Source organism: Paroedura picta, chromosome 3 (genome assembly GCF_049243985.1).
Source record: "Paroedura picta isolate Pp20150507F chromosome 3, Ppicta_v3.0, whole genome shotgun sequence".
Taxonomy (NCBI): domain Eukaryota; kingdom Metazoa; phylum Chordata; class Lepidosauria; order Squamata; family Gekkonidae; genus Paroedura; species Paroedura picta.
This window is the reverse complement of record NC_135371.1, coordinates 39,067,278-39,355,635: the sequence shown is the minus strand read 5'-3', so window position 1 is coordinate 39,355,635 and position 288,358 is coordinate 39,067,278. Positions and strand designations below refer to the sequence as shown.

The 288,358-nt window shown below is 44.3% G+C and overlaps 3 protein-coding genes and 2 long non-coding RNA genes across 8 annotated transcripts; 3 read left to right on the top strand and 2 right to left on the bottom strand.

The window, feature by feature from the left end:
- The first annotated feature begins 74,572 nt into the window (after positions 1 to 74,572).
- On the top strand, positions 74,573 to 106,578 carry TXNRD3 (thioredoxin reductase 3). The gene is made up of 16 exons (XM_077325373.1): positions 74,573 to 74,839; positions 87,464 to 87,524; positions 89,328 to 89,437; positions 92,585 to 92,704; positions 94,746 to 94,818; positions 95,959 to 96,078; positions 96,466 to 96,608; positions 98,654 to 98,769; positions 98,860 to 99,085; positions 99,528 to 99,620; positions 99,932 to 100,008; positions 101,013 to 101,169; positions 102,016 to 102,123; positions 104,005 to 104,100; positions 104,731 to 104,865; positions 105,462 to 106,578. Exons 1-16 carry the CDS (start codon positions 74,717 to 74,719, stop codon positions 105,522 to 105,524), a joined length of 1,821 nt encoding a protein of 606 aa, XP_077181488.1. The 5' UTR covers positions 74,573 to 74,716; the 3' UTR covers positions 105,525 to 106,578.
- Positions 106,579 to 110,416: 3,838 nt separating this feature from the next.
- Positions 110,417 to 112,699, bottom strand: LOC143831868 (uncharacterized). The gene is made up of 3 exons (XR_013229000.1): positions 112,307 to 112,699; positions 110,782 to 111,062; positions 110,417 to 110,430 (listed from the first exon to the last, which is right to left on the bottom strand). It is a non-coding gene; the product is annotated as an uncharacterized LOC143831868 (long non-coding RNA).
- A 26-nt stretch (positions 112,700 to 112,725) lies between these two features.
- LOC143831866 (uncharacterized) lies at positions 112,726 to 211,440 on the top strand. Its single transcript, XM_077325372.1, has 34 exons — positions 112,726 to 112,855; positions 118,299 to 118,377; positions 123,888 to 123,959; positions 125,302 to 125,387; positions 125,542 to 125,628; positions 129,740 to 129,849; positions 132,122 to 132,244; positions 133,454 to 133,530; positions 135,168 to 135,385; positions 138,138 to 138,303; positions 141,963 to 142,169; positions 142,496 to 142,657; positions 150,969 to 151,049; positions 154,273 to 154,435; positions 160,422 to 160,496; positions 163,801 to 163,953; positions 165,829 to 165,934; positions 169,835 to 169,940; positions 172,152 to 172,357; positions 175,779 to 175,870; positions 176,368 to 176,442; positions 177,441 to 177,573; positions 182,455 to 182,603; positions 183,906 to 184,086; positions 186,837 to 186,904; positions 188,733 to 188,813; positions 189,682 to 189,748; positions 196,244 to 196,275; positions 197,356 to 197,378; positions 199,761 to 199,835; positions 201,091 to 201,221; positions 207,311 to 207,449; positions 210,067 to 210,207; positions 211,081 to 211,440. The coding sequence occupies exons 2-34, from the start codon at positions 118,304 to 118,306 to the stop codon at positions 211,226 to 211,228; spliced, it is 3,807 nt and encodes a 1,268-aa protein (XP_077181487.1). The 5' UTR covers positions 112,726 to 112,855; positions 118,299 to 118,303; the 3' UTR covers positions 211,229 to 211,440.
- A 14,298-nt stretch (positions 211,441 to 225,738) lies between these two features.
- On the top strand, positions 225,739 to 284,649 carry CHST13 (carbohydrate sulfotransferase 13). 4 transcript variants are annotated; one of them, XM_077325369.1, is made up of 4 exons: positions 225,739 to 226,140; positions 270,973 to 271,120; positions 272,453 to 272,535; positions 281,718 to 284,648. In XM_077325369.1, the coding sequence occupies exons 2-4, from the start codon at positions 271,000 to 271,002 to the stop codon at positions 282,561 to 282,563; spliced, it is 1,050 nt and encodes a 349-aa protein (XP_077181484.1). In that variant the 5' UTR covers positions 225,739 to 226,140; positions 270,973 to 270,999; the 3' UTR covers positions 282,564 to 284,648. The 4 variants fall into 4 exon arrangements, with proteins under 4 accessions (XP_077181484.1, XP_077181486.1, XP_077181483.1 ...); XM_077325368.1 differs by lacking the exon at positions 225,739 to 226,140 and adding an exon at positions 253,958 to 254,005; XM_077325370.1 differs by lacking the exon at positions 225,739 to 226,140 and adding an exon at positions 270,229 to 270,292 and having other exon boundaries at positions 281,718 to 284,649.
- Positions 253,909 to 269,865, bottom strand: LOC143831864 (uncharacterized). The gene is made up of 5 exons (XR_013228999.1): positions 269,677 to 269,865; positions 261,428 to 261,720; positions 258,862 to 258,926; positions 255,685 to 255,804; positions 253,909 to 253,974 (listed from the first exon to the last, which is right to left on the bottom strand). It is a non-coding gene; the product is annotated as an uncharacterized LOC143831864 (long non-coding RNA).
- Positions 284,650 to 288,358: the final 3,709 nt, after the last annotated feature.

Sequence of the window (288,358 nt, the reverse complement as noted above, 5' to 3'; positions counted from 1 at the left end):
GGGTCAGACATGACTCGGTGCTTGCACAGGGGATACCTTTACCTTTACCTTTAGGCTTTTAAAAAAAGTTTCTAGGGCTGCTGGACTAGGGCAGAAACTTTGAAAATGTCCAATGTGGTCTCAGAAATCCAGAAAGTCAAAGACCAGATTTCTTGTTATTGAACTGTGAGTACTCTGTGCATTGCACTGAGGCTTGACATACACTTGATTTCTGCAGGAATGAGCCAAACCTTGCAGCTGGACACCTTTAATACACCTGTATGGGATGTTTAAATTCATTGTTCCAGTTTTATATTTACATGCAAATGACAGCATTTTCAGAGGAAGGTCTACATTTTCTGATGTGGAACTCTGTGTCTATGAGGACATTCATGATTAACTTTCCTCTGCTTCCACAAAAGTGACTCTAGGGACACCATGCTTCATGACTGGGATAGGGGAAGAGTTGCTGCAGATAAACTAACAGAGTCTGAGTCAAGATTTACATGCATGGCCCCTAAGAATTCAATCCAGCTGAACTCCACTGATTCTCTCTTCCGGCAGAGCCCCCTTCACATCATTCCTCAGGCTCACCAATGACAGGCTGTCATTTCCCCAGAAAGCATTGTCCTAGGGTCAACTTTTTTCAAGGGGGGGGGGAATTTATCAGATCACATAAATTCAGTCCTTACCAAATGTGGAGGGCAAGTAGAAGAGAGTCAGCCATAGATCCCTGGCAACTATACTAACTCCAGCATGTCAGGAAGGCATTCTAGAAAACTTCACAAACCAAAGCAGCTAATTTGGGCCCCTAAAAGTTTGTGATGATTCATGGCATGAACTGAACCAAGTTTGTGATGGTTCATGCCACAAACTGAACCAAACTGCATTTTCCTGGTTCATCCCTCGTTAACAAACCTGAGAGAAAATTTAGTGAAGAACTAACTGGGCATGCATGTGTCCATGTGTGTTAGACAGTGTATGTGTGTGTGCGTGCGTGTGTGTGTGTGTGTGTGTGAGAGAGAGAGAGAGAGAGAGAGAGAGAGAGAATTGCATATCATAGAATCATAGAGTTGGAAGGGGTCATACAGGCCATCTAGTCCAACCCCCTGCTCAACACAGGATCAGCCCTAAGCATCCTAAAGCATCCAAGAAAAGTGTGTATCCAACCTTTGCTTGAAGACTGCCAGTGAGGGGGAGCTCACCACCTCCTTAGGCAGCCTATTCCACTGCTGAACTACTCTGACTGTGAAAAATTTTTCCCTGATATCTAGCCTATATCGTTGTACTTGCCTGATATCTAGCCTATATCGTTGTACTTGATATAATACAAACTGCAGTGTTATCATTTCTTGATGTTGGCTAAGGTTCCAAACCTCTATTCAAAGAAGTGCTAAGATGCTGCGATTGTTTCACGGTATATATAAAAATGAACATTATGGCCTGACTTGACTGTATAATCACCAGTAATATTTATTATTTATGCTATTAGATACTTTTCTGTCTTGCAGATGGGAAACTGAAGCTGTGAGATTCCATCTGATGAGTCAATGACAAGATCCCAGGGCTCCCAAGGTCCAAGCTCATCGCTGTCCTCTGGCTACCTATGAATATGGATCTGAGTCCCTTCAATGCCCTCTTGAACTATAACCCCAATGAAAGAAGCGTCTTTCCCCCAACATCCCCTTACAAGAACGCTATTTGGCTCATCTTGCTTGTATTAACCAGAGCCCCTTAATAATTTAGTTTGTTCAATACTGACAAGTAAACATGGTGTCTATCTCATACAGATGCTGTGGCCTATTTATTATGAATGAGCATCCAAGAGCTGCAGTGCTCAATTTGTTACCATTCCTGGTTACTGATGATTACAGTGCTTGAGTTTTGTTTTGAGCCATGTTAACTGACTCTTACGACGAACAAAAATACATCTCTGGTTCCACGAGGCTCTGACGAGGTATGTATGGCGAATGGCTTTGAACGCAGGCAGATATACATGTACATACATATATCATATGCAAGTGCATTCAGATGCAGGGATTACTATATAAATAACATTTACAAACGAACAAAAACCCCTGCTGCACGCTTCAGTGGCTTCATGAATTTATAGCGTATCACGATGGAGCACTCTGAAAAAAAACTACGCTATAAAGAGGGTTACCTACTTCCTTCATTTATCAAGTTGCAAGAGTAATTTACAGACCAGGCGGGGGGAAAGAAAATCTACACAGTGTGTGCGCGCATCTCTGAGGTTCACACTAGAGATCTTTTGAGAAAAACACACACACGATTTGAATTCCAAATTGAAAGCCCTAGACACTGGGACAAAAACTAACATTATTATAGCGGTGACAGTGGCACTTTCAAACCAGAGACTGGATCCAAATCAGAGCAAGTGGAATCGGGAAGAGTGCCCCACACATACACGCCAGCTGAGCGATAAGGAAATTGTGGGATGTGTTAACAGGATATTAAAGAATGTCACATTCATGTATTCAGGTACTAAGGGTTATCCTTGCCAGTGAACAAGGTTATATATCAGCCTTTCTTGACTTTTTTTAACACTGAGAAACCCCTGAAACATTTTTCAGGCTTTGAGAAACCTCTGAAGTGGCAGGACCATGCAGAATATTGTGGAGAAATATAGCTGTGTAGATGCCCACCTGGAAACCCTCCCCTTTCTACCCCCCTCCAGCCCATGAATGACCATTTCGAGAGTATGGGGGCAGATCAACATAACCATATTTAGTCCTGCATTGAGCAGGGGGTTGGACTAGATGGACAGTATGGCACCTTTGAATTCTATGATTCTGTATCTAAATAAATGTTTTTAAAATTAAAAAATATTTTTAAACAATTAAATTAACTACCATCCATTCAGGAAAGCCTTCCTGAACTGTCAAGAAACCTCAGGGTTTCTTCCAGAGATCTGAACCTGTGGCAAGTGGCACTAGGAGGTTCTGCTCTGTGAGCCCTTTTTACAGAAAAAGTAGAAGAGGATATTCAGAGCAGAAAGTCTATCACTGAGCAGCAGAAGGCATGGACTGTGTTCCCACCTTCACTACTAACCTGTTGCCTTATTTAAGGAGTTTTGTCTTAGACTTACTATCTCTAAAGGTGCCTAATTGGCATCTGCTTGCCAAAGGTGACTGACCATTACTGCATGGAGGATGCAAAGCCATGCTGCCACCTGTTTTTTGGTCCAGGGGTGAATCTGCATTTACTTTGTTTATTCCGTTGTGGATCCTGCTGTATCCAGATTGATTTGAACTTGGGTATTCCTCTCCCCCCCCTCCATTGAAACAGAAAAGTGTTCTGCACATGGTTAGGGAAGCTCGGAAGGGGAGGGGGGGAGCCAAGCACAGCAGGAGTCTCTTTCTTTCTTTTCTTGAACGAGGGCGGAGTAGGGGGTGGGAGGATTGGAGACAGCAGAGAAGGGAGAAAAAAACCAAGAGGTAAATCTCTACTGAGAGAAGTTTAGTCTTCTGGAGCTTCCACTGAGAAAAGTTAGAACTTCCCCTTTAAGCCTGGAAACCAGGAACTGACGCCCTGGCCAATCAGGGCTTCTTTACCATGGAGTTCAGCAGCAAATTCGAAACAGGCAGAGCTCCGCATGCTTTCTCATGCTTTCTCAATCCGATTACTCAAATATTGAGGGTTATATCCACTCTAGGATATTGCAGGATAAAGGTAGAGTCACTTCGGATCAATAATGCTTGTTGCAGAGGGGAAATTTAAATCAGACAAAATCAAAATGGAAATCTCATTCAGTGGAGATGGCAGGGACTGAATCGACCTGGGATTGGAATAAAAGCTCCGTGCAGATTCAGCCCAGGGCTGATTGCCCTGATTCTTCCCATTACTGCACATGAGCTTTTGGCTTGCTTCAGCCCCCTGACTTGCCTCAAATTTGTGCTGCCACATGAGACAGCTAATGGACAGGAAGCCAGAACTTTTTTATTTTTCGCTCTCACCCCTCCATTTTGGCTTGTCAATCAATGTAATATTGTGGAAATTCCTGATCACCTCCCAGCAGCATATTTCCACATCTGATGGGCACCCTTCACAGTCCGAAGGGGAGGGTTGCATTGACATAATTGCATTATAATGTTAAACCAAAATACTGATAACACTAGCATTTTTAAAAAGCTGTGCCATCTTGTCACACAATCTCTCCCCCTCCCCAGACCTGTGGCTGACAAATCTGTGGCTGAACTAGACTATAATATAAATGTTCTTCTAAACGAAATGGTTGAGTAGGCACACAGAATGCCCCCATTCTCTGTAAACAAAAGTTTAACTTAGAGTCCTCAGGACAAAAGAGAAAGAATGAAAGGTGCCAGCCAAAATGGCGGTGGGAGGGGTGCAGGCTGATATTTCATTCTATTGCAATTGTGTTGTAATGCAATCAACCATGTTGTTTTTTAATGGCTAGCAGGAAAGATTGCAAGGATCGATGCTGGAACTGATCATTGGGGGGGGGGCAAGGACAGAGAAAGAATGGCTGGGGATGGCCTGAATTTTCTACAGACACATGGCCCAGGCCTGACATATGTCCTGTTGAAGCCTGGGACAAAAAAAAGGAATGTGGATAAATCTGCAATCCAACTGAGGGCCTGAGTTGTGCCAGGACTGGGACCACCCCAGACCAGCCCTGCTTCCATCTGTAAGTGGGAACTAGCCCCAATCCCCAAAAGAAGATGAATCCAGCCAAATTCTTCATGCGTAAATGATCTGAGTGACTAAAAGCTGCTGTCAGCTGGAAAACATATGGTTTGAGATTATTCTTTGCTGCTTGCCATTTCTCCTCCCATCCATTTTGGATGGAAATAAGTCTTCTTAAGGACGACAAAGCAGGCACCATGGCAAAAGAAAACAACATGGAGATTAGATAGGAAGGAAGCAAATCAGTGTTGTTTTGCTTACACCAGTAATTCCCCTATGTAACATAACCCTTTTAGCTCTTTAACCTTGGATGTGCAAGACAGAAGTAAAGAAAAAGCTTTTGGCACATCAGTATGGTTGCCAGAATGCAAAGCTCTAGAAAATGAAGTCACTTAAATGAACCAGATCTTTCAATTATACTGAATTAGAAAGCACTTTGAGATCCAGTAAGACAGTCCAATGGTTGACTATGTACAGAAATGTCAGTTAGGATGGGTAGAACTTGGTGGAAAAAAATCTGTTCAGGTTGGATGATGACCATTAGACATAGAACGACTCGCCATCCTCCTCACTGCCTCTCCCATCTCTTACACTCTGGGAAAATGAAAAATGTTGAGTTTCAGAAAGTCCACAGTATTTATGAACAGGCACAAGTCGGGTCAGAACTTCATTAGTAAACTTCCAACTACATGTTGTTCACTTATTCCCCACCTTTCTTATTGAGATTTCAGGCAGGTTTCAGGATATAAAGCAAGGTAATCAGGCTGCATATAAAATCCAGTGAGCAATGGAAGAAGATTAGGATTACAGAGTGATAAATTATCTAAGGAAGGGGATGCTATAAGCAATGATGAAAGTGGATTACAAAGCATAAGGCAACACAATAAAGATGGTGATGTTGACAGCCATCATTGCAATGGAATCCAGTCTTGTCCTGTCCCATCATCAACATGTCTTCCCGGGCTGTTCTAGGCTGATTCTGCACTTACTTTGTTTTATCCGTTGTGGATCCTGCTGAATCCAGATTGATTTGAACTTGGGTCTTCCTCCCCCCTCCCTCCCCATTGAAACAGAAAAGTGTTCTGGACATGGTTAGGGAAGCTCAGAAGGGGAGGGGGAGCCAAACGCAGCAGGAGCCTCTTTCTTTTCTTGAATGTGGGGAGGGGGGGATTGGAGACAGCAGAGGAGGGAGTTTCTCACTCTCTCAGCCTAACCTTCCTAGGGTTGTAGTACGGGTAAAGAGGGAAGCACTATGTATGTCTCCCAGAGGAGGAGGAGGAAGAAGTTGGTTCTTATGTGCTGCTTTTACTATCCAAAGGAGTCTCAAAGCGGCTTACAGTCGCCTTCCCTTTCCTCTCCCCACAACAGACACCCTGTGAGGTGAGGTGTGTGGGCTGAGAGAGCCCTGATATTTCTGCTTGAACAGCTTTATCAGTGCTTTGGCAAGCCCAAGGTCACCCAGCTGGGTGTGTGTGGGAGAGTGCAGAATCGAACCCGGCTCACCAGATTAGAAGTCCACACTCCAGTCCTAACCACTACATCAAGCTGGCTCTCTAAGGTAGTCGACTCCTTTAACCCTTGTACTACAGATATAGGAATGGGCCAAGAGAGAACACCGTAACTTTCCATGAATTTCCCAATGCAAAGTTGGCAACCCTAGTCTGCAGTTGGTCTGGCTGGTGTTTTTTTTTTTTTGGGGGGGGGGTATGATAAAGTCCCTGCGAATCTCAGAAAAATACTTTGATAAATGGCAGATCTTTCTATGAGAGTCTGAAGTCTGCCCATATTTACAATAGATTTTGAGAAGTGCATAATGCACGCCCCATGCTGGCGCTGCAAAATGGATTTCTATTCCCAGTGGAGAAAATGAATTGTGTAGTTTTCATCCTCGCCCTCGTGTCCCAGTGAAAGCTGTTCAGATTCTCTTTTTGTTTCAGCCAATGCCCCATGGAACACTCGAGCAAGGTTTAGGCTCCCGGGTCATTGCTAAGCAGTTTACCTTTCATCTGTTTTAGCACCGGCAGACACAGCTTCAAAACGCATGTACAAGGTGCTGCTTTACAGCATCTCTTATTCACGGGCACCTGGGAGACTCCAGTTCATTGAAAGTAATAAAACCAGACCATAAAAAAAAATCCTTTTGAACAGGCTTTGAGTTTTGCTGAGCTGCTTGGCTACAGCCATTCATCTTCCTGGAAATTGTGGTGTTTGATTCAGCGCTGCAGAATGAAAGCACCAGCTGCCTCTCTGGCCTTGTTAACCCACTGAGGGTCAACGCTTTGAATCGCTTTTTTTAAAATGACATTTATAATTGATTCAAGGAGGAGCATGCCTCGTTTTCAGACTGTAGGCATATGGCACAGTGGCCAAACAAATGAATCTCCTCTTCCTGCTGAATTTACACCACCATGAAATGTAACATGTTAGGCAAAATAAGATAATTCTTTAAGGAATCCCTTACTTGTTAGAGTCACGGTTAGGTAACGCAAGGTGTCTGTATTTCTGTGCTCACATAAGCTCAGACAAATTTATTTATTTATAGATTTATACCCTGCTTTCCTCCCCAGCATTGCTTACGACACTATTCTCCCCTTCTCTGTTTAATCCTTCCAACTAAAGCTCTGTGAGGTAGATTAGGTTGAGAGACAGTGACTCGGTCAGTTTACATGGGAGAATGGGAATTCAAACTTGCATCTCCCAATCCTAGTCTGACACTCTAACCACTCTATTGTATCAGTTCCTGGTGTTGCCACAGTTGCCCTGTGGTGGCTCTTCTCCCAAGACATTGGTGTAGGGGCTTCCATACCTCTAAACTGATCCACACTAAACATGGACTAAATTGTGAGCTACATTTCTGAAGAAGCCACTACCCAGGAGGAGGAGGAGGAGGAGGAGGAGGAGGAGGAGGAGGGGGAGGAGGAGGAGGAGGAGGAGGAGGAGGAGGAGGAGGAGGAGGAGGAGGAGGAGGAGGAGGAGGAGGAGGAGGAGGAGGAGGAGGAGAAGGAGAAGGAGAAGGAGAAGGAGAAGGAGAAGGAGAAGGAGAAGGAGAAGGAGAAGGAGAAGACGAAGACGAAGACGAAGACGAAGACGAAGACGAAGACGAAGACGAAGACGAAGACGAAGACGAAGACGAAGACGAAGAAGAAGAAGAAGAAGAAGAAGAAGAAGAAGAAGAAGAAGAAGAAGAAGCAGCAGCCTGGATCTGGCAACCTTACATCAGTATCATCTTCTTTCTCCAAAGCTGTAACCTAACGGAACGAGCAGCTATTTCCGTGAGTTCCCTCTCCTGCCTGGACCCCTTCCCCTTCCATCATAACTCACACCAATTAGCCTTTGTGAAATGGCTCTGGTTCACCGCAATCTATGGGGCAATGGCAGCGCTCTCGAATATACTCCAAAAATGGCCTTGAAGAAGGACAATATAATTATTATGGGAGCAGAGCAGAGCATTCTGTTTTGTGCACCGGGTGGATTATTATAAGGAAGGATCCTTTCTTCCAAGCAGTTGAAGTGTTTACATTATTAACTTTGCTTGATATGGACATAAGGACGGTGATCTAACGATTGCACTTTAATTAGTCAGAATTAACTCCTGCCCCGTTTTTGTATTCATGGTCACTAACTCTGATTAGACACTCCATTCCCCATATCCACATGCATTGAGAGGAAGGTTGCAAGTTTTCATTTTCTTCCCCAGGCCCTTATTTTTATCTGTAAGAGCAAGCTGGCATCTAGAAATTATGCAGGTGAATCCTTTCTCAGTACGGAAGTAAAATGACAGGGAAAGCATCACCCCCTTCTTTTCTACATGCCAATTCATTCATTCAGGATATTTCTGTGCTATCTCTTCAGAACCCTGCTACAGGTGGCTTACACTTTAAACAACCTAACAACTTGTGTGTGCACCAGTTAATTTTGTTCAAATGTCAGAGCCTCTTTGGTAGCCCCCAACAACGCAGTGGTGTTACTTCCAGGCATACGAGAAGTGACATCAACATTTCAGGATATAGCGGCCGCGGCATCGGCGCGGCCGCCGTTGACGAGGCGGGGGCGCCCGGCGATGACGCGGCTCCCCGGCAATGTCATAGAGCCGCGCCATCGCGCGGCTCGCAAAGGGCGGGGCGCTCGGCCTATAAATAGGCCGAGCGTGCTGGGGAGGCCCTCTTTGCGTCGGCCGCCGTCGGAACAGCTTGCTGTTCCGGCCGCGGAAGGGAGCGGGCCCCAGCACGCGCAGCAGCGGCACGAGCTCGTTGGGGCGGCCCGCCATGCTACTCGCGGCCACAGGAGGAGGGAGGACCGACGCAAGGATGCCTCGCCGGCAAGTGCCGGCGGCTCGCGGGGAAGCGGCAGCCGGGCCGGCCGGTGCCAGTGGGAGCGGGGGTGCCGGGGGAGGCCCATCGGGGGACAGGCCCACCACCCGCTCCAGGGCTTCGGCGGGCTGGCGGGGTGGTCAATCCACAGCCCCTGCCGCGTCGGGGGACAGCCAGGCCGGCGCCAGCCCACGTGGGAGTGGGGGGGAGCGGCGGCAGGCCCTTCGGCGGCACGGGAGGGGGCTGGGGGCCGAGGCAAGGCCTCGGGGGACAGGGGACACTCGCCTCGCGGCACCAGGGGGCGTCGTGGGGGGAGCAGCCCAGCCAGGCCCCAGTCCTCCTCGGAGCATGATAGCGGGGGCAGGAGGGACAAGGGGCCATGCGGGCCATCCCCACCTTCGCCGGTAGCCACGAGGAGCCGGGGGCGGGGCTGGCGAAACGGGCCAGCGTGCTCCGGGCTAACAGGGCATGGGCTTCGGAGATCCCGGGGGCCCGTCATCAGGAGCCGCGCCGCACTTCCTGTGCCTCGGGAGGTGGGCGGCGCCGTTCGTCCCCGGGCCGCTCGCCCAGGGGGGAGCGTGGTTCTGCCCGCGGTGCCAGGTCCACCCCGTCGTCCGCCTCCGGAGACGGGCGCGGGAGGTCGCGATCCTCCCCACGCGGCGGGCGGGGGGACAGGCGGGCGTCCGGATCCAGTGGGTCCCCCGGGCCACATGGCAGCAGGCGGCACCGGGGGGACCCGAGGGACCGTTCCATTAGGGGCCGGGCTCGGCCCCGGACCCCTTCGCCGCTGCGTAGGCCGAGCTGGCTCCGCCGGCGGCATGGGTCCCGCTCCGGCACGCCCGAGTCCAGGGCGTCGGGTGGAGAAGGGAGGCGCATTCTCCACGGGCGGCGGCAGAGGTCGCCGTCGGAAGGGAGACGGATCTCTCCCCCAAGGAGGTCCAGATCCCGTTCTACTGAGCTTGCCGCGCCCGGAAAGTCAGCAGAATACTGGGAAGGCTATGCAAAAGCTCTGGCCTCTTTCACGCCGGGTCGGTCCGTCCGACGGAGCCGTTCCCACTCTCACAGTTCGTCTTCCAGGAGTCGCGGCAGGAGCCCCGGGGGCGACAGGAGAGGGGCGGTCTCCACAAGCGGGGGTAAGAGGCGCAGGAGATCTCACCGGAGAGCGCATAAGAGACGGCGTTCCTCGCGACACAGCCCACGGTCAGGTGAGTCTTCTTCTAGGGACGAAGGCGACAGCGCAGTGCATGATGGGTGGTATTGGATAGAGGCCTCTTTCGTGCCGGGCATTCCCCATTGGATGAAGAGCCGGCGGCGTACCACGAAACGCTTATTGGACGAGGCCGGGGTCAGCGAAAGCCGGCGCGAGCCACCGGGATGGTTCAAGGATGGGGAGGCTCCGCCAGGGGTCCATCTTCCGGCGAAGCTGCGGGAGAAGGCCCTGGATGGATATTTTGTAGACTTGTTCGATCTTGTACGGGGGAGGAACAAGGGTCCTGACACCGGTGACCGCAAGGACAAAGAAAAACGTGAGCCTCTGCCTTGTGAGCGGAACATGCTCAATTGGCTGAAGGGGTTTACGGAATTTCACGGCCTTATATGTGGGTCTTACCCTGAGAGGGGATGGCACTTGTGCCGTTATTTATACACGGTTTTGGAGGCGTGGGAGAGGGGAGGCGAGGAAGCGGCCATGGAGTACGATAGGGAGTTTCGTGAGCTCGCTTCTCACAATGCGTCCACGCGTTGGGATTTAAAGCTCCATGATGCGTGGATAGTGCAGGTGGGTTCCCCCACACGCCTGCGACGGGAAAAACCTCGCTCCGGTTATGTAGTCCAGCCAAGAAGATCAGTGGCCTGGTATGCTGGGACTTTAACAGAGGGGGCTGCAAACGGAAGAAGTGTCGTTTTGAACATCGATGCGAGTCTTGCGGTGGGAGTCATTCCATGGCCTCCTGTTCCCAGCCGCAGTCTTCTGGGCAGCCCTTTTGCGGCACCCGATCCTCCGGGAAGAAGGACGGGGGATCGGGAACTGCGGCGCCTTCCGCAACACAGAAGTCAACCTGAGGCGGCTGCCCATCTGGGGTCCCTAGCCCCCACGCCTGTCAAGTTAGGCGTTCTGGTGGACTGGCTACAGGGTTACCCTGATAAGGCAGCCGCTGTTTACCTGGCGAAGGGTTTTCTCGAAGGTTTCCGTATTCCGTACACGGGCCCGAGGGTGCCATCCTCGAGTGGTAATCTCCGTTCTGCCCTGGACCTGCCGGAGGTGGTGGCGGCGAAAATTGGTAAAGAGAGGGCGGCCGGGCGTATAGCTGGCCCGTTTAGCGAGCCGCCGCTCCCTAATCTGCGGATATCTCCCCTCGGGGTCGTGCCCAAGAAGGCGCCCGGGGAATATCGGCTCATACACCACCTCTCCTATCCACGAGGCGGGTCTGTGAACGAGCACATCCCCCAGGAACTTTGTGCTGTGAAATATACGTCGTTCGACACGGCGGTTTCGATGGTCCGCAGCAGCGGTCGTGGTGCCCTGCTCGCGAAATGCGACATACAGTCGGCGTTTCGGCTTCTTCCCATCCACCCTGACGACCACTGCCTACTGGGTTTTCGTTTCCGGGACGAGTGGTACGTAGACAAAGCCATGCCGATGGGGTGCTCCATTGCTTGCGCGGCTTTTGAAGCGTTCAGCTCTTTTCTCGAGTGGGCGGTACGGGTCAGGGGTCAATTTGGTGAACTCACCCATTATTTGGACGACTTCCTCATGGCGGGTGAGGGGGGCTCGGCCGACTGTGAGTTTCGGCTGCGCAAGTTCCAGGAATTGATGGGAGAGCTGGGCGTCCCGTTGGCGGCCGAGAAGACCGAAGGCCCCGCTACCAAGATCACGTTCCTGGGCATTGAGCTCGACACAGTGGCGGGGACAAGTTAGTCACCCTGCGGGGGTTGATTGATCAGATGTTGGGGAAGCAAAAAGCCACCTTGCGGCAGGTGCAGGTCCTGCTGGGGCATCTTAATTTTGCCTGTCGGGTGGTATCCCCCGGCAGGGCTTTTTGCTTCCGTTTGGCCAGCGCCACACGGGGCTTGTCCCGCCCTTTTCACCATGTATGGGTAACCGGTTCCGTCAAGGCGGACCTCAGAGTATGGGCCAGGTTCTTGGAATCATTTAACGGGGTGGCGCTTTGGCAGTCGCCATTCACACCCCGGGACACGTTACAAGTCTATTCCGACGCCGCGGGGGCCAGCGGTTTCGGAGTGTACTTTAATGGTAGGTGGTGTGCGGAACGCTGGCCCGCCGATTGGTCTCCTGGGGTACTTCGGGATCTGACTTTCCTTGAATTTTTCCCTATTCTTGTGGCCATGCTCTTGTGGGGGGCCGAGTTCGCAGACAAGAGGGTGGAGTTCCAGTGCGACAATCAGGCCGTGGTCTGTATTGTCAACCGGCAATCCTCCAGTTCGGCGAGGGTTATGCGCCTCGTACGGCGCTTTGTCCTGGCCTGTCTGTCGCACAACTGCACTTTTCGTGCCCGTCACATCCCGGGGGTCACTAATGAGCTTGCCGACGCTCTCTCCCGGTTTCAGGTCGAGAGGTTTCGTCGGCTCGCTCTAGACGCGGCCATGGATCCCGAGGCTTGCCCGGCGGAGGTCTGGCATCTTGGAGTAGACTAATTCTTGACGGGGTCCTGTCCTCATTGGCCGCGTCTACACGTCGGGCGTATCGGCAAGCGGCAGTCGGCTTCCTTGACTTCGCTGAGAAGGCTGGGAGGCGGTCTGCGTGGCCGATGGATGAGGAGATGGCCCTTCGTTACCTGGCCCACCTTCGGGAGAGGGGTCTGTCACACCGCACGCTGCGGTCTACGCTGGCAGCTTTGTCCTTCTGCAGCAAGGCCGCCGGGTCGTGGGACCCTGGAAGGTCGTTCCTGGCGCGGCAGGCAGTTAAGGGCTGGGGGAGGCAAGCCCCCCCGAAACCAGACCAGCGCCGCCCTATAACGCGGGCGGTTCTGCATAAGTTGTTGGAGTTGATCCCTGGTGCCTGCAGTTCCGAGTATGAAACGGCCATGTTCAGGGCGGCCTTCTGCATGGCATTTCATGGGGCCTTCCGGGTCAGCGAGATAGTGGCACAGTCCCGGACTCCTGACTCGTTTGCCGGGATGCTAGTGTCGGACGTTCGCATGGATGAATCAGGAGTCGAGTGTTTTCTCCGCTGTTCAAAGGTTGATCAGCGAGGAAAGGGGAAGCACGTGCTCCTCCCGCCAGTGCGGGGGTCTCCTGATTGCCCGTTGAAAAGCATGGCCCGTTTCTTGAAGGTCAGGCCGCCCCTCCCTGGCCCGCTGTTCATACACCAGAATGGGACTTGCCTATCCCGGTTCCACTTCGTTGCCATTTTACGGATGTGCCTCAAGGCTGGCGGCTACCAAGCCATGATGTATGGCACGCACTCGTTCCGCATTGGAGCCGCAACGCAGGCGTACCTGGTGGGGAAAGACACCAGGGACATACAGCTGCTGGGGAGGTGGCGCTCCCGGGCGTATGAGGTGTACATACGCCCGGGGCAGGTGGACTAATCTGTGATTCTTTCAGGTGTTTCACCGGCAGCCTCTGTCGTCGTGGTGGGACACAGCATCCCGTATTGGGCCGGGCGTTACGCAGCTTCATCTCGCTGGGGGCCGGATCTGGGGCTGGAAGACACCTGTCGCATCGCATGGCGGGCCAGACGTGGGCTCAAGTGGAGTTCCCTGCTGCCAGTCGTGGCCTCGGTGGTCCGGCGGGATGGAGTTCCAGATGTGCTGGTCGTTCATCTTGGGGAAAATGACCTGCCCGAGATGACGGGACGGCAACTCAGCACGCATATCGCGGCGGATTTGATGGTGTTACGACAGCGCCTTCCGAAGTCGATGTTGCTGTGGTCCGAAATGCTGGACAGACGGAACTGGCGGAAGGCGGTTCGTCCTGACCGGGTGAATTGGGCCAAACAGAAGGCCAACAAAGTGGCTAGGAAGACTGTGCAGGCCTTGGGGGGGCAGGGTCATTCCCCACCCGGAGATTTCTTTTCGTTTCCCGGACCTTTATCGTGCCGACGGGGTTCACTTGTCCGAGCGGGGCTGTGAGCTCTGGTTGGCTGCAGTTCGGGAGGGTCTGGAAAGCGTTTTCCATTAGGGTTGGCGGGAACAGGTGTAGCATCACCTGTTCGGTGGCGGTTATGCTAGGTAGGGAGCCTGTTGGCAGGGAGGCCCACCTGCGTGTGGGGCTCCCTGAGGTGGGGGTCTCAGTAAGGAGACCGGCAGGAACCCGGGCGCGGCCTACCCGGCTGGGTGGCCAGGGGCCCGGGGGGGCCAAGCGGCGAGGGGGCACCAATGGAGGCGGACGCCCTTTGGTGCTTAGCCACCGCTTCCCGGGATCTGCAGCGAAGGCGTCCCATCCTCCCGGCTGGGAGTGAGCTGTGGAGCCGGAGCGCTGCAGTACTGTCATGCAGCCGGACGGCTGCCGGGGATCAGGCTCTCCTACCAGCATAAGGCCAACCCTTCGTTGTGGGTTGTTTGTGTTAATAAACGGCTGCGGCCAATTTGTTTGCCAAAAAATGGAGTCGTGTCATTGCTGGATTAGTCGCCTCCTGCAAGTCAAATAGCGGCCGCGGCATCGGCGCGGCCGCCGTTGACGAGGCGGGGGCGCCCGGCGATGACGCGGCTCCCCGGCAACGTCATAGAGCCGCGCCGTCGCGCGGCTCACAAAGGGCGGGGCGCTCGGCCTATAAATAGGCCGAGCGTGCTGGGGAGGCCCTCTTTGCGTCGGCCGCCGTCGGAACAGACACCCACCCACCCTCCCTGTTATTCGGTTCATGTCGCAGCGGCGGTTATGCTAGGTAGGGAGCCTGTTGGCAGGGAGGCCCACCTGCGTGTGGGGCTCCCTGAGCTGGGGGTCTCAGTAAGGAGACCGGCAGGAACCCGGGCGTGGCCTACCCGGCTGGGTGGCCAGGGGCCCAGGGGGGCCAAGCGGCGAGGGGGCACCAATGGAGGCGGACGCCCTTTGGTGCTTGGCCACCGCTTCCCGGGATCTGCGGCGAAGGCGTCCCATCCTCCCGGCTGGGAGTGAGGTGTGGAGCCGGAGCGCTGCAGTACTGTCATGCAGCCGGACGGCTGCCGGGGATCAGGCTCTCCTACCAGCATAAGGCCAACCCTTCGTTGTGGGTTGTTTGTGTTAATAAACGGCTGCGGCCAATTTGTTTGCCAAAAAATGGAGTCGTGTCATTGCTGGATTAGTCGCCTCCTGCAAGTCAAATTGTTGATGCCCACCATTTTGGTGCTATTCCACTCTCCCCCCCCCCCCCCAAAAAAACACCCGTTTTTATTATTGCTGTTGTATTTGTGTTTATTGTGTAACTTGGGCTGAAAGACAAATCTGATACAATGCCAAAAAAAAAAAAAGATGACAGAATCTCCTAACCAAATTCCACATGGAACGGTTTACAAGCACAGTTATATTATGCAGGGGTACATTTCATTACACCCCAGCAGGAAAAGTGGGGAGAAGAGGCCCCAAATGCACCACTTTATGCCTGAGAAATTGGGAGGCATGCACTTAGGAAGGGTAGGAAGTGGAGCAACTTGGACACCAAGCCCTCTTTATCTTACTTCATGTTTACATAACATGGAAGTTGCCAGCGGGAATCCCACCCCCATGTTGCAATGATTTTGGAACACACACAATTGTTTGAAAAGCAAACTGGCTTTTCGTTGTTGTTGGGGTATTTTGTCCTCATCAACGCTGCTGCTAAATTGTACCTCTTTATACTAACATCCCAGCAATGGTGGAAGATAACAATAGGAAGAAATGGCTGAATCGTCTGCTTATTTGAGAGAGAATCAATGCACAGTATCACACAGCCATTTCAAACATTGTCCTGCTCTTACTACAAACGGACTGAGCAGTGGGCAGACAAGCAAGCGTGAGAGCTGGCACTGATCAGCCATACCTACTAAAACGTGACAGTTACAAAGACATTGGAGAAGGAAAACAGAGATGGGTCTTTGAAAGCCACCGAAAGCTAATCTGCTGTAGAATGCACAGACTCTCCATGGCTGGTACACTTTTAAATAGGGCCTTTTGCATATGTCTGTGTTTGAAAACAAGGCAGGGTAGGCTCACCCTGTGTGTTAATGGCATTGGAAATAGGGACAATAACATATGCTAAGTCAAATCTGGCAAATTCGCTGGCAGCAGAATGAATTATTAAACTGTTGTCTGGTCCAATAAAGGAATCACGTTTGACTGATTAAATGCAAACTCCACTCGACATCAGTGACCACTTTTTATTTGCGAGGGATCATCCCATGTTTAGTAAGGCACCAAGGCTGACAGCAGAGGAACAGTAAAGAGATGAGAGGTATGTGTCGCTATTATGAAGTAGACTACATAAGGGATGGGCATGAAACTATAAAACTCAGTTCAATTTTGGGTTTGAGGCAGCCCCGCAAACTGAACCCTGAACTGAGCCAAAAGTCCCCCACTCAAACCAAGCTGATCTGACAAGATCAGTTCTCCCCAAGCCATACCTGTCATTTAACCCATCCATTTTGCTTACCCCTGCTTCAAAGGGTGTGTGTGTGAGAAACTGATGAGTTTAATGGGTTAAATTAGTTAAATCAGCCATTTAAATCTGATGTGCATAGTCAGCTACTGTTAGGTTTAAATGGCTGGCAAGGCAGGTCCACCTGTCAGCTGTTAAGTTTAAATGGTTGTCAGAGATTTCCCCAGTCTCACATGTTTTTAATCCCATTCTTCTTCCCAGAGTTCAGGGCGGTAGGCAGGGGTTCTCCTACCTCCTCTGTGTTTCCTTTGCACCAAACTGGTGAGGTAGGATAGACTGAGAGTGATATCACTGACTACCAGGCCTTCCCTTGGAAAGTGTGCCTCCTGCCACTCTGAAACAATAGTCCCATTAGCAAGAATATTGGGAATGTTCTGGGCTGCAGAGAATAAAGCACAATACATGTCAAGTGACTGCTTGAACGTGACGACCTGGAGACTGATTTGTTTGCATCCGTGGTTCTCAGTTTGGCTCCAGCATTTTTCATCTTATAAGGAAAAGCACTGGGGTGGGGGGTTGGTGGTTACCATTTTACCACAAGCTGGAGAGTGCATGTTCTAGGGATTTCAACCTGGTCCCATGCTGCATGAATCCAGTGCTACTCTCTTTCAGCAGCTTTCATTAGCGGTTACCGGTTATGGAAAATAGAAGCAGGCTGCTCTTCCTGTCCCTGGTGTAGATGACTGATTACCTCTCTGACGGTGTGGGGATATCAACATTACAAACATATTGATTTTAGAACCAAGGGCTCTCGGTAAAGAATCCTGAGAATGGCAAAGAGGGGATAATGATGAACCTTCTCTCCTAGAGATTCCCCATCCCTCCTCATGGCATTACATTTCCCACCATCCTCTGGGGAAAGAGAATGACCGTTAAAAGCTGTTTAAATCTTTAATGCAGATGTAACCATCTCCATGTTCAGTTAGAGGGAACAGTTTGGCTTATCAGGCTGAGAATGAACAAGTCAATGGGCAAGACTTTTAAAATGATGATTTATTCATTTCTGACATTGCTATGCACTCCCTACTTCTCTGAGCAGCAAAAGGTTCCAGGGGCTCGTGCCTACGTGGGCCGTCTCTCTTCAGAAGAGAGGGCACTGCGGGAACTGACAGAGTTTTCATACTATTTGGTTTACTTACAAGAGTATCAGGAGAATGCAGAGGGAAGCAAAGCAGCACTAGCACAAAGCAGCAGATCCACTATCCTGCACTGCATCTCCAGAGAGTGGCAGGGAACTCCTGCATACAGCTCCAAGGTGTTTGGGGCCAGCTCCCAGCATTGTTTCCCTCCCTTCCAGCAACGAGAACCAAAACTACTGCTTGCTCACATAAAGACACAGACAGGCCCATCTCTTCCATCTCTGTTCAGGTGGGGATGACTTTTTCCAGGCTCTAATGAGGGTTTTTGAGTCATCGGAGGATCATCTTATGGTATTGGGGGGTCATTCTTTTGCTATGGCCTCTGGGCTCCTCCCTGACAGGCCACTTCCAACCAAGCTGATAGGATAGATCAGTCCACAGTAACCAGACTCTAAAATGTGGGGTGCATCCAGACTAAGTGTCGCCCTCCTGCTTCTGTGCATGTTGGGTAATCCACTTTCAGTGCACTTTAGAAGTAGATTTTCCTTCCTGTTTTGCACAGGTACATCCAGCTGCAAAGGCACATTGAAAATGCATTATCCAATGTGTGTGGAATAAAGGCTGGGAGATAGAGGTGTAATTTCCACCAATTCCCCATTTATGCCGCTGACCTTTGATTCGCCCCTCCTGTTGTTCCTGAGAGTCCCCTGTACTCCAGGAGCAGCATTCTGGGGAGACCTGAAGGTTACAAAACCAAGGAAGGCAGGGAGGTAGGGAAAGTTCTTTAGCTGGTGGTGGCATTTTCTGTTAAGCAGGGGAACATTTTTTAAAACTACCATTAAAAAATGCTTGCTGCAAGGCAGTTGTTTTTATTGCTTTGACCATCCAAAATGGATACCTGACAGCTGGGTCTATCAATGGAATTGTCCAATAGCCAGGGTTTTTGTGTGTTGTTGTTGCCAGCTTGGTGTGGTTAGGAGTGCGGACTTCTAAATCGGGTGAGCCGGGTTTGAATCTGCGCTCCCCCACATGCAATCAGCTGGGTGACCTTGGGCTTGCCACGGCACTGATAAAACTGTTCTGACTGAGCAGGAATATCAGGGCTGTCTCAGCCTCACCTACCTCACAGGGTGTCTGTTGTGAGGAGAGGAATGAGAAGGAGATTGTAAGCCGCTTTGAGACTCCTTCGGGTAGAGAAAAGCGGCATATAAGAACCATCTCTTCTTCTTCTTCTTCTGCTACAGTGACCATCAGAAATGTAGAGCTGCCTGGCCTTACAGAAACAATGGCTCTGGGCATGCACAAATATCTATGGGATGCGATAGCAGTCCCTTTATCTGGCTGGATGCCGATGAAGTCTGTAAAGCAGGGGACAGATGACAGTTGATCAGACAAACTGATAGAAAGAACCTTGTTCTTGCTTCTTTGCCTTCTTGAATAATGGCTACATATGCCAGAAACCTTTTCTGCAGGTGTGTCTTTGAGGTCATCTGCATGTCACCATCTATGGGCCATGGTAGATGCCCATCTAGGCACATTATCTCTTTTACCATAAAATCAGCACTAGGGACCAATATAGGTTTTCAGGAGCAGGGACAAGGGCATTTAAGGAGATGAGTTTGCTGTAAAAACAGCTCATAAGCTACCAATGCATTCGCTGGGAAGGCAGCAAGTCTTTATAAGCTCTACATCAAAAACAGTACAAAACAACTCTAAACCTCCAGGCTACGGTGGGATTATACAGTCATGAAATACTTTATCCGGCCTTAAAAGATGTCTTTGACTTTCTGCCTAGGGCAGTTGTTTTTTTTTCCAAAAAGGCATGGGCTCCCAAATGCACAGCAGCAAAAGCTGAGCTTGCAAATTATCTATGTGAAGACGATATGCGGACGTCCAAATTTTTATTCCAGCCCAGAGAGCGGAGGCAGTGACAGGCAATCAAATCCCTTTCCCACACTTCACTGTTCTAAGGAACTGACTGATTATTGGTCCTTATTGATAAGGTACATCTACTAAGTAGTGGAGGGAGGAATGTGCAAGAGATATTCAACTTGTATTTAATGATGACAAATTCAAGACTAACCAATCACTATCACTAGATAGACAAATAGGCTTCCTATTTTACTATTTGTAAGCCACTGCCCTGAAGGTCAAGAGTATAAACTCAAATTGGGACAGTTCTGTCAGATATAGCAGCTAAAGGGTTGGGCTAGGATCCGGGAGAATAACATTGCAATCTTAAGTAAAGGTGTGCTCTTCTAAGACCATAAGACCTACTCAGTCATGGAAGCTTGCTGGTGACCTTGGACCAATCATTTCCTCTAAATCTAATTTACCTCACAGAGTTGTTTTGAGTGGAATATAGAAGAAAGGTGTCCTGTGCTCCTTGGAGGAGATGCAAGATAAAGATAAACAAATAATGAGAAATATTAATGACAATATTCACAAATAATCTTGGTTTGTTTAATAATGGGTATTTTGCTAGATTACTTACAGTTGCAAAAAGAAAACTATTCCCAAACTTTGAGAGACAGTGCGGTGCAGGGATGCCAGCATCTAGGTGGGAGCTGGGGATCCCTTGAAATTATAGCACATCCCCAAGCTAGAGAGATCAGGTTCCCTGGAGCAAATGATGGCATTGTACCCCATTGAGGTCCCTGCCTTCCCCAGGCTCCATCCCCAAATTTCCAGGAGTTTCTGGATCTGGGTGTGGCAACCTTTCCCCCTCATACCCTACCAATGGACAATGTGGACCTGGCAACCCTAGTATGGTGGAATGGTCAGATTATCAGACTACGACTTGAGAGGCCCATGTTCCCATTCTGCCACAGAGGTCTGTTTAGTGACTTTGGGCCAGCCACACATTCTGAGCCTAGCCTACCATGTGAGGCTAAAATGGAGGGGAGAAGACTGAAGTAAGCTGTTCTGGGTCCACAACAAGGAGGAGGACAAGGTAAAAATGAAACAAAATGTTGTGCCCCACTGTACTCTGATTAGAAGGTGCAACCCAGGGTAGGGTCATGGAGATGAAGGTATCAGGCTGCACAGGTGGGAGCCTGTTTGATTCTCAGTAGATGATGGCCATGAGGGCAGAGAACAAACCTCTACTGCAAAAATAGAGCAGTATATAAATGTAATAAAATAAATAAATAAAATGATTGCATGCCTTTATCTGCATACGAGTGAGTGAGTGAGTGAGTGCGTGAGTACATGAGTGAGTGAGTGCATGAGTGCTTGAGTGACTTGGGAATGCCATTGCAGAGGGGTAAAACCTGCCCTCCAGTCCTGATCCTGGCTGGGCTGGCAATCACTGACTAGGATTCTGCAAATGAGCACAGTGTACAAGGCCAATATGCCCACCCAACAATGTACAAAAATACAGAGGTCTTAGAAGGGCAGGAGATGTGCCTCCAACAAGGTACAATGTACAACCCACCTGCCCTCAACCCCTGTGGTGTCAGACATTTTGCTATTAACCAATAGAAGACATTGAATGTTTGTTGGCTTTGTGGCATCTTATTGGAGGTATGTCACTGTCAGTCCCTAGTAAAATTGTTTCTGACTAGTCAAGCATGCTCTAAATTGGTTGTCCCAGCAGACAGTGTCGCCAAACCATATTGGGAATGAAAGAATAGGACAGTCGGTTACTGTCCAATTTCAGCTAGCCAAAATGTCAGTCACCTTCTTTGCCATCCAGATCCAGACAGAGACTTCTAAATGCAGAAATTCATCCAAATTACCGTGTACTCATCTGTTCTCAATAAGCTATCTCTCTGCTCCAGAGAGGTAAGAGATCCAAGTTGCCAGTATTTTATGACACAACTGTTACTCCCACGTTTTTATACATGAGAATCTTTTACTTTTGCTGGGAGCTTAGAAGAGCCCCAGGTGCCTTAATAGCAGCCCGTGCAAGTTGGTTGGAAAAATAGCATTTCTCTTGGCAACAAAGCAGAGATCCTGCTTTAACATTTTCTTCTTCATTATGTGTAGGGATATCAGCCTTCAGGTGGGACCTGGAGATCCCCTGGGATTACAATTCATCTGCAGACTACAGAGATCAGTTCCTTTGGAGAAAATGGATGCTTTGGAGGGTGGACTCTATGGCATTGTACTTGATCGAGATCTCTGTCTTCATTAGGCTCCACCCCCAAATCTCTAGGGGTTTTCCAACCTGGAATTGTCAATCCTACCCCCTTATCCTCTGCCAGTGGCCAGGGGGGACCTGGGGACCTTGTGTGAGTAAAATGCTGTCAAGTCACAGCTGATTTATGGCAACCCTGCAGAGTTTTCAAGGCAAGAGGTGAACAGAGGAGGTTTGCCATTGCCTTCCTCTGCATGTGGCCCTGCAGTTCCATGGTGGTCTCCCATCCAAATACTAACCAGGGTCAGCCCTGCTAACTTTCTGAGAACTAGCCTGGGCCATCCAGATCAGGGTTCCCTCTTCCTTACAAGCAGACAACTTCAAAACATTAAAACATTGGAACAATTAAAAACAACATCTAAAACTATAAAATGATTCCATTAAAATATACACAAAGAAGACTAGAACCAGGGAGAGGGGCCAGTAACCATTATTGAGACTTTACCCTTTGACAGAAAATACTGATTCAGAGAGACAGACAAATCACCCTGGTGAAGGAATTCCAGACCTCTGGGGCCACAATCAAGAAATCCCATTCTTAGGTTGTCACTCATCTAGCCCAGATAGTGGCAGCAACCAAAGCAAAGCCTCCAAACATGCCCTAAGTGAAAGGGTACATGATGCACAGTACAAAAGGTAGCCTAGACAATCACTGCACTTATCTTCGGCCTGATCAGTGACACAAAAAGCTGTAATGTAAAATGTTGCAACATGCACATTTTAAACAAGATTAGGCAATAATATTAGGCTTGTGCCAATATACACAAGGTTTGGAATTCTTAACAGCCTTTTTGCTTTGTATACAAAAGGTCCCCTGGTCAATTCTAGCCATCTGGAATTACTAGACCACTAATATATCTTCCTGCCTGAGACCCTGGAGGGCACCAGCCAACTGGAGAAAACAATGATGAACTAGCCCAACAGGACTGCAAAAATATCTACTAATTTTGTGGAATCTCAAAGCAGTCTACAAGTGTATAATTTTGACAAATTGTGTGGGGAGGGGTAGGTGGGATTACCATTCCAGCATCTTGGATAAACTCTGGATCCATGCTCACTCAGAGCCAAAGGCTTATTTTTCAGCCGCCTCAAGCAGGTCTTTGGAGAGGTGGCATACAAATTCTGTAAATGAGCCACAATATCTTTAGGTCCTGAACTTCAGAAAACATCAAAAGGCTCACACCTCTGTCCATGTCCACATTTTAAATACCTCTAAGAAAAGTAGGGAATAGATATTCAACCTGGATCTTACTCAACTAGCAGAGGTATTCCCAGGACTCCATCTCCTGCTTTTAGATGCTGTGTTTTTACTGTGTGCCAAATGGTAATTTCATTACAACAGGGAGGAAATGTGCTCACAGGGGAAGGAAGTCTTCAGTTGAGCCAATCAGGACACAGAGGAGATTACATAAGTATGCTAACTACACATCTCCTCAAATGCCCCCTTTGGATATTCTTCATACCCCTTTTGAATCATGCACACTATAGAGCTTGCATTTTCCAGCAAATTGAAAGACTGGAGATTACTGCTGTACATGCAATTCAAAAATTAAAAAAGCAGAGTTCTGATACAGAACACTAAGAATGGATGCAGAGGGTGGGTCTTTGGTGCTCTCTCCTAATTTTTGTTCTTGTCATCTGAAGAAATATTGACAAGTCTAACTCTAGAAGAGGATTAGTGTTCGAAATAGATGCTAGACGAATAGACGAATAGACGAATCTTCTTATACCTTCTTCAATCAGGGTAACATTTCTTTGTTAGAGGTAGAAAGCAGGCCTTGTCCTGGAGGGCGGGAGGGAGGGGGATGCACTCTCACCAACCCCCATTACTGACATTTCAAAGAGAATGCAAAACATTCTCAAATTAGGAGAGAGAGGGAGAAGTTCATATGACATTAATTATGCCTCAGATTCCTATAGGGCATGCTCTTTCCATTCTTCTGTCTGTTGGTAGAAATCAAAATGTTAAGACACGAGATTACCTAGGGTTACCAGCATAGCCCCGTCAGTTCATCAAACAATAAATCTAAATGAATAGATCATATTTTCACATACTCCTTCTAATTTAATTAAAAATTAATTTTTGGTCTGTGGAACTGAGGAAGTTTTTTAAAAAAAATCAGAATAACAAAGCTGTAGCAAAGCTAGAAGTGAGATATTTCACTATTCATACTAAAGTATGCCTCTTCAGTGCAGAATCATCATACTTTTGACTATGGATTTCTTATAATTAAATTAATAATGCTGTATTAACATAAGCAACAGCAGTAGAGCTGTCAGTCATTACGAAAGACATGTGTGTTTGAATATCAAGCTCAGAAGGAAGAAAAGTCATTAATTGCTTTTCTGTAACTGGCTTATGCCTTTTCTACTGGCTCCTTTTAAAATGACATTTTCTCTGCTATTAGTTTACTGTGAGCATCTTCAGCAATACTCCCCCTTCCCTCTGCTGCAGCCAGCTCCCTCAAGAACAAAATTAAATTTAAGCTGCTAAAGTCAGACCTTTCTGAGGTAAAAAGAATCTTTAGAATGGATTTTTTAAAGGTCGTTTTGAACTTTATCCAAGTACACAAGAACAGAATGGAGGCCCAGGCCATTCCACTAAATAATGCCATCCAACTAGCTCTGTCACCATTACTAGAACAAATGAATCACTTACTTGAAATTGTCTTTCCCTTCCCTTCCCCCAATACCTTTTTCGAAGAGCTACTCAGACTAAATAGAGAAACAAGTATCTTTGCCGAGCATCCAATTTTGATTAGAAAGAAGAGCTAGACTGAATATGTAGTCAATTGTTGTCTCAAAAGGCCATTCAGTTTGTGACTTCCAAGCCCAGCACAACCTATCACCCACGTAGAGGACCCCACAAACTTCCAGGCTTCTGATGCCTGGTTCAGATTGCAACACACACCTGCCTGGAGCTATCAATCCATTTACAGTGCAATCCTAAACAAAGATACATCTTTATAGGTCTGCTGCCTTCAATGGACTGAGAAGGAAGTCCTTCTTCTTAAGCTTGCACAGTCAGTGAGTCATCAGCTCAGCAGGTCTGGCTTTGCACTTTCCCTGGAATTGCAGATGGATAAAATTAGAAGGAACAAAATCTAGTTCAGTCTCCTGCTGAGTTGGAGAATCACTGCCAGCCTTGAGCCTTTGCCTACTATAGCCATCAGGAACACAGGACCATAAGAAGATGGCAAGGGAATCTTAGAAATGGGAGATTAAAAAGCTCTGGGTGACTCAGACAAGCCATACAATTTTGATTCTGGGGAAAGAGGAACTGAGCGGCGGGGGGGGGGGGGGGCGGCTTGAGCACCTTTTTAGACTCAAATAGGTCATTGTCAGGACTCCAACCAAAATCTGAGGCTAGAATTTAAGGGATGTTAAGGGGGCTTACAATTCCCAAACTTTAAAACATACAAATACAATATTTGCCAGTCACCCTCCAATGCCTGCTATTTAAACTCACCTCTAAAGCTGCCCACCTCTCATCTCAATTTGGCACATCAGGACACATGGGGAGAGACAGTCCTTTAGATACATAGGTCTCAGGCCATGAAGAGCTTTAAAGGTCAGTAGCAGCAGCTTGAATTAAATAAAAGAAATAAATATTAATACATATTAAATATTAAATTGAATTGGGAAGCAAACTAGCAGGCCATGGCGAAGAAGAAGAAGAAGAAGAAGAAGAAGAAGAAGAAGAAGAAGAAGAAGAAGAAGAAGAAGAAGAAGAAGAAGAAGAGGAACAGGAACAGGAACAGGAACAGGAACTAGTTGATTCTTAAATGCCAGAAGGAGCCCAAAGTCACCCAGCTAGCTGCATGTGGGGGAGTGGGGAATCAAAACTGCTCATCAGATTAGAACTCAGCACTCTTAACCACTACAGCCAAGATGATATGTTCCCTTCAACTGGGCTCTGACAATAAATGAGCTGCCAACCAAATGAAGTTTCTGCATTATCTTTCTGCTTTTACCTACCTACATAATAAATGACTTATTTCATAAAGCTGTTGTGAGAACAATGTACTGGAAGAAAACCACTTTTATAATAATTAATAATTCATTCCCATCTACTGAGAGTTGATGTGATTGCAGCAACCTTTTTCAAACTTTTGACCTTGGAGGAACCTCTGAATTATTTTTCAGGTTTCAAGGAACCCCGGAAGTGGTGTCATGCCCCTTCAGAGAAGTGGGCATGGAAGTTAGATGTGGGAGCCAGTCAATCAATCGATCCATCATTTGCCATTTCCATTGTGGAGAAAGAGACTAAGCCTGTAGACTACCAGGGGAAGTGAGCTCCAGTGACGTTGAGTGACGTCAGTGGCCATCCAAACTTCGTAACCTCTGGGGAACCGTAATCCTTGATTGGGTATCTCTGGTTTACAGTGTTGGACTAAGACTGGGGAAACCAAGACTCATATTGCTATCATATTATGAAGCAGAGTGATAGTGGGTCCAGTCAGTTCATCCTAACTCTTTGCATACAGTTGTTGTGAGGGTAAAATAAGTAAAGAAAGATTTATGTACACTATCCTGAACTCCTTGGAGGAAGGACGGGATTAAAAAATTGATAGGCAGATGTTACTTGAAAATTAAACCCTGTTTATTTCAGGGACATTAATTTATTGAGTGAGTATGTTAAGGAATGTAGTCTAAGAATGCTAATGATAAAAAAATAATTGGGTGAAACAGTTTACTGGGGAGCTCAGTTGAAATGTAGAAGTCTCCTTTGCTGAGTTGAGCTCTAGTATGATGCTGAGAGGTAGAGAAATCTGGAGACTTTCTATTGATTGTCTCCTTTTTGCAGGGTACTTCTGTGGAAGAATGTTACCTCTGTTTCTAATGATGTAATTAACCACTGGGATTGCCCCTGCAGTGTTCACACTTCCCCAGTAGTAATTACACTCCAGCTGAAATGTAGCTAATGATGGAATCCTGAGTACCAATTATACTTGCTTCTAAATGGAAACACCACACCTTGCAGTGTAGAAGGAAGCAGGATCACCATCTTTTGTCTGTTTCTGCTCTGAGTGTTTCCCTCCACAGTTGCTCCCTTGCATGCAATAGAACAAAATGGATAGGATCCAAACAAAAGATTATGGGTGAGGCATTAATCCTTTCATAGAGGTCAAAAGCATAAAGCAACACAAGCAGAGATGGCTGTGATACCTTGTGCTATAAAAAAGGCATTGAGATGCAAGATGGAACAGAAGCTAGTGCCAGCTTGGTGTAGTGGGTCAGAGTAACGGCTTCTAATCCGACAAACTGAGTTTGATTCTGCACTCCTCCACATGCAGCCAGCTGGGTGACCTTGGGCTGCCACAGCACTGATAAAAACTGTTCTGATAGAGCAGTAATATCAGGGCTCTCTCAGCCTCACCTCCCTCACAGGGTGTCTGTTGTGGGAAAAGGAAAGCAAAGGCAATTGTAAGCCGCTGTGAGACTTCTTCAGGTAGAGGAAAGCAGCATATAAGAACCAACTCTTCTTCTTCTTCTTCTTGTGGTTCAATAATACAATTATTCATGTTAAAAATATATGGAAGAGCATAGTAATGTCTGAAATAGGAATTTAAGCATTTGCACCCCACAATCTATAGAAACATTTACTTGGGAGTAAATCTAATCAAATTTAGTAGGATTCAATTCTGAGTAAACTTACATAGAAATGAGTTACAAGTGTGCTTCAGTACTTTTTTGCATTGAAATCTGAAAATCACCAATTTCCCATCCTCGGGGAAAGAGCATTTCAGATCATATGCTTTGCTCATGGTAGGATTGGTAAGTGGAAAAAGGAAACCAGACAGACAACATTACCCAACTAAAAGAAGCAGTGCAAGATCAGAAATTGTGGTGACAGTTGTGCCGTAGGATTGCCAAGAGTTGGACTCGACTGAATGGCTATCATCATCATCGTCATCATCATCATCATCATCATCAAAAATGCTATGATTCCCAGGCTCAAGTTTATTAATCTTGCAGACATATGTGGCCTGTGGTGGGCCTCTAATATAACCCCTCCCAACTCCTTCTCTCTCTCCTTAAGAAACCAATTGCTCACCCACTTCTCCTTTATCTTGCTGTCATCCATTTATTTACTTTTGCGGTTTCTGTGGACATTTAGCGACCATGAGCTCAGGAACAGAGAGACATCTTCCACATGATGGATTAGGCTGTAATCACCGCTTGTTTGCGTGAAGATCTAAATCTGACTTTTGCACTGAATCAGGCCTAGTCCAGTGCGGTCTCAGGCCTGGACTAACTCAGACCTTCAGTTGCCTCACAGCAATGGAACACAGAGAAATCCATGTCACCTTTTTTGCTGCATGTGTGTGTGTCAGGACTGGGCTGTACATAAGGGGGAAAACTTGGGCCGTCTGCATTCGGGCACTGCTCTCACTACCTCTCACTACCTCCACCACCACCCAAACATCACTTCTGTCATCTACCATTGCAACCTTAAAAAAAAAAAAAAGCCTGATTGATTGTGTTAAAACATGATTCCAAAGTAATGTAATATCAACCCACCCCTACCTGCTGCCATGTTTGTTCGGCACCTTTCCTTTTTTCTCTTTTTTCTTGATATTAGTGAGATTGGGGACAGTCTGCATGTTTGGGGGGGGGTGAATAGCATGATAAAAGCGCCCACTTTTTTAATTCCCTTGTTTGTGTTGTAACAGTTTTGCATAACAATGCAATCATGGTAATTTTTAAATATATATATATATATTGAACCTTGAGGAACTTGGGGAGTTTTCACCACGTGACAATGACTGACGAGTAAAACAAATGATGGGAAGTTTTGACTTCCTGCTCCTTGGCTATCTCATTAGTACATAAATTCTGGGGGCAACCGGGGGGAGCATGGGGCAAGAGCTCCCCATGCGATTGTTGGAAAAAATTGGGAGAGCCAGCCTGCAGCAAAAAAATCAGAATTCAGCTCAGCAGAACATCTGGCTGAGTCCTCTGCGACTGAGATCCTAAACTCATGTCCAGGATTTGCCAGTTCCCAGCTTGCAGCCAATCAGTGAACAGACTTAAGACCCAATCATGTGCCCCCATTAATGACCGATTGCGTGTTTTGGCAGAAGTCGTGAATGCATTTATAAGTTTCCCAATTCTGGTTATTTGTGTTCAGTATCTTCTGGTTCCAATAAAGTCATTTGGTTGTTGGTGCTGATTTAATAGCTTTACTACACTAGGGCTGCCGTAAAACTAGCCAGAGCCCCTGAATGGTAGGGGCAGGGAAAAGAATACCCTTGACTTGGCCTCAACTCAAGTTGTGAGCTTCCCCATGATATTCAAGTAGAGTGATTATACAGGAAATCTCTCAGCAATTCCCCCTAGTGCAATGATGTGCTGGCGTCATGTTGGTATCATACCTACTGGCATATCTGTCCCAGTTTCTATCACTATGTTGCCAGCTAATCCTATAATAGAGACTTTTTTTTTAGTTTTCATGGCACATGAGATTGCATACCTGGCATTGGATAAGACTGCCTGAGATGCAGGTGAGAATGTTTCAAGGCTTTAGTGGGCCCAGAGAAAATATTCTGGAACCCTGAACTAAATCACAGCTTTGCTATACCAACAGCAAGGCTTATTTCTGTGACGAAGGGGAGAATGAAGAGGAAAAAGGAGAAAAGGAACACATGAGGATGATGCCTGTCAACAGCTCTTCTTATTTTTCAGGTGTTTCGGAACTTTCTAGAATTGGCAGAAGAATGTGTGAGGCCTCTGGTGACACAGCCCACTTTCCTTCATCTTGTTTTAGCTTCTCAGTAGAGGAGTGAGCATAAGGTTTGCCCACACGTAGATTGTGCAGGCATATTTTTGACTCCACTGGGGGGAGGGGATCAAAAATGTTATGAACCCAGTGATGAAAGTAGGCTTCAGGGACTCTCGTGTTTTGTGACTATTGTACTTAAGTTCTCTGATGAATATGGATGAGATGTTTTGCTGATACACTGTACTTGTCCCTTCCTGCCACTTTCACCACTATGAGACCTTTCCCTGCTCTAACTCACAGCATTATGGAATTCTATTGAGCATGAACATTTGTATCCTACACTTCCTAAAGTACCTGATTTCCTTCTGTGAGAGATAGGAGGGTAATTATAGAGTTAAAACAGGTAAGGGTTAAAAGAGGGACAAGTAAGGCCTTAGCTGTCAGCCAATAAATTTTCACCTCTGGTGAGGGAGACTCCACCTCCCATGAAAGACATAGACCTTTAGTTGGACCTGCCTCCTCTTTTTGCTAGCATTTAAAAGTCAGGGAGAAGAGTAGGCTTTCTATTTTCATAGGGGTGGTGGGCTTCCACCCCTGAGCTTCAGGCCCCACTGACTTTCTTTGCTCCAGCAGAAGCAAAGAGTTGGGTTGAGGAATGATGCAAAGTTGTGACATCACTTCCCGTTTGTACCCAGCAATGATGTCACAACACTTTAGGCATCACTCAGTTCTATGTTTAAAAAAATCCATGGAGATGAGCAGATTCCAAGAGTACCACAATATCCATTGTAGATTCAAATAGAAGCGAGCTTGTGTGTGTAGACAGAGTCTAAATATGCAGTAATGCAAAGGATGAGCCACTTAAGAATAAAATCGGTTTGTTAAAGACTAGAACAAACTTTATAGGAAAGAGCAGAGAGATACAGATGCCTGTCTGTCTAATCTAGCTGGGAGAGAAGAAGAACAGAAAAGAGTTTCCTGAAAAACTGGGAAAACCTTAAGAAGCCAATAAAGAGGCAGGAATTTGATGCAGGAAGTGGTTCCTAACCTTGCAATGCCATCTAGTTGTCCCCTTTAGGATATTCCAGTCATCCCGCAGGATATTCCAGTCATCTCTCTGTATTTGTGCACAGTAGATCTTGCAAATTCCAACAGTGTGCCATCGCTCACTGCCACAAAAGGCTCCTGCTGGTCGCTTGCTCAGTGCTAGAGGAGGAGAATGGTGAACCTGATATGTTTATTGGTTTGCATGGCCATGTGGGAATACTTGGATGCCCCAAATCCTTATTTGATACATTTACACCACACAGGCTCAGTCCATTTAAGGCCATGATTGCTGGCACCACTGTGCATTAGCTAAAATTCACAAGTCATGCCATAATGGTGAAGTTGTGTACATCATTTAACCTGAGAGGTATGATTGCTGTGTCCATTTTGAGAAATTCCTGGTATCTGGGGGTAGTGAGCATCTGGGAAAGGTGGAGTTTGGGGAGGGAGCCCTGTAGGGATGTGATGTCATATACTCCACCCTTCAAATCTGTTGGAATATATAAGATCTGCAGCATACATAACTGAGCAGAATATAAAGGTTGTAGGGGGCATCGAAGGAGATGTATATTTAGCATAGATATTTCTGTTGATTTTCTGTTGATCTCCTTTAGTGTCTTCATCGGTTCAACAGGAGACTTCCTGCTTGTCTGAACATACTTCCTCCCTGCTTGCCTCCAGAACAGTTGAAGAAAGGAATGATTGCAGACAACAGCTACCTAGATAGTTAGGTCTCTTCTCTCCTCTTTCTGTACATAGTTGTTTCTCTTCTGAATAAAAACTATTTTATTCGTTAAGCACTCTGGTGCTGCACACTCTGCATATTCAAATTCTGCCAACAAAATCTACCATAATTTTCCAGGGAAAAATTTCCAGGGAAAATTATCTGGGATAGTCTAGCAAATAGCTGTAATTCCAGAAGAACTTCAGGCCTCTCCTTGAGGTCAGTAACCCTGCTGGGCGGTTGTTGCTCCAGTATCCTTATCCTGAGAGATAAACAATGTCTGTTCACACTGAGAAGGACCCTTAAGCTACAGCCATGAGTCTGCTCAGAAAAGATGTTACAGATGCTAAGAATTCATGTGGAATCTCTCAATGACTTTCCTTGCCCAGTTTCCCTTTTGCTCTCATATTGTGACTAAACTTGTCATCCATTTTTCTCAGCTAGGTGTTTCCTGTTGTACCACAATGCTAAGGCACTAAGGGCAGATGCTTTATCAAATGCTTCAAGATATTTCCAGTTCAAAAATCTTACATCTTGCCAGTGATAAAATGGGATGGGTAGCCAGACTATGTTATTGCCATCTGTAGTCCACAGTTTCCCCTTTAATGAGGCTGCTGTTGAGAACCGTACATAATGGGAAAAGATACTGATGCTAGCACTTTCCTATTACTATAAAAATTAAAGCAGTCAAATCATTACAGCATAAAAGACTGCTTTTTAAAAAAAATGCTGAAGCCTTCACGTTTGTCGGAAGTACTTTTAATTTTCTGTTATTTAGTTCTTCAGGCACAAGAATGGGCCCAGTTCCCATCCAGGCAATATAATTCTGTAAATCTTACATTGAAACCTGACAACACACTGCCCTCTACTGTATCTTTCCCTTCCAGAAAATTGGAAGGAAGGGAGGGAGGGAGGGAGAGAGAGAGAGAGAGAGAGAAGGAATCTGCCTGCAATCTGTCCTTGATTTTAAATATATGAAGACTATGGGTTTCTCACACTTATTATTGCCTCAATAGCATCCAAAACTTCCATGGAAAAGTCTAGAGATAACAGAACCCATTTCTCCATGAAAGACAACAGAAGAGCAAACAGCAAGGAAATCTATCCCGTAGCTTTCATGTTTTTCAGATATTAAGGGGTACTTTGCTTCATTAAACCTTTCCACATCCTACAGGAAAAGCATATATGCAGCCAGATATTGGGAGGGGTGGTGGTAGTTAATCCTGTGGTAGTGTGAACAAGCCCTTTTCCTGTTTAAAACAAGGTTGCCTGTTCAGCTGGTCAACTGGCTGCAGGAAAATGTTCAAAACTCTTCCAGCTATGCATGTGCTTCTCATTTACCTGAACTCTGGCTTCTGGCCCAAAGTCAATTGTGGGGAAATTGTGTTGCTCATTACAATTCTCATACCTAGTCAGCACCTAGAGTATTCACCCATGCATCTGCTAGTAGTAACTACAATACCTGTAGAAAGAACCTCATTTCACCTGGTTCCTTGCCTGGGGAAGCTGTACACAGGTGATAAATGCTTACAGATCTTCCAGGATAAGGTGACCATTAGTGCCACTTTTCGCGGGACTCTCTCACCTTTGGCAAAATAGTCCCGTGTCCCAACATGTACTGAGAAAGTCCCACACCCAGCTGCACAGCCTGGCCACCTGGCCTTCACCAAGCTCAAGGGCCGTCCCCATGCCACATACTGCGCCTGCCTGGACTCCGCCTTCTTCACAGGCGGAACCTGCGAGGGAAGGGAAGGTGCACGGCAGCACGTGCAACTTCAGCCCGGAGGCAAGCAAGCAAATGAGCTGAGCCGGGGAAGCAAGTGGACGGGGCAAGCAAGCTGAGCGGGAGAAGTGGGCAGGGCAAGCAAGCAAATGAGGTGAACCGGGGAAGCGAGCGGGCGGGGCACGCAAGCAAACGAGGTGAGCTGTGGAAGTCAGCAGGCGGGGCAAGCAAGCAAACCAGGTGAACCAAGGAAGCGAGCAGGTGGGGCAAGCAAGCAAATGAGGTGAGTTAACTACCCCTGAGTTAACTACCCCTCTCACCTGGCATTAACCAGAAGTGGATCTTATACCAAAAGGGATCTTACAATAGTGCTGTCAAGCAGCCAAGCCCAGGGGCAAGGAATGTGCAAGGCTCCTCAGCTGAATAACTGTAGTAACTACAAGGCACAAACTCACTGGAACTAACTACAAGGCACAAACAAAAAGATAGTTCCAGGTAGGGCTAAGCAAAATTGCCAGTGAGCATAGCGACAATGTTAAACGGCCCACAGGAGAAACATCTAACCAGATTTTTTAAATAATGAAACAGAATTGCAGTCAGAAATTGATTAGTAGCAAACGCAGATATTTTAAAACTGGCATGGGATATCTGCAATGGGATATCTGCAATGGCATGGGATATCTGCAATCTATGCAGAAAGCAGTCCCATGGATATGTACTCTATCAAGTGAACCTTCCCAACTGCCTTCGAAAGCTGCTCCAAGAAGAGTGTAGTGTAACCAGAATGTGATCAGAGCATGGATAACTGTTGTGGCTTCCTAAGGAAGGGCTGCAATTGGTGTGCCTACTGAAAGTTATTAGAAAGGAGACCTGCCCTTCAAATCCAGCAGCAGCCTTGAGCTGTGAACTTTTTCATTTAGGTGGAGGGCAATCGTGGCTAGAATATAATGACTTTGACTACTTTATCAATCACCATCATCTCGGTCTACATTGACTAATTAAGCTTCAGCCCCCTTCTTTTCATTTAGCCCTTACCTCATTTAGCTCATGGGAATTGTAGTCCATGGACATCTGGAGGGCCACAGTTTGACTACCCCTGCTCTTGGGCATGTGTGTTGTTTAATGTTGCAAAGTTGTACAATCAAGAAAGCACGGAATCATGAGCAGTAAATTCTCTTCAGGTCATTGTATATCAACTGAAAAAAGAATGTAAGGTTGTTGAAGTTTAGTCACAGGCATTTTGTAGTAGAAAATGAAACCGTAGCCTAATCTAAACAGTTCTATTCCCCGTTAAAGGTGGCCAGCTGCTTGTATATGGAAGAATGGGAGCACTCTTGGCTTGGCTCTTCTACAGGAGAGACAGGCAGAAACATCTTGCCTCCTGCAAGACCATGAGGAGAAATATAATAAAGGCACAAAAAGAGGAGGAGTCAGAAAGAAGCTTCCAGCACAGACGATGAAAGACATCACACATATATACATTCTGGTTCTAGAAGAAAAATAAGTATAGCATCCCTCAGTGTCCAGGTATGCTCAGTTACCTTCATGCCATACTTTTCAACATCTATATGAAACTGCTGAGCAAGGTCATCTAGTGATTTGGGCTTGGTTGTTACCAATATGAGGATGGCATAATTCTATATGGCCAATCCCAGAAAGGCTGTAGAACCCCAAAACTGGTGTCTGGAGGCAGCTACGGAGTGAATACTAAACCAAAGCTTAATCCTGATAAGACAGCGATGCCACTGGTGAGCAGAACCCAGGTCACCTGTTCTGGATTGGGTTGAACTTCCCTTGAGTGCACAAATCTGTAGCCTGAGGTCAAACTCAAGGTTACCCAGCTGGCTGCATGTGGAGGAGCAGGAAATCAAACCTAGCCTTATTAGAACCACTGCACCAAGCTTTACATATTTAAACTCTGCCAACCAACAAATAATCAAAATGATCATTTAAAAAGCGGCTCCTAGTTTGTGACTGGTGAGCAAATTGTGATTTTGAGATGTGGATATTCAAACTATAGTCATTTGGACTCTTCTAATCAGCTTTTCCATATCAGGCTGCAGTAAACTGAAATGCATCCATGAAATTGTGACTAGACAGAACTCTGATAATATTCTGATGTTGCTCTATTAATCTAGTGTAGTCTAAGTCATGTATGATATGAATGATTTTATCTGTAATATAACTCATAAAAGTGTCACAGCCACAGACTGTTCTGAGCTTGTACCGTTAGAAGAGGGGAAAAGCCCTGCACTGCTCAGAGCAGGCTCAGCTGTATGGCTGTGCACAGATGCAACAGTGATGGAGAAATGATTCCGCTTTAGCACCGTCATCACTACACAGAGCAAGCACATATATACGTGCATGTGCATTAATTGCTGTTCCACCAACTCAAACTGTCTGCTGGCTCATTTTGTTGCCTTTAGCTCCTCAGTAAACCAGGGAGGTAAAATGTGTTGCTTGAGTTAGTAGAAGGCATCTAGGAATGATCATGGCAAGTGCCTGGATCATAGCCGAGTCCCAAAGATTGACCTGCCTTCAGATTGTCTTTGAAGAGAAGAGAAGCAGCATATAAATTCGCTACATGAATAATCAACTGGACATTGAAAGAGCACCAGCCACGCCAGCTGAGAACTTTCCAAGGGCCATCAGGAATCCGTCTGGATCCCTCATCCTCCAAAAGTGGCACATCTTAATTGTTTCCCCAACTCCGAATTGGTCTGATATTTCCATTAGTTTAAACCTCACTTGATTGTGCTTGGTCTATAACAGGGGTAGTCAAACTGCGGCCCTCCAGATGTCCATGGACTACAATTCCCAGGAGCCCCTGCCGGCGAATGCTGGCAGGGGCTCCTAGGAATTGTAGTCCATGGACATCTGGAGGGCCGCAGTTTGACTACCCCTGGTCTATAACTAGGAGAGTTGGGGTGGTCCCCACAAACTACTAAACCATTTAATTAGAGTTGTCAACCTCAAGGCACTTTTACAGCTGATCTGCTTAATTAGGTCTGGATTACATCCTTACAATATGCCCATGGCAACAATAATGAAATCATGATTTTTACTTTGTCAGAATTAAAAACTTTGAATAAAAAGTGACTCATTATTTTAGTTGGGGAGGTTATTATATTAAGAACTGATGGATAGACAACATTGTTGCTGAGCCACTGCATTATATAGAAACTAGGGGCAAAGCCCGTTGTATCCAAGAATACAACGGGCGCTAGAGCTTGGCAGTGGAAAGAGGAAGGGGAGGAGTTGTCCAGTCTGTAAGGGCATGGTGTTGAATGTGTGTGTTGTGTGGGAGGTTGTGGTGGCATGGTGGCAAATGAGGGCATGGGTGTGGAGATATGGTTGTCAAGAATCTGTGGTTTGGAATGTTCGTTGAGTATGGGAGAAGACTGACCTTTGGGAATTGTGCCATAGTGGTTACAGATGAGCTTTCCAGAGCCATGTCTTCATATATGTGAAGGGAAAATCAGACTGAAGACTCTTCTTAGGGGAAGATTACATGGCAACCAATTGCCCCCCCAGTTCTGCGTCATTTCCCTTCTTGTATGAATTAGGCCACATTCACCGAAATGCCCCTCTGCCCTAATACACATATGGTAGTCACAGTACACAGGTGTCCACCCCGTTCTTTCTATCTCCAATGTTTCACTGTTGATAAAATGTTATGTGCCCACATGCTTCTTTCATGGTTGCTCCTTAGAAGAAGAACGGATTTTTGTACCCTGTTGTTTACTACCCAAAGGAGTCCCAAAGCAGTTTACAAACACCTTTTCCATTTGTCTCCCCACAATAGTCAACCTGTGAGGTATGTGGGGCTGTGAGAGGTCTGAGAGAACTGGGAATGGGCCGCAGTGACCCAGCAGGCCTAAGGTGTCTCAAAGCATTTTCCAATCGTCTTCCCTTTCTCTCCCTCTCACGATTTACAGTTTCGGGCTGTAAGTATTTATTTAGATCTTCCTGCACTTTCCAGACTCACAGGACTGATGCTGGTCTGCCTGTCTGCGCCCCAGAATACAAACAGTTGCTGATAAGGGCTGGCCATAGCCCATAGCCCAGGAGTGACACTCCTGCACCACTCCCTCCCAACTGCAGGCAAAAATGGCTCCTTTGAAGGCTGGACTCTGAGGCATTGTATGATTTTGAAGTCCCACCTCCAAATCTCCAGGAATATTTCCAATCCAGGGGTAGCTAACCTCCAGGTGTGGCCTGGAGAGCTCCTGGAATTACAGCTCACCTGCAGAGTATAAAGATCAGCTCCCCAGGCAGAAAGGGCTACTTTGGACAGGGTTGTGGTAGAGAAGAAACATTTAGGGCCTCCCACACAGGTTATTGTTGAATTGAAAGACTTAAGGCCTACTGCACAGGATTGTTGTGCAGATGAAACAGGAGACAAAAAAACCAAGTTTCATCTGCAGAATAACGCTGTGCAGTGGCCTCAAATCTGCGGAGAGTTGCAAAGAAGAAAGACACATGGCTTGGCTGTGTCTAACCTCCGGGCAGAGCAGTATTTTAAGTGAGAAGGGGCTTTTCTGTGGCCTCCCTGTCAGGCAACTGTTTGGCAGAAGGGGAAATTCCCCCCCCCCTTCAAAAGGAAGGCCCTCAGTCTCCCCTGCGTTGCTCTTGGAAAGGCCTCCTTCCCTCAGTCAGGGCCTGTCAGAGGCTCCTTCGCAGCAGGCTTGAAGGGGGGGGGAGCACACTCTGCAGCCTCCTGGCAGCTCTGTCAGGGTTCTGAGGCAATTTACAGTTGGACATGGCAGTTAGGACAGCCTTGGGGCAAAAAAGGCTGGCACAGCCTGTCCAAGCCTCTGTTCTCATCCCCCTTGGCAGCCCTGCTGACCTCCTCTCCCTGCGGTGGTCAGGAGCAGACTGGCAGCCATTTCTCCAGATTGCCCCTGGCTGGATGGAATTTTGGTCTGTCCTGGTAAGGGGCCAATCGGAAGGCGCTTTGCACCTTCCAATTGGCCCTTCCGCTTGTCAGTCCAGGGCCATGGGACCAATTGTTGCCCTTCCCCATCATGGACTGAGCCCACCCCAACACCCCTTACTGTTTTATTAAGAGGGAAAAGATGCTACTGAAGAGAAACAGGCATGTAAATAGAATTTAAGAAATCAGCTGCTAATACAAGGGACCAAGTCCTATGAAGATAGGTTGAGGGACTTGGGAATGTTCAGCCTGGATAAAAGGAGGTTGAGAGGGGACATGATAGCCCTCTTTAAGTATTTGAAAGGTTGTCACCTGGAGGAGGGCAGGATGCTGTTTCCGTTGGATGCAGAGGAAAGAACGCGCAGTAATGGGTTTAAACTACAAGTACAACGATATAGGCTAGATATCAGGGGGAAAAATTCACAGTCAGAGTAGTTCAGCATTGGAATAAGCTGCCTAAGGAGGTGGTGAACTCCCCCTCACTGGCAGTCTTTAAGCAGAGGTTGGATACTCACTTTTCTTGGATGCTTTAGGATGCTTTGGGCTGATCCCGCATTGAGCAGGGGGTTGGACTAGATGGTCTGTATGGCTCCTTCCAACTCTATGATTCTGTGATACATGTGTGTCAAAGAACATGCAGAAACAAATTACTTTGAATTATTATCTGGCACATGCAACCCCCCCCCCCCAATACAATGCTGCAGGATAAAATAAATTGCCTACACAGAGCAAAACAGCAGGAAATATTTGAATCTCCCTTACCCTAAAATTATAACCTTTGCGATAGCTGGTCTGACTGTCAAATCAAAGGATATGCCTTTACCAAGGAAATATTCTAAAAAACATAAGAGAAAATTAGGATTAAACAAAAGCTAGAATCCCATGACTGATCCCAGTTGATTGGTTAATAAGAAAAAAATGCTTTACATTTATAGAGCACCACAAATAAATTAAGTCTGTCATATGATTATCTCAGGAATATTTACAACTCTGTAAAGAAAGTTCACATTATCATCCCAATGAAGCAAATGGGGGGAGGGGGCAGAGCTTTTATCTAATGTCCTGTAATCATAACAGTGGTGAAAATTATAACAGAGATTGCCATGTTAATTTTAGGCTTATCCATGATGCTGCATTAACAACAAACCTAAATCTTATAAGCCTGTTGACTTCAACAGAATTCAAAGGGCTTAGCTTTGTTTAGGATCACACTCTTGTCACTCTTTAGAAAGTTACTTATATAGAGAAAGATGAGTTATTACTAAACTAAAGGATGCATATCAACCGAGGACAGAAGAACTGGAGTATGAGCGAAAAAGGGTAACATCACTGCAAACTCACTTAAGACCACAAAGTGTAATTATTTGGGATGAGTCTGCCTATGTCCTCCATAAAGTCATCAAGCCAGAAGTAAGAAATATACAGTCCTTCTTCTCCAAAACCAGCAGATTCATGGAAGCCACAGAGGAAGTCCGGCTCAGCTCCATATTCCAAACCTCCATTTGGATTTTGCCTTCTCTTCCATTTCATGAGAATTTCATGAAGTCACAGATATGTGCCCCAGACCTCTGTCAACCATGCCAATATGTCACTGCTACTTGGGACTGACATTCATGTTAGGGTTGCCAGCTCCAGGAAGTGAAAAACCTAGAGACTTTGGAGGTACGGCCTGCACAGGGCAGGGTTTGGGGAAGGGAGGGACTTCAGTGAGGTATAATTTCATGCAGTCCACCTTCTAAAGCAGCCATTTTCTCCTGGGGAGCTGGAGATGATCTGTAATGCCGAAGTTGGGGTGTCCCCAGGTTTCACATGGAGACTGGCATCCCTAAGTCACACTGACAAGTTCTCTGTTCTCATCTTCTCCATACAGGCATGCTTTGATAATTTATCTGGACTATAGCCTAGGATGGTGTTTAATCCTTGCCTCCTCCCTCTAAGGCCAAGGAAGGGTGTTTCCCCTAAAGCAATAGTCTAGAATTTGACAGAATCCTGTTATAATACAATTGATCTGAATTAATTGGAACTACAATCTTAACAGGGAAAGGGATATAGGGATATACCATGGTGGTAAAGTACATGTTATGAATGTACAAGATTATGGTTTATGTCTCCAGAGCAACAGAAGGAGGGAGGGATGACAGACAGACAGACAGACATCTCTGAGACCAGCTCCTAGTTGGATTTCAAGCCACTTGGGACAATTTGATCCTTGGCGTAAGGCAGCTTCAAAACAGCTAGGACTTTTCTTACTTTCCAGTGAAGGTATTTCTTCCTCAGCAGAGCAAACAAAGCTTCTGTTCAGGACCAATGTTCTAGAATCCATCCCAGATGTGAAGGGCAACATTGCAGTGCAAATCACACACTGTTCCAACCCATAATAATTTATTACTTGGTGCCAAAACATTTGAACTTGCTAAAAAGACTTTTGACATAATGTGTCATCAACGTTTGTCAGTAAATCTGCGATGAAGGCAATTTCCATGTCACCCAAATGACTGGATACCAATGAGGCTTGTGACAGGCTCCTCTGCAGCATGGCTGTTTCACTTCATCATTAGTCTTGCGAGGGGTAGACCCAAGGTCTAGGAAGAATATCTAGAGCCATCTCCTGGCATATGGCTGATTCATATCATAATCTAAGGTCATAAATCCTTTATATTTCTCTGCTGGATTCCTTTGCCACCTCGCATGCTTTTCTGTATTTATTTTTTTTTAATCTGTACTGTCCTTCCGGAACCTCAAGTCACAACTATTAAAAAAATTAAGTATAAAATAACCTTATATAATATTAGCAAAATACTATTAAAAGTGATATCTCAGACTCATTTCTGCATATAGCTATCACACAGTGCAAACCAAAGAATACTATTCTCAAAGCCAACCCCATTGAATGGCAACTGGAGAGAGACTCACTCCAGATGGGGGTGAGGCTTGCCAGCAACTTAATGTTGCTGGTGATGTGCTGACATTGTTTCTGGTTGTGCTGGACAATCAGTGCTTTGGGAATATGCAAGATCTGTAGTGTGCGTGATTCAAAGGCATATGGAGAATATCCTACAGGGGACATCAGAGGATATGTGTATTTAGCATAGTTAGATTAGGAACTTCCTGGTGTTTTTCAAATAATCTCTTCCAGTGTCCTGATTAGCTCTTTTGGAGACTTCCAGCTCCTTTGAGTATACTTCCTCCCTGCTTCCCTCCAGAGCAGATTGAATGGATGCAGAAGAACAGGGCTGATTTGTTTTATCCATTGTGGATGCTGCTGATTTCAGATTTATTTGAACTCAGGTCTTCTTTATTTCCCCCCCCCCAATTGAAACAATATCTAAAAGTGTTCTGCACTTGATTGGGAAAGCTCAGAGCGGGGAGGGGTGCCAGGTTCAGCAAGAATCTCTTTCTTTTCTTGAATGAGGCGGATGGGAGAGGATTGGAGACAGCAAAGGAGAGGGAAATAACAAGAGGTAAATCTCTACTGAGAGAAGTTAGGGCTTCTGAAGCACAGTCACTTTAAGACAAGCCTTGCTACTGGGAACCAAGAAGTCTTTGAACTGACACCCTGGCCAATCAGTGAAGACTCCTTTGCTACCAAGCATGGAGAAGGCAGTTAATTCGAAAATAGCAAAAATCTGCACATTCACTCATGGAGGTTTTTGAAATATCAAGGCTTCTATCCATTCCAGGATATCACGGGGGAAAGGTAGGGTCACCATGAATCAATCATGCATATTGCAGAGGGAAAATTTAAAGCGCCCAAAATCAAAATGGAAATTGAATTCTGTGTAGACTGCAGGGGTCAAAAGCCCTGTGCAGACTACATCCAACTCTGCAGTTAGTTAGGACTCGATCTCTCTTCCGTCCTTACAAAGTTGCCTCTAAATAAAACTTTTTATTATTTTAAGGAGCCTAGTGCTGTATTTTTCTTGGTTTATTTAAACTTGGCCAATTGTATGTCCATCCCCCGCCCCTTCCCTGCTCATTTTCCTTCTGCTGCTGTGCAGCTGGGCCACAGGGGCCAGCGATTCCCCCCACACAGCAGGAACTTGGCTACCTTGTACAGACTTTTCCTGAGTAGGATTCTGAGTAAGTCTTCCAATTTAACCATAAAAGCTCTGACATAGTGAGCTTTGACTCTTGCAAGATCATACTCCTATAATCTTGTTGGTCTCCCAGGTTTTACTGGACTTGATTCTAGACTATCCTTTTACTCAGTTTCTGGTTTTAGATGGCCTCAGTAGAAAGCATCTGGGCCCCCTTTCCCCTGCCATCTGCTGCACCACCCATTCCCACTCACTCACATTCCTGGATATCCTTCTCCAATGCTTGCTGTCTGGCAAAACCTCCTGTCGCCCACACTTCCAGCTACATGCTGTCTTTCACTGTATTATGTCCTGTACTGGTTAACTAAAAGCTCAGTACAACTGAAGGTCAAGGGATCATCAAAACTCAAATGTTAAAAGTGTGGCAAAGCCTCAGGGGGCTGACTGTTCCCAAGTCATCAGCTGTGCTCCTTGCAGCTGAATCTGCTCTGCTTGGGACTACTGAACACGAAACTGCTTGATCTTTTTGTCAACTGCAACCAGGGGAATCTCTGTGTCTTGAGTTTCCTCTTTCTCCCTTTCGCAGCACTCCAAGGCCTCCTCAGCAGTGCTCCGCACTTTCAGTGCAGGGGCCCTTTTCTCCTTTTGTAGACACTTTTGGCAGTCTCCATTTTTGTGGCAAAAGTAACCCACGACCCTCAGAGTAGAGACTACCCCAGGCAATAAAAAAGATGTTTTGGAAAATAAATTATAAAGTTGTGAGTGACACTACAATGCAGAAGGCCCAAGTCCATTCAGAAAGCAAAAAGAGGAACCACCCATCAAGGAGACTTTATTGAGTTGAAGAAGCGTTGCTTCTGTGAATACACCAATTACTTTAAGGTTCTCCTTTCTCTCTGCATTCCTACCATTTGAGGGGGGCTGCTTTATCTTTGTGCTCCTGTACCTCACATCCAGAGATGAATATGTGGCATAGAACAGCATCTGCCCAGAAGAACATATAACATTGTCTGGTAGACTTCCATCGAAATACTAACCAGGGCTGATCCTGCTTAGCTTCCTAGATTTGATGAGATTGGGCTAGCCTGAGCTATCTATTCTAATTGTTCTAATCAAAGTAAAATCATGCTTTTGTATTATGTACAAGTTGAGCCAATTTTAGAGTTGCCAACCTCAAGGTGGTGACTGCCATTCTCTTGGGATTACAACTGGTCTCCGGGTAAGGAAAAAAATGGCCTGGAGAAAATAGCCATTTTGGAAGATGGACTGCATGCTATAATATCCCATTGAAGCTCATCTCCTACTCAAATCCTCAGACTCAAACTTCCAAAATCTCCAGGTATTTCCCAACCTGATTCTGGCAAGCCGAGTCATTCTACTAATGGAGCAAAGACAGTGTTGCTATTAGTAATCTAATAATGCCCTTTTCTGTTCAAGTGGGTAGCCGTGTTGGTCTGAAGCAGCACAACAAAACAAAATCAGAGTACCACTGGACTCTGATTTTGTTTTGTTGCTCTCTTCTTTTGTGAAGGATAAGCAGATAGGGTGATACATGTCCACAATTTGTTTCTGTTGGAAAGACCCCAAAAGGAAAAAAATCCTGAGAAAAAAATAAGATCCAGCTTATTACCCTTCATAAGAGGAGGTTATAGCTTATTCGGCTGGCTGTATTGCATTGGGTGACAGAAAGGAGTGAACATTCTATTTCAGATCTAATCAAGCCATACAAAATGGAAGAAAGGTCAGAAAGAAGCTTGTACTTCCCCTAGAAACATTTTTATCTCCCTCCTCAGGAATCTCACCTCAGATGTTTATCTTCAGGTTAACAGACAATTGTGGGTATCCTGGCACGCAACAGTAGTCAAATGAATGGTCCGTTCTCAGGTTTTGGGTTCATTGTTTATAATATGAATTGAGGGATGGCAAAAAAGCACTCTTGGGATGTTATGTGAGCCAGGCAAAGCGAAAGATAATGATGATAAAGAGAAAAGGACTATCTGGTAGGAACTCCAGCTTTTCTTGGTACATAATTTTAATCTTTTTTGTTCACACAAATTGCACACAGCTCTCGTCGTATTCTGAGAACAAATTTAAAGTGATAAAATACCCTAGACAGAAGGCATTTTTGAGCAGCCTGTGTTTGGATAATCACAGTGCATCCATTTCGCCACCACGGATGTGATGATCTGCACGTCTTTAATGCTTCTTTTGTTTCCTTGTAGAAATTCAGTAATGTTTGAAGCAGTACTAATTATGCAGCTGTCGTCTTCTTTCCATCGCTTTTCCTTTGTTGACATTCCCCCTTTTTAGATTTGAAGATTATGGCCACAGTTCTAAGGAAGAGGCATGCTTCTTAAACTCACTGGTTTCAGTGATCTGACACAGCCTATTCTTCAATGGATTGTAATCCAAGAACTCATCCAAGTCATCACGAGTTTTTAATGTGAGTGCATCCATCAACTCAAATAAGCAATGTGCCTTTCACAGAATAAAACCTCCCTTTTTATTTTATCTTATTTCAAAAGCCTCCTTTTTTCAGCACTGATTTCTCTGCATTGCGATTACTTCACCCTCAACAGAAACACAACCTGATAACAAAGAAAATGCTCTGTCAGTCACAATCCTCCAGGTGGCAGGTTTTGCTAGGCTTTTGCATTCCCTGAGTTCCAAAAGACACAGAAAGCTTTTAGGCAAGAGTTTTAAAGTAATACGCACATCCAGAGGTATGCATTCAGTTATATAATTGGTGAAAAACTAATTTGCCTTAAAAGAAATGTTTTTTAAGGACACAGCTATTTTTGTGAAAATCTGAGGTATGCTGCTGCCTTGATAACTGTGAGGTTCCAGTCCATATTCCTAATAAGCAGACTGTGTTGAAGAAAATTTCTTTATTTAGGAAAAAGCAAAGCAGGACATCTCTAATTTCTTGCTAAGACTAAGGCACCTTTAAACTAGTTCATCTATGTCTACACATTCCCTGTTGCTCCCCCTGATCCTGGCTTTGGGCGCAAAAATTCCAGTTGACATCCCCTTCCATCACTTCTCATGGCTAAACAGAAGTAAGTGCCAGACAGAGCTGCTCAGCCTGGGCTCCGAGGCCATGAGGATAACCTGTATCCAGCCACCTGGCAGATTTACACCCTGCCCATCCCAACGGAATGGCACAGGCAGTGCCCCCACCTACTGAACCCTCTGTGAACTTATCCATCCCCACCTACTAGCAGCCTAAGCAAATACTAAAACACAGTTACAATAGTCATGACAAAAGCTTGTGAATGCAGGGTTTTGATATCTGGTCCCCCCAAGACATCTGAACCGCCTTCCCCACTATTTTCAGGGATCAGGCTTATCAGGATAAAGACTATAGAACTCCTGGATAAGCTTGGGTGCACACACATACTCTGCACCAACCCTCTCCCTCTCCCTTTTAGCCTCCCTGAAGAGACACAAGGTATAAAGTGGGCTTATTTAGGGAACAAATCCTCCCAATCCACAAAGTACTGCAATTTGCCCCAGTGCCTTCGAGGGTCCAATCTCTTATCCACCTTATCATGTGTATGTTTGTCAGTCACCACAGGAACAGGGTTCCCAGGAGCAGGATGCACATTTTTGTAGGTTTTTGAAGAAGATTTGGTTCTTATATGCCATTTTTCTCTACCCAAAGGAGTCTCAAAGCAGCTTATAGTTGCCTTCCCTTTCCTCTCCCCACAACAGACACCCTGGGAGGTGGGTGAGGCTGAGAGAGCCCTGATATCACTGCTTGGTCAGAACAGCTTTATCAGGGCTGTGGAGAGCCCAAGGTTGCTGGTTGCATGTAGGGGAGTGCAGAATCAAACCCAGCTCGCCAGATAAGAAGTCCCCGCTCCTAACCACTACACCCATCGAAACTTGGGAACAAACTGTATGCTGCAGTCTGATATTATCTTAATGGGCAAGGACTGTAACCTAAATATATGCTGTACATCCACAGAGGCCAGAACACTGGGTAGAGAGACACAAGGTATAAAGTGGGCTTATTTAGGGAACAAATCCATAATCTGTTTTGCCCTGACTAGGAGGCAGATGAGTTAAAAATGACAGTTCACATGGAGGGAAGTATCTCCAGAGGTTGCAGGAGACCACGGGGCTTGCCCCCTAGACTTTTCAAGGTTATGCAAGTAGTACATCCTTGAACATCAATATCTTTCCTTATTGCAGGTTACCAAAATAGCAATCGAGCAAGATGTTAAGTTTTACAAAGTCAAACTGCCCAGCAGTTTTACTGTCATGACATAGCTAGAGAACCTGCTTCCTGTCTGGAACATACAACCAATTGCCTTTTTAAAAAAACAACCTGCCCCTCCACAAATTCCTCCTTAAATTCTGTGAACCCAGGATTGCCCATCCTCCCAATCTGTCTGAACTCAACCAGAAGCTGCCCCTTCTGGGCCTTTCTCCATTGGTGGGGGGGATTAGTTTTTATTTGCTCCTTGTGACAACGACAAGTCCCATTTGTTGGCATGAGAAAAAAGTGTCCATGACTGGCTCCTGTTGACTCTCAAGTTGGGGAAGTTAGGATAACACATCAGCCAGGAAGTTCTATTTTTCAGGCAGAGGTTTCAAAGTAAAGGAGAACCCAGAAATTAATTCAGCCCAATATACTTGTTTTGCATAGTGAGGTTAACTACCCCAGGCCTGTGGGAGTGAGGGCTGTGCAGTTGGTGGCCCCACTCCCATTTGGACACCTAGTCATGACTTCCAGCTGTTCCAAGCCCAAGCAATGCCCCCAGACCCTGACAACAGGTAAGTACATAAATAAAGGTGGCCCCCATCCCCATTCTGTAGGAGAACCATGGACATTTCCACATCACTTGAGTCCACTTGGATAGTGAACTGCTCTGCAGGTTGGCATGTCAGAGGATGGGTTTGGTGTTGAATGTCTATTTAAGTTCAGCAAAAGCCCTTTGACACTCATCACTCCATTGCAATTTAGAACTGGGTTTCTAGGCCACCTGCCCCTTTCCATTCATTTTCAGAAGGTCTATAAGGGGCATAGCAATCTGGGCAAAATTTGTGGGGAAATCCCTATAGAAATCTGCAAATCCTAAGAAACTCTGCAATTGTTGTCAGGTGGTTGGTGGGAACCACCCTCCCCCCCCCAGCACATCCCAAACCTTGGTGGAGTCCATTTCCAGCACCCAGCTGGAGATCCAGGGGCTCATAGGAATTTTAGTCCCTGAAGATCTGGAGGACCACAGGTTGACTATCCCTGCCTTAGAAGGTGCAGGCTCTCCTTATGTAACTCACATTTGGGGAGTTTGGCATATAACTGATTGCCCCTCAGCCATTTCAAAACTGTCCTTACGAACGTCATATAATTCTTGTGAGATTATATAAGCACATCATCTAAATAACCTGCACTCTCTCAAATAACAGATCATGCAGCACTTTTCTGATCAAGTTCGTAAATACTCTGCGGGCTCCATTCAACTGAAAGGCATCACCAAATATTCAAATTGTCCCAGAGGGGTATTGGCAGCAGTCTTCCACCCATTGAATCATAGAACCATAGAGTTGGAAGGTACCTCTGGTATCATCTAGTCCAACCCCCTGCACAATGTAGGAACTCACAACTACCTGCCCACCAACAGTGACAACAATTTCATGCCCAAGTTATCCTTCCACCAAAAATCTCCAGAATCGAGTCTGGCCTGGAAGAAATTCATCTGCCATTCCACAGTGGCAATTACCAGTTCCCTAGGTATGCAAGGAAGGGCCACATCCATTCTTGTCCATCCACTCACAATCTGTCTAACTCATCACCTCCTGAAGAAGCCTGTTCCACTGAGGAACCACTCTAACTGTCAGGGACTTCTACCAGATGTTTAGCCAAAAATTATTTTGAACTAATTTTGACCCATTGGTTCTGATTCGACCCTCTGAAGCAACAGAAAACAACTCTGCTCCATTTTCTATATGATAACCCTTCAAGTATTTGAAGATGGTTATAATATCAACTCTTAGTCATCTTCTCTCCAAGCTAAACAGATCAAGCTCCCTCAACCTTTCTTCATACAATTTGGTCTCCAAATCCCTCACCATCTTCATAGTCCTCCTCTGGACACGCTCCCATTTTTCTACATCTTTCTTAGTTGTGGTGCCCAAAACTGAACACAGGACTTCAAGTGAAGTCTTTTAGCCACCAAGTCACGCTGCTGGCTCATGTTCAAGGTATTGTCTACTAAGACCCCAAGATCCTTTCCACGTGTACTACTATAGTGATGCATTTGATTTTTCCATTTTCGAATGTCATTTTATTCATTTTAGCCCAATTTTTGAGCCTGTCAAGATCATTCTGTGGTCTTTTGATGTGTTTGCTACCCCTCCCAGTTTAGTGTTATCTGCAAATGTGATAAGTATTTCCTCTATTCCATCATCCAAATCATTTATAAATATATTGAACAACACAGGGCCCAGGACAGATCCCTGAGGCACTCTACTCATCACTCCCCTTAAAGAAGATGATGAACCATTTGCAAGCACCCTTTGGGTGAGATCTGTCAACCAGTTCTTGATCCACCTAATAGTAATAGGATCCATACCACATTTTACCAACTTGTCAATGAGAATGGCATGCGGAACCTATCAAAAGCCTTACTGAAATCAAGGTAAACAATGTCCACAGCATTCCCATGATCAAGCAAGGTAGGAACTTTCTCAAAAAGAGAGATAAGGTTAGTCTGACATGATTTGTTATTGAGAAAGCCATGCTGACTCTTAGTAATTATAGCCATCCACTCTAGCTACTCAAGGACTAACTGATGATTTTTTCTAAAATTTTGGCAGCTATAGATATCAGGCTGATGGGTTGGTAGTTACCTGGATCCTCCTTTTTCCCCTTCTTTTTTTTATAATTTTGTTATTTATTATTATATAGAGCATTTACAGAAAAATTGAGAAGAAAAAGCGACCAGCTGATATGGTTTGCCATCTCTTTTAACATATATATTCAGTTCCCATCACATATTATTCCTAATCTAGAAGTTTTTACCATTTTTCTTAGCCAAGTGATTGTTAATACATATGAGAGTATGATCTGTTATAAGAATCCATTCTGTTATTATCTTAAATGATATTAGGTCAGTCCCCTTCATAAATTGGCCCTGACCCAAGAGTTACTACTGCCGTCTTGTTAATGCCTATGAAGTATGGTTTGTCATCCTCTTTTAGCATACATATTGACATACATATTCAATTCCCATCGCATATTAATCCTGATCTAGGAGTTATTACCATCTTTCTTAGCAAAGTAGTTGTTGATACATATGAGAGTATACTCTATTATAAGGATATATTCTATTACTAGTAATTAAGCCCGCTGTATGCCGAATACAGCGGGCGCTAGAAACTGACCTTGTCGGGCGGCGGCTCTCTGCCTAAGTAGTGGTCCCCAACCTTTCTGAGGCTGGGGACCGGCACGGGCCGCGCCCGGGCCGCGCCCGCGAGCCGCGCCCGGGCCGCGCCCGCGAGCCGCGCCCGGGCCGCGCCCGCGAGCCGCGCCCGCGAGCCGCGCCCGGGCCGCGCCCGCGAGCCGCGCCCCCGAGCCGCGCCCGAGCCGCGCCCGCGAGCCGCGCCCGCACATCGGGCCGCTTGCTGGCAGGGCCGCTGGTGGACTGTTTCTTCCTGGAACCGGGAGCGGCTGCGAGGACGGCGGAGACCATTGTAAGTTGGGGGCGAGGGGGTGGTGCGCGGGGGCTGCGGCCTGCGTGGGTTCCCTCGGGCGTCAGGCCAGGAGCAACTGCGAGCCGCGCTGCGCGCGGCTCGCAGTTGCTGGGGCTGGGAATCAGAGGGAGCAATCGGCAGGCGCTTCGCGCCTGCCGATTGTTCCCTCCGATTGTCTGTCATGAGGAAGGGTCCAATCCGGACCCTTCCTCATCCCGGACACATCCCGCCCCAGAACGCCTTACTCTTTTATTTAGTCCGTGGCGCCCGTGGCGCCACGGGCGGTGTTCAGATTGTCTTAGATGATATAAAGTCAGTTCCCTTCATATATTGGTCCTGTCCTAAAAGTTACTGCTGCTGTCTTTCGCACAGGACGCCAGGAGAATACTCTATTGTTCAACTCATCCTTCAGGTGGTCGCAGAAAATGAAATTGTGTTTTTTTCCATAGTAGAGTGTTTCTGATTGTCCTTCTGTCAGGGCCAGAGAAATCTCTTACTTGATTCTTGCTGCCAGTCGCCTTTGAGTTGGCTCTGAATACTTTATCAATCTGGATCTCTTCCTCTGGTCGCACAGGAATATCTCCTGATAGCTTCCTGGTTGCTGTCGCTTTTGAATAGACTCTTTTTATTTTGCTGATCCAAATCATTTCCTGCTCTGAATAGACTTCCAGGTTTTCGGTGCTTTCCTTCCTTGAATCTGTTTTCCCAGGTTCTTCAAAGGTACTTTGGGTTTTTACATCTCTGGCTCTCTCCCTCTCCTGTTGATTAACTTCCAAACATTGAGTTTTCGTTTGATTTATTATTGGCAAAGCTGTATCAGCTGCTCTCTCCGGGCCGTCGGCTCCGTCCAAAAGCTCCCCCTTAATCCCACGGATTTCCTTTTCCAGCTTATTGACTGCTTTCAGTATCTTTGAGTTCCCGTCGCATAACAAATGGAAAAGCTGTGCCTTAGTTAATTTCTCCATAGTTCCAGGCAGTCACAAATTAGAAACAGAAAGTCTCGTACGGTCTCGCTGGAGCACGGGCGATCCCAAATTATCAGTTTGTCGATCTCCGTATCAAGTCAGTTATCCCCACTGAACTTTTTTCAACAAAACTTCAAAGTTCTTTCTTTGTTTGGTTAGTGGGTATAATTAGCTGGGAGTCTCTCACTCGGCGAAAGAGGGAATTCACTTGTAAATTGGTTGAGGAGGGGGGGGGGAAGAGCTTGTGGAAAAAGAAAGGGAAGAGCCAGAAAGCTTTCAATTCTTACTGTTGCAGACTCCAGCTTCTGTCAGCGCTTCTGTCAATCTGGTAAAAGATGGTCTGGGAAGAATGTAGGGTCAGCTGGTCGTTTCAAGCTTGTAAAGTTGTTTGCGACAAGGACGCCATCGTGACCTTGAGCACACGCCGCTATTAATCCGGGGAGTTCGGTCCCCCTACCTCCCCACGGATCTGTAGGACCCTCAGGATGCCGTTCCCGGTTCCTGGGGCGACCGGCGAGCAGATTTGCGTATCTGCTCAGGTCAGCCAGGTGCAGAAGCTCCTGACCCTCGGCATGGCTTAAGAGCTGAACAGAAGTCCAGCTTTTTTATGGCGCCATCTTCAGTCGACTCCTCAAGGTGTGAGCTTTCTTGTCCTTTTTCCCCTTCTTGAAGATGGGGACAACATTTGCTTGCCTCCAATCTTCTAGCATTCCATCTGTTCTCTAAGAATTGTCAAAAATAATAGACAGAGGCTCAGAAATTACATCTGCAAGTGCTTTTAGTATCCTTGGATACAATTCATCTGTCCCAAAGAATTTGGTTTCATTTATAGAAACTAGGTGTTTAAAGACTACCCCCTATAGTAATTCTAGGCCACAACTCCCATCCCTCATCACATGAAATGATTTTGCAACATTGAGCACAATTCCTCTCATAAGAGAAGACTGAGAAGTAGGAATTGAGCAATTCAGCGCTCTCTTGATCACCTGTTACAATGTCATTTTCTTGTCCCAACAATGGTCCTACCATGTCCCTATTCTTTTTCTTACTTTGAATGTAATTAAATAGCCCCCTTTTTAAAGCATTTTAAGCATTTCTTGCTAGCCTAAGCTCATATTAAGTTTTCCCTACAAGTGTTGGTTATTTGTTTACATTCCTCCTTAGTTATAAGGTCCTCCTTCCATTTCCTAAATGAGACTTTTTTATTAATCAGTTCTTTTGAAAACTGTTTATGGAACCATCCTGGCTTCTTTAGGTTCCTCCCAGTTTTCCTTCTCAAGGGAATTATCTGTGATTGTATCTTCAGTATTTCACTTTTGAGAAACTCCCAACCATCTTGAACTTTCAGCTCCTTAAGTTTTTCTGACCACGGATTTTACCAAACATAAGTTTGTTAAAATTTGCTCTCCTGAAGTTCAGCCTGTATGTATGACTATGTACAGCTTTTCTCTTTCCCAAGATCATAAAGTCCAGAATCACATGGTCACTACCAAGCGCACCCACAACTTTAACTTGTTAACCAATTCTTCTTTATTGGTGAGAATCAAGTCTAAAATAACAGAGCCCCTGGTTGCCCCTTCCACTTTTAGGGAAATGAAGTTGTCAGCAAGAAAGTCAAGAATTTATTGGACTTTTCATTTTTAGCAGACCTTGTTTTATGTGAGCTCTATAATATGCCTCCCTCAGATCCAACTTGGTGAAGCAAGTCCTTAATCATGGGAAGAGATAAAATTGTATCTGAAGAAGTGTGCATGCACATGAAAGCTCGTGCCTTAAATAAAACTATGTTGGTCTTAAATGTGCTACTGAACTCAACATTTGTTCTGCTGCTTCAGACCAACATGGCTACCTGTTTGAATCTATCTTCAGGGGAAGAGGGTAAACAATAGAAAGAGAAATGGCATTTAAACCTCTATAATCTGTACGCAAATGCAAGTTATCATCCTTCTTCTTTTCAAACAACACCAGGACTGGAAAAGGCTGCTCTAATAAAACCCCATTTTAAGTTCTCAATGAACTTGGAGAACTCTACCATCTCCTTCAGGCCCATAGCATAAAGCTAACCTTTTGGTGAAGGCTCCCGAGATCTGAGTTTAATATCACCGTTTGTTTGGCAATGGGGAGTGGGTAGCTTATTGCATTCCCATTTATCAAAGACATCACTCAAGTCCTGGTACTCTTTGGAAAGTGCACTTAAGCTCTTCGGCTGCTATGCCCACCCAGGCAATTCCCTCTGGCACTGGCACCTTGGCCTTGCTAGCCAGAGGTAGCTCAGCTCCTGAGTTCTTGCAGTAGGTACTACATCCACGGGCTCAGAAACCAAAGAGTTGAGCCCTCCAGTCTACACCGGGGTTATGTCACTCTAGCCAGCTTAAACCCAATATCAAGGAGCATACCGCTCCAGGAATTACCACTAGCTGCATTTGTTCCCAATGACCCTCAATATCCATATCTATGGGATCCATTACCTGGGTTGCTGCCCCTACCCCCAAAGTATTCCCATCTTGTTGTACAAAAGTGGGGGACCGGACAGGTTCCTTTAGCTTCAGTTTTAGACTCTGCTTCTGTGGGACTGAGGTTCTAGCTGATATTCCTAACAAGCAGATGGTGTTGTAGAAAATCTCTTTATTTAGGAAAAAGTAAAACAGGACATATCCAATTCCTTGCTAAGACTAAGGCACCTCTAAACTATATCTTTTATATCTACACTCCCCCACCCCCTTACTCCCCTGATCCCAAGTTTGGCCACAGAAACTCCAGCTGACATTCCCTCCCATCTCTTCTCACAGTGAAATGAAAATAAGCTCCCAATACCACTGCTCGGCCTGTGTTCCAAAGCCAAGGAGATAACATATAATCAAGCAACCAGCTGATTTACACCCTGCCCCTCCCTTTGGAATGGCAGAGGCAGCAGACACCATTCCCACATTCCCATCTCCGGAACTCTCTGTGAATTCACCCCCCCCCCCACACACACACACACACTATCAGCCTAAGCAAATGCTAATTCACACGATGGAATTGCAATCATCTTGGCAAAAGCTTGCGAATACAAGGTTTTGACATCAATAGGGTTGCTGATTGGGCAGGAGAAGGAGAAAAAACCCTTCTCTTTAACAGAAGCTTAATGTTTGGAAGTGTTCAGGTAAAACTTTTCATGGCATGGAGGTACATAACATCAAGTGGAATTTGTTACAGCTTCGAGGGACCAGTTTTTGCAGGCCTGTTGGGCAATAGAAGCCACAATGATTTGTTTATTCTCCAGGTGTTTATCTGTCATATTTTATCTGCCTCATGTCCTGAAGAGCTCATAGTGACGCACATAGTTATCCACTGTTCCATTTTATCCTCACAACAGGATCAGCTGAAAGAAAATGACTTGCCCAAAGGTACCCTCCAAGCTTCACACTACAGTGAGGATTCTCTCTGGGTGACCTTGAACCACACTCTTCCTACTACACAAGCCTAAACCAAGGGCAAAAAGGTGCAACAAAGCTGTTCTAAAAGCCCTGGATGGATACAGATCATAATCTTGTTGTCTACTGCCCTGCCGGCTTTTTCTTTCTTCCTGGAAACAAGAAATCTTACCTATTTTGTAATCTCTGCCTTTTACAGACAAAGTTATTACTCCACATCTTATCCAGTATTCAGATGAGTTGTGAACTGGTGGCAGGCAGAAAATTCAGGGGGGGGGGAAATCCATAATAAGGTCTTTCAGATCCTGATCTTCTTATCTAATCACTATTCAGTGTTGGTAAAAATGATACTGAATGATGAGAGCCCTCAGATGTCTGCTTCCACAAAAGATGGTCTTGTTTCCCCATTTATCTCTATTTTACCTGTTTTTATGTTCTGTGTTTTACTACTGTTCTGTTCTATGACTATTTAAAGAACTGAACTTCTCTAATCACTGAAGACTATACATTCCCTTCCCAGAGAAACTAACCTTGCACCAGATACCTGAGGAAAACAGGGTGGCAATTAATGGCAAGATAATGGGTGAATCGGGCATGGGTGATGTTATGTTCCCATGGCTGTCTTAAATAGTCTTGTGAATATTTTGTATTCATATTTACATCCTTATATTAATAATTTCTAACCCACTGTTTTCACCACAGGTGCTCAAGCCAACTTCCCAGACAATTATAAGATGATGCAAAAAGTAATCAAATTACTTTTTAAAAACTCAACAAAAAGTATGAGGAAACAAGATTCAGGCGTGTAGCCATGTTGGTCTGAAGCAACAGAACAAAGTCAGAGTCTCTCGGTACCTTTAAGACCGACAATGGTTCTTTCTGAATATCCGAAGAAGGGTGCATGCACGAAAGCTTACATCCAGAATTAAACTTAGAAGAAGAAGAAGAAGAAGAAGAAGAAGAAGAAGAGTTGGTTCTTATATGCCGCTTTTCCCTACCCGAAGGAGGCTCAAAGCAGCTCACAGTCGCCTTCCCTTTCCTCTCCCCACAACAGACACCCTGTGAGGTGGGTGAGGTTGAGAGAGCCCTGATATTACTGCTCAGTCAGAACAGCTTTATCAGTGCCGTGGCGAGCCCAAGGTCACCCAGCTGGCTGCATGTGAGGGGAGCGCAGAATCGAACCTGGCATGCCAGATAGAAGTCCACACTCCTAACCACTACACCAAACTGGCTCTCTTTGTCAGCGCCATGGCCAGCGCCATGGGGGGGGGGGCGTGGCGTCGGCTCTCTCAACATCACCTACCTCATAGATCTCTTTTTGGACTTCTTGTATAATGGTCTGTCTTTATGTTCAGGTAGATCTGTGATAGGCTGGCCATGGTAACTGGATCCCAATGGTTCTGTGTTCACAATAAAGATTTAAACACAGAGCATGGACACTAAGTGAAGGGCTGCTTCATCACATGCCCCTACCCTGTTTCCCCATTCATACCCCACTATCAGAAAACGCAAGTGGAATGTGTTTTGTATTGGGTTGCTGCCCATGGGGTTTCTTGCAGCCCCTCCCAGGGGCACCTTTCCGGCAGCAGTTGTTTCTGTGCTCCACTTCTTAGAATCAGAAAGACACTAGGAGGCTGATGACTTCTTCAATCGTTTCTTTATTGTCTCCTCCACCTCATTCCAAGTGTGTATTCACCAACCGCCCCACACCCTTCCTCTTCCTTCCTTTTATCTCCCCCGTGTGACCCCTCCCCTCTTTAATAAGCTCCACACCACCTTCCTTCCTGTTTCTGTCCTCTCAGGAGCTCTGTTCCTTTACCAGCCGCTCAGGTAAGTAAACATCTCCGTTTCTCATACAGGCACCTTGGAATACGCTCTCTTGGTCTGGCCCTTCCTTGGGGGGTGGGTCCTAGGGTTCTGCCATCGAGCTTCCCAGGCCTCCCTCCCCTCTTATGGGCTGCCTGAGACCTTACTTCTAGTGTTTGCAGCACACGCAACACTGACTCCGGGTAAGTATCTTCATTCTCTCCCTCAGCCTTCATTACCTGCCCCCGCCTTATTCTGGATGCTTCCCTCTCCTCTTTCCTAAGTCCGGGTGGGCCTTTATTTTGTTTATTGATGTTTACCGCGCCCTCCGCCTTTCTCTCCCCATTCTTTTTCCCTGCATTTATTTTCGTTGCGTCTTTTCCTGCTAGCCACGCCTAACCCAACTGTTCAGCATTCGCTGCTCCTGCAGCTGTCAGAAGAGCGTCTCGGGCTTCTGTGGGACCGGCTCCTTGCTTCTCGCCCGGATACTGCCCGATCCGAATATTACTGTGTACACTGAAGAGAGTGTTTCTTTTTTAAACTGAGCACATGTTGCTTAGTGGTTCCATAGTAATGCAGACTTTTCAATTTAAAAAAAAATTGTGATCTGGAAATGGAGAGAAGACAGGTGCGAGGATGGGCAGAATGCTACTGAGACTGTAATGTGTTTCTGCTCTCAGACGGGCCTGCCGCTGTTTGCAACCCAATTTGTAGTATGACAAGAAAGGGGAAGCAGGATTTTGTGATTTCCCTCATCACGGCAACTCCTGCAAAACTGCGGGTTGCAACTGACATCGTGAGGAAGCAGCACTAAGACACGCAAACAATGAGAGGCTGTGCAGGGTCAAATTCCTCATGCAGAATTGGTCTGGGCATAGAAGGGTGTAACTCTTCTTATGATGCCTCTGTTAACTGTAATATTCTTTTGATACCTCCTGCTCAATAGAATCTCACCGCTTACCTGGATTTCTGATCAGGTGCAGTGTAGTACGGGACGATCTATCCCTCTATTTTATGCTCCCTGCTAAGAGAACCATAGGCTCCCAGGTAAAGATTTTACCACCACTAACCTTGCCCAGGGGTGGCCATTTCTCAAAATGAAAAATTACCAGAGGCTATGATACAATCACTATGGAAAACATCTAGAGAATTTTTTAAAAATAATAACACAGCTGAATGGCAGGTTTGTTTGCTTTTCTGAAATACAAGAAGTTTCAAAAGTATATTGTAAATGTACAGGGTTCAGTCCTGTCAATAGGGATGCCAACTCTGGTTTGGGAAATACCTAGAGGTTTAAATGGTGGAGGATGAAGTGGGTGAGATTTGGAGGGGGGGGACCTCATCAGGTATAAGGCCATAAAGTCCATTCTCCAAAGCACACATTTCCTCCCGGAGATCAATCATAATAGCAGGAGGCTGGCAACCCTACACATGAAACAGATCCACACATATATGGGGACTATTTTCACTAATTCTTCCCTCCTGTGCCAACGTTCCAACTCCCCTCCATGCTGTTCATGGGGTGCAACAATATTTATTTATTTATTTATTTGATTTTTATACCACCTTCCCATATGGCTCAGGGTGGTTTACATATAATGTTGCAGGAAGTACATAAAATATCCTAAGCATATGACAATCCCCCACAAGCACATTTCAGGAGACACTTGGGGGTGGGGGGTGGGGGAGGTGAGAATGCCATGCTCTGCAGAAGGAAATGCTACTTCCATTGTTAAATTTTGACAAGAACAAAGACATATTTTCATAGTGTCTGTTGAAAGGAATCACTCCAAGGCTGAGCTACATTTGGTCCTGCCAAGAACAGCCATCCTGTCATCTATTCCGGATGAGGTGAGAAGGACTAGGCTAATTAACAACAGCTATTTTCATGGTTAGAATCAGGTACAGTTCCCACTGATGCTTTTTAATAGATGGTTTGTTATTTTGGCCCTTAGAATATGCAGTTTCAGCCCAACAGGCTCTTGAAGCAACCTATCTGAAATGAACCTCCATATCTACTGGACAGAGATACAATTACTTTTATTCAGCCAGAGGGATTTTTACCAAACCAGGGCTACTAGTAAAGCTCATCTTCAATATTCTACTTTATGCCCTGCTATTGAGTTTAGTTACTTGAAAGCTCTACTGAATATCATGAGGCTTGCTCCTAAGCAATGTTTATAGGATTGCAGTATAATTTTAGCACATGAGAAGAGCGCTTCTGGATCGAGGGTATGATTCAAATCAAAAGTATATTTTCACAGTCAGTTACAGGTTTTTTTCTGCTTTCTCTCACACAATCTTGTTGTATACTATTATTCTCAGTTTGCTGTCAAAGTGTGTGCGACTCAATAATTAATATAATTAATAAATAAGTATACATTGCAGACTGTAGGATCTAAGTGGTTCACGTTCCAAATGTGGAGTTGAAATGTGGCTCAAGCTCCTGCTTTCTCCACACACAGAGTGTATATGAAAATGTAATTCATCTGGCTTGGATCAATCTTATTAAGTTTTGATACAATTTGCTCCCTACCCAGGACATTTTTTGAGCCAAGAGAAAAAGGAGGGTATAAATATTTTAATTAATAAAATTCATTTATTTGTGCAGGGGAGATCACTGTAGGAAGCCAAGAGAAAGCTAAACAGGGGAATGGGGTAGGAAGGGGTGTGCAGCTAGTTAGCCTCCTCTGGTCACAAACACACACACTGTGACAGAGTTGTAACCCGACTTCATTGAACTGTAAATCATGAAGAAGTCTGATAAACTGCAGTGCCAACTTGCTTCATCTACTGTGGCATCTGTGCCTTTGTGAGCAGCTCCCAGGGGTTGGGCAGGCTGAGCTGTCCTTAGCACAGCACACATGAGTGAGTCAGACTTGCTGGTCAGAAAGCTGTCCAAGGAAGGAGGCTGCAGGCTGAAACACATGCCTGAGTAGAATGGCAGGACTGCACTGGTCATGCTCCTCGTTCTCCTTGTTGAATCACCATCTGCACAGATCGGAAACAGAAGCATGCACAGCGATGGCAAACAGCACAGACGCTGCACTGGCCAGATTCTGGGGGTTCACCCCTATGGGGAGTCCATTTGCCAGGGAACCCACCACTAGCACATGCAGTAGCCCTCCAATCAACACACTGATCCTGTGAGGAAGTGCTCTACAAGTGGGCCATTGCATGCCATGGACATAGTGCCTGATGGGTCTTACTCAAGGCCCCCTCCCCCACAAACTAACCACAAGCCTCAGGTGTGGGTGTGACAGGGTCCAGCCAGCTGCATCTCCATCTGACTCTGAGGAAGAGGCAGATCTGCAAGTCTTGCCAGGATCAGCCCCTGAGCTCCAGCTACTGCCCACACTGTGTCAGAAGTACCAGGGCTGCCTTTGAAACCGGCCCAGAGCTTGAACAGCAACTAGGCAGAAGAATCGAGAATCTTCAGCCTTTGGACACCAGCCCTGCTGCAGAAACCCTGGCAGCAGCCAGCTCTGCACCTTTGTCTCCTGAACCTAAACAGCAACAGCATCCACTTTGCTTTGTTAGGAAAGCTGGAGGAACACAAGGGCAATTGTTCAAGGGAGATCTGGCCTCCCAGAGTCCGCTGTGGATGATTAGCTGCATGTCAGTCTTAAAAGCAGTGAGTGCAAGAGCTCCTTTGTCCTGGCAATGTTGTTCCTGCTGGAAATGTACTGCCAGAGCCTGTTCTTGACTTCTTGGGCCTGCTTCCCTGTCTGACATTCAGCTTGTGATTTGACTACAGACCTTTTTCTTGCTCTTATCGGACTTGGCACGTGAGTGACTGAATTCTGGCTATTGACCTTGATTTCTGTTTTGTGACTGCATCTTTGCCTGCTCTCTTGAGCTATCTGGCTGGCTGCCTGCGCATCTCTCCCTGCTGTGCCTGGAGACTTGACATGGATAGGCTGATGACACTTCTGGATTCCTGCCCTTGCTTACCTGTCAGTGCTTGGTTTCCCTATCAGGTTGGGCCTCCACAAATGGGGAAACCCCTCATGTGATCTGAAATGCAACATACCAGCTACACAATACAGACTTTGCTCTCCTCCTGCGATGCTAAATGCACTCTCAGTGCTTCTGCAATCATTAAAGGGTAATGTTGCCTGCTCTTAAGTGTGCACAGCAGAGACTTCAGAGCCCCATGTATGTGCCCTACCTTCTGAACCATAGGACATCCTGGCTTGGGTTTATGGGTGCAGGGGTTTAGTGCTTATGGCAGCCTGGGCTTTTGTGTGAGGCTGCCCATATGTGTGTGTGTGTGTTATGGCAAGAAGGGGAACTTGGCTCCCCCCTGTTTTATGGGTATATATGATTTTTGATGGCATAACCTTTTGCAAGTTGGGACAGATATTCCCAGGTAGAAGGAGCTGACAAACTCCTGCCATCCTCCTTCTAGGTCTGCAGCTTTTCCACCAGCACAGTGTCTTGAGCTAATGTTGCTCTGGGGCATTAGGAAGCTGGTTCCCAGATGGGCCAGAGTGCTGTCAGGGCCTTCCACCAGCACATCTCTGTGATATGCCAACACAGTGTGAAGTTGGTTCCCTGTGTAGTGTCTCTCCTCCTACCCCTGCTGCAAAAGTCAGTTTTCATAGTCATTGTTGCAATGATTGTATTAGTTTCCATTTACAAAACCCTGTCTGTCTCCCAGGCAACTGGGTCCCAAAGCAGGTATGAGCTTAAAAACCAAATCAATCTCAGAAAGGTTCAAGCATCAAATAGGCAGCAGAAACTATACAAATTGCATCCACAAGAGAGCCCTTCCATAAGAAGACTAGAGAAGCCAGCAAGAGGCAAGGCCTGCCTTACAACCTTCCAAAACTGAAAAAAAATATGGGGGGGGGCTTCCAAATTTCTGCTGGAAGGCTATTTCAAAGGGCTGGAGTGGCTACGGAAAAAGCAAAGTTGACAAAATAGGTGTGATATGAACACTGCAGCCTGTCCTACACAACAGTCAGGCTGCCACATTTTGTACAGTTACAGTTTGTTGTCAGTGGTCTTTCATCAGGGCTCGGTGCTCGGTCCGGTACTTTTTAACATATTTATTAATGATCTAGATGAGGGGGTGGAGGGACTACTTATCACCTGGAGTACTGTGTGCAGTTCTGGAGGCCTCACTTCAAGAAGGACGTAGATAAAATAGAAAGGGTACAGAGGAGAGCGACGAAGATGATCTGGGGCCAAGGGACCAAGCCCTATGAAGATAGGTTGAGGGACTTGGGAATGTTCAGCCTGGAGAAAAGGAGGTTGAGAGGGGATATGATAGCCCTCTTTAAGTATTTGAAAGGTTGTCATTTGGAGGAGGGCAGGATGCTGTTTCTGTTGGCTGCAGAGGAGAGGACACGCAGTAATGGGTTTAAACTACAAGTACAACAATATAGGCTAGATATCAGGAAAAGAATTTTCACAGTCAGAGTAGTTCAGCAGTGGAATAGGCTGCCTAAGGAGGTGGTGAGCTCCCCCTCACTGGCAGTCTTCAAGCAAAGGTTGGATACACACTTTTCTTGGGATACTTTAGGATGCTTTGGGCTGATCCTGTGTTGAGCTGGTCAGCAGGGGGTTGGACTAGATGGCCTGTATGGCCCCTTCCAACTCTATGATTCTATGAGTTTCCAGATCATATTCGAGGACCATACCGAGTATGTTAATAACAGTCAACCCTTGAGGTTACTGTTGCAAAGATCAGCAGATCCATCAGTCTAAAAATAAGGAGAAAGTTCATCAGCCAAACATAGTGAGAAACACTTTTGGCCACTGTAGAACCAGATATTCCAGTAATACAGTTGGGTCCAACAAGCTTCTCCGTGTGAAAGAAAATTGTATTCTATTTAACATGGGCTTAGCAGCTCCATTTGTAGGATTCCTTTTCAGTGTATTATTTTATAGCCATCAGACTGCAGCACCCTGGCATCAGCCCAGGGCAGATATTATTTAAATAGTAATGACGCCTCCTTTTAAAATGGGCCGGGTGCTCCAGTACCCCGCGCAGCTCTCCTGGCATTTAGCAGGCCAGTGAGGGTGGGGGGGGGTAGTGGAACGGGGCCACTTGGTTTCCAGCTGTCCACCCTGTTGTTCAGGGGGAATGGCGGGGCCAGCATGGAGCTGGTGCTCAGCTTCCCGCCACCCTTGCTGTGCCACTGTCCCTGAGGCCAAGAGGGCAGGGAGATTGGGGTGGCCTTCTGTGGCCTCCCAGGGACCAGGAGGCCAGAGAGAGCACAGCTGGTCAGCCATCTTTGCTCTCCTCATGGCTAGGAGTGGTGGAAGTGCAAGGCAGTTGGGCCCTGAGTGTCAAATATATACTGAGTGTAATGTATATACTGATGACAACCTACGTTAAAACTCTGGATGAACTAAAGAGAGAATAGCATCAGAGAGCAGGGAACCACGCAGAAATACCCACAGCGGGTCCCAAAATTTTTCTTCACCTGACCAATCAAAAAGGACTTAAAGTACCTCGGGAGTCGTGAATGCAAGTAATTCAACAGGACTCCGTTCTGAGATGCTGCCTATCCTGAGAACTATCTTTCCTGGCCTGGTCTTCAGCTCCCGACATCATGGCGGAGAAGGAACAAGAAACCCCGGACCCTGACAAATTGGTGGCCCGTACGGGGATCCCCGGGGGTTTACCACGCCTTGGACCGGTAATTCCGCGCATTCCGCCTCGTTCTTCGTTGGGAGTCAGTTCCTTGTTACGCCCAGCTAGCTTTCAAGTTCCCCCCTCCCATGCAGCCAGAGCTACAAGTCTTATAGAAACCCAAGAGGGGGAGGAGACAAGGAGCAGAGAGCTGGAGGGGCAGACAGGGAAGAAAAAGCAGGGAACTGCAGGAGCTCCTACAGCCATGGATTTTGAAACATTTGGGAAGTGGATGGCAGAACACCAAGCTCAGGTAATGGAAAGGATGGCACGGCAGCAGCAGGAGGCCCAAGAAGCCTTAATGCAGCTGTTTCATCAGGCGGGCTCCGCATTAGTTCCGTCAGCTGGCAGTGCTGGTAATACTAATCCAATAGCATTGCCAAAGCCTCCCACCTTTGCATTAACCAAGATGTCAGCTGAAGATGATATCGAAGCTTTCCTGGAAGCCTTTGAAAGAACCGTGGAAGCGGCCAAGTGGCCTAAAGAGCAATGGCCTTTTATATTGGGACCCTATTTAGTTGGAGAAGCCCAGGCTCCATTGAAAGCATTAGGTAGAGAGGAAGCAGCATCCTATGAGTCTCTAAAGGCTGCTATATTGGACAGATACCAAATCACCCCAGAAACACAAAGGCAGAAGTTCCGAGCTCTGGTTTATCAGCCTACTGAACGGCCCAGGACATTAGTGACCAAGTTAAAGGATCTGGCCTCCCGGTGGCTGTTGCTGGGGTCTCCCGGGGAGCAGAGGATAGTAGATGAAGTAGTCTTGGAACAGTTTTGACAATTCTTCCTCCCCATATAAGACACTGGGTCTCTTGTTGGAAGTCCAGAACACTTAAAGAGGCCACAGAGTATTTAGAAAATGTTGTGGCCGCGGATCAGCGAAACAACCCTAAAGACGGGGGCAAGGCAGGAGGGACAGGGAAAGAGGTACCAACGAACAAGGGCACAGAGGTGTCAGGTCGAGGAAAATACAAGGTCGGGTTGCCCTCACGACCTGGAGGTTCAGTGAGTGGTGGTCGTTACACTCCAGGGGAAGGTCGAGCCCGTCCTCCGGGAGCGGAAGGAGGTCGTGGGAGAGACCTTATTCCACCTGTTCCCCCTGTGAATGTTGGGAGCAATAGAGGGCCATGTTACACATGTGGCCAGTGGGGCCATTTCCGTAAGGAATGTCCCCTTATGGAGTGTGATTTAGGTTGGGGTGAGTCTCTGAATGTTACAACAGTGAACAAGCCCTTTAAGCCCCCTGCTTTATTGGTAGAAGTTTGGTTAAATGAAGGTCCTAGGCAAGCTTTATTAGATAGTGGCAGCTCGGTTTCAATGATTAAGGGCAGAGTTGGTGCCTCCAGGGATTCCTGTCCATCGTTGGCCCCGAGTAGCTTGTTTCCATGGTCATTTGGAGACATGTCCTATTCGATGGATGACGGTGAACTATTTAGAGTTCTTTAGAGTTAGCACAGGTGCAGACCATACCATATGACCTTTTGTTGGGTCGGGATGCTCCAGCATTTCAACAGTTGATGCAGAAGGTCTTACGGCACACTCAAGCCTACCCGGTAGTGGAAGCTGATCCTGGAGAAGGAACCTCAAAGGAAAATGCAGACTTACCTGAGAAGACAACGCCAGTGGAGGATGACAGCGACGGGGAAGAAGTAAAGGATGAAGAAGATGATGAAGGAGAGAGTGAGAGAGGGCTCGACTCAGGGAAGGCTGACGTACAACAGACATGGTCCCAAGACCCGGACTTCGTAGAGGCCCAAGGAACTGATCCAGCATTAGAGGATCTATGGCAAGCTGTGTCTGTATGGGAAGGACAGGTAAGGGATCCTCGAAGAGCCTAGAGGTATCCCCGGGTAGTTGTAGAGAAAGGGGTGTGGTATAGACTACAAAAAGATAGAGGCAAAGAAAGGCGACAGTTGCTAGTCCCAGTGGCCTATCAGAGAGAAGACTTGGGGAGCGCCCATGAGCATGAGTGGGCGGGGCATCAAGGGTCTAGAGGGACGTTACTCAGGGTTTTACAATGCTTCTTTTGGACAGCGGTAGCAGAGGATGTCCGCAGATACTGTCGTACGTGCGAGGTATGTCAGAGAACAGCCAAAGGGGGAGTACCTAAGGCTCCGTTATATCCACTTCTCGTCATTAAAGTCCCGTTCGAACGGATTGCCATGGATTTTGTAGGTCCCCTGCCACGGACACCCCAGGGTAATCGATACCTGCTAGTCATGGTAGATTATGCCACCAGATACCCGGAAGCAGTGGCTTTGCGAAGTATGCGGAGTGCCGGGGTAGCTCAGGCTCTGATGCGACTGTTTGCACAAGTGGGCCTACCAAAAGAACTGTTGACTGATCGAGGGTCACCGTTCACGGCCCAATTGATGAAGCGGGTATGTCAGACTTTGGGAATCCGACAGATTTTTACAGCCGTTCACCACCCCCAGATGGATTGGTTGGTGGAACGGATGAATGGAACGATTAAAGGAATGCTCTGCCGGTTAGCATATAGTCGTGCTGGTAATTGGGATCTGTACTTAGACCCTTTACTGTTTGCTATTAGGGAAACTCCTCAGGCTTCATTAGGATTTTCACCATTTGAGCTTTTGTATGGACGTAAGCCTCGGGGTATATTGGAACTGGTGGGTGATCAATGGGCTCCTGATCCTGGACCCCCCGGTCAACGTCCAAAGGAGTAGGTACAGCAATTACAGCAATGGCTGCAGGAAATAAGAACACACGCGACCGAAAATCTACACCGGGCTCAAGAGAAGCAGAAAAAGAGATACGATGAAGGCACTAAAGTAAGAACATTTGAAGTAGGGGAGGATGTGTTAGTTCATCGTGAAAGCTTGGGGACCCACGTGGGAGATCAGTGGAGAGGTCCGTATCGTGTCACTAAAGTGTTGGGCCCCGTGACATTTGAGGTGCAGTGTGGCGAACACAGACGGGCTCGTAGACCACTGCATGTGAATAGCTTAAAACCATGGTATACCAGGGAAGATGGGCAAGTCAATTTAGCATGCCAACCCGGGCAGTTAACAGATGGCACCAGCACCTGGGCTGGTGGGGAGAGCACAAATCCTAATATAGATTCGTCTTTGAATGAGCAACAAGTGCAAGAAGCTAGAGAGGTAGTGCAAAACTGGAAAGAAGTGTTCAGCTCATTACCCGGGAGAACACATCTAGCAGTCCATCGAATTCGGACACCGGAAGGGGTAACAGTTCGGGCTCCATGGAGGCCTATACCTCGCAAGAGTTGGCCAGTAGTGCAGTCTGAGGTAGAAGATACGCTCAAAATGGGGATAATTGAGCCCTCGCAAAGCGCTTGGCGAAGTCCTATAGTATTAGTGCCCAAACCGGATGGTAGCACTCGTTTCTGTGTGGATTTCAGAGAAGTTAATCAGGTGGCCCAGTTTGATGCCTATCCTATGCCACGGGCTGACATGCTAATTGAACAACTGGGGGAGGCCAGGTATCTGTCAGCGCTAGATCTCACGAAAGGCTATTGGCAGGTACCCATGGCTCCAGAGGACCAAGAAAAGACGGCATTTGCCACTCCGCAGGGCCTATTTCAATTTCGGGTAATGCCTTTTGGCCTCCATGGAGCAGCAGCAACATTTCAGAGATTAGTAGATCGAGCCTTGGCCAACTGTGAAGGGTTCGCCTCAGCCTATATTGATGATATTTTAATATGCAGCCCAGATTGGCCGACTCATTTAGAACATCTATCCCGAGTCTTCGAAGCATTGAAACAAGCTGGGCTACATGCGAATCCAAAGAAAAGCCATATTGGCTTTCAAGAGTTACAGTATCTAGGATACATTGTGGGTACGGGCCTATTGAAGCCAGTTCCAGAGAAAGTCACAAGGATTCAACAACTACCCCGTCCCACGACGAAGCAACATCTGAAACGCTTTCTAGGGATGATAGGCTACTATGGGAAATTTATTCCTAATTTCTCTACAAAGGCCAGTTCCCTGACAGATAGCCTACGTAAAGGACAGCCTAATACCATAGAGTGGACAACGGAAAAGCGACAAGCATTTGAGGACCTACGGAAACAATTAGCTCAGGCCACTCCTCTGCACAATCCTGACTTCAAGAAACCTTTCATAGTACAAACAGATGCCTCCGGTTCGGGAATTGGGGCTGTCTTGGCTCAGGAGAGGCAAGGACAAGAGGAACCTATATTGTTTCTTAGTAGAAAATTATCCCCCGCTGAACGAAAATATTCAGCCATTGAACGTGAAGCCTTGGCCATCAAGTGGGCTGTAGGGGCTTTGCAATATTACCTGTCTGGGAATTCCTTTCGTCTGGTGACTGACCATGAGCCATTACTCTGGCTAGCCCGAGTGAAAGATCAGAATCCCCGGTTATTGAGATGGTATTTGTCCTTGTTACCTTTTGATTTCAAAATATGTCATCGGTCGGGGAAAAGTAATGTCAATGCAGACTATCTCTCTAGAGTGTTTGAGGACGACAACCCGCCCAACTTACCTGATGTGGGGTGGGTGATGTCGGGAATGGCCCGACTTGCAGACAAAGACCCTCTCACCACAGGCAGAGTAGCAGTCTCTCGGGAACAGGGAGCAGCGGCCACAGACCCATACGCAGGAGAGACGAAGGAGGAAAGTGAAAAGAAAGGAAATGAAGAACGCTGACAGACTGGTCGCGCCTGGCTCAAAGTGAGGGCAGAACAGATAATGCAGAACAGGTGTGCCCGGAAGAACTGGTGGGAGGTTCTTGAGGGCTCAGGAGGTGGGGACGAGGAGAGGAAGGATATTTAAATGGGGCAGTTGGTGTCTGTGAAGAGGCGGGGTTCAGCATAGTGAGGAAACTATCCTGAACCCGGGAATCGTGAATGCAAGTAATTCAACAGGACTCCGTTCTGAGACGCTGCCTATCCTGAGAACTATCTTTCCTGGCCTGGTCTTCAGCTCCCGACATCGTGGCAGAGAAGGAACAAGAAACCCCGGACCCTGACAGAACTACACCACCAACCCATAAATATATTTAATCCCAAATGCTCTGAAAGTAGCAAGCAAGTGATTGACCGTATCTAAAATGTTGAATAGGGAGACAGTTTTAAAATCTAACTGTAAAAGGAGATTTGCCCCCAAAGCTGTCTGTCTCAAAAGCAGCCCTAAAGCTAGAGAAAGTATGATTTGATCAAGTACAATGAAGGCACTTTTCAAAAGCTGGCTATCTATTGGAAGATGATGATAATTTATTGGATTTCTTACCCACCACCCTCAGAATTGACTTGCGGTGGATTACAAGAAGAATAAAACTCCCAAACATAAAAATATAAAAACCATAAGAGACAAATCCCAACATACTCTGGTGATGAGAAAAATAAAATTCCCTCCTCGACCTCCCATGTCCCCCATCTTTGGGCCTAAATCCCCATGGGTGCTGATAGTTTTTTGGTTGTGGAGGGGCCCTTGAAATCTCCTACACTCTGATCTCAACCCAAGCCCTGGCAAAAGAACTCTGTTTTACAGGCCGTGCAAAACCGTAAAAGCACCTGCAGGGCTCTTAGCCCTTCTGGGAGCTCATTCCACCAGGTTGGGGCCAGGACCGAAAAGGCTTGGCCCTTGTTGAGGCCAGGCAAACCCCTCAGGGGGCAGGAATCACTAACAGGTTAGTACCTACAGAATGCAAGATCCTGCGGGGAGCATAAGATGATAGGCCGTCCCTCACATATATGGGATCCAGACCACATAGGGCCTTAAAAGTCAAAAACAGAACTTTGAACTTGATCCGGTCTGCAGCTGGCAACCAATGCAGTTGCTTCAGCACTGGCTGGATTCGGGCTCTCCAGGATGTTCCAGTTAGGACTTTGGCTGCTGTATTTTGCACCCACTGCTATTTCCAGGTCAAGGACAAGGGTTGGCTTGTGTAGAGTGAGTTACAGAAGTAAATCCTGGAGGTGACAATTGTATGGGTTGCTGTGGCCAGGTATTCTGGGAACAAATAGGGTGCTAGTAGCCTCACCTGGTGAAGATGGAAAAATACCAGGCATGTTATTCTCATGATCTGCACCTCCATAGTAAGTGAGGTGTCCAAGATCATGGCCAGATTCCTAGCACAGGGCGCTATGTTGAGTTGTACCCCAGGCAGGTTGGGTAAACACACTTCCTGATCTATCCCCTTCCTTCCTAACCACAGGACCTCTGTCTTAGAGTGGTTGCATTTCAGACAACTTTACTCTAACCAAAGCCAGCTATGGCTTCCAAACAACTGGCAAATATATCTGGGGGGGGGGGGGGAGTCCTGGCAGCAGTCTATGAGGAGATAGAGCTTGGTATCATCTGCATTCTGATGACAACTCAGCCAAAACTCTGGACCAGTTAGGCCAGAGGGCACATGAAGATGTTAAAGAGCATGGCGGAGAGGACCGCCCCCTGTGGAACTCCACAGTTCCAGAGTGTGAAAACTCACCCCCCCCCCACAGTGACCCTCTTTGTACAGTTCTGTTGGAAGGAGACTAGCCATTTATGTTGGAAGGAGACTAGCCATCCCACAAATCCTGGTCCCGGCAGACTTTATCCACAAAAGAGCTCGCTAATGCCTGACAGCCAAGATCCAATTGACTAAAATTTTGGCACCTTCCTTCAAGGACAGTAAGAGATCAAATTACCCTAAACAATTGGGCAGGTCGAGAGCTCACAAACACAATTTCAGTGGTTTAAAACTCTCATTTTGCCTCCTTCATATCCATTTCATACTCCCTTGTAAGCATGCAATAAGATGTTCTTGCTGCTTTGCCTCGAGTCTCCCTCCACACTCACTCAAGTCATCTCACTTCCTCTTTCTCTCCCGAAGCTCTCTGGTATACCATGGAGCCTGTCTGAGATGAAGGCGGAGAGGACATCTAGGGGTGATCTCGACAACGGCAGCAGCCAAGCGGGACTGCTAGTTCTCTACTAGCGCCGCCAACAAGTTGCCAGGAGGCATCAGGTCCCACAGATCATTCAGGAATCCAGATGGAAGCATAAGTCTCCGCAGGCAGTCTAATGTATGCCTGTCACCCAAACAGGGTGGGGGTGGCGTCCGCATCAGGGCTTTTAGATGTGCATCTGTTTTACAGATAGGTAGCCGTGTTAGTATGCAGCAGCAAAACGAAATAAGGCTCCAGTAGTTCCATAAAGATTAATGAAATATACGATTTTGTGAGTCAGAACAAATTGATGAATTAAGCTCTGACCCTTGAAAGGTTAAGCAAAAATGAAGTTTAATAGGTGTGATGTATTCTGAAAGAACCCTGTCAATTGTGCACTAATGGGATGTCAATTCAGCGGAAGTATTCAATTCTTGTTATAATGTTGTTGTTCTTTTATATTACAGCTCTTTAGCTGACCACAGATAAAAGACTTTGTTGAATATGCCTTTGATAACCGAAGTGGACAAGTTGCTAGGCTCAGTGAGGGTGACAACATGCCCCTTAGATCCCTGCCCATCTTGGTTACTAAAACTGGGTAACTGGCAGATAGGAGGCCCCTTGAGGGAGATTGTGAACCTCTCCCTAACATCAGGAGAGTTTCCCGGGGGGCATGAAGGGGCGGCGGTTCACCCCTACTGAAGAAACCATCACTGGATCCGTAGTACCCTGCCAGCTACTGCCCAGTTTCTCATTTTGCGTTTCTGACTAAGGTAGTAGAGTGGGCCACGGCAGACCAGCTCCTAGAGTTCTTGGAAGAGACTTCGGCCCAAGATCCATACCTAGATCAGACCCCCTTGGGCTCCCATATGGAGTTCCACAGTGGGCGGTCCTCTCCCCCACATTGTTTAACATATATATGCGCCTTCTAGCCCAGCTGGTCTGAAGTTACGGGCTGGGTTGTCATCAATATGCAGATGACGCCCAGCTCTGTCTACTGATGGCCAGCTGGACTCCCGCCCAAATATTGTTTGGAAGCAGTAGCTGGGTGACTCAGGCAGAGCCATCTGATACTGAACCCCTCCAAGATGGAGGTCCTGTGGCTGAGTAGACAAGGGCAGGATCAGGAAGCAAGTCTCCCATGCCTGGATGAGATGCAATTAACACCTGCACTGATCGCTAGGAATTTGGGTCTGACCTTTGATCCCTCCCTTTTCATGAAGGCTCAGGTCACTAAGGTAGCCCAGGTGGCATTTTTTCATCTGCACCAAGTGCAACTACTAGCACTCTACCTGTCCTCTGAACACTTGGCCACGATCACTTCCAGGTTAGACAGTTGTCCACGATCACTTCCAGGTTGCAATGGTCACTTCCAGGATAGACTTCTGAACTTGCTCTATGTGGGCCTAACCTTGGCTTTGACTCAGAAATTACAGCTGGCACAAAATGTGGCGCAAAGGGTCCTCACTCAGCCCATATTCAGCTGGTTCTTCGTCAACATCAAGTTCAAAGTATGGTATTAACCTTTAAGGCTATATGCAGCTTGGGCCCCACTTATCTGCGGAACCGCCTATCTCCTTATGCCCCCTGCAGGATGCTACACACTGAGGTATGAATTTGCTGGCTGTCCTGGGCCCCTGGGATATTCACCTTGCCTCAACCAAGGCCAACCTGGTGGAATGAGCTCCCTGAAGAGCTATGGCCCCTGTTGGATTTGTGAGCTTTCTTCGGGACCTGTAAGATGGAGCTCTTCTGCCAGACGTATGGTTGAGGCCATGGTAGGGTCCCGGAGTTTCCATCGGTGGATCTATGGTAAATCTGGATCCTTGCTCCCAATGAGAAATAGCTCTTGGCCCTCTATAGGTGGACAGAGGGAGAACTCTGTATTGCCATCTTTTTAATAATGTTAATTTAATGTTTAATGTTAATTTTTAATGGATTTTAATGGAGTCATACTGGCTTTTATTGTTTTATTGTGAACACCGCAAGTCTGAATGGAATGTGGTGGTATACAAATACAAAAATAAATAATCTGTTCAAAGTTTGTTCAGAAGGATATTTTGGTAAAGGAGAAGATGGTGGCCTGTACAATACTGACTTGAATATCATCTGATGCAGTCTTTCCTGCACTGTTAATGCTTATGCTTTGTTTCAGCTCCATTATCTTGTTTCTGCTTGTTTCCAGCTTTTTCAACCCAAATACTATTGCATTGTTTACTGGATATCCTATTCCTGTTGATTTTAAATTGTCTGTAATCTACCTTGAATCTCAGTGAGAAAGAAGGACTCTAAATGATGTAAATAATTACATGGGTGATTGCTTTATATGTGTTCTCAGTATTGTGGATTTTTTAAGTTGAATTTTTGTTTAAGTTGTCAGAATACTCAGGGCTGATTATAGTAGTTAGGCCTCAGGTACTGGCTTTCCAAGGAAATCAACTCATTCCTCTTCAGATACAAACTGTATTATTTAATATTTAATACCAACTTGACATGAACAGTAGAAAAATGCAGAACTGAATACAGGAGAATGGTCTTTGTTTTTATTTCGCATTCATTACAAGTTACTCTTCTGAGGCCTTTTCTACCAGCATTCTGCTTGGGAAATGGGCTCTCCTGTCTTCAGGAATAGCTCCTTACAGGGATTTTGCCTTTAGACTGGCTGGTGTCAGGCTGCTGGGACCTAGCTCTCTCCACAGCTATTCAGCCCTCCCTGGTCTACAGCTCTCAGGCATCTTCCACCTTCTCAGGGACTTCTCCACTACAACTACCCAGATTTTCAGCTCTTTCCCTGTTTTCTAAAGTTTTTCAGAGATCTTGCTTTCCCTCCTCTTGCTGACCAAGCTAAGTCTACCTATACATTGAAGGGGGGAGAGGGGACTGAAAAAGAATGACCCCTATCAAAGTTTGCTAAAGGAGCCAATAGGACTGCTACGTTCTCTCTGTTGTTCACATTGGTTTCTTTAGGTAAGGGACAAATATGACAGCTATTTTCCTCCTCCTTCTTTAATTGGTTAGGGTTACAAACCCTGAATTTACATGATTGTTCAGCTTTCTAAAACAATACAGACCATAAATTCATTCTAATACATATATTTTTCTATTTACAATTATGTATACAACTGTATACATGATTATAGTGGTTAGGAGTTTGGTGAAGTGGTAAGGAATGCGGACTTCTAATCTGGTGAGCCGGGTTTGATTCCGTGCTCTCCCACATGCAGCCAGCTGGGTGTCCCTGGGCTTGCTACAGCACTGATAAAGCTGTTCTGACTGAGCAGTAATATTAGGGCTCTCTTGGCCTCACCTGCCTTACTAGGTGTCTGTTGAGAGGAAAGAGAAGGCAATTGTAAGCCGCTTTGAGGCTCCTTCTGGCATAGAAAAAGAGCCATATCTTCTTAAATTTCTTCACAAGATCCTCATTTTGTATATTTGTTTGAAATCAGGTGGTGATTTGAGCTTCGTCTTACATTATAGAAAATGTTATGAATTTTCTTCAACTTTTTTGCATTGAAGCTTAGAAGGATAAGTCCTGCTCTGCCCATATCACACACCCAATAGCACTTGGCACCCGCATCTACACTCATGCCAGTGCACACTATTCCTCTGACCTATCGAAAGAGACATTAGCATAATTCAGAGCAACGCTGTTGGAGCGCCAGAGGAAATGGCAATTTTGGAGGGCACGTACGACTAGGGTATTACATCCTTGCGGAACTCTCTCCAGCACTGCTCCCACATTTGCTATAGACCAAAATGGACTGCTTGTACCCCAGAGAATATATGGAGACATCAAACAGTAGAAAATGGAAATATCCAGAAACCCGTAAGGGAACTTTTCATCCCTTTCATTCAATAATGTATTGAATGTAAAAGGTTGTAGTATTGAATAAGTGTTTCAAATGAAGGCTTCCCCAAGAAGCTTCTGAAGATTTTACAAGCAGATTTAAGGCTTGGCCACGGTAGTTGCTAGCTCACTGACTAAAGTAATTGTCCTTTCTTACAGGTTTATTCATCTACATTATTCATATTTATCCTACTTTGCTAATCCATCAACATGTGGGAATGGTCCACACCCACTCTGAGTGGATCATTTACTTTGTTTTATATCTCTGTGTATTCTGCAATAGAATGGAGGACACCTGTTCCTTGGAATACTGGCCTGCCGGCATCTCTTCGTAACAATGCTCCTTCCCCCACCTTTCCATTTAGAGGTTTGTGGGCATGTATCACTGCCAACTGAGAACTTCACAAGACTTTTTTGTTATTGTTTTGGCAGCAAGGCAGCTACTCTTCTGGAGCATTGCTTTCACATATTCATTTTATTAGTGCTGTGAATTGCTTTGAGCACTCTAGTCAAAAGCCTGCGTGCAAAGACAGCATAATGAGGAATGGCTTAAAATAACTAAGGCCGTTCTTGGGCAAGTCCACAAATTATAGAAGGTATACTTAAAATAAAAAATACTGTTTCTAAATTGTCAATTTATTTTTACTGTATTAATATTTCTATACCGCCAGTCCCAACAAACTGGCTGGTGGCAGTTCACATCATACAAAAACATCCCATATAATTTATGCATTACTTAACATTGTGGGTATGGCGAGCCTGGTGCAAGCCCTTTCCAGACGTGCCTTGTGCTGTTGGTTGGTGAACTTGGTAAAGGGAGACAGAGTGAACAAAGGGGGGAAATTATTTGCCTTGGACAAGGCAAAGGTAGCCTCCCCCCCCCCAGACGCTTGTTTTGCCTTGATTAAAAACAAAGTTGTTGAAATCATTATTATAATATGTGTCGGAAGTTATAATCAATTTTTATTTACTGCAATAATTATAGCATTGTATTCAAGAATTTTGATTTTTTAAAATAATATATACCTAAAATTATGCTTAATTATGAGAGCGGGGTGATTTCCAGAATAATCTGCACTTCGAAAAACTTGTTATTCTCTTAAAGTGCGGCAGGCCGCGAAGCTGGTTGATCAGCTAGAAAGCATCCCCGTTTGACGATGGGTCGTCACCTGTCCCTTTAACACTCCCCCCCCCCTCCCGGACTTCAGCGCCTTCTGCCTTTCATTCGCTCCGTCTTACGGGGCCCACCCCCAACAGCCTGATCCCATTGGTCCGTCTCGCGCGGAGGGCACGTGAGTAACCCTTCGCCGTTACGCCAGTCCGATTTCCTCCTCCTCCCCGCCCCTGCCCGATCCGAGTAGGTGGAGGGCGGCGCTCAGGAGAGCGGCTTGGTTATCCCGTCTCTTGCGCATGCGCCAGTCTACCGACTTGGCTGAAGCCCGGTGGCCGCTTGCGCCGGACCCGCTGTAGTCTCCTGCGGCTGCCTTCGCTCCGGCTGCTGCATTTGGACGAGGGCCGGCCATGCCTCCCCCCGGCCAGGTCCGGATCCCGGACAGGGACTCGCTGAAGCTCCAAGTGCAGGCGATGATCGGCTCTCACCGGGTCATGATCTTCAGCAAGAGCTTCTGCCCCTACTGCAACAAAGTGAGCGGCAACGTGCCCGGGTGCGGGCCGAGGGGGGGGGGTGCGGGACGGACCCGGCAGCCTCCTCCTCTTCCCCCCCCCCCGCGGTTCCCTTGGCAACGGCCCCTGGAGAAGGCGAAGGGAGTGGGCGCGAAGGAGGCCTCGATGGCTCGCCCCGCCATCTCTCCGCGCGGAGGAGGGAAGGGGGGATGTGGGGCCGCCTTCGTTCGTTCTGCCTTCCTTTCGGGGCCTTCACCTGTCTTCCTCGGGGTCGGAGGCTTGCCCTTTCCGAAGCGCGGGAGGAAGGTTCCCCAGGGGCTTTTGCAGGGCTAGCCTTTGCTGAGGCTCTTGGGGTGATCAGGACCCCACGTTGGTTTGTGCCCCTGTGGGTACTCGTGGTTGGGCATGCATCTAAGTACCCAGCTGCTCCGTTCAGCTCCCGCCTTCTATTGTGTGTGTGTGTGTGGGGGGGGGGGGATCAAGGATCATTCTTTAAGTATGTAAGGCGTATGTAAAGTATGTAAAGCTAAACATGGTAGGTGTTGGATTGGTGGGGGATCTCCATCCGGGTGCGAACTAGAGGGAGACCTGTTTGTTTTCCACAAGGTTTTTTTTTCTTGAGATGCTTTCGGATCATGGACCGGTATGTAAACATGTTGCTAAGAGAAGTAATCAGAGGGACCTGAGTAAACTTGTGTTATACTCAAGTGTTGTGATTTGACTGATTTGAGAAGCACGATTTATGGACTTCTGTTAGGATTCAGAATAGGGAAGCTGAAGGAGTAGGTGGCAATGACAAGGAAAACAAAACAATCAGAGTCCAGTAGCACCTTTAAGACCAACAAAGATTTATTCAAGGCGTGAGCGTTCGAGTGCAAGCACTCTTAGTTGACTAAGAACTGACCATCATAACAGTAGGAATATATAAGCAAAAGTCAATCTTGTTACATTAGAAAACAAAAGTGTACGGGGTTTCACATTTTGAAGAATAAGAGTTCTTAAGTCTTGTTTCACACTAAAAAAAATCTGGTGCTTCTGTGAACTAAGCTCTGAGAGACTTAAGTGATAGTCACTTGGCATGAGTCCGGTTAGTTGAGTAAGATATTTAAGACCAGTGTTTAATGGACATTGCGCACTGGGCATCTGCACTGGGTGCAGTAGCTTGCAGTGTACCTGACAATGTCCATCCTAGGCACTGTGACCTATGCAGTGGGCACCTCCAGATTAGAGTAACTCATTCTAGGCAGGGCTATCCTTGAGGCTGCTCTGGAAACTCCAACTGGTACAGAATGTGACTGCTCAGCTCCTGACTAGAGCCCCCTGGAGAGCACGTTTTATACCAGTGCTCTTGCAGCAGCACTGGCTCCAGATTGGAGACTGGATCAAATTCAAGGTTTTGGCCCTGATGTTCAGGGCCCTAAACCCGTATCTTTGGGACCACCTCCTCCCCTAAAGAACATCAGGCAGCTCAAATCTGCTTAGGGTCTCCGGCTGCAGGGAAATGAAACTAGCCTGGGCCAGGGTCTTTTTGGTTGGGTGGAATGCTCTGGCTGAACAGATCAGGGCTCTTAGGGATTTCACACAATTCTGATGGGCCTGCAAAGCTGTGCTGCTCCACCAGACGTACAGTTGAGACCAGGTAATGACATCATGCGATGCTGGCCTTCTCACTTGAAACATTCACTAATAGGGACCCCTTCAAACTGACAAACTCCCATAGGGAAGACAGTAGGAGGTGGCTTTTAATGAAGAATTGTTGCTTCATTGTTTTACTGTTTCATCATTTATAATGTGTGGTTTTTAAATGTTGTCAGCTGCCCCGAGCTAACAGGGATGGGGAGCGGCATGCAAATAAAATGTTTATTTATTCAAGGGCTGTGTATTTAGCCCTTGAAGTGACTTTCAAAATGTTCACAATGGGGAGGAGAACATGAAGTAACTAAGTGGAAGAGAATGAAATAGTGGGAATTAAGTAAAGGGTATATTCTCTCTTTAACTTGGTTTTCTTAATGTATCTTTCTAACACCCATAGGTTGTGGGATAGATTTCTTTGATAGTAGGATCGTGAAGGTGTGGGGAATGCCTTGAGTTCCAAAAATACTCTGAAGCACTTATATTCCTGTGGTTGCAGCTAATATACATGTGCTTAATTAAGTCAAATAAAAGTATATGACTGATGTTCCTTTACTACACTGTGTTTAAGACTTTTTCTTAATTTACTTTTCTTTCACTTCACCCTTGTGTTCATCCACTCACTGCCTTGTCTTCCCTCAGGTTTATACTGTCTAACTTTTGTCCACAGTCCGTATGCAGTCACTAGCTCAGGTGACTCTGTTTTGAAATCCACCTGCAACTTCTGCACTTGCCTGTGATTCAGCTTCACTTATGTATCTTATACTCTTGAGTTTCTTAGGTGACCTGAATATTAATCTAATGAACAGTTGAACAAAAGAAATTCAACTGTATTTGATATTTGTGTTACAATACCATATTCTGATTTGCTTGTTCTTTGGGGACTAGTGAGTTTTCTTAACTTGCAAGGACTGTTGTAGAGTTCATCTTGAAAAGCCTTTGCACTAAAATTCTTTTGCACCCCAATGCAACTGCATTTTTGTCTTCTATTCTGAATATTAATAAATGAGGATACACCTAATATTGACATTACAGTGATGTGATGCGTGTGCAAGTGTGAGAATCTTTTTGCTAGATGTGAAGACATAAAAGAAAAGCTGAAAAATGGGGGAAAGTTCTCTTTTTTTACTACTTCCTCCCCCTGGTACTTCTTTGAATTTTTCGTTCCTCCATCAGAAAAACTGAAAAATGTTGAACCCTTTCTTTAAATAAGTGATTAAAAAAAAAACAAGAACAGGGTTTTATAATTTTCTAGCTGTCCATTACTGCCTAAAATTGCTTTCTGTTAACTATCATATTCTAGGACTACAGTTCCTATACCATGCTGATAGGTGTATTTCTTAAATGCTCATATCTGCTCCGGATTCCACCACCTGGACAGCATGGAATGAACTGATCTCTTGAAATCCATGGAGATAAAAAATGAAATTTTAAGATGTGAAAGTTGTTTGAAGTAAGGATTGTTTGGAATACATGTGCTAACCATTCAGTTGCGGATTTTCCATAGATGACCAAGGTGCTATATACTTGGGTACTGCTGGCTGTATGGTGGGTGAGGAGTTTCCTTAAGTCTGGATAATAATTATTGCAGTGTAGATGGCTTCTAAATTTAAAGTCTTCCTCTCATTTGTCCATGTTAAAATATACTTTGATTCTTTGGGGTGCCACCTGCTGCTCCTCCAATGTGGAGTAAACATTTAAATTTTATAAATATATCAAGTGCACTGTTATACATTATCTTTAACTAAATCATCCATAAAATGTGCTTTAAGTCCTTAAAGCTTAATTTGCTAAGAAGGTAAATATTGCATATCCAATTTTCTGACAGACCTAGAGGCTTCTTACATAATTTCAGAATGGACAAAAACACTCAGCTCTCTTTGCCACCTTTTATCATTTTAACTTTCCTCTAGTGTCGTTGTCAGTATGTCCATCATTATCAGTCCTGGAAAAGGCCTTCACATTTCTTTAATTGCTATTCAGTATAAACCAGTCTATCATTCTGGGTCTTGTTCTTTCTTTAGTCTTACTTCCAACTTAGTTTCCTTATCACCAGTATCACCAGGGTAAATGATGCCTTGCTTGGCCCTGTCAACAGAATATATTTAATCTGATTTGATGTATTTGTCTTAATTAGAGAGAATGCTTTTTGCACCCTGCATTGTATCATGGGGGGGGGGAGTAATCAGAATTCCTGTCATTTTTACATTCATCGATTATAAGACTGCAGATCCTGCATTTATTTTCACAGCCTTATGATGTCCTATTAAGATTTGGAGAATTTGTCTTAGAAGCAGGGGCTGAAGCTCTTGGGTAATCAACTTAGTGAGGAAGAGATGTTGGGGATATAATTATAGTGTACAGGTTGGCTCCCTGTTAAAATTGAAAATGGCAAACTGTTTTAGCTAAGTAGTTCACAAAAATGAGTGTTGTAAATTGGTGGTTGTGCGCTCAGGATGAGAAAGCAGAGGAAGGTATTAACTGCTAAAACTATAATATTCTTGAATAATCACCCGGAAGTGTGGGGGAGAACCTCGCTAGCTTCAAACTTATCTAATTTGTGGGTTCTTGAATACTGTGTGTTTGGTTTCATTATCTGAATTATGTCTTTTGAATCAGGGAGTGTTTGTGTTCCTCCCTTTTATATTTCTGGTGGTTTCTTCTTCCTTCTGAGCATGAAGAATGTAACAGCTAGGGAAGGAAGACACTTAGCATTTATTGGGGCCTTAATGAAACTTTGGCTCCTGAACAATCCTTGACATTGTTGGAAAGAACTCTTTCCATCAGCCACTTGGCAAAGGACTCTGCTCGCTTGTTGGTCTTGTAGCATTGGTCTTGCTTAGCTGTCTTGAATTTTGTACTGTCATTAACTCTTCTGGCAGAGCTGTGTATACCGATAGGAGACAGCTACAGTTTGAATTGGTTGAGAATGATGTATGGCTGGCTGCCATGTTTCCATTGTCGTATTTACTTGATACTCTTGACTCTTTGAAACTTAAAACTATTCGTAAGTGGTAGGCATCATTAGGCATCCTAGGTCTACACTGTACTTTTGAAGTAGATCACTGATGAAGCAAGTAGCCAAATAGTGAAGCAAAAAGGTCACCATGTAGGTGGCAGCTTACCTTTATTTCATTGTGTATTCTGTTAGCAAAGGCAAAAGTTACCGCTGCTTTCTATCTAGCTTTGCAACTTAGTGTGTGTGAGGGTAGAGGAGAGGCATGGCCAAATTTCTCCTGTGGGCTTACCTTTATACTATTTCTATGCTGCCTTTTTATGCTGTGTGCTACAAACATCTAACAAAGTAAAACATAAGTTCTAGCATCAAAAGGACTGGAAATCCACCATGAGTATGAAATCAACCTAAAATATATAGCACCCCATAATGGGTCTCGTATAATGCCTTTCAGTCTAAAAGTGGCTTATAAAAACCAAAAAAATCAACTCCTTAATCAGGATTTTTTAAATAGGTTAGCCTGGCACTTAATATATAGCTAAGTAAACCCTGGACAATGCACAGGGGGCATGCCACCATTGAGAAAATATTGGAGGGAAAAAAAACATGTAACATCAATGAAAAAAACTTTGCCATGTCTTCATGCTATATTCCTTTTCTGTATTGTTGGATATATACCAATCAGTTGTTTTCAGAACCAATATGCAGGTATAAATAGTGGTTCTGGAAATAATTGATTTGTATATATCCAACAATGAAGGGATGTAGCAAGAAGATGTGGCGAAGTTTTTTTCATTGATGTTACATAGGGTTTTTTCCTCCAATATATAGTTACCATGTACTCCTTTTTTGTTTTTGTACTACTATTGAGAAAATCTCATATTTGAAGATAGCCTCCTCACCTCTGAAAGCACAGAGCATGGCTGTATAAGCTAGCTAAGCCCAGCAAAGCTCTTTTGCTAGTACATCCCTTCTGTCCAAAACCACAATGCCGACAAATGGAACACATGCTCGTCCTACATTTATATAGATCTGGGTCTCGCTAATCAAACACTCTGTCCTTGAGCAGCTGGAACTGAGAGCTGTGATTTCTAAGACTCACCATGGATTTCATAAGAACAAGGGATGTCAGACCAACCTTATCTCTTTTTTTTGAGAAAGTGACTACCTTGCTGGATCAGGGGAATGCCTTGGACATAGTTTATCTGGATTTCAGTAAAGCTTTTAATAAGGAAATTTGGTTTGAGCTGTGTGGCTTTATCGAGCTATTTTATGGACCAAGTTCTGTCACTTTGCTGGGACCTTCCTGCCACAATTGATACAGCTTGTGAACTGGAAGCTCCATGGCCGTTGCGAGGTTAGTGTTTGATGGCTTTAGAAGGTTCTCGTTAGCAGAAGTGGACACATTGCCTAGGGTCAATGACCCTAAGATGTCTGTTGCTCAGACTGGGCAACCAGCGGATAGGAGGGCCCTTGAGGGAGATTGTGAACCTCTCCCTAACATTGGGAAAATTCCCTGAGGAGCTTAAGGAGGCAGTGGTATATCCTCTACTGTAAAAAGCCATTGCTGGAACTGTGGGATCCCGCCAGCTACTGCCCGGTCTTGCATCCTGAATTTCTGGGTAAGGTGGTGAAGCGGGCTGCGTCAGACCAACTCCTAGCATTCTTGGAGGAAATTTCGGCCCTTGATCCGTATCATTCTGGCTTTCATCCTGGCCATGGAGTGGAGACTGCTGGTCACCTTGACAGATTGATATCCAGCGTCAGCTGGATCGAGGCAGTTTGGCCATTCACGTGCTTTTAGACATGCTGGCCCCATTTGACGTGGTCGACCATGAGCTGTTGGCCCACTGCCTCACTGTGACTGGGATTATGGGGACTGTGCTACAATGGCTCATTTCCTTTCTCTGGAACTATGCACAGAGGGTTGCTGTAGGGGAGAGTTGTCAGTGCTCCTGGGCTCCCATGTGGAGTGCCATAGGGGGCAATACTCTCTCCCACACTTTTTAACATTGCACCCTCTCTCTAGCCCACCGGGTCCGGGGCTATGGGCTGGGTAGCCACCAATATGCAGATGACACCCAGCTCTACCGCCTAATGGACGGATGGCCATATCCCCCCCCCCCAGATACAGTTGTTTGGAAGCAGCGGCTGGCTGGCTCAGGAAGAGCCATCTGAAACTCAACCCCTCTATGACGGAGGTCCTGTGGCTGGGTAGAAGGGGACAGGATCAGCCCTGGCCCTAATCTGGTAGAATGAGCTCCCGGAAGAGCTAAGGGCCCTGTCAGAGTTTTCAGGTTTCTGCAGGGCCTGCAAGACGGAGCTCTTCTGCTAGGTGTATGGTTGAGTCCAGGTTGGGGGTCTCAGTGTTACCATCAGAGGATTTCTTAATGTGTGTTAGACCTTGATTTCCAGTTAGAGAGAACTTATTTGACCCATGTGCTGAACTGGGGGGGGGGGCTGGTATCTTTATTGATCACCATCTTGTTAATGTTTTAAGGTGTATTTTAGGGGATTTATTGTGTTTGTATTGTCTTATTATCAACCGCCACAAGACAATTGAGAGTGGGGGTATATAAATTTAAGAATAAATAAATAAGCGCAGTAGTTAAGAGCAATGGCTTCTAGTCTGGAGAGCTGGGTTTGATTCTCTGCTTCTCCACATGCAGCCAGCTAGGTGACCTTGGAATAGTCACAGTCCTGGTGGTGCTGTTCTCACAGAGTAGCCCTGTCAAATCTCTCTCAGGCCCACGTACCTGACAGAGTGCCTGTTGTTGGGAGAAGAAGGGAAGGCAATTGTAAGCTCCTTTGAGACTCCATTTGGTAGTGAAAAGTGGGGTATAAAAACAACTCTTCTCCTTAAGAAAACAATATCCCTGTTAAAGCAATCCTATGAATTAATGACCTCCAGAATGTCCTATTGCTAACAACCTTGCTCAAGTCTTGCAAATTGAAGGCTTTGGCTTCTTTGACTGGGTTAATCCATCTCATGTTGAGTCTTCCTCTTTTCCTGCTGCCATCAACTTTATCTAGCATTGTTTTTTCTAATGATCATTTTCTCATAATATGGCCCAAGTACAAAGCCCTCAGTTTAGAACATTTTCAATTAGGAGAGTTCAGGCTTTGATATTGAATCTCCTTTTTTGCCTTTTTGGCCCATTCACTTGCTCATCTTCTGACATTAAATATATGAACAGTGCCCTTCAGTTCTCTACGTAGGGCAAAGAGGTCAAACTCTATGTCAGCCTTTCAACGTTTTTACCATTGGGAAACTCCTGAAACATTCTTCAAGCTTTGAGAAACCCTAGAAGTGGTGTGATCGTGAAGAATATGGTTGGGAAGCATAGTTATGTTTATACACACAAGGGCCCTCTCTCCTTCTCATCCCCTCCAGGCCCATCATTGGCCATGGGGGGGCAGGTTGACATGATCATATATTGTCATATCACCCAATAAATGTTTATAAAATTAAAAATATACTGAATTAACTCCCAGCCATTCGGGAAACTCAGGGCCATCAAGAAACCTCGGGGTTTCATAAAACCTTGGTTGTCAAAGGCCACACATCTGACCTCAAGTATTAACATGACTGATAAACCCTCAGTCTTCCGAGACATTCAAAGGGTGACCTCAAAGTAGTTGTTTTATTTCAAAGGAACTTCAGGAACAGATTATAAAGGAAAACTAATGATGTTCAAATTGCTAAAATGATAGAATCCCCAAACTGAGGGTATTGTACTTAGGTCACATAATGAGAAGAAAGGGGTCATTAAAAAAGACAATGCTAGGGAAAGCTGGTGACAGCAGAAAATTAGGAAGGCCCTACATGAGATGGATTAACTTGAAAGAAACCACAGCCTTAAGTTTGCAAGACGTGAGCAAGGCAAAAGGACATTTTGGAGGTCATTAATTCAGAGAATCACTGTAAGTCAGAATTACCATCATGGCACTTCACACAATCTTAAACATATTAAGAATATAAGATAAGGTTTGTTTTATCAGGCTATTGGGTTACTGAATCCATCATTCTGTTTCTTATAGCATACCGGTACCTGGAAAGCCCATGAGCAGGACCAGAGGCCAAAGATGCGTCCTTGTAGCATGTCGCCCCCCCCCCCAATTCAGAAGCATACTATCCATGAACATGGAGCTTCACTTTGATCTGCTATCCAGAGCAGCATAAGTGATGTCCCACTAACATAGAGACTTTTCAGTTCCCCCTCAAGGGACATTGCCCTATGAGACACGAGCTGCCACCAGAAGAAAATATTATCTCCCATATGTGCTTGAAAGCATTCTGCTCATGCAAAGAAGCATTTGGATCCCAGCACGTATGTTCCATTCCCACAGTATGTATAGAACGCATCCATTCTTTATCAGCTTCTGATAAATGAATATATGCAAGGCCATTAAGCTTTCTTGCGATAGGTCTCGCAGTGACTACTGAAATTAATGTTTGGTAATCTAGGAGGTGCGAGTTCTTTTGATCAGTTCAGCATACTCACTGGTAGGAATGACTGAAAATTTGTATAATCCTGAACAATCTGGATCCTTGAGCAATTTGGGTGACATAACCACAAGGGCACGTGGCATTTAGCAACAGTTCTGGAACCTCTTTAGGTATCAGGTAGAATATATATGTGTATGCTCATCATGATTTGTCAAGCAAGTGTATTTGTTACAAAATCCTAATTGGTTTGTGAAGCAGGTATGTGAGTGAGTTAGCTCCACTGCAGCTCTTAAGGTAGGCGAACTGGTTTAGAGTAGCAAAAGCAGATTGTCAGCAGTTGCTTTAAGAAAGTACATGGGCACCCCAAACTGTTAAATAGTACTTGAAGTAGCCCGGTTAAAACTTTCAGAGAAATATTGCATCAGGATTTTGTACTAGGCCTCTTCATTAAAATATAGGATTTTCATAATTTTATTAATTAATAGTAGTAATAATTTGCTTCATGTTCTTATCATACAAGTATTGCTTCATACTAGGGCCTTGGTTTGTGGGTCAAATTGGATTATAGATAATGGGGGAAATTGTTCCCATTGCCTTGGTTAGTAGCTGTCTGGTTGTAGTTAAGTGGTGAAAGCTACAAGAGAGTAAGGCTGTTTCCGGAGTGGATGCCACACATCCAGAGTTAATTTGGTATGTGCATAAATTTGCTTCACCGTCAGACTTGCATGGGACGTTGTCTTTATAATTCATTGTCATCTCAGTGAAGGCTTTTAAATAAATTAAGGATTGTTTCTATCCCAGTAACCAGGTGGCTAAGAATTTCAATTACTGGGAAATAATCAAACCACAATTTAAGGTTCCTGCATTTCAATACTATGGCAAATTGAAGTTAATCTTCAACAGTCGCAGGTAGGAAGAATGGAGTACATAAAGCCCAGCGGTAAACCAGGTTTATAGCTTTTAAACAAACTCAATAGATCTTAAACGGTTATTGCTGTACCCTCACAGCAATATGTACGATTGTCCCATGGTGCTGTCAGGTCCATGTTATTGGGAGAATAATCATTAGAGTACCTAGTTCATTGCATGTGGCATCACAGAGCACCATCATGTTTCTGGGGTTTTTAATTGTACTTTGGCATATATCATCCTTATCCATGGTTCCGCTATATATTTGTGAAATATCCTGGGGGGTGGAACGTGGCCGGTTGTTCATGTTGGAATAGGGCCAATCAGGGTGCAGCCAGCTTTGCTGATTGGTCCTGCCCCTGCAGCTTCCGCCTTCTGTCCCTGGACTCTAGGCTCTTTGCTCTCAGAGGCATCTCAGTGCTTGGAGCCAGCAGGAGGTAAGGGGAGAGGGCCCTGGGCAAAGGGTCATGGTAGAGGGCCTCCTAATGAGGGGCTCTTGGCCTGCTAAGCAGGGCCTCCTAACGAGGGCTTCTTGGCCTGCTAGGCTGCGCCTGCTCACCAGCGCCTCCCGGCCTGCTGACTACCTGCTAAAGAGCTCTGTCCCACTGGCCAGCTCCCACCCACCCCACTTGATCTGGCTGCAAGCTGTGGCCGAAAGCCACTTTAAGCTGCCTGGCTAGGGGCCAGGGGAGGCGACCCTTTCAAGGCCCATTCTTAGCTTTGAAACTAGTTTGTAAATAACTTTGTTATATATAAACCTTGAATGACATACAGATGTCAATTTCTGCAAGCCTCAAAATATACTCATGACTCAGAGCACATGGAATTCAAGCCTGCTTTTCTATTTATAAACTAACAGAGTGGAAGTTAATGATATGAGACAAACATAAATATTGTATTTATTTTTAATTAATTTGATTTATATACCATCCCTTACTGTGATATGTTGGAATGGTGTACATAAAATCAGTGGGGAGCAAAAAGGTACATTGCAACATTTGGAACGGTGAAGGGCACAACAGTTATAACAGTATTAATGCTGTGCAGATACAACAGTTTTCGAACAATTTTTTTTAGGGACCCTATTGGATCTCAGCAGATGCGTGGTAAGGGACCAGCTTATAGGCACCTCCCCATTGCTGTTGCCTGAAAACCCAGCAGAAGAGCTCTGTTTTGCAGGCCCTATGGAATAGTTAGGGTTCCAGTAGGTTCTTGATTTCATTAGGGAACTTGTTTCACCAGGTTGGAGTGACAGATGACAAAGCTCTGGCTCTGGTCGATGCTAAGCAGGCTCTTTGGGGTCAGGGATCACCAAAACATTCTAAAATGACTATCTCCATCAATATTGAACAAGAGCAGACTTAAAAATAAAGTCTAAATCAGGGAGTCACTTTTAAAAGGATGCAGTTGCTCTTATTTTGCTTGCAGCAAGAGCAAAGCATGCCACTCTATAAAAAGCAGAAGGCTCTGTGTCTAATAGCAGGTAGATTAATTTGTCTAAATTGCAAAGAGAGGATGCGGAGGTTAGAATTGTAGATCCCAGGAATTTATCCTTGGGATCTGAAAAAAAGGGGCAAGCCAAAATGTCATGGAGAAGGTCCTCTGAATTTCCAGAAATACAGAGACACTGTGCCATAGGTTGTTTTAAGACATTGGCCGCTATTTTTTTATATCTCTGCAAGAAAGTTACTAGGCTCTCTCATATACCAGTTCTATGTCTGTCTACAGTAGCACACAATATCTTTGCACATCTGCAAACAGATAACAAAAAGTGGGGAAAAGTGTGCTGCTGTCGATGCAGAAGCCACTGACAATCATGCAGCCATGTGCATCATACCAAATAGAATGCTTTCAATAATAGGTTCTTTTAGTTCAAGGAATTTTGAAAGAAATGGAGCATACTGTTCTTGTACTTCAGTTGGGAGAAGATGTTGTCTGGATTTTAGGAGTCATGGCAAAAACCTGTACAGTGAGATCATAAGATTCCAAAAAGCCATTGAGAATTGTTGGACAGTGTTTCCTAGTGTCTTCTAAAAGTGGCCCCAATTAGTTGTGATGACGTGTGGGATGGGGGAGCAATGGGGGATGGGGGAGCAATGTACTCAGGTTGCTTGCCCATTCATGTGTAAAGCAATGAGCATCTGTTTTAAAGACAGAGACACTTCTGAGAGGATCTAAATCCTGCCTGTTCCCTCCCTCATCTTACCCTCCTCCATGTTCTGGACCACCTAGCTTTTTCTTAACATTAGAAGCTGGTCAAGCTGGAAGAAAAAGAATGTTCAGCTAATGGAGGACACCTTGTTGAGGAGAGACAGTAGCTTTCGTAGGATGATTTTTCAAACGAGAAAATGAAATCTTTGCTTTATCCATGAACAGGAGGACATGCATTAGACTGTTAAATATAGTTTGACCCATGAATAGTGACTGAGAGGTGGTGATAGCACCAATATTACTGAATATAAATTTAGCGGTGTGTGACAAATACAGCCTTTGTGCACACCTTCTAATTACCTGTTTAGGCACTTTAACGTAATTAGCTGCAGAAACCACAGGAAACAAAAGGGTGACTTTTTAAATAGGCGAACCCATATTGAAAAGCAATTATTTTTCTTTTCCAGTTAGAGTAATTCCAGTGGTGATGACATTTAATTTTTATGCCTTTCAACTTCTTCTTTTCTATTTTTCTTCTTTGTTCTAGGTAAAAGAACTTTTCCATTCTTTGGGAGTAGAATATAGTGCTTTGGAGCTTGACAAGATAGGTAAGTTTACACTGGACAAATAAAGCAACCTATATAGACGTTGGTTTTCCTCTTGTCTTCTTTTCTTGTCCATTAGCTACCTATTCAGGTCTGTACAAATCAGTGAGCATCTTCTGGTAAAATATTTCCTGAAATCTCTTTAGTTGCTAAACTTCGAGATCTTAAGCCTAATTTGTCCGTCTTGAAATTTGAAGGAATTCAGCTGGCCTTCTATATAAAGCTATTTCTATCTTGAGTGTGTGTAGGTTGCTTTTCTGCGAACACTTATTCTCTTGTATTGTTTGCTAACTTGTTAATGATTGCCCTGGCTCATAAAAAGCCTTCATGAGGAATGGTTGAGTCATTGGGCTGAACACAGATCCAGCACAGGCATTGTAATGAGTGCTGAGTGCTAAGCCAGGTCAGCTGAATCAACCCAGGTGATCAGTGGGGTGACAGATGTCGCAGCCAGAGCATTCTCACAACTGGACGTTCTCTTGAGATTTCACTAACTTACTAGGGAAATACTGCTTGCATACAACAAGTAGTTTTTAAATTGATGATGGTGCTGATCTAAGCTGGGAAATGGTACCAAAGTCAGACTACTAAAAGGAAATGATAGTAATAGCCTGGCTTTGGATATGCTCAGTTTAACACAACACTTTTACCGGCTCCATGGGCTGTAGTGTGCATTACATTTAAGATGGTTTTTCTGTTCGCTATTTTGACCTCTTTATGAATCTAATAGTAATTTTTTTAAGGTCCTTTATCTTTTATTGAGATGGAAAGAATGTGTTCATTCTGGTTATAGGTTCCAAGGCCAAACTTCAGCAAGAGAGAAGGGATGGGGTCAAGGCTGTGGCTGATTGTGAGGAGGGTCTTGGAAGAGATGTGGTATCAGCCAAGATTGGAGAAGTGAAGGCAGGAGTATATTGGTACAAGAGGTCTTTAATGGAAAGAAATAAGGAGTTTATGAGGGACAGGAGGCCCAGGAAGGATCAGAAAAACAGGAGAAAATGGCTTTGCCGTAATTATGCGTGAAGCCCAGGGCTATGTATGCAGCGTTGTCAAGGAGAACAAGAAAGCAGAGTTGAAACCAGACTTTGCATGCGTTCTGCAGAGTGGATGCTGACTTTGTCAATTACTATGGTGAGTGTGCAAAGATAGGACAATGCGAAGCCTAAGCTAGCCTGATCTCATCATATCACAGGTGCTAAGCATGAAGTCCTGTGGCAGCATTAATGTTTGAGAGCTCACTGAAGTTTCATGATTTCGTGCATCTTAGGAAGTGGGTGCGAACTTGTGAAAATGTCTTCTAGTCCTCTTCTCTTAGCAGCCCTGATTACTGGTAGCCTCATTATGTATTGCTTTAAGGTGACCTGAGAGGAAGGGGATATTACAGCACTCAGTTCCTTGTCTTTTTCTTCTTCTGTCATCTAGTTGTTTTTCCCAGTGCCTGTCAACAGACTTTATAAGGGTCTGTGGCTCCTTCTGTGCTCGACTCCCATTGGGTTCTGTCTCACCATTGCCCCAGCAGTGGGGATAGGGCCAGCCTGGGTGGGTCTCTGAGCAGATTGTTCCTGCTGTTCCCCATTTCCTGACAGGTGCAAACATACCCCTTCCCATTGTCTGTTTGACAAGTACACAGGTATGTCCCACTTCCATGCCCCATGTGCCTTCTAGTGCAGTTTGTGGGGTGTACTGATCATAATGGGGTTTGTGTGTGTGCCAGTACCTGTCAACACCGGTTTCTTTTCCTGTTACCCAGTGATGGAGGACCCATGATTCCTGGTTAATATGTATACCTGTTCTGTTTTTCTATAGATGATGGCCCCAGTATTCAAGATGTCTTACTAGGATTAACAGGCCAGAGAACGGTCCCCAATGTGTTTGTCAATGGAACTCACGTAGGTGGATGTGATCAAACTTTCCAGGTAATATTGTACTTTTTCCTCCTTGACATGAAAATTAACTGCAGTAAGATCATGATGGTGTTTGTAACCTCCAGTCAGCTGAATTTTTTTGCAACCTTTAACTATATATACATTAATAATATGGTAGTGAATTGTCTTTAACTTATTTATTTAATTACATTTGTATATTGCCTTCCCCTGAGGCTCAGGGCGGTTCACGTGGAACATAAATGATACTTTGAACTTTGTTTCTGCATCAAATAGAATAGATACAATACAACAATGGTAACAATAACAACAGATAACAGTTTAACTAGGACAATGATCAAACAGGTCCATGGTTCAGTTTAGGTACATGGATTTCTGAGAAGGAGGTTCAGGGGCCCAGTGGGTGTTGCTGATTCCAGTTGGCCTCAGCCAAATGTCTTGTGGAAGAGCTCTCTTTTGCTTGTCTTACGTACATGCAACTAAAACACAAAATTCAACCTCCCTTTTTTCTTCACTTGGATTCTTTTAGGATAAAATTTCTGTCCTATCTTGATAGTTTAATTTTTCCAGCATTGCCCTTCATAGTTTATTTTAAAGAAATGTAACTAGATTCAAAGCTAATTCTGTTTCTTTCCAAATGCTCATTGTATGCATAGAATTGTGATAACCTTTCTAAGCACTTGTTAACTATTAAAGTTCAAGCAAGCAAGACTGACTCTTGTGCTTGCTGGAGTTTAGATCAGTAAAATGGGGCTATATAAGTGTCTAGACTTGTCCGGGGCATGGCTTAGGGAGACTTAAAGGTATACTTTTTTATTGCAGGCTTACCACAGCGGCTTATTGCAGAGGCTTGTAGGAGGTGGCAAAAGTGAAGAGATGGAAGCCTATGATCATGACCTAATTGTTGTTGGCAGGAGATATGGGAAAAGGTCCTGCTCCTCTCTGTAAAACACCAATCCCCTTTAATCCTGTTTGGTGTGTGAGCAGAGCATCTAATAGCCAGTCAAGATCCCTGGAGGAGTTACATGGGGGGGAAGGAGCGAGAAGGGAAAAAAACAGTAACACTGTCAGCTCAGCAAACATTGAGTCCAGTAGCACCTTTAAGACCAACAAAGATTTAATCAAGGCATGATCTTTCGAGTGCATGCAGTCTTTGTCAGACAACATGCAGCAAGGATCATAAGGGTACAGATATAAGGCAAAAGTAAATTAGTGGCAAGTTAGTAAATGTCATAATATCCAAATTATGCATATGCAACAGACAAAATGCAACAAAGATCATAAGGGTACAGATACAATGTCAAGGTTAGTAATTACTAGTAAATACTTTCCCAGTTGTAAAAAGAAATAATTAAAAGTGACTAGTTGCTTGCTCCATTTGTTTTCATTCATTATTTCTTTTAACAACTGTGAAAGTGTCTGCCATTAATTACTAACATGGACAGTTTTAATTCTCCAATGTTTTTGTGAACTATACCTGAACTCAAAAGGACTGATAGGTGTTTTAAGCAAAGAATTACCATACTGCATAATTTGGATATTATGACACAATTTACTAATTTGCCACTAATTTACTTTTGCCTTATATCTGTACCCTTATGATCCTTGTTCCATTTTATTTGAGGAAGAATGCACGAACTTGAAATATTATGCCTTGAATAAACCTTTGTTGGATTTATCTTAAAGGAGCTAATGCAGTGGTCCGCAACCTTTTTCAGGTTGTGGACTGGTGGGGGGGGAGGGTGATTCGGGCGCATGCATGTTTGTGCCATGTGTAGCAGGTCCGCACATGCGCGTTTGCACCATGCACGGCCGCAAACGCACATGTGCGGACCCGCTGCACATGAGTGAAAGTGCTGCACATGCACGTTTGCAGCCGAGTGTGACGCAAATGTGCATGCACGGACCTGCCGTGCATGCGTGAAATTTTACGCCGTGCATGCGTAAAATTGCCACGTTTTGGCGGCCGATTTGCTTGCGGCCTGGGAAGTTTCTCACTGTGGGGGGGCAGAGAGAGGGAGCCGAGGCCTTCGGGCCATGGCCCAGTGGTTGGGGACCACTGAGCTAATGGACTCAATTTTTGTTTTGCTACTTCAGACCAACATGGCTACCCACCTGAAAATGTCAGCTCAGGTTAGAGAGGGTCTGAATCAGCTAAAGAGACTAGAGGGAACCTGTCTCAGATTGCCTTTTGTTGTAAGCAAGCTAAACCAGTGATGGGTGGAGACAGGTTCTCATCCAAGCAACAGGAGACACAAACCCTGTCTCAGAAGTCTTTTGTGTCTTTTGTGATAAAGGAGGCTAGCCTGAGGAAGAGACTATAACTGTCTCAAAGCCCCACTTTCTGAGGGGAATTAATAAAAGGTCATTTTTGAGAGAAGTTCACATTTACTCTGGGAGAATCCTGAGATCAATATGGGAGACTAGTATTCATCTAAAAGACGCTAACTAGACTGCTATGTTCCTAATTATCAGCTAATTTTAAATGAATGGGTCTAGTAAGGACATATTGCATCTTTAAATAGTTTCCATCATCTTTTCTGAGCTACCTTTCCCCTTTATCCCTGGGAGTAAATAAAAGTCCTTTCTCTACATCTCTTATGGGTACACTCTGAAGCCACTTGGATTATGTCTGTCAGGTGGAGGCTTGGGTAGAAGCCACATTGTTGGAGATTTTATATCATGCTTCCTCTGATTCAACATCATTTTAAATCTTTACCTTTACACCCTGTAATGGCACTTTTATGAGCCTCTTTTGGCGCAGGGTGATAAGGTAGCCGACATGCTGTCTGAAGCTGTGACCATTAGGCTGGGAGTTTGATCCCAGCAGCCGGCTCAAGGTTGACTCAGCCTTCCATTCCGAGGTCGGTAAAATGAGTACCCAGCTTGCTGGGAGGTAAAATGGTAATGACTGGGGAAGGGAATGGCAAACCACCCAGTATTGAGTCTGCCAAGAAAACGCTAGAGGGCGTCATCCCAATGGTCAGACATGTCTCGGAGCTTGCACAGGGGATACCTTTACCTTTAATGGCACTTTTAAAGTTCAGGCAAACAACAGGAAGGACATGGGCTGACTGTTGGGTTTATGGCACCCTAGATGGGTAATTGGGGCTCTATAAGTGTTTTGGCTTTGTCATGGACAAAACTTAGACAGACTAAAAATGTGCTTTCTTATTACAGGCTTACCATAGTGGCTTATTGCAGAGGCTTTTAGGGGATAGCAAAAATGAAGAGATGGAAGCCTATGATTATGACTTGATTGTCATTGGTGGGGGATCTGGTGGACTTTCATGTTCCAAGGTATGAATTCTGTATGGTTCTCTATTCCGTATGGAGTGCCTGTATGCTTTTAACTTTTTTTTAAACGGTTGTAGCATCTCCCATTTGCTGTATGGCTGGGTGGATTGATATAAATCAAGGAACACTAAATCCATTTTTTTAAATTCTCGAGTGAAAGACTAATCGTAACCATTTAAACAAAAGCGTTCATTTATTATGTTATTAAACAAAGGGGTATACTTCTAATTGTAAATGTGGTAACAAAGCTGAATAGAGCCTCATGCAAACCAAAGGCGCACAAGAAGATGCTTAAATATTTAACATTTATATTACTAAAAATTAGCAATGTTAGCACCCTAAAATAGCTTAACTGACCACAGCTGTCACATTTATTAAGGAGTGCTGTTTGAATTTAAATAGAAGGTTCTTTATCCCACTGTTCCTTTTGGTTTTTGTATGCCTTCTCTCTCTTTTGTAAATGCTCTGATTATGACCTAATTGTCTTATCCCAAGAAAAAGTAAATAAATGGTCATCCAGATAGATCAGTAGAGGATATCTGGACTGGTTAGCCAGTCCCAGCCCCCCCCCCCCTAGTATTTTAATAGACTCTTCCATATGGTAATTGGTAACTCTTTAGCAAGATTGCATGTTACAGTGGCACCACAATGAATGCAGCTATCCTCCTTAAGCAGGAAAACTGAGAAAGTTTGCTGGGGAAGGAGGAGGAGAAGTCCGCTGTACCCAGGAATACAATGGGTGCTAGGATGCACACCTGCACTGTGGCTTTTCTGGGGCTGGCTACATGGCAAAAGCTCCTGCCCACTCTTGGACACATGAGGCCCCACCTTCAAACCTGAAGCAACATTCCTGACTAGGGTTGTATGCGGCGGCGTCTGAATCGGCCATGCCAAGCTGACACAGCCAGCACTGCGGGGGGTGCCGGTGCGTAAATTAGTGCACACACGCAGGCAAGATTTATAAATAAATAGATAGATTTTGACTTGACCTGTTTTTGCTTCATCAAGTTTCATGAGCTTTCTAAGGCCCTGGAACTAATCTGACACTCTCCCACTTTCAGGTGCCATGTATACCTCATACTTTTGGTTTCTGTAACATAGTACACCTTTGATTGCATTTCCTAAAGAAGTTCACAAAAGAAACAAGAGTGGTGTATTTGGGGGCATGTGGAAAGAGGATTGGAGTAAACTATGAAATACTTGTTGATGCTAGAGCAGCAGTTATTAGCCGCCATAATGCTGTGACCCCAGTGGCGGGGGCAGTGGGCGCATGCGGAGTTCTCAATATTCTCGAGGTGGCGTGGAGGTGGAAGCAAGGCGTCTTTGTAGGGCCCTCAGGAGGCAGGTGGGTGCTAGCAGAAGCCCCCGCACAAGGATTCGGGCGGCAGTGGCGGCTCATCCTTCTTGGGCACTCTCAACATCAACAGCCAGAGCCTGCTGGTGTGCTTCGATAATGGCCTTCTCAGCCTTGGCAGCCCCATGCTGCCCTAGCCCCCCAGCACTGCCACAGAGCTCTCTGTGCCTCCCACCGCAGGGGGCGGCCAGTCTTGGGACACTGCCTACTCATTCCCGGAGCCCCGCTGCACAGAGACCTTCTCCCACAAGCAGCTGTTGCAGTTGTACCACCTGTTGTCCTCCCACCACCGCCGCCCACATCTGCCCTCCGCAGTTGCCCACCATGGCGGCCACCAACCTGGCAACCCCACAGAAGGGGCCAGGCAAGCCCAATTGGGGCTGCAACCCCAAGGTTGAGAACCACTGTGCTAGAGTAGAGGAACATTCAATCATATATGGATTTATTGCAGTCTAACCATGAAGTCAGTGGGCCTCAACTAGAATAAGTCTACATTATTAGATTCCATGTTAAACAATGAGCTAAACTGTGTTCCAGAAATAGATACATGATGCTGCACTTCAGCCAATGTCTACTTTATGCATTGGTGCCTTTCCGTGTGTTTTAGCATGACATTTTATGAAGTTGTGCCTTTTATAGGCAAAAGTATTTGCACCTACTGAATTCTAATGCTCAGCTGTTTATTTACAGGAAGCTGCAGTGTTAGGAAGGAAGGTCTTGGTGCTGGATTATGTTGTACCAACACCCATGGGTACTACATGGGGTATGTCTTTCATGCTTAAACAGCTTTTAGAATTGGCATTGATAATATTCTTGGATTTTATTAGTAATTGACCATATCTCACTATGTGGATTGCCATGGCGGGGGGGGTGGTGGTGGCAGAAACATTGGTCAACATGGCTAGCTTCCTACACAGTTGCTTTTGTGCAGAACAACATTTTCATTTGGCAATTGAAACACTTGGTGGATTCAAAATACTGATGCCCATGAATGCAGAAAAAATGCATTTTGTAGTACATGTTGGTAGCCAGATTCCTTTACCCTTAAATGTAGCTTGTGTCTATGTGTTTAGAATATTCTTATATTTAAATGGTTAAGTTGGCTTTACAATAAATGTGTCACACCATTAAAGTAGTAGCTTTGGTTCATTATGAATGTTATGATGAAACATGGGATCAGATTGTAGTGACTTAGGCAGAGTCAGATTCATAGGGCACTGAAGAACATAATAAAATTTCAGTCAGTTGACCATTGTCTTTTGTTCTTCCGATAATGTGTTAATAGTCGGTGAGACTGCCCTTCGGCTGATCAATAACAGATATGTGAAAGTTTGTAGGAAAATGTTGATGGTTTTATCTTGTTCCAAATACATTGACGCTGGAACCCTGCTCATGGCCCCACCATAACCCATTCCCAAAATTTCATAACTCTATAGGTTATAGGTGACAAATCTAACGTTGCCATAGTTGTACTAGATTTTGGAGATATGTGAAATTCACTTCAACTGGAACTGAAAAATGCTTTTACAGCTATTGGACTTAAACTGTGGATGCAAAATGATTGTATGTATCCAGTCTGACAGCTAAGTGATAGATTACATTAGGGATCCCTGATCAGCAATCTCATAATGCATAGCTTGGTCCTCAGATCTCGTGTGGGGCTGTTTTTGTGACCTGTTTTTTCCACCAGAGTATTAATGGAGTTAATGACGGGGACATCCTGTTTTACGGCACAGCTGTCTGCATAAAGTGGCATGATGGCATGGGCTAGGGGAAACTACCTATACTGACACAGTGGTAGTGCTGCATAATAATTTTATACCTGAAATGCAAAAGTATTAGTATGATGGGCAGAATACTGTTTTGATAGGGAAACACTTTTTAATGAAACTTCACCTTTCAGGACTTGGTGGCACATGTGTAAATGTGGGCTGCATTCCTAAGAAGCTGATGCATCAGGCTGCCCTTTTAGGCCAGGCTCTTCAAGATTCGAGGAAATTTGGTTGGCAGTATGAAGAGCAAGGTACGTAAGGTGACAGTCATGGGGAAGAGGCAAAGCCCTGCAATTCGTGCACAGTTGACAAAGCTATTAATTGTCTGTATTCTGTTTACATTCCCTTGTCCCCCAGTATGATTTTCAGCCTTGGCTACTTAACCCAAGTGCATGTTGTGAATGATGTGCAATTTCTTTAATGAACAGCAGGAATCTGAGTCTCTTTTAAAATGAAGTTGTGCAAGCAAGTTTCTTTCTTGCAAGTTCTGTATAGATCTTTATCTGCACACATTGTACTAGCAGGCGTATGAAATGATGCTAAATTGTAATTGAATTTGCTTTGTAGTACTGTTTGGTCAGTTGAATATGGTCAACACCTTCTTTAATTTTGTACATGCAAATGTTATCTGTTGCTAGTAAAACACAATTGGGGGACCATGGTAGAAGCAATTCAGAACTACATAGGATCCTTGAACTGGGGATATCGGGTGGCCTTGCGTGAGAAATCGGTGACGTACCTCAATGCATTTGGAGAGTTCATTGGGCCACATAAGATTAAGGTAACTTGAGCATGGACATGGCTTTTGATCTATCAGAGTGTTATTTTCTAGTTGAAACTTTGTGCAATTTATGAAGTTTGTTGTTTGAAAAACCCAGGTGGTTCTTGTATTGCAAAAAACCATTACTGTTGAAATTGCAAAATATATTGAGTAGTATCTTAACAGATTTTCCATGCATCAAGTTTTCCCTCTTTCGCTACAGCTTCTTCCTGCATGGCTTCTATCCATATATTTCTTGATCCCCAGCATACTAAAAAAAAATCATGTTCTCATGATATACTGGGTGCTATATCTAATTGTCCAGTATGTTCCCCTGAAGTGCAGATGAAAAAAAAGTAAAGCACTGCAAAGGGGATAAAGGGCTATATTTCTGCGACACAATGGGAGAATCCAAACTTGCAGAGAAATAAACAAGTTGGTGAGGGTAACTTTACCAAAGGAGTAAAAGTGATATCTACAAGTACATGTAGATATTCAGCAACAGAAGATGGTAAGCTCAGGGGAAGGGAGGAACTACAGAGATTGCAAACACAGGGAAAGCTGCTGGCTACAGCAGGAGAAATACTGGGTAGAAGGGATTCAAAGAGGTAAAAAATTCAAGTGACTTTATATCCAATCCTTTCCCCAAGCTTTATGCTGATTTCTCTTTGCAAAACTTGATTTTTGAAATTGAGAATGTTTAGTAGTAGCAAGGAGAGGAGTAATACATGACTGAGAGGCCTGAAGAGAAGGGTAGGTCATTGTACAAGGCAGAATTTGTACCTTAGGAAAATTTAATGACTCAGAAATATTTGCCTGTACACTTTCAACTATGTTGTTGCAACTAACTGTATTTGAAGCTTGCTTTTGAAAATGGAGTTTGCCCTTCTCAGCAGATGAACTTGCTGCTGAGGCTTATGGACAGAATGCACAGGAAGCTAGCAGCTCTGCTGTAAAATGCTAAATATCCTTAGTTATATTATTACTTTTCAGCTTTTTGTCATGAAGGCACTTGTGATACACATGCCAAAAGTTTTGAAGCTGTGTTTCTACTGATGTTGCTGATATTATATGATCCCTCCTTTATAGCTAAATGTGCTAGAATTATAGAGATGAACAGTATCTGCTTGATTTTTTTAAGGGGCTTGGTAGCATCTCCCTTTCTTAGCATTCCTGGCCAAACTTAGAATTCACAGCAGTTGTATCAAGCAGCTTGTGAAGTTCTAAGAAATGTCAAAAACCTTTAAAAATTTAGATCTCTAAAAATATCCACCTATATCTTAGGCTGGTCTTAGGTCCAGTGGGCTGATTCATCGAAGGACATCACCCATGAAGCCATGTCCAAACATTATACCTGGGGGAGAGCTTACAAAAGGTCAGCTTCGATAGTAAAGCTGGCAGCAGTGTTTCTCAGTCTGCCCTCCCTGTTCATAAAAAGAGCCCTACTAGATCGGAGCAGTGGTCCATCTAGTCCACCATCTTGTTTCCAAGAGTGGTCAACTAGTTATTCTAGAAGTCCAACCAACAGGGCATAGACGCCTGCTCATTTGATGCTGCCTCATGGTACTGGTATTTAAATGAGCTGATTGGCCATTAAGGCTGCCAGGGAAAACTCCAGTGGGACTATGGCCTGGGAGTGGATCTGTGTGAAGTTGACTGTCCCTAGAAGGGCAGCTGGGATGTATTGAGATTACTGAGGATACAACAAACTTTTTTGCCTAGTCTTGTCCATTTCCATCCTTTCTTACAGTTCCATGATCCCCAGCATAGCCCCAGTAGTAGAGTGTCATTTAAACATTGTGGTGAAATTATTTGTATTCCCTTTTATGAAGATATATATATATATAGTGGGAGTTTCAATTTCTAACGCTATAGAACTGGTCTTGCATTGGCCTGCTGTCGCAGTGCTTCATGTTACAATGCAGTTCAACTGGTGAAGTATATTGCTGGCAATCACTTGCAGAAAATTTGTTTAGAAGAATGCTAGCACTAAGTCAACAACAGCAACACTTTATTTAAAGTCCTTCAGACCAGAACAAGTATTAAGTCATGTTTCTTTGTGACAGGCAACCAACAGGAAAAGACAAGAAACTTTCCATACAGCTCAGGCAATTGTCATAGCTACAGGGGAGAGACCTCGATATCTAGGTATTCCTGGAGATAAAGAATACTGTATTACAAGGTGGGCTGAAACTCAATTTACGAATCTCTTTAAAAAAAACAACAATAAAGTTAATATTTAACCATTTGCCTGAACACTTGTGTCTTTTAGCGATGACCTTTTCTCTTTGCCCTACTGCCCTGGAAAGACTTTAGTTGTGGGAGCTTCTTATGTAGCTTTGGAATGTGCAGGATTTCTTGCTGGCCTTGGCATGGACGTCACAGTTATGGTGCGCTCTATCCTCCTACGTGGCTTTGACCAAGAAATGGCAGAGAGAGTGGGCGCATATATGGAAACTCATGGTGTAAAATTCATCAGAAAGTTTGTTCCTGTGGAGGCAAGTATCTTCACTTTTCAAATCAAACTACAGGGAAAAGAGGGCTCTTAGACTGTTCTCTGTATGACCAGAGTTGCCAAGAGACCTGGAGGAAAATGACATGACCCTTTAGAAGAAGAAGAGGAGGAGTTTTTATACCCCACTTTTCTCTACCAGAAGGAGTCTCAAAGCCAGCTTACAATCGCCTTCCCTTCCTCTTTAATAGAGGACTTTAATTGAGACTAAACATGTGAAAATGAAGATCTTCATAGCATGGAGGTAAATAGCATCCCATTAAGGTTCTGTTAAAGGACAAGACACTTTTCCAGGCCAGGGATAACACTGGAGTAATATGGCAGATTAGTTGACATTGTTTGCTAAGGGTTGAACAAGCGAATAATTGTTTTGAAACAATACTACTCTATGGGTTGGGGGTTTTAAAGCTTAGAGTTGTTCTTTGTAGATCATAAAGTTAGAAGAAGGCATGCCTGGAAGACTCAAAGTCATTGCAAAATCCACTGATGGATCGCAGACGTTTGAAGGAGAATACAATACTGTAAGCAATTTTACATTTTGTTTGTGTGTAGATAATTGTTTTGAATATGACATGGATTCTAGCCATTGTCTACCAAGATTGTATATACTTACTACCCAGACTGACAAACTATCAAAATAGAGTTTGTAACGGATTGAAAAAGTATTTAACGGATTGTTCCCCTTGAACTGTACTACTGCCCTACAATAGCATTAAAAGGTTGGGAGTTGTGGGGTGAGGTTTGCTTAGAGGATGGGGTGAGGATGTCTTAGATTCTTCTTTTGGGAATCTGGTTTCTCTGCAGTACAGACATTGGTTCCTTTTTTGTGCAGGTTTTGATAGCGATCGGTCGCGATGCTTGTACCAAAAACATTGGCTTGGAGAAAATTGGTGTGACTGTTAATGAAAAGTATGTATTTATCCCATCCTTTTCTAAAGAATTTTAAGTTATGTGATCCTCATTTCCATGGCTTTGCCATCATAACTCAAAAGCAGGTTAGGCTGACTCAAAAGTAGTGTTCGCAATCACATGGCAGAGTAGGGATCTGAACTCACGTCCCTAGGCCTAGTTCACCCGCTAACTGCTATTCCATACTTGCTCAGGCCTTTTGAGGAGCATGCAATACCTACTGATGCATGTCTTCCTTTTTTTAAGGCTTGAAGAGAAATCTCTTCTTCCCCTGCCTGTTTTTCCTTCCTGCTTGACAGATTTAAACTGATGAATAACCTGAACTAATGAATTAATTAAGCGATTCAGGGCAAAAGAAGAAGGGGACAACAGAGAATTAGGTGGCTGGATGGAGTCACTGAAGCAGTAGGTGCAAACTTAAATGGACTCCGGGGAATGGTAGAGGACAGGAAGGCCTGGAGGATCATTGTCCATGGGGTCGCGATGGGTCGAACACGACTTCGCACCTAACTACAACAACAGTGAATTAATATAGAAGTGAAGATGGCTATCTTAGGCTTCGTTATCAAAAATATGTTTTGTGCTAATATTCTATATCCATGTTTATAGTACATTATTTTTACCACCTGTTAAGATATTATCCATTCTAATTTTGGTGTGGTGTTTACTTGGTTTAAATTAGGTCCATCTGTTTCATAATTAGCAATCAATATTTCATGTACACAGATGTTTGAAATATTTACCCAGAGTAAAATTTGAAATTTGAGTTTCCATCAGTCATTAGTAAGCAGTCTCAGTCTTTATACTCAATAACAAATGCTTCTTGAATCTGTGTCTATATGTCAAACTATGGATCTGGTTTGTTGAATTCTAAAAACATAAGGTGACAAAAGAACTGCTACCCTCTGCCTAGTATGAAAGGATTCTGTAGCTAAAAATACTTGTTCAGTCAAATATTGGAGAAACAATATTGGAATGCCAACTTGTTTTCTTTCCATAACAAGGAATGGGAAAATACCTGTAAATGATGAAGAACAAACCAATGTGCCTTATGTTTATGCTGTTGGAGATATTTTGGAAGGAAAGCTTGAACTTACACCAGTTGCCATACAGGCAGGCAAATTGTTGGCCAGGAGGCTTTTTGGAGGGAATTCTACAAAGGTAAACATCTAATTCCTAATGCTAGTTTGTAGGTTCTGTGCAAAGAGCTGGGTGTCTTATTAGGATAGGTTAAGGGAGATGAAATGAGCCTCTTGTGGCGCAGAGTGGTAAGGCAGCCGTCTGAAAGCTTTGCCCATAAGGCTGGGAGTTCGATCCCAGCAGCCGGCTCAAGGTTGACTCAGCCTTCCATCCTTCCGAGGTCGGTAAAATGAGTACCCAGCTTGCTGGGGGGTAAACGGTAATGACTGGGGAAGGCACTGGCAAACCACCCCGTATTGAGTCTGCCATGAAAACGCTAGAGGGCGTCACCCCAAGGGTCAGACATGACTCGGTGCTTGCACAGGGGATACCTTTACCTTTAAGGGAGATGAACTTGGACCACATCTAGTAGTGATGCTGTTACTGACAGTCCAATCTTCAGCTGAATTATTGCATCAGTGCAGGTGGTTGTAGAATTGGGTTTAAGAATGGAAGTGAAAAGCTTAGTAGGTGTCTTGGCTATACTTCTGCTCTTTGTCCTGCTCTCTATTGTGCAACCTTCTTTTCAATTATATTGTTGAATTTTACTGTCCCTGAGAAGGGTTGCAAGTGGCATGCTGGAATTTTGGTAGGCGGAGCTGGAAATAATAGAGTTGGGAAGAAGGCAGTCAGTAGCTGCATCACATCCTAGTAGCCCAAGGCCAGAGGTTGGCCTTGGGGCTCAAACTGAGCCATACCCCCTCTTAAGAATGCTGCTTTTGTTGTTTCCATATGAAACTGGTAATTAAGCCACTATGTAGGCTGGAATAATTGGTTTTCCCATTGCTTTTGATGTATTACATAGTTGTGTTTGTTTTTTCTTTTTAGTGTGACTATATTAATGTGCCAACTACAGTGTTTACACCTCTGGAATATGGCTGCTGTGGACTATCAGAAGAGAGAGCTATTGAACAACTTGGACAGGAGAATATAGAGGCAAGTCTTAGTACTTTTATTCTAAATGCAGTCTCATTGTATGTATCTTTTGAAGGCTGGAGCAACTATCAGTTCCTTGGAGTATAAAAATATGATGGTACACTTTGTAGTATTTAATTTGGATGAGGTTCTTTGTATGGACATCTTATCCATGGTTCCTCTTAATATTTGTGAAACTGCCCTGGGGGTGGAGTGAGTCTGGGGTGTCCGAGTTGGAATAGGGGCTGATTGGCCTGGCCCCTCCGGCTCCCACCCTCTGTCGCCACCTGCTCGCTGCCACATCACCCTGCACACACACAAGCACACACACAGCTGCCAGCCAGGGCCCATGCCACCAACTGTCTGCTGCTCCACCCGCCAGCCTGCTGCTGGGGGGCATGCCTGCCACCTACGCCACACACGGAGACCTGCCTGCCCAGCTGCCACTTTCCACGCGGCCATACCACCCTCAAACGCCTGCCCCTGCCGCCCACTCACAAGCCAGGGTCGTCTCTGCCTGCCAGCCTGCCGCCCACCTTACTGCACCCATGGTAGAGATGTCCCGTGCCCAGAAACTGCTGAGGAATCAGAGCTGTGGGCAGTGACCCTGCTGCCCCAACAGCCACGCCCGCACACTGCTGCCCTGGTGACCTGAGTACACCGAGAACAACGAACAGGAGCCTGCCCCGTACCTGCAGACTCTGCAGCCATGCTGCCTGCCAGCATGCCCTCGGCTACCCCAGCCCACGTCCTGGACACCGCCAATGGTACCACACCGCCCAACAGACCCCTGCTGCCCCAGCCGCCACGGTGCCCGACACCACCCCAGCCACCTTCACGCCTCGGAGCCCTCTGACGCACCAACAGCCCTCTCACTGTCTTTTGCGCCCTGCCTCCCGCCTGCCTGCTGCTAGCACCCGCTGTATTGAGAGTACAGCAGGCTGGAAAACTAGTAATTGAAATTGTGATGGCACTTTCTTCTTCCAGATAATTTAGAAAATTAAATTCCACACGCACTCCAAATTTTCTGCAGGGAATAGCCTGTTCAGCAGAACATCTAGTTCCTTGATGCATCGTGGCCCTAAAGATTAATATGTTGGTCTCTTTAGGTAAACTATTCTACCATTTCAACCTTTTTTGAAGCGTAATATTTCTTTCCTGATTGAAATTTGAGAATAGATGCAACTTATGTTTTCATTTCATTATTTTAATTCCATTTTACACAGGGAGCATTCTGCTGCATAGCAAAATCACAAGTGAAAATAATTTTTAAAAAATCTTAAGTGCATGGGTTGAGAAAACTGACGTTGATTTTATGGTTACCTGATACTTTTGATGGCTAAAGGGTTTTCAGAATAAAATTTCCTTTAGGGAGAGATGTAAGAAAATACTGAATTGGCTAAGTAACCATCTGGGAGGCAAGAAATCTCATAAATAGGGTGCCACCATCTAGTGGGACCTAGACTTCGATCCCCTGCTGTTCCTTAGTTCAGTGGTGTTAGAGCAGAGAGTAGGAAGGAACTCAAAGGCATTCTGCAGATAAGTGATTTCCTCCATCTACACTCCAGTCTTTTGACTAGGGAGGGGTATTGCCCTTACACTGCTGACAGAATCTTCTGACAAGACTGTGAGCTGGTGCATTTACTGCTTATGGTTCCCTGACAGAATGAAGCAGAACACACACGTCAAAGATCTGGCTAGTTTTTAAGATGGGGGTGGGAAGCTTCCTGGTTCTGTTGGAGTAACAATGCTTCAATCCTGTTCTCACTGTCACTTGGCTTTTTACTGTCCACAGAATGGCATCCTGTTTTAGAAATGAATGGTTACTGCATTGCCATGCTTCAGTGATCAGCACATAGAGGAAAATGGACACTTTAAAAATCCTAACTTTTTCTTCCCCAGGTGTATCACACGCTTTTCTGGCCACTCGAGTGGACAATTCCTGGTAGAGACAACAACACTTGTTACGCAAAAGTAATCTGCAATAAGCTTGATTGTGTATGTATTCAGTTCTTGTGTATTTCAAGTTTGCAAAGAATAAAGAGACGCTAGGAAGCATAACAGTTACTGTGTCTGAACTCAGGGTAATCCTTTAATTTTCACTGTGCAAATGTTCTGTCATGTACTGATAGACAGGAGTGGACAACTTGTGGCTTTCCAGATGTTACGTTGAACATGCCTGCAGAAGCTACGAATATGAGTGCATAAAGCGCAAACTGCCATATTATATTCATTAGGAAGCCGCTGTCTGAAGCAAATCTCTGTGATACTACTATTGTATAGTAGTTGCTTTAGAAGTGTATAGGCAGTGTATGCTTCTTTCCCAGGCAGGAAACAGACCCATGATACCTCTGTTTATAAATATAATCCAGTTTACTTAACCCTCTTCTTGAGTAACCAAAGATGTTTAATTTAAGAGTTCCATGAATCCAACAACCCTGGGTTTTCTTACCATTTTTAATGAGTTCTGGTGTTCTGCAAATAGATATAGTAGTAGGATTACGTAAAACTAAACCGATACCAGCATCTGTATGTATCAGTAATTATCGCCTTCCAACAGCTGCCCATAATGGAAGGTAAAATACTAACTGGGCTATTCTCTCCTCCCATCCTTTCCTTTCAACAAAGAACCGTGTGATAGGATTTCATGTTCTTGGACCTAATGCTGGGGAAGTTACTCAGGGCTTTGGAGCTGCAATAAAATGTGGCATCACCAAGGAGTTGCTTGATGAAACAATTGGGATACATCCAACCTGTGCAGAGGTAAAGCAGTAGTTAATGGTTTTGATGTGAGCAGTTGGTAATGTACATTGGCGGTTGTTTTTTCTGTTCTTTATTAAGGATCCGCCCCTCTTTAAACAAACAACTGTTCTTGGTTCCATACAGCAGCAGCTCCCCCCCTTCTGATTCCTTACTAGATCAGTTTTTTTGCCATTTATTTATTAGACTTTTAGATCTTCCCCCTCTGATAGCTGTCTTGGGGCAGCTTGGGTCATACATTAAAATATTAAAACCATTTACAGTTGAAATAAATTCCTAATGAAGGAATGCCCTGCCACTACTTCTGAAGAACCTGGAGTCGTAGTGGTTCAGATTTCATTAATTTCCCCCAGGTTCAGGTCGAGGGGGGTAAGGGTACGTAAACAAGGCCCCTGGGGCGCATATTGCCTAGGAGGCAAAGGCAAGACTGAAGACTGCCATTGGGATTCAGCGGGCTTCTGCAATCTTATTTACTATCTTACCATGTTCATATAAACCAGAGATTAATACCAACTTTAAGTTCAGTTAGATTGGGAGGGAATAGTGTTGAATAAAGGGGAGTCTTGAAAAGCATTAAAACATGTTTCATTCTCTCACAGGTGTTCACAACAATGGATATAACAAAAGCTTCGGGGCAAGATATCAATCAGGCTGGTTGCTGAGGTTAAATCCTGCTGTTTAAATTGTTTCTTGTTGGCTCCACTTCCCCTTATATATTGAAGGTTTTCAGAAGCATTTATGTACCCACCAGTTAGGTCAACTGAGAATGCTATCAGATCATGGTACGCTGCTACTATGGGTGGTGCATTTCTGAAACTTCTTTGAAGGGTAATGTTGTCTTCAGAAAACACTAAACAGCAGGTGAACTAATGCCTGACTTGCTTAGAATGGCACTTAAGTGCCTTTTTGATGTTTCGGCTCTGAACCTCTTCGGAAGGCGGGCTGCAACTGATGACTTCTCTGCAATGTTGGGGAAAGCCTATTCGTCCAAACAAGCTGAATCCCCAGAGCGACCTCTGAATCGCACAAATCAAATCAAGTGTTTTTTTTAGAGCTTTCTGTGAATGCATTGGGCACAGCTGAAGGAGTAGTTTTCTTGCTGGCAATTACTCTTATGAGCTCTGTTGGATCACTGGTGCATTTGTTGTCTAAAATTGATGTTTCTTACATTTTTTAATCTCCTGGTTTAACGTCATTCATTGAAAAAATATGTTTGGACACTTATTGTGTTCCTTTGAAAGAGATGTTAAGGCTTATGGGGCATATAATGGAGATGTTTAATCCCCGTTTGTTGGGGGAGGGCAAATTATCACTGCTATAAACTTTGTGGAACCGTTTGTGCTTCGGCAGAGGAAAATAACAAGAATTCCCTGAGAAACTAAATTCTTACAGTCCCTCCCTACATTTGACTACTGGGGGGGGGGGGAAATCCTGGTAATCTTGATCTTATCCCTTAACGCAACAACCAAGTGATTTCAGCTGTAAGATGGAAAGCATTTGGTCTGTAAGAGTACTAGTATGCAAGTAATTCATTTACGTTTTCAGAGAACACTGGGTTGACAAAAGCAAATCTGTGTACATAAATAGTGTGGATTCATGTGTTTCCCTTGGCATCCCTTATTTTTAGAAAGTATGCTTGTGCTCATTTTGTTTTTAAAATGTGAGTCTGAAATGCTTTCTGTCAAACTGTATCCTACATAAACAATTTTTAAACTATTTATGGTGTATCATGGAATTTATAAAGTCCAATAAAATGAGCAAAGTCAGATGGTATGCAATGCCAAATGTGTGGAACTTACATTCTGGCAGAAGACTACACAACAGGAACTTTTAAGTCTAGACCAGCCTGAGGGAAGATGTTAATGAGCACGCTCTTCCCATGATGGTGGTTTTCCAGAAGAGTGGCTGTTCCTGGCATTTGGTCCCTACACTTTGAGCCTCTTGGGGGACTCACGCAAGTAGCTCCTAACCCGTGCATTGCGGGGGGAAATCAGAGAAGACTAACTGTTTTTCCAAGCTCCAGCTTGGTGGAATGAGCTGCCAGAACTCCCAGAACTTGAAGGGTCTGCAAAACTGTGCTGTTCCCATCTGAATGCCTGCCCCACCTAGGTTCCCGCCTAGGCCATACTGCATCTAAGTCTGGTCAAAAACTGGAATTCATCTGTCAGAGCAAGGCTTCAGTCTACAAGTTGTAATAGATCTATTTTTAGGATTTTAATATTTATTGTATGGGGATTTGATCTGCACGATGGTTGCAAGCTGTCTTGAGACCTGGAGGGGGCAGACTAGAAGCCCAATAAATAAATAAATTACCACACGGAACACAGAAACCTTTCGACATTCTTCAGAAGCGGTCAAGAGATCCTGGTTTCTATCTGTATACAAAAGTAACAATTGGGGATTTCAATTAGTACTTTAATAATATCCATGTGAGGAAAAAGTAAGAAAGAATGTATCTACTCTGTCCACCGCAGTAAATGAACTTCAGGAAGTTAATGATCCGTTTACCTGTTCTTCCCAGTAAACAACAACATAGTACATGCCTTAAGCTGTGATGGCTTCTCCAGGAGCATAAGGAGATAGGCAATCCCGCAAATATGAAGGGCTCAGACTGCAGATGGCCTTGAAGGTTAACACCAAAACCTTGAACCTGATCTGTGCCACAACTGGTCAGCAACTGCCTCAGCACAGGCTGGCTGTGGGCCCTCCAAGGTGTTCCCGTGAGGACCCTAGCAGCTGCATTTTATACTTTGTAAAGTATACAGTTGTAAAAACAGCTGTAATTTTCAGATCGCATAGAGCGAGTTACAGAAGTCTAACCTGGAGGTGACCATTGCATGGATGACTATGACCAAGTAATTGAAAAAGGGTCACAAGTAGCGTCACTTGGTGCAGCTGGAAGAACATGGACCTCCATTTATTCGCATGTGCCCCGCTCCATCACCTGTATTGCTTGGTCTTTGATGTCAGCTATGTTAATGGACTCCGGGGAATGGTAGAGGACAAGAAGGCCTGGAGGATCATTGTCCATGGGGTCGCGATGGGTCGGACACGACTTCGCACATAACAACAATAACAATGTTAATAGAAAACAATGTTCAGTAAATCTGAGAGACCTATATTTTTTTAAGATTCCCACATCTTGTGGGGGAGCTGGGAGGGAAAGAGAGGGCTTAGTTTTAAAGCATGGTGCTATGACGTTGTGTAACTGATTATGTGCAGAATGCATTTTCACCAATATTGTTAAAGGGGCGTGGTGATAGAGGCTTGAGAACTAGAGCTGTGACTGAAGGTTATCTGCTCCAGCAGGTATACCCTAGAAATGGTTACTATAGCAAAAATTTCACTATGTTGCAGAAGGCCAGAAACAGATGGTTGCAGCCTTTCTCCGCTTTCATTGAGAGACTCCTGAATCATTCTTGAGGCTACAAAAACCCCTAGAAATTGTGTGATCGGGCAGAATATGGTTAGGAAGCATAGCTGTATAACATCCCCACTCGGGGTCCCTCCCCCTCTAGGCCCATCATTGGGCCATTGAGGGGATCAACGTGACCATATATTGTCATACTTCCTGATAAATGTTTAACAAATTATGAAAATAATTATGAAAAGCCACTTTAAGGTGGCTTTGGGCTGCAGCTCGCAGCCGGATCAAGTGGGGTGGGTGGGGGTGGGCCAGCTTGTTAGCAGGGCCAGGACAGAGCTCCTTAGTAGGCAGTCAGCAGACCAGGAGGCCCTCCTTAGCAGGCCCTCCACCACGCCCCTTTGCTCAGGGCCCTCTCCCCTTACCTGCTGCTGGCTCCAGACACTGAGACATGTCTGAGAGCAAAGAGGCTAGAGTCCAGAGATGGAGGGTGGGAGCTGCAGGGTAGGGCCAATCAGGGTGCAGCCAGCAAAGCTGGCTGCACCCTGATTGGCTGTATTCCAACGTGGACAGCTGGACATGTTCCACCCCCAGGCTGTTTCACAAATATATAGAGGAACCATGGATAAGGATATGAAAAATTAGCTGACTCCCACCCATTCAGAAAACCCTTTTTAGGGCTGACAAGAAACCCTAGGAGAAAGCATGTTCTAGATTAACCTCACTTATTATAGAAAAATCAAATGTTTCTAGTCTTATTCAGAAGCTCCCAAACAGGTACAAAATATCTTCCTGTGCACACCTACCCTATTAAGGGATACATTTCTGGGGTGATTAATTTACAAGAAGGTATAACTGTAAGTCACTCACTTTATAATTAAAGTGATAGGCAAGTCATCTCTTCTACTCCCACCTTTTCCAACATAGTTTTGAGTCCTGTCCCAGAGTCTTTTGCCTTGCAGTCCTTAAGAGACAAACAGGGCTAATTTTTCTTCAATTGATTAGTTTCATTGGGTAGAAGGCTCACATTCCAATCTTCAATAACTTCCCCTTTGGTTACTGACTATATATCACTCTATAAATCAGGGGTGGCCTAACTGTTCTCTAGATGTCCATGAATGACAATTACCATGAGCCCCTGCAAGTACCATGTTGGCAGGGGCTCATGAAAATTGTAGTGAATAGGCATCTGGACAGCCACAGTTTGGCCCACTTTGCTATGGATAATAGTTTCACGGATTGGAAATATTTTACTTTGTAAATGTTCTATCACTCAGTGCTGGTGGTAGCTTAGTATTTCATAGACTCCATACAGAAGGGGAAATAGTAAGAAGTTGCGACCACAGCAACTGCACTGGAAGCCAGAGCAACACAATACAGACTTGCCAATAAGAGTGGCACACTATACCGGAAAACAGCCAACCAGCATGCTTCACTTCAGATCCATCTCTATTAAGGAACGTTCCAAAGCCTACTACATGCCAGGATCTGCACACAGGAGTGTTCAGATGTTCTCTTTTAAGCATGTGCTCTTTTGGCAGGTGACACATGGAAGGAAGCATGGCATGTTACCCAGATACCTCTGCAATTGGGAAAGGAAGGCCCCTAGGGAAAGCCACAACAGATTAAAGAGAGTTGAGAAACTAAAACTGGATGTGATCAGATCACTATGGCCAGATTACACTTTGTGAAGAACAGCTGGGGGCCAGCTGATAGAAAGTGCTACATGCTACAGAGGAAAGTTGAGCCTTCAGCTATAGATCAGTATCTAGCAGCACCCACTACTCCTTCAGCAAAAATACAAGGGGTCCAGGCCCAGCTGAATCTATAATCCCTGAGTGGCTTCTCCGCTGACCAATAGTACCTCAGTTTTTCTGGACTGAGTTTCAGTTTTTCCTATGGTCTCAGCTTGTATTGGAGGGCTGCTGGGAAACAGCTAGAAGTTAATAATGATCACTAGTAGCAACAAACAAGTGAACTCAGGCACTCTCTGCATGTGTTTGAATTATATGATATGGGTTTGAATTATATGATATGAACCCAGCTTGGTGCTTTCCCCTTTTTATAACATCTGTCAATTTTCCTTTGAAATTCCCACACGTCAGGATTCATGTGCTCAGGGAGATTTTCATTGAGCCAATAATTCACCCATCTACTGTAGGAAATTGCCTTGGAACTCTGGAATTTCTTTTTGGGGTCTCATCCTGCAAGTCCAAAAAGAATAGCACATTTAGCCAGCAGTAGCAACCTCTGGACTAGCAGCCACCTAGAAATGTTGTGCTCTCTCCCCGTTTCTCCCAAAAGTGTGTGGCTTGTGCTCTGGCGTGATTATTGAACCTTTCTTCCAATGTATCTCTTAAGTCGGCAGGAAACCCTCCTGCACTGTGCATACTTACGCCTGCAGTTCTCTGAGTAGAAGATACTGATAACCACTGATAGTGAACTGCTGAGGGAGGAAGGGTTGTTAAGCCAATAGACTATGTGCATGTTGTTCATGGGGTGGGGTTGTGGCATTTGCAGATGTCAACACTTGGCAGTGGATCCCTCTCACTCACCTATCTGGGTCACATTGTCCTTGCATCCCCAGTTGGAGGATCCAGGTTGGGGTTTTCAGCAGTGTAGTGTTGTGCCACCATCAGGTTCAGCGGGCTTAAGATGCCAGCTGTGGCTTCCTTTCTTACTCCTCTGCTTGCAGAAGTGTGGCATCTGCCAAGAGTCACACCACCATATCTCCACATTACACCAGCATGGGCTTCGTTTCCAGAATGGATTCTAACCCTCCACTGATTCTCTTTGTGACTTCAATGTACCACACAGCTATGGACACACCAGGTTTCTGAGAAATAGAAAAAGAAGACACTTGCTAGCAAATGGTGAAATAAAAACTCCACAGAAATTACATGACACTTTACAAACTGAGTAAGGCAGAACTAGGCAATATTCTCCAGAACCATATTGATCTCTGGCTTTGCCTCCCTCCCTCTATAATCTCTCTTCCCACCTTCCATAATTCATGCAAGCCCTGAGCTCTTAGATGCTTAGTTTTAAAAGGAATTCAGGGCCACGCATTTCCTCACAGTTTTGTCATTCTTCCAACTGTGTGCAGAGGTTTCTCAGTGACCTACCTTGGCTATATGAAATATTACTGGCACTGATGAGGCTGTGGTTTTATGACTGAAGTGCAAACCAGTTGTGGCTAGATAATGTCACCTCTTGACTATGAATGGAACATCAGCCAACCTAGAATGTCTGTGATTTGGAAACAGGCCCTCAAGAATCAAGACTGCCTTGGGAGCAATCAGTCTCCTTTGTTTAAATGATTTCTAGTGGTCTTTGGAAAATCAGTTCTTCAGGAAATTAGTGCACCCCAATTGTCAACCATTTTAGCATTTGGGAGCCTCTTCCCAAACAGTTATGCTTCATCATGATATTTCAGGGTAATAAATCCCAGTGTTAATGTTGGGCAGGAGCAATGTGGCAGGAAGAGGGCAAGGAGTGGTTCCTGTTGGTGACAGAGGATAAGACCCGCAGTAATGGGTTTAAACAGGGTAAACAGAGAGCCAGTTTGGTGTAGTGGTTAGGAGTGCGGACTTCTAATCTGGCATGCCTGGTTCGATTCTGCGCTCCCCCACATGCAGCCAGCTGGGTGACCTTGGGCTCGCCACAGCACTGATAAAACTGTTCTGACCGGGCAGTGATATCAGGGCTCTCTCAGCCTCACCCACCCCACAGGGTGTCTGTTGTGGGGAGAGGAATGGGAAGGCGACTGTAAGCCGCTTTGAGCCTCGTTCGGGTAGGGAAAAGCAGCATATAAGAACCAACTCTTCTTCTTCTTCTAAATATTGGGGGGGGGGATTTGTAGTCGGAGTAATTCAACAGTGGAATGGGCTGCCTAAGGAGGTGTTAGGCTCCCTCTCACTGACAGTCTTTAAGCAGCAGCTGGACAGATACTTATCCTGGATGCTCTCTAGGCTGATCCTGTATTGAGCTAGATGGCCTGTATAGCGCCCCTTCTAACTATATGATGCTCGGAGCATTTCCCCTTCCGGTTCCCTGATTATATAAACTCGCTTTAGGGACCTGTGCAAAAGAAGGCCCGGGCTCTGCTGCGTGGCAAATCTTTACGAGAGGCTGGGCGAAAAGTACCATCCTATGCAGCGTTTGAGTCCCGTGGCACCCTGAAGCCCAACACGGTTTAATCCGGGGGAACCGTCTTCCCGTGCAAGGACACTTCATGAAGTTGCTCTTCCAGGTGCCACTCGGCTCCCACTTTGTCCTGCCGCCTCAGTTCCCAGCCGACTCCTTCCTAGGCCGAGCAGACGTGTCTGGACCGCAGCGCTGCTTGGAGGCTTTTCCTGGCTGCCTTGTTGATGGCGGCGAGGCGTTGCTGGCGTTTCTGGAGCGTGGGCCGCTTACTCGCCTAGCCGGAGACGCCCGCTCTGCCCTGCCGACCGCCACAGGAAGGGAAGGAAGGGAAGGCCTGCCCGCCCACTCCTCCCACGCTGCAGAGAGAGGCCGGACGGGAGGAGCGGAGGGGGGTGGCGGGGGTTCCAGAACCTCGCCGGCTGGGCTGTTGCCTGGCGACCAAGCCGCGGCCGCTCCCTTCCTCCCCTTGCAGTCGAGGCCGCGGTGAGACATTTTCTTCGGGGAGAGCTGAAGGGAAACAAACAGCCGGCTTCCCCCGTCTCCGCCTGGATCAGGAAACTCCGTTCCCGCTGGCGGTAGCAGCCCCCCCCCCCGGCCGCTTTAAACCTGCCCTCTAGTCTCCCCCAAAGAATTGTGTGGAGCCCCATTAGGCAGGGGTGCCTGTTATGTCCGTGGGTCCACGAACACAACAGTGCTAGTCCCCAGGTGAGACCTGGGGATCCCCTAGATTCGGGGTAGTCAAACTGCGGCCCTCCAGATGTCCATGGACTACAATTCCCAGGAGCCCCTGCCAGCGAATGCTGGAAGGGGCTCCTGGGAATTGTAGTCCATGGACATCTGGAGGGCCGCAGTTTGACTACCCCGCCCTAGAATTACACCTTCTCTCCAGTCCCTAGTTGGGACCTGGGAATTCCTCAGTTTTATAGCTCATCACTAAGCGATAGAGATTATTTCCCTGGAGATCTGCATTATACTCCACTGAGGCCTCCCCAAATTGTAGCCATTCCCAGCGCCACCTCCAAATTCTCAAGGTATTTCCCAACCTAGAGCTGGCAGCCCTATCTCCAGACTACAAAAATCATTTCCCTTGGAGAAAATGGGTGCTTTGGAGGGTGGACTCTAGGGTATTGTACCTGGCTGAGGTCCGTGTCCTCCCCAAACTCCATTCCCAAATCGCCTGGTGTCTTCCAACCTGGCTCTGGGAACCCTACCTCCATCCCTGGCAACTCTATTGCTCTTACTGTAAACTAATTCCTTTAAGGGAGGTGAGCAAAAGTTCCAGAGCTAGGAGCCCACTGCATACACTACTGATAAATCCCCACTAGCAAAGTTTTGCCTTGATTGGATAACCCAGGCTAGCTTGATCTGTTCAGATCTCAGAAATTAAGCCAGATTGACACTGTTTAGTATTGGGATGGGAGACCACTAAGAAATATCGGGGTCATGAGTCTTGACTCGGGCTGGGGGGAATGGCAAACCACCTCTGAATGTTTCCTGCTTTTGTCAGCCTTTGGTCAGCGGTGACTTGAGGGCAAAATAGCAAAAATCCAAACATAGCTGCAGCAAACATTCTCTCCTGCCCTGGCAACCCTGGAGCATCATTGTCCTCAGTGGGCCAGGCCTGTTGATTGTTGATCCCTTCTGCCATCAGTTATCAGGACGTGCATAGGCTTCTAGGTCACATGCAGGATCTGTCTAGTCAAGCATCCCCCTGTGAGCAAGGAACCAACTCAAATGCTTCTGGGAAACATGCAACCAGAAAGGCAATAGAATGGCCTCCCAGCAACTGGTATTCAGAGTTTACATAGTCTCTGACTCAGCAACTTCAATTTATGTCATGGCCATTGACACATCTGTCTTTTATAAATTTGTTTCAAGGTTTGTGTGCAGGCCAGTGGCTACCACTTCATCTTGTGGCACTTAGTAATGTAAGTTAATTATGTGTTGCAGTGAGTGTGTAGTCCCAATCAATTTCAGGAGATGATCTTGAGTTCTAATCTGTAAGATAAACGTTTCTATGCCTGATTTCTCTACACTGCTCAAAACTTTAGTCCCCTTTTATCATTTCTTCCTGTATCTGTCTCCCCTTACCCAATCTAAGATACTCTAAGTAGAGAATCCTCAGCAAAGGTGCACCTTTCTATTTGAATGGACTTAGAAGGATATAACTCTTGTAGCTTGGACCTGGATGGACCAGACTAGCCTGATCTTGTCAGATCTCGGAAACTAAGCAGGTTAGGCCCTGGTTAGAATGTGAGTGGGAGGAACACCAAGGAAGTCCAGGTTGCTGTATAGAGAAAAGCAATGTTGAATCACCTGTGAATGGCACTTGACTAGAAAATCCTACAGAGTTGCCATAAATTGACTGCAATGTGACAGCACTTTACACACACACACAAATGACTGCTAGGGTTAATCTTTCTTCACTGGGGTCCAATCCCTTGATCAGTTTGGTCATCTGTTTTGTACTTTTTCAAGTTCTGCATACTTTACAAGACTGATTAACCATAACAATATTCCAAATGTGGCTGCATTAAGGTTATTTCCATTTGTTTCCCAAAATTCTATCCATACATGTATCTCACAACTAAGGCTATTATAAAATTATCCTCTATTTAGTTCTTTCCTTCCTCCCAGTGTGATTAAGAGCGATGGCTTCTACTCTAGTGAGCCAGGTTTGATTCCCTGCCCCTCCACGTGCAGCCAGTCACAGAGATGTTCTCAGAGAGCATATAAAATCTGGAAGTTTATTATTTTTTAATATGGATTGCTGGGGAGGAGGGTGTTAGTTGCCACATCACACTTGACTTTTCCTAATATGTATTGGTACAGTGATTCCTAGTAGAGACACATGAGTTCAGATATTCCCACATAGCGCTGTTTTGATGTTAGGCGCCATCAGAAAAAGTTATGTGAAATCCAAAGTGAATTTGAAAAAAAATATACAATGTATGAAGTGACCCTCGGTACTAAAGGAAAGCTCTTTGCAAATGTTAACAGAGTTGTTTTTATGATTACTTCCAAGGGCTGCGCCTTGATAGGGCGATGGGGGAAGACTAGTTCTCGGTTAGGCTGTGCTCTTCAAAGTTAAAACCAAACCTTTGTTCAATGCCCTTGTATAGATGCCGTACTCCATGCTTCCCATATTTAGAACCTTCCTAAGTGGAATGCAGTCAGCTCCACGTATTAACAATCAGGACAGAGTGTTGTGCACTCTGTTACCTCTGTTGAGGTAATTCAGGAGCAGAACTTGCACAACAAAATAATTTAAAATAAAAATATTCTTTAACTCAACCTTTTCATCATACAGGACAATACAACAAATACCAATATAGCTAACATGTAAATATAGCAGCGAACAGGAAATTGCCATGAGATAGTTCAGTTCGACAACTGGTTCTTGCTTTCTAAACTTTGTGGTAAATTATGTTCCACTTCTCCTCAAGTCCACCACAGTGCCAGATTATTCTTATTCATTTTTCTTCTGAAGGGCTTTATCAATACAGTACCCAGAATGCAAATTGTAGCTCAGAAGATACAGCCCTGTGATGATAATATAATTACAACGAAGATTAGTTACGCTAAATTTAATTCCCCCCTTTACTAATTGACATTTCATGTACAATGTTTTCCAGTTACCCTTTGTATCTGAGGAAGTGTGCATGCACACAAAAGCTCATACCTTTAAAAAAAACTTGGTTGATCTTAGAAGTGCTACTGGACTCAAAATTTGTTCTGCTGCCTCAGACCAAAATGGCTACCCATTTGAATCTATCTTCCAGTTACCCTATACAAGATGATAAGTGCTGAGAAAATCCAATCAAGCTTTCCAGCAACCAGCCTTTGCCGCTGCTGCTATGCTTCCTAGACTGACTCCACCCTACCTGGCTAAACCAACTAGTTTCAAGGGGTGTGTAATGTGTGCAAACAGATACCATTTAGGTATTTTGTTTATAGAGCTGGTGTGCATAAAGCTGATTCTATACATGTATGCCCCATCTCCTGCTTTCATCAAGATCGCTTATATCTGTAGAGCCCTGTCTACATTCACAGTAGTTCGGATCACTTAGGTTTGTGAGAGGCTGATGTGTAGATAGGCCTGGATGGAGACACAGTTGCTGTTGGGTTGCCAGTCTCCAGGTGGGCTTTGAGACTTTGGAATGGCTGCGTTGGAGCCATTTGAATGGACTATTGCATTATAACCTGCTGAAGTCCCTCCTTTCCCTGTCTTCCTGAGGGTTCATCACCAAATCTCCAGGAATGTCCCAACCTTGAGATGGCATTCCTAGTTGTAGTGGACACCCTCTTTGTTCCTACAGTTCTTTACAACATGATATTTCATGTGAGGATTTCCCAGTTCTTTTCCCCCTGGATCTTTGTGCTGTCTAAAATTCATTACCATCTCTATAATCTCACCCTGTTGTTCTTAGATATTAATTATAATTTGATTACTTTACTGCCATAAAGATGAAGAGGATTGGGCAAGTCTTCCCATAGAAACTACCAGAACTACTCCCTTAATTATTTTAATAACACCTTTGCAGCTTTCCAAGTCACCACCGGAGGAAGAAAGCTGGGCCCTGGGCCCAGTGCCTTTATGACTAGTTGCAAGGCACTTTGGTCAGATTAAACGTAACTGCTTTTAAAAACTTCTGCTTGTCTTCCTTAATTAGGTAATACATCCAAAACCAGTCAGTGTAACTAATAAATATTAAACTTTTTAAGTCACATTTGTATCATGCCTTTCTTCCCAGGAACTCAGCAAACAGGAGATATCAGCTATCTGTGAGGTAGGTCAGTCTGAGTCATAACTTCATAAAATCACCAGACCATAGAAAAGCAGAGATTTACACCCATATCTTCCCCGTCAAACTTATGCCATGTGAATAGTGGTTCTTTATTTAAAGCGAAGACCAGCATTGCAGTCTATATTTCCACCAAGATGTAGGTTTGCACTCCATGATTTAGAAGGTGCCAGTACTAAATACTACAGTGATTAGGGTTGTTGGAAGTTGGAGATCTCCCAATATTCCTACTTCCCTTCAGGCAACAAAGATCAATTCACCTGGAGAAAAAGATTGCTTTGGAAGCTGGGCCCTATGGCACTATACTTCAATGAAGTCCCTCCTCTCCACAAGTCCCATCCTCCTCAGGCCCTACCCCCCCCCCCAAAAAAAAAAATCTCCAGATATTTCCCAACCCTGAGTTGGGAACATAAACAATGATATATATATGATATATCATATATATATATGCATATATATATGCATATATATACACTTTGTGTTTATCTCTATTGAGCCTCTCCAAAAACAAGAATTACAGTAATTGTTATGACTCCCCAAAGCACCCATTCCTAGGAAGTGTTAAGGTTAATGTCTGTGTTTTTGTGAAATGGGGGATAAAATGTACCTACCTCAAGATGCATGGTTCCTGGTTGTTCATTTTGAAGCTCGCATTGGAAATGAACTGATGCATACAAAACATGCACACAAAAATCCAAGCAATGTGCCAAATGTTATGAAAATTAGTTTGATTTAATTTTCATAGAATCATAGAATCACAGAGTTGGAAGGGGCCATACAGGCCATCTAGTCCAACCCCCTGCTCAACGCAGGATCAGCCCTAACCATCCGAAAGCATCCAAGAAAAGTGTGTATCCAGCCTTTGCTTGAAGACTGCCAGTGAGGGGGAGTTTACCACCTCCTTAGGCAGCCTGTTCCACTGCTGAACTATGACTGTGAAAATTTTTTTTCCTGATATCTAGCCTATATCGTTGTACTTGAAGTTTAAACCCATTACTGCGTGTCCTCCTCTGCAGCCAATTTTATGTAAATATTTTATAGGTTTACAGTTCTGTGCCTTCTCCTGCATCAGGCATAGATCTACTAAAGATCAGATTTATTCTGTATTTACTTGTCAACAGTGGTGATGGAAGAAGGCCAGACAATTGCCAGTGCTATTAAAAATCCTAAGAAAGAAGAGACAAGAAGGAAGAAGAAAAGGTGAATTTGGTGACTTAATTACTTAGATTATGTTTGTTGACTTTTCTTAAACCCCTATCCATTAATCCTAAATGTATCATAGCTGATTATTTATTCTTAAGTACCCTAAGTATATTCTCAGAGGCCCTTTTGCCTTGCTATTTCATATGTCCAAAGGCGGAACATTAAAAACACCCCTATCAAATCATCGTTTGTAGATTGTAGCTGTGTCTAGACTTCTGTATAGCTGAGAACCCTGTGCTGAAATTATTGTGTACTATTCTGTACAGTACTTTAGATTAGATTCTCTACTCCTGGGGATGTTAAACCCAATATGCCTATGTCTCTTTTAAATGAACAAAACTTGAGTAAAGAGATAATATCACCAATGTAAAGAGGGTTTAATTGTCTCTGGATTGTTTCCATAATTGTTGGAGTTATGATGCTGATTCTGTACCTGTTTATGTGTGCTGTTTCGGCTTCTTATCTTCCCCAGTGTGATTATTATCAGCTTGATTGACTCATCACATGTTGTTTATTTATGCTGAGAAAGATATAGCATTGATTTTGTGAAACCCTAATTTGCCCCTCAATTGATAATAACACATGCACCACCATGTAAGACTATGTTAGAAGCAGAGTTTTGTTGTTCAATTTTAAAAGCTTTATACCCATGTGTACTCTGATCAAGCATGTCATTTGATCTAGCATGTTATAGCTCCACATGGAACACTACTCTCAGAGCTGTATTTTCAGCATCAAAGCTGCTGGTGAAAGGTGTTTACACACACACATACACAATGTGACTGACTATCATGAGGTGGGGTAAGCAGATGTGGTTGTCCTTCCTGCCCCTTCTTATCAGTAGGGCTTTGGCTTTTATAGCAAACTTTAAAAAGCAGAAGGGCTGTTTCAGGAGTTTCTTGAGCATATAGTATGTACCTACTCATACAACTCCAAATACTGACAAGAGGGATCTTCCTTGTAATACAAATACCTGGGTTTTGTTGTTTTACTCTTCTACAAATCATTGTTTTGCCAGTGAAGCTCCTTTCAAACCTTTTGTAGCCTTGTCTGTTAGCATTTATGATGCCTCAACCCTTTAAAAAATGTCCATGGCGAGGTCTTTATTTTACTCCCAGTATTCTACATGCATTGTTGTCATTGCAAAAGTCATATTGAATGCTTATGTATCACGCTATTAAGATGATTAGTTTGCATATGTGAATCAAAATGTCATGAGACCGTGTGAAAGATCAGAGCAATTTCCTCTCTGAATTTGATAAATCAAATAGCAGTATAAGAATCTGTCATGGCATTCTGAATGTTTCCAGCTGTAGTTAATAGGGATGGGCATGAACCAGGTCATGAACTAAAGCTCATGACAAATTTTGGACAGTTCATGGTTTGTGAAGTCTAGTGTATGGCAGATTGTTGTTGTTATGTGCGAAGTCGTGTCCGACCCATCGCGACCCCATGGACAATGATCCTCCAGGCCTTCCTGTCCTCTACCATTCCCCGGAGTCCATTTAAGTTTGCACCTACTGCTTCAGTGACTCCATCCATCCACCTCATTCTCTGTCGTCCCCTTCTTCTTTTGCCCTCGATCTCTCCCAGCATTAGGCTCTTCTCCAGGGAGTCCTTCCTTCTCATGAGGTGGCCAAAATATTTGAGTTTCATCTTCAGGATCTGGCCTTCTAAAGAGCAGTCAGGGCTGATCTCCTCTAGGACTGACTGGTTTGTTCGCCTTGCAGTCCAAGGGACTCGCAAGAGTCTTCTCCAGCACCAGAGTTCAAAAGCCTCAATTCTTTGACGCTCGGCCTTCCTTATGGTCCAACTTTCGCAGCCATACATTGCAACTGGGAAGACCATAGCCTTGACTAAACGCACTTTTGTTGGCAGGGTGATGTCTCTGCTTTTTAGGATGCTGTCTAGATTTGCCATAGCTTTCCTCCCCAGGAGCAAGCGTCTTTTAATTTCTTTGCTGCAGTCCCCATCTGCAGTGATCTTGGAGCCCAGGAAAATAAAATCTGTCACTATCTCCATTTCTTCCCCTTCTATTTGCCAGGAATTGAGAGGGCCGGATGCCATGATCTTTGTTTTCTTGATGTTGAGTTTCAAGCCAACTTTGGCACTCTCCTCCTTCACCCGCATCAACAGGCTCTTTAGTTCCTCTTCACTTTCTGCCATTAGAGTGGTATCATCTGCATATCTGAGGTTGTTGATATTTCTCCCTGCAATCTTGATCCCAATTTGTGACTCCTCTAATCCCGCATTTCTCATGATGTGCTCTGCATACAAGTTAAATAGGCAAGGCGACAGTATACAGCCTTGCCGAACTCCTTTCTCAATTTTGAACCAGTCAGTGATTCCATGTTCAGTTCTCACTGTTGCTTCTTGACCTGCATATAAATTTCTCAAGAGACAAATAAGATGCTCTGGTATTCCCATCTCTTTAAGAACTTGCCACAATTTGTTGTGCTCCACACAATCAAAGGCTTTAGCATAGTCAATGAAGCAGAAGTAGACGTTCTTCTGGTACTCCCTAGCTTTCTCCATGATCCAGCGTATGTTGGCAATTTGATCTCTAGTTCCTCTGCCTCTTCGAAATCCTGCCTGTACTTCTGGAAGTTCTCGGTCCACATATTGCTGGAGCCTAGCTTGTAGGATTTTGAGCATAACTTTGCTAGCATGAAAAATTAGTGCGATGGTGCGGTAGTTTGAACATTCTTTGGCATTGCCCTTCTTTGGGATTGGAATGTAAACTGACCTTTTCCAATCCTGTGGCCATTGTTGAGTTTTCCAAATTTGCTGGCATATTGAGTGTAGCACTTTTACTGCATCGTCCTTTAAGATTTTGAATAGTTCAACTGGAATGCTGTCACTACCACTAGCTTTATTGTTGCTCAGACTTCCTAAGGCCCATTTGACTTCACATTCCAGGATGTCTGGCTCCAGGTCAGTAACTACCCCATTGTGGTCATCAGGGATGTTAAGCTCGCTCTTGTATAGTTCTTGTGTATAATTTTGCCACCTTTGTTTGATCTCTTCTGCTTCTGTGAGGTCCCTACCATTTTGGTCCCTTATCATACCCATCTTTGCATGAAACGTTCTCTTCATATCTCCAATTTTCTTGAAAAGATCTCTGGTCCTCCCCATTCTATTGTTTTCTTCTATTTGTTTGCACTGTTCATTTAAGAAGGCATTCTTATCTCTTCTAGCTTTTCTCTGGAATTCTGCATTCAATTGGGTGTATCTTTCTCTTTCTCCCTTGCCTTTCACTTCCCTTCTCTCCTTAGCTATTTGTAAAGCTTCTTCAGACAGCCATTTTGATTTCTTGCATTTCTTTTTCTTTGGGATGGTTTTAGTTGCTACCTCTTGTACAATGTTGCGAACCTCCGTCCATAGTTCTTCAGGCACTCTGTCTATCAGATCTAATTCCTTAAATCTATTTGTCACCTCCACTGTGTATTCGTCAGGGATATGATTTAGTTCATACCTGAGTGGCCTAGTGCTTTTCCCTACTTTCTTCAATTTAAGCCTAAATTTTGCAACAAGAAGCTCATGATCTGAACCACAATCAGCTCCTGGTCTTGTTTTTATTGACTGGATAGAACTTTTCCATCTTTGGCTGCAGAGCACATAGTCAATCTGATTTCTGTGTTGACCGTCTGGTGATGTCCATGTGTAGAGTCGTCTCTTGGGTTGCTGGAAAAGAGTGTTTGCTATGACCATTGTATTCTCTTGACAAAATTCTACCAGCCTGTGCCCTGCTTCATTTTGTACTCCAAGGCCAAACTTGCCTGTTATCCCGGTTATCTTTTGGCTTCCTACTTTAGCATTCCAATCCCCCATGATGATAAGCACATCATTTTTGGGCGTTGCTTCTAGAAGGTGTTGTAGGGCTTCATAGAACTGATCAACTTCATCCTCTTCAGCAGCAGTGGTTGGGGCGTAGACCTGGATCACTGTGATGTTGAATGGTTTGCCTTGGATTCGAACTGAGATCATTCTGTCATTTTGGGGATTGTATCCCAAGACTGCTTTTCCTACTCTCTTATTGATTATGAATGCTACTCCATTTCTTCTGCGAGATTCTTGTCCACAGTAGTATACCTGATGGTCATCTGAATTAAATTCACCCATTCCTGTCCATTTTAGTTCACTGATTCCTAAAATGTCGATGTTCAGTCTTCTCATTTCTTGTTTAACCACGTCCAGCTTGCCTTGATTCATGGATCTGACGTTCCAGGTTCCTATGGAATAAAAATCTTTACAGCATCGGACTGTCTTTTCGCCACCAGTTACTTCCACAACTGAGCGTCCTTTCGGCTTTGGCCCAGCCGCTTCATTCATTCTGGCGCTACTCGTACTAGCCGTCTGCTCATCCCCAGTAGCATATTGGACACCTTCCGACCTGAGGGGCTCATCTTCCAGCGTCATATCGTTATGCCTATTGGAACTGTCCATAGAGTTTTCATGGCAAAGATACTGGAGTGGTTTGCCATTGCCTTCTCCAGTGGATCACCTTTTGTCAGAGCTCTCAGCTATGACCTGTCCGTCTTGGGTGGCCCTGCACGGCATAGCTCATAGCTTCACTGAACTACGCAAGCCCCCTTGCCACAACAAGGCAGCGATCCTTGAAGGGGGGTATGGCAGATAAACTGGCACAAACTTTCCATGAACTTTCAAGCTGTTTGTGGAGATGCCTGCCAGTTCATGAGTGGAGACATTTTCAGACAGACTGGAATCAAAAGGTTTACATAAGTTCAAAGCAACAATTTGAAGGGCATGTAGAGGAGTATCCAAGAAGGTCATCTGTGACTGCGACGTCTTTAGCTTGCACAGGATCCAATCTATACATTCATGAACCTGTGCCAGTCAAAATGCCCATTGAGGTCATTTTGACTGTCCAAGGTTCAGGAGTATATAGAACAGATATATAGAACAGATCCTGTGCAAGGTAGAGACACTAAACTTGAAGCAGACCTTCCCCAGAAGACCCTCTACATGCCTCCAACTTTGATGTCTCTATATACTTCTGAATAATAACATGTCAAAATGACCACCATGGGTATTTTGACAGGCACAGGTTCAGTAGGTTCAGGAGTGTATAGAACAGATCCTGTGTAAGCTAGAGACTCCAGACTCACAGGGGATCTCCAGATGATTCTCCTCTACGTGCCCTCCAAGTTCAGTGATGCTTGGATTTATGCCTTCCCCAAAGAAGGTGCCCCCAAAGAAGTGCTTTCTGGGACAATGACTGCTACTCATTTCCCCAGAAAGCATGCCATGTGTGTGTGTGTGTTTCAAAGGTTGTGATGGTTTATGGTTCATGAATGGAACACTCCACCAAAGCAAACCATGTTTTTCTTATTTGTGCCCATCCCTAATTGTAAATGTTGTTATATTCTGTTGATAGATAGATGCCCTTGCATTGTAATTTTGAAGGTTTTTCTCTTGAAGAGACAGCAAATGATTGATACTACCTCCTGCTTCTCTCGTGTTAATTTTACTTCCTTATTCTAAAGATTAACTTTCGTTGATGAAATTCATGACTCGGGATCTGATGAGCAGGCAAGAGTACAAGAAATAGCAGAACTGTGAGTACATCTCTGTGTTATCTATTTCTCCATTTCCCCACAGCACTGTGGTACATTCTCACACATCCCAAGTTCTCCCCGCTTTTCTGTGATCTTCCCCAAGCCTGCTATGTAGCAAGGTTTTTGAGAAATATCACAGCAGTACCTGAATAGTTGTCATGTAGTTGGGAAAGTTTGGATCCCCACTCCCTACAACAAGGCTCGTGTCCTCATGGTGGTTGCCGACGTCCCCCACCCTCCATGACAGAGGGGATTTTTGGAGAAATTTTTGTTCCTGTCAAAAGCATAGAAATATGTCAGAATTTTGTATTGCTGTGTCAGTTACAGAGGGGGAGCTCCTCAACACCCCCCCCCCACACACACACACACATACTGGTGATGTGGAGGTGGGGGAGTAAAGTACCCATTGTGGGGACTGGGACAGGGAAAGTTCAAGGGAAGCTGCCATCCGTGTTGCACTGGCAACTGCAGCAACAAGGCTTCTGAAGGAAAGCTTACTCACGTGGAACTTCCCTCAAGTTCAAGAGCTGTGAATTAAATGTGCAGGGAGGAGATTGATCTAGTTAGGCATTAGGTATTTTGCTGCGTAGCTTTCCACACAAGGATTTCTTAATAGGAGATTTATTTATTTACTAGGAGAAAGGCCCATTTATAAAAATGGGTTTAAAAACGGGGATAGGGCGAGTTTGTCCTACCTTGTAGCTTGGCTGGAAGCTGCTGGGGGCAGGCGGGTAAGCGGCGCGGCTTGGAGGGGGGGTGGGGCGGGCATTGGGGAAGGGAAGCACGCATGCTCGGGAGTCCGGGCATGCGTGCTGGAGCGGTGGGGCGGGGTGGTGGTGGGCGTCGGCATGAGCAACCAGGCATGCGCGTGAGTCCGCGCATGCCTGGTTCATTTGGCAGACGTGCGGGGCCGTGCACAGGGCGCGCAGGCCAGCTGCGTTTGTGCAAGGCAAAAGGGAAGAGAGGGACAGGGAGCAGGAGGGCCGGCGGAAGGTGAGTGCAGTGTCTGGGAGCGGGGCTCAGCCGGGGGAAGCGTGAGTTGGTGTGTCGGTGGGAAGTGCAGGGACAGGGGTGGACAGGGCTTTGCGCGCCTCCCCATTAGCAGCGTGGTCCAAGAGTGGCACTCCTAGGGGCGAATCAGGAGCCACTTCGCGGCTCCTGATTCGCCCCCTCGAGTTTTTATCACGGACAGAGCCCGCCCTAACTCCTCCCCAACAGCCCTTAGGGCTTTATTTAATCCGCTCCGCAGGAGCAGGTAAAGATTGACCGGTATTTTCCCCAACTATCTTATTCTGAATGCAGCTTACACATCTCTAACGTGTAATTATTTTTCTTGTTGCAGCTTTGCCACAAAAGGCACCAACTTTCTTACTTTTGGTTTAAACTTGGTGAAGAGGTTCTACCAGCAAGCTTTAGATATAGCAGGAGGTGAGAAGAGGCATAATGTGTCCCAAGGGGGGAAATGGAATACCTTTCTTCTTACAGACTAAGCCTAAATTTGTTTTCTATCTCAGCATGTTTTCTAGTTATTTATATGTAAGGGTTCCATCCCTAAGATGTCCCTCTTTACAATTCCATTTAGTCACTTTCAACAGCCGGAAAGGAAAACTGGTCCTAGCTGATGGAAGAGGATTGTCCACCTTGGATTTGTTTTCTTCAAATTCTGCTGGTGAGGATGAATCTGTGAACTGTCTTAAGGTTTATTGCAAACAGTGTGCAGTGCCCTTAGTTGTATTAACCAGAAGAATAAAAAAAGAATAGCAAACTTGAAGTGCTGCCTCTCCCTGTCTTTCAATAAGCTTTGTTATTCCCAGGAAGATCTATTGTCAGTGTCCTCTTTTTATTCTGCAATGTCCTGGGGTAGGGATATTTTTCTATGGTTGCTCCATGGTTGTGAAACACCCAGATGAGGCTAGAAGTGGTGGGAGGGTAAACAGGCATGGTTTTTCATTGAGTTTGTAACATAATTATTTTGGAGGAATTTGGGGAAAGTCTGTTCAAAGGTGGTTAGTTTCCCAGTTATGCCTAAGGAGGTTGGGTGTACATTTAGATATTTATATATATATTCTTGTTTTTATAGTTTACTGTACATTTGCATACAATTTGATTGTATTTTATATTGATTATATTGTTGTTTGCCACAGATGATTTTATCCCCCTTCCTAGGCGAGCTAGTTCGTCTCAGGGAGTGTATTCTTATTGAAGCCAGGAAGGCTTTCCTGGACTCAAGAGGTCTTGGGATGATTTGGATAAGTTAATCATGAGTCTGACTGTGGTTGTCCCGTCGTGGTAGGGCATGCACCGTCAGTGATGATCTCACTGCAGAGGAGGTGATGCAGTCACCTGTTGCTTGCTGTGCTGGGAAGCAGGCCACCCAAGTGTTGGAACAGGTATCTTGGTGCCTCCACCACCAGAGATGTACTTGCACCCGCTCAAGGTACCCCCTCAGGTCCTGTCTCACTGCTATGTCTGGTGGCCAATTTGGGCTCCATTCCCCAGCTCTCAGCTAGCCCCTTCCATTAGAAACCAAGGGATGGCAGTAGCCATTGACATACGGTGATGTTGTGGAGCATCAGACAAACAGTAAAGAACTTGGTTATTGCCAACAGTAAAGAACTTGGTTATTGCTGTATGGCTCAGCAACTGCCTGTATACTGGAAACAACAGAACGCCATTTTCAATTGATTGAATGTCTACTCAGTCACCATGGAATTGCCCGATAAGTTTAACTTTAAATGCAAAGGATGTAAACTGTCAAAATGCCAAAGAGTGGTACTGTCAGTATCCTTACGCTTAGTACAGTTTTCCAGTTTCCACTCAGAATTTATGGTTACTTCTGTTTCCAGAAAAGTTATTGATTTTACATTTTTTTAAACGTAAACTTAATCGTTTCATGCGGATCATTCAGCCATATTTCCATTTGCAAAAGCCTATTAGGGTCTTGAATAAATAATTTTTAAAAATCATCTAGGAATTGAGTGTAGAAAATTACATTTCTTTAATAAGGATTCACCTGTGGATTACATAGCCAACCTTTCTCAATAATTCTCATGAAAATATTGGCCAACGAGAGCACAATTGGGCTGCCCATGGCAACTCCATAGACTTGAAGAAATAATTGTTGTTCATAGAAGAAGAAGAAGAAGAGTTGGTTCTTATATGCCATTTTTCTCTACCCAAAGGAGGCTCAAAGCAACTTACAGTCACCTTCCCTTTCCTCTCCCCACAACTGACACCCTGTGAGGTGGGTGAGGATGAGAGTGCCCTGATATCACTGCTCGGTCAGAACAGCTTTATCAGAACCATGGTGAACCCAAGGTCACCCAGCATGTGTGTGTGTGTGTGTGGGGAGTCAGAATTGAACTCGGCTCACCAGGTTAGAAGTCCGCACTCCTAACCACTACACCAAGCTGGCTATTAAAAAATATATTTCAAAAATTATGTCCAGCAAACTTTAAAGAAACTTGGTAGAAGGATGTTGGTTCTAACTCATATTTAAGGCATCCTCTATTGCTAATCTGGCTTCTTCCAGTGGGATATTAGTATAGGGAGCTTGTACATCCATAGTCATACTGTCCGTTTTTTCAATGCATTTCTGCAAGTAGAAATCCAATAGTTTGGCCAAAGGTTCCAGCAAAGACTTTTGTTGGGCTACAATGGGATGAATTTTATGAATGTTGGGTAATAACTATATATGTGGTATGCGAGGAAATTTGTTAATTAAATATTGGGCTTCGGCTTTTGAGATGTAATCTCTAGCTAATGACTCATGCACAACCACTGTAATAATTTTCATTACCTCGTCAATACTGTTAAAACTAATAGGTTTATAATGTTTCTCATTGTTCAATTGCCGCCTCATCTCATTATCATAGTCACAACGGTTCAGAACTGCTACTCCCCTCCCCCCTTATCTGCTGGGTTAATTACAATACTTGGATAACTACGCAGTTCTTGCAGCGCAGCCAATTCTTCTTTGGACGTGTTCAACAGTGCCCATCCTGATTTCTTCTCCATTAAATTGAGATCTCTTAAAACCATCCTCTCAAAAGTAATAATTTCCCGGACCTCAATGCACAGTTGAAATTAGATTTAACATGGAATGTATTTCCCTCAGACCTAACTACTGATTGGGAAAAAACTCTTCATTTGTAAATTCCTAATCAACTTAAATAAATCAATTCTACATTGAAACTCATTGTATTGATATGTCAAAACAAAAGTTAAATCCAAACCTAAAACCTTAATTTCATTATTAGACAGGACTCTTAGACAAATGAAACACTACCTCTTCTTGACGTTCCTGCTGCCTCCCCGAAAATCCAGTTGATACCAGTCTGGTCTCCTTATTTGTCTGGAGGGTCTAAGGCTGGATCTTAGTGGCTGGGGTTCTTCTTTTTGATTTTTGGTTATTTTGAAAACACATCTGTAAACCGCTCCACGGGAGTGGTAAGAATAAAAGGGTAAGGCCTATGTGAGAGGAGAAAGGGGCGGGGCGAGTCCAGGATAAAAACTCGAAGGGGCCAATCGGGAGCCGTGAAGCAGCTCCTGATTGGCCCCTCCGAATGTCAGTCTGGGGCCAATTGGGAGCTGCACAGTGCGCAGCTCCCAGTTGGCCCCTTGGCCCATCCCAGATGCACTGTCCCTGCTCGGGGGGGAGGGAGGAGGCCGGGTGGGGGAGGCTTTAGCACAACCAAAGGAGCAGGCCCGCCACATCGGAGATGTGGCAGGCCTGCTCCTTTGGCCGCCCCGAAGCCAGGGACTCGGGCTGGGAGGGAAAGGCTTCAGGGCGGGAGGAGCCTGCGGAGAAGCCTACGGAGGAGGCTGTGGAGAAGGGACAAGGGCTGGAATCCCAGCTATCTCCCTGACTCGCCAGTCCTGCTTTGGGAGAGACAGCCTGAAGAGTCGGCCTGAGCATCCCTTGCCAAGGACAAGGTAAGATCCTGGGGAGAGCGTGGGGGCATTCATCTGGGGCATTGATTGGTTTCTTGCCACTGATGCAGAGCACATATGATGGGGGGCCAGTGATGAGAAAGTCAGACAAGGATTGGGGGGGAGGAGAGGGGATGCTAGCACCCATTGTATTACCGATACAATGGGCTTTACATCTAGTTTATGAATAAAAGACATTATAAGCTGTTAAGCATTGAATATTTCTTTATCCTGCAGTGACAGGTACTTGGACTGACCCCCTCAACGTGTGACCTATGATTGGCTCTCCCTGCCCTGTCTGCCATGTCACTCATGTCTAAAAACAATACTGGTTAGGAACGCCACAACACTGGCCAGGGGGGAAAGAATGCTGCGTAACTTTCCCCTTAGGGAGACTAGTGGCACTGCAGTTGCACTGTGGCCAGCCTCCACAGGGCAGGCACAGCACAGGATTGCTCTGCCTGAGATGCATCTTTCCAAGCTCTAAACACTGATTGAATTTTTCTTCTCTCTCTCTTCTGCCTGACAGAAGTTTTGACTCAGTGAACTGAGCAGATCACATGGGATATTTAGCCATCTTCCCCTTCGTGCTGCATATCCCTTAACAATTGCCCCGAGGGTTGTAGAGAGCAGAAACTGAAAGGCAGGAGAGAAGCTGGGGAAAGATTCTTGATTCCTTGTAACAGCCTGTGAATTTACATAATTTCAGTAACATATCGTGTAATATTGTATTAGGTATGGTAGATATTTCCCTTTGCCTGAGTATTTTAGCAGCAGATTATGAATATTCAGTTAATCATTTTATGAAAGGGTTTATATTTTAACCTTATTTGCGTTTGGCTTTTTAGCTCAAAGAGAGATGATTTTCCCAAGGTATCAGTTCAACCTGGTGAGAATAGTCACATTCTCTGAGAAATACAACGTTTACTTTATTCTGGCTAGAGATTATGCTATTAAGGTAAAATTATGAACTCTGTTGTTGCTGTCTTTTCTTAAAATGAGGAATAAAACAATTTGCAAATTCTCTCCCAAAAAAATGGTTCAAAGATCTCCCATTTTCTAGTGGCTGAAAGAAGATATGAGACTAAAACTACTGGGATTAACCTCATATTTTACACTGAAGCATGTAGTAAACCCTGGCACCATCTTTTTGAGCAGTGCAGGGAGAATGAAATTCAAAGCAGAGAAACTGTCAGGAAGTGGGTGTCCCCCACTACTTTCTCTCCCCCTCATACTAAACATTGGGTCAGGAATAAATTAAATGGTTCCTCCTCTGTTGGCTTCTTTGCTCTAAATTTGCCTTTTGTAAAGTTGCCACTTTCCACTTTCAAAGCCAAGGATGCATGCACTTGTGTGCAACCTGTGTAATTTAGCAGTTGTCCCTATCTACCAGGGCAGTCCTGTTTGGGAGAGTGATTTATTGTCTCTGTTAATCCCTATTTTGCTCTTTGGAGATATGCCTAAATGTCATCCATATGAATTTATAGCGCTTCCTTTCTTGGGATTTGAGCTCTTTATTCCAGGTGTTTAGAAATTACATCTGAAACATGTGGGTGGAGGGAGAAATGCATGTTGTTTCTTGTTTGTGAACATGTAAATGCACAAAAATGAACCTATAGGTCCTTATGTACTGCAGAACCTATAATTCACACAGAGCAGCTGGTGAGTTTCATTTTGAAATGTTGTGGCTTCTCCCCCCCCCCTTTCTAACTGCTTTTGTAAATAAAATACCAAACACTGCTTGCTCACTTCTGTATCAGGGCAGGACAAGATGTTGCAGAGAAAGTGAGTGTTGGGGGATCAAACACTGATCCTTGTGTAAAAGTGATCCTTGAATGAAAGTGATAGTTTGACAAATACACAGGGAAAGCCCTAGTCTCAACAGCTGACTTGTACTCTCCTAATTAAAAAGAAAGGTTTAAAAAAATAGAAATCAGTTAGCTCATATCTCAGTTCTGGATCCCTCAGAGTTGTTTCACAGTTTGTCTTCAAATGCATGAAATTCATGTATACAAATACTGTATCATTATGAAACATTAACCTTTATCTCTAGAAGGCCTCATATCATACATGACTTTGGTCACAATTGCTCAGTATTAATTTATAGTACCACTAATATATATCATAGAGCCATAAAACTAAATATAATTTTATTAAGGCAATGGCATTAAAACAAATCTTTTTGTCGTGGTGTTAAATCAACTTGAAAGAATACAGATTGTTTAACTGAATAGTTTAAATTTAGTTTTTTAAGGGACAGCTAAACTCTTACGAGCCTCTTGTGGCGCAGAGTGGTAAGGCAGCAGACATGCAGTCTGAAAGCTCTGCCCATGAGGCTGGGAGTTCAATGAGGTTGACTCAGCCTTCCATCCTTCCGAGGTCGGTAAAATGAGTACCCAGCTTGCTGGGGGGTAAACGGTAATGACTGGGGAAGGCACTGGCAAACCACCCCGTATTGAGTCTGCCATGAAAACGCTGGAGGGCATCACCCCAAGGGTCAGACATGACTCGGTGCTTGCACAGGGGATACCTTTACCTTTACCTTTTAAACTCTTTTAGGCTGCCAGTTCCTTATCTTTTGAGCCTGCTTTCTTGCTTTCAGAGATTTTAGTCCAGCAATGGATCTCCATGCTAAGAATGAAGTGTTTGACTTCTTGGTTATTTATCTCACATAAGATTTTAGCCTCACTTAAGATTTTAGTTTCACATAAGATTTAGAGAGGCCTCTCGTCCACATAAGATTTTTGATATATTATGTTGTACACTCTTTGAAAGGCCTCAGTGCAAGAAGGAGGGCAAGTAACACAAAGAGTTGCCAAACTTCAAGTTGCCCCAAGATATTTCCTGGAATTACAACAGACCTTCAGTTGATATAGATCACCTCTCCTGGAGAAAACAGCTGCTTTGACAGGTGGACTCGATGGCATTATACTCTGCTGTGGCACCTCTCCTCCAAACTCTGGCCACCCCAAATCTGGAATTTCCCAGCATGGAGTTATCATGCCTACTTGCATGAATGCCAGGCATACACAAACTGCAGAATCAGGATAGGACAATCCTGGCCGTAGTGGACAAGAAACAGCTTGATTATTGTTATATCTCTTAGACTAGATGAACCAAGTTATCAAGTTTCAGTGTAATTAAGCTATTAAGTGAAAGGGCACTGGGAGTTTGTTGTTGTTATACTATGTAATACATTATATTAGCATAAAAGTTTCTGTTTCTTTCAGGTATACAATAAGAACTATAATGAGATTTGCTCTGTAGTAAATCCAGATTCACGACGGTTAACATTTATAACATTCAACCCAGTGACAGATGAGGTCATCTGTGGAGGAACCAAAGGAGTACAGGCAAGGGATACATGATTTGTTGCAGAAATTATGCAATGTATTTGAAGCTTTGCCATAAGAACATGGAAAAATGAAATCTGTTCTTCTGAACTGTGGCATCACATAGGTTGAATTACGAAAGGAAAGGAATACTATTTTCATTATGCTTTTTTTTGGTGTAAACACTTTGAAAACTGTTATCTCAGTATTCTTATAGGTTTGCCTTCCATGGATGTTGATGAGGCACCCAAAAACTTTCTGCTGTATTTTGGTCTCTGGCCAGTCAGGGAACACGAACGGCATGAGCCAGATACTACAGCAATGATGCACATTTTACAAGAAATGAAAGTCTTGTTCTAGAATCATAGAATCATAGAGTTGGAAGGCACCTCCAGGATCATCTAGTTTAATTCCCTGCACAATGCAGGAACTCACAACTACTTGCCTACCCACAGTGACCCCAATTTAATGCCCAAGTGATCCCCCCGCCCCACCAAAAATCTTCAGAATCCAGCCTGGCATGGAGGAAATTCACCTATCATCCCATAGCGGCAATTAGCAATTCCCTGCGTATGCAAGAGACAAACACTGGCACATCCCTTCCTGCCCACCCACTCATAATCTGCCTAAGTTCATAAAATCAGCATTTCTGTCAGGTGACTATCTAGCCTCTGCTTAAAAACTTCCAAAGAAAGAGAACCGCCACCTCCCAAGGAAGCCTGTTCTGTCCCTTTGCTGTAGGCTCAGATATAAGGGTGGGCCTGACATCCACACAGCACAAAATGGAAATGCAGTTCTTTAGTAGGATTGCTGATGTTCATACCTATTGGGATATAGACAGGGGCAAGAAGCACAGATACAGAAATATGAGTAACACTCACATCTTGTCTTTCAGTTTGATTTGAGAAATTCATCAATCTATACCTTATCTGCCTGCTGGATGAAACTAATCGTGGTCACAGCACCGGGGGCGGGGGGGGGGGGCAGTGATCCTGGTGTGGAGCTGACCATGATTGGTGGTATATTGTGTTCATACACAGGGATTTCTTTGTCTAAACTAATGTTAAGGTTTATAATGGGAAAAGTATAAAGGAAGCAAATCATCTCTTTATGGTGGCCTTTATCCTAAAAAGGATAGAAGCATGAATGCCCAGCAAAAACATTGAGCTTTTCAGCTTAAACTATTCAAGCTTGTTAATAATTTGCTTTTTTCTTTTTTTTGTCTTTTAGCTTTGGAAGTTTAAAGAGAAGAGATTTCCAGATTATTCTAATGCCATACCCATGATCAATTACAGCCTTTTTTTCAGGTACATGAATTATTTATGTGAATTTTGTACTGAACATGTATGCATTCTGTATCTACCTGTTTAGATGGCTGTGATTGCAGCCACATGGTGAGTGTTGTCTGTTTTCCTTTCATTACTGCTCTAAATATCATAGAATCATAGAGTTGGAAGGTGCTATACAGGCCATCTTGTCCAACCCCCTGCTCAGTTCAGAATCAGCCTAAAGTATCTATGATAAGTGATCTGTCCAGCTTCTGCTTGAAGACTGCTGGTGAGGGGGCACTCACCACCTCCTTAGACAGCCACTGATGAACTGCTTTGATTATTAAATCCCCCCTCCCAAAATCAAGTTTAAACACATTACTGCGGCTTCTATCCTCTACTGCCAACAGAAATCATTCTGTGTCCTTCTCCAAGTAACAACTTTAAGGAGAACAATGTCCCTTCTCAACCTCCTCTTCTCTAGGTTCAACATTCCCAAGTCCCTCAGCATTTCCTCATAGGACTTGGTCCCTGGTGCCGGATCATCCACATTGCTTTCCTCCACACTCTCTCAATTTTGTCTGCCATTGTCAAACATTTGTACCAATGAAATTTGCCTTCCCCAACCTCTCCTCAAAGGGGCGGGGGGATTGAGCAGATTTCCCTACCCATATGTGGATGGGAAGTAGGCAGCCCACAGCATTACCTGTCCAGCCAGTCCTTTGGGAGAAGGAGAAGGGAGGAGGCAGCCCCCCTGTGATTTTCCCTGTCCAGCCTGGCCTTTGGGAGATGGGTGGGTTGGGGAAAAGGCAGCCCACCTCCCATGGCATTTCCTGAACAACATGGCCTTTGAGAGATGTGGGTGATGGTTGGGAAGGAGGCAGCCAACCCATGAACTTCCCTGCCCACCCTGGCCTTTGGAAGATGTGCAGATGGATGGGAAGATGGAAGACAGTGGTGAGTTGTGTAGGCACTGTTGAATGGGGGGGCAGGGTTAGGAGGGACACTGGCCCTCCAAAATAGCTGTTTTATCTAAGAGAACAAATGCCTTCTTTCCCTCCTCCCTCCCCTCCCCTCCCCTCTCTTTCTCTTTCTTTCATCCTGTCTCTTTTTCATCCTTTCTCCCTTTTATTTATTTTATCCTTTCATCCTCCCTCCCTCCTTTTTCCTTTTCTCCTTCCTTCCCATCTTTCTCCGTTTTCCCTTTCTTCCTCCTTCCATCCATCCCCTCTCCCTTTCTCTTTCTCCTTTTCTTTTTTTTCTTTCATCCTTCCTTTCTCCTTTTTTCTCTTCCTTTCTCCTTCTTCTCTCCCTTTTCCCTTCTCTCCTCTTTCTTTCTTTCTTTCTTTCTTTCTTTCTTTCTTTCTCTCTCTTTCTCTTTCTCTCTCTCTCTCTCTCTCTCTCTCTCTCCCCCCTTCCTCCCTCCCTCCCTTGCTTTCTCTTTCTCCCTCTCTCTCAATGGATGTCCGTCCTGACGCTCCCTCAGAAACATTTGCCCGTTGTTTGGAAGTTGTGACAGTATAGCTCAGGCAAAGCCAGCTGAAATTCAACCCCTCCAAGACAGAGGCAATATACATGCAAACATTGCTTGCTTATCTTTGTCTAAGATTAATTCATTAGATTCCAAGAGCTTTCACAAAATCAGTGGTAAAGTTTTAGTAATTTTTTTAATGCAGTGCAGAATATCCGTACATGGGGAAAAAATGGTGCACAAATATGGAATTTGATGTCAACATGCAAAGATTCTACTGCTTTTCTGACTGCCACATCTTCTGCTATGACATCAGTGGGAATTGGCTGTTTGAGATACCACATGCACACCAGAGTGCAGTTGTCTGTTGCATCTACTCATCATGCGCTAACATTTTGCTTACTGCCTCCAGAGGCACCGAAAGTAAGTCAACCTGCAGAGAAGCAAATAAGCTAATTGTCATGCCTACTTGCTCATTTTCCTTTTTTATTTTTGCTTTTGAACAGACAAAACAGGCAACAACTTCCCCCTCCCCCTTAAATTGCTGGAATTCTTATTTTCAGTTTTAGTATTAGATCCATAAGGGAAATAAAAATGATACCTGTAATACTGTCATCTCAGGAGTGGGAGGACACCAAAAAATTGGGCAGCCATTAGTCAGTGGCACCTAAAAAAACCATGCCTGCCAACTAGCACTTGAGTCGCTGCAAAGGTCACAGCTGCTTTTCATAATGTTAATAATAAGCCATCACCTCCTCTTATTTACTTTGCTCATCTTTTGTTCCTTTCTGAGAGATTCAACTTTCCCCACATTACCTGAGCTGGGATTAGTGCTCTATTGTTGGACAACAGTGAAGGTGTGTGTGGGGAGGAGGGGTCTCTTCGCTTGCTGGTGCATTCAGCCCCCCATCTCTCCCTCCAATCTTGTCTTGTCCAAAGTCAACTTTGTTGGCTCCTAACTTTTGCAAAACTTCTTGCACACTTGTGCAGATCTTTAGAGTTACACAAAACCTCCTCCAGATAGATGTTGAAAGAAGTAAATAAAGAGGCGTCTTTTGGGGAGAGGCCATGGAGCAAAGCTCGCTCTAGTATTTGTTTCTGTTGTGAGAGGATGATGGGGAAAACCTTGCCAAAATAATTAAATGAAAACAGTGCCTTGCTGAGCTGAGACAGACTGAAATGCTGGATCTCCCTTCAGAAATGCAAACAATGGTAGTTATTTAGGGATGCCAGTCCCCAGGGAGGACCTGGAGATATCCTGGTTTTACAGCTCATCTCCAGGGAACAGAGATCAGTCCCCTTGGAGAAAATGGCTATTTTGGAGGGTGGACTCCACAGCATTACACTCCATTGAGGTCCTTCCTCACCCCAAATTCCACCCACTTCCAGCTCCACCCCCAAGTATTTCTTAACCCAGAGCTGGCAACTCTATAGTTATTCAAATCTGATCCTATGCAGCTATAACAATTCCAGTTCTTTAAATATAGTTATTGTGAGGATCTTCGGTTACTCTTGACAGATAGTCAAAGATTTCTTTATTTAAGTAGGAAAGTACTCATCAAGGCATTGTCAAAACTGGGGCCAAGGATACAGGTCTTCACATATATCCCAAACCCTGTCCCCCCCTCTTGTGGGAGCCCTGGAAAAATGGGGGGGGGGGGACATCAAACAGTCTTAATACTCCAATGATGAATTTGACTCCAAGGGAGGGGGAGCAAAAGGGCTGCTTAGCAGTGAGAAAGAGGGGAGGGGTGGGGGGGAAACGGAAATGCAGGAAGGAACATCAAGTTCAAAAACCACAGCAAAGGAGACAAGCTGCCCCCATCTCCTACACAACCTAGTTACATAAACATCCTAAATAATGGCAGAAACCATAGGATTCTGCCAGTTATAGGAATTGAGTTGTGGGACCCAGACCTCTTCTGCACTGGGTATTTGCCCTGAATCGCTACATGTTTGATGGCAGGGCAAATTCCTGGTTCCACGTCATGTTGTGGTTGGGCGAGGGCCATCCCAGGCCTGGCTTGATTGAGGCCCTCATTTGTGTTCCCTTTTTTGCCCTGGGCATCAGCAGGGCCTATATCAGGCCTGGGCTGTTGGAAAGGGGAGAGTCGGGCTGTCCTGACCTGGCTCTTCCCCATCTATGGCTGCAACTACCTAGAAAATGGGTGAAGCCTAGGAAAAAAAAACGTATAGTTGATGGTCTCCCTGTCTACAACTCATCCAGATGGAGGCCACCTGAATGAATGGTGTAGTCCTTCCCCTCCTTTTTTTTAACTTGGGGCACGAGGTGGCTGGAACCAACTGCTCTATTAGTATTCGATTATTATTTTAATTTGTTTTTTTAATTTAATACTTAATTTTTAAAATATCGATGTACTTTAATTTTAAATTCCCTGTGTTTTTTTTAATTCTTTGTAGCCCGTTCTGAGCCTCTAGGAAACGGAAGGGTAATAAATATAAATATAAATAAATAAATATAACGCTCAAATACTTATCGAACTGTATTTGTTCCAGCATGTGACCATCCATAAGTTGCCTTGGAATTAAGCCAAAATGTCTTCTGACAGTTCTGACATAACAAGGAAAGGAAATGTACAGTTAGAATGGTCTGTTCTTGTCTGTCATGGCTTCAGTTTTGATTTAGTTATTTTAAGTAGCAGGAAGCTGATTAATGGTAATTTTAAAAGGACTATGGGTATGCTACTTTACACGTTTTTCACGGGTCATGATGTATTTTCACTAACTTGTTAACAAGAACATTTAGTACTGAAGGGGCCGTAGATTTATCATATGATCGTATTCATAAGGGGTTTAAAAACACACAAAAATAATAAAACAGACTGCTTCCTTTATATGTGACCCTTCTGAGCTAGCACACAGTTTGGTATTGTGCTTAGTTAAAATAAATAAACATAGGTTTACAAATCATGGCTTGTACTTTATGAGATCCAAAAATAGGGGTCATGAAATAGGATTTTTGTGCTTCTCCCCTCATACTGTAGTCCACTGAGCCCCCTAAAATGTTGCCCCAAGTGGGTTGGTGTGAGCAGCATAAGGTCTGCAGGGGAGCAGGGGAAATCAGCAAGTGGTTTTCTGTCTTCAGAAACAGGATAGAAACTAATATATATAACTGGATATGGCTTTATTAATTTTTTTTTGTTTTTATACCCAGTAAAAGCATGGAATGATCAAGCCTGCTTGGTGCATGTGTTTCAAGGTCATACTAAAGCAGTTACAAAGCTTCTTCTTCACCCAAGCAATACATCTTTATTTATCTCTGGATCTCTAGATGGATCAATCAAACTCTGGTCATTAGATTCAATGCAGCTTTTTTACAGGTAGCTTGAAATAATGCTGTTTGAAAATGTGTACATTTTATTTCCCATAGCTATAAGAATGCTAAAGTACTGTCCTTGATTATAGGGTGGGCTTTTTAAAAATCAACTTCTTCATATATCCCTGGGTAAATTTTAATGTGAGACTTCTGAGGTTTTGGAGAGGCCATTATTGAAAAGGCCAGCTTTGGCAAAGTAGCATCTTGCCAATTACAGACCTTCTTCAAGCCTTCCATTTTTAGACAAGCTGATTAAGTGAAAGGTGGCAGAGCAATTTTGGAGTTCTCTTCATAATTCTTCTGCCACTGAACCTTTCTTTGTCTAGTTTCAGGCCTAGTTTTGGTAGGTGGAGAAAACTTAAAGAGGAAAACAAGGCTTCTATTTACAAGAACTTCTTACCGGTGTAGACGGATAGGGCCAGCAACTAGTCTCTTTTAATTTTTTCTTTCCACAACTGTGAAAGTGTCTGCCATTAATTACTAACATGGACAGTTTTATTACTCCAATGTTTTTGTGAACTACAACTGAACTCAAAAAGAGTGATTTGCTGTTTTAGCAAAGAATTATCATATGGCTCATTTTGTATATTATGACACAGTTTACAGTGATGATAGTTGTTCATTTAGTCTGAGGAAGAGTGCATGCACTTGAAAGCTCACGCATTGAATAAATCTTTGTTGGTCTTAAAGGAGCTATTGGACTCTCTTTTTGTTGTTCTTACCATAAAGGTTTTGTGATTCTTAGAGCCAACCAAAAATGACAAAGGGTCGCTCTAGGGATTAAAGGAAATTTTATGGTAAGGGCCTCCAGTTTTATCATAGTTTCTGGAGATTCCTAGAACTACCCTTTGTCACTTCTGGGTAACTCCAGGAATAATCAAGAACTCCATATGAAGAACTCCCTGTAAGTAAACAAGGCTGTATTTTTTCCCCTGGGGTGCTGTCCCTCCCGCATCCTTTACTAGTCCATAAAACACAATGGTTTGTTGGAGTTACTGAGGCTGGGCCAACACAAATATTAGTCATGTGCAATACACAGAAAAACACAACAGAGAAACAAAAAGTTCACATAATAAAATGGTGGAACAAGAGTTAGAGAAAATATCAGTAAGCTTACAATAAGAATTAGATCAAAGTCAACCCAACAAGGCAGTTTCAGGATTTGGCTGTGTTTTAGTGCCCATGAGATGACATTTTGCTGTTTCTGTAGTCCTCTTGTCGTACACGGGGTGCACATTCATATAATCTGAGCTGGAAAATAGTATTTAGGGAGTATGGTATTAATTCAGCTGGATACTGATTTTGATTTTTTCTAGCTACTGAACTGACTGAACCTGAAAACCCCTGAAAATATTCAGGATATTTTGGGGCCACTGGCATTGGGACTACTGACCAGTGACTGAGATCCCTTTGGGTTGGAGTGAAGTCAGAGCTCAAACTTCACTATGACTTATTCTGAGGCATTTAAAGAGATCTCAGTCCCTTTAAGTGCTTTGGACTTTCAAACATGCTTGAAAGCTTGAAGCATGGACCCACAGTTGCCTAGGAGCCAGCCAATCCCTTCACAGTGTTGGCCGAGTCAAGTGTGGAATTCCAGAGGTAGTTCTCAGCTGCCCCTTGTGAGACCCAGCATGTCCCAATATAATGGGGCCACTGCTAGTCCATGATCAAACTTCCCTTTAATCCATCTAACACAGGGGTAGTCAACCTGTCGTCCTCCAGATGTTCATGAACTACAATTCCCATGAGCCCCTGCCAGCGTTTGTTGGCAGGGGCTCATGGGAATTGTAGTCCATGGACATCTGGAGGACCACAGGTTGACTACCCCTGATCTAACCCACTCTCCCTTTGCTTTTGGTTGTCTTGGATTGCGTCTTGGTCTCTCATTCATTACAGTTTTGGCATTGGGATGGATCCATTTGTTAGGGGGAAGGTTGCGCCACCACAGGCAGGCTGGGGAAGTTGGTGAACGGAGAAAGGCAGGCAGGCCACCTGATGCAGGATCTGTCCCCACGCTGTGGCAGTGCTCCTGCTACTGTGTTCAGTAATTCTATGGCCAATTCTTTCCAAACCTGGTTTGCCTGTCATCTTCAAACTTCACTCCAAGCTTTTTAGAAAAACAGTTGGTTTTTATATCCCACTTTTCACTGCCTGAAGGAGTCTCAAAGTGGCTTACAATCACCTTTCCTTCCTCTCCCACAATAGACACCCTGTGAGATAGGTGGGGCTGAGAGAGCTGTGACGGAATTGCTATGTGAAAACAGCTCTGAGAGGACTGTGACGAGCCCAAGGTCACTCAACTGGCTGCATGTGGAGGAGTGGAGCATCAAACCCAGCTCCCCAGAATAGAGGCCACCGCTTTTAACAACTGCACCAAGCTTCAGAACTATGTGGCTGGGGATGAACTGACACATTCACAGAGCCAAAATAATTGGCACTCTTGTTTATTTACCAAATTGAAACATCAAACCAGTATTGGGATTTGGGGATCTTGGGAAATACTAAGTCCTTCCTTCCTTCCTTCCTTCCTTCCTTCCTTCCTTCCTTCCTTCCTAGTCAGTCCCTGAAAAGAGATTTAATGGCTGGGTAGGCTGGAAAGCAACAAACAATCGAGGAGGAAACAAACTCAACCAGAAAAATACTGAAAATGCTACAAGGGTCAGCTTACAGCAAATAAAATAATATCAGTATAAATGTTCAGTATATGGTATTCACAATAGTCAAATTTAACATGTAGGGCTTAAATATCAGACTGCATTAAGAGTCAGCACAAGCTTTTCATAATACAAAGTCGATGAACATGTCAAATAATCAATGCAATGCATTTCAGCCTCAAGGTTCTTCCTCAGTGGTCAGTAATACAGAAAATAATAAACATCAATCCTTACCAAGTGTTGATGTAAGATTATAAAGCAGGCTGGGGTTAAATTCATATGGTAACTGCACTCACATAAATTTTCACTGATTTATCAAGTTACAATAATTATCAGTAATGGCTGAGAACAGTTACAGAAACTGTGCCTGAGGGCTTTTATAATTTAGAAATTATTATATATTTCCTCCATTTAGAGTTCTGTAAGTAAAATATGCCAAACTGACTAATGCAGCCAGTACCAAACTATGTTTATTGACAATAGAGTTTTTGCAACAACATTTGAATATAATTCTGAAAGAGTGTGACTATGTTGCACTTCAAATACTTTGGCCACCTCATGAGAAGGAAGGACTCCCTGGAGAAGAGCCTAATGCTGGGAGCGATCGAGGGCAAAAGAAGAAGGGGACAACAGAGAATGAGGTGGCTGGATGGAGTCACTGAAGCAGTCGGTGCAAGCTTAAATGGACTCCAGGGAATGGTAGAGGACAGGAAGGCCTGGAGGATCATTGTCCATGGGGTCGCGATGGGTCGGACACGACTTTGCACCTAACAGCAACAACAACAATGCTGCAATATTCATTCCGTACACGTTGGATAATGCATTTTCAATGTGCTTCTGCAGCTGAATTTTTCTGTGCTTCTAAATGTACTTCTGTGCTTCTAAAGTGCATTGAAAGTATACTATCCAATATATACAGAATGAAGGCTGGTTTCTTCTGTAGTTAAAATGCACAGCTGATTACTTCTTTTATTCACTTTTGGCCTGAATTCCTCTCTTTTATATCCAGCTTATCAATATTCCAAGAAGGAATACTTTGGATTGGCACCGTCCACGATAACTGGCTCTATTGCTCTAGTGCCCGAACCATTCATTTATATGATCTGAACTCATTCACCAGTTTTTGGGCTCATATCAACGGTCGGATAAATAACCTCCAAATCTCTAGAGCTGGCGGGAAGTCCAGCAGGGTAATTGCTATGGGTATCGACAACAGGTATGTGGTATTATTAATAAAAATAGTAAACATCCCCTACCCCCATTAGTACTGTGAAACAAAACTTAAAGCACCTTATCTCTATAATATGAACAAGCTTTCTGTGGGAAACATAATGCTTTGGGACACACAATGCCTATGACCTTCCCTAGCTAAATATCTCAGTATTATAATATCTGAATGACAATATTCTTCAACAAAATAGAAGGCAAACTCCTAAACAGTGATTGTTAAATACATAGATGGGATCTTAGCATGATAATAAAGTTGACCAATACTGGATATTATTGACCAATAGTAGGTATTATTTCTGTTTCTTTTCAAAGTTTAAGAATATTCTCTCTTCATGGTGGAACAAAATTGTGCACTATCCTGCCACCCCCTTTTCCCTCTGGACTGCAGCCAGTTTTAAGCTTCACCTACAACAGAAATAGTGGAACTGTTTACCTACTTCTGACTCCCTGGGATATATGGGTCTATACAGCAAGGTAATAAATGATGGCATTTTCATAGTAATAATAAAAATAACATAAATCTATATTTTAAAAGAAAAAATGTATGGGGGATTTGGATTAGAGAGCCCACAGTCATGCAGATATAAAAAGTAGATAGCAAATATGACTTCTGCATGTAGCTTCCCTAATGCATGTAGCTACCCTAATGCATGGTTGGTCAAGCATAATCCACAGAGGATAGCAAGGGTTTCCTTTATTTGACTGGAGTACATGATTGGCAGAATTTTATAGAAGATTCAGTCAAATGGGGGAGGTGGTAGAGAAAGGCAATGCATTTAAGATATACATTTAGATCTGAAATGCAACAGGTTCATTGGATATTATCTTCAACTGGCATAATAAAAATATTTTTACAAATTTGCACAAAACAGTCTTCTTTTGTATAGTAGGAGACTGGCTGTGCCTTAGCATGAACTACAAATGACTCAGAATGTGAAAAAAGCACTGATAAATATCTATCCATGCAGTGAGACATCATGTTGACATTAAAGAGCCAATTAAACTCTTCCTCTGTTGGCCGTTGATGTTGTTTGAAGCTTAATGGCAATTTATGCTTCAGTATTTGCACCTAAGAATTATATTTTAGAGAAACAGAGACAAAAATGTGAGATATTAAAATGACTGTCATTTTAATGCAGTGACTTCTGCCAGGGTTGCAGAGTTTAGAGGACGCTGCCTAAGAATCCTGGGTGTAGCCTTTCAGAAATACCCAGCCCAAGGAATTAATTCTGCCTTGAGCAGAATACAGAGATCTGAATGCATGCTCAATCTTGCCATCAATATTTATATCACAGTAGAAATTTGGAAGACTAATCTCATGGCAAACATAATGGGCAAAAGCCAATGCTGAAGAAAATGTAACAGTAAATATAGGTGCATTTGAACAAGGTTACTGGGTGTAGTAGCCAATCAAATAAGGATGGTTACATCCTTATTTCAATGAGTTGTTGCTAAGTACTGGCTTGATGCAACCTGATTGAACTCTATTAGCTTTAATCACTGTGGCTACCACATCTGGACCGTTGGTCAGTCTAGAACCATGCAATCTACCCTGCAACTCACTTGAAATTTTTATGAGATGAGAATCACCATTCAGTTCAGTGTTTGGGGAAGCGCTGCATGCACATCCTTTCTGCAGAGGTCAAAGAGAGTATCTTTTTATTTTAATTAATATGGAAACCCTTTGAGTGGAGGATGTCTGTGTGTTGAGAGCTCAGCACGCGTTGAGACCTCTCAAGGGGCTGTTGGACTGGATCAACTGTCTTATCCTTATTATATATGTCGTGCATTTTTTGCTGTCCAAAGAAATCAATTAGTTGTCAAGCGACGAGTTTTGTTTCTTATCTCAGTAAGACAAACTGTTTACCTTGTTCCATTATCCTCTCTGAAGGGAAACTTATTGTGATAATCACTACAGACAAATAATATTATACAAAAGATAAAACAAACAAGAAGGGAAATATAGGCATGCCATATGTTTACAAGCGTTCCTTAATGCAGATGTACATAGCTACAGAGATGAATGCTCATTTTGTTCTATGAATTTTGTTGTGATAATGTCAGAGAACCTCTTCCTTGGCTACTACTCCTTATGGCCTTTTGAATGAGGTTTCAAAACTCACTTATCTGGGGAGGCTTGAGGATGCTGACTAGACTGTATTATCATTGTATGTAATCCTGAAACCAGGTCAAGAGCGTGGATCAAAAAACTCACATACCGGGCCCAGAGAGACAGGGGGGAGGGATTTCTCTACAACCCGGGGTGGGGGGTAGAAAATATAGGCTGTTTCCACACAGCAAGGATTCTCTGTTTTGCTTTCATCATCGTTCTAAATGCAAAGACCTGTTAGTTGACATTAGGGGGCTTTTCGCACCGGGATCTTTGTAGCAAATTGGTTGCTGAATGAAAAATCGCCATTTAAAATAGTGGAATTCGTCGTTATGCATACCTGCCTTTGTAGTGGAATCCAGTTGCGTTTTGTAGCGTTTCCCACAGGCTTCCGGTCTCGGCAAAAATCGCTAGAAAGGAAGCGCTCTTGCCAAGCTCGTCCCGCCCCTGGCCGTCAAGCAGCCAATGGGCAGCCGTTAGCATGCTCCCAAACAGCCCCTTTCCCTTTTAGAAAGTTTAAAAAAAAACAAAAACAGACCCATTGCAATGAATCTGTGTTGATTCGTTGCAACGGAGAGACCCATCCAGCTGCCTGGTGTGTTTGAGCTGTCATTTATTCGTTGCCACGCTCCCTCCGAGTGAAACCCCCCCCCTCTCACGGGCCCGATTTTCGGCTGAATGAATGTGTAAAAAATAAAGGGAAAATACATCAGCAAACGGGCTTCTCATGTTTGTGCTTAGTGACTGAAGGGGAGGGACTGAAGCCGGGGAAGCCTCTAAACAGAGGCTCGCTGGTGCGTTTATCCCCGCTCGCTCGGAGAAAAAAAAATGGCGATCGCTTCACCGGAAGATCAGAGGAGAGAACCAGGGGGAGGGACTTTGTAGAAACCGCAACAATGTTAATGCACAGGTCTTTTTCGCTAGTGTTGCAGATTGGTTGCAGGAGTGTATCGCTTTCCGGAGGGTGAATCCACTTTTGGGGATTTCCCTGAAAGCGCTACAAGGAAGCGCTTTTTGCAGATCGTTTTCAGGTGTGTGGCAGATTGTCAACAACGTTGTGCATAACGGCAAATCAGTAGCGTTTTCAATTGGCAACCATTGTGCGATTTTGAAGGCGTGCGAAAAGCCCCTAGGACTTCCACAAGGGAGATTTTCTGCATACATACAATTCTGCATACTTTCCTCCTTTTTTTTAAACTTTGATCCTGTAGCACCAATTTAATGGTTCTTGGGACTTTGGTTATCAGTGACACCAACACAATTTACCACATTTTTGTTTTTCTTAATGCAGCTAATATAGAACAATATTGAGCATGTATGAGCCTCTTGTGGCGCAGAGTGGTAAGGCAGCCGTCTGACAGCTTTGCCCATAAGGCTGGGAGTTCAATCCCAGCAGCCGGCTCAAGGTTGACTCAGCCTTCCATCCTTCCGAGGTCGGTAAAATGAGTACCCAGCTTGCTGGGGGGTAAACGGTAATGACTGGGGAAGGCACTGGCAAACCACCCCGTATTGAGTCTGCCAAGAAAACGCTAGAGGGCGTCACCCCAAGGGTCAGACATGACTCGGTGCTTGCACAGGGGATACCTTTACCTTTACCTTTATTGAGCATGTAAATGCTATGACTCAATGTGATGTGCCATCTCACACTGATTTCCTTTACTTGTCTCACCTAGCTATATAAGATAGGGTCAGTATCAGTATTATTTATTTGTATATAGCAATTGGCCATTATTACAAAATATGTAAGACAAGTTTAGAAGAAATAAAATAGAATAAAACCATAGAAGACATAAAATCTAAAACCATCTGTAAACCGCTCCTGCGGAGCAATAGTAATAAAATGCTAAGGGCAATGTGGGAAGAGAAAGGGCGGGCCCTGTCCGCGATAAAAACCCGGAGGGCCCAATCAGGAACCGCGATGCGGCTCCTGATTGGGCCCTCCGAGTGTCAATCCAGGGCCAAGCGGCCAACGGCTCCCCATGGGCTGCTTGGCCCGGCCTCACCTAGGCCAGCTGGGGAGTCACTGCTCAGAAGAAGCCTTCCCCAATGGTAAGTCCACCGGCCGGCTTTCCCTTGCCCTCGGGAAAGGAGCAGGGATGCCGTGTTGATGACTCCGTGTCCCTGCTTCTTTCTCGCCCCGGGTCGCTTTACGCTGCGGGTGGGGGAGCCGCGGTAGGCGGGGGCCTGCTCCCATGCCCAGGAACAGTCTGCGACGCAGTGAGGCTGTCCCCAGGACCGGGAGAAGGCCGCCGCCCACCCGCCCAACAGTCTGCGATGCGGTGAGGCTTTTCCTGTGGCCAGGAGAAGGCCACAGGTCGTGGGCGGGTGGGAGGGTGGGTGGGGGCCTTCTCCCAGACTCGGGACGCGGCGAGGAGGTCATGGGTGGGTAGGCGGGTGGGTGGCGGCCTCCTCCCAGCTCCGGGGACAGCCTCGCCGCATCACAGACGCGGCCAGGCTATTCCTGGGCCTGCCTTACGGCTCTGCCCACTGGCGCCTGCTGTATTTTTCTTATAGCTTGATTAAATTCTAATACGACTATTAGGCAACATGTAAGAGTGCAAAATATGGTGTTAAGGGCCTGCCTTAAGAATGGAATCATTGGCCCTTAATTTTCTTGCAGCCAAAGCGAATAATGAGGTTTTATATGTAACATCGTCAACATCTTTCCCACATATAATGTCTTTGGTAAGGGCTTAGAGGAGGAGATGGTCTCATGACTTAAGTGCCACTCAGCAGTTAACACCCACTCAGGGCAGCTGTCCACCCCCTGAGTGCGTCCTCCTCCAACCAGCTTGCCTGTCCAGTGGCCAGCCAGTTGCCTTCCATCCCCCACCCCTGACTACCCCCTCCTCCTTCCACTTTCCTCTGAGGCTTGGAGGCTAGAGATTCCTGCTGCGTGAGACCTGCCCCTGCCGGTGAGTTCCATAGCAGCTGCCTGCAGCCTTTCCAGGTCTTGGAGGGAGGGGGAAGCCATCCACAGAGTCCCCCCCCCCAATCTAGTGCCCATTGTATTCCTGAATGCAATGGGCTTGGCTCATAGTAGTCAGATGAAAGGTAAATTATCTTTTCAGCGACAGAATGGAGGTTAGAAACACATAAGATCTCATCAAGGAATTTGACGCTGAGTTGAGCATTTCTTTTACTTGGGGCATGGCAAAATCAGTGCACAGGATAGTTTGAAATCACTAAGCAGTCAATTCCCACCTCACTCCAACCATTTCTAGCAGCTTCTGTCCCCCTTCCTTTCCAGCGGATCTGAGTAAAAATGATCTGCACCTTTCCCCCTTGTGACTATACAAAGAAAAGGGCTGAACACATTTTAAAAAAATGAAGATTGGTAATTCCAAGAAACTGATATTTCAGTACTTGAACTGTCTTCAAAATAGCACAACAGCACTTCCCATTTTCTTTTAAAAGTCTGCACAGCAGGAAAACATTGACTGCAAGGGTCTGACTGCAAAAAAAAAAATGACACGGATATGAGTGGAATCATTGCAGGTAAAAATGCACACCATTCCTCACAGATGGCACAATAGTTTTCTTGGATAGCAGGAGAGTATAATTGCCACTTGACATTGATTGAAATCTCAAAAAGAAAGTGATTCAGGTTGGAAGCCAAGACTGAGAAACATATCCATGTGGAAGCAGCCAAAGACCTCAGAACACTTTCCTGGGAGTGATCCCGCTGAGTAGCCTGAGTAGGTTTTTGAACAGACCAATTTAAGATTGCTCTCTGGATTTATTACATTTACAAAATGCTACTATAGCCTTTTCCTCAGCACTCAGCACCCTTCCTGGCCTTTTGTTGTGACCTGTCTACTCTTGCCAAAAAAGGCATTTCCTCAAACAATATGCTCAGTGAATTGCAACATTTCAATTTAGATGTTAGATTTAGTGCTTTATAGATGTTATCCGCCCCTAATCCTAAATGATTCATTTGGATTAATTCTTGAGAGATTTTATCTCTGATGATTGGGCAAGGTCAGCAGCTGACCTACTGAACTTTTGAAGTCCTTATGAGATCAGATTGTAGTTTTTATCATTTAGCACTCCAAAGTTTTCATATATTTGGGGCTTCTCGATGGAAGTCACTGTTTTCTTATTTATTAAAATATTTTGGACCCAAAGTTTCTCCCAGAGGCATTTACAGCTTCACAGAATCACATTCTTTCTCAGCCTAGCATCACACAAAGGATCATGCTTCTTTTCCATAGTCCAGCAGCTATTTGTGACCCAGGGGAAGTTGATTTCCTTTGACACAGAACTAGGGTTGCCAGCTCTAGGTTGGGAAATACCTGGAGATTTTTGGGGGGAGGAGAGAGAGACTTCAGTGGGGTCTTCAGTGTGTTCATAGCAGCCATGTTCTCCAGGGGAAATGATCTCTGTCTCCTGGAGATGGGCTGTAATCTCAGGAGATCTTCAGCCACCACCTGGAGGTAGGCAACTACCTGGAACTCATGTGTGGCAATAGCCATGCCATTTTGTGGGCTATAGTGAGTATAGCAAAGGGGGTATAAAAAGGCTCCTTTCTTCTTTTTCCATTATTGGAGTTCCTCAACTGTCAGCATCATCTACTGACAGATTGTTGGGTCCATTACAAAGTCGTCGTGAGGATAAAATGGAAGAGGAGGGAACCCTGTATACTTCTCAGTGTGATAGGTATTAAGAGGTTGTATGTCTGGTTGGACTAACTTGCTGTGATCAGTTTCCTGGTTGCAAACTCTTTTAGGCCTTTAAAGGCCCATGGAGTTGAACTGGAAGCTGGAGGTTTAAGTTTGTTAATCCTCATCTAGCTCATAACTGTCTTTTGATACTTGTTTAATGAACTCATTGCCTGTCTGCATCCTAAAAAAACAAGGGTAGAATTAGGTAGCAACAGTATTCTGGTGACACTTGAATCCAAATCTTCTGAATCTTACCTCACCCTGAATTAAGTAATATGGTTGATGGCAAGGTAAAGCCAATATACATCATCCACAGAAACATATACCCCCTGTCCATTTTCTTGTGCAGGTCTTCAGCTTTTTCAGTACCAAATTCAAGTCCAAAACCAGTTTGATAATGATAGCAATAAGAGTAAGCAATAGCCTTGTCTAAACGGTGCCTGCATTTGCTGTCCTGGGGAGTACATTGGGGATAAGCACATTTTGCTGGGCAGAGGGCAGTCATATGGTTGGGACAGAGTGAAGCTTGGCCTCACAGTGGCCTGGAAGCCAGCCAGTCCCTTCACAGGGTTGGCCAGGTCAGGGGTGGGATTCCAGAGGTAGTCCTCAGCTGCCCCTTGTGAGACCCAGCATGCCCCAATATAACGGGGCCACTGCCAGTCCATGACCAAACTTCCCTTTAATCCATCTAACCCACTCTCCATTTGCTTTTGGTTAGATTCAGGAAGAGTGCTTGCACTCGAAAGCTCATGCCTTGAATAAATCTTTGTTGGTCTTAAAGGTGCTACTGGACTCTGATTTTATTTTGCTTTTGGTTGTTTTGGATTGCATGCCGGTCTTTTGTTCATTACAGTTTTGGCTTTGGGACAAATCGTTTTGTGGGGCGGGGGCTGTGCCTCAGCAGGCAAGCTGGAGGAGTTGGTGAACATCAAGTGGCAGGCTGGTCACCTGCTGCAGGATCTGAACCCAGACTGCAGTGATGCTCCTGCTGTTGTGTCCAATAATTCTGTGGCCAGTTCTCAAACCTGGTTGTGTGTTATCTTCTTCTTTGCTCTCTGCCCTGACTTCCCCCTGGGCCCACAATTAGTAGCTCTGAAAACAGCCAGCAAAACCAACATATCAACATTCTTGGTTCAGAAATCTCCACAGGATCTTTGAGTTATAGCACTGCTTCACACAAGTTTTAATACAAATATGGAAAACCTACAGGTGCACTTCTCCCTATCTTGATGGAGCAGGAGCAAAATACAATTTAAATTCACTTCAGAAAGTGCTTGCTCCAGCCCTTCCTCATCCCATTAAAGAAAACAATGATAATTCATACATCGGATGATATCAGGTCTGACTCATGGAAGTTTATCTGTTCTACATAATATATTTCTGGTAACAGCTTGGAAGAGGAGCGTGTCTCATGTCTTAAGTGCCACTCAGCACGTAACACCCACTCAGGGCAGCTGTCCTGCCCCTGAGTGTGTCCTCCTCCAGCTGGCTTCCCTGTTTGTCCAGTGGCCAGTCAATCACTTTCGTCCCCCTCCCCTGACCACCCCCTCCTCCTTCCATTTCCCTCTGAGGCTTGGAGGCTGCAGATCCCTGCTGCATGAGAGCTGCCCCTGGTGGTGAGTCCCTTAACAGCTGCCTGCAGCCTTTCCATGTCCTGGGGGGAGGGGGAGGCCGTCCCTATTCTTCCACCCCACCCTTCCAATCTTGTTCCTGAATGCAATGAGCTTGGCCCCTAGTACTGGAATAAATCTTGGGCCTTAAAGGTGCTACTTGACCCCTTTGAAGTGGAAAAAGAACTCAACCAATCAGTTTTTAAAATGTATCTGTTTTTATGATTGATCTTGGGGCTTTGGCTGTAACACCAGTTTGGCTTTCTTCAAACATTGCAGATTTTACAATTTTAGAACAGTGCAGTACATTCAGCAGATTCTTTCATAGAGAAGAGCTAACATGGTTATGTATGAAGATTCTGATCTGGCTCTTTCACATCTAAAATATATTCTGATTCCAGGACAGACCCTGCATGTAGAGCAGCTGTGTGGACGACTGAAGAACTACAGCAACATTTGCACAGAAAACACCCTTTAGCTTCGTGAGTTCACTTGTCCTGCTTTGTAGGTTTTGCTGTTGCCCAGGGGACTGTTCAGCATTCTGGTCCAGTCTGTACTGAGAGAATCCTTAAATCTGTTCCGTTCACATATTTGCTTATCTTGTTAACAGGTTACAGTAATTTCAGATCACTGCATTTTGAATGTAACAGATCGGGTCCCTTGTCAGCAAAGAGTGATGTTTTAGAGAGGGTAGGAAAACCAGAGACCACTTGTATTTAAGAAAATTTTGCATGAAGAGTATTTCTAATATGATATCCAGCTCCTCTGTGCTGGTAGGACTGCAGAGCCTGGAGGTCAGGATGGAGCATTCACTTCATTGCTGGGTTAGATCCTAAGCATACCTCTAGGAATTAGACAGAGTCACAATCTGTCCAAAGAGAAAAGAGATTCACAGTTTGATGAAACTTGATGACAAAATGGCAAAGGTAATTGGAATCTGGATTTTAAATGTCAAAGCTTTATGCAAGTGATGCCATTGATTTTTCTCCAGTAGTTCTAAGGTGGGGCAGTCATGACACGTGGGAAGTGCATGCTGTTGGCTGTTGGCAGATGAAATGCAAAAGTGCTTTTGAGTTTTCAGACTTGCAAGTGCGCATTGCTCATTATTCTCATGGCCCAGCCTTTGAAAAAGATAGGTCATACTTAATTATGTTAATTTATTCTCACATTACCTAGAAGTATGAACTGATTACTTCCATTCCATGACATGGTATCTGAGACAGTGTGCATGCACACGAAAGCCTTGACTTACACTCTGTTGGTCTTAAAGGTACCCCTGAATTCTAAATTTGTTCTGCTGCAGTAATCAAGCATAAAGAGAACTGATAAAAGATTGCCTAAGCACGGTACCTGCTAGCAACAAATGTCAGTCTCCAGAGGTAGGGAGCCTATGCCCAGAACTCAGTAGCACATGGTATCTGGACATCAGCAAGACCAAGAAAAACACGGACTGTTTAGAGCTCCGAGCAATCCAGCTGGCACACCATTCCTTTCAGATCCTGGTTCTGGGCAAATGCATGTTGATTTTCATAGGCAACAAGGGATATTTCCAATGCCAGAGCAGAGCCAAATCTCAGACTCAGATCTTGAACTCCATACAAGGAGGTAATGGAGACATGGCACCACAATATTTTCAGTGCATATGGGCAGGCAGAACATGACAAAAGTGACTTCTGCCATCATATAATCTCACAAATCTTTCACCAAATAGGATTTATAACTCTACTGGAATATTTTTATGACATTGTGCAGAGAGAAGAGAGTAGACCCCAAGGGTATTTGGATGTGGTTGGGAGTTCCTTCAGGAGAGACTCGATAAAAGGCTCAGCATCAACACCTTAAGAAGTAAAGTGGTGGAACTTTGTGGTATCTTAGGTGACAAGGATAGACGGGTAGCCCAACATAGCATGTTAGTGTGTTCCTAAGGAGGTGTCACTCAACAACATATTCTGATTTTATGAACTTAGGCAGATTGTGAGAGGATGGGCAGGAAGGCATGTGCTAGTGTTTGTCTCTTGTGGCCTTTCCTTGCATACCCAAGGAATTGCTAATTGCTGTTGTTGGATGGTAGGTGAATTTCTTCCAGGCCAGGCTGGATTCTGGAGATTTTTGGTGGTGGGAAGGATCATTTGGGCATGAAATTGGGGTCACAGTAGGTAGGCAGATAGTTGTGAATTCCTGCATTGTGCAGGGGGTCATACTTGATGACTCTGGAGGTACCTTCCAACTCTTAAGATTCTGTGATTCTGTGAATACACTTACTCTTCCTAGATTCAACCATGTGGACTCTACTCTCAGTCTAATGGCTGGAAACCACATTCTTAGTAGAGATTAATCTGCCCATCAGATTTTAGAACTTGTCTGTTCAGGACAAACTTGTGTTTCAACAGACTCTGCATTTATATCAAAAATCAATATGTTGTTCCACAGGTCAGAAGAACTGGTGTTGCCCTCCTTCTGCCCCTAAACTTTCCACCAAAAAGAAGAAGCTATGGCACAAGTTATATATTTTATATTCCCAGGACTTCAAGAAATCAGAGGCACGACATCAGCCATGGGTGCTAGGCTGTGTCAGTCAGGAACAGTATTTATAAGGCTTATCAAGTAAAGAGGGAAGTGCCTCTGGAGAGTGTCATGGTGCAGTCTATAAAGAGAGACAGTGTTGCAGTCTACAGGTCTGTCCATGTCTTCAAGCTTTAAGGTGCTGCCCACCTGGAAGGCCATGAAGTCATCTGTCAAACATTGAATGAGAAACATGCACTCTTGCCAGTGCTGCTTTGGAAAGGAGAGTATTCCATAAGCCTGTGACAGATCAGCAGTGTATTCCTAAGTAGAGTCAACACCCTTCTTAGCATCTGAGGGTTTTTGAATTAAGTGTAGAGGGAACCAGATGGTTGTTTTTTGTGCGTGGCTCATTCGGTTCAAGTTCTGCTTTTCTCCATACATAATAAGGGGTGTTCTAGTTTCACATCTAATTGGAGATTAGGAGTGGTGGTTTTGAAGGTTCAATCTGAGTGGTTCATGGGAAACCCTTCCCCTTGGTGCTTCATCAGCAAAAGGCCTTGCCTGTTATAAAAGGAAGTACTTCTCATATGTCAAGACCTATACTCCAGAATCCCTGGTAATGGAAATTCATAAGTGACAATTATTGTGTTTTGTTAGCTTTGGGAAAATAATCAAGTAAAATAAGTAATGAAAACAATAGTTTGAATAAGTTGATATCTCAGAGCAGTTTGTGAACTTATCCAAAGCACACAGTTCCCCCATCCCATGGAAAGACAGATAAAATAATTTTGGCCCAGATATTGTTAAAAAACATAAGAACACAAGAATTAATCATATACCTTGGATAGCCCTGACCTGCTTACATACTTTTCTGGAAGATTCCAAGGAGCTTACAATTTACTGTGGAGGGGGGGGGGGGGACATTGTTGGACAGTTTTATTAGTAGCCATTTATGCCCCCTCTTATGTATATATCCACAAACGGCATGTTGCTACAATTTGTATAGAATATTTTTAATATATAATGTTTTAAAATATATATATATAATATTGACTGTTAAATACTTTTCTCTATGTTGAATTTTACTTTTTAAAGAATTGCTCAGAATCTCAGTATAAAATTGTAAATTCCTGGGCACATATGTAACTGGCTTGCATCCAGCACATGAACCCGCTTACTTGGAGCAATTTGCTTTCCTAGATGTGTTCAGAAGAACGAATATTTTCAACATACTCGGAAAAGAAATTTTAGGACTTCAGTGAGATGTGAATGCCTTTGCAGCTTATCCTCACCTTTGTGCAACACAACTGATGAAGGACTGGTGTTTGCGGATAATCAGGAATTTCTGGTTCTTGGTATGCAGGTAAAATTTTATATAGATATGAATCTAATTAAATTAATCACCTAAATATTTGCTTGATATTATCAGTTATTTGACAGTCATATAGCATACCCAAGCATGTTTTGTGGTTGTTAATAGAAATCCTGACTTCTGCTAATATTAATTGATGAAGCACTAAAACCACTACCTTCCTCTGGGTCCCCAAGCCTCTCTCCCATGTAAATTATCACCTAATCTGTCCAACCCTAGGGCCATCAGTATGCTACAGTTGAATTACTGTTCACTACTGTTCTACTATATTATTTTACTATTGCTATTTACTGTTTTCTATTACTGTTATCTATACCCACTGATTTTTCTGTACTCTTTCCATTCTGCTAAGTTTTATGCAAACTGTCCTGAGCTTCAGGGGAGGGTGGTATATAAATGTTAGATAGATCGATCGATAGATCAATTGATAGATAGATTGATTGATTAAACTTCTGCTAGTAAATCTCAGGTGTTCAGAGGATGCATGGTAGAAAATTAAAAAAAAGAAAGATGATGGGATGACAGAGAGTTTACTCTCCTTTCAGTTGTCTCTTCCTTCAACCATTTAACTCAACATCAATGCAATGTATAAATACGTGGGGGAGTGCAAGAGGGGAGGAGGAATACTTCTCTGGCTTAGATTTACTGTGCAAGTGAATAAGGTGCTTTCTGGGAAACTCTTCTTGTGTTTCAAGCTAATAAAACATGAACTTTATCAAATCCCAAAATGAGTGGGTGGAGGCTCATGAGTCTTTTAAGTCTAGATTCTAAAGTTTATCTAATTACACTGCCTGCAAAGCACATGTTCTACCACTAAGCTGTAGCCCTCTACACCACCTAACTTCCCATGACAGATACTGCCAGTCATACTGGACAATACCTGGTTAGATATTGGCTGTGGAACCAGTTAAGATGTGGTAGGATTAGGGCTTCCAACTCCAATTTGGGAAATCCTTTGAGATTTTGGGTTGGAACTTGAGGCGGATTGGTTTGAGAAGGAGAGGGACCTCTAAACCTACACCCCCCCCCCATTGGAACTGATCTCTGTAATCTGGAGATTAGCCACAATTCCAGATCTCAAGGTTGGCAAGTGTAGGAAGGATTGATAGAGCACTGCTTCTACTATGGGGGGGGGGGGCGTGTAACCCCTCATTTTTGTCTGTTTTGTCTCTTTTTATATTTTAGATTGCTTTATAAACTGGGGTGCTTTCAGGTTTACAGAAAGATCTGTCTTATTTATCTGTGGTTCTAGTCTCTAGACTTAAATATCCACAGATTTGGCCATGCTAAGAATTAGATATATAGATGATAATGATTAATTCATTTTAATGAGCTGCGACTAATGACATCATGTTGGTATGACATTGTAGGGTTCACCCAAAACTCTGAAGTTTAACCATAGAGTTTTGGGTGAATCCTATACCCTCTCTGTATCAGTGGTGCCATGCTGGACTGCCACTGATTCTTCATGATGGGGCAATTTGCCCTGTTGCTTCCTGGGTCTAGACTGGGAAAGATTTTTCCTGCTGGACCCGGTCTGCAACAGATGAGTGCCTCCACACGAGGCAGCAGGGGTGAAAAGGTTCCGCCGCATCGGGGTGGGGGAAGCAGCAGGGGCCATTTTCTTCTGTTTAGGAACTTGGTAGCAATACTACATTCCTAAACAAAAAAAAATGCCCTAGGCAGCTGCAGAGCCACCCAGGGCATTTTGTGTCCCTTCCGGGACATTGTAGCCAGCCCAGGTCAGGGGAGGACCTGGGACTATAGGGCCTGACTCTTCCCTCCAACACAGGCCTGCCCTGCCGTAGGCCCCATTGGCACCTCGGGATGATTAGCCCTACAACCAGATGAATGCCAGCCTGGGCCTAATCCCCCATGCGGAAATGGTCCTCGAGCTTTGTGCCATCGCTTCCAGTTCACATAGGAAATGATGTCTTGGCAGTAGCACAACACCAAATCCCCCCCATCCCCTTCTTGTGAAGTGGCTATAGGAAATTCAGAATCAGTATCACACAAAGCTGGACAATACCACAGTGGGCCATCCAGTCCAGCCCCCCAACTTCTAGAGGACTTAAAAATTGCATACTCCTGAGAGGTGCTCATCCAACCTCTTCCTAAAAACTTCCAATAAAAGAGATTTCACCACCCTCTGAAGCAGCATATTCCATCTTTGAACAGCCCTCATCATCAGAACATGCATTCTAATATTTAAGTAGAACCTAATTTCCTGTAATTTGAACCCTTTCCTGCAATTTGCTCCTAGTCCTTGTCTCTAAAGCTGCAGTAAAAATTGTCCCCCCTCTTCAACATGTCTACTTTTTATGTAGTTAAACACAGATACCCTACCACCCCTTGCCCTCCTCTTCTCTAGGCTACATATACTCAGTTCTCTCAATCTTCCCTCGTAAGGCATGGATTCCAACCCCTCAGCCATTCCAGTCACCCTTCTCTGAACATATTCCAACTTGTTTGTTAATATCCTTATTGAACTGTGGCACCCATAACTGGACATAGTATTCCAAATGAGGTGTAACCAATGTGAAATAGAATGGTATTATAACTCTCCTTACTGTGCTCCTAGCAATGCAGCCTAATATTGCATTAGCCTTCTTAGCTGCCACACTGTTGGCTCATGTTCAACTTATTGCCATCAGAACTCCTAAGTCACTTTCACAGGTATTATAATGGGAGGGGGGGACTTGTCACCTTGAGACCATGACATGAGGAAAGGGAATAATAAAGTAACTTTATTTATTTATTTATTAATATACCGCGCTCCCTTTCGGCTCAGGGCGGTTTACATTATAACTCTCGTGCAGAACTGTATAATGAACATTCAGTTTAAAACTTATTTAACAGTGAAACTTGTATCAAACAGTCTAATATAACAACAGTACTTAATAACAACAAACAATAAACAGTGTAATATTACAACAGTAATATTAATAACTTAATAACAAACAACAGTTTGGTTTGTCTGCACTGTGGTCCGGTTTTCTATTAGTGTAGATTATGGGGTTTCTGGTTGGTGGTTATTGGCTTGTTCATTTGTCTTGACCAAATGCCTGGTGGAAGAGCTCCTTTTTGCAAGATTGTTTTAGTCTGGCAGGGCCCAGATGTCCTCTGAGAGCTTGTTCCACCAGGTGGGGGCCAAGACTGAGAAAGCCCTGGCTCTAGTCATTGACAGACAAGCTTCTCTGGGGTAAGGAATAGCCAGTTTATTTCTGTTGGAGGAGTGTAAAGCTCCTTGGGGTTCATAAATGGAGAGGCAGATTCTCTGATACTCAGGGCCCAGACTGCAGATGGCCTTGAAGATAATTACCAGAACCTTAAGCCTGATCCAGTAGTCAATTGGTAGCTGTTCTCCCCACTGGGGACCAAAAGTGGCCTACGTAATTCTCCTTTCCTCTGGTTTATCCTCACAATAGCCCTGTAAGTAAGCTTTGCCCCTTGTGCTGTTTTCCTAATCTGAAATTACCAGAACCTTAAGCCTGATCCAGTAGTCAATTGGTAGCTGTTCTCCCCACTGGGGACCAAAAGTGGCCTACGTAATTCTCCTTTCCTCTGGTTTATCCTCACAATAGCCCTGTAAGTAAGCTTTGCCCCTTGTGCTGTTTTCCTAATCTGAAATATTGTTAGTTTGGAGACTTAATCTTGATTATAAGGAAATCTGAAGATGTGTAGGGGAGCTTCAGTTGTTACCATTATTTTGAGTGAGCTCTAAAAACCTGCCAGTCAGAGGATGAAACCTGTGGCTAAATGATGATGCAATCTACAGTCCACAACTCTGCCTGGGGGAGGATCTTGGCATAGGGCTCACTGGAATGCATCTCCCTCCCATTCTTTCTTACTGCACCTGCTTGGGCATGCAATCCACCCACAACAACCTGGAAAAGAGGCCAGTATCCACCTCCGTAGAGCTATCCACCCATTCCTCTGCTACCCAGAATCCAGTCTGCAAGTATGTCAAGTTTCCTGGAGATTCATCTACCTTTAAAACTACACTAAAAAGAATGAAAGCTCAAATATATTAAGTATGCATTTCCAAATGTATAAGAATATAAACGTATGCCCTTTGGCAGCTATCTGTTTGCATATGATTCACATTAATTATTGATTTATTTAGGAGATGTGTATGCCTTCTTCTTAGAGTCCTGCTTGAAGGAGCATCAACTTACTGTTAAAATAATAAATCATCAATCAATAAAAAGAAGCCATTAAAATAGGCCAGGGACATAAATAGCACAAAACTGTTAATAAAACAGTTTTATTTTTTGGCCACTGAATCAGACCATTAAAAAGTCTGGAGACATAAAGCCCCTCATTGTGTTAAAAGATATGCTTTGGCCAGGCTCCTAAACAATAGTAACTTAGGCATCGTGAGCCTCAAGGGAGAGATTCAAAGGTGTGGTACCACCACAGAAAATGCCCTGTCCATAGGCCCCACATGCCTCGCTTCTGAAGGTAAGGGCACAGAGGGCAGGGATTGGGAGTCCAATCTTAACTGGCAGTCTGAATAGTATGGGAGGTGATAGTCCATCAGGTATGCTGCCTTATGTATAAAACTCAGCTCTTTGGATGTGCAAGTGGGTAACCAGTGATCCCTCTAGTCAACCCCTGACAATATTGCTGCCACATTTCGAAACAATTAAAATTCTTGAACCATTTTTCAAAGGTAGTACCAGACATGGCACATTACAATAAACTAATTTGGATTTGAACCTTAACATCTTCGGGCCAGTGTATTTGAAGAAGTCCGTCTTCATACATTAAGACCATGTGCTTTGAAAAAAATTAATTAAGTTGTGGGGAGAGTTAGGTATGCCATGTATGGGTATATATACTATGGATCTTAAAGGAAGGCAAAATACACAAGTGGGCTGCTGTTCTGGAGGAACATTTCTTTCTGCCTAACATGCTTCCTTAACATCCTGTTCCAAGGGGGGCCCTATTTCAATGACCCCTCCTCTGTCCCTATAGTTCCTAGTCTGGCTGGCAGCTGCCATTGGCTGACAAGGAATTCAGAAGCCCAATGCAGCTATAAGACAGCTCCTCTGCCTTGACCTGCTCTCCTCTGATCTTCCAATTTTCTGCTTCAGGACCCTGCGCTTTATTATCAGAAACTTGGAAGGGAGCATGCGTATTAGGTTCAGCCTGAACATGTACTCTGCCCCCCAGTCCACCACTCCTTCTCACCCCATTTCCTTCCCTCACACACACCTGGTTCCTTCTTTTCCTGCCCTGTTCCTCCTTTTCCCCCCTCTCTCTTTGGAGCTTTGTTTTTCCATTCCCTCTTCTGGCTGTCTTTTCTCATGCCTCACCTCTCTTTCTCTTTTGTGGGAAGGCAGGCAGTTCAGGGGCACCCTGAACTAAGTCATGGCCTGACCAGATATGGCCACTGGTATTAAGGGGCAGAGCCTAGGGATCGTTATAAAAGGCATCATAGGAGATTGGGCAGTTGTGAAAAATGGGCCCCTCATATATCTTTTGAAGAAGAGTTATAGATAATCCAGTTATTGGTGTTGGATATTCCTGTATTAGAATGTTGTAGTTGGAACTGGAAGATGGAGGGCAGTCCCCCTCAACCATGAAATTTACCATGAGTCAGTTGCTCTCTTGCTCACTCTCTCTCTCCCTCTCAGCTTAACCTACTTCACAAATATGTGAGGAAAAAAATCAGGGAACCCCATATTCCGCCTTTAGCCCTTGGAGAAAGGGTGAGATAAGCATCCCATCTTAAATTTTGCAGAGGAGAAGGCTTAGTTCTTCACCTCATTCCTGCCACCACTTCTGGATACCGTGCTTAACCTTTTTATCTGTATGGCTATACCCTTCAACCTGATGAGGTGCATTTGAGGGGATCACTCTGATGTCTTTTCCAGGACCATTTTAGCTTCCCAGTCTACCCAGATACCTGTGTCTGTTTTCATATGATCAGCTACTTCATTGCATTGAATATGATATTCCCTTTTTAAAGGACGGGCGAATTCTTTTCCTGCACACATCAATAAAGAATTTAGTGTACTACGAGATGATAGCCTACAAAGATCCAGTAAGTGCATGTGAATTAATGTTTTATCCTTCTTTCATCAGCATGCAAATATGTATATTTTCATTTGAATATATTATTTATTACAAAACAATACTTCTCTTAGCAAACAGTTGTGCCATATCAATTCATATAATTGTGCTTCTTGATGGCTTGGTAATTGAAATGACAGATCACAGGACAGCCGTCAAAAGCAGATCCGACAGAACAAATCCAATAGAAAACTAGAAGAATTGTGATAAGTCTGTGATATGAAAATTACCACCTCAGCTAGTCATTAGAACTGATTCCTGAAGACTGCCACAAAATTTATCATGCATATATCTGCCAGTTCTATATTGTCTCCAACTAATAGTCTTCCGTGTAGCATAAATAAGGTTTGAAGCATGAAGCCTTTCTTAATAGCTACCACCCGGGGGCTTGTGGCATGGAACTCACCCATGTACTCCATTCCCTTCTGTGAGTAACCCAGTACAGCTGACTACAACTGTACATTGACAAAATGCATGGGGAGGGAGAGCAAGCATGAGTGTGCTGGTGAAATATCCTGCTTCCATGCAATCAGTTGGTCATCTGCAGGGTTGACTATGTGGAGAAAGTAGTTGCATGAATACCGCCCCTCCTCCTCATGCCATGATCATTACAGAGCTGGGAGTAGCTGTGGCATACACATGGCACTTCCTCCATGTGTTTTCACCTGGCAGCTAACTAGATGATCATGCAGAGGGGGAGAACACTGGTGCTTGGCCTCCTCCCCACACATTCAGTCAATGTATTGGAGTGGGAGTCTTCTATCAAGAACCTTTAAAAAAAACCTGAAAAGAAGATAAGGGAAATGAACTTAAGCCTATACAGGGTGGAGCACAATTTTTAAAAATTATAGTACTAGTATTTATTAATCAAGTTTAAAACCCAAGGCTTTTAGCATAGCCTCAGTAAATCAATACATGCAAATATACTAAAGCCTCCACTGACCAGACACGTTTCGACATTATCACCTTTGTCAATGGTCAGGCATCAAATAAAACCAGCATTTGTAAGTCCTATTATGCACGACCGCTGAAACGGCGGCATGGAGAATGCGGAGAAGCAAAGCAAACCACTTACGCACAGGACGGAATGCCGGAGCCACTTCTGGTTGCACCCTGGTCCCAGGAAGCTCCACTTCCTTCCGCATCTCGCTAACGCGGCTTTTTTGGCAGCATAGATTGACTCTGCGCCCGGTTGCCGCCTGCAGCGTGCATAATTGGTGATTTTAGCCGCCGCCATTCCACCCTGCAGACCTTCCACTCCATGCATAATAGGCCATAAATATACAATAAATACAACACTTGTTATAGCCACTTGACTCCTTTAAATAAAAATATATATTCAGGACACTATGGTTTCTCTTCAGATCTCATATTCAGGACACTGTGGACCAGAAGGCCAGATAAGACAATTTGAGGCTTCTAATACTTCAAAAACAGGCCATGGTCAAGGCAAATACTTTCAGTGCCCAGTAAGTGTCTTGTAATCAGGAGTATGCTGCATGTAAAGAGTATGCTTCTGCACTCCAGACTTTGGGCCATGTGCCTCGAATTTTAATTAGAGAAAAACACATGCAGAAGTGGCTTAACTACTGGGACACAGGGGCGGGGTGCACACCTTTAGATCATATATATCCCACACTACCAAAATGTCTATGAAAAATGAAACAATCTAGTTTTGAGGAATAGGATGAAACTGGCACTCTGTCACCAACAGTCCCAGTTACTATTGGGAAGTTCACAAATGAAGAAAAGCATTCCACTGTGGTACTCAGACATTTACTGCCTTTACCACCAAATAAGCAAGTAGTTAACCGTAGATTGTGCAGGAGATTGCCTGGAAGCTCTTGAGTCACCTCTAGAATCTTGATGTGTAAATGACAATAATCTCAGGCTGATTCAAATGTGTAACCAAACTCCTTCCTGCATTCATCATGTGGTGAGAATCATTGATGGTTCCAACACCTAGTCCCGCCTGAAACTTATCTAAAATTTCTTCACAACCACAACCACAAAGCTTATTCCACATCCCAATTTCATATTTGAATGATGATAGTATTAAAAGTGGATTCGAGGTGGCTTATAACCTTAAACGACCTGCATACTTTGATTGTATTTCAGATGTCACAAACAAACAGTGGTTTGTGGATAACCAGAATGAGAGCAATTCCACACCAGCAACGTCACTCCGGGCTGTTGCTGGTGTGTTGCTATGGAGTTGTATGCTCTACAATATACTGTGTCCCCATGGGGGACACATTTTGGTGCCAGATCTGTTCCACTGCCAAAATGTGTCCCTCCGGGAAACACAATGAGGACAGAAAGATTCTGTCGTGGGGGGGGGGGGGGTCATTTGCAGGAAGGTGAGATAGTGTTCTGTACAATCCCACCATCCTGGGGGGGGGGGTAAAGCTCTGATCCACCCAGTGGTGCTAAGCTGTCCAGGACATTTTTTGTCTCCTGCTGGCCTCTGTAGGATGGGGAGGAGCTGGGCCTGGAAGGCCCGGTTCTTTCCGTCCAGACGGGCCTACCATGGGACAGGCCCTGTTGACCTCCACAGTGACAATAGGAAATGCAGAATAGATCAGCCTAAATCCATGTTCCCTTAGCGCGGGGCTTCTGGAGCCTGATCTACACCAGGCCTGTGAGGCAGTGTCCTGGCAGCAATACCATGTGGACACGGAAATTAGCCCCAGGTCCATACTGTTGTCACCTCAGCCTTTTCAACCTGTGTGGGATTGGCCTGAATGTGGTGCATTCTTGGGCTCATATATTCCCTCTCTTCTTCCCTCATGAATGCAGGTTTGATTTACAAGTTTCTGGTTTGAGAGAATCAACAGCTTGTTAAGATTTCTCAGGTGCTTTAACAAACTGTGGTTTATTTAGTTAATTAGAAAATCGTGTATCTTACCTTTTATCTACAAACTGGAATTATAAATCTCATTTCCATTCTGTTTCAGAATCTCAGTTTGCAGGTGAAAAACAAATCACAGTTTGTTAAGGTCTCCTAATAGAACATCACAACAACATGTAGTTTCTTTCCCATAAAGAAATCTTCTGTCTCAGTTCTATAAACAGCAGGAGGAGAAAGCCTGGTCGATTCTCTTTTGTGTTCAAATGGGTTTGGAATATCTGGATGCAGAGTCACCTTTAGCACCATATTTCCAAAATGTATATGGAAATATGCTTTAGTTTGATTGTTGATTATCATTATTTTTTTTTAGTTTTATGAGGTATATGCTTTTCCGGGAATTAAAGACAAACATAAATTGGTTTAGGTGATTCATTTAAGACATGATGTGGCCCATCAACAACTGGTAATCATGTGCCAGAGACCAACATGCAAACTGATACATTTCAGAAGTTTACCTGCTCTGGATCTGGTCTACCACATCGAGGCCTCAAATGACACCACCGTTTTTACAAGGATTGTGAGTAACAGGAAGAATTGAGTAATACTGGGAAATTCAGTTGTGTTACACATTGTTGTAAATACTGTAATTATTATGACCTGTTGCAAGATTTCTTCATGCGCTTATTCTGTGGTATCTAGTATCAGATTCAGTTTGTGATGGGATATCTAGCCACAATACTCTGGAATAATCCTCTGAAGTAATTGTGGGAAGTGACTTTATTATCTCAGAGTTCTTCCCACATTGCACAAGTATTCCTGAGAGGCAGAAATAGTTAATGCAAGCTAACTGCCAAGGTATTATGGAACAGATACTACTGTCTCTCTTCTAGATTTCAGTATGCATGCAAATTTCTTGGAAAGCAAACACCTGCAGGCGCTTGCCAAATTATCTTTTTTAGATTCAGAAGTGACTCGTAAGGCCATTCTTGGGACTTAGAGAACACACTATAGAATCATAAAGTTGGATGGGGCCATAAAGGCCATCTCGTCCAACCCCCTGCTCCGTGCAAGATCAGCCTAAAGCAGGGGTAGTCAAACTGCGGCCCTCCAGATGTCCATGGACTACAATTCCCAGGAGCCCTTGCCAGCATTCGCTCCTGGGAATTGTAGTCCATGGACATCTCGAGGGCCGCAATTTGACTACCCCTGGCCTAAAGCATCCAAGATAAGCAGCTGTGCATCCGCTGCTTAAAGACAAACAGTGGGGGGAAGAGGGTCACTACCTCCTTAGGTAGTTGATTCCTCTGCTTATGGTAACTATTCTGTCAATTCCCCTCACCCCTGATATCTAGCTGATACTGTTCTACACATGGTTTAAAGTTTCCATTACTGCAGGTCCAACCCTCTGCTGCCAACAGGAACCGCTCTCTGCCCTCCTCTAAGTGAAAACCTTTCAGATATTTAAATAGGATCCAGAGGCTTAATTTTCAACTTCATTTTGTCCCAGTCCTTCCTTTAAAGCTCAAACTAGATATTATGACTTTTAACAAGTCAAGTCTGGCTTTGCTAAAACTGACTCACGTTCCCTGCAATCCCATAAGAGCAGCAGGGAACTGCCTTTTAAACAGCCACAAGGGTTTGATTCTGCCTGAGTCCGCTGTGCAAGGAAAGAAGGGGCTCCTGCCTCCCCTCTCCCATACTGTTTTCCTAACCAAAATGTCCCCAGGCCATTATTTGCCTCATTTTAGAACTGCACATGCACTGAATACTATACATATTCCTGGACCCTACCCGTTAAAAGTAGTAATATTAGGTTTGAACCTAAGGAAATCAGCATACATGGCTTCTATTTTATCCACACAACAGTGCAATAAACACTATTCCTTCTTCTCATTTTTCACTTGTAAGTTCCTGTTTGGAGTGGGGTGTGTGTGTCTGTTCCATATATGTTTCACTCCCTCTAGTGGTTGTTTCAATATTTCATCGTTGTATATCCAGCATATCTTCCTGGAGGCTTAAAGGCCTGTGAGCAAGAAGAACTGAGTAATAGTATGATATTTGAACCCAGGTCTCCCCAGTTGAAATCTGATGTCCTATAGCACTACACTAAGTAACAAATTTTCTTTTTTATGTAGAAACAATTGCATTTTGCCAGTCGTATTCACTTGAGATTGTAAAATCTCTCTAAATCGCCTCAAGACCTTTTAGGAGAGGGGCAGCCTAGAAGTCTAGAATGAATGGTTTTTATAGAAAATCCATCAAGCATTTCATATAGTCATTGCAGGAAAATTTAAATTTGGAGAAGGCTATGAATGAAGAAAGTCTAAAAGCTTGGTAAGAAAGACTATCCTCTGCAAATTCATTTAGACCCATGTTCTTGATGTAGAGATCTGGGGGGAAAAACCCACAAAAGAGCTGAGTATGCCAAACTAAAACAATATTTATGTTTCAGGAACGTACACTGCTTGCTGGCCTGAAGTCCGGAGCTCTAGAATTTTTTGATATCCTAACTGATGATGACCAAAGAGAGCGTTCAGAAAAAGGTGTCATTAATACTAGTAAGACTGTTTGATGGTTTTTGTGTTTGTGTGTGTGTGTTTTAAAATAATGGTTCAATGTACTTTATATCATGGAAGAGGCCAATAGTAGAATTATTACAGGAAAAAGCTTTGAACATTCATTACAAGGGTTATGACACTTACTAGGTAAATCGCAAAAATAAGGATTTAAAGCTACATCTAAGAGTGTACTCAAGCCCAATTTCAACCATATAAAGCCCCACTGCAAGAGTTAATCCCGTGTTTAGATCTATCAATAAGAATCAATGGAAGTTTCATCAAGTTTTTTTTGTTTTGTTTTTGGTTTGTTCAAAAGACAATAAAAAACAGATGGGCTGGCATGATCTCTCATATGTTCTACTGATTTCAGAGAGAATGATCCTCAACTAAGGGGGCAAAGGATGAGACCTGTATTTTGTCACATGGACCGTTTATGCACTGGAGGTTTCATGCTGGGCTGCAGGATGGAGTTTTAGTCGTGGCAGGTTGCCCCACCTCTTCCTGCATCCACATGGGGGAGCATTGGGCCTGGTGTAGCTTATCCACCCCCAATTTGTGCTCCTGCACAAGAACTCGGGCAGTGAAGTTCCCAGTGCGTAAACGGTCATGCAGAAACATTTCAACTGAAGTCTGTCTTGGGCAGTCTATTTTGTTTTCCTACACTGAGTGAAGCACAGAAGCTTGAGCTGTGCCGAGGGTGGTCGTGTGCCTTCCATTGTCTGGACTCCTGGCAAAAAGGGATCGTGGCTGTAAGGAGTGAGCTGACCCCACATCTGTGGGATGACTCCCATAGATGTTAACTCTAGGTTTCCTGCCACTCATACTATTGGGTGCCAGAAGGTCTGGCATCATCTCCTGACAGAAAATCTGGCAATTCTACGCTTAAAAAAAATCATTGTATTGCTTTGTTGTATTAGCTCCTTTAAGAATGTAGTTGAGAAAGTAGGGTAGTCATTTTTAAAAATGATAATATGAGAAGCAGTACATGAAATAAACATACAACAATACAGCTTATATTTTTGTTGAAGTAAGATTGTGTTTGCAGACTTGATAAGACATATTGAGAAGGCTGGCAGTTAGCATTTTCTTCACCTGTGACCTAATCTGAAACCGCCCAGAGCTGTCATGAATGGGCTATATAAAAATCCAAATAAATAAAAAATAAATAAAATAAATATCAGATGTGAGATACCTCAGTGTTTGCTGCTGAACATATAAAGATCAAATTAAACAAGCTGCTGCGTCACATCTTGGACTTTTGGTCAAGCTGAACTCACATGCCTAGGAGGTGTGGCTTGCATGTGATTGATACAAGTCTTCCTCCTTATCAGCTGACAACAAAGAAGTCATCCTTGCATGCTAAGGCTTCGGACAGCATTTTTCTGTTCAGGTAGATGGCTACTCTGATAAATGCAAGGTACAGTTCTTTCTTTCCAATCAGGATCCAGATGCTATTGATAAAGTGGCTAAATTCTTACAAATGGCAATTAAGCTGAGTGAATTTAAGAACCAATTGACTGTATTCTGGTCTTATTTTTTTTAAGCCAATAAAGGTTGTTGTTGTTGCTTGCTGTTCAGGTAGAAAACTGCAAAGCTAATTTTGGTGGAAAGCAACTTGTTAGTTCCCATCATGTTTTCTGTGTTTTCCACATGTAATAAAAATTCTTTAAAACATCTCAACATAATGTGCAAAAGGATCCATTTCTGCTAGCAAGCACATGATGCAACTGATGCATGTCTTAAGTATTCTATTGCTTCAGCATCTAGTGTTTCACAATTCAAAACCTCATGCTTTTAGTGGAGATATGAAGACCCATTTTAAAAAGCCAGGGGGGGAAATAAACTAGATTTTTTTTTCTCTCCTGAGGATATTTGGGAGATTACGATTTTTAAAAAGTCATGGGAAGTATTCTCCTTCTTTAGAATGAGTTAAATACTTTTTCAACTGATGTCTTCCTCACTCAAAAATGACAATATTTAATGTAAACCAGATGATAATTCTGGTGTTATTGTTTAAATGTGAATACACTTGTCTGTAATTAATTTGCTGTAATCTTCTGTATGATAATAATACACTACTGAAAAGTTATTTAACTTACTAACTAAATATGCTTGTAGTTTCTGAGACTGGTTTGTATAGTTTCTTACTTTAAAATATATATATATATATATTCTATTTTCATCTTGTATTCTCGCCCACCTTTTAAAGAACAAAGTTAGATGTGCATTAAGGTTTGTAAGTGTAAATTTCCATTCTCGCTCAGAGAAAGTAAAACTTTAATATTTTAAAAATTTTGTCAATATACTAACTAGTACAGTTTTGTATAAAAAATTATGAATGGAGTTGTAAATGGTGCATTTTATGTTGTCAGAGCAGTCACTTGAATGTATCAAAAATAATCCTTAAAGGTATTTTTCAAATATATATTCAGACTGTAAATATCTGAACGCATATTTATTTATTTATTTCTGGTTTTTTGGGTGTTGTTGCAATGGCATTAAGTAGTCCCCCAAGGCACTTCTATAGTTAGGCCCATCATTCTACAAGAATAATGGGAATGTCACTGGCTGCATGCCAGTCTAATCCAAGGCTCTGTCAAATCAGATAAAGCTCTTCCTTCAAAGACCTCTTCTTTTCTAGCCTTTCCCTTGGCATTCTGTGAATCACCTCCTTTGTACTGTTATATAGGTACAGTCATGCTTAATGGGTATATTAATAATTTAATAAAAGAATAAAACATGTCTCTCTTGACTGTTGCTACTACCTCCTCACCGCACAAGGAAATGGGCTGAGCCCGGAGTTCTGTCAGGAGGTTGCCTAACTACCACATGATCCTCAGCAGCAACGTCACAGAGACTCCCCCTTGCCTAATCTCATTTAATTCCACCCACGTATATCTTAGTCAATAAGACACTTTGAAGCTTTTGTTTCTTATTGACATCCCACAGCACATTTCACACATGATTTGCACATTCATTCTGTCGGTTACTCTTTTCCCTCTTCAAGAGAACGATTCCGTAATTGCCATACGTTAGCCCAGTCTGAACTGGGAACTGACATGCGAGCAACATCTGGTTTCAACTAGGATTGCTAACAAAGAGCTGTTGCTGTTCCATTCATGAGTTTGTGTTCTTTCCAAGATCTGTAGTAAATAACTGTGTGGTTTTTATTTATTAAACTTGTTCTCCTTATTTTATAAATAAACAAAGGATAGAAGAGCTTATAAAGAAACTGCATATCTAAACACTCCCTTTCATATTAGTAATCTGTTGTGCCTGAATGAATGCACGGATTCCTTAGACTGGCTCAGACATTTCTGCACCTCCATTCCAATGGCTTTGGATCATCTTCATTTTTTGTTTCAAGATATCCATAATTTATCGTGTTGTACAGGGCCACTTTATTATTATTTTTTAATGTAAACATATTTAAAACGTAGGCAAGGGTCATGATGGGCAAATAAAATCATTTTCTCAGTTGAAAAGTAGATACCTATTCAGGGCCAAACAAAACATGAAGCAATAACTCTTTCAGGGCAAGTATATCCATCTTCGCCGATAAGAGACCCTCAATAAGCAGCCCACCGTTCAGCAGAATTCTGAGTATCCCTATTTTGGACTGCTGTCACAGAAAGGAAAACGTACTTGGAAGCAGCCTGTAGAAATAATTGCAGAGATTAATTGCAGAGAATAATTGCAGCCTTAAACTGTTTTAAATCAAACACTATGCTGTGTAGTAGATTGCCAGTGCAGAAACTAGCGATTCAGTCACAAACAAACGATTAAGGGAAAATTGCATATTCTGTCACATTGTGCTGTTATGAACTCCAGACAATCAAGGGTATATTCAAGGCCAGAAATTAGATACTTAGAACTCATAAAGTCTTTGCTGTCTTTCAGGGAAGAATTATCGAAAAAATGATGCTTATTGCTCAGAAAACTTCCACAAAGGTCCTGTGGTGGCAGTTGATTCCTGCAATAATCTTTTAACATTTTTAAGCTGTGGGTAGGTGAAATTTTCATTTTTTAAAAAATAGTAGCAACACACTGGAAGGAGGTAAAGTAACATATAATGAAAGGACAGCAGTAAAACTCAGCAATAGGTCACATCTGTTGCTTTGTCAGTGGGATCGTATGTCAGTTCTGAACACAGTATATAATGAATATAAAGTATCAAACACAGCTCTGTAGTCAACCAGTGGATCTCTCCTTGGTGTAGAGTGCCATCATAAAGCAGTACAAATTTATTCTACTTTTTTTTTCCTGAAGTACAATGGACTTTTTCAGGGTTCCCCTTTGATATTTGCAGAAGTGACCTTTGAGAAAGACGTAGGTGGGTGTTATACATTTTGTGAATGACATTAATAGATCATATAGTGACATTATTGAGGATGCACTGGATAACCTCAGTGAACTGCAGTAAGCAAAATGGAATGATGCATATTAACAGGAAGTATAAGGTTAGGCATTTGGTAAACATCTCTGTTATTGGCTGGAACTCAGGAACTGCAAATGAGGTGAGGTGAGGAAATAAGTTTTGGAATATCCATTGGCAATAAGATGACTGTAAGCTAAAAATCACTGTACTGGATGGCCCAGGCTAGTATTTGGAGGGGAAACCACCAATCAATACCAGAGTCATGATGTGGCAAATCACCTCGAAATATCTCTTGCCTTGAAAACTCTATGGGGCAGCCATAAGTCAGCTGTGACTTGAGAGCACACAATGACAACAATATAAACTAAAAAGAGAATGTAGGGGCAAAGAACTTAAATGTAATTCTTGAGAAGGGATAGTCTTGGTGATTCTAAAGGCCTGGATAAAAGTTAATGATAGGGCCCAAAAATCACAGCGTGCAAACATCCCCTACAGCTGATTGCCACTGGCTGCTATTGGGACCAAAACAGATGTGATGTCTGTCATAAGTTTGGTTGTAGTTCTGTTCTGGTAGTGTATGTGGAGCTCACATTGGAGTAAATAGGGCTTCTCATGGCCGTTTTGGCTTAGGGAAATGGGAGGGAAGACTGAAGGCCCTCCTTCACTGCCTAAATCTCTGGAGTCACAACATCAGGGGTTTCAGGGAAGCTCAGCTGTAGAGCTGTTGGAGGGGACCCCACTGCTCTACAGTGGATTCCCACCCTGGCTGAGTCAAGCTGCTGCCTGTGGTACCAGGAGCCTTCAGTCAGACAAGGCAGCAACCAGTGGGGGGACCTCTTCTGACTGTTCTAGCTTCAGCTGCCCTGATGAATCCACCACAACTTGAAGTGATGGCAGCTTCAGTGCTGTGATTAGGACAGCTGGCTACATGGCTGTTGAGGGTGATTTTGGTGCCGACTCCCTCTTCTGCCAGCTTCAGGGCAGCTGCCTCGGAGGTCCTAATGTATACCCATTCTTGGGTGTACATTAGAAATATTCCAATGGAGATATTGGGAGGTGGGAGAATCTCTGTGGCATTAGAGCAATGTTGGCTATATAAGTGAAGGATGTCTCTCACTTGTAGCCTGTTTTGTTCAAGAAGCATTTGCCCATCTAATATATTCCAGGACAATATAAAAAGTGGACACTGAATCTGCATATTTGCTTTCTTGGGAGGTCTCTTAATCTAATCATCCAGCTTGAACATTTAGAGAAGGGCTAGTGCTATAGACACATGCCAGTAGTTTAATTTGGGATTTAGAATTAATTCAGTTCACAAAACGAAAGTATTATTCTTCTGAACATAAAATGAAAATGTTAAAATTGGACAAGACTCAGTATGTCTATTTGCTGTGTTTAATTGGGGGGGGGGGGTACTGTGGCTTAGTGATGCAGGATCTACTTGCATGCAGAAGGTCCCAGGTTCAATCCTCAGCATCTCCAGGTATTAAAAGGACCAGGTATTAGGTGATGTAAAATGCCTTTACCTGAGAGCTGGAAGACCTACTGCTAGTCAGAATAGACAATATTGACCTTGAGAGACCAATGGTGTGACTCAGTATAATGCTGTGTTATGTTCACATCCCATATTTAGCATATCATTTGATAAATACATATCAACCCATAAACCTTTCAACTTTTAGTTGTATTCCTAACCTCAGGTTAAAGGCCATCTCTTAGCTCAGGACCACAGAAAACAAATACACAGTTTCCTTCCTATTTAGGCTTTTAGTGTCACATGGATGTCAAAGTGAGAGATATGTTAAATCCTGCATCAAGATTCTTTCGTTTATTTTCTAGCTCAGATTCCATGATAAAACTATGGGATAGTCAGAAGAACATGTTGGCCGAAATAACTCTTGACAGCACTTTAAGCACAGCTTGTTTCCTGAATAGTTCTGGGAATATTTTACTGGCTTTCAAAAATGATATTTATATCTTGCCTCTCAGTAAGGCACTGGGTTTATCGGAAGCAGATATTGATTCCTCTAGCCTCACAGCAACAGGTAACTTATGTAATGAAACATCAGCTGAATCTCATTGCCTCTTTTGGTGCTATTTGATACTTATCTTGTAAATCTATGGAACTTAGTGTGCACAGGGCTACTGTCAGGTTTCTTTCTAGTTTGTCTCATGTATGATTCGCATATAATAGGATTCTTGCTGGATCTGTGTGCATAAGGGGTTAATATTACAGGAATCACACAAGCTTGTTTCAGTTTGTAAAAAGAGCTCCTCATACATCATAAAATTACTAAGGATGCTCAAACCCCTCTTGATTCAGCTCACATTCTGTTCATTTGTTGGAAACAGGGAACTGATTTGGGGAAGGGCTGTTTGGCTGCTCAGGAAGAGGTTAGGACTGTTTGTCAGATTACTTTTTGTGTATTCATACAGCACTTAACAAAGCAATTGGCAGCATGTCATGCATACTCATCGTCACACAACCTGATAGGAGTCCCTCTTTCCTGCTCCTCCCTCCCACAGAGACTGTCCTCACAGCTAAGCAGCCAGTTCTCCAGGCTGACTCCTAGAGATTTGGGGATGGAGCCCAGGGTGGACAGGGACCTTGGTGGGGTGCAGTGCCATGGCATCCACACATGAAAGCAGCCATTTTCTCCAGGGGAACTGATCTCTGTAGTCTGGAGATGAGCTGTAATTCCAAAAAAATTGCAGGCTCCACCATAATAAACAAATCCATTGGTCAGCCAGCATTAATGCCTGTATTATTATCGAGATTATTTTGGACATGTATGTTTTTGCACAACCTTAGGGGAGTTGTACTACAACACCCCCATACAAAAGAGGCTTGTGAGTTAAAAGGAGACCTCAGCAACTCAGCAGCTACAAAGTTGTTCAGCAGATGTTCAAGATGGACTGACAAATGTACCAAATGCTTGGCTCACATGTAATTGCAGGTGTCTTAGCATGTTTCCCTACCTACCCTATTGCAAAATTCATTGCATTCCTAAGTAATAGTGGGGGGATGTGGTGTCAAACCTTCCCGTGCATTCCACAGAACCTCAGACATTCTCACCTGATGGATAGTCTTAAGCAAGCAGGCTGACCAAACCCAGTTCAAGGCAACCTTGAGGAATGAGGATCAGGAAAGTTAAGAAGAATATTGCTCAGAGTGCCATTTGGAAATTAGCTAGCTTTGAGACAGACTTTAGGAAGAGCAGCCATGCAAGGAAGCCCCTGTCAGGAGGAGAGGGAAAGACTCTCAGAACAATTGTGAGATGAGAAAACATTTCGCATAGTCCAGTATTAGACACAAATAGATAAGGTGCAGTCAGAATAGCAGCCAATGCTGGAGTGGCTAGTAGTGACAAGTATGGAAGGCTGAAGATGAAGGGGCATCTTATTCATTTCAAACAGCTATACACCCTGTCTGGGACCCAAGATGGGTGACAGAAATGAAACCATTCCAAACAACCAATAATGAAGAAGAATAGAACATTCAAACGACAATTAAAACAGACCAATGCAAATGCAATATACAATGCCCAGTTAGCAGAATCCTGTCCAAGAATTCCCAACAGAACAGGAGTTCTTAGAACTCTACCAATATCAAGGCCCATTTAAAAGGTTCAGTTTTATGTTCCCTGTGGGTTTCCAGCAGAACTGAAGCCTTTCTGAATTCCTCTTGAGAGAATATTGTAAAGGCCAAGGCTGCCGCTTAAAAGGCCTGTAAATGGACAGGTAGGACAGCTTTAAAAAAAGTGCTTACTGAAGTTAGTTTATAGGCTCATATTTAGACAGTCCAATTATATGGACCCCAGGCTTCGAAGAACTTTAAGCACTAATACCGTCAATTGGATTCAGAAACAACTGTTCTACCTAACGTTAACAACTAGAGGCTTCTCAGTCATTTACAAGGTCAGTCCTACGTAGAACACATTGAATAGTCAAGCCTTAAAAGGCATGAAATGTATTCTGTCCATTACTTGATAATCCTGAAGTCTGACCACACCTCTTGAAGAGCTTTGGAAAGGTAGTTGCATGTTTTAGGGGCAATTTTAAAGTCTTGACTTGCTAAAGCCAGACGAGCCAGTTTGGTGTAGTGGTTAGGAGTGCGGACTTCTAATCTGGCATGCCAGGTTCGATTCTGCGCTCCCCCACATGCAACCAGCTGGGTGACCTTGGGCTCACCACGGCACTGATAAAACTGTTCTGACCGGGCAGTGATATCAGCGCTCTCTCAGCCTCACCCACCCCACAGGGTGTCTGTGTGGGGAGAGGAATGGGAAGGCGGCTGTAAGCCACTTTGAGCCTCCTTCGGGTAGGGAAAAGCGGCATATAAGAAACAACTCTTCTTCTTCTTCTTCTTCTAAATAACATTTCACTCTACTTACTACATTTATGGAAGTCAGTCATGTGCATGATTGTGAATGACCACCAAAGCTAAGTATAAAGGGAGATCAGAGTCATTGAAGAGTCATTCCTTCCCAGGACTGCACAGAAAACCTGGAGGAAAATGCAGCTGTCAAAGGTGGATGAGTAGAAGATTAAGGGATATGGGACTAGGAATAATATGGAGAAAAATAAAACCACCCACTTACCATACAACAATCTATATTAACCCATCAAGTTAGATTATGATATATCTACAACTAATCATCCAATTGTCAACCGTCATTCAATCCAAGTATTTTGGGCTTGCAAAGACATGGTTATAAATCCCAACATTTTTTTGTTTGCCCATTTTAATAACATTAAATTTCTCCTGTGCTTGGTGCTTTCACTTTCTTGTGCATCTCTTAGCATCTGGATTTTGGCCTCATACCTATTCTTTGTAACCCAGGGTTTGCAAATCCAGAGTTAGTCTCTGGACTAACTTCTTCCTCCTTTCTTTCTTTTTCATCGTTAACCATGGTTTAGTACTATATCTGCATTGCTCCCCCATGCTAATCAGGATCATCGTCATCATAGGCAGAATTTAAAATCCAGAGTCCAAGGTGGGCTTTTGCAAACCTTGATTAACCTTGGCAGCATAGATAGTCATGGTAACTCAACAAGAGAAACAATTCACACAAAGGAAAGGAGGGCAATGCTTTCTTGAGGCTAGCTCCCAAAATGCAGATGAAAGTTTTCAGGGTACCGGCATTCCATCCATGATGGCTCACAGGATTGATGTGTGTGTTTAGCTTAAGGAGTCCCTGAGAACTGAAAGCAGCAGGGAAGAGCTGGGTAGTGTTTTGTTGTTTGCTTGACGGAATCACTCCCCACCCCCCACCCCCCATCAGTAACTAAAATGTATGTGAAATGCAAATTGGACTTCTATGCTTTTCAGAAATATTAATGGCAACAATAAACATTGTAAATAAAATATCAATCGCTGTTTATCATGCTAGTTTCATTTTTAGATAGTTTTGTAATGTAAATGCTTGTAATAAAAGTGCGGCTGTTCTCTGATCTCCTCTCTAGAATCCTTTATTTTCGAAAGCCAACCTTCAGATGAGCAAGAGGCAGGCAGCAAAATTGATGTTTCCAAATCATTTGAAATGAACTCATATCTGGTATGTTTGAACTGTCTTGGCTCATTATATTTTTAAATATATGAAGGAAGCAAAGCTGTATTAGGCACTATTAGAGACATAAATCATAAAACTAAATGATGTCTAGTATCAGAAGCAAAGTCTGCCACCCTCTGTTACGTATGTGCAATGATTCATGATTCCAAAGGGAAAATGTCATTTTAGGATCGTTTCTAGAAGCCAGAGTTGAGATGCTTTAAAGCTTAGAATGTGACGTTTATCAAAAGTAGACTTTATGGGTTATATAGGTAACTTGTTTGCCATATTTAATTTAAACGTAGTCAAGATTCATACATTTTCAAAAACGTCTTTAACTACAGAGGACTTAATTAGCAGTTTCTGCACTGAAGCGTATTTCACAGACTTGGAGTCCTTTTTTTTCCTAGCATAATCCTCCTAGAGTTATGAATGAAAAAACGCTAAATTTCTGTGACATTCCTATTTGTTAGAAAATGTTAACATTAATACTGTTTCTCTAGGTACCTTACAGGGGATTTACATTCAGTGAAGACTTCACATCAGAACTGCTGTTTTTGCCAAAGAAAAAAGGAAAGGTTAGACTTTATAGATGTGTGTGTAAAGTGTTGTCAAATTGCAGCTGATTCATGGTGATCTCATAGGGCTTTCAAGGCAAGAGACAAACAGAGGTGGCTTACCATTGCTTGCCTCTGCCCAGCAACCATGGACTTCCTTTGTGGTATCCTGTCCAAGTACTGAACAGGGCTACCCCTGCTTAGCTTCCAAGATGTTACAAGACTGGGCCAGCCTGAGCCATCCAGGTCAGAGTAATTCTATAGATAGGACCCAATATGTAAGGACGGGTGTGTTCCATGAGCATGACTAAGGTGGTGTGGTGGACTGAATATTCAATTTAACAAATCAGACCTAAGTAAATCCCTGTTTAGCCATGTTAAACTGGGTGTCCATAGACAATTGATCTATCTCCATGTGGGGGATAAAATGGGATAATCCATATCTTCCGCCCTAAACTTCTTAAAGAAAGTGCAAATACAATATGTTAATAATATATATTGGGATTGTATGGTTTAATATATTTAATTGTGGCATTCATTGACTAAAGCTTTAGCTTAATGGATGCAAGTCAATTTTAACTGGTAACTCTGATAATTAAACATAGACTGACTTACTAAGGTTAGTTTCGTTCTGATACTATGGTAGAAAATGGAAAAGAAAGAAAAAACATCCTCTGTCTTCTAATATAGATTGTTAACGTGAACATATAAAGTTGCTTTACACTGATCCACACATTAGTTGGTGTGCCTCTGGCTCCTGAGACAGGCTTCTCAACACCCACTAACTTCTTCATGAAGAAGTGTGTGCTCTACAACTGATTTACAACCTCTCCCAATTAAATGAACCAAAGTTATCCCACAATTCCTACAGAAGGTTATGAAAAAGATACTATCAGAGATTTGTAGTTATAGGCAACCTTATTTGTCATGTAATTGGAAATTATTTGATCCATTTAAAAGCAGATTAATCAATAAATGACTTGACATGCATTTATTCTTTTTTTCTCCTTACCTATTAGCCGAACTCAAGATTACCAGTGGCTCCCTCAGAGATCTACTGTTCTCCTTGTGATTCTGAAACATCTCTGAAGCTATTTGATTTCCTCCTCCGACCTAGAACCCACAACTTAGAAGAACAAGATAAAGCTGAAAGCAAGTCTTAAACCAATGTTTTAGTGAAGCAGAACAGCTAACGACTTACAAATATATTTTATTAAAGGGACTGTAGTCACAGGCAGTTAAAATGACTTTTTTATCTTCAATCAAGTAAAATCTGACTGATACGTTCATATTATTACAGATGAACAATAAACACGTAAATAGAAAAGAGAAATATATCTAAATGCAACCTTTCCCAAGGATTCCATTTGTCTATGACCGAAAAATGAAATCCAAGATAGGTTTCTGTAGATATTGTAGCAGACTTAATTTTTAGTGGTTTCCAGTATGCAGAAAGTAATGAGGCTGCAATTTTAATCACCATGGAGGGGGCAAATCCTGCTATTTCCCCAAGGGAGCAAGGGACTTTTGGTGCCCCAAGCACCCTTCTCCCTTGCTGGGTCTGATTCAGATGGGCTTCTGAAGTATTGTCTCTGCAGCCTGTCTTGGACCTACCATGCAGCAGCAGTTCAGGTACAGGGGCATACACCTTTTCCCATGCTGCTCCTGTCAATATGGATACATCAACCAACCATTTGAAGTGCTTCGCTGGTGTACGCACATACAAAAAAGAGAAAGTAAACTTGCAACCAACACACAAAGCAAACTAAACCAAAAAAGATAGAGGAACAAAGATACCAGTAAAAAACTCAAAACCAATATAATGTAATGAAATAAAGCATTCTTTAATAAACAGACAAAATATTTATAAACTCTGGAATATTTCTGTGATAAACCACAAAAATACCCAGAGCATAGTTAGATGTATTGCCTTCATCCAAGGTCCCTTAACAAAATTTTATCAATATAGTCTTAGAATCATAGAGTTGGAAGGGACCTCCAAGGTCATCTAGTCCAAACCCCTGCACAATGCAGTAACTCACAACTACCTTCCCACCCACAGTGACCCCAATTTCATGCCTAAGTGATCCCCACACAAACCAAAAATCTCCAGAATTCAGCCTGGCCTGTAGGAAGTTCACCTACCATCCCAGAGGGGTGATCAGCAATTCCCTGGGTATGCAAGGAAGGGCCACAAGAGACAAACACTGGCACATCCTTTCCTACCCACTCACTCACAATCTGCCAAAGTTAATAAAATCAGCATTTCTGTCAGATGAGTATCTAGCCTCTGTTTAAAAACCCACCACCTCCCGAGGAAGCCTGTCAGGAACCTTTTCCGGATGTCTAGCCGAAAATTCTTTTGAATTAATTTCAACCCATTGGTTCTGATCTAACCCTCTGGGGCAACAGAAAAGAACTCTGCTCCATCTTCTGTACAACAGCCCTTCAAGTCTTTGAAGATGGTTTTCTTCCTTTATAAAAGATATGCAAAAGTTATATATTGCATACAGTTAAAAGTATCAAAAGTGCAGGTCCATTCATTGTCAATGCTTATTGAATATTGTTCTGCCAGTCATTTTTATAGGCTTATTTCCAGACCATAGCATTATCATTCCACTAAACACCAGTGGGTGAAATACCTTGACAAAACTAGTTGACAATTTCCATTTTTTAGGAACTCATTTTATTGGTAAAGAGCCATGTATAGTTCACAAGGACCTCATATGTTCCTCATCGCAAGCCTCTAAAGAAGATTGTGCATTGCTGAAGTAATGGCTTATATGAGCCAAATCAAATAGAGCACATGTTTGGCTTGAACAAACCCTGCATTTCCCCAGACATCACTGTTACTATGAGTAAAGGGCAATTTCAGCTACTTTAAAAATATCTCATTGTACATGCCTTTGTGTTCTTACATTCTATTTTTTATTTTTTTTAAGTTGTTATTGTACTTCCAAATAGAAAAGAATCAACAAAATATAATAATGGTGGCAAACCTATAGATAAGCATCTATAAAAGTTTCCAAATATCTAAAAATATTTCCATGCGTAACTATTGTGTATATGCCATACATTCAAATCTTGATAAGATTGTAAGATTGTTAGCCAATGTGGTGTAGTGGTTAAGAGTCACGGCTTCTAATCTGGCAAGCCAGGTGTAATTCTCTGCTCCTCTGCATGCAGCCAGCTGGGTGACCTTGGGCCCCTCATAGTACTGATAAAGCTGTTCTGACCATGCAGTGATATCAGGAGTCTCTCAGCCATATGCCACACGGGTGCCTGTTGTGTGGAGAGGAAGGGAAGGCAATTGTAAGCCACTTTGAGGGTCCTTCAGGCAGTGAAATGCAGGGTATAAAAACCAACTCTTCTTCTTCAATTCATTGGATTATAAGAAGTGAACTCTTATCTCTCCAGTGTTGTAATATAAGCAGCAACAAGGGCACAGAGAGTCCAATGCTGATGACCATCAGTTAACCTCCAGGAGACAAATAATTCAAAAGTACATAAGCATTCTCAAAGATCAATGAATATTCTAAAACAAAATTAATATGAGTAATTACTTCCTCCAAAGACCAACTAACTGGACAGATCCGTAGCATATTCTGATGTTTTCCAAGTCAATACTGCATGTGTTTTATTTCTGTGTTTTAATATGGAGCTTTATCTTGGTGTGATCTAAAATGTAGAGTATGAAAGAGGGATGCTGGATGGGTGAGTGAAGTGTGTTATGATTCGATGGTTGCTCTACCCTAGGAGTCGGGTTGTCTGTTTTTTGCTTGGGACAGGCTTTCCATAAGAGTTAGTGCCAAGCAGTATGTGTGTGGAGGAAACATCTGGAGTGAGGTGCTGTACACCCTGGGTGACAAGATGGGAAGTTAATCTGTGTGGAGGTTATGAGACTACTGGTAATTGAGGAAACTGAAATATGCAGAAGTGATTTGGGGCCATGTTTAGGTAACAACAAACATTGCAGTTGTAAATACTGCCATTCAGCAGAAGTTGACAAGTAGTGATGGTCACGAACTAGCCCCCCCTCCCGCTTCAAAGTGGGAAGGAGCAAAATTGATCAGTGAAATGGCTGCCAGTCATTTAAACCTCACAGTTTGCTTGATCTTCCGGTCAGCTGTTAGATTTAAATGTATGTGAGTCATTTCACCAATCCATTTTGTTCCCCCTCCCCCCCCATTTGGAAGCAGGGGGGAAGCAAAAGAGATTGGCCCAAACTGGCTAGTTCATTGGGGGATTTTTTAATTCAGTTCAGTTCTGGGGCTTGGTTCAGAAACACCATGAACTGAAATTTTCTGGTTCATGCCCATCCCTACTCACTGAGAAAGAACAAAAATACATTGTCATAAAGTATTAATTGGCTCAAAGTAAAAAATCTCCCTATTTGTCCAAGTCTTCCATTAAAAAAAAAAGATTTCTTCGCAATTTTAAATCTGGATTGACACATGTTATTTTAGTATATGAAAATTGGTTAAATTGATACTGCCATGATCTTATGCACCATAATAATCTAACTGCAGGCACTAGGAGGAAGAGGATCTACATTAGCTTGAATAGACCCTAATTCCATTTAAAGGGAGGTACCAGAAACGAATCCTCCAAAATAGCTGAAAATGGGTAGCCCAACTCATCAGAGCAATTCCAATAAGTAGTACATTAACAAATGTGCCCGATGCTATAAACTAAAATCAGGAAAACCAAATCCCCCTTTATTAAATGGCAATTGCAATGGCAAATCCAAGGTGGTATTTATTTTATGAATATATCGATAGAGTATAAGGAAAGGAAAGATCCATTTTTCTTATGTTACACCATGGCAGCTCTTGTGTGGGGAAAAAATGTTTTAACTGGGCAGGAATGAGATGAGAACGTATCCTGCCCCTTGGCATTCTCTGGGTGGCCCAGTTCCTGTTGAACACTCCTGCAGTGCCATCCATTGTGTTCTTAAGGGCCCTTGTGGTATAGAAACCCTCCAGTCATGCATACACACACACACACATATTTGCTATCAAGTTGCAGCTAATTTTTGGTGGCCTTGTAGGGTTTTCAAGGCAAGAGACATCAGAGATGGTTTACCATTGCCTGCCTCTATGTCATAACTCAGGTATTCCTTGTTGGTCTCCCATCCAATTATTGGACAGGGCCAATCCTGCTTAGCTTCTGAGATCTGATTATATTGGGCTAGCCTGGGCTATCCAGGTCAGGGCTCACCTGTAATTAGGATAGGCATGTCACTAGGTCAATATCAGCTGAACTTGTAGCTAAGATAAATTTATCTGAACAGTGGAGTGTAAATTGTCTTTTAGAGTAAAACATGTATAGAAATGTGCTGACAAAAATCGTTCAGCTTTTCTCACAGCATAGGCAGATTAGCCATTAAGTCAACCAGGAAAAGTTGATATGCATACATCTGTTTCCTCTTTTTTAGTAATTAAAAAAAGAGTAATGTGGCACACAATAGACTTCCTGTCAGGAAATATGAAAGATATGCTTACTGGCAGCATATTTCTTCTCCAAATCTATACATATATATTTGCTAAAAATGGCAGCAATCATAGGGGGCTTATTAGAAGTGAAGAATTTGCATGCAGAAGAGGCATTAAATGAAACTGTTTGTGCAATACTGACTTTTTTCAAGAAGCGTAAGATTAGCCTTTCCTTTCTTTAGAAAATGTAGGTGTCACGTTTCTGGAGACCAGCCCCTGATGGCTCACAAAGTAAAAACAAATACAGCAAAAGCACCAAAATCACCACCATAGCATTATTGTTGTGAAATCTTGTTATTAATTTCTGCCTACAGCGAAGCCTTGTTGTGTCACAGACACATTTTTCTCAGGGAAATGGCGTTGCCACAAGGCTTTTTAAACCAGAAGATGGCTCTGCCATTAATGGAACAAAGTCCTTGGGCATATTGAGGCTAGCCTTTCTCTAGCCACAAATACCTTTTCACCAATGATATTTTATTAAAGTCATAGGCAGCGGAAGTGAAGGATCTGACTGGTGGCCACTGTTCTCTTCCTTCAGTATCCAAAAGAATGATTATAACAAAGGACATGAAATATGTGCCTGGGCCAAAACCAGCAAGGCCTGCACATCTGGAAATGCCCATCTTTGGAGTTTCTCCATGTTCATCTCTAATTCAGCAGCAACCAGAAACAAAGTCTAAGGAACAGGTCTGTACAGCACCTTGTATGGTTAGCATTAATATACTACTAGGATCATCCTCTCTGGCAGATTGAAGGAGTAGCCACAAATACATGTCTATGCTAATTCATGCTTTTAAAACATTGTGATTAGAACTGACCATTACAGGATTATTGATTTGCTGTTTAAACAGCTGTTTATAGTGATTTGGAAAGAACATGTGGCAATCTTTCATCTTCTGTGGACTTTGGGTTAGGAGTGCGGACTTCTAATCTGGCATGCCGGGTTCGATTCTGCACTCCCCCACATGCAGCCAGGTGGGTGACCTTGGGCTCCTCACAGCACTGATAAAACTGTTCTGTGATAGAAGTGATATCAGGGCTCTCTCAGCCTCACCCATCCCACAGGGTGTCTGTTGTGGGGAGGGGAAAGAGAAGGTGAATGTAAGCCACCTTGAGATTCCTTCTGGTAGAGAAAAGCAGCATATAAGAACCAACTCTTCTTCCTCTTCCTCTTCTTCTTCCTCTTCCTCCTCCTCCTCCTCCTCCTCCTTTAAGGGCCCATGCATCAAGGGACAGTGCAACCTTTCACTCATGGCTGCAATGATTGGGAGAACAATTCTCACAAACCTCAGGACATGCACCATCCTTATTAATATGCAGTAACATTATACGTCTGGAGCATATGAGTTCAGATTAGAAGATGAAAGTAGAAACGTTGGGAATATTATTATAACTCCTATGACCAAGCTTTTCCTGCCAAAGAGCCATTACTACTGCCAAAAAGTTATGGAGAGAAATATTTGTGTCTTTTCAATTCACTTGCAGTATCTTGATCAAAGGGACACCTTTAAGTATTGTATATATTTGTGTGAGTGCTAAGGGGCAAAAATCAAAAGTGGATAGGGATGAAAAAGTCATGAGCCAACTCCTAATATCACATCAGTATGTGTTATGACATCCCAACATTACATTGGTATGACTTCAAAGGAATTCAGTCATGTTGAAAACCTGAATCTAGCCTCAGAACCAACCATTAGATATGCTGTTTCTCTTCTGTGCTGATTTCCTTGGGAGTGAAGACTCCTCTTTCTTCACCAATTCCTGCACTAGACAAGGGAACTGGCCCATGACCCCTGGATTAGCAGCTGGAGATTTCAAGACTGGCTGTATATGTTCGTTCTGGGTTTAACAAGTATGTAGCTGCTAGTTAGGAGTCAGACTGCTCAAAATCGAGAATCAAGACAATGTTGTTTCTTTAAAATCGGGCAGCATGGAATGGGGGGGGAGGGAATCCTCCAAAATTAACATTGATTTTGTTGTATTCCTTAGCTAGTCAAGGTAGCTGGAATAGAGAGTGAATTATCCATTATGGAGTCATTACAGGAGGATACAAGCGAACAGCAACAAGTTAATGAAGAAAAAGTTTCTGAAGTCTTGGAAATCAGTTCAGAGGCTGAGAATGAGGTCTCTTTGGACAAAAAGGAGACTTCAGAGCTACTGCTACATACAGGTATTTCAAGTTGTCTCTTTCTGCTATTTGCTTTCACTATGTATGAAATATCCTGTATACCAGCAGAGTGTACTTTGTATAATAATATTGGTACATGGAATTGCTATTTTGCAGGCAACACATAATTGGGTTTTTGGTGGTTTGCATTCTGGTGAAGTGAAGCTACAAAATATGTGCACTGCTCTTTTCAGACAAAATGGTAATTGTGCATGCCCGGATGATCATGTGTAATGTGCTTTCCCAGTATGAGGGACAGGAACACCAGAAACTTCATGCTCATAAAGGGCTTAGAACTCCAGATCTGTAGTGCAGTGTGATGTAGATCAGAAGTAGTCAACCTGTGGTCCTCCAGATGTTCATGGACTACAATTCCCACGAGCCCCTGCCAGCAAATGAACATCTGGAGGATCACAGGTTGACTACCCCTGATCTACATCATAAGCTAAGAGCTGATTGTTACACCCCAGCTCAGCTGTGAGTTTCCCAGGTAACCTTCAACAAGTCATCAATCTCCAGTCCCCCCACTCCTATTCCTAACACAATGATAATAAATAGCAGCCCTTTCTCTTAGGGTTGTTGCAAGGACGGCTGAAAACAATTTAACTGAAGTTCTTGAACACTTAGCGTTTTGTAAATAGTGCGGGCTTTCCTACTTCCTGCTGCAGCCAAACAGCGCTCCTTGAGGGGACCTCTAGGAACAGCATGAGGGGGTGCAGGAGGGTGCAGTCTAAGGAGAAAATCATGGAATCCCTCTTGTGCAAGCAGTCGCTCCTCCTGCAAGTACAAGAACATGGTTGAATCCAATTGCCATTGTAATCACGTCTAAGTCAGCGCTTAACAAATCCCAGGCACCATGTTGTCATGGTGTCTAGAAATTTCATTTAGTATCTAGCATTTTCAGCAGTTCTCTGTGGAAGTACAGTCCACTGGTCAAAAATGGAGGAAGAGATCCCCTTTTATTATCTTACATATTATGCAACTGGGGGTGACATGGGCTGGAAGCTGGTGGCATACCCCCCTCCCCAACAGATTTCACCCTGTGAAGCTGGAGGGAGCAGCGAGGAGGGAGGGAGCAGCAAGGAGCAGCAAGGAGACAGTGAAGAGTGGTGGGGTGTCCATAGGGGAGACAGCCGCACGTGCTGCCATTGCTGGCAAACTTGCTTCCACTGTGGAGGCATCCAAAGAACACTGGCCCTCTGCACAGTGGAGCCTTACCTGTCCAGGCTGTCTTTTAGGAGACATGGGGAGTGGGAAGGAGGCAGCCCCTCATGGGCTTCCCTGCCCGGCCTTTGGGAGATGTGGGGGGGGGGCAGGAAGCATCCAACCTCCCACAGCCTTCCTTGCCCAGTCTGGCTCAGCTTTTGGGAGGTGGGGGGGCAGGAAGGAGGCATTCCACCACCTTCCCTACCCAACCTGGCCTGCCCTTCCCTTCAGGAAATGTGGTTGGGAGGAAGGTGGGAGCCCCCAGCCTTTTTTGACCTGGCCTTTGGAAGATGTGGGGCTGGATAGGAAGATAGGGGCAGTGGGGACCATATAGACACTGTTGTATGGAGATGGGGGTAGGAGGGCCAGTGCCCCTCCAAAGCAGCTGCTTTCTGCAGGCTAACTGATGCCTTCCTTCCCTCCCTGCTACAGGGAACTGCTTTTTTTTTAAGGTAGCAAAACAGGCTTGGTTGTGGAATGGCACCACAGAAGGAAGTAAGGTCCCCCTGCCTCCCCCAGAAGAAGCAGCTCCCCCAACCCCTATCAGTTTTTTCATGCAAAAACTGTGCTGAGAGCAGTCGTTATTTTGCTGATTTTGCCACTCCAATTGCACAGATACTCCATGTGGAGTAAAATAATGCTGCTGGGTGGCTTTGGGGAACATGGACAAACCCATGAAAATGTGGGAAAAGATAACTAATAGTTTGGCTCAGTGTGAATCACAGCCACCGATACAAGCAACGTTGGCAGAGTTTAAAAATGCAAAGAGGAGTTTACAGCACCAGGCTGCTTAAAAGAATAAAATAGTTTATTCAGAAGAGAAACAACTTTATATAAAAAGATGAAAGAGTCCTGTCTAAACGACTGTTGTCTTTATTCAGTCTGATGGTTGGCAAGTAGGAAGGAACAGGAAGTCTCCTACTGAGACCATCAGGACATTGGAAGAAAGTACTGGAAAAATATCAGGAAGCACCTCCTATAACCATGCTAAATACACATCTCCCATGCCCCGTTCTCCATATTCTCCATATGCTGCTGACCCATGCACACCGCAGATCTTACATATGCCAACAAGGAATAATGAATTTACAAAAGTAGAAGACAATGCAATAGTCCTAAAATGTTGCCTAGAATAATGATCCCCTCAGATAGACCGTTTCACAAGGCAAGGGCCACAACAGAGACTGTGCATAAATGGGCAGTTTTTGAGTTTATCATTTGCAGATAGCACTTCCAGAAAGCTAGAGTTTAATAGGAAAATTTGAAGCCATTTATTATAGTCATGCTTGCACAAGTACATTTGCAGGTTGAAGAACATCAGTCTTTATGCCCTTTAAAGGAACTGGTTGGGCACAGTGTGAGAAGGTGCTGAAGTAGATGGACCACTGGTCTGACTCAGAGGGGCTCCTCTTATGCTCTTATTTCGATTGCGTTTAATTTTCTCATGCAAAATTTTAGTAAGTTTGTGAGCGTGTGGTACCTTGTGACATTCACAAGGGTACCTTTATATTCAGGTATGTCATTCATACTTTTCCCCCCCCCTTTAGATTCTTTCCTTTCTGAACAAGGAACAGAGACAGCTACTAAGACTAGTACACTATTCAGCAGAAACAAGGTATTTCTCAGTCAATTTACTAAATTTAGCTAAAGTTGTATCTTTAAATCATTTCCCATTGATTTCAAAGTGAGTGTTAAGCAAGTGTGAATTGACACTGTAAGCAAGTGTGACTCTGACAATTTGTGATCTTAGATAATGAATCAGTGGGGAGGACTACAAAGCCATAGTATTTTTAAAGAAGTTGACATCCCAAGAGGAAAAAATGAACAGGATAATATGCTTCGTGGGGGGAACAGAAGGAACTTCTGAGGAAATAATATGTAACATTTGTAACTCATGTCATTGGTCCCATTGAGCAAGGGTTAACTAAGGTCACAACTAGGCTTGCCAGCTCCAGACTGCAAAATTCCTGGAGATTTGGAGGTGGTTCTTGGGTGGGCAGAGATTGTGGAGGAAAGGGATGTAATGCAAGGATGTAATGTCATATGGGTTGCCCTCTAAAGCTGCCATTTCCTCTAGAGGGACGAGTGTTCTCAAGTTCCCCCTGGAGATGGGGGTTCTCCTGACTCCAAGGGGCCTTTCCCACCACCAGGCATCTAGGCAGTGGAGGAAGAATGGGGGAGGCGAGTAATCTCCAATATCCCGACATGTGCTGGGATTACTTCTGGTTCAACTGCGAGTAATGTCAATGTGCTCTAACATGCCATCAAAACTGCATGGTAAAGAGTGTGGGCTGAATGCTAGAGCAGTTGTTTGGGAGGTACTTGCCAGAAGACTTTATGGAAATGGTAAATTGGTTTTAAATACTTTAAAGATATTTTTGTATATGATTGTAAAGGATGTGAGCTGCCCCAAGACTGTTAACCAGCATTCACATTACAAGCAAAGTATGTTTGGAGTTTCAGAGTGGAATGGTCATTAATTCAGTCAGGGAAGAGAAATTTGTAAAAGTCATCTGCTTGAAAATCCTGAGCTTACTGCCTCTCCAGTACTCACTCTCTCTCTCTCTCAGTTCCTATAGCTGTTCTCTCACTTTCTGTCTTCTCCTGCACCCCTGAGTTATTCCCTATTTCTAGTTTCCTTAGTTCTGCATACTCTGAAACACTTGGAGCACAGAAAACCAGCCACAGCCAAACTCTGTGTGTGTCCTGCAGCCCTTACCAAGGTTCTAGGATTTATTACACTGGTATAAGCTATGAGTTTTCTTTACCCAGCCACATACCTATTATACTACATATTAAGTGAGAAAAGGGTTTATTTTCTCTTTCTCAGATGTATCTCTCTCAAGCCAATAAACACAGAGTTAAAAGCCAACACTTACCATAAGGCATCTGACCTATATTATAACTAGCCATTAGCTGTTTGAATGTCCTTTTATGCCAACAGATCGCATTGTGCCTTGCACAATAAAGAGCGGCATTTTCGGACTTTTTTCATTATGACCTGACTAGTTATCTGCTGAGCATGGAGAACCTTGCCACATGATCAGTTTTTAACAAGACAACGATTCAGTGTTTTGTAGGGGGGTGTCATTATGAATCATAGACTCATGGATTTGGAAGGGGCCATCCAGGTCATCTACTCCAACACCCTGCTCAATGCAAGATCATTCTTCAGCTTGGTTTGTGGACGTCTCCTCCTGGGGAAAGAGCCACACTGCAAACATGACAAATTAAGGATTTAGCTGAGGTCTCTGAGCTTTATCCATGCACTTCAGTCCTGGAGAGAAGAAAACAGCCCCTCTGAGTATTCAGGAAGGCTCTTTTAATGGTGGATTGGCTGGTTTTCATAGTAATGTTGCTTGCGTAGCAGGCAAAAGTAAATTAAAGGTTAAAAACTATTGTGTTATGCAGTTTATCATATAATATTTGATGTCTCTGTTTAGAAACACATACCAAAGAAGTCCCCCCGGAGAGAGGTTTTGCAAAATCTACGCATACCAAAACACGCAAGATTAGTGGCAAAGGTATCTCTCTTTTTTAAATAAGTGAAAGCATTCTCTGGATTTTTAATTCAGTTCCTCGTTATTAAAGTGCAATGAAATAGTTTATTTTTTTACTGTACATTGGCTGCAAAGCCATAATGCTTAATGTGCCTAGCTCAACTTCTAAGGAAGTAATCCGATAGCCCAAGTTTTAAAAATATTTTTATAATTCAGGTGCAAGTCAATAATAACATCAGCTCGTTTAATTTTATTCACTTCAAAATAATTATGTTCCCATAAAAGTCTGGACAGAATTTCTCTCTGACTATACTTAGGAATAAGGATCTCTCCCAGAACTTCACACCAACTGTCTTAGTCACAAGTAATCATATATTTCGAAAGACACCCCATTAAACAGAGCTTCTGCCTAAGATGTTGAAAACCTCCTATAAGGGTTATGCATAGCCTCGCTCTCTGACATTCTGCAGTTGGCTCTACCTTTCATGGAAGTGGTGTTGGCTTTGCTTCTTGGAAAACGTCTTGTTGTTGAAAGGGTGGCTATCACCTTGCAGAGCTTTTGTTTGAGCCCAAGGAGCTAAAAGGTGTTATATAGAATCACAATTCCCCTCACCACCAGAGATTGAAGCAAGGGGTTGAGATGGATTTTCACACCTTAGTTATCGATCTGTATGGTTAGCATTAAGGCAGATACCTCAGTACATCATAACTAATGCAGACCTTAAAAGGGAAGAGGGGAGATGCATGGGAGAGGGAGGGAAGAAATGTGCAAGTCCACTTCATGCCTCTGGTCTTCTCCCTATGGTGCATTAGTGGTCAAGGGTTTGGCTCGTCTTGCCAAGTGTCAGTTGTGGAAAAGTGACCACCTTTTTCTTTTTTCTTTACAAACCAGGGGGTTATGAGATCTAGAGAACACACATACTCGTGTGCTTCACATAAACTATCATCTATATCTGTGGGTAAGATCCAGTATTCTGAAAATAGATGGCAAGTACTCAGAAATATTTTTTGCTGCATGGGTGCTTACTGTGGGTGAGCTGCTTTGAAAGAAACGTGCTGCAAAGCCTTACATGTGCCTTGTAAAACATGTATGCAAATAATGTAGTACTCTAATTAAGGTATAAACAAATGAGTTATTTGGTTCCATGTACTCTCCAACACTTCAAATACGTGTTTCTTTCCCCTCGTGTTCCCTTGTGGAGTTTTCTCATCTGTTTCCATGACCAGATGACATTTTCTAGAGGATCTCCAAATATTCCTTAACTGTATTTTTGAAAATATAAATATCCTACCATGGTTATAGTTTCTGTGAGTCTGAAACTTCAGGTTACTACTTATGTAGAATAAATGCCATCCTGACTATTTCCCTTTCAAGCCTCCTGCTATATCTGTTAAACCTTGAAGGTCTGTCCCCCCCACCCACCCAATTTGCTGTGCTTTGTTTCAGACTCAGAAAACCTTTATTGGCATACACACACACAGTCCAAAGAAACCAAACAGATTAAACAATATTATGTTCCTGCTATGGCCATACCACCCTGAACACGCCTGATCTCATCTGATCTCGGAAGCTAAGCAGGGTGCTTTATTTCATTTAGGAGGGGTTATGGTTCATGGAAACTTCTCATGACTAACCATACTCTTACATGAAAAGATATATATCCTTATTCTCTGACTCACATTCTTGCAGTGATACTATATCGTGCAAACTGATTAAATCTAGAATCATTATTAAAAGAGCTAGAAAAGGAATAATGAAAAAAAATGTAATTTCAGATTCATTAATCCTTTAACATGACTCTCATTCGTACCAGTTTGTTACCCATAGGGTCTCAATGAGTGCACGCCCAAACAGATTGTTTGCATTTCCAATCATTACTACAGTTGGAATTCTGGAGCACTTTGTGAAAATTGTATTCAATACTGTGTGATATTAATTCCTCAGTTATTTTAGGCAACACAGAAAAAAAAGAGCTATCCACCAACTAAAGAACTTAATCTCCTTTTAACTACTTGACCCATTAAATCTGAAAAAAGCCAAACCTCAGTAAAGGTGCCTTTCTGAAAGAAACGTTACAAATGAACAAGAATTGCCACAGGCTATCTTTAAAACTGGCAAGAAAAATGACGCGACAGTTGCCTTGACTAACCAGAAGATGGAGCACCGAATATACTGTTGGAGGAATAAGTTTTAAAATATTTGTTTTATAATGAATGCTCTTTCTTGTTGAACATTCATCATAGCAAGGATTCAGCTAGTACCAAATCTAGGATTTATGTACAGTAAGTTCAGAATAATTCTGAATTCTATATGTAAAATCACAATAGGGTGAGACCATACTTCAATTAACTTAAATTCATACTAATATATGCAAAGCAGTTTTTGCAGATCATGGAACACTTAAATCAGTGCTTGAGCCTTCTGCAACAGTACAGAATGGAGGTGAAAGTATGGAGAGGAACTGAGTGGGGCAAAGTTGGCTAGAGCCAACCCAAAAATCAAACATACTTTTTGCTATATTAGTTGGATCTAAGTTATATATTTATGAAACTCTGTATTTATGTATTAACGGATTTATTTCTGGAATGTACTTTTGTATTCTTTACAAACACAAAAACAGAGAAAATATCTCAACAATATCATAGAAATTACTATCCATAAATGATAACCTGTGATTTTATTTAGACTCATAATGAGCATGCCTTGAAATAGCAAATCTAGATGCAATTAGTCAAGGAGAACCTTAGAGATCAATTAGCTCAGGAGAACCTTAGAGATCAACAAGATCTCTTGGGCTACAAACTACTGCCCCCCCCAATGAAGCCCCATGACCATAGACTAGCTCCGGAAGCTCTGTCTCAACCCATGACTGCTTATGTTGATGCTGTTGTTGATACCAATTTAAATTGTTGCTTCAATTTAATTTTAAAAGTTACATTTCTAGAAATTTTAATTAACTGTCAATTGTTTTATGGTATTTTCTTATGATACTTTTAATATGATATAGACCACCCTGAGCTAGCTTGTTGGGAGGGTGGTATAGAAAACTAATAAACAAACAAACAGTCTACATTCCCTTCATCAGATACCCTTGAAATCTTATACCCCCTAAATTTTGTTAGTCTCTAAGATGCTACTGGACTCCTTTATTTGTTTGTTTGTTTGGTTTATAGTCTTCTTTCCTCCTTAGACTTTTGCTACTTCAGATCAACACAGCTACCCACTTCAATCTATCTCACCCAAATAGATTGGGCTAGTCTGGGAATCCAGGGCTGATTCTGCACTTACATTGTTCATTCTGTTGTGGATCCTGCTGAATCCAGATTGATTTGAACTTGGGTCTTCCTCTCCCCCCACCCTCCCCATTGAAACAGAAAAGTGTTCTGCATCTTGATAGGGAAGTTCAGAAAGGGAGGGGGGAGCCAATCACAGCCAGAGCCTCTTTCTTTCTTTTCTTGAATTGGGGGGGGGGGCTGGAAACAACAGAGGAGGGAGGAAAAAACCCAAGAGGCAAATCTCTACCCACAGAAGTTAGAGCTTCTAGAGCTTATGAGAGAGAAAAGTAGAGCTTCCCCTTTAAGGCTTACAGCTTAAAACCTTGGCCAATCACGGCTTCTCTACCATGGAGTCATCCCTGGCCTTCTCTAACACAGAGTCGAAGCAGGCACTGGTTCTGCGTGCTTTCTCATGCTTTCTGAATCCGATTCTTCAAATATTGAGGGTTATTTCCATTTCTAAATATTGCAGGAAAACATAGGGTCACTCCAGATCAATCCTACTTGTTGCAAAGGGAAAATTTAAATTGTCTAAAATCAAAATGGAAATCACATTCTTTGTAGATGGCAGGGATTGAATCAACCCGGGATTGCAATAAAAGCTCCGTGCAGCTTTCATCCAGATTAGGGCCTTCTCCCCACTTGGGTTCCTTTTAAGACTGAAGAATTCAAGCTACATACATTTAATATTACAAACGAAGGGTGACTTGTTAAGATGTGAGTGATTGATGAGGGAAGTTCATTTCCATTCAACAAAACACCTCTCAAAACCTTTGAACAAGGGCAATCCTGATAAAAGGAAAGGTTGGTAACAGATCTGAAATGAACCTCATTCCCAAGACTTGTTCAGAAAGTATTTAAAAGGATGTTTTGGTCATAGAGGTGAAATAAAGTTCTAGAATCAGTGCTCTGTGCTGTGAGGTCCAGATCTTCTCAATCTAGTGGCTTGTAGAAACGATGCTTTGTAAGGAGCAATAGGATTGCCCATTGTTGTGATTGGCAGGAGAATCCCCAGTGGAGCACCATGTGTCTCTGGCATTATTACACACTCATGCACATGCTGTAAGAGTAATCTGGCCATTGTGATGTAACATAAAGTGCCTGGTGTGTAATGACAAATTAAAATATGCTTTAAAAGGCATATCTCCCCTAATTTGACAGCATTGTCATCAGGTACAGCAAATGAAGTGTGCATCAAACTGAGCTAAGGTTTTTAATTTGTACCCTATTTTTAATTATAATTACTGTCTCACGCAGGCATGTTGTGAAGGCTTTAGCAGTCTGAAAGGCTGATCTCGCATAACATCAAATGTTCTGAGAAGCCATAATTGAAGGCAACTTATGGCAGCTCATCAGGGAATGCTTTATTCTTTGTGTTTAAATTGGCATGAAAGTAGAATAGTTCTTTTTGTAATGCGGTTATCATGAAGCCAATTGATCTTGTCAGTTTAATAAATAATACAATTGTTCCCATCAGGCTCATTTAATATGCTCCTTTCTGAACAAAGCTTCTTTAAATATAAGTTACAGCAGTACCAAAGTTCTGCCTGCTTGTGACGCAAGTCAATCCCTTTTATCTCCAAAAGGCTATTGTATCCAATTAAGGAAAATTCTAGAAGTGGTGAAAGATCTTTAGTTTTTCAACCATCCAGTTCGCTTTCTCATGGGTCACTTTTCTAGAACAACTTTGCAACATCATATGTAAGGTGGTTAATCAGCATATCAGGTGGAGCACCAGAAGTTAAGCTTGTTCTTTGATGGCAGAGATCACCCACAAAAGGAAACTGGTCATAGGCACTGTGCTGCCCCATTATGTATGGCAAATGTTGTACTGCTCATAGAACAGGAAAGCTATGATATGTAGAACTTTGCAATGGAATGTTATGCATACTGTAGAGTTATGAACAGCAAGACTCAAGTCCAGTAGCCCCTTAGAGACCAACTAGATTTCCAGGATATAACCTTTCAAGCGTCAAAGTTTCCTTCCTCAGATGTATCCGACTCTTGACACTTTAATAGCTTATTAAAGAGCCAGTTTGTTGTAGTGGTTAGGAGTGTGGACTTCTAATCTGGCATGCCAGGTTCGATTCTGCGCTCCCCCACATGCAACCAGCTGGGTGACCTTGAGCTCGCCACAGCACTGATAAAACTGTTCTGACCGGGCAGTGATATCAGCGCTCTCTCAGCCTCACCCACCCCACAGGGTGTCTGTTGTGGGAAGAGGAATGGGAAGGCGATTGTAAGCCACTTTGAGCCTCCTTCGGGTAGGGAAAAGTGGCATATAAGAACCAACTCTTCTTCTTCTTCTTCTTCTTCTTCTTCTCCTTCTCCTTCTCCTTCTCCTTCTCCTCCTCCTCCTCCTCCTCCTCCTCCTCCTCCTCCTCCTCCTCCTCCTCCTCCTTCCTGAAAATGTAGTTGGCCTGTAAGGGTCTACTGGATTTGCTATTCTTCTGCAGACCAACACAGCTACCTGCTTGAAACTTACTACATAGAATCATCACCACAGTATCCAGGCACCTAGAAGTAGCTGTGCTTGTTATTGACAGAGCTTGGTAGGACCTTGGTTTCAGCGGCAGTTCTGAAAGTGGGCTAAAGTATTCCTCAGTTCAGAATAGGGTTGACAGCCAATGGCTAGTTCTGGGGAAGAGATGGGTGGGGGGCAGGGAGGTGGGGGAAAGGCACCATTGCATTGATAGCATGAGGTCGTACCTGGGGCAAACCCAGAAGTGACATCATATTTGACCAAGATTTGGGGGCAACTCTGTGGTTAAGCCATTAATTTTCTGTTAATTCCTACAGTGATATGGCAATAATTCCAAGTTTGCCTCAGAACCGATGTCACATGAAATGACAGTTTTTTCTTTCTTTTCCCCCCTGTTCTGGCCTCCTGAGTCCTGCTAGAGGCCAAGAGGCTTCCAACAAAAGGTCTCCCACTATAGCAGGAGACCTGGCAACCCTAATTCAGAATAAGGACAGAACTCATTCCAGAAATAATGCCCCTCAATTTACATTGGCTTTGCTTACCCTTAATGTTGCTCTTTCATGTCAACAAAGCATCCTCGTGTGACATCCTTATGTTTACTGAAGCATGGAGCGAAAGATTAATAAGCCCTAGCTCAGGGGAAACTGTCATGGGAGCAACTGTAGGCCAAAGCCATAGAGGCTGAGGAGGAAAGGGACCATTCTCATAGACTGTGGGCTTCTTTTAACAGAATATTTGGGATCTCCTGAAAATACTGTATCCCCAAATGGGTGAATACTTGCTACAGCCATGATTTCAGGGGGCAAGTAATATAAATAAAATTAATTAAATAAATTAAATAATTTTAATATTTTTTTATCATTCATTCCCCTTCCTCACTAAGACTGAAGGTGGATTATCATGTAAGGCAATGCAATCATCACAACGGGACGTGTAAGGTAATAGGACTAGGCCTGTGGAAATCTGAAACATAGCATTAGCATTAATGTGACATGTTTAACAATGCAAGAATTGCACAGTAATGTAATAGATACAGCAGCAGATAATCTGTACTACACACTGTAGTGGGATCTGTAGTTCCTTTCTCTCCATTAAAGCACATTTCTGAATGATTCTGCTTAGTTATAGCCCTATTTTAAATGTCTTCCTGAATCATTCTATTTTGCATAGTTTGCAGAATGCTAAGAGAGTGGGAACCTTCCTGACCTCATCTTTCAGACCATCGTATAAGGGGGTGAGGCGGGGGAGGCCAAAACAGAGAATGCACATGTGTGGGTGGTTTGGTTTGGTCTTGCCAGTTGGCAGAGTGGCAGCTGCCCTGTTCATGCAAGCAAAGCTGTGGTGGCCGAGTGTAGAGGGACAGGCGGTTGACCAAGGCCATGAGAGCCAGTGCCTGGATCTGACCCAGGCAACTGGTGGGCAACAAATGGAGCTACTGCAGAATGGGAGTAAATATGCAAACTCTGCCTAGCTCTGGATAGTAACTGAGCTGTGGCATTCTGCATCGTGAATTGACTTTGAGGGGAGAGCTATGTACAGAAAGACAGGGTGAGCTCCATTTGTATATAATGAAAGGCAAGGTTTAGACAAACAAATTTACTTCCAGAGTGTTGTGTGTTTATGTATGTTTGTTAACAGCTTTAAGATCAATCACGTTTATATACTTAGTTCCTGTTACTTTCTTTCCTTGTTCCAGGAAAGAAACAATCTCCTACTCTTAGAACTAAGGTATGGTGTGTTTATCACTTGGTATTACTATATATGCAAAAGATGTCCATGACTTTGTTATGTCGGTCCTTCTGCCATTTATCTTTCAAAAAAAAACTTAACTGAAACAATTACACACAATGTTATTTTCTGCTATGTTCCACCTCCACTTCCCTTTGTGAATCTGTGTTGTTGCTGCTGGTGTAATCTTGCTTGCTCTGCTGCTTAGAAATGGATCTGATTCCTTCTGAAATCAAGAACTTCTTCTTGTTCATCAGGATGCAAATATGGTGGTAGCTGTAGTTATGTGAGCCAGGTTATCAGTCTTCTTAATGCTTCCATACTTATGCAATTTGCTGCAAAAGATCTGGATGGGCCCTGCTGTAATAAGGATTGCAATTTAAATACCCTTTGGGAATGATCAACACTGCTGTACAATCTATATACCATGTCTTGGATTACCTGTATCCACATCACCGATACTTCCATCTCTTTTTCCAATTTGTTCACTCTCATCCAGTCAATCAGTTATCGCAGATACAGGCTTAATGAAGCCTCCTAAGATATGGCAAGGTGTAATCTGCACACTGATGACATCATATGCTGTTTACACTGCATCCCATGCCTCCACCAGTCCCCCCCCCCCCGGCCATTTCATGTAGATGTTAAATAGCACAGGAGACAAAATGGCCCTTTGTGGGACTCCACAAATCAAGGAATCTAGGGGTAGTCTCTGAGCTCCAGGAAACACTTGGAAGCATCACAAAATTATATCTCCAAGTCCAGAAGAATACTGTGGCCAATGATTACAAATTCCACTGAGATGTCCAGAATAATTAACATCTGTTCATTTTCCCATTAAAGGCTGTCCACTGAAATGTCCAAGGTGTACTATTTAGGGGGCCCAGAAAGAGTTCTACCCTCCTTAAAGAAATCCTTTTATCCTGCATCCTAAATGAAAAAATGGGTCATCAGAAGTTATAAGCATTCTACATTTGCTGCTATGCTTATGGGAGTTAAAAGGGTCTGGTACCTCACATTAGTAATTTGTAATAGTCACTGTAGGCATGTTCTTTCATTTATTGCTTCTCCCTCTTTTAGAATTTGGCACCTACTGAAGAAAGGTATGTCTAGTGAAAGTACTTAAAACAAGCACTTCTCAAATGTAAGGAACAGACCTCTTCTTGATTATGGTTTCTTATATGTGAAATACAGTTGCAATGGAAATTTCTTTGGCACTGCCTTAGATTAAGGTGACCAGATTGTGAGGGACCTAAGGCGGGACACTGGGGGGGCGGCTGGGCTGCTCCTACTCGGTGGTGGCTGGGGGGGGGGCGGCAGCGAGCAGGGGTGGGGTGGCGGTGGCTCCTGCTCGGCAGTTGTGGCGGGGGTGCTCTCCTCCTGTCCCCTCCACTCCAAGCTTGCTTACCTGCTGGCCACTGCCACCGCTGGATCAATAGGGCTGGCCGCCTCGCCTCACCCTGCACCGCCTCTCCTCTCCCCATGACACCCCGCCTCACCTTGCGACGGGTTGGGCGCCATCGCGAGACTATTTAAGCAACGTGGTGGGACGCGGGGGCGAGTGGCCTGGAGGTGGGCAGTCCTGCCAGAAGCGGGACAGATGGGCGCCTTACCTTAGATCTGTTTTAGGAGAAAGGCAGGATATAAATGTTGAAAGAATACTTTGAGATGTTAATTAAAAAAAAACACTTGGAGAAAAAAAGTATGATCCTAGTTCACGCAGACTCTGTTGTAGATCATAACTTAGGCCAGTTGTAATAGACCTTCCCTGTAACTAGAGGCAGAAAGTATTGTAAATGTCATATATAATGTTGCAATGGGCAAAGCCATGTGGGAAATGGTTAAGCTCCCCCCACACCCCACCTACAGTGTGGCCTTGGTCTGAATTTAGATATTGGGCAGTTGCTGTTTCTTTGTTTAAGATGTTTTAAAGATATGCTTAAGAACGGTGTTCTCATCTCTTTTGGCCGCATAAACCTTGCCTGTTTTATATCCTAAGAGCATGTATGGTGGGTGGATGTTGGTAGAGACTTCCTGTTCTCAATAAAATCACTAATTCAGGAGGAAAGATTTCTCTCACAACCTGCTATGCATGAATTCACCTATTCCTATATGTGAAGAGGGAATTGTATAAAAATGAAGTTCAGGTGAAGAGTGTTATTCTGTCCTGCCCTTTTCTCAGAGCTCTAGTGTTTGAAGCATAATTTCTCCCTCCCAGTCTCCAACATAAATGTGAGTCAGGCTGTGAGGAAAATGCTAAATGAAACAGGCTATAGTGAGATAAGGTACAGGGAGAAATAGGTTTATATCCTTCATCCATACACTTGAGTTTTGAAATAAAAAACAGACATGCTCACCTTGAGGATCTTGAGAAAGGAAGGGAAAGATCTACTTGAATGCCAGTTCACGCCTCCCTGTAACTGCTTGACAGATGAGAATATTAATAGCCTGGCCCTAGGGCATGGGGATACTTTCCCTATCTGTCAGAAATTTAGAGGAAGAATGACTATCTGAAAATTTCATCCCACTTGATGGGGAAAGGTACCCTTGGAAATATGTTTCCCATTGTAACTGACTGAAAGAACTATTTGAACACTTCTCAAATGAGGACTTCAATTTTAATATTAACTAATCTGACCCAGTTATTTAAAACAAGAAGGTTTGCTATTTCATTTGTTAGGACTAGGAGAGAAGTCTGGAATGTATATTTGTAGCTATTTGTGATTGAATGTTAGATAGATGAATTTATGGATTAGTGATGAGTATGGATATTTGATATCACAATAAAATATTTGAATTAGAAAAAAAAAAGGAAGCACTCCAAATCTGCTTAACCTTTCTTTCCAGCCATATATCTGGAGGCCAGTCTTCAAACAAAAATTTTAAAACATTGAATAGCAAATTCTGTCTACAAAAACGTGGGGTGAATTTGTTTTCCCAGTTGTGCTTTGTTGGGCAGACTGTACATGTTAGTTGTACATGTTAATCAACTAATATCTTAACTTGAAAATATACTTTTTGGTTGAGCACGATTTGAGTCAAGTAGCACCTAAAAGAACAATTTCTAAGTTTCTAAGAACAATTTCTAAGCACCTAAAAGAACAATTTCTAATAAGTTTCTAAGAGTCAACTTCCTCTGACAGATACTTAACACTTAGTTTTATACTCCGGAAATCTTATTATTATTTAGTGGGTGGAGCCAATTGGAGTTCTGCCCAGTAGGGCTTCTGATACAGTGTTAGTTTTATTTTCTCCAACTCCTCTTTCCCAGTGTTTCTTTAACATTTACTCCTCATGCCCTGCACTTGGGCTTTCATGTACAGGTTGGTTCCCCCTATTTTGTGATTTTGCCCATCACTCTGTTGGAATGTTTCTACTATAATAAATGAAACTTGGTTTGGGGTATGAATATACCCAAGAATACAATATGTGTAAGTTTTTTAAACTTGGTTTTCAAGTTGATATAGAGTCCATTTTCTGTGCAGGTCCACTTTGACAAGGAAAACTTCTCCACCTAAAGAGAAAGATGATGAGTCTCCATATGAGAAAAACATTAAAAGGTATATAGGCTGTCTTCTTATTTCTCCCATTTAAAACAGTCAATATTTTTATCCAACCAGACAATAAAATGCAGTTTGAATCACATATCTAGGGGTTTTCCACATGCTTGATTTATTCCTAATTTTCTTGACAGGTGATACACAAGCACTGGAATGGGTTTGAACATGGTTCTTCCACACATCTCCCCCCCCCCCTTCTGCATTTTTTCAATTGTGGAGTCCATTTATTTTCTTCCATGTGTACCATAAATAATCAGGATTTTCAATGGGAGGCTGTTGTCGCCATCAGTGGTAGCACAGTGCCTTCCTGTTTTATTTTTGTTTGCACATGCTCATGATATATCAATGCCATAGCTGTATTTTTTTTTAAAAAATCAGTACTAAAATATTGTTATGTTGATATAACATACGATAGGTTTAACATATTCTCTGAATTCCTAACTGTCATCTTGTTAAAAATATATATGTCTCTACATCTTTCCCTCATAGAGATGGGGCTAGAGATTTAAAAAAAAAATGAAAGCAGGGAATTTAGAAAAACTGCTCAACTAAAACATTTTGTGTGTGCGGGCACATGGGATCTTCCTTGTTGATATAAGGGTTGGGTAGTCTCTAAGCTTCCCAGAGGGATTTGATCCTCTGTACCTTTCCTTTCAGTTTTCCTTCACAAGCCTCCTCATTTGAGAGATATTAAAGTTAAATGTGGTTGTGTTGGTGCTTCAGGAAGACTCCCTACTTGCATAAATGCTGAACTTAATAGCAGTATGGTCACAGTTTCCAAGTGGCACTATCACGTTTACATTTCTCAAGGATCAAGTGGAACGAAATAAATATAGCAAGGCCAGTGGGTTGCGACTGAAGGGAAGTGATGGAGATCCAGAGTGGGCTTGGAAAGAAAAGAAGAGGCTTTAATAAACTAAAATCCTTAGGGCTAGTTTATGAAGCATAGCAAGGGGTTTGTCCCAGTATCTCATTCATTTTGTCAGCCAATCTCCATCTCCATTTCTGGCCGACCATTTCAGATCTGGCAAAGGCAATCGGGCCAAACACTAGCAAAAATGATAGGATGCTCGCAAAATGGAGGCATATAGTTCTTGGCTATAGTGCAGGGAGAAGATGGCCACTTAGTGCACCCGTTTTCCCTGCCACAGGTGCCAGCTAGCAGTGCTGCCAAGAAAGTCTCCACAGGAGCTGTAATCTCTAGAATTAACACCACCTATGTTCACTGAAGCCAGCCTTGTTGCCCTTTGTTTAGGGCGGCATCCTGGAGGAGGAAAGAAAATGAACGAATTCAGCAAGCAGAAGAGCGGCACTCAGCATTAAGTCGTGCGAAAAGCTTGTGTTCCCGGAACCGCTGTGGTTTCACACCTAACAACTCTCAGCAATGTGAGGCTACTCTTCTTATTACCATACCATTCTTAAACAATCATGCTTATGGGACATGAGGAATCGTCAGTGAATAAAGGTGTTATCTCTCCAGTCATATCAGCTACTGCCCTAAGATGGAAAGAGCTGGGGGGTTCCTTACCATAAGGCATGTTGTTTGGCCAACCCATCTGCAGATACCAGTTTGCAGGAATCCCCCCGTGGCCACACTATACCTGCAAAGCTGCCAAGTACCTAGACAAAGATCTCTTCAGCCCCCTCCCCGTACCAACCCCAATGATGATGGGCTATGGCTCTTTGGGATCTCAGGTAAAGCAAGGTCTTTCTCAGACCTACCTGCAATCCTTTAACTAACAATGCTGGAATGGAACCTTGGACCTTGACTCTCCTATTGAGCAACAAGGACGTCTCTGTTTAGTTTGTAAATTTGGCAGGTCCACAATACATTGCACAGCTGTGTACCAAAAAAACAATTTAAGTCAGCAGGGCTTAAGCATGCCCACTCTTAACAATGCACACTGTAACACACCACAAGCACAGAGGGCTGCTGAGAGCAGGAAGAACCGGGTAACAAAATTCCAGAGGGCTGTTTAACTTTGAGGGACAGGGAAATGCACAAGCCCTGTGATTCCAAGTACAGCGTTGGGCTAGATGGGCTAATCTTGTGACAGAACTGAAGGAATTTTACTTTTTCTGTGTTGAACTGTAAACCTGCCTGCACTTTTCCCACTGCTCCTGCTTGAAATGTTCTCTGCTTTTCTCTGTGCACATCATATTGATTTCTGTTCCACACCCCTGCTGTCTTAGCATTATTAGGAATATACCAGGCTACAGTAAACACAGCAAAGTAAAAGGGCCACCTCTTGAGCGTCTATTCTATTCTGAGCCTTGAACCAAGGCTCTGCATCACTGGTTAGCTGATTTCAAAATGACCACTCAAAGTCAAGTTTTCTGCACCTTTTTATGGCACCAATCTATAAAACATTTCCAAATGTGTTTCAAAAAAATAATTTCTTATTAATTCCTTTAATAAGAAATCTGACCAGTTTTATGTGTCATTATCCACATGCACACTTATATGTACACTGGTATCAAAGCCCCATTTTAAAATCAGGCTTTGAAAGGAGCAGCAGGCAGAAAGTTGCCCACAGAGAGCAGCAGCCCAGATAGCAAGCCAGTCTACCTGCAACTGGCTCTCAGTGGGGAGTGGCCTCTCCTTATTGGGAGCACGTTTCTCACTGAGGGCCAATCGGGGAGTGTGTGTGTCACCTGCACACAACCTGAATGTTGGTATGACTACAGATTGGGTTAGATCCTTCCCGAGGTCAAGATTTGGAATCTGTACAGCCCCCAAGAAGATTGTTTTGCACTGCCTTCCACAGTCCACTGCCTTTGCCCTCCACAGCCATGTTAAACGTACTTGCTCCTGTGAGTTGCTGGGGCTCTCCCTACTGGATCTCCCTACTTGTACCCAGCACAGGTCAATGCTCAACCATGGAAGGAAGAATATTTTACCTCATTTAGAGGCTTCCACAGAGCCACTGTTGAAGATACTGAGGGAGATTCAGTGGGAACCCTAGTGGCACCAAAGGGCATTTCTTTCCAAACGCCAATAGTTTGGGCTGTACAGGATACCCAGGATACAGAGCCTGGACGTTCTTCTCCTTAGACAAGGTCTCAACAGATGTGACATGTAGACATGGAAAATCACATCAATTTATACTCTGCCTTACTACAGTACACAGGAGGATGAATTTGCTTTTGATGGAATTTATGTGATGTGTATGTCCAGAGTTGTTGGTGGAGTCACCCATGAACAGAGTGTTGCAGCCAGGTAGTTTATACCTAAACAAGCCCTTCTGTTCCTGCTAGGGGTGCCACACTAGCACAGGCACTTGACAGGAGATTATGGGAACCCTAAGCCTACCCGTTGATCATGATGCTAATGCCATGATGTCACTACCAATGCAAGCCAGAAGTGATGCTATCACATCAATTCAATACTGTATGGTTAAACCAAACAGCTTGGAGTAAATTAAGGGTTGACATCTCTGGGTTGGGAAATACCTGGAGACTTTGGGGGTGGAGCCAGGAGTTGGCAGAGTTTGGGATGGGGAGGGACCTCAGTGGAGTATAATGTTATTGAGTCCACCCTCCAAGGCAGACATTTTCTCCAGGGGAACTAATCTCTGTCTCCTGGAGATTAGGTGTAAAACCAGGGGGACCCCAGGTGGAACCCTAGGTGAATCTTAAAACATCCCACCAATGTGATGACATCATTTCTGGTTCATACCACAAGTGACACAATGGCATTGGCTTGACACTAATTTGCCTCTCCCATTTCCCCCTCACCACCCTATCAAGTGATGGTGGGGATCAGTAGATCCAAAGTAGGAGGTCTCCCACTTGGATTGCCAACTTTTTGGAACGTTGTGAGGGGGGCAGTGTTTGGAGTGGGGGCAGACCTCAGCAGACCATGCAATCCACTCACCAAGGCAGCCATTTTCTCCAGGAGAACTAATCTTTTGTGGTCTGGAGATCAGTTGTATTTCTAAGAGTTCATGTTCCATGCTAAAGTTTGGCAACACTATCACTTGCCATGGAAGGAAATTCTGGGAGCCCAAATGCCTGTCCCAGCCCTCCGCAAGAGCTAAGCCTCTCCTTTTCCTGCAGACGTCCTGTACGCTATGGCCTACTTCCTTTAATAAGAAGTCTGGTAAATTCAGAAGGGTTGTATGCCAGTAAATGCCATGCTGATTCAGAGGGGTGGGCTGGAACAGAGATGCTCACCTTTGCTGTGGAGAGGAGAGAGACCTGTTGGTACCCACAGAATTGCTTTGCATCCTATTCACTGCGTGCACGTTTACACATAATTTTAAAGCACCAAGTTGCTAACATGTGAGTCAAGAGCAAAGAAAATATTTGGTGAAAGGATTAAAAGGAAAGGCTGCAAAATTATACTCTCCGCTCATCGGTATTGCCTAATCTGACTTTCAAATGAAGGAGGTCAAAATTAGAAGTTAGGATATATTCCTTGCCAACTCAGTCCTGCCTTTGGTTTCAAAATGATGGGCTTGTTCTAAGAGCCAAGTATGGCTTAGCATGTGGTTTACAAATGGGGCAGACTTTGAATATGGTTCAAATCCAGCCATTTCTGAGGCCTAACCCTTTCTTCGCTTATATATAATTACTATACTGGCAATTTTGAAGCTCTTGACTGATCACACCCTTTCAAGCCACCATAGATAGATGACAGAAGCAAGATAGATTTTTCTAACTCAAAAAGAACTCTCTGATATTTTTAGAGTTCTACAATATTTTGCCACAAAATAGACAATCATGCTGTTTTACTAGTAAAATCAAGTTTTACTAGAGCTTGCCATGTGAATAGGGCTCAATGATACAAATAGGATTTCTCCTGTATAAACAGCTCGGGGTAGCTTGATGTAGCAATTAAGAGAGCAGCAGTTTCTAATCTTGCGAGACAGGCTTTCCAGCTGAGTTACTGTTATGTATGTGGTTTTGTTAACGATTCTACTGAGGACCAATCTTGAGGTCTAAGGTCGGATCAGCATGGGCAATATATTTGACCAATGCACTGCTAGGTCCCCGTCTCAGGAGCCTGTTAGTTTAAACCGAAACTGACCAATGGCGCGCACTGGCAGGAAGATCCATTGCTCCTGTATGTATAAGTTGGGACTCTTGAGGGACTTCTTGTTCAGTTTTTCCTCTCGTACTACCATGCTGAGATCCTAATAAAGAGCGGATTGAACTTGCAGTGTTCTGGCTTCCTTCAAATCCATGGATTTAAGTTACCTTGGGCTAGTCGCAGTCCTGTTCTCACTGAGCAGGCTCTCTCAGAGCTTTCTCAGCTTCACCTACATCACAGGGTGTCTGTTGTGGGGAGAGGAAGAGAAAGCAATTGTAAGCCACTTTGAAATTCCTTCAGGCAGTGAAAAGTGGGGTATAAAAACCAACTCTTCTTTTCCTGGGTTCAGCACTAAAGTGTAAGGTCAGGCCACACAATCAGCAAAATATCATATGATTGACCTCAAATACATGTCTCAGCAACACACTACAAAAGTTTATAAGACAAAAGTCAAAAAGCATTCATCCTCTGAGGCTATAAGCAGTCATAACACTAACCGCACAGGCAATTTGATGACTGCACAATCAAGCCCTATCAAAATGTGCTACTTGGGCAGGCAAGAACTTCTCTAGGCAGTTCTTGGGCACAGATTCTGTGCCAAGTTTTAGAGGGCAAGAAGCTTGAATCAAAATACTGTTTTGTAGGCTTAGAAAGAGGGGAGTGAGCCAGAAGGTACAGAAGGTACATCTGGCGAATAAATAAGAAAACTGCAGGGAGGTCTCCAGGAGGGCAGAGTATGTTTACATCAGCCTTTGTTTTAGCAGTAACAAATGTCTTTAAGTAATTCAGAGTAGCAGGGATATTGTCGGAGATGGGATATGTAGATGTGGACACAGTTCTTATCACTGATCTCCTCTGGTCAATGCCTGTATGGCATCAGCAACTATTACACTGATCTCCATCCTTATCTGAGTACTAGATTTAAAGCCCATTATAATCCTAAATAAAATGGGCGCTAGATGGCAGCGGCCTCCCCCCCCCCCGCTGACTGGCGAAGGCTTCCCCCTAGGCCTGGATGGTTTGGCGTGGGTCAGGGAGGCTGGGGGCGGCGTCCGTGGGGTGGCAGAAGGGGAGCGCGGGAGGTCTTACCGTGGCTGTTGGCAGATCCCGGGGAATCGGCGCAGCATTCGGCAGCAGGGGTGGCTCCTGAGGGGCCGCGAGGCGCAGTGACGGCGTTTTGCGGACGGTGGTGAGTCATGCCTGTGGCCGGGGGGGGGGGGGCGAAGGCGATGGGAAGTGTGGAGGCGGCGTGGCGCTCCGGGAGGTAGCGTCGCCATTTGCAATCCCCGTCTTCTCTCTGGCCGGGGGCGGCAAAGGCGGTAGGGAGCGTGGAGGCGGCGTAGTTGGCAGTGCAGCGGTATGGGAGGTAGTGCCGCCATTTTGGCTCGTCGTCTTCTCTGTTCCCGGGGGTAGTGAAGGCCGTGGAGAGCGTGGAGGCGTGTGCATGGAAGGGTTTGGGCGGCGGTGGCAGCGGGGAATTTGGGGGAAAGGCGGCCAAGCGGGGATCGGCAAGTGGTGGGGTGAGGGTGGGAAGGGCTGGGGTGGCGTCCGCAGGCACGTAGGCAGGGCAGGGCAGGCGCTGTGCCAAGGGGAAGTGTGTTCCCCGGAGGGCAGCGCTGTGGGGCAAGGCTCCTGGCCGGCTGCCATCCTTCAAGGATGGCGGTCGGGAGGAGTGTGGAGTTCGCGGGCAGCTGTTCTCGGGACGGGCCAAGTAGCCAATTGGGAGGTGCGCTTTGCGCGCCTCCCAGTTGGCCACTTGGCCCTGGATTGCCACTCAGAGGAGCGAATCAGGAGCCGCTCCTGATGCGCTCCTCTGAGTTTTTATCCCGGACAGAGCCCACCCTAACTCCTCCCCACCAGCCCTTACTCTTTTATTTAGTCCGCGGCGCCTGTGGCGCTGTGGGCGGTTTAAAGATAATTTGCATGTCTGGTGAAAGGGGTGAATGGATTAAATATCTATGGAAAAACAGTAATTTCAGTCATTGATTTAAGCCAAGCTTCCCATTTTTTATTAATGAGCCAAACAAAGTGCTTAATACTGTGTTGCCATAACAATTAAAAGTTATTAGTTTACAATGAAATAGAACCTACATACCTTTGGGGAGGATAATATTGGAGTATTATATCATCAATGTATCTAATTCTTAATGTAGTAAAATGCTTAAATTCAAAGACTGGAGCCATGAACAAACAATACAGATATTTCCACAAACTGGAAAAATACCCAGGTATGCTGAAATCTTAAACAATTGGAGGGGGGGAACCCTCCAAAATGATAAAAGCAATTCCTGTACTTTTAAGAAATGATTCTTTCAAGAAACATGTAGACCACTTGAAGTACTCCCTACAGGTCCCGTGACACCCGTTTCAGACACTGACATAATGCATCCTCAAGTATTTTGGCCTGAAAGGTATCCTCTCCTTGCCTCTGATTTCACAGATCCAAGTGTACAAACTTCTGAATACCTCCCTGAATTTGACTATACCTCATGGATGAAACCTGACAAACGCTTTTACATCCGTCCCTACACTGTGATGGAGGAGACTACTATCAATCTCCCTAGAGATTTCCCCTACAGGTAAACAAAACATATAGCCCAATGAGATTATGCCTAATAACATATTTTACAATGTCCTGCAATGATTTATATGAATTAACGTTGATACTGTGATGTGAAAATGATGGGACATCATTTGCTCTGTGTATTCGGTAGCTGAGAAGCATCCTACCCAGGAGTGAGAATTATGACCATCACAAGGATAATGAAGTTCAGTAGCTGTGTTTTTTTTTCCTTGTGATTTTGCTTCTACAGACTTCCTGCCACAGAGCTCTGCCTAGGAACAGGCCTTTGGGATTTTATTTTTTCCTTCGTTTTAATTTAGTCCCAGCTATTCTTTAGATATTACACCCCATATTGCATTCTTCTAGAGTTCACAGAAACATTTAATGAAGAATAACATTCTTTCTCTTGCACATAATGAGAACATTCCTACCAAGCACTGACGACTAACCATGGCTCTGTTCTTGGCATCTCCAGGCAGGAAGGGCTATGGTTCATTGGTATAGTAAGCTGGTTTTCAACCAGAAAGCCATGCATTTGATTCTCTGGGTCTCCAGGAGGGATGGGTGATTTGGTTCAGGCAAGTCAAAAAGTACCCGAATCAATGCTGATGCAGGTACTTTTTGGACTTGTCCGAACCAAATGTCCCATCATTGTAATTTAAACAGGCTAGATCAGCAATGGGCACAATTCAACCACGATTGAGCCAGTTTAGATACTTCCTGCCCACTTTCTCAGGCAGCGCTTGAGAAGGCAGGGAGGTGAGAGCCCATCAAGCAGCTGATGTGTCATCATGATGCCTTTTAAATGCCTCCCCCCTAGCCTTCTGTGGCAGAAGAGAAAGTGGGGGGGGCATTTAAAGGGCCCACCAAACAGCTGATCTCTCCAACCCCCACCTTTCCACATAGCAGAGAGCCAATTGCCAGCTCACATTAGGGAGGGGAGACATGGGAACTCTTGTGTCTGCCCTCCCCCTTGTGCACAGTGGAAAAAATCCCAAACTTTTTGGATTTAGCCAAATTGATTTGGCCAAATCTGAACCAGAGCAGGGTGTTTTGGACCCTTTCAGATTTGGCCGAATAGACTCGGGATGAATCTGAAATGGTCCAAATGTTTTTTCCCCATACCAGTTTAAAAGATCTCCGGTATTAGGTGGTGGGAAAAACTTCAACCTGAGACTTTGGAGAGCCAGCTAAGAGAGCCATTACCAACACAAGATTCCAGTAGCACTTCAGAGGCTACCTTTTGAGGCATAAACTCTCAAGAGTCAAACCTTCTTCTTTGACTCTTGACAGCTTAGACCCAAAAAAATCTTGTTGGTCTCAAAGGTGCTACAGGACTCAAATCTAAGCTGTTCTGATGCAGACCAACATGGCTACTCTCTGAAATTATCAACAAAATATTCACAAAAGCATCACAATAGATTACTGATGCTTCATCCTCCCAAAGGTGTCAGACCTAGCAGCTAAAAGTCCTTGAATCATACTAAAGGTAAAGGTAAAGGTATCCCCTGTGCAAGCACCGAGTCATGTCTGACCCTTGGGGTGATGCCCTCCAGCGTTTTCTTGGCAGACTCAATACGGGGTGGTTTGCCAGTGCCTTCCCCAGTCATTACTGTTTTACCCCCCCAGCAAGCTGGGTACTCATTTTACCGACCTCGGAAGGATGGAAGGCCGAGTCAACCTATCATACTAAATGAATGAATCATACTAAAGAACTGCTAAAGGCCTGCATATGGCTTCTATACATACTAAAGGCCTGCATATGGCTTCTATAGCAGGTTTGGTCTGACTCAGCTCAAAACATCTAGCAACAACACTTTCTACCATTTTCAAATAAACCTATTCCCCAGACTAAAGTTATACATAATGGGAGGAGAGCAGCCCTGTGTATTGGCCTTTGGCAGCCCAGTATTCTTAGCTGCCACCAGAGAGTCAACAGTCACAACAGAAACTTCCCCGATCTCCAGTGTATTCTGGAATCCATTTGGATCAATAAGCCTTTACGGATGGATCATCCTAAATGGTCCATCATCCTTGTAGAATTGGTGGGTTAAATTCAACTGTTTCTTAATAAAGTGATTTCAGCATAAGGGTCAATGAATCTCCCCATCCAGATCACCACATTTCTACTTGGTGTGGAAAAGAAAATGCTTGATAACGCCTTGATCCAGATAACAACCTGGGACAGTTCCATGGATTCAGCATGTATTCTGAAGTCTTCAGAATTATCAAGCAGTTTCCCCAAAACAAACCTTTTTAGAAGCAGTTTTTTTATTTGAAGAGAATACATAGAAACAAAAAGGAATTACAACATATTGTTATATACTACAGATCTACTATTTAGAAAAGAAATATTCATAAAGCTAACATCTAACAATACATACCTTAGTATTACCTTGGATTCATATTGCTTATTCAGGAAGAGAAGCCCAGATTGACAGCTGAATAATTATCAAGTATGGCCCACTGGGTTCAGTGAGTCTTACCCCAGGGTCAGTGTGCACAAGTTTGTAGCCTGAAACTCAACATACTTGGACTTTATAGAGTTCATATGCATTTTAGTAACCTGTTTATTTTTCATCGTGTTTTCTTCTGTCTACTGGAGGTTAGCATAACATGTTATATTTTTATAGGCTGGCCTGGGGAACATCATCTACACCAGACTTGGACATAAAACTGTATCCCTCCAGGATGAAATTCAATAAGGAAGGCAAATCAGACATCAGTCCAATAGAAAAAAATCTGCAACCAACACAATCAATCCCAACAAAAGGGTATGTTTGGAAGGAAATAGTCCCTCTTAAGCCTACATTTTTTGGATAATCTGTCCCTCTATCAGGAACTTTGTTTCATAATTCTTGTTCTCAGAATTAAGGAGCACATATACATGTAATAGGTTTATGGAAATGTGCATTCATATTCATGCGGTAGAGCCAACCATCCTCTGCGTAGCATTCCTCCTGCCTGAGCAGCTCATCCTCCGACAGGAAAGCCACTTGAGTTGGAGAATGGCACCTCAGACTACAGGAGGGCTTCAAAGGAGGGGATAAAGGAAAGGAGGGGATAAATATTTTAATAAATAAAGGATACACCCCAGTGTTATTCAAGTTTTTTTGGAAGGTTTAGAAGCAAAAAGAGGATTTGAGGTTTTTGCTTTGAGGACAATTCACAATTCTGATTACTACAGAAAGGGTTGTAACAGAAATACATTGGCTGATAGAAGTGATATATCGAACGCCACACTTATACATCTGGGCATGCTTCTCCTGGATCAATACATTCATGTATGTAGGTGCCAGGCTGTGAAGGTAGGTGCCAAGCTGTGAGAGCCAGTTTGGTGTAGTGGTTAGGAGTGCGGACTTCTAATCTGGCATGCCAGGTTTGATTCTGTGCTCCCCCACATGCAACCAGCTGGGTGACCTTGGGCTCGCCACGGCACTGATAAAACTGTTCTGACCAAGCAGTGATATCGGGGCTCTCTCAGCCTCACCCACCCCACAGGGTTCTTATACACGTTGGCAATACGTTATCTGTTGTTATTTCTGAGACTGCTATTAAAATGTGCCATTAGTCAGAAGTGATTGACAGTAACACATACAATTCCAGTAGTGTTTAAAGAATCCTTTCCCCTCTTCTTCCCCCTCTAGGAGATTCATCTTAGCATATGACCCAAATTCACCAACTCCTATCCCTGCTCCAACGCGACTGGAGAGCAAGTTACTCGGTGTTCGCTTCCCCCGACTAAAAGACAAGATTTTTCAGTCTCTGCTCTCAGAAATGCAGGAATCTTGCTAGTCTTTCCTTTTGTCTTCAGGAGTTTTCTCTTCATGAACAAGAAGATTTCAATACCACCCTTCCTTTGTGCAGTTAGTTAGCTAGCAGTTTCCTAAGGGTGCAGCTTCTCAGTCTAAAGAACGTACGATCTCCATCTTGTATGGGTTCCTATTGTTATGAAGAAGTAACCAAGGTCTCCAGATACTTAATTACACCACTTGCCTGAGCTTCCACATTTTTGTAGTATGAAATTTTTATGAGATACTGTTTGCTTCTCTTAAGCTATTCTCACATGAATACTTTATAGCCAAAGTACGTACCCAAGTATGTAGTAAATAATCACTAATGGCAGAACAGCAGTACATTTTGATCCTGTTAATTACTAATTGTGTGGAAAACCAGAGATCTGATCTGAGCAGATTTTTTTTTGTCTAAAACTGGGAAATTTGGCATCACAAAAAAATAATATATACCTCTTTTATGTCAATTTAATTTTACTGTAATATGTAAGCATTTCCCCACATACTATACTCGATCTCTTTCCTTCCTTCAATTCATGCAAGAAGTAGTGAATGGCATGGATCCAGAGGAGCATTGGTGTGCACGGACTTCCACTTGTACAGCCCAACTTTCTCACCTTCCTCGTCCCACTGCAGTGCCAAATTCCCTCAATACATTGATTGGAGCAAGCTCTTCTCCCCAAGAGCAGCATTTCAAAGGGTATTTGAAGCTACAGCAAAATAAGGCAAGATCTTTAGGCACAGTCCTTGCGCCCATGGAAACTCTACTCTGGATCTAAGCTCTGTATCCTATCACACTGGTGAGTTAAGTTTGATACCTCCCTCCAGCCTGAAGAGTTTTCCTCTTCGAGAAGGGATGGTTCCATCATTGAAACAGTTGTCAGAAGGCTCCTTAGGCTGGGGGCAGGTTCCAGACTTTGCAGAGCAGAATGGTAAGATACTTGTTCTTACAAATAAGCTTTGAACAATTATTGGTATGCTCACAGCCCCCACCACATATTTCAGCAAATGGATGAAACATCTCTGTGCTTGTTTTCCCTTTTTGGATGAACTATCATGTATGGGATAAGCCCCATACTGACAAACGCTGATATGAGGTTGGTTTATCCAGCTGAATACTGAGGACAGTCAAAGGGACTTCTCTTTCTATTGCTCCTCTCCTCACTGTGCTCCTATACTTTAGCATGCTTCTTCTAGCATGGGTTGTGTCCAGTTTTGGAACCAGGCTGAGACAAAATTCTTGATAAAATGGAGTGCACTGAGGTAAGGAAAAAAAGGTTTAGTTCCACTCAACCATATGCTCTGTTTTGTATATAAAAAAAAGACCACCCACCCTGTTTTATAAAATACAGAAAATGAAAAAGCTAAAAGCATGGTGTGAGTCTGATTTCAGGGGGTCCAGGGCTACATTCCATCCCTCTGACATTATGATTTGAGATGGCATCAAATACCACTAGGTCCTGGCACTTTAAGCAATACAAGATCAGAATAAGAGTAGAATAAGTGTAGACTAGCACTTTTGAAAACACCTTGGTTTTAATCTCTTGATCTCAGCAATTTACTATTAGATTAGAGCAGTATAATTTGAGCTTTATTGAATTAATAAATAAGAAGATACGTTTACGAATTACTCTTTGGTCTATATTTTGTCTTTCAGCTGCATTCTGAGCATTTAATGAATCTGTTGACTTTGAACAACTGAATCATATCCAAACAGTTTTCTGTTGGCCTCCCAGCCTTCTTGTAATGATCCCAGGGCTCTCAAGACCAATATTTCAATAGTCTCCCCATAGCTGTCTCTCTTTTAAACTTAAAAATCCCAGGCTCTTCAGCTTTTCATCATAGAGATGTTCCAGCCACCAGGAATCTGGACATGCTTCTCTTGAACCGACACATTCCTTAAGTCCAGATGGGCTTGGGGTTAGGAGGGCAGAGTATCTGGCTCCAACAATATTTTTCCTATGGGCCACAGTTACATTAAACTTAAAACTACATCTTCTAATTGTTCTTCACCATTGTGGGCTGTGTTGAAGCACTGCTGAATCTCAAATAATTCCAAAAGTAATTTAAATATGGTGCAATTGGAGATCTCCTTAGTTCATCACAGAGAGCTATTTACTGTTAAAGGGATAATTTCAACTCATACCTCTGCCATGTGCTAGAAAGGCAGTAGGTAGCAAAAATGAGTCCTTAGCATATAAGCCGAGGCACCTAATTACACCACAAAATGCTGGAAGAACTTGACTCGCATATAAGATGAGGGTGGTGTTTGGATAGTGGCTTTTTCTCCTTTCCTCCCCTCCCCCCTGTTTTGGGCAGGATTTTTCCCCCTTTTCTTCCCCCCTTCCTCCTCCCTCTTCTTTCCCTCTGACCCCTCTTGCCTTTATGCCTTCCTCTAGGGGTGTTTCGTCCTTCTGTGCTCTCCCTCTGAGACAGAGGCTTCAGAGCTTCCTGCAGAGCTTCCTGCAACATGTGCTAGCCTCGTGCTAGCCTTGTTAAGGCAGGGAAGGTGGGAAGGCAGAGACTGCTCTTTCCCTCCCAAGCTTGCTGCGTCTGTTGTTCCTGCCTCTGCTTCTTCAGGCAAGTATACTTGTCTCCTACCCCCATGCACCTGTCTTGTCTGGAAGCTGGGTTTTTTAATACCCGCATATAAGCCAAGGGGGACTTTTTTTAGTTTAAATAAAGGACTGAAAAACTCGGCTTATAAGCGAGTATATACGGTACTTCTCTTCAGTCTGAAGTGAAAAAGGAGGCATGGGAAAATATGCACCCACCAAAATCCACTTAGCAAAGCTTCTTCTGGCATGCAGGCTTAGTGACATGAAATACAAAAAGGTTTGTTCTCAGATTTACATTTGCAAGTCAGCTGGTAAAGTATATTACCCCATCCTAATGTTGCCAATCCTAGCAGGTTGAGAAGAGGGATTTTAAAACCATATTGACAATCTGTGTTTTCTGATATTCTTTTTGTGTTATTATTTAAATTTATTTCCCACCACTCCCGAGGCCAGCTCATGGCGGCTTATAATCATCTATGCTAAAAGCCCCAATAAAATCCCATTAAAACAGTCTAAAGACAAAAAAAAAAACATACAACAAGAAACCCAAAAACATGGTGGTAGTCCTCAATCTCCCATCCCCCAATAAAACATCTAATAAAGGGAGTGGGAAGAGGGGGGCATAGTTAACAGATGGTCTTAATGTTGCCTAGCGCCAGGGGGGAGCTCCAGTCATGCCTTCCTCACTGCCCCCGTCTCAACCGTAAACGTGGTGGAAGAGCTCCATTTTGCAAGCCCACTGATAGTTCCTGCAAGGCCCGCAGCTCTACCGGGACCTAATTCCACCAGGCAGGGCCCTGGTCGAGGCCAGGCGTACCTCTCTGAGGCCAAGTTAGTGCCCACAGAGCGTAAGGCTCTGCGGGGGGCATAGGACGACAGGCAGTCCCTCAGATATATGTGTCCCAGACCGTGAAGGGCTTTTAAGGTCAAAACCAAAACCTTGAACTGGATTCAGGTGGCAACTGGCAACCAATGCAGCTGCCTCAGCACAGGCTGGATCTGGGCCTTCTTGTGAGGACCCTAGCAGTCGCATTTTGTACCAGCTGCAATTTCCAGATTAAGGACAAGGGCAGGCCCACATAGAGCAAGTTATAGAAATCTATTCCGGAGGTGACCATCGCATGGATCACCGTGGCCAGGTGTTCAAGAGACAGGTAGAGCACTACCTGGCGAAGGTGAAAAAATTCCTGGCAAGCTACTCTCTTGACCTGTCCCTCCATGGTTAGTGAAGCATCAATGGTCACTCCCAAATTTCTGGTCTGTGGTATGATTGTAAGTTGTGTCGCTGTCAGGGTGGGTATACATGCTTCCTGACCTGCCTCCCTATTTCCCAACCACAGGATCTCCGTCTTGGAGGGGTTAAATTTCAGGTGACTCTTCTCATTCAGCCACTGCTTCCAAACATCTGGCAAATGGTTCGGGGGGGGGGGAGTCCGGGCAGCCATCTATGAGGAGATTGAGCTGAGTGTCATCAGCGTACTGATGACAACCCAGGCCAAAACTCCACACCAGCTGTACCAGAGGGTGCATAAAGATGTTGAAGGGCATCGGGGAGAGAGCCGTGCCCTGGGGGACCCCACAAGGGAATCAGTAGGAGCGCAACAACTTCTCCCCCACAGAAGGAACATAACCAGCTAAGGACTGTCCGGGCGAGGATGGAGAGTTAGGGACCAACGGATACGAACGCGGGGAGGGAGGCTGTAGAGAGGCGCCCGGACTTCAAACCTGGAATGAGGACGCTAAGCGCAAGGGACTTATAGCAGCCAAACCGGTCCTCGCGTTGAGTGCCCGGCCAGCCTGGGAAGGGGGCGGGGGAAAAGGGAGTTGTGGTCAGTGGCACTTCCCCACTCGCTCACCCCGAGGAAGGGCCCGCCCGAGAAGTCGCCGGCGCTGGAACCTAGAAAGAAACGCTTACCTGAAAGTCGAAAGTAACTTCCGGACGCCGACGAGCGACTAGGACGGAAGGGCGGCGGCGGCAAGACGGGTTATGTAGGGGGGCGGGGTCCAAGGCGGGAAATATAAGGTGGGGAATACACCGGGGTGGTGGTTGGTGTGGATGAGAGAAAAGGACGTTGCGAGTGTACGGGGAGGAGAGAATAAAAGACGGTGTTTGGAAAATCCAGCAGGCTTTGTGGTTCTTGGTCGGAAGAAGAGGGGACGCCACGGCTGAGAAGGGTGAACCTCGCGGAGGGGCCGGGAAGAGCCCCACAGGACTGTGCCCCGTTTCCCCATCCCAGTGAGGCGGTGGGCCAGCAGTTCATGGTCAACCATAATAAAAGTGGCCGACAGATCTAACAGAACAAGCACGGCTGACCCACCTCAATCCAGCTGGTGACAGAGGTCATCCATCAGGGCAACCAACACTGTCTCCACCCCGTGGTCAGAATGGAATCCAGACTGATACGGATTGGTCTGCCACAGCCCTTTCAACCACCTTGCCCAAGAACGCCAAATGTGAAACTGGACCGTAGCTGGCTGAGTCCTGTGGGTCCAGTGATGGTTTCTTAGGGAAAGGACAAACCACTGCCCCCTTTAGCAGCTAAGGGAACTGCCTGGTAGATAGGGAGAGGTTGATAACATCCCTGAGCTGGCCTATCCACTGGTCACGTCCTTTGAGGAGCCAAGTTGGGCAGGTATCCAGGGGGCATATGGCAGCCTTGACTGACTCCAGCAACTTGTCCACTTCGGGTAAAGAGGGCCATCTGAAGTCATCAAACATCGCCCCCAAAGGTGGCCAACATGCCTCCAGTTCATTTACTGTATTAACCATGACAAGAAGGTCACGGTGGTGTGACAAGACGTTTATCTACAAAATAAGCTTGCTAATGCCTCACAGCCAAGATCCAACTGACTAATATTTTGGCGCCCCTCCTGCAGGGCGGTAGAGACCAAACGACCCTAAATAATTGAGCCAGCTAGAGGACGCAATTTCCACCACAAAAATACTGTTTTGCCACTTTCACTGCCATCTCATACACCCTCATAAGCATGCAATAAAATGCTCTTGCCACCTTGTCGTGAGTTTTCCGCCACACTCACTCTAGTTGTCTCACTTCCCTCTTCTCCCAGAGCACCCCAGTATACCAGGGGGCTCATTTGAGTTGAGGGCAGAGAGGACGCCTAGGGGTCATGTTGTATATAGTGGCCGCCAGGCAAGTCTGCCAGTCTTTCACCAGGGCCGTCAGCGAGACGCCAGGAAGCACTGGGTCCTGCAGTGCATTCTGGAAACCAGTTGGAGCCATAATTCTCTGCAGGCAGGCAAAAATACGCCCAGAGCCCAATTTGGGAGGGGTTGGTATCCTGAGCCGGGCCCACAGGGCATACTGGTCTGACCATGGTACAGCTAAAGCCTCTTCCAGCCCCACTTAGGGTAAAGAGAAAAATAATTATAGTTCTTCAGATACAATATGGTCAAGGCCATTTTGGAATGCCTCACAACAGGTAAGGCAATGATACAATTTGATAGGCTCTTTCAAACTCCCATGATGCTCCATTAATTACTCTAAACCACACTATTCCACTTTAGGATTGAGGTAAAAAACCATCGTTCCTTAGCTTACATATATTTGTTACTGCATTCTAGCCTTGGACAAACCATGAACTCTTAGACTAATCTACCTCTCAGGATAGTTGTGAGGATGAAAAAGAGAAACATGAACTACATACACTGCTCAGAGCTCCTTGAAGTAAATAATTAGCTAGCTGCTGTTAAAGAGCAGCTCTTGTCTTTTCCAGTGCTGTGGCCATGGTCATTCATTTCTGCAAAAAGTGGTTGTGCACAGTGCCGATTGGTTGCTGACTGTGATGTCACAATCACCTCTTCCTCCCGCCCAAGTTCTTTTCTAAGTTCTTTTTTTTTATGGTGTCATACTGACTTTGAAGCAGTACTCAGAGCATCCAGGGCTTTTTCAAGATTGTCTTAAGATTCAATTTTCATTCCCTGATATCACCTGGATTTTTTTTTTCTTGTATCCCAGCATTTCTGTGCTGGTCCAGTTCTTCTCCATTCCCCCCCCCCCCGTTCCTTTAACACTGGTTTCTCCTGAACTCTTCATTTTCATTGCAAAAGGAATCCACAAGAAAGCCTCTTCCTTGAAATCTGAACATTTCCCCTCGCCCATTTCCCTTTTGACTCCTGTCACCTCAGTCTCTTCACACAGTCAACATCCAGTCATTATTCAAAAAGCAACCAACCAGGGCAAAAAGATGAATGGATTTCCAAGTACACTTTTGGTTTTGGCAAGATGTAAAACGTAGAGCCAGTGCAGTGTCATATTCTTGCTCAGTCCTTTCAACTTGACCTCACAAGGTCATCATGAACACATGAAGCTGCCTTAGACTGAATCAGATCCTTGGTCTATCAACTGGGTTGGATCCAACTGGCTTTTCTGCTGGTGGCATACATACATGGTTGTCTCCTCTCCAATTTTATTCCTACAATGTCAAGCGTATTTGAAGGAGGGTGACTTCAATTTCTCTCTCTTAAAATCTGCAGTAGTATATCTCAAGGGCAAACATTAAAAGAACCCCATAATTGCTAGAAACTACACTGCCGTCTTTGTCATATAAAATGCAAGTGCGCTTCCAGGAGATGCGCACCCCTCAAGCAGACAGGAATTTTGCAGCCTGTAATTTGGTTTCGTCCCACCCAAACTCTTTGCCTTGCAAAACAAAGCAACTGCTCTTTATGTTTATTTTTAATTGCAACAGCAAGGAAGTTAAAAATGGCAGAAATGATGGATTTCCTGAAATCTATTTTAGAGATGTCCAATTGTCCCAAAATAAGCCTAAACCTTCACTCTGCATCAAACTGTTTCCAGGGCTCTTTTCTGGAGCATAACCCTGATGGCTTTGCTGGTTGCTAAATGGAGAACATGTAAAACTAGAGAGTGGGGGGTGGGGGAATGTGTGCTCATTTAAAAAAAATAATTTCCTTTATTTGCTATAAATTGGGGTTTCTAAAAATGGATTGCACTCTACATATTCCCAGTTACACTCTGCAGTTACAATTTTAAAAGCTCGTTCCTACTGAGAGAAAGTGCGCAGTGAAATTAGATCTATCTTCTAAGCACTCAGAAAGCTGGTCGCCTTCAGGTTTCTGGAAAAGGTACCCCACAGATATACACAGCCTTTAAGACTGCCTATAAATTGCTGTAACAAACGCACTATAAAAAATCTGTAATTGTAATGATATTTCTGTACATAAAATTAAACTAAAGTTGCTGTACCTTCAAAAGAGCAGTGAATGGAACAGAACAGGGGTCAGAACTGTGACCCAGTGGCAGAGCAGCTGCTTGGCATGCAGAAGGTCCCAGTCCCAACCCCAGGTATCTCCAGTTAAAGGGACTAGGTAGTGTGAAAGACCTCTACCTGAGACCTCGCCATTCTGAGAAGACAATATGGACCTCAAGAGACCAAAGATATGATTCAGCATAAAGCAGCTTCATCAAGGAAACTGATTTGCATACAGAACTCCTCTTTGCTTAGATGTCCTCCACTTCAGGAGAGAGCTCATGTGGATGTTTAAGTTAATGAGAGAGCATGCATATTTGCCATATAAAGGCCAGAACACCATGACGAACCTTGTGAGTGCTGTTTGATAGATCATCAAATGAGCGGAAGAAACTTTGTCAACAGTTCCCTGAACCTTTTGCAATCTGACTCATTCTGTCCTTTTGAGATCTGTGTATTTAAATGCCACACTGCGGTTTGAAAAATGAGGTTTCAGAAAGTCCAGTCATTTCCCCAACGTCATTTATCAGACGCTGTGCAGATCATGAAACATCCATCGAATCAGAAATTGATGAGGACTTTCTTGTAAGATGCCTTCTCGCTCAGCAGGTGGCACTCTTTAAAAATGCAAATTAATGAGTCCGCTTTTTCTCATTCATTTTGTTATTCTGATGCTCTTGATGTAAAATCAAAACACTATCGTGAAATATTCTTTCCTGAATAAAAGGGAAACTTATTTCTCACCACGATCCCCTACACAATTCCCAATGTGTTTGCCTTAGGCACAGATTCAGTGTTTAATTCATTCCAGCTGGCAGCCGTGTTGGTTTGAAGCAGCCGAACAAATTTCGAGTTCAATGGCAGATTTTAAAACCAGCGAAATTTTATTCATTCGTTGGGATGGGATGAAAACAAGAAGAAGCAAAGAATCCTGTTTGACTACACATTGAAGTTGACTACACATTGAAGTCTTATCCAAAATCTAAGGCTGCCACATATTTTTAATCCCACTCTTCTTTCAAGAAGCTCAGAGAGGAAGCTCTCCCCTCCTCCATTTAATGCTCACAATTATCAAGTGAGACCAATTATGCATGGGGGGGGGCAGGCTGGCACTTGCATGGCAGCAGGGCAAATTCCCACTTGCACAGGATTTTGACGCCGTCCCGGCCCCCTCTTGGTTCTGGCCTGCTTTAGGGCCACCAATATCCCACAGCAAGGAAACACTGAGGGGCTTTCCGCACTCCTTCAAAGTCGCACAATGGTTGCCAATTGAAAACGCTACAGTTTTGCCATTATGCACAACGTCGTTGACAATCTGCCACACACCTGAAACCGATCCGCAAAAAGCGTTTCCTTGTAGCGCTTTCAGGGAAATCCCCAAAAGTGGATTCACCCTCCAGAAAGCGCTACACTCCTGCAACCAATCTGCAACACTAGCGGGAAAGTTCTGTGTGTTACCATTGTTGTGGTTTCTACAAAGTCCCTCCCCCTAGCTCTCTCCTCTGATCTTCCGGCGAAGCGATCGCTATTTTTTTTTCTCCGAGCGAGCAGAGATCAACGCACCGGTGAGCCTCCGTTTAGAGGCTTCCCCGGCTTCAGTCCCTCCCCAGAGCTGTTTAGTCACTAAGCACAAACAACAGAGAAGCCCGTTTGCTCATGTATTTTCCCTTTATTTTTCACACTGTTTTCGGCTGAAGATCGCGCCCGTGAGGGGGGGGGATTTTTTTTTTCACTCGGGGGGAACGTGGCAACGATGAAACGGCAGCTCAAACACACCTGCCAGCTGGATGGGTCTCTCCGTTGCAACAAATCAACGCATATTCGTTGCAACGTGTGTGTGTGTGTGTTTTAAAAAAAAACCTTTCTTAAAGGGAAAGGGGCTGTTTGGGAACATGCTAACGGCCGCCCATTGGCTGCTTGACGGCCAGGGGCGGGACGAGCTCGACAATAGCGCTTCCTTTCTAGCAATTTTTGCTGAGACCAGAAGCCTGTGGGAAATGATGGAAATGCAACTGGATTCCACTACAAAGTCAGGTATGCATAACGACGAATTCCACTATTTTAAATGGCGATTTTTCGTCCAGCAAACAATTTGCTACAAGGATCCTGGTGCGGAAAGCCCCTGATTTTTTCGTGTTCCCTTTTTGACCATGGCTTCCATCAGCAGCTGTGCCGGGCCAGGCCCATGAATACAGAGAAGAGCCATGCCTTCCAGGCCTGACTGCTCCCTACCTACGGTGTCCCAGGAGGGCCAGAAAACGTGTTTAGCTTTGTGATGCTCTGTAGCTGAACAGGGCATTTAAAAATTTTCCACAAAGTAAGGATCCCACCCTTGTGGAAGTAACCCCCACAGCATAGTGCAGTGGAATCTTTCCACCCTGGAGCTGTGCATGCGCATGCTGCTCTGCCACAAGAAACTGGTGGCAGCCCAGATTGACTGTCTTGCTGACTCACAGCATACCTTCAGTCTACTGGAAGTACCATGGTCCCAATCCAACTACATTTAGTCATAAAAGACTGCTGGGGAAAACATTTTTTTTTTAAGGACAGAGTTTATCAAGATACAAAAGTGAAGCCACAGATTATCATGGAGAAGAAATGCCTTGACATGAGAAAAATCCTAATCAAGTGCCCTGGAATCAGAGTAGGCGGATGCAGGAACCTTGACAACCAAATGCTGATGACCGAGGTACTTTGTTTCAGTTCCATGTGAGCAGAGTCTGTTCCAGGTCTTCATGGGTCCTGGTGACAGAGTATTACAGGGCCCTCTTTCTTGTTTGGCTGTACCTTTTCTTCTTTAACCACATCCTTTCCATTTGTATTTGCTTACACAGTAAAAAGAAATACAGTTTTGTTTTCTAGTTTGCATCAAACCAACATAGATTATCCTCATGTAGATGAAGCCATAGTTAAGTGCATGGCTTTCAGTGAACAAGTGGTTTAGCATATCCCTACGCTATGCAACGAATGTGCAACAAGAACTCATGTGGTTTCTTAAGTCAAGTGGGTTTCAGAGTTTGTCAGGGGAAGTACGTATACAATTCTACAGAAACTATCTGAAAGAGCCTTTTGTCCCCTCATCACTTCTGTTCTGATTCATAATGTCCAGTCATAAGACATTAAAGACTGCCCAATGATTTCCAGCACTCTTTATCATCAAATTGGCAATGACTTCCCATTGTCAATACTTCTACCATTCTAATTCATTGGTCTTTGTATTGCTGTTCCCAATTGTACCAGCAGCAGGGCTCTTCCCATCCTTATAGATACATGAAGGGAAATTGCACTAGGAAATCTCATGGGTGGGTCAAGGCTTCCTGTGAATGGCTGCTATGGAGCTGAATTGTTTTATGGCCTCTCGCTTTTATGGCCCCTGGTCTGCAGCTATCTGAAACCTGAATCCATGCCCTTGAAAGCAACTTGCAGTTCTTACAGTCCTTAAGGTGCCACTGGACTTTCATCTTACCAAAAAACCCCAAACAACCCATTACTATTTCACAGCAGGCTTTGGCATCTGTCCCACCTTGCCAACAGCTGATGCTGGCTTTGCCTGCCAGGTGAACTCCTTCAGGGTTGCCAGCCTCCAGGTAGAGCCTGGAGATGTCCTTGAGTCGCAGTCTTCAGACCAACAGCGCTTAGTTGCCTTGGAGTAAACAATTGCTGTGGAGGGTGAATTGTATGAGCTTATACCGGCTGAACTCCCTCTCCAAACGCCAACCTTCCTAGACTCCACGTCCAAATCTGTAAGAATTTCCCCACTTTGTTCTGATCGGGTTGCCTCGATATCCCTGGCAATGTTTGTCCTGAGTATCGCATCATTCTGAGCAGCTTTGTACCGTACTCGATGGTCACTGCACCTGGCTGCCACGTTTGCCTAATAATCCCACTTAGGGCAGCCTTGTAAATATATCAGTTTATGAAAAGCACTTGTAGTTCTTCAGCCCCCTTCTTTGCACCTATCACAGCTTGTGCATCCTTTGAATGAGTGACATGAGACAGACTGCAGGGGCGGCTTTTTCCAGCTGAACTCAGCAGCCTCTGTTTGAGGAGTGACTCACAAGAACTGATCACAGGACTATTTGGGTTCAGGGAGACTATTGTTTCATCTTTAAAAAAAAACTGGCTTTATGCTGAGGCTAGGAAGCAGAACGTGCACCAAACCTGTTGGGTGACTAACAATGAGTGGCAATCATTTGGAGAAAGTTAAATCTGATCCAAAATATGTTTGTATAATCAGCAGTTTTGGTCCAAACTTGAGAACAGTATATAGAGCAGAAAACTTTGAAGGATAGATTGGAAAGCAAATGGCATTTTCAGGAGGTATCCCATGTATACTCTTTACATTAATACTATAGCACTTCTGAACATGTGTTTGAAAGGCATCACATACATCACATCTGTAATCCTTACAATGGCTCTCTCTGGTGAGTCAGTATTTCTTATCTCTAGTTTTGTGTGTGTGTGTGTGTGTGTGTGTGTGTGTGTGTGTGTGTGTGTGTGTGTGTGTGTGTGTGTGTGTGTGTGTGAGAGAGAGAGAGAGAGAGAGAGAGAGAGAGAGAGAGAGAGAGAGAGAGAGAGAGAGAGAGAGAGAGAGAGAGAGAGTCACAAAGCAGCTTACAATCGCCTTCCCTTTCCTCTCCCCACAACACACACCCTGTGAGAGAGGTGAGGCTGAGAGATCCCTGATATTACTGCTCAGTCAGAACAGCTTTATCAGTGCTGTGGGGATCCCAAGGTCACCCAGCTGGCTGCGTGTGGGGGAGTAGGGAATCAAACCTGGCTTGCCAGATTAGAAGTCCGCACTCCTAACCACTACACCAAGCTGGCTCTTGGGAGGGGGGGCTTGCTCCCTGTGTGAATGAATTCATGGCAGAGGTGAGAGCTGAACCCACAGATTCATAGTTCATAATGAGGGGTTGGCAGCTCCATTGTTTGGAAATGCCTGGAAATTATGGGGCTGGAGCCCGAGGACAACAGGGTTTGGAGAGGGGAGGGCTTTCAGTGGGGTATAATGTCATAGACTCTACTTTCCAAAACAGCCATTTCTCCCACACATGGAGATCAGTTGTAATCCCAGGCAGTCTCTAGTCACCACTTGGAAACTGGCAACCCTATTCATGACTCAGACGTTTAAACCCTCTTTGATGGGTCTACTGAAGAGTATCCTCATTAGAGAAACCTACAATCTGCTCAATACCTGGAAGCAAGCCCTTTGAACTTGATGATCTTAGTGAAGACTTACTTCCAGGTAGATTATCCCAGGACTGGGCTGCAGGAGGGATTCAAAAGTGGCCCATAAATGAACCAAAGGGAAAGATGGAGTATAATTTTGGCTTAACGATCTTCCTCATTTCTGCCTATGCTAAAAAGTCATGGATTCCCTTGTCTTGGGGACCCCCCTTCCCTCCAAAGCACTTTAAAAGGAGGCAGCCAATTTTTGACTGTTGCTTGGAATGATCTTGTGGGTTTCGGTAAACAGGCACAGGGAGTACATTCAGGCAGCTGGTTGTGTTGGGCTGAAGGAGCAGAACCAAGTTTGAGGCCCATGGCACCTTTAAGACCAACAAAATGTTATGTGTATCGGAAGAAGTGTGCATGCACATGAAAACTTATACTTCGAATAAAAGTTTGTTGATCTTAAGGGTGCCATGGGACTCAGGCATAGGAGGAATCATGTTACTATCTCTCCCTGCCCTCTCACATGATCTCAGAGGCAAGCCACGTGATAGAACCGGCATATTGGTTTAGGGTACTTTATTTTAACTGGTTTGGTTTTCTATTTATGGACTTTAAAAAACCATATAATTATGGAATGACAGGCTACAGAATCTGTAAGTAATGACAAGCATCATTTAAATACAAGCAGATGAAGAAATGGCCCATTAATTGGCACAGAGCAAGTGTCATTAATATCGAAGGAGGCAGAAAGCAAGCTTTCCTTTAAACGGAGAGGATTTTTGCACCTTCAAGTTATACAAATTTCTGCAACCAAGAGACCTCCTGTAGGTTTGGCTGCAGCAGATGCTTCTCTAGAATTTGCAGATAGATTGCTCTTTCTTTCCCAAGTCCCCCAGACACCCCCCCAGGTTCTGAAACTCTTGTTGTACAGTGTTTCATCTCCTTTCAGTGCCTTGTGAAAGCTGATACCCTATCACCAATTTTGTTAGTCTCAAAGATGCTACTGGACACTTGCTCTAATCCCGACAGTTTCCCTTGCCATGAAAATGATTCTTCTTATGCTCAGAGGCACTTTTCCCAGCAGGTTTGAGTTCTGCATTAAGCATGGGTTTATTATTTATTTACCGTGTGGCCTGTGTGCCATCCTAGGGTTGTCCGGCAGCCCAGGCAACACACGTTCCCAGGTGGTCGGCTACTACCTGCCTCGGCGTCTTGCCCCGAGCGTCCCTAGAGGATCTCCCACCCAGACGCTAACCAGGACCGACCCTGCTTAGCTGACGAGATCGGACTCGCCCGGCCTACACCGCGCAGGTTCGAACCTGACCTTCGCGAAGCCCGCGCGGGTCATAACGGAGCCTCGCTAGGCACACGCCCATCTGCCCAAAAGCGACGCCCCCCGCCGCTCCCCCCTCCTCACCGGGCGCAGCACGCCTAGCAATTCCTCTTCAACCGGACGGATCCACGGGGCGGGAAGGAGGGGGGGGGGGACCCTCCTGCGACGCTTCATGAAGGGGTCGTGCGGCAAGCTGCGGGCCGGCGCGCTCGGCTGGATCGTCCTGGCCCGCCTGAGCCGAAGCAGCCGCGGGGCTAGCGGAGCGAGGAGGGCCCTCTAGAGGGGCGCTCGGGGCCGGGGCCGCGTCGTTCTCCCCCCTCCGCCCGCCGGCTTAGTCGGGCCCTGCCCTGTGCAGCGCTTTCCCTTGGCCCGGGGGAGCCGCGTGCCGTGGAGCGAGAGCGGGACGCGGAGCAGCTGCGGGCGGCCAAAGCGGGCCATGAGCAGCGGCGGCGCTTCCCCGGCAGCCGCCCCGGACTTGCGCGCCTGGCTGGCCCCCGGGGACGCCTGGGGGGAAGAGGATGAGAAAAGGCAGGGTGTGCCGGATGGTCCTGGCCACTTGTCTGGGCTCTGTGCTCCTGGGGCTCTTCTACTTCCAGAGCAGCCTGAACCCAGGTAAGTTCGGCGTTCACCCCGCAGGCTGCTCCTCCTCGCCGCCTGCCCGCTCGCTTCGCAACTTTGGCCCCGTGGAGGGGTTCGTCTCTCTCTCTCTCGGTCTCTTTCTCCAAGCCTCCGGTCCTTTTCGCTCTGAAGACTCTCCGCGTTCAGTCCTGGAATCGCAGGGAAGTTTTTAGGGGCTGCCCCTCTCTAGTCTTCAGATAGCCCCGCAACAGTTTTTTTTTCCAAAAATGCAAACAGCAAAGTGCCTGTTAAAAAGAGTGCCGGAGGTGTGATCACCGGATACATTCGGGAGTTTCTCCTACAATACGATTGCGGTGCTCTATTAAAAAGATTTAAATACCCAAACAGTTCAGTTAAGGACTCTGGTCGCTGTTGCTGGGGTGGCAGTCAAGGGGTAGTCAACCTGCGGTCCTCCAGATGTTGATGGACTTCAATTCCCATGAGCCTCTGCCAGCGTTTGCTGGCTGGGGCTCATGGGAATTGTAGTCCATGGACAGCTGGAGGACCGCAGGTTGACTACCCCTATGGATGCTCCAAATCTTTTCCAAACTTTTCAGCACTTTTAAAACATCTGGATTTCATTGGGAGCCTTTAAGTAAGTTGTTAATCCTCATCTGGAAATCACGGGGACATAAAAAATACAGCCTCTGTACCAGCACAATCTATCTTCAGATAATGACCAGTTGATGTTTTAGAAAAAACATTGAAATATAAGCATGCCCCCTTCCTGCTGGGGGCCAAGGGGCCACCACTGAGAAAGCCATTCTGTGTGCCATATTTTGTTATAGAGAAAGGAAATGTGTTATGGGACTAAATTGAATGATACTTCTCTATTGTCTTAAAATAAGGCCCTTTTGATTTTGCTGGAATGTGCTTCTAAGTAAGTGCTTCAAGGCTTGGAGGATCAGAACTCAATCCCAGCCTTTAATTCTGTGGCAGTCAATGGAAATGAAGCCACTCAGGATCTGTGGATTCCAGTGGATCCTCTACTATTGGTTACTTTCATCAAACAAACAGGAGCTTTGCAGGTTTACTTCTCTGAACTGCGGCACAGTGTGTGTTAATGCCAGGTACGTGAAATACTTCAGTAAGCAGATACCAACTTGATGGAAAATCCTTGTCGAGTTGAATCGAGGAAGTGGCCCCAGGGCAGAAGTCTCTTTGAGATATTACATATTTTCTAGTTCAGATCACTTTCCTGATAGATGCACAGGCTGCAGGAGGATGTGAAAATAAGGACATATCCTGTGCTAGCAAACCTGTATGTAGAAGCTGATCTTGAAATGGGCACTGGTGTGATTCAGTGAGTCTGTAGCAGAGATGGAACTGGGTCACCCAGATTTGTGCCCAGCTCTCTGTCTAGTGATATTCCATTGTATTCCGTTCTCTAGGGGGATGTCAAAACGTCTCCAAACTAATTGAGAGTGATTTGTGCATGCAGCTTTGAACATATATGTTACCAACGTGATGATTTCCTCACACATACATCTAATTTTCACTGGGGGAGAGTGCTGTGGAAGATCTGAAAAGTACATTGTCAAGCCAGCAAGATGTCTAATCTTGACATGGATAGCCCAGGCAAACCCAATCCTGTTGGATCTAGCTAATGAGGGCTGATTCTGGCTAGTATTTGGATGGGAGACCTCGGAGGATTTGGCTGGGAGTTCCTCCAAAGATCATGACGCAGAGGCAGGCAATGGCAAGCCACCTCCGAACATCTCTTGCCTGACTGCCAGATGATCCGTGGATCTTGTGACTACATGACACATGCTCTACAATAAAGAAATAATAAATATCTAATAGTTATTTGGGTCCTGCATAGTGGTGCTCTGGGGTGGGACCATGGCTTAATAGTAGAGCATCTACTTTGCTTGTAAAAGGTCTCAAGTTCAATCCCTGACATTTCCATTTGATAGAGTCAGAGAGCAGGTGACACCAAAGAGCCTGGGATTCTGGAGAGTTGAAGACCTTCAGAATAGACAATTCTGACCTAGATAAACCAATGGTCTGACTTTATAGAGAAGCTTCATGGTGACATATACCTACACAACACCCAACTAACATGGCAAACTGCAATTCAGATAGAGCAAAGTGGCGTCTTTAAGACCAACAAAGTTTTATTCAAGATATATAAGATTGTTTGTGCATGCATACTTCGTCAAATACAGTGAAACAGGTTTTCCTTACATATATAGGTAGAGAAAGGGTGGAAATGGGGGTTAATTGCCACAAAAGGCTAACTAGAGTCAAGATACATAGTTAATAGGGCAATTTTAGCTGAGGTTGGATTAAGGCAGTTGTCAGGATCTGTGAATGGCAGTAAATCAACTGCCATTAATCTAATCTCAGTTATAATCGCCCAATTAACATCTGGACTGTAACTGGTCTGTATCCGAAGAAGCATGCTGCTTCAGACCAACACAACTACTCATCTGATTCTGCAATTCAGATAGACAAGCTATTAGGAATTATTTTATTTGTTATCTCTATCTTCTGACTTTCTTCTGTCCTGGAACTCAAGGCAATATCCGTAGGATTATCAGAAAGCTTTCCATCTAGGTATTTACAGACCAGACTGAGATCATCTTAGCTTCAGCAAAGCTAGTGTGTCATGTGCCTTCTGATCACATATAGAGGAAGTAAGAGACTGAATCTTCAGGATGGAGAAAAGATGAGCCAGCAGGGACAAATGCCTCTCAAAATGGCTGAGTGTAGCATCTGGTTCTGGGACAATAAGCTAGAATAAAGGTTGCATCCAGCCAGCTTTATCACTCATTCCCATCTTACTCTCTTCCTTACCACAGCTGCCACATGGTTCCCAATGTTGCCTGGGAGAGGCGAGGGTATAGTGGGACCTCTTCTTCCCTTTCTGACCGCTGGACTTCACTCTCTGAATGAAGCCCATAGTCTACATAACTGGAAAGACTATCAAATAGAGCTAAACTTTTTTTTTAAGTTAATACAATATTTAATGAGTTATCTCAAGACCAATGAACGTGGATTTTTGTTTCGTTTTCTGTTATAAGCTGTGGCAGATACAACGGCTCAGTCAAGGAAACGAGACCTTTGGCAACAGGGTTGTCATCCATGAACAGACCTCCACAGGGGGTCCACCTTAATTTAAAGTTGATACAAAGCCTATGGCTAATGTTCCACTAAATTAATTTGCTAATTTATTCAATGAATGGTTTCAGCTGTACAACTAAACAGCCTGGGCTTGAGAAGGTTCATGAACTCCCTGTCTGAAGAAGAAGAAGAAGAAGAGTTGGTTCTTATATGCCGCTTTTCCCTACCCGAAGGAGGCTCAAAGCAGATTACCGTTGCCTTTCCATTCCTGCAAAGTACATTTGCTGCAAAGTACATTCTTGGCATCTTCAGAGAAATCTGAAGGTGTGAAAGTTAGGTTTTGATATTCCACTACCATTTTTCATGATGCAGCTGTTATCATAAATTAAGCTGATCAAAGTTTCCTTTTTGTGTAATCAGTATGGATGGAAATAGATGACATTTCTATTTTATTTTATTGGGAGAAGGTATAATTAAGTTGATGAATAACATTTTGAACAGGGCATGATGAGGTTGAGTTTGTATGATATAAAATTAACGTTATGGCATTGCACAGAGATTACTAGACAGCTTCTACAGTATTGAGAAAACTGTGTTTGAATCTTTGCCTGCCGATCGTGTACTTTGAAAATAACGGCAGTCTCTCTCAATGATACTTTCACTTGATAAAAATTACCACAAGAGATGCATAGCCCTGAGCACCACTAAATCTGGGGAGGGGGGGGAGATTTCCACTAACATTTAGAGGTTCAGTTCCAGATGAAATCAATTAAAATGCTCCTTTACCAGAACTGGTTTTACATTATTTTGCATAGAACTGCTCTGATCACATTGAGTAAGAGAGGTCAGGATTTAATCTATGACTGGGCATTTCTGTTTACATTTTAAAGAAAATAATTCTGTAGTCACCTATATGAACAAAAGCATAGTCCAGAGGAGGAGAAATCTATTGTAGTAAAATGGATAATTTCATAGACGAAATTCTACAGCAGCCTTTCTCAACTTTTTTACCATTGTCAAACCCCGGAAACATTCTTCACACTTTGAGAATCCCCAGAAGTGGTGCGATTGTGCAGAATATGTTGGGGAAGTATAGCTGTGTACACGCCCGCCCAGGGCCCTTCCCCTTCCCATCCCTTCCAGGCCCATCATTGGCCATTTGGGTGGGGAGGAGGTCAACATAACCTTATATGGTCATATCACCCAATACATTTTTAACAAATTTAAAAAATGTATGAAAAATGAATTAACTCCCACCCATTTGGGAAACCCTTCCAGGGCTGTAAAGAGAGCCTGTTCTACAGGGTGGTGGACTGATAGCTGTGAATAACTAGAACCAAGCCACCATATGAATAGAAGTCCTTGTATCCAAGGGTTCCTAACACTGCCTTGGCAAATGCCAGGAGACTTGGGCAGTGGTGTCTGGGGAAGGCAGAGTTTAGGGAGGATGTGATGTCTCTTATAGGTAATGTGGCTGTCTTCACTAGTCTTGGTGATTTTTAAAGTAGAGACTAGGGAAAATTCCTAGAGCATTACTATGCAGAGCCAGATTTATTCCCTACTATTCAGTTTCATTGGGGAAGAGAAAGTTGTGGCTGGAGGCATGTAATTTTCTGCCCCTGTGAAGGTAACTGGGAGGTCTGTTGTGTTCACAGAAGGGGTTGCTTAGCTCTTCCACATGCAGCCAGGTGGGTGATGTTGGGCCACTCACAGGCCTGGAAATTAAAACATAGAACCACACGGAGAGCAAGGAACTATGTATTATGGTTCAGGGTGGCTCTATGTTTTATTTCCAGGCCTATCTTCTAAAGACCATTTTTCTTTAAGAAGGATTTCAAGAGAACAGTAGTTGTTCTGAGTGAAATGTTTGCCTTTTAGTGGCAACTTCAGTTTGTATGTGTGTCTGTGATTTCTGCAGTATGAGTTTATTTACCATCTCAAAGGCAGTAATGATCAAGGCAATTACAGGAATGCAGTAAACTATATATGCAAATTGACTGTTCTTCTCCAGACTGTGAGATTGTTTGTGATGGTCAGAATGGAACTGCCTGATGACACAAACATGCCACAGCTTTCCGAGAGATCACCACATCAGCTGCAGGCTGTCTGTTCTGCACAAGTCAGAATTGCACAGAATGGAACCAAAGGGAGGAAAGGAAACTTTGTGCTCCATGTCTCTGACTTGTAATTGCACATATTGCTGTGTCTCTGGTTGGGAGGTGAGCAATCTGAAGCACTGAACTTTCTTCTCGTGGATATCATGCGCAGCGACGCAATCCTGAAAGATCTCCTTTCCCAAAACTCATCCACGATCTGTGATAATTCTGCCTTTATGCGCTGGCAGCAAATAGGACTTTGGCCTATGCACTCCTGTCAGTCCATCCTATCCTCTCACCTACTGACTTCATTTTGCCTAGTCTACCCAGGCACAAGGGCAAAGCAAAGAGGGGCTTCTTAAAGGGTATTTTTTTAACCAGTTCATTTTTGCTGCAGTTTTTGTCAGTGTCATTTCCCAGCTGTGTGTTTTGTGAGACCCTGTTACCACTGAGAGCCAACGTGGTATGGTGGTTAAGGGTGGCATCCTCTAACCTGGAGACCCGGGTTTGATTCCCTGCTCCTTCACATGCAACCAGCTGGGTGACCTTGGACCAGTCACAGCCTCTCTCAGATCTCTCAGCCTCACCTACCTCACAGGGTGTCTGTTGTGGGGAGAGGAAGGGAAGGTGATGGTAAGCTGCTTTGAGACTCCTTCTGGTAGTAAGAAGCGAGGTACAAAACCAGCTCTCTGTTACTGGCAAAGGAGTACAGTATACTGATGGGTTCCCAAAGAGCTGCATGTCTGCAGAAACAGAAATACAGTCTCAAGTAGGCTGGGATTTTACTTGATATTTTACTGAAAGACAGCTGTGTTGTGAAGGCTTGATAGTATAGAGCTGGGCCATAGATCAGTAGTAGAGCTTAGCATGCAGAAGGTCCCAGGTTTGAGCTCTAGCATTTTCAGTTTTAAAATGATCAGGCAGAAGATGATGTGAAAGATCGCTGTGTGAGGGCATGGAGAACCACTGCAGGTTACAGTAGACAGTGCTGACTAGTGGTCTGATTTAGATGAAGGCATTTTCCTGTCTTTTCTTACACATATGCTACTTGGGCCATGGCAGCTTGCAAAGTAATTTAGCATATGGGACCATATAGCCTAGATGCCTCTGTGCCATAACATCTAGTTACCCAACTACCTACCTGGACCAGGATTGTTTTGTTTATATCCTGCTCTTTCCAAAGGAGCTTTTACAGTCGTGACTATCCTAGCCATTTTTCTCAGATCAGCTTTGTTAGTGGGCTGAGAAACTGCAGTTGGCCAAAGGCCATCCAATAAGTTTCATGACTCTGGAGTGATTTGAACTCAAGTCTTTGTCTAAGGCCAGTTTCCAGTTCTTACATCTGCTGGTCCTTTTATGAGCGTCACACATTCTTTCCTCTTTATGTGAAATCCTTTTTTTTAAATGTATTTTTTTCTCAGCTTTTGTGGTTTCCTGAACCATAAGAGGTTTGGTAAATGAGGAATTGATAAAGGAGGCAAGCGTCCCTTCCTGTTCCAAGAGGAACAAAGTATTGCAACTTCCAAAGAGATGCAGAAGCAAGTTGGCCTTCTTCAGAGATCAGGCAGTGCTAACTGAGAATCCAGTTCCAAATCAGATGCAAGGAGCAATAAATCTCATGTCCACATCATTGGTTGCTTGGGTTGAAACCTTGAGAGGGAGGAGGAGGAGGAGGAGGAGGAGGTAGAGCTGCTGAAGCCAATGGAGCAAGTGTGCGCATGTGTGATTTTGTTTTGAGTTTTCTGCTTTCTTCCAGTGAGCTCAGGACAGCATACGGGACCCCCTCCTCCCAAATTGTTTCCTGAGTACATCGCTTAGGTAGGTTAGGGTGACAGCATGTGATTGACCCAACAGTGGGCTTTGTAACAAAGTGGAGATTTGAATACTTTCCTTCATCAGCCCTTTCCTTCTTTTTTTGGTAAGTCCTGGGTCTTCCTGCTCGGAGACATAAATCTGTCAGACAGATGCTTTGAAGTTCCTGCATAATACTGGGAAAGACAGGAGAGGACCACAGATTGAATGGCAAAAGGTGAGCCGCTGAAAGTCAACTAGGGTGAATGCCACTGGCATTCAACCTCATTTGAAGCACTGAATGGATGTATAGTGGGGGTGAACATCTTAACAGTGATATTTTTATTTATTTTATTATATTTATAATTTGACTTATAGCCTGCCACTCCCATTGCAAGCTTGTGGCTGGTAACAGAATTTCAAACCTCAACATAAAACCGTAGAAAGCCTACACAACAACATTTTAAATCAAGACCTCCTCCCCCCCCCCCCCCCCAGTCAATGATGTCCCTCTTTCCCAGTGTTAAAATCTGGTCACCTTATCCAAGATGTGCCAGTGTGGACCCTAGCAGCTGCCAAGGCACAGCTGAAGTCTTCCACTAGCTTGGGTGATATTTAAAAGCCGTAAGCCTTTTCTGCAAGCACGTTTTCAGGTCCGAACAACAAATTTAGACTTCTACAGCAGAATTAGAAGAAATGTCTCCCTTATCGTCGAATAAAAATACTTTTGTGGCCTGAAAGGAACTGTTGATTCCTAAATCCATTTTTTCACCTGTCGTAACATGTACATTGTGAATCATGCATCCAGTCAGTGCTGCAGAGAATGTAAACTTGATCTGCTGAAGTCAGTGAGGTTGTTTTTAAAATTTGCTGACTGGTGGAGGTAGAATTAGAGCCTTAAGTTTCAGTCTTCCAAATAATACCCACCCTGTCTTTAGCAGAGCTTTGGAGGTTCTGAATGGCTATGGTATCCATAGAACTTTACATCAGAAGTAAAACTGTTTATAAATGTGGCCACTTGTTGAAACATCTCTGTGTAAATTCTAGTGAACTGGGCACTTCCTCCAAATTTTCCTCCAAATCTAACATTTTCCCTCTCAGCTCTTCACATACATAGATCAGGCTGCACAGTGGTCGCAACTTTGTCTCCTTTCTGATCTTTTTTTGCACCAAACGTGCACTCTTTCATATTGTACAGAATCCCTCTGTGAGCGGAATGTGGAGGAGCTTTGGGAATCTCTAAAACTTTAATCTGTCTTCGTCACTTGCCCCATAGCACAGGACTCTTCCACACTCTTCACTGTCTTGGGATAACATGGTAGAATCACCGGCTTGGATTGGTACTGAGTTAATTCTGTCAGCAGGGAAAGGGGTTGGTTTTGCCAGTTCCTCATGAAGACTCCTCACTTTGTCCATCACACTATTTCTGGGGGTCTGCTGACATCCCCCCTCCCAAGGAAGCATGGTTTCAGTGAGCAGACGAGGGTGAAGCATGAAGTTGAGATTAGAAGCTCCATTTCAAGGAACTCCGCTCACTTTAAACCTAAGAATTTCTATTTGTCAACTTCATAGAAGATGATACTTTCAGCAATGCAACAGTATTATCCCAGAGTATCTGCTGGTTGTAATTTTAACAGTTGTTACAACTAAATAGGAACAGCTGTTCCATTTAACTTCAATGCTCATGTTGGCTTTTTCTGAGCTAGAAATTTGCTACAGAACTATAGGCTAAGTATAGGTCACTGGTGGCCAGGGGGCTGAATTTCAAGAAATCTCCCCCCCCCCCCAAATAAATCAGGCCCCTGAGCCATTGTCTTATCTATTATTAGTTGAGATAAAAAGCTCTTTAACTAAGCATAACTGTTGATGAAAAGTATACAGGGTAATCGTGCAGCTATGAGGTCCCAAGCTATGGAACCCTTTAAAACTAAAAACCAGCACATTGAATGAGCTGGGGGTTTTTTTGGGGGGGGGAGGAGTTAGTCAAAAAAGAAGTTACTGATGTGTAGGAGACCACTCTGTATTTGGGGCTTTCTCACTGGTAGCTTGGTTGGCAGCATCCCTTTCTGCTACCATTTCTATTTTAGCCTTGCAAATATTGAAACTAGCAAATGGGTTTGTTTTTCCCTGTGCATTTTTTTTTCTCCTCATGCGTTCTGTTTGCAGTGGCTGCTCTAACAGCGCGGTCTTGTTGCTGTGTTTTGGGCGAATTAAAGCTTCTCTCCACTTTACAGCCATTTCCCCCTTGCCATACTTTTATGCCTCACAGCTTTGGAAAAACCAAGACGGTTTCAGTCTGAGGAATCTGCCCCTGGACATCCTCTGGTTGCTGGCGGGTATTAGAGCTCCCTCCACATGACGTCATCTGCATCCCAAGGCTGTCCAGGGACTGGCTTACATATTGCCCAGATATGCCGCAGGATGAGGGAAATCGCAAAAAGTGGATTTGCCACTTGTTATGAAATGGAAACCACCACCTCCTTCCTTCACGGTTCTCAATAGCTGGAGGATGACTTCCACCCCTAAACTTCCACGCTGTGTGATTTGGGCCTCACTGTCCTAGGGTGCCTGAGGCCAGAGGGTGTAAATGAAAGTCTCTGTACACAGGACGGGTGGGAAGTGACTCCCTGCCATGGACATTCTCTTCAAAATGAATAAGCAGCCTTCAGCTATTCCATAGCATGTGGGGTTGGGACTTTCCTCTGTTCCAAGGAGCTTCTGTTGCAAACATTAACAGGAGACTTCTCACTTGGGAGGAGGAGTGCCTTCATTAGTGGAAGAGGTCCAATCATCCCCCCCCCCCCCCGACAATTCCAGCAAAGCCTTTGGAAAAACAAGTTAAGCAGTTCTTTGTATGTGCAACATGCAATATACAGAGCTTCAATGTCTGGCAAAAGACTCTCTCTGGATTTGGATACCATTTGATGGTATTGCAGAGCACCTAAACATTGGTGAAGAAATGTCTTTTTGAAGCACAATTCCAGGGAGAGGCTGTAGAGCACAGCATGTTCTCTGTACATTTCAAGCCCTGACCTCTCCCACTGACGTGGCTGCCACTAACCTTTTCAGCATTAGGGATCTGGTATATTTAGCACATATCTAGTCCTGCCAATTGATGTTGGTTTTATACCAGGCTTCTGTACAGATCTGTTGCAGCAAAAACTGCAAAGAATTATGAGGCTCTTTAAATTAAATTATGTCCTGCAATACAGGATTTCGTGAGTTACAGCCCATTGGGGCTGATTACCGAAGTGGTGATTTAGGTGAATATTACAGGGAGAAGGAAAATACCATTTTTTTTTAAGTTTGTGGTTTATTCCGAAGAATCTTGGAATTCTTGTTGTAATTCCTGGGGGGAGAATGAAGACTAAGTAAAACTACTTTGTCATTTTAATAAGCAATCTCATCTCTGAAGCAGAGTGTGGAAAACCTTGAGATTCGCTTAGGCAAAAAGTGACCAAAGAGATGCAATTGGAAAAGATGTGCTGAATCTTCAGTTCTTCCATAATCTGGTTACTGTACTCTGGGCTGAAATTCACCGTTCCAGATGTGGACTTGGCAGACCTAACTAGAAACATACCATCCAAGCGTGTGCAGCCCTCTGAGGGAAGCCAGTCTATGAGCAATACATCATCAGGGAAATCTGTTTCTCCTGTATTTGAGTGTGTGTGTGTGTGTGTGTGTGTGAGAGAGAGAGAGAGAGAGAGAGAGAGATGCTAGGAATTCCTGTGGTTAATTTGGTGATGTGGAAAGTGCTAATGTCAGATAATTTTGCAGTTTTTGGATGCGTACGGTCCCTTTGAGAAGTGGGAATAAAGTACAGTAACCTACCCATCACCATCTGAAGCAGTGCATGAAATATAGCAAGTAGCATGCAAATGAAAGTGAAGGTCTCCCTGCCCAAATGCTCTATCTACTGGCTGCCTCCTGTCTGCTGGAGAGGCACTTAAAGATTATGCTTGGCTGGCTTCCTCTGCTAAGCACGAGGGAAAGTATCTGTGCGTGTGTTCTAGCATTTCCATTCAGCCAAAGTTTTTGCTGTGTTGCTTTTTGGACCTCAGTTTCTTCTCTCCCTGACCCCCTCCTCCACTGGTAGCTAGCACCTTTGGCGCAAATGCATGCAAAGCTCTGAGCTACACAGCAAGCCCCTTTGCTTTACATTAGCATATATGTTCCTGATACTTTCCAGAGGCAAGAGGTTATTTGTGTTTTAACAAAGCAGGCTGTTTTGGGTTTTGTTTTTGTGAAAAGTCGTGTGTGATTCCACAGATAGGATCAGAATTATCCACATACTTCAAATGAATGGAAAAGGGATGGAAGTAACTGGGTCAGTTTCCTCAAACTGCACTATGTTCTGTGTCAGGTGGGCAAAGTACAAATGAACTATTATTTCCCATGTCCACATCTAGTGACTTGTCACCTGGCTCCTTTGGCAGCTAAACTAGAACTCGGCTGGGTTTGGTCAACTGAATTGCACCATGCAGCTTCTGTTACGGAACCCTGCAATCTTTTCTTGTGAAATATTGTGGTCTTTTTAAAAGGTACCTGGGATTTCATTGTGTGATTTATTTATAGCAGGTTAAGCTTACACATTCAGACTCCCTCTCATGCCATTTGGCTGAATCCCGCAATGAATAGAAATGAAACATAGTTTTGAGTCACACCATCAGAAGCCTTGACTTCAGCCCTGTCCTGTTTTTTGGGGCGATCTAGGCCAAGTATATAGACATCCAAATAACGGTTAGATGAAGAGTTGGTTCTTATATGCCGCTTTTCTCTAGCTGAAGGAGGCTCAAAGCAGATTACATTCACCTTCCCTTTCCTCTCCCCACATCAGACATCCTGTGAGGTAGGTGAGGCTGAGAGAGCCCTGATATCACTGCTCGGTCAGAACAGCTTTATCAGTGCTGTGGCGAGCCCAAGTTCACCAAGCTGGCTGCATGTGGGGGAGTGCAGAATCGAACCTGGCTTGCCAGATTAGAAGTCTGCACTTCTAACCACTATACAAAGCTGGCTGGTTACTGATGATTTGTAAAATGGCTGTCTCATGCGTGGCAGAGAATCCTAAACTGCCAGGACTCCACTAGTTCAGGTGGAGACATGCATGATTTTGTGCTCCATCATGCAAAACAAACAAGACCTTCAACAGAGAGAAATAGGATTTCCAGGAAATTTCCTACCCAAGGGCTGATCAGACACAGACCAGCAAAGTTGCTGCATACCTAGAACAAACCCATTTGCGAGCATCTGGCCTCCCGGGCAGCATCTGAGGCCCTGCTGGGCATTCCTTCACTGCCTGGGTTGTGCCAAATTGGCCTTCCCAGTAGTGCTGCTGTGATCGTGGAATACTCTCCTTCATCTCCTTTTTGCTTACTTTTTGCTCTCCTTTTTGCTTATTCACCAATCATCCAGGAAAGCCTAGGGTTCCCCTTATAAATTTTGTTTTCCTTCTTGGGATTGGATACATAGAGGACTGTCTTTGGCCTTTGAGAACTCTTTTGTATACGAGAACTCTATTATATATAATTTTAAAGTAGTTGTTGTTGCCTGTCTTGGAAACCCTGGTAGAGAAGTGAGATTTTTAAAAACAGGAGTGTGGGATTGAAAATGTTGGGATTGAAAATGAGCCATGATATATAGCTGAAGGAAACAGTCAAGTGGTAGTGAAGGAGCAAATAATATGCAGCAAGGTGAGTTCAGTACTTGTCATTGAAGAAGTTGTCCTTGGGTCTAAAGCAGGGATGTGAGAAACATTTGAAACGGAGAGTGATCCATGTAGGTTTGGCGGCCCAGTGCTAGCGGAGACCTTGAGGAGCAAGGATCTACCTGACTGGCATTGCTGTGGCATCACTTATGGTGCACACTGGAACTGCTGTCAGTGCAATGCTTGTTGGGATTCACCAGAGGCTCTGTAGATTTTTGGGTGAATGCCAGCGAATGCTGGCAGGGGGTTATGGGAATTGTAGTCCATGGACATCTGGAGGGCCGCAGTTTGACTACCCCTATCCTAGAGCGTCATGACAGCATAACTTCCGATTGGTGCCAGAAGTGGTTCCCCCTTTCCCATAGGCACTAGAGTGCCCCTCTCTTAGATCAATGCACCGGTAGCTGAATTTATTTCATTTATACTATGCCTTTCCCCTCAGCAGGGACCCAACACGTTCTCCTCTCCTGCATTGTACCCCCACAACAGTGCAGTGTGGTAGGTTAGGCTGAGAGTGTGTGACTGGCCAAAGTTCACCCAGCAAACCTTCAGTAGTAGAGTATGGATTCAAACCTGGGCCACCCACAACCTAGTCTGACTGTCTAACCCAGCCTTTCTCAACTTTTTACTGTTGAGAAACCACTAAAACATTCTTCAGGCTTCGAGAAACCCCAGAAATGGCACAATCATGCAGAATATGGTTGGGCCATTCCCATCCCCTCCAGGCCCATAATTGACCTGATAAATGTTTAACACATTTTTAAAAAATATATTAAACATTAACTAACTCCCCCCCCCTCATTCAGGAAATCTTTCCAGGCCATCAAGAAACCCCAGGGTTTCACAAAAACATGGTCTCTAAGCACTACATCATGCTGGCATGACTTAAGGGGACAGGTATGGTGATGGTTCTTTTGGCTTCCCTTTTTTGCTTCTGAATCTGAGCTGGTTCTCCCATTTTGGGGCCTTTGGAGAGAGGCCTGTTCTGCTGTGGCCACCGTCTGGATGGTACTACGAACACATTTTCAGTGTTGATGAAGGTTACTGGTAGCCTTATTGGTTCACAATCCAAGTAGAAAAGCCATGTAATGCCTTTTATTCATCACCCTCCCATTCCTCTTAGAATATTCCAAATTACAGCTATAACAAGCAAGCTCTACCCTTAAAGGTGCAGAAGCTCAGCTGAACGCCTCACACAGCTGCAGTTCCCCTCCCCTTCCATTCCCTTTGTATTAAAGTTGGGAGAAAGGTCCCCTGCTAAGATGTCTACCTGCATGGAATTTCTAAGCTATTAGGAAATACATTTTGTCAGCTGGGTCCTCTTAGGTCATTGGTGCTTTTTGTAGTGAGCTGCTGCTGTTCTGGTGGCTGACCCGGATGTCCTCATGTCTTAATCCTTAAAAGGTGGAGATTGTCTGACTTCATTAGGAGTTTCTAGAGGTCAAGTTCCAAGCAATCTAGTGACCCAGTTAAGCCGGATGAGGACAGAATTTCTCCCAGTGACCAGAAGCATTATGGTGATTCCTTTCCTTGGGTTGGCTATCCCACAACCTCTTAAAACAGCTACATAATCAGGCCATAGTACTATATTTTTAATCAGTGAAAAATCAGCACCCCATTGGTGCTGTCTGAATGTAATATTCAAAGGAATGCCAAACAAAACAAAAAACAAAAACAAAAGAGAGTTTGAAAAGAAAATTAAGGAGTTCTTTGAAAATTTGGGTTTCACTGTCTGGTTGAAAGGAACCTGGAATTCCATAGCTGAAAACACATATTTAGAGTTTCATTTTTGGATTAATATAAGGTCATTTTTCTACTTGGAGGGGTTGCAGAGCCCCTGGGAGAGAGTCATCCTCTGAGTTGGACCTGATGTTATCCCCCCCCCCTTTAACATTTTTCAATAACTTGTTAAAATTCATTTAGTGTTTTTTTTAAATACTCATATCTCATTTATCTTCCAAGAAGAAATATTTTAAATACAGTGTGGTGTTGTGGTTAACAGTGGTTAATCTGGAGACCCGAGTTTGATTCCCCACTCTTCTTCCACACGCAGCCAGCTGGGTGACTTTGGGCCAGTCATAGTTTCTCTCTGGGCTCTCTCAGCCCCACCTACCTCATAGGGTGTCTATTGTGAGGAGAGGAAGGATAGGCAATTGTAAGCCACTATGAGGCATCTTTGTATTTTAAGAAGTGGGATATAAAACTAAAAGCACAACAATTCTGATTCCTAATAAGACATTTTGGCTTTTCCCAGCATTGCCGAAGTCAAGCACTTTACAGTGCAATTCTAAGCAGAGTTATGCCCTTTTAAGCCTGTTTGGAATTCACTCACTTTTCTTAGGACTGCACTAGTAAGATTATCATTGTTAGGCAGATGTTCAGGTTTCCCTTTGAAATTAAGTAGCTTAATCATAGGAGTCTTGCAGTCTGTGTTTGACTTCGTGGATCACACATTACACTGTTCAACCTTACTCAGAGGTTGAATTAAAAAGGAGAATGCTTGTCCAGCCCATCCAAAACAATATATTATCTGAGCTGCATTTTCATGTTTGTTTAGTGCACTGAACAGCACAAAAGATCTGTGCAGAGGTTTTGAAACCAAGTATCATGGATGGTCAAAACTGATTTAATTTATTGGATTTACTGTTGCCTGGGTCAAGAGTAGATGAATGACTGTGAATGCTACATAAGTTCTTTTTTGTTACACACTTGAGTCCTTAATACAGAGCTATAGAATTTTACTTATTTTTGCTAACTTTTTCATTGAATGTTTTGTATTTCTGACATTTAATTCAACTTCATTCTGTAAAAGAGGAATTGTGCTCCACTGACCTTAATGTTCCTCATAGTGGGGGGAGACAATTCACTTCTTAGGGTATCTTTTATTATCTTTTATTATTAGAGAGCCAGTTTGGTGTAGTGGTTAGGAGTGCGGACTTCTAATCTGGCATGCCGGGTTTGATTCTGCGCTCCCCCACATGCAGCCAGCTGGGTGACCTTGGGCTCGCCACGGCACTGATTAAAACTGTTCTGACCAAGCAGTAATATCAGGGCTCTCTCAGCCTCACCCACCCCACAGGGTGTCTGTTGTGGGGAGAGGAATGGGAAGGCGACTGTAAGCCGCTTTGAGCCTCCTTTGGGTAGAGAAAAGCGGCATATAAGAACCAACTCTTCTTCTTCTTCTATCTTTGTAGTATCCTTGAGATGTTCTCCCAGCTGTGTGAGCATCTCATATCCAACTTCCACCGAGTTGGAAGGATATTTGAATGACCACAGCACATCAGCGGACCATAGACTATGTGGGCTTTTCTCACAAAACTGACACAGTGCCAGGAAAGATATGTTATGTCAACTCTTTTGGAAAGACTGATATAATTGGTTCATATGGTCAGATCATTTAAATATTCTCAATATTACAACATTTTTCTTGGGGGGGGGGGGGTTGCATGTTTGTTCCTGATTTATTTTTTTAGTCCTTCTCTTCTCAAATGCTCATAAAGACATGGCATCAGAACTATCCTGGCCCCTGAGAAGTAATAATGGAAGAATGAGCCTATGCATATGTGTAGAATGCCTTTCCTTCCTCATTGCACAAAAACCTAGACCCATCTGAGATTAGAAATTATGCTGTTATCACAGAAGGCATAGCTGCTGGAGAATCCTGAACATTGTTGTACTTTTCAGAAGCTGGTCAGTGGTGTGATGGGAGATTGTGAGAGTTTGGGGCATCTGGAACTGGTAATCACATTCCTAAGCCCACCAGATGCAGGAGACTGAAGGCTGATTTTACACCCTTTTCATTAGCACAGTACTTGCTGGAGAGCTCCAGTTCATACAAATGCTTCATCAATGTAAGTGCAATTTAAGGCCGAATAAGGGCTCCACCTGAAGTCTGCTTGCTGGCTCTAAAAACTAGAAGTCTCATTCTAAATTAATGCTGGCATTATCTTGTTGCAAATTCTTGAGCAGAGTATAAGGAAGAAGGATAGATTAAATTAAGAGAGGCTTTTTCCAGTAAAGTTGAAGAAATGCTGCAGGGATCTTCCTTTGCATCCTTCAGGACAAAATCCTATTCCTCATTTATTTACTTGCTGACATTGAAGAAAAAGAAGAAGAGTTGGGTCTTATATGCCACTTTTCTCTATCCGAAGGAGTCTCAAAGAGGCTTACAATCGCCTTCCTTTCCTTTCCCCACAGCAGACACCCTGTGAGGTAGAAGAAGAAGAGTTGGTTCTTATATTTCTCTACCCAAAGGAGTCTTAAAGCGGCTTACAATCGCCTTACTTTTCCTCTCCCCACAACAGGGACCCTGTGAGGTAGTTGAGGCTAGGAGAGCCCTGATATTACTGCTCGGTCAGAACAGCTTTATCAGTGCTGTGGTGAGCCCAAGGTCACCCAGCTGGCTGCACGTGGGGGATTGTGGAATCAAACCCAGCTTGCCAGATTAGAAGTCTGCACTCCTAACCACTACACCAAGCTGAAGTTTTATGGAGTGCTTGCTTGCTGTTTTGGTGGCTGTCAAGTGCTAGTGAGCAAAGGTTCTCACAACAATACACTTTGGCGAAGATGCAGATACTCCAGAGAACATAAGGTGGACCATGCCAAGGCTTTGGCCCATCACACCAAAAATGCCAGTGACAGTTGTGTTGCGTATGGTAGGTTGGGTGGGTTTAAGGTGTTTGGGGAGGGGCAAATTTTCCATGCATTGTTCATTTGGAAAGACATGGATCCTACAATGGGGGAAAGGTAGAAATGAGTTTATTTAACATTATGTGTCCTGGAAAGAACCCAAATCCACTGCAAATAATGGGGAGGTTTCCCCTGGTTATTCAGACTGTTCCATTGTGCTAAAAGAAAATCAGATGGCAAACTTTGTGTCTGACTTCTGTCAGTACCCCTAGATGGTGTGTTTGAAATAGCAGAGAAACCATTTCCAGACATTTCCCAACAATCATATCCTTTTAAATAGAATATGGTGAGTTGGTAGAAATGGCTGAGGTTAAATTTCAGATGCAAGGAAATTAAAAATTACGGGCAGATGTTCAGTGCTCCGATGAGCCTCATCCAGTCAGTTTCTTTTTTCTGAGAGGAGCAGGAAGGGAGAAGGGAGAAAGAGCTTCAACTTGGCAGTCACATTTTTCTTTAAATGCTACAACCCAAAGCCTGGCAATGACTTAGCCATACGTCTCAATGTCTGTTAACAAATTTAATAGCTCATATGTCTCCTGGTAGGAACACATCATATAACTGACTGCAGTATGCATTAAAGCACCCTTCCAGGAATAACCAGCATTATGTCAGAATTGGCCTCAAGACAGAATATTTTTTTTCTATGAAAGTGTATCTCAGGAGGAACCCATGTGAACAAGACCGATTATGCATGGCGGCTGTGCCAGGCCGCTGCCACTTCCCATGAATGAATGGGGAACAAATCCCCCAGCGCACACAGTCTGCCCTGATGTTATGCGTGCACGTGCAGAACTCCGGGGCAGAACTCCGTGCAGAACTCCGCCACCTTGTGGCGGCGGGGAGTATGGGGGTCCCACTGCACAATGGTGGGATAGCGGCACACCGCTATCCCACCATCACGAGGGTGGGGAAATGCCCCATTTGGCTCTGCAGCTCCACAAAGCCTGACAGGGTGTTTGGTGCAGGGACACGACAGGTTGAGGGAGGAGCTAGGTCTCAAAGTCCCGGCTCTTCCCTTGTGCACAGAGCTGCCCTGGCAGGGCCTTTAGTGACAGCCATGGCAAAAAACAAAACGTGGAAGAATCCACGTTCCCTAACCACAGGCCATCAGAGGCCCTGATTTGGGCCAGGGCCGGGAGGCAGCAGGGCTGGTGGGCGATATCATGTACAAGTGCAAATCAGCCCCACTGCCCTGCCGCCGCCAGCCTGGCCTTCCTGCCCCATGCATAATCAGTCTCAGAGTACAAAAAACCCTCATTTCCAGGACCTGCATCTTATCCCTTCCTACAATAAACATGTGAATATTGAATGTTAAACATTCAGTGTATTTTTTTTAAGAGAACAAAAGAAGTCCACAGTAAGTGTATTATATCTCATATCTCCTTCCACCTACAGCTCACAAAGTTTAGTCTTTGCTTCCTCTCCCCAGATGTCAAGTTTGACCAAGGCTATTGCTGTTATCGATAGCAATAAATAAGTTTGGGGTGGGGGTGTCAGATCATTTTGCCTGGGCTTCCTTCGAAAAGCTTCTTTGTGCCATTAGACTTGCTAGGTTGTGTCAGTGAAATTGCCGAATCACAGTACTCAACAGGCCGGAGGTTCTATCCAAACCTTTCGTTTTTACGTTGCTTTCTCTTCCATTTTCACAGGCAGTTCTCTTTTGTGGGGCTCACGATGTTTTCTTCTGTTTTTCATGAAAACAGCCCTTTAAAATCATGACTCATGATACCCTTTGAAGTGTATTATTTGGCCAGAAACATGTTTTCATTGTTATCTCCCAGGAAGGGGGCAGCTTTGACTACTTTCTAAATGCTTGCATGGTCCTGAAATTCAGGACTAGTCTTGGGGGATTGGGCAAGCAGAGATAATTGTTTCTTTAAAGGCATCTGGTTAGCCACTGTGTGAAACAGGATGCTGGATGGGTCACTGGCCTGATCCAGTAGGGCTTTTCTTTTGTTCTTGTTTGTGTGAGTATAAAGTTCTGTCAAATAGCAGCCAATATATGGTGACCCCACAAGGCAACCTTTCTCAACTTTTTTACCTTTGAGAAACCCCTAAAACTTCCTTCAGGCTTTGAGAATCTCCAGAAGTGGCACGATCATGCAGAATATGGTTGAGAAGCATAACTGTGTACACGCCCACCCAAGACCCCTCCCCTTCCCACCCCCTCCAGGTTTGTAATTTACCATTGGGGTGGGGGACTTTTTGGCGGCCTATACCCCACAAGGGACCCTGAGATCATCCAACAGGAATAAATTGTTGATCCCTGGCCTAAAAGAAGTACGCCTGGCCTCAACCAGGGCCAGGGCCTTTTCAATCCTGTCTCCAACCTGGTAGAATGAGCTCCTGGAAGAGCTGAGGGCCCTGATGGAGTTAAACCAGTTTTACGGGGCCTGTAAAATGGAGCTCTTCCGCCAGACATTTGGTTGGGGCCAACAAACATCTAAACAACCTGATTAAACACCATCTGGGCCCCCTACATATACCCCCCTGAAAAAGCCAATATTCTCTGACTGTTCTAGTTCGCACATACAGCTGTGTTTGACTGCTTTTAGATGTTTTTAATATATTTAAAATTTGCTTATAATTTATTTATTGTATTGTTTATGCTGTGCTGGAAACCACCCCAAGCTGGCAATGCTGGGAGGTAAAAAGGTACAGGTAAAGGTATCCCCTGTGCAAGCACTGGGTCATGTCTGACCCTTGGGGTGACGCCCTCTAGCGTTTTCATGGCAGACTCAATACGAGGTGGTTTGCCAGTGCCTTCCCCAGTCATTACCGTTTACCCCCCAGCAAGCTGGGTACTCATTTTACCAACGTTAGAAGGATGGAAGGCTGAGTCAGCCTTGGCTTTGGGCCGCAGTTCGCAGCCAGATCAAGTGGGGTGGGCGAGGGCTGGGCAGCTCGTTAGGAGGCCTGGGACAGAACTCCTTAGCAGGCAGTCAGCAGGATGGGAGGCCCTTGTCAGCAAGCCCAGCCTAGCAGGCCAAGAGGCCCTCGTTAGCAAGGCCTCGACCATGACCCTTTGCCCAGGGCCCTCTCCCTGTACCTGCTGCTGGCTCCAGGCTCTGAGGCATCTGAGAGCAAAGAGGCTAGATGCTAGAGCCAGAGGGTGGGAGCCACATGGACAGGGCCAATCAGGGCAAAGCTGGCTGCACTCTGATTGGCCCTATTGTAACTTAGACAGCCGGACACGTCCCACCCTCTAGGCTGTTTCATAAATATATAGAGGAACAACAATGGATAAGGATATATATTTATATTAACTCCCACCCGTTCGGGAAACCCTTCCAGGTCCATCAAGGAACCCCTGGGTTTCATGAAACCCTGACTGAGAAAGCCTGCCATAGAGTTTTCAAGGCAAGGAACTAACACAGGTGGTTTGCCATTACCTGCCTCTGCATAGCGACCCTGGAATTCCTCAGTGGTCTCCTATCAAAGGGCTAACCACAGCTGGCCCTGCTTAACCTCCCAGATCTGATAAGATTGGGTTAGACCAAACCATCCAAGTCTGTTTTTACATCTTCCTGATGTAAAGAAACATTTTATTGTAGCAGAGGACTGTCTGATGCCCAGAGAAGCTGTCCTTATCATTAGTCACAAGGGGTACTTTCCTTCTTCATGTTGGAAAAAAATGGTCTTGGTTAGCTTTATAATAACTTTTGTTCTGTTCTTTGTGACATCATTTAAAGAACTATTCTGATTCAGTGGAAATGTAGAATTCTGCAGACTCATATGGAAGATTGGTGCAATGTGCAAAGAAGAATGACTAATGGCAATGGGGAGAGAGGTGAGGAAGTGCTCAAGGACAAAGCTAGCCTGTGCCTACAAACCGTCATATATTTTCACAGTGAATTCTGTGTTGGCAAGAACATTTGGCCCTTTTACATTCTGCAAACACAGCTTTTGTTACCATTTCCTTCTCCAGTTCCCTGGTGTTTTCCTTATTGAGGCTCGTCCTTATTGAGGCTCATCCACGATCATTCCTACCCAGCTGGGATAACATTTACAGGGTGCTTCAAATGCAACTAGATCCATGATAAAAGCCATAGAGAAAGCCAGCTTACAGGTCACTAACTGGTGAAATACAACATGCTTCATGTCTTGGTGTTCAGTACCTAGGATTGCCAGCTTGGGTTTGGGAAATTCCGAAAAATCTTTGTTGTATTTTCACTTGCCTTGTAGCATTTAAAGGTGTATTTGTCACAATTAATTTGGAAAATATGGAAGGAAAAATACATGGGAAGTAGGAGCTCACCAGCTTTATGCTGCTTTCACACAAATGGATCAACCCCTCACCCACATACAATCAGGCAACTGAAATGCAATGGAGAATGATGGAGTTTTTACATCCCACAGCACTGTTTTTATAACCCTATAGTGATCTCTGCCCTTTCTTTGTCCCCAGAGACATTATGTACATAATGTTTTATTGATCATCAGCATGGTCGAGGGTCACATACTGACATTTTTATAGAAGAATAAATTATAATAAATCATAGCAGGACAATTTGTCTTTTCTTGAGACAGTACAGCTTAGTAATATCCTGCAGATCTTATTATTTTGTAAAAAAAAAATGCTGCTTTTCAGCACAAACAGCATGTTTAAGCCCGTCAACCATAAATAGTGAAACAGCTGGCATTTTTGTGACATCAGCATTAACAATGACAGCAGTTAAGCAGGAGTATAAAATCAAATCCCCAGGTAGCTGTACTGCAATTAATACATATTTAAAATCCTATGTCAAAGAACAAATTTAAGAAATGACAACTGTTTAGGATTATGGATTAATTGGGCAGGTTTTGCCCTGCACGTGAGAGAGAACTGAGATGGCACACAGTGATCAACCGTGATGACATGGAGAGTTCTACAATCAGACCACATTAACTTTGGTAGCTCTGAGAACACCTAGAGAAGGCCTCTAGTGATCATCCTGGCTGATGAAAGGAAAGCTCTGGACAACCTAGTTCCAAGCCTTGAAGGGCTGTATGAGCATTATAAATCATTTCTAGAAACAGATGAGAAACCAAAGCAGATCCTTGTTTGTTGGGGTGAATCCCCTGGTTATGAGGATTCCAGGAGGCTTTTCACTCCAGTCTGCTCGGGTCAGATGCTGCTACAGGTACCTCTAAGAAACGGGAAGAAAATGTTCCTGAATCATAAGCAGTTTGTGAGGAATAATTGCTCTTCATTCTCTTCAAAAAGACATTTGTTTCAAAGATGGAGAAGTATGCCAGGAATATTCCTTAGCCAGGCCTGTCTGGAGCTTTTGGGCCTTCAGCTCTTCAGTGCTACATCTGAAAAAGGCAGTTCTGTGAATTTAGAAAGACCTTGGAATGTTTCAGGAATCTGAGCCAATTTTTCCACTGGAAAGATTCAAGAAGGTTGGAATTATGATAATCTCCTGGCATGAGTAAGATCACAGTCCATTTTAATAACTTGTGGTGAAGCAGGCATGATATTTTGTAGTATATAACTTTTGAAGACCTGGGTGGCTCTTGACTAGGCAATTTCCCTTCTTCAAGTGAATAATTTTTCTCCTTCATATATTGTTTCTCATTACTTGCAGCTAATTTGTAGATACATATACATGATTTGATTACTTTACAGTTAGTGACTATCAGTTGGAAGTATGACCTTATTCCACTGGAAATAATTTTGTGTTGAGGTGATGTGGGGCAACATAGAAGTCCAGCCAGTAATGTGTGGTATGGCCCATTCACGTGTGCAAATCACCACTGGATGCGCATTCCTCAATTGGTGGGCATTCGTTTGTGAACTAGCTCATAATTACTCAAAATTTGATGATCTGCAGTTGAGTACATCAGTTGGCTTAATTCAAATTCATTGTCTTTGGAGTGAGATGATCTCTGATACTGCAGCTGGAATGGATCATTCATGCATGAATGAACATGCATGTGTGAATAGGGTTGTCTGCTCTGGTTTGGAGAATATCTGGAGATTTGGGAAGTGGAACCTAGGGAGGGCAGGGTTTGGGGAGGACATCAGTGAGGTATAAGCCATGGAGGCCACCCCCCCCCCAAAAAAAAACAGCCATTTGCTCCAAGAGAACTGATTCTGTCTTCTGAAGATCAGATGGAATACCAGGAGATCTCCAGGATCCACCTGAAGGTTGGCAGCCATATGTATTGCTCTCTTATTCTGTAGTAAGGTCCCCTCCAACCACTGGCGATATCTGTGCTGGGAATCATGGGACCTGCATACATGTCATGTGAGAGGTAGTAATGAGGGGAATATGAAGCGAAAAAGCTGGCTAGATCCAACCCAGTATTTTCCAGCAATGTATACATGCCCTGTAAATTTTAAAAAGTTATCACTCTTTGCTGCTGCATTTACAGGAGACTCTGAGACAGCTGTCCCAGATCTTTTGCCCATCAACCATCTCTAGTTACACGTCTCAGCAAGGTGTTATGTTTGTGGTTTTGTGCTCAATAGGTAGTCCAAGCCTTAGCGGAACAGTCTGCTCTTTGTTGTATGCTGTTTTGTCAGACCACAAACATGCAAGGTCTGTCTTAGAAAAGGAAACAGCCTGTACTCAGGAGACAGAGATGCCTCCCAAGGAAGGGAACACTACTGATTTTAAGCATAAAGATACTATTCAGGGCCAATGTAGGTCAGACCCTGGCTGGCAGAAAAATGGCTGGATTTCCTCCATTTAGCACTGTGTGAAATTATTTGTGAAGCGTTTTGGTTGAAGGATAGTCAGCATCTGCACGTAGAGCATGGTGCATGCAGTGAGATAGAGAAAGAGAAAGCAATTATTCATTTATCCCTTGGCTAGTGTATGCTTATTTAGGGTCAGAGGGAAGGTAACTTGGTATATGCACAAGGTTTGTCAACCTGACTTCATGACAGATTCAAATTCTCAGTCTCAGGGGGCTACTGGTTTTCTACAGTATCTATTTTTCAGTTCCACCTGGAGGTGAAGTTCTAACAATGTCTTATGAATTTGTCTGAAGTCTTTAGTTCAGGAGTCTCCAACATAGAGCCCATGGGAAGTGGATGGAGCCAGCCACAAAAGATAATGGATGTTGTCCTGCTACCTCAACATGACAGGGCAAGATTCAGAGGTTTCATTTCTGTATCAGACGTTCAGGAGAGAATCTGATATTAAAAGTCCAGGATCAAGGCTAGTTAAGCTAAAGTACTTGCTGTTTGACTGCTGCATAAATATTTGGAGGCTTCTGTTGCAACTGGGGCCCTGGTATCAGAACAACAGTTTCATGGCTTCATTAGTGGCTGACTGCCATTAGCTTGCTTCTCAGTTTTATTGTTCCATTCTCCAGGATTTTATGAGGGGCAAAAATAGAGCACAGTGATCAAACATTGACTTTGTTGACTCTTTACATTCCTCAGGGTCACTCAAAGGGCAAGGGTCCCAAGAGGTGGTGGGAGGGGGGCAAAGCTAAAATGAGTCTATTGATCAAAATCTTGGTTGCTGTCCTCATTGTATGGCAGAGTTGGGAATGGCAGAGTTTGGGGAAATGAATCTTCTGCCAATGTGACTTATTATTATTATTATTATTATTATTATTGAATTAAGAAGTCTGTTTGGAAAAGAAAACTTCAGGCTTTGAACTCTGTTCTTCACTTAGCAGGTTAGAGTTAAGAAATATTTTGTCTCTCCTCCCACTGAGAAGAATGCAATAAATTTTTGTTTAAGTAATATATTTCTAGATCTAGCCTGATTTTGTCACATCTCGACAGCAAGGTAGCATCAACACTGGTTAGTGTTTGGGTGGGAGACCATTCAGGAAGTCTATAGAGAAGCAGGCAAAGGCAATTCCGTTTCTGAAAGTCCCTTGCTTAGAAAATTCTGGAGGGCTCTTCATAAATTGGCTATGACTTGAAGGCACTCCCCCCACCACCACCACCAAACTGCAAAATAGTTACGAAAGGCAACCAATGAAGCAATAACATCCAAAGAACAAAAAGTACACCATTAAAAATGGCTAAAACAGCAGTTATAAAAAACAAAACCCTCAACTGACTAAAGAAGGTATAAACACACAGCAACGTAATCCAGTAAAATTAAACTAGACATCACATAGTCAATTCCCAAATCCCCATCTGAAAATGCCACAAAGTTGGCAAATATGGCACTAGCCAAAGGATATTCATAGGCCAGCTGCTTAGTAGCAGATCTCCTTCTCTCTTGCAGTGGTGTGTTTGAATGGGAGCCTCAGTCAAATGAATATCCACATTCACGAGTAGACTCAGAATGCATGACAGTGTGAGAAACACCAAGCAATTGGGTTTTGTAATTATAAACAAGGTACCAATTTGAAAACAGCTGTGTTCATTCCACAAATTTATCCTTTGGATCATCTCCCTAAGCCTGAGCCACAGACCCAATCTTGGCAGGAGGCAAAGTATCCAGAACCCTTGTTTCCACATCTTCTGCATCTCTTGTGAAGGGTCCTAATGGAGGGACTGTTTTCTTGACACTAGGTCCACAATGTCAGAGGAGGAGTTAGTGCAACTCTTTCTGCTTTCTGTCATGCTGCAAGGAGTAGGAAAGGGTCAGCAAGTCACGGTTTTCAAGACAAGAAATGCACAGAGGTAGTTGCCATTGTCTCTGTCTGCGGAGAAACCCTGAACTTCCTTGGTTACATCACAGTGTAATCTGCACGGGGCTTTTTACCCACTGCCAGCTCGAATAAATCCCTGCAGTCTGCACTGAATCCGATTTCCACTTTGATTTTGGGTGGTTTAAATTTTCCCTCTGCAACATGCATGATTGATCTGGAGTGATCCTACCTTTCCCCCACGAAATCCAGAAGTAGATTATAACTGTTGATATTTCAAAAATCGGCATCAGAAAATGTGCAGATCTCTGCTTTTTGTGAATTAACTTGCTGCCTCATGCCTCCAACGCTGTAGCAAAGCAGTCTTCCCTGATTGGCCAGGGCACCAGTCCAAAGACTTCCTGGTTCCCAGTTACAAGGCCTATCTTAAAGTGGCTGTGCTCCAGAAGCCCTAACTTCTCTCAGCAGAGATTTGCCTCCTAGATATATCTCCTCTCCCCTCTGATGTCTCCAATCCTCCCCCTGCCCCCGTTCAAGAAAACAAAGAGTCTCCTGCTGCGCTTGGCTCCCCTCCCCACTCTGAGCTTTCCTAATTAAGTGATTTCTGTTTCAATTGAGGGGGGGATAGAGGAAGACCCGAGTTCAAATTGATCTGAATTCAGCAGGATCCACAATGCAAAAAACAAAGTAAGTGCAGAATCAGACCTCAGTACTACCCAGGGCTGATCCTGCTTAGCTTCTGAGACCAGATGTGATTTGGCTAGCCCAGCCATCCAATTGATCCCTGAAAGGTGTTTCCACACCTAAGAATAAAAGTATTAGAGCTGTGTGACTGTAACACTAACTGTAGCACAGTCCTCGTCTGTATCCTGGCCCTTATGAACCATATTCTTCTGTGGCACAGCTAAACATGAGAAAGGTCCAAAGATGTTGGTTAGCTTCATGTGTGAAACTGTTTCAATTGTGATCTACTTTAGAAGGCTCTCGACTGCATTTATTGTAGCTGAACAGAAAATGGTGACTCAATGCACTTGTGATATGTGCTTCTGATTGGGAAGGGGGGGATCCCCTAGGGAAAGGCAACTAGTTATTATGTCCTTTCCGAATTTCCATCTTGTGGCTCTTTTTCATCATGTTAAATGGTAATTTTCACTTGAGGAGAAAGGAAAGCTGCCTCCAAATGCAGTTGGTCTTTTCAAAGCTGTGGTTTTCCTTAAAAGCAATAGATATAAAATAAAACTCTCTCCTAGACTCCTCCTTTCAGGATCTCCACCTCCAGGAGAGCTACCAGCTGTGATTATTGCCTGAAGTTCTAATTTTGAACTTTATGTTAGCTCTGTCATCTTCCCTCCCCCTTTTATATTTTGCATAGACACAACAGGAAATGAAGGGAGTAAGACTTCAATAACATGGTGGGGGACAAAGAGACTAACAGATGCACAGAACTCTCCCACCTGCCTCTACTTCAAGCTTGCCAGCAAAGACGGATGAAGATCCAGACCAGCACTTCTGAATCCCACTGATTTAAATGGGAGACTTCAACATCTGCTTAAACATTTAAATTGGTTTATTTCAATAGTAATTTTGACACAGGCAAATGGCAAATGATTTTATGAAATTCAGTAGACAACAGTCTCTCATGCCCTCATAATGCCTGTCTAGCCCACTACTTATGCTGAACCTTGCCAAAGAGCTGTCTCTCTGTCCGTGTTTTATGCCCTGGGTTCCCCATTTGTATTACGATCAGGCTGTGGTTTATGTCCAAGGATGTGAGTTTGTGGTTTGGGATCTGTTCCTAATCACTGATGAACAGGGAAGCCCTGTTTGGCTGCAGTTTATATGATGTCACATTCAGCTGCCTGAGATTCTGGAATATTGTTTGTTCTGTCTCCAAGCAGTTGGATCAGTCTCCTGGGGTATGTGAGGGTCCCTCTGCAAATCAAACGGCAAGACGAAGCAGAAGGTGGGAACAAATAGACAATTTTCAAATTGAAAGGAGATAAGAATTTGAATCACCCAGGGATTTGTGTTGAAGCTGGCGCTATTCATTTTTTTTCCATCCATTTTAAAATTTATTTTTTATTATTATTCCATTTGTCTATCGCCGATCCCGGCACAAAGGGATTATCAGAGCTCTGAAGGGACTTCTCCAGATTGGATGAGCAGGCAACAGAATAGCTGACAAAAATATAAGTGCAAAGAAATGTATATCAGGATAAAGTGTTCTAATTTCGTATTATGCTGGTGGGGTTTGAGGTGGTGACGCATCAGACATCAGGGTTGTAGGTGAATAACACGCTGAAAACATTCACCTTAGTGTGCATTAGTGATAATGATGATTTTTAAAAGTCAAATTCCATTGTAGGTAGGAGATCATCATGAAAGACTAGCATGCACATATGCAAGCCCTTGATACAGTCACATTTGTAATACAATTTGTATTTTTGGCCACTACATCACAAAACATGGTACTGGAAAAGTGCTGAATGGGGAGTCCACAAAAATCTTGATGTTAAAAAGAGGTCCTCATACTCAAAAAGGTTGGGAACTCCTGAGCTAGATGATAGAGTCTCCATGTGTAATCTTGTCTGTCAATTGTGTCTTTTTTTCTGTTTGTGTCAGTCTCGTTTGTTACTGAGTATTTACAGTTCTTGTGGATTACTCCCTCCCTGGTATTAATAGCCTGGTTTGTCTCTGCGACTGCCATTCATTGACCGTTTATGCACTGGGAACTTCACTGCCCCATCCCACTGTCAGGAGCACAGATCGGAGGTGGATGAGGTGCACCAGGCCAAATGCTCCCCCATGTGGGTGCAGGAAGAGGTGGGTCAACCTTCCACGACTAAATCTCCAGCCTGCAGCCCGGCATGAAACCTCCAGTGCATAAACGGTCATTGCAATGCCGGTACTCTCTCGATTTGTTTAAAGGAGTTTCCATCAACATATCCACAGCCCAGTACAGAGTTAGGGTTAACTGCACTTAAGCCCACTGAATCCAACCTTTCTGTAGTCATTTGAAGAAAGTCCCGCTGACCAACTGAGAGCTGACAGCATCAGACAATGAACAGTAGATGGCCCAAGACATTTTGACCCCTGAGGAAGAAGATCTAGATCTTGCCCCTTCCTCGTGATGGCAAAAAAGAAGTGAATGTTCTGCTTTTTAATTGTGCCCCAATTTTGCCATGTGAGAAGGGCAGTGAGTTGGTTCTCATATGCCGCTTTTCTCTACCCAAAGGCATCTCAAAGCGGCTTACAATTGCCTTCCCTGTCTGGGGCCAATCACTTTCTGATTGGCCCCTCACCCGGACTGACGAGAATTCCAGCCAGTCAGGTGAGAGGTCATTATTTTAAATGGGCTTCGAAGCTAGTGCTAGAATAAAATTAGTCTGTAAGGTGCCATGAGACTCCAAAGCAGAAACTCTATGTTCTAAGGTACCCCAGAATGCTCTGGGGCTTCTTTGCCTTCTGCCCGCTCAGTGTGCCTAATAAACCTACTGCCTTAGCCTTTGATTGATTTCCTCCCAGTTTTTGAAAGAGAGTGATGGGAACCAGCTGGCAAATCTTTTTAGGTCCCTGGTTTAAAGCTATTACTGCTATCAAACTCCCGGGGAATAATAGCATTACTGTTTAATAGAATATTACTTGAGTTCAGAGTGGCGGTTTCTTTTTCCTGAACCCTACAGGCAAGATTGATAGCAGCCGTGGTAAACTTAGAAGAGCCGTACTTCATACATGGAGAGAGTGGAATGCCAACGAATCAACCTGTGTGAACAAGGATCTGTTAATTACTCTGATAAAAACTCCAAAAACTTCCTAACTGGTGGTTGTTTGTTTCCCCTAGGGCTGTCTTTTGCATATCTCATTGATTTATTTATGTTTCGATTTATATACGGGCATGCCACACATTTCAGGTTATACTTAAGGTAATAGAAGAGCGGAACAGTTTGAGCAGAACAGGAATGTGGGACAAGGGGAGACACGCTTTGTCTCGTTGAATAGGACTTTTGCCCTTGGAAGGAACTCTGGATCGGCTACCTAAAGCTTTTAGGGGTTTTCATACGTCAGAAACCACATGTGACATCTCCTGTGTATATTTTTGTATGATTTTCATCCAAGGCATTGTGATTTTCAGAAAGCTGTTGTGATGCTAAATCCCCGCTACCCAGATAGCTCTGATCCCAGCATCTAAAAGTAGCAAATATTATGCTCGTGCCTTACCCCTTTCCCTGACTGCCACTTGGTTGATTTTTGGACTGTCTTTTCTCTTTTCATTTCCCCTCTCATCACTAAAGGCCATATCACACAGCAGGAAACCTGAGTTTGTTTGTTTATATTTATGTACCACCCTCCCTTTTGGCGCAGGGTGGTTTACAGTGAAAAATAGAAAAAGAGCAATACAATACAAGTTCTTGGCATAATGCATAAGCATTTTTGAACCCACAACACATATATATATAATTGCAACTTATAACCATTTTGACATTAAAGGCATAACTGTACAGATCCTGCATCTGTGTAATGATTAACTGTGGTAGCTGAAATTTACTAGACTTTGGGAGTATTTTCCAAATTATACTGAGTGCACACTGGTAGTGGGAGGGAGCCCCTGGGTCTTTGGTTTTTGTTTTCATTGGCCTCGGCTTGGTGGAAGAGCTCCATTTTATAGGACCTGCAGAATTGTTTCAGCTCTGGCCGGTTTGCTACCATGTATACATTTGGTAGAGTGTAGCCAATTGCATGTTCCTGATAAAAGTACCTACAATACACAATACACATAGAGAGCCAGTTTGGTGTAGTGGTTAAGAGTGTGGACTTCTAATCTGGCATGCCAGGTTGATTCTGCACTCCCCCACATGCAACCAGCTGGGTGACCTTGGGTTCGTCAGAGCACTGATAAAACTGCTCTGACCAAGCCGTGATATCAGGGCTCTCTCGGCCTCACCTACCTAAATATGAATGTTGTTGGGGCCACATTGTTTGTCCAGTCTCTGCTCCCTGGAGAACAGCTTCAACTAAAATCCCCTGAGACATCTACTGCATGGAGGACATTATGCTGCACTGCCCCCTGGCTTTTGTCCCCAGGGATAGTGGCCCTGATTCTTCCCACTGCCACATGGGAAGCCCTTGCCTCACTCCCCCCCCCCCCAGGAGTTGTGTACACACAGGAGAGCAGAGGGACAGGAAGTCAAAACTTCCCACCATTTGTTTTACGCATCAATCATTGTGATGTGGCGAAAACTACCAATCACCTTCCAGCAGCATTTTGTTGCATTTGAGAACCCCACCCCTCCCAAGGCTGAAATTCCATTTTAGTTGTTGTTGTTGTTGTTTTTAAGACTGGAATCATGTAACAACGCGATTCCAGTGTAACAAAATTGCACCCCCTTCAGAGATTTGTATTTTTGAAGCCGAAGTTTCCTCCCTGTCCTGCTTTCACAGAATCTTGTGCCAACCAGACTTCTCCAACTGAGGCTGTGACTTTGCAGCCCTCCCTGCTGGGAGTCTCCCCCCCCCCCCCCCGGCGTCCAGCTGCAGATCTCCCCAGATGTCCCCAGCACCAGGCACCTCCTCGCTGACCCAAGTGCAACGAAAGGGATCTGGGAGGGGAGGATCTTGCTATACTGGAATTGTGTTGTGAGGCAATTTCTACCTTTAAAAAAAAAACCTGTGGGAAGTTGTGGACGAATTTGATGCTGGAAGTGATCCTGGGGGGGGGGCAATGTCCTGACTGGGGATAGCCCAGATTTTCTACTTCCAGGTGGCCCAGGCTCGACATATGCCCCGTTCTCACCTGGGGCAAAAAAGGGCCTGGGTCAACCAAGTGAGGCAACCAAGGGCCTGGGTCAGGTGAAGCCTGAGATTGCCCTGGACTGGGCATGATTCCGTCAGGAATCAGGACTTAGCCCCACATGCAAACAGGCGGTGCAGAAGTAGCCTGGGAAAAGCTGCATCAAAAAATGGTCGTCGTCCCCCTGTTCCTGCTGAATCTGTGATTAACCGTGTGACATCTCCTAGGCTCACGTGAACAGTTTAGACTTCCAGCTAGAGTTGCCAGGTCCCCCTGGCTATCAGCAAGGGATGGGGGCTTAGTGCTGCCAGATCCAGGCTAGGAAACTCCTGGAGATTTGGGGATGGAGCATGGGGAGGACAGGAACCTCAGTGGAATTCAATGCCACAGAGTTTACCCTCCAAAGCATTCATTTTCTCGAGGGGAACTGCTAACTAGTCTTCAGATGAGCTGTAGTACCAGGGGCTGGCATCCCTACTTTTAGCCCACCATTTACCCCATGCTTTCAGCTACAGCATTAGTAGTTCAGGCTGAAGTTCAGATACATTATTATTATTAGTAGTAGTATTAATGTTAATTTCACTTATTTGCAGCCCTTCTCTGCAACTCAGGGCAACACACAGATTTCCATAGAGACGAGTTGTAGTAATTTGATTCTAGGAAATGTGACTGTAAAGCAAACATTCAGTTTCTGGATTATGACTTATTTTGGATGCAGCAAGCCTTTGTGAAAGCTACTATCATTTCTAACCTAAGCCAAGAAGTTTGGCAAGTGCTCAGACTACCAGACGTTAGAATCATGTTTTTTTTTAATGAAAACGAAAACCACTAAGGCTTGGCTGCTATGCAGGGCAAAGTTTAAAGGCTTCTAGTAATAAATTTGCAGTGATCTTTTCTAAAAGAGTAATAATTATACCTTCTCTCCTCCCCCCCCTTGTGGCCAAGCAGACCAAAGGTTATACGGAATACTGCAGTACTTCTGGGAAGGTAGGCCTAAGCCTTGCTGTAGAAAAGCTGCCATTAACTCTTACCCTGTGTGTCAAGCGGGATGTTTTTCCTGGGGTCAGCTTCCCCCGAAGCCAACATTTGGAAGCCCCTGCCAGGAAACACCATCTTTTCAGTTGGGTTCAGAATTGGCATCCCTGGCATTAATGTGTCTTGGATATGGCCATAAAGCCAGGGACCTCCCTATCCAGGGACCTCCCTATCCAGGGCCATAAAGCCAGGGACCTCCCTATGCAATGGGAGACTTTTTTGGCTTCTTGCACACAACATTTCAGAGGCTTTCAGATGCTCTCATTTGGTGGCCCAGGGCAAGCTACTTTCCCTCTGTTTTGGCCCAGCAGCAGCAATATGGGAATAATCATGTACGCTTGCCAAGGTCTCCTGCTCCTCCTGTTGCCTACCACTCCTCAGAACAGCAGCAGGAGAAAAAATGTTTTAAACAGGGACATCACCCTTGTCACTGCATCACTTCCAGCTTGCACAGTGATGACCTCGCTGAAGTCATGTCCTCTTGCTGGTAACCAGACATGCAGCCATAAAGCAACCATAGAATAATGGTCCTGGCGTGTCTTTTAGGGCTGTTTTTGAGACAGGCATCTGGTAAAGTCTTTGTAGTGGCCACAAGGATTTCCTAACTGGTAGATCAGCATTTAGACCATTGGACAAGCATCTCCTGGCGCCTAGGCAGAACTATCGTCTTTCAGGTATGGAGCTCCTCACCTTGGTGGTCCTGACATGATGAAACATATAGCCTGCAGAAGCCCAATGTGTTCCCCTCTCTTTTATTATTTCACTGAGCCTTGGCAAGCTGTGCTCTTTGACAGGCCTTGTGGCTAAAATGTCTGGTGTGCCCATGTTGAGATGAATTAATGGCACCGTGGCCGTTTCTGTGTTGTGTCTTAAGAGGTTTTCTTAAGAGCTTTGGTGTACGTTTGTTTATTGCTTCAAGTAGACCTAAAACAGTGGGCTATATATTTTTTAAATAAATAAAACTAAACCAGCCCCTTGCCATGAATAGGTGAATAACCCTCTATAGGAGGGGTGGCCAAACTGCCGCTCTGCAGATGTCCATGGACTACAATTACCATGCCAGCATTACCATTACCATTACCATGCCAGCATGGCCAGTTGGCAGGGGCTGCTGGTAATTGTAGTTCATGGACATGCTTTCCAAAGTCAAAGAATTCCCTAAAGCTCCTGCCTGCTCTACACCTTATGAATGTTGACCTCATCTCTGCTCCTCACCTGGTATCTTTGTGCCCCTCTAATGCACTGCCAGAGATTCCCTTTCTGATTGGAGCCCTAATGACCCACCAACCAGCACCATATACGTAACACTAGTTAAGGTATTTTTTAAGATTCTTTGTCAGTTACTTTGTCAGGGGCGGAAGGGCAAGGTCTCCGCTAACTGCTGTCTGCAACAGATTATCTATTTTGCCATTATTCTCTTAACTTGACTGAAAGCCTGTTGCACCCAGGAATACAACGGGCACTAGCAGCGGGCCTTTCATGATGGCGCCGCCGCCACCTTACCTGGTGCTCCTGCTGGCTGTGGGGCCAACGGCCCTGGAGCCAGTCACCGTGCTGTGCCACGCCTAAGTGGCTAGTACTGGTGTGTGGCTGGGCGATCACTCCACAGCCAGCTGGGCTGCCGCGGACATTGGTGACGGGGCCAGTGGCCCCGCTGCTGTTCAGCTTGCCATGTGTGCTGGCGGCCAGGTCAATCAGCAGCTGAGGAAACACCCTCCTTGGTGGCAAGCCAGCATCTGGGCGTGAGGCTGCACGAGCGCCTCCCGGCTAGCTTCTGGAGGCGGGCACTCCAGAGGCTAGCCCAATCTGAGCATGGCCAGCTTTGCTGGCCATGCCCGGATTGGCTGGTACAGGCAGAAGCACAGGCTGGACACCAGACGTGTCCTGGACAGTGCTCCGCCCATAGTGGCTCTTTAGTAATATTAGGAGCCACTAATGGTTATTCTCTTAATGTTGGACATATTTATTGTACGCCAAATGTTACCCGTGAACACAAACAAATCGAAATTGCTGTTTCTTCCTGTTTAGCTCTGGAATCTGTTAACCATTTTCATGGTGCTGTTTGTTGATTTAAACTCTCACACTCTACCTGTAAGTTTGAACTGGTTACTTTCTTTCCATGACATTGTATCTGAGGAAGTGTACATGCACACAAAAGGTCATACACCTTGAATAAAACTGTGTTGGTTTTATAGGTGCCGCTGGGCTCTAAATTTGTTCTGCTGCTTCAGATAGTTACCCACTTGAACCTGTCAGTTAGTTTGTCCTTCTGCCCTTTCAGAAATCATGCTTTCAGCTACACACCCTCCATTTTGCATGGAATTGTCTGTGTATGTACAAGCAAATGGGCATTTTCACATACGCTAAATATGCTTTCAATCCACTCGTGAACAGTCACTCAAGCGGATTGAAACGGCAGTATTCAGCATGTGTGAAATCATCCAATGTGTCCAGCTTATAGGTAGAAGGTTCTAACTTATGACAGGTTTAGCATGGGAGTGCCAACTGCATGTGTTAAAGAGCAAAGTTTTTTACCGTAGCCATGCTCTTTTCATTACTCACAGTAGTTTAACATTTGTCAATCTCAGACTGATTTCTTCATACAGTTCTGTCGCTGTGGTATTCCTGCTGCTTCACAACCCTGTGCAGGAAAAATTATGGAAGTCTGAGGAGGTCAGCTCTTGTAGCCTCCTGTCGCCTTTTGCTGAGAAATCCCTTGATCAAGCCTGCATGGCAGGAAGTGGCATTTCCCCTTGACCCCACGGGATCAAATTAGTTGCCAGTAGCGGGTGGATGAAAGCCAAAAATGCAGACTTGTGTTATTGCAACAGGACATGTCTGGGCACTTCATAAACCTGTTTAGATTGATAGGAAATCCAGTTACATATTTTCTAGGATATATATAGAATCAGCATAGCCTTCTTAATTTTTCTATGGACTAGACTCTGGCCGCAAACTATTGAGCAAATTAGCAAGATCATCAGTTTGGACTGCTGGACCACATTATTATATACTAGCTTCAAAGCCCGTTCCTAAGAACAGGCCCTGAAAGGGTCCCCTCCACTGGTCCCTGGCCAGGCAGCTGAAGGTGGCTTTGGGCTGCAGCTCGCAGCCAGATCAAGTGGGCCGGGCAGGGGCTGGGCAGCTCATTAGCAGGGACAGAGCTCCTTAGCAGGCAGTCAGCAGGCCGGGAGGCCCTCGTTATAAGACCCAGCCTAGCAGGCCAGGAGGCCCTCGTTAGCAAGCTGTCCACCATGACCCTTTGCCCGAGGCTCTCTCACCTGCTGCTGACTCCAGGCACTGAGGCATCTGAGAGCAAAGAGGCTAGAGTCCAGGGCCAGAGGGCGGGAGCCGCAGGGGCAGGGCCAATCAGGACAAAGCTGGCTGCACCCAGATTGGCCCTATTCCAATTTGGACAGCCAGATCCATCCCACCCCCTAGGCTGTTTCAGAAATATATAGAGGAACAACAATGGATAAGGATTGTATGGCCCATGTGTAATATAGCTAGGAGATCCTAAGACTGCTTGGTTGCAGGCAAGAGATGTTCAGAGGCGGTTTGCCATTGCCTACCCCCAAATCACGACCCTGGTATTCTTTGGATGCCCTTCCAAGTGGTAGCCAGGGCTGACCCTGATTATCTTCTGAGACTTGACAGCATCAGGCTTGCTTGCTACAGCACCCCAGGGGCTACCAGCGTAATTCCCACGCCCCAGTGATCAACAGATGGAAGGATTCCTGCCTCCAGGAGATGGGTGCTGTGTAAGAAGAGGTGGCTTTTCTTTACTAGCTAGGGAAAATATGACCTCTGCTTTTGGACAATTTAAGGAACTCCAGCAACTCAATATCTCATCCACTAGTAGACCAGTATGGTGGTGTGGTTGAAAATATCAGATCAGTATCTGGGCGACCGAAGTTCAAATCATGCCATGAAAGTGCACTGAGTAGCCTCAATCACATTTCCAATGTAAGCAACCTCAGGATCTTAAATTTTCTCGTAACAGCAACACTAAGCAAAAGGAGGAGTGGGAAGTTTTCATAGCCCTCCACCTTCCATCCACAGTGAAATTGGGTGCATCAGCTGTCTTTGACATCTGTGTTCTTCTGTTAAACCTCATGTAATGTTTTGTATGCCAGTAAAGGTTTATTGTATTGTACTCTACTGTGTTCTTCTGTAAAGAAGTTAGTCTAGTCAGAACATATATTTTCTTAATTTAATTAAACTACAACTGTACTCTAAGGGAGGGGTCTTGTTTCTGGTATTTAGCAGAGATCATTCTGACTGCTGGGCCCATATTCACAGCAACAGTTTGTAATCTTTTGGGCACCATTGGAGCATAGCGCATCAAAAGATGCTCGGGATTAATTGGAACCTCGTGCTCCATGCTGCCCTTTCACAAGTCTACTGTCATTTCTTCAAATTTGCCAGCCTGAATTAGGGATTTTAGAGATCAGAAATCTCTTCATCTGCAAATACTAATCAACTGATATGGTTCTATTACTGGCCACGTAGGCAGAATTAAGGAGACCAGCTTCCTGTTAGAGAGTAAATCTTTAAAAGTGTCATTGTTCGATGCATCTCATTTTACAAGTGTCGTCAGCTGGAAGCCTTGTGTCTTAGCTACCCCCCTTTGCACAGAGGCAAGAGGAGAAATACTTGACATCTACTTTATTCTATATGAATCTTTTTTTCAGAAAACCTTTGATAGCTGTCTTGTTTTAGGTATAAATTGTTTGGTACACAGAATGCCTTTAGAGGCATTTTAACAGAAGTTTTTACAATGGCTGTTTTAGAAAAATCTAGTAGGTAGGTAAAGCACCGAGTCATATCTGACCCTTGGGGTGACGCCCTCCAGCGTTTTCATGGCAGACTCAATACGGGGTGGTTTGCCAGTGCCTTCCCCAGTCATTACCGTTTACCCCCCAGCAAGCTGGGTACTCATTTTACCGACCTCGGAAGGATGGAAGGCTGAGTCAACCTTGAGCCGGCTGCTGGGATTGAACTCCCAGCCTCATGGGCAGAGCTTTCAGACTGCATGTCCGCTGCCTTACCACTCTGCGCCACAAGAGGCTCTCTAGAAAAATCTAGTAAGGCAGTCTAATTCAACTATGGCATGATGTCAACGTGGGAAGCAGGTCTGGCTATCTTCTGGTTCTATGACTAGCTGGGGGTGAGGAGCACACTGCACAGGTGCTCAGGGCAGGACCTGAGTTGGGCTGCCTCCATTGCCAGCAGCTTGGCTCCCCTCTGCTGCCCCTTCTACTCCTTCCACCCCTTCCACCCATGTGCCTCATGTCAGTTAAGCCTTAGGTACCTTTCTTTCTGGACAAAAATACTTTTTGCTGCCTGATCCAACTGCATTTATGTGCTTTTATTTATTTATTTAGATTTTTATACCACCCTTCCATACGGCTGTAAGTCACACTGGTTTTAAGGCACATTAGTGGAATTGGACCCCCTTCAAGGATCGCTGCCTTGTTGTGGCAAGGGGGCTTGCGTAGTTCAGTGAAGCTATGAGCTATGCCGTGCAGGGCCACCCAAGACGGACAGGTCATAGCTGAGAGCTCTGACAAAAGGTGATCCACTGGAGAAGGAAATGGCAAACCACTCCAGTATCTTTGCCATGAAAACTCTATGGACAGTTCCAATAGGCATAACGATATGACGCTGGAAGATGAGCCCCTCAGGTCGGAAGGTGTCCAATATGCTACTGGGGATGAGCAGACGGCTAGTACGAGTAGTGCCAGAATGAATGAAGCGGCTGGGCCAAAGCCGAAAGGACGCTCAGTTGTGGAAGTAACTGGTGGCGAAAAGACAGTCCGATGCTGTAAAGAGTTTTATTCCATAGGAACCTGGAACGTCAGATCCATGAATCAAGGCAAGCTGGACGTGGTTAAACAAGAAATGACAAGACTGAACATCGACATTTTAGGAATCAGTGAACTTAAATGGACAGGAATGGGTGAATTTAATTCAGATGACCATCAGGTATACTACTGTGGACAAGAATCTCGCAGAAGAAATGGAGTAGCCTTCATAATCAATAAGAGAGTAGGAAAAGCAGTCTTGGGATACAATCCCCAAAATGACAGAATGATCTCAGTTCGAATCCAAGGCAAACCATTCAACATCACAGTGATCCAGGTCTACGCCCCAACCACTGCTGCTGAAGAGGATGAAGTTGATCAGTTCTATGAAGCCCTACAACACCTTCTAGAAGCAACGCCCAAAAATGATGTGCTTATCATCATGGGGGATTGGAATGCTAAAGTAGGAAGCCAAAAGATAACCGGGATAACAGGCAAGTTTGGCCTTGGAGTACAAAATGAAGCAGGGCACAGGTTGGTAGAATTTTGTCAAGAGAATACAATGGTCATAGCAAACACTCTTTTCCAGCAACCCAAGAGACGACTTTACACATGGACATCACCAGACGGTCAACACAGAAATCAGATTGACTATGTGCTCTGCAGCCAAAGATGGAAAAGTTCTATCCAGTCAATAAAAACAAGACCAGGAGCTGATTGTGGTTCAGATCATGAGCTTCTTATTGCAAAATTTAGGCTTAAATTGAAGAAAGTAGGGAAAAGCACTAGGCCACTCAGGTATGAACTAAATCATATCCCCGACGAATACACAGTGGAGGTGACAAATAGATTTAAGGAATTAGATCTGATGGACAGAGTGCCTGAAGAACTATGGACGGAGGTTCGCAACATTGTACAAGAGGTAGCAACTAAAACCATCCCAAAGAAAAAGAAATGCAAGAAATCAAAATGGCTGTCTGAGGAAGCTTTACAAATAGCTAAGGAGAGAAGGGAAGTGAAAGGCAAGGGAGAAAGAGAAAGATACACCCAACTGAATGCAGAATTCCAGAGAAAAGCTAGAAGAGATAAGAATGCCTTCTTAAATGAACAGTGCAAACAAATAGAAGAAAACAATAGAATCGGGAGGACCAGAGATCTTTTCAAGAAAATTGGAGATATGACGAGAACGTTTCATGCAAAGATGGGTATGATAAGGGACCAAAATGGTAGGGACCTCACAGAAGCAGAAGAGATTAAACAAAGGTGGCAAAATTATACAGAAGAACTATACAAGAGCGAGCTTAACATCCCTGATGACCACAATGGGGTAGTTACTGACCTGGAGCCAGACATCCTGGAATGTGAAGTCAAATGGGCCTTAGGAAGTCTGAGTAACAATAAAGCTAGTGGTGGTGACAGCATTCCAGTTGAACTATTCAAAATCTTAAAGGACGATGCAGTAAAAGTGCTACATTCAATATGCCAGCAAATTTGGAAAACTCAACAATGGCCACAGGATTGGAAAAGGTCAGTTTACATTCCAATCCCAAAGAAGGGCAATGCCAAAGAATGTTCAAACTACCGCACCATTGCACTCATTTCTCATGCTAGCAAAGTTATGCTCAAAATCCTACAAGCTAGGCTCCAGCAATATGTGGACCGAGAACTTCCAGAAGTACAGGCAGGATTTCGAAGAGGCAGAGGAACTAGAGATCAAATTGCCAACATACGCTGGATCATGGAGAAAGCTAGGGAGTACCAGAAGAACGTCTACTTCTGCTTCATTGACTATGCTAAAGCCTTTGATTGTGTGGAACACAACAAATTGTGGCAAGTTCTTAAAGAGATGGGAATACCAGAGCATCTTATTTGTCTCTTGAGAAATTTATATGCAGGTCAAGAAGCAACAGTGAGAACTGAACATGGAATCACTGACTGGTTCAAAATTGAGAAAGGAGTTCGGCAAGGCTGTATACTGTCGCCTTGCCTATTTAACTTGTATGCAGAGCACATCATGAGAAATGCGGGATTAGAGGAGTCACAAATTGGGATCAAGATTGCAGGGAGAAATATCAACAACCTCAGATATGCAGATGATACCACTCTAATGGCAGAAAGTGAAGAGGAACTAAAGAGCCTGTTGATGCGGGTGAAGGAGGAGAGTGCAAAAGTTGGCTTGAAACTCAACATCAAGAAAACAAAGATCATGGCATCCGGCCCTCTCAATTCCTGGCAAATAGAAGGGGAAGAAATGGAGATAGTGACAGATTTTATTTTCCTGGGCTCCAAGATCACTGCAGATGGGGACTGCAGCAAAGAAATTAAAAGACGCTTGCTCCTGGGGAGGAAAGCTATGGCAAATCTAGACAGCATCCTAAAAAGCAGAGACATCACCCTGCCAACAAAAGTGCGTTTAGTCAAGGCTATGGTCTTCCCAGTTGCAATGTATGGCTGCGAAAGTTGGACCATAAGGAAGGCCGAGCGTCAAAGAATTGAGGCTTTTGAACTCTGGTGCTGGAGAAGACTCTTGCGAGTCCCTTGGACTGCAAGGCGAACAAACCGGTCAGTCCTAGAGGAGATCAGCCCTGACTGCTCTTTAGAAGGCCAGATCCTGAAGATGAAACTCAAATATTTTGGCCACCTCATGAGAAGGAAGGACTCCCTGGAGAAGAGCCTAATGCTGGGAGCAATCGAGGGCAAAAGAAGAAAGGGACGACAGAGAATGAGGTGGCTGGATGGAGTCACTGAAGCAGTAGGTGCAAACTTAAATAGACTCTGGGGAATGGTAGAGGACAGGAAGGCCTGGAGGATCATTGTCCATGGGGTCGCGATGGGTCGGACACGACTTCGCACATAACAACAACAACAACAAAAGTGGAATTGGAAGATCTAACATTTGGCTGGATCATGCTGAGAGTGAAATAGTGGCAGCTATTCAGAGTGTCTTGCCAGTGTGAAATCCAGCTAGTCTGTTCCTTGTGTGATGAAAGCTGTGCAGGACTAGGTCATCTACTTCAGTTATTTGACCCACGTGTCCTACCTGGTTTTAAAAAGGCCTATATCTTAGCAGTAGACAACACGGTTTGCGTGCAAAATGTCTCAGATTCATTCCTAGCATCTCTAATTAAAGGAACTCACAGCAAGACTTGGAAAGAGAGATACCTTGGAGAGCTGCTGTTAGCAAGAGTGAACAGTGCTGACCCATAGTCTTGTTCTGTATAAGACAGCTCCATATATGGATGTCACATGAACATTGTTGTTTAGTTTACAAAAATTCTGTTGAATGGAACTAGATGCACTCTGAGATTTGAGGCCAAGGCTGGATTTGAAGGATATAATTCTCATTTCGTACTAAGAGACCTTGGTCTAATGCGACCCACAAAGTCTTCACGTAGGGCCTGATCTATACACACATTGAACAAGGTCGGACAATGTACCCCACCATACTGCGTGTACAGTGTCACATTTTTAATGTTCCCTCAAGTCATCCCTATGAATTAGAAAAAATGGTAGTATCACAGGGAGAAGGGTTCTTAAAGCCTGTCTCTTTGAATGCAGTATTAATTTTCAGGGAAATAATTGACATAGAGATATTTAGGGAAAGGTAGTTCCTTTATTGAGCCTCTTCTGGCACAGAGTGGTAAGGCAGCAGATATGCAGTCTAAAAGCTCTGCCTATGAGGTTGGGAGTTCAATCCCAGCAGCCGGCTCAAGGTTGACTCAGCCTTCCATCCTTCCGAGGTCGGTAGAATGAGTACCCAGCTTGCTGGGGAGTAAACGGTAGTGACTGGGGAAGGCACTAGCAAACTACCCCGTATTGAGTCTGCCATGAAAATGCTAGAGGGCATCACCCCAAGGGTCAGACATTACTCTGTGCTGGCACAGGGGATACCTTTACCTTTACCTTTAGTTTCTTTATCTGGTGTAGTAGGAGTGTACATTCAGATATACCTGAGCAGAAATGATACACAGAAATACCTTATAGATAATTTCCAGGTATATTTCACATTCCCAAGAATATCCAAGATTTTTTTGAAACCTCCTTGTGAAAAAAATCCCAGATAAATGTGGGGTCTTCTGGGAAGATCGGGATTCAACTTTTAAGGTTCCCCCGGATTGTTTGTTTTTGTGTCTTGGGGCTTCTATAGGCTTTTGTGATGCTCTTGTCAGTTTCAAACTAGTCTTCTCAGTTTCAAGAGGTTGTGGGTTTCTTGGTGTTCCCTTCCCATTTTCTTGAACAGACCTTGCAATAGGCCACCCCCATCCCCCACCCCCAGCTTGGACTTGTGACTTGGTGGTTTGAGATCAGTCCTTTTAAGCCTGCAGTACCCATGGCACTGGGTTCTGATGGGCATTCTGTCACTTCAGCATCCTCTCATTCTGCTGGATGCATAGGGAAAGTCTTGGTTGAACACCTCCAATCTAGGACTAAACTATGAGCCCATATCTAGCACCATTGTAGTGGGAAATGTCTCCATCTGACTTTGTAACAGTAATTTTGTGGGCTTGGAGTGTGGTTGCTTGCAACACCTCTTTCTTCACTGTCTCATTTGGGACAGAACCAGATGGGGAACTGGATTTTCCACACTCCCTTAAATCTAGCCTGGAAGGTAAACTTTCAGGAGACATGTTACGTTAACTCACTGTTTCCCCTGGCAGTGGTCAGCCTTGCAGAAGGCAACCGTATTTGCCCACAAAGAGAAACGGTTGTTTCTTCCTGAGGAGGTTGCTGCATAAGTTGCCCCATGATATGCAGGCAGGAGAGGTGCAACCTTTGTGGGAGTGGGTGTACTAGTTAATTTTGTTAGCTGATCCCCAGAGATGCCATTAACATGTTTTGCCTTGCTCTGAGGGCAAGGTTGTAACCAGTCACACTTGCCTCTTTTTTTAGCATGCTTGGGAGACATAGGAAGAGTCTTACTTGTCTGTATGCAAAGTATTTCTTTCTTCTTGTACCAAAATCAAGACAAAAATTAGTAAATTAGTGAGTCTGTCATTATATTACCTATTAAATTAGTGAAGCTGTAGGAACAAATGTCCATAACTTGAAAATTCCCATCATATTCAGCAGTACTGTGCTGTCAGTCTTCCCAGATATTCTCTTCTGGCTCTTAATATACCATGATCTAGACGGCCAGTTGGAGCTAACCTCACTGAACTTAGATATGCTGACAACGGCACAACACACTAGATAAAGCTATGAAGAAGTATCTGATTGGCTTGTCGAGTTCTCTAGTGTTCTGTTGCTATGCCAACAAGAGTGTGGATCTGGAGCCTGGGCCTGGTTTTTGACACCATTTTGAATCCCACAGACACCAATTTCTGAATTCCTTCCATAACAGTAGGAAAGCAAAACTAATGAGTGTGCCCTTTCACTTTTTCCAGACTTCCAAACGAGTCTTTAGCATTTACAGTGAGTGAATGTTTAAAATTTGTAGAGAGGTCTCTGTTTTAATCAGGAAGCCAGTTGCAGTCCAGGCCTAGTGGCTTACACATGAGTAGATCACTGCAGCCCAGTGGCAGACCCTGTGCTTGATCAGCACCTTCTCTCCGCCTCACAAGATGGCTTCACCAACCACAGCTCCTGCCCCTTGCTGAGTATTTGCCTGGGAAGTCTCTGGGTCAGTAAGAAGTGGTTTTACTTAGCAAGGGTTGTAAAGAACACAGTGTTGGCTATTGTGCCACAGTCAAGTTGACTTGCCTATATTTAAATAGCAATTGATAAGGACTGCAGGCTTTCACAGTACAGGTTCATTTATACCAATGAAAATGGAGGCGTGATTCCTGGCGATTTCTCCTTCCTGCTTCACAGTCCTGATTTCCTCCTCATGCCACTCCCAAGGGTCCAGTGCCCCCCCCCAGAGCTGCATTGGGGTGGGGGGGGGGTCAGGAAGGTTCTGTTTTTTCATCTGTGAGGAAGTTAGTGTGGATCCATCCCAGCGGCTTCACAGTGAGTCTGGGGTAAGATCCTTTGAAATAAATGGGGACTACTGTATGAAAGATACTAGTGAGAATATACAAAGCCCAGCACCAGCAGGCATACTGTTGAAGCACAGGCTGTTCTTCTCAAAATGTATTTACTGACTCAAGGATTTAATTACCACAAGCTGTGGTGCTTAGCTAAAAAAATGGCTTAGGAAATAATGGAGGATAAATTTGTCAACAGGTATTAGCCGTGACAATTAAATAGAACTGCCCACTTCAAATGCCAGAACATGTGTGTAGAAGGGCTGTCAGGCTACTCCTGATTTACAGAGACCCTATAAATTAATGACCTTGAAAACTGTCCTCTCGTTAACAGCCTTGCTCAGATCTTGCGAACGGATGGATGCCACATACCCCTGAACATATGGGCAACCAGCAGGGCCTTTATGCCCAGTCTGAGGCATCTGGACTAACTGCTGTTGGAAACAGACTCTGGAATAAACAGATGCTTGCAGCCCAGTCCTGTGTGTATTTGTCTTGCTGTGTTCCAGTGAGCCTGCAAAAGACTGCAGCCATAGGCTGCCTGAGCAAACAGTGCTTAGTTTTTCAAGACTAGGAAGCCGTGGCCATGAGCAGCCTGTCTGCTGGCAACTGCACTGTTACCACTTTGCTTCCAGGTACATTTCAGAGTGCCAGCTCTGACCTCTGATGGCTTTCATTCTGCCTGCATGAGAATAACTACCGGCTGGAATAAGTGCGTAACTCCTCTATGATGGGGCCTAGCAATCTGGACTATATTGCAGCCCACAGCAGAGGCTACCAGCTGGTGCCTCAAATCTTGCCATTGTTTTCCTCTGTGTGTGTCTGTATTATCCAGTAAACAATAAATAAAAAATATTGTTTGTGTGAGGTGATACATGGCTCTCGCAAACAGGGGGGAAATTGTCAAATGATATGAATGTAGAGAACTGAGAATTTATTTGACAAATAGCTCATAATACAAAATGAATGCCTGGATTTCATGATATTTGCTCACCTTGTTTGTGTTAATTGCTCTCAGGTTTCTTCCAAATTACGGCAAACCTGTACATTCACATTCTCTGAAACATCCTATACTTAAGGGCCTTGGCTTCCTTAATCAAGAGTTGGGCCTTCCTCTTTTCCTGCTGCCTTGAACTCTTCCTAGCATTGTTGCCTTTTCAGTTTCTTGGCCCAGGCTAAGCGGAGCCTAGGTAAAATCTTTTCCAGAAGAGATCCTGTCTTGGTATCTGCCACTCTCCCCTACCTCAATTACATAAGTTTTTTTTTTTTTTAATCCATCCGGTAAAGAGGCAGCTGCATTGGTTGCAAAATTCTGGGCCGGATCAAGTTCAAGGTTTCGGTTTTAACCTTTATGGCCATCTGCAGCTTGGGCTCTTCTCTCTGCAGGTGCCAATCTCTTACAGGTCCCTGGCCCTAGAGAAATACACTGGGTCTCAACCTTAGCCAGGGCTTTTTCTGGCCCGGGCCCCAACATGGTGGAATGAGCTTCCGGGAGAGCTAAGGGCCCTGACAGAGCTATTAGCATTCTGCAGGGCCTGTAAGAAGAAGCTCTTCTGCCAGGTTTTTGGTTGAGGCTGGTTTCTTAAGAACACTGGGTCCCCCTCAGGCTCCACCCCCAGGTGGTTGTTTGTACAGGGGAGAAGGGAATTGTCATTATCTTGATGTTTTATTGGGGTGTTGATTTTAGGGGAGAGGGTTTTATGTTGAGGGTACGACTTTTTTGTAAGCCACCTTCAACTTCGGAGTAAGGCAGGTTTATAAATGGAATAATAAATAAATGCAAATAAAATAGCACCTCTCCCCTTCCTTTCCAGCTGCAGAAGATAGGATTTTGAAGATCAGCTGGCATGACAAGTCCGGTCGAAGTCCTCTTCAGACTCTTTATGATATCGACAAGGTGAGTGTATGCGGAAAGAGAGGATGTAGCACAGGAAGGCAGTGGGCAAACCTGCTGGGGGAATATTTTGTGCACACAGCAGCAGAACCCAGCCAGATCCCCTGCTTGCCGAGTCAGAGTCTCTTGGGGTATGTGTGTGGAGGGAGGGGTGTGTGCATCCTGCCCAAAGTACTTGAAATGGAAAAATACTGTGATGGCATCACAGCCACATTAGAAATGCAGGCAGCAGCCTCTGTGCATTTGTATCAACTAAGTGCCAATTTCCCATGTTGTGGTGGGGCAGGAGAAGGGGATTCCCAGAGCAGCATAGCTTTGAGAGGGAAGCTCGGCTCTGCTCCACAAACTTGTTTCTCACTGGTTGCTTTTCTCCAGATATTGGAGCTTGCTGCCAGAAGTTACCCTTGGCTAGAAACTAATTGTTGGGAAGAAGGGGAAATAGGGGGAGAGTTCAGCTGGCTCTCCTTTCAGCCATCAGCATTTAGGGTTGGCAGCTGCCTGGGGAGAGAGAAAATCCTGTCCTTTTCAGAAAGGCTTCATGGGCTGTTATTTATCAGGTGATGTTATTTACCTCAGTGCCCCAAAAAGCTTCAGCTGCAAGTTTCTACACATTAAGTCTCTCCCAAAGGGCCAGACCATTTTTTTCTCCAGGCCTGTTGGCATGTTTGTCAGTACTGTGGTTTATCTCCTACCCTGCTTTATAAGGACTGGGCTAGACTCAGGTTGGGTTGAGCTATTGACATGTCTGGTCTCCTCAAGAGATGGGGGTTTTAGTGAACAAGGTGTGAACCCTTCATCAAGAGCTGCCAAAATGATCACTTCAAACCATCTCTGTAGATGGTTTGTGCTCCAGTCTTTACTTCTGTTGGAAACCAGATCACAACAAGGCCTGTGGCAAGGCACCAGCATATGGGCAGGGTGATTTTGCACAGATCACCAACCCCTGAGTTGATCCCTTTTCTTACTATAGTTGCCGAAGAGTTGATGGCAGAAGGGGCCATTTCTCACTGTAGCATTGTGTGTACACTTGGGGAAAGTTTAAGCATGTCTACTCATTCCCATTCAGCGAGGACCCCACCACCACTACAGCTTTCAAGAAAGTCCAAGAAAGTCTGTATCGGGGTGTTGTCCAAGATGAGCCACATCAGCCAGTGACAACTCCCCTCCAGGTACCTTTCTGAGCCACCATGGACTTCCCCCCCCCCAAATTGTTTGTGGAAATTAGAATGGCCTCAGATCCTTCAGCAGCACAGAGACAACTTATTGGCTGCAGGCAGAGTGAGGATCCTGGCAGACCAGTGGTGAATATATTGGATACCACAGTGCTATCCTGACATGACAAATGGCAGAGGGAAATCTGTGCCTTAGGAAGTGAGATTGAGCACAGCCTTGTGATTAGATGGAAGAACCAAGACTAGGGATATCCCCAGTTCATCCATGAAGCTCAGCAGGTCACCGTGGACCAGGTCCATCATAGGAAAGATTATGGTGAAGGGTCATGGGTCCACTAAGAAGAGAGGCTAAGAGTTCTGAGTCCCCATCACCTAGAAGGAACCCTGAGACTTGTTGAGCAGGGCCTGATGAGGATAGAGAAATGTCCAGAGATGTCATAGGGGTGGGTAGGGCCTGTGGTGTCAGGCTAAAAGGCAATAATAATAGCAGTGCTTCCCCACACCACTAGTAGGGTAACACATAGTCTGAAGGGAAGGGCCGTTTACAAAACAAAAATAAGCAACATGGAAATTAACTACATGCTAAATCTAAATTGTAGTTGAACCTGTCGTGTCTTGTATTGCCTCCCACCACAAGTTTACATCAGGAGTAGTTACCATTACTACAAGGAGGCAAGCATAGAAATCTCAGAAGCAACACTGTAATTGCAGTGGGGCACACCATCAACTATCCAGGGAAACGAGATGTGCTCACGATTACACGATGAGCCCTTTGTTGATTAAATTAAGGTACTGGCATACTTCTCCCAGGAGATATTGCAGAACACAAGATTGTAGGGCAGGATTCCAGGCTGTTAGGAAAGATGGGGTGGGAAGACAATGATGAACCAGTGCCTTAATTATTGAAATGGAAGAATCCTGCATTGCCACCTGCCTGGCAACTGTTTTCTCCCATCTAGAAATTAAGCCCTGATACCAGGTAGCTAGAGGTAGGTGGGTACTCTCTAACAAGCAGAAGGCAGATTATTTGTAGGTTTGACATCCAAAAATGGATTATTCTCAGCATTTCTCAGTAGTGAACACCAGGGCAACTTAAGACTGCCTGGATATAATGCCCCCTCAGCCTTCTGCAGTAAAAATTGCTAGAGCTGACCCCTTTCTGCCCCAATTCCTGAGTGTTGAAGGTTCTATTGGACTTCAGTTTTCTTGTCAACATAACAGGAACCTGTTTCTGAACCTATCTCTCCCAGTGGGGCCTGGGGCCATTTGAGGTTGGCTAAGTTGCAAGCAGAAAAAAGGTTTAAGCCCCCTTCCTCTGGTGTTGTGGTCCTTATCTGAATCAGGTCCCTGTGCACCTGAACATTTTTTCCCCTCTTTTTAATAAAAAAGGTCAGGCTACACAGTGTGGCATCATCATGTTCCTCATATTTCCCACTTTCTGTTCTGTTTCCACTTGCATAGGCAGCTGGAGGGTTTGTTTCAAAGCTTTAGACAAAGAGATTGGTAACAGTACCTTTTTAGGAAAGAGAATGAGTATAAACCAAAAAAAAATGAATAAAAGTATACATTAAAAATAAACCCAGAAATAACAAGCCCTGCCTACAGAAGCAAGAAACTCCTTATTGTTTTACCCCCTTGCTGGCCAGTTTGGACCATCCAGATTTCCACGCGGAAATCTAAATTCCTTCCACAAGAACATAACACCCCTGTTCCTATTGGTGTGTTTACTTATGCTGGATAGAAGGGAAGCAGAATCGAGAACCAATAATTGTGCCAGTGGAGGTTAAAGTCACTTCAGGTTCCCATTCACCCTTGGTATGTGTAAAGTAGTCTGAAGCTGAAGTAATTCTAACGTTATCTTGGGTTGTATCATCCAGACCTGAGGCAATTACTTTTCACTTATCTTACCAATCTGACACCTGAAAGTGGATGTCATGATGGACAGGTAGCTGACAAATCACACCTTTTACGATATAGTGTACACCGTCAATGGTATACAGCGTGGTAATAATGCAACACACTCTGAAGCACTATACCAAAACTGCCAGACGTCTGTCAACCTTCTACTATCTAGAGATTGGCCTAGTCAGAGATTGGTTCTTCTAGGTCTTGTTCGCTTGAACAGCAGATGAGGCAGGAATATCTTTTCTGGAGAGTGTACCTTCAACCTACAGATGAGGTGAATGGTTGTCCATTCAAAACAATCCCCTACAAATAAAAAGCCGGAAGGATTTAACACTAAATGGACATGATAGTTTTCTGTTTGTAGGCATTACTTTCAGTGAAGGAGCATTCAGGTCCAAGTTGTATAGTCTAGGCCCAGGTTTATCCCCTCATGTGCTGCCAGAGAGAACTAGGCCACAGACTCCATGAAGTGATCTAATTTATGCCAAGACAGATGCTTGGCCAAGAAAGGTAAAGTGCCCTCTGCAGTTCCCATATGCCAGGATGCTGTCTGGGTGTGGTAAGCATGAATTGCTTGTGCCAGAATAAAATTTCTCCTCTTAAAATACTCTGAGATGTTAACTTTTGACAATTAAGGAAATGGAAATAAGGAAATGCAAGCTAGATAACTGCTTTCGCAGCAGCCGTAAAGACTCCCTGGTGAGCCCATATAGCAGGCAGAATGACTGTTTAGCATTATAACATTTATGCCTTAATGTCTCCATTGTGCTTACTTGGGGGCTGTGGTAAACATGCTGTTTCTCGACTGTCTTTTTCATGGTATTATGTAAACACATTTTAGATTTAATATATACATTAAAATTCTTGTGGCATTTAAATAATGGGAAACTGGGTAAATAAACAATCATTGGCATAATCTGGGTTCCATAAACGCAGGCCAGCAGTGAGGGCCCTGCCACTGGTTTTCTCTTGTCAGGTAGGCTGCCTGTTAGCCTTGGCCTCATTCCCCACCTTCTATGGAATGGGAGAAGCCAGTGGGTGAGAAACTGCACCGGGGGGGGGGGGGGGGCAGAGTCAGCATGTTCCTTGGCTGCAATAAAACAATGACTGGCAGTTGTCAGGAATCCTCAGAAGCTGCAGAGTGAAGAAACCCAAGGGGCATTGTCACAGGAAGGAAACTGTCATGCAGTTGGGCGGATTGCTGAGATCCTCCAGAACCTCCTGCTGTGCAGACTGGAGTTTGGTTGTAGAGCTATAGCTGTTTTGATATAAGTCCTGCATCACAGCAGCTGAGCCATAAAAGCCTGCAATGCTAGCATGTCTCCTACCACGCCACCCAGCAAGGTTTGAAGCCTTCTGGGGTGAGTGGCTCTTCCACCCTTCTTCCATTGGTGGAAAGCTCTTTAAGCTGCACCAGTGGGGAGTGTCAGACTTCCCCAAGCAAAAGGGCAAGCCACCATTCTGAGTGTCAAGCACAGATCAGCCATTGCATATCAAGATAAAGGGTATGCCACTCAAAACTTACTTATTTAGGGGATTTAGCCTCTTCAAGGAATTGCTCACATATACAACCCCCCCCCACATACACAAATTCAATAAAGCCATAAAACCATACTGAAATTTTTAAACAAACCATATTCAATATTTAAACAAACCATAACAAAAACGAAGTGTCTTAAAATGATACCCATAAAACAGCTCCCAGGGTTAGAGACAGACCATAAAAGCAGCTTTAAAAGATATAGAATCCCAACGAAAAGCCCAGTAAAGAGAAGTGTCTTGCCCTGGTGCCTACAAGACAATGCAGAAATGCCAGGGGAGCCTCAAGTGGGAGGGCCCTTCCAGGACAAGGTCCTTGGGATTATTCAGAGGAAATGAACACAAAAGCCCAAGCCCACATGCTGAAGTGGGAGCTTTGGGGGGCTGCACAGAACAGCCTGTTTCTAACTGGTATTGGGAGAAAATTGGGGGGGAGGTTCTTCCATAAATTAATGTTGTTTTGGGGTCCCCTAGAGAAAGGCACTGATGAATGGGGAAATGCAAGAAAGGGAGAGCAAACCCCAAAGAGACACTTTTGAACTTGTAATGTTGTGTTCTGCTGAGCAGCCTGGCCTGACTCTCCAAACGGATGGGGCTGACAGAGGAAAGGAATGCAATAAGGAAGAGGAAGAGAAATATCTGCATAGCCCACAGGCACATTTCTGAGCATGTCATGCCATCCAACATTGACTCTGCCCAGCCCAGAACACATCCCAGCATTTGGTGCCAGCCATTGAGGCTTTTCTTTTCTCTTCAGCCAGTGTGCCAACGTTCAGAGACCTCTCAGTGGCACATGCCTGTACAGGCAAGCAAGGGGAGTCACCCTCTTTCATTGTGTATGGAGAGGTACCTCAGATGAAGTGACAGGAGTTACTCTGGATGAATTCCTTACGACTAATGAGCTATTATGTGGAAGTCCAAAACACCAGGATGCGGCAATCACTCTTAACAGTCCCACCTCTCCTCCGGGGCTGTGGACCAATCCTCGTGAATTAGGCCTCCCTCATGCAACTCATAAGAGCCTCTTGTGGCGCAGAGTGGTAAGGCAGCTGTCTGAAAGCTTTGCCCATGAGGCTGGGAGTTCAATCCCAGCAGCTGGCTCAAGGTTGACTCAGCCTCCCATCCTTCCGAGGTCGGTAAAATGAGTACCCAGCTTGCTGGGGGGTAAACGGTAATGAGTGGGGAAGGCACTGGCAAACCACCCCGTATTGAGTCTGCCATGAAAACGCTAGAGGGCGTCACCCCAAGGGTCAGACATGACTCGGTGCTTGCACAGGGGATACCTTTACCATTACCATGTAACTCCCCTTGACGGTCAGCCAGTCTGAGCCGCTGGAGCTCCACTGGATGGGAGAGGGTGAGCCAACCTCAGCTCAATTGGTGGCAGAAAGGGCTGTCAAGTCACAGCTGACTCCAGGTTTTTCAAGGCAAGAGATGTCCAGAGGTGCTTAGCATTGCCTGCCTCCACTGCGCAACCCTGGGATTTGTTGGAGGTCTCCTATCTTAAAATGGAGGTCACACAGTCCAACCCTGCTAAGCTTCTGATCTGAGGAGATCCAGGTAGCCTGGAGGAAGAACAGGATAGAGATTGTGTGGCTTTGGAAAGGAATGTTAGCCTAGCCAGGGTTTCATTTGGTTTTTAGCTGGGGATCAGCTTAAGGAAGAAAGCATATTTTAGTGTGACAAATAAATATCCTGTTAAGGGCCCATTTGTCCCTAACAGGTGGGGTACAGGTTTTTGAAAAGGTGGGAGAAGAGCATCTTTGAGCCTGTCATCCAGAGCAGGGGAAATCAAATCTTGCTTCAGGGTTATAAATGTTACTGGAGAGCCCTTTTGGCTTTGTATACTGAAGCCACTCGCACATAGCATTTCCTTATTAAATACTTTGTCTTCAGTTCAGCAAATTTTTGTTGTTTATCTCCGTCTGTGTCTCGTGCATCATGTCAAAAATCTTCCTAAAAGCGTTCTCTATTTACCTCACAAATAAGTCCAACCTTACTGTAACAGATTTCTAAATAGGAGACCTTTAGGGAGCCCATAGCTTCGATGCTCCCAGTCTTTTATTCAGTGCTAGGCATCCCCTATTTAACTGATTGCAGGAGGTTGGGGTTTAAAGAACCTCTAGGGGAGGCCGATTTGGGGGGACTGGATATTTTTCAGTCCAAAAGGCAGTTGCTTCAAAGCCTCCCCCCATTCTCTCTCAAACCCCATAGCCCCACAGAAATGTAGGGGGAGAGGATACCAGTGAGCCACCATTTGGGGGAGAGGTTGGTACTGCTAATGAATTCTGAAGGAGTGGTAACAAATCTCATAAACCAATGAGAGGCCTGCAGGATATGAGTTGCCGCACAAAGTATGGAGGATGGCTAGTAGGATACAAACATGCTTTGGGAGTTGTGCAGATGTGTTGTTTAAATGGGGCAAAATACCAGGTCCCAAGTGTGGTTGTTGCACAGCCCACCAAACTATTTTCCATCTGTCACAGGAATGTGAACATCATGATTTCCAGGAAGATGTGAGGGAGCTCTTTATACTCTCTCAAGCTGCAACTGAATGGATTGAAAACTTAGATGTTAACATTTAGGGGGATTGCCCGATTTGACCATATAACAACTGGACTGACTCTGCTACATACTTCATGTTATTATATGCTTCCTGTGTTTAACTGTCAGAGTTCCTGACAGTTAAAGCTGTTTCCCAGTGGAACAGGCTTCCTTGGGAGGTGGTGGGTTCTCCATCTTTGGAAATGTTTAAACAGAGGCTGGGGAGCCATCTGATGGAGAGGCTGATTCTGTGAAGCCTCAAGGGGATGGCAGGTTACAGTGGATGAGCGATATGGTTGTGAGTGTCCTGCATAGAGCAGGGGGTTGGACTAGATGACCCAGGAGTTCCCTTCCAACTCTATGATTCTAGTATTCTAACTCCATACGATAAATAAGTAATAATAAGCAGCTTAAAAGTCAGGTTCCCTCAAACAATTTTGGGAATTGCAGTTTGGTGAGCTGCAGAACTTCAAAGATCATAGCCCCTTGCTCTTCCATCCGCAGGGGATGGAATAGCTATTAAGACAGTTAAATCTGGGCGTAGATACACTCTCTCTACTTTTTGTCGTCACAGAATGAGTCCTATTCTTGCCTGGTGAAGAGGCTAGGCAAGAGATCACTATTCCAGACAGGTAGCCTGTAGTGGCAAAATAAAACAGGAGTCCAGCAGCAGAATTTTTTTTCCCCCACATAACCTTTTGTGAGTTGGAGCTCACTTCCATCCAATGCATGCAAGACACCTTCACGCATCTGACCAAGTGAGCTCTGACTCACAAGATCTTGCACTGGAATGAATTCTGCAGGCCTCCACATTGCCTGCGGACTCCTGCTTAATTTTTTCCTGCTGTGCACGTTTTGGATCTTCCTTTTGGGCTCGTTCTATGACATGAAGGAAACAAACCGCCACAGTCTGGCAGGCCTAACTGCTTCCATTCTCTACTGGCGTCTGTTGCATGCTAAAGCCAGTTCCAGGACTGAAGTGGACATCAGGATGAGGAGCTGAATAAGAGTTTTCCTCTTCTACTGGCTTTTCACCTGTCTCACAAACATGCTTCTGATAGCTACCATTCCACTGAATCCCAGTTTGCAAGGTTAAAATAAACCATCAGTGGCGATCTACGGTCAGGGGAGAGAAATATCACTGCTTCCTCTTCTTTCCCCCTTGGCCACGTTAAAGGCATCACAACAGCATGTGCCCTTGATCTCCGGGAGAAATATAGTCTTCCCTGTGCCTTCTAGAATAGGCTAAAATCAGTCCTCCCCCTGCGCTTAAGATCTAAGGAAGAATATATCAGATATTGTACCTGAGGAAGTGTGTGTGTACATGAAAGCTCATACCTTGAATAAAACTTTGTCGGTCTTAAAGGTGCCCCTAGACTTTAAACTTGTCCTGCTGCTTCAGACCAACACGGCTGCCCACTCGCACTTTCATTGTCCTTTTGCAGCTGGATTTTCCTGTGCAAAACCCACTTCAAGTCTCAATTGATCAAGAAAGCCAGATATAAATGAATTAAATTAAAATGTGCTGAGGGGCGATTAGCTTGGGCAGACAATCAGGTAAACACTGCTTTTGAGCAGCAGGAATGACTTTGTCTCCCTAATACAGGGATTCCCAACCAGGGGCCCACGGACCCTGGGGGGCCACAGGATCGTTGAAGGGAGTCCGTGAGAGCACTGGCGTGATGTGGTATGAGGGGGTCTGGACTGTCTTCTCAGCTCCTATTCTTTCCGGCTTACATGCGGCAGAGCCACCATAGTAGTAGTAAAGGCAGAGGCAGGGAGCAAAAAGAGGGCTAACAGTGCGGGTAGTGACGTCACTTGTGGGGGCGTGGCCATCTGACATCACTTCCTGGGCTCCTTGAAGTCTGAAAAATTATTTCAGGGGCTCCTCCACAGCCAAAAGGTTGAAAAAGGCTGCCCTAATACATAGGAGTTTGTGGAGCTGATCAAGGAAACAATTGGAAAGTAGCTCTATGAGTTTAATGGCTGTCTCACAGTAACCCTTTCCCTCTTTTGTATCCTCAGTTTGAGCTGCCTTCCCTGCAAGCGATTCACCAACAGAGGCGAGACCTCCTGGGCAGAGTGTGTAATCGCTACACCCGCAAGAGACGCCTCCTCACCACGGATGACTTGCGGCACTTGGTGGTTGACGACGTTCATGGTCTGCTTTACTGCTACGTCCCCAAGGTGGCCTGCACCAACTGGAAGCGAGTCATGATGGTGTTGACGGGGCAAGGCAAGTACCAGGACCCTCTGGACATCCCAGCCAATGAGGCCCATGTCTCGTCCAACCTGCGCACCCTCTCAGAGTACAGCACCCCTGAGATCAACCACCGCTTGCGTAACTACCTCAAGTTCATCTTTGTGCGGGAACCTCTTGAACGGCTGGTCTCGGCCTATCGCAACAAGTTCACTCGTAGCTACAACACGGCCTTCCACAAGCGATACGGGACCAAGATCATTCAGCGGCATCGGCAAGACCCTAGCGAGGAGGCCATGGAGCGGGGCCACGATGTCCGTTTTGAGGAGTTTGTGTACTACCTGCTGGATCCGCAGACCCAGGACGAGGAGCCGTTCAACGAGCACTGGGAAAGGATGCATTCCCTCTGCCACCCCTGCATCATCCACTATGATGTCATCGGCAAGTACGAGACATTGACAGAGGATGCCAACTACATCCTGCGACTGATTGGGGCTGACGCAGGCGTCAAATTCCCCTCTTCCTCCAAGACCACCAGGACCAACGATGACATGACGGCTAAGTTCTTCCAGAACATTAGCTCCTTTTACCAAAGGAGACTGTTTAATTTATACAAAATGGATTACTTGCTTTTCAACTACTCCATTCCTTCTTATTTACGCATCCGGTGAGGCGGGTTATGGGAGAGCCTGCCCCTCCCTCCCCATTTGGACTTCTGCTATCAACCAATGAGCAAAAGTAGGAGTTGCTTATCCACTCCCACTCTCCAGACCATTAACACTGCAGCCACAGCCCTGTGTCTTCCTCTCTGTTTTCCAAGTAAAGGAAACTACTACTGTTGAATCGCTCTTGCTCCTGTTTCTCAACCAACGAAAGTCATTTCCTGAACATGCTGGAATTGTGGCCTTTTGTGAGGAAGGGGGGAGTGGATGCAGTCAGCCAGGAACAAACTGAAAAGCAATAAAAGGACGTGTTTTTAGTCTGTTCGAAATCCCCTCACACCTCTCTCTTGTACTGCAAACCACCAAAAAGTGTCTTCCTGTGAACAGTAGCATAGTATGAGCAAGATTTTTCTGTGAAACCAAGCCAATTTCATCTCCCTTCCATTCTCTCTCACCTGACTTTAGATAGAGCTGGACACCTCTTGGGGCTTATTCCCCTGCAAATTCCATGAACACGACTAGAAATTCCACTGGAGCAGGGCTTAATAGGTTGCCCTCTTGGCATCTGTGTATACGTGCACTTGTGTGCCTCAGTAGCACAACCAAGACCGTTTACACACTGGGAACTTCACTGCCCCAGCTCCCATGCAGGAGCACAAATCGGGGGCAGATGAGGCTCACCGGACGAAATGCTCCACTGTGTGGGTGCAGGAAGAGTAATCTGCCACAACTAAAACTCAAGCCTGCAGCCTGGCATGAAACCTCCAGTGCGTAAACGGTCCAAGAGTGACAACCAGTGATTTTCTGCAACCATTTTTTAAATTATTTAAAGAACATACATTGGATTGTTGTAGCCTCCTGTTTTTGCTGTGGCCGCCTGTTTCTTCTTAGCCTGGCACAACGTGGGCTTCAGCCGCAGAAGGCGGCACAGGGCATGTCCCACAGATCCAGCATGTTGTTTGTTGCTGAAAATGGGCTTTTGTGGCCTTTCTCTCCTGTCACCCTGGGAGGGTGGAAGAAACAAACACTTTCAGGGCACCCTTGCTTGTTTTTCTTGCAATCTCTGTATTTGTTACCATTTGTTACCATTTCCTTGGGTGGAGGATAGTCTTCCTCCAGATTTATACTCATGTCAACTGCATTCAGAAGGAGCCTGGTGACTAGCAGACCCAGGGAAGAAGTAGGTCCTCTTGGCATTCTAGCAGCAGCTGGGAGAGGAAGAGGACAGCACTGTGAACAGGGCTGCCCTCCTTTGCTTGTGCCCTACACCTGGGTGGCCTTCCCTGCCATTAACTTGGGTTTTGCCTTGGTGGTGGACTATGGCCACATAATAAGAGGCGAGCTGAATCAGAACAGGGATCCAACTAGTCCAGCACCCCGTTTCACACTGCAGCCAACCAATTGCCCTGGAGAGCCAGCAAACGGCTCAGAGACCAAAGCCTTTCCCTGATGCCTCTCAGCCCTGGGCTTCTGAGGTTTATAGCCTCTCAGTATGGAGGTTCCCTTTACTAACCCTAGCTGATAGGCATTGATTGGCCCATCCTCTATGCATCTGTCTTTACTCTCTTCCAAAAACAGTTGTTGCTTCTCACCCAAAGAAGCTGCCTTCTGATGTAGGGGCCAAATCAATCTCCAGACACTTCCATTTATTTAGGGGGAAGCACTTTGGAGTCCTGGGGAGAGAATGCACTCTAGACATGGGGGAAATGGGATACTCTAAGCCAGGGGTAATCAAACTGCGGCCCTCCAGATGTCCATGGACTACAATTCCCATGAGCCGCTGCCAGCAAACGCTGGCAGGGGTTCGTGGGAAATGTAGTCCATGGACATCTGGAGGGCCACAGTTTGACTACCCCTGCTCTAAGCAGTGGTCATGTGGGGTTTGGAGGGGACACGGTGCCTGTGTGGGCCTGGTTGGTAAGCTTTGTAGCAATCGTACTTGAAGCTCCAGTCTTGAAACTGTAAACCTGAATGGGCCCAGAGGGCCAGTTTTGCTTAAATAAAGCCTGTCTTTCCAATCCTGCGTGCGTTTTCTTGCCTGTGTGCACAGGGTGTGGCCTCTGTTCTATCAATGTGCTGCTCCCTGGATGACAGTAGTAATGTGTCTGGCGCTGCTGTAAAGGCATGTGCTCTGCAGCAGTCATGTTTGCTAATTTTCCCATGTGTTTGGGGAGGATTAAAAAATGAAAAGGTTTACGCAAACCCACAGCAGCCTGGTTCTTCCACCCTCATGTTCTTTGAACCCGATGCTCCTCTCTGGTGTATTAGCCCCAAATGAAACCCACATCTGCAGAAGTCTGCAGTTGACACTGCCCAGAGCTGGATGTTCATCCTAGTTGACTGGTTTGTGCAAACAGATTTCAGTTTATTCTGGAGAGAGATTTCTGAAAGCAATTTTATGTACCATGTGTCTGCTCTTCCCTCAAGGATCTTAGGCAAAATTTGGAATTCTCTTTACAGTAACCCTGCAAGCTAGGCTAGGGCGAAAGACTGGTCATAAGTCACATAGGGCACTTTCACACAAGAAAAATAAGGCATTCAATCCACTTCAGCGATGGCTTGCAAGCCATTTCACAGCAGTAAACTCCAGTTGCAAAGTGCATTGGGGGTGGATTGAAAGTGTGTTGTTTAGTGGGTGTGAAAGTACCACCTTGATGACTGAGCAGGGATTTGAAGCTGGGTCTCAATCGAAGTCTGAGACACTCCACCCACAATACTACACTTGATTTGCCTGTCTGTACATTGAATGCTTTGGGTTAGGAAAAAGGCACGGAAGGAAGACTGAAGCCCCTCCTCTTCTGTGCTGCGGTCCTCATCTAAATTGTTCCCTTGAAGCCCTTGGGGATTGAGCTCTCCCAGGGAACTTACTCCTGCCCTCTCTGCAAATCCCCATGGCAATCATGTCTTCACCTTAATATCTAGTGGGCACCTTATCAGTCCCAGGAAAGAGGCAGCTGCAAAGGGCAGCTGCTCAGCAGAGTGAAGAACTCTGGCTTTTGGCTGGTGTAGCCATTGGCAGCTGCCACAACTGGGACACTGTTGACACACACCCTTCTAAAGAAGCTTTCGACAATAGATTGTTGACAAACTGACCAGTCTGTATGAGAAGTGAAAGGTCATTTTGCCAAAACAAGAGACACTATTATAGACATGAAAAAACATAGAGCAAGGAAAAGTCAAAACACCAGTCACAAAACTGAACAAAAAGTATATCTCAAAGTACAGGGAGAAAATTCCAAGGAGAAAACTCTTGTCCTGTTTGCTTCTCAAAAGCTTAATAAAGGGATTCTCCATCTTCCTTTGTGTAGTCTATTCCCTTGAGCCAGGCTGATGCTTGAAAATATTCAGGCTCCAGCAGTAGCCGAGAGAACCAATCTAGGAATAGGAAGTGATGGAGAGAAGGCACTGACCAGACAAATGTGACTGGTAGACGGGTTCATATTGAGAGATGCCATCCTTCAGATATGGGGTAGATGGATCATTTCTTGTGTATTCTCTAGTTATTAACTATACAGCACCACACATACAGGCTTAGTCATAGTGTTTCCTGTATACTTTTCTTGCAGACAATGCATGCTGCTTTTGGGCTCGGTTGCCCATGAACCTACTGCCATCCTCCCCAAATGTTACTTGTGACACAATTAATTTGTTGCACTCAGTGAGGTTCATGTCCAAGAATCTGCCTTATTAGAAAGATGGGACAGATACAAGCATGGCATTCCAGAAAGTAAAGCCGTAGGGGAAGAGAGCGTTATGCTAACAAATTGTCAGCTAATGTTCCTGTGGTTACTTGGATGCGAGCCCCACTGAAATCTAGGAGACGTCCAAGTAAATGCAGTTAAGACCACAGCCTAAATTGTGTTGGGGCAGGCAGACACATTGCAATATCTCCCCAAATACAATAAGAGCCTCAGCAAGGTGGTTAATGATAGGATGTTTTGGAGGTCATTCATTCATGAGGTCACCCAAACTCAGAAATGATTTGGGGAAACACGCAAACACTGCAATAAAAAGACTATATATAACTATTCCCCTTGCGTAATGAGCCTTCGGCTAATAGTGACCCAGATTCAGGTGAGTGAAATACCTTTGACCTCTAGGGATTGCACTGGGAGAGTTAAGTACATAAAATCAATGGCACCGAAACATGCTTAATTTACGACACTATCCTAAGCAAAGTTGCAGCCTTCTACCTCCACGGAAGTCAGTGGATTTTGAAGGGTGTAACTCTGTTTAGGGCTAATTTCCTTTAAAGATTTCAGGATTGTCTTATTTTAGCCTCCCAGTACAGGTTGAAACAGACAGTGGCAGTCCTTCAGACGCATGAATCAGAGAGCAACCAGGCCACGAGTCCCTTCAGAGGTGAGCATGGATGGGAATTCAGGATTGGACTTGATCTACTCCCATACCCAACCTATTTCCAGCATCAGCTTGGCTTAATGGCAGAGATTACCCAAAGAGGGATAGAGAATTCTTTCATTGAGCTTTAGACAAGCAAGCAAGACAAGAGTTTCCAAAAAGAGGCCTGCTCCACACTTAGAGCTGGAATACGATTTTCCTCAGGCTTCTCAAGACAATGTGCCCACGATGTAGCACAGCCGCAAGAGGCCCAGCTGCAAGAATTCCTTCCAACTTCTGAGATTAGAGGTAAGGGGATTTTAGCACTTCCTACAACAAGCAAACACTCTGGAATTTTTACTGACAGGAAAAAGCAAGGGCAAGGGGTACCAAAAAGACACAAACAAGAATATGGACTTCAAAAAGGTGCATGCAGCGTAGTGATTGCAGAGCCTGCATGGACTCAGAGTGGAGCTATGGGGACACCAAGAGGCCAACTGGATGAACTGCTCTCATTGAAAAGGAACGCGATTTCTTTCTAGGCGTTGACACCCCATGCTTTCTATATGGTAATTACTGGTCTGTTCATTGCCATGTTCTCTGCAAGAATTTCTTCTCCTGCTGCTTAAATCAGGGGGTAATTCTGATGTCATTTCAAGTTAATAAGAGGCCAAACCCTCTTTGTGCTTAGGAAGTTGGCTCTGAGATGGCAATTACAGGGGGAAGGGCTGCCCACAAACTTCAAATAAAGTATGTGGAAAATATGGGCTGCTCCTTTACAGGGAAACTGTAAAGATACTGAAAGAAGGGATGGGCCTCAGGTTTGCCCAGCAGTACTAAGAGTTGGGACAGAGAAGATTTACTTACAGAACTGCAGATGCACACAGGAGCTATTATATAACAATACAAGCAATTATAGGCCTTTTGCTGTTTGTTCCGCTATCTTTACAAGATTAATGCAGGCATACCAGGCAGGATTTGCATTTCCTTTCTGGCACTTTTGTGTCCATGAAATGTTTGGTTTTAATTGTGGCAATTTTCCATAGGCGTTATCCCCTCTCCCTTGCGTATTGGTTATGTATATGTTCACATACAAGCAGAATACAGTATTTGCTGGCGTATAAGACTACTTTTCCCCCCTGAAAAACATGCCTTCAAGTGGGGGGGTCGTCATATACGCCGGGTGCACTTCAGTTGGGATAGACATAGCTGTCAATAGTGGCCCATAGTACTGTAATGTAATGAAACAAACTCTATATTTTGAGTGGAAATGTTGGGGGGTCGTCTTATACGCCCAATCGTCTTATACGCCGGCAAATATGGTATTTTAAACGAGTGAATACTAACTTTCAGCTCCACAAAAGTTTTTATGTACTAAAAAAACTTTAAAAAATGCATGGGGTTAATAGGCACAATCTCCCCATGCTTCCCTTCCATCAGTACAAGGTTGTTTCAGTGGGTGAAGC

What these genes read in the sequence shown, in the direction of transcription:
- TXNRD3 (XM_077325373.1), top strand. Translation starts at nt 74,717, where the DNA reads ATGCCTCCCCCCGGCCAGGTCCGGATCCCGGACAGGGACTCGCTGAAG. An exon ending in GTGGACTTTCATGTTCCAAG is followed by an intron (nt 92,705 to 94,745) that starts GTATGAATTCTG and finishes GTTTATTTACAG; the next exon opens with GAAGCTGCAGTGTTAGGAAG. An exon ending in TTGGAGGGAATTCTACAAAG is followed by an intron (nt 101,170 to 102,015) that starts GTAAACATCTAA and finishes TTTTCTTTTTAG; the next exon opens with TGTGACTATATTAATGTGCC.
- LOC143831866 (XM_077325372.1), top strand. Translation starts at nt 118,304, where the DNA reads ATGGAAGAAGGCCAGACAATTGCCAGTGCTATTAAAAATCCTAAGAAA. An exon ending in TGCCTCCAGAGGCACCGAAA is followed by an intron (nt 135,386 to 138,137) that starts GTAAGTCAACCT and finishes TTTTATACCCAG; the next exon opens with TAAAAGCATGGAATGATCAA. An exon ending in CACTATTCAGCAGAAACAAG is followed by an intron (nt 186,905 to 188,732) that starts GTATTTCTCAGT and finishes GTCTCTGTTTAG; the next exon opens with AAACACATACCAAAGAAGTC.
- CHST13 (XM_077325370.1), top strand. Translation starts at nt 271,000, where the DNA reads ATGCCACATACCCCTGAACATATGGGCAACCAGCAGGGCCTTTATGCC. An exon ending in GATGCTTGCAGCCCAGTCCT is followed by an intron (nt 271,121 to 272,452) that starts GTGTGTATTTGT and finishes CTTCCTTTCCAG; the next exon opens with CTGCAGAAGATAGGATTTTG. An exon ending in CTCTTTATGATATCGACAAG is followed by an intron (nt 272,536 to 281,717) that starts GTGAGTGTATGC and finishes TTGTATCCTCAG; the next exon opens with TTTGAGCTGCCTTCCCTGCA.